Raw genomic sequence first — 288,358 nt, forward strand, 5'->3', positions numbered from 1 at the left:
TTATTAATGAAAAAGATATAATAATTAATAGGTTACATATATTTGTGATATACTATCTCACAAATAAATATATTGCATCACACAAAGTGTTATAAATTATTCTAGAAAACAATATACAATTTGTATTAAAAATACAAATATATTAGAAAATTATCGTGATTTAAATTGTGTTTTTAATACTAAATAAATTAATATATGAACTTAGCAACAAAGCTTTTTGCTTATTCTTCTTGTGATAGCTTTCCGAATAGATTTAAAAAATGTTGACTATTCTTAAATTAAGTTTATTTGAATAAATGATCTCATATCTTATAAATATTGTATAAACTTTATATTTTCCAGCTTTTAATAATTATTTTACTCTTTAAGAGACAACTCTAACAAATCAAAGATCATATAAATCTGATATAAATACAGTAAATCATCTGATTTTCTTTTATTCGTCGAAAATAAAAGTGGTTTAAAAAAATCATTTATAAAATGAAAGAATTTTAATTTGACTTTACTTTATTAAGGTGATTTATTTTACAAAAAAAGATATGCCGCACCACCTCAGGTCTTCTGCTGAAAAACAGCATTGCAGCGCCACAACTGCTGCAGCATTATGCTGAGCACGGACCCATTCGGTGGATGGTGTTAACATCTGCCGAATAAATAACTTTTCATTTTTTAAAATCTTAACTTAAATACTACATCTAATTCTTTTTTAGGACAAACTCTGGCAGTTTGTTGTAAAACTTTACGCAATTCCCATAAAACGAATTACTAACTTTAGCTAAACGGTATTTTGTTTGACGGCCTCGAGGGTCTATGGGTTTAGCACACTGATTTACTTCCCCAAGTCGCGGATTCGATTCCTCGCACGGTGTGAACATTTGTATTCATAAACATGATTGGTTATATTGGTTTGGGTGTTTCCTATGTATATTATGTATGTATTAACAAAAAAATGTATTTAATAATAATAATCATCTCAGGACAATTCACACAGCACCATCTAGACCCAAGTTAAAATAACTAAAGCTTGTGTTGTGGGTACTAGGCAACTAATACCAATACCAGTGGCACTCAATGAGGAAGTAGCCATTATTATAAAACATATAGATTTTTTCGATGGAAATACAAACGTTTTAAAAAACAAAACTGTGTTTTCAAAAATGTTTAATCAATTTTTAAAAAGTTATATATACATGTTAAAATGAAATAATGCGTTTAGAAAAGTAATTTTCATATATTTACTCCTTAATACACTTTAACACTAATATGGGGCTCAATGTTTTCAAAATGCTTTCATAGATGGCATTGTCGTCATTTGTATCGGCCTACTTAAATGTCTTTTTTATATTTTCCAATAATAAGCACTTAATATATTATTATTGTAAATTAAACATATAAAAAATTTTTAAGTAAATTAAAAATAGCCGAACAAGCAAGTAATACTATTTCAAATAATACTTATGTATGAAGTGTTGTCATATTAAAAATAAATACATGTATTATCGATTTTTTTGAATAATCGATAACAGGATTTTATTACAGCGCATTATTCGATGATGCTTTTAATGAGTCGTTGTGAACAGTAAATTTTCATTATTTTGTATTATAGCAGTGTTCCGTTTCAAAGAACGGAATATAGTAGTACATTATTAGTGTCGTTGGTTATTTAAATTTGTACTGAAAAATCGATTACATAATAATTTAAAATATCGAGTACGAATCGTAGCTGTCTTCGAATACTGGCAACTGGTAAGATTAAAATAGTATTTAAAAAAAAGAGAGAAATCGACCCTAATTCGAATACCATAAAGTTGATTTTCCTTTCTCATTATATATCATAGCAGTTTGTTTTTAAATGACGTTTAACGTGTATTGTTATTGTACGGTGCATACATTTAAAAAATTATATTTTAATGTAGGTACATACATTTCTTTCATACATTTCATACATGTCAAAAATTATCTTTTAATGTAGGTACACACATTTCTTTCATACATTTCATACATGTCAAAATTATCTTTTAATGTAGTTTTAAAGATTTTACATGTCAAAAATTATCTTCTGATGTAGGTACATACATACATTTCTTTCATATATTTCATACATTTCAAAAATGAACTTTTTATGTAGGTACATACATTTCACACATTTCAAAAATTTCATACAATACGACAGTACATACATTTCATACATTTCAAAAAGTATCGATCAGACCCCTTGTATTTGGAAGAAAGCAAAAATATTAGATGACTTTGTTTTATACTAGTAGTAGTACATAATGATACCGCTAAAGATATTGAAAGATACGAGTAATTCAGAATGTTATCAAGTTCAAAATAAGCACACATTACTTGCTTAGATAACAGAGTAATATTACTCGTAATAAAAACATTTGTAACACCCATATGTATACTATGTATGTATGGCGCTGTATGAATTGCTTCAATGAGTGTCCCAGTGACATCATTATAATATTTTCTCGTTAAATTTTATTATTATTATTACGAATTTATATAAAACCAGTTTGTTATTATTACGCATTTATAATATGCCTTTTATATTATTAAATACAACGACAACTGTGCAGTGAGGTAGCAAACGTTTTCCATTTCATTGTTGTATGACAGTATCGCGTGATCACCATCAATTTCTTTACCACCGATCGTCCGCCGTCACGTCACAGTCGAACATACCTATATTTATTGTCACACTAATTACATTATGTGTCACGAGTATAGTTTATGACTATTAATGACAATGACATGATGATCCAACCACGTGTACCGTGGTCTGGGCCTACATGTATTATATATATATAAACCTTACTCTAGAATCCCTATCTTCGCCACTGGGCACACTGGATACGTGCCCAGGGCTTACCTTGCGATAGATTGGGGTTATTATTATTATAATTTATGTAAAACCAGTTTGTTATTATTACGTATGCCTTTTATATTATTAAATACAACGACAACTGTGCAGGGAGGTAGCAAACGTTTTCCATTTCATTGTTGTATGACAGTATCGCGTGATCACCATCAATTTCTTTACCACCGATCGTCCGCCGTCACGTCACAGTCGAACATACCTATATTTATTGTCACACTAATTACATTATGTGTCACGAGTATAGTTTATGACTATTAATGACAATGACATGATGATCTACTCTGGACACGCGATAGATTGGGGCCCCGTAGTCAAGTCTAGTCCCTCCTACTCTATTACCAAACGATAATCGATAACTACTCTACTCTCGCTTTTTTTTTCAGACTACTCAAATGCTGTTGGCCGCAGCAGGCCTTTACAGCTTCACCGGACGATAGGGGCCGAATGCAGATGGCACTCCAAACCAAAGGAAGGACATATAGAGCAGTTGAAGGCCAACTCCTGCCTGACGGATACGACTTTAGTTCTACTTTCGCCTAAAAATTAGTCTTAACAAATGCTTACCGAGTATGGTCAATTTGTTCGTTTTTGTTATTTTTTTAAGGAGTCTATCAAGAAATTAAACTCCTCATCATATAACGACTTTTTAAAATAATTTTGCCTGGTTTGTTTTGAAGGTAGAGCATCCCCATATACATATCTTAGAGTCATGTTCAAAACTGTCTTTGTCTATTCTAACAAAATAGTACTTTATTACTATTGTCATAGGGGTCATTCTCCTAATGTGCTCAGGGTCGCCATAAAATAAATCAGTCACATGCACTATATAAAAATATATACTATATTAAAACAAGTTAAGCAATAAAAAACCTTATTTACAAATATCCATCTCATATATTTTGGTGTAATAAAGTTAAATATGTGTAGAATATTCAAGCAAAATATGAAAGCTGAAAGATTTCATGTTTCTCTTTAGAAACAGTACTTTAAGGAAATACATTCACTAACGCTTTTTTAAGATTTTCTATTAAATTTCTAGTAGTTGTTACATTCTGTACAGTATTTAGTTGGTTCATTTGTATGTAAAAATTAGATAATTGTAATAAACACCTGCAAATAGATGCAATAGTAAGGACTATTTATTATTATTATAAAAATTAAAAAATAAAAATTCACAAACATGGTTTTTCAATGGTTGATAATGGAATAATCCCTGCATCAGCTTGCGCTGGGCTTACCAGTGGAGGATGATAAGATGAACATGAAGTTAAGTCAGTTAGGCCATCGTGACAAATTCATCAGGAGTCATCATCATCATCGTCATCTCAGCCCAGAAGACGTCCACTGCTGAACAAAAGCCTCCCCCAAAGATCTCCATGACGATCGGTCCTGTGCTGCTCGCATCCATAGCCTTCCAGCGATCTTGACCAGATCGTCGGTCCACCTTGCTGGAGGCCTTCCCACGCTGCGTCTTCCGGTCAGTGGTCGCCACTCGAGGATTTTATTGCGTCAACAGACATCTGTCCTATGAGCTATGTGCTCTGCCCATGGTTCAATAGACCTTAAAAACGCTCAAAAAATCACACAGAATTAATTTAAAAAACAAACGTCTAAAAATTTTTTTATGTCCGCAATAGAACATGCGAATGGGCTTTTTACATTTCAAACCTAATTCAAAAATATACTGTCGCAGTAAAATCTGGCCGTGAATGTGCCGCCGTAACGAGAGAATTGCGTGTAATTTTAAGAGACCATTCGCACAGGGAAACGTCTCGGTTATTGCGTGAGTCTTGTTCCCCATCCCGTATCCGAGACGTCGAAGTATATGTAACGGAAAGATAAATGTTTCATTTACTTGCAAGAGACATATTTCCAGGATTAATTTATAATATGAGAGCTCGGTAGTTTAGTGGTTAACGACCCTGAATGACGCTCAAGACGTCGTGAGTACAATTCTGGGCAATGCAAAAAAAGACTGTGTCAATTTCTATTTTATAGAGACTGGGTGAAGGACATACCAATATCAAACCAAAAATAAATCTAAGGGACTATGGCGTCCAGTTTCGAAGTTTAGCAAGAATGGACAGACAAAATTTTATATTTATTATTAAAGAAAAATTTAATATCTATTTAGTGAAAAGGTATGTATTTGAACTTACAAATAGACACTTAAATTTTGAGTTATTGAAGTCGATTTGTAAATGTAACTAAATTTAATTTGATATTAATTATTACAATAAAATGTGTATTCTCATTGATTTTATATAATTTGGAAATGAATATGGATTTTTCCAGTCACACCTTCTTGTGTCACATGCGGCTTACCTGATGGTAAGTGATTACCGCCGCCTATGAGCACCCGCAACACCAGGGAAATTGCAGGTGCATTGCCGGCCTTTTAAGAAGGAATAAGCTCTTTTCTCGAAGGTTTCAATATCGTATCGGTTCGGAAATACCATTGCTGGAAGGTAGTATATATACCTAATATGAGGCAATATTGTTATGTAATTGATATTAAATTGCCTGATTTAAAGTAAATAAAAATACAAGGTTAAAAAAGTAAATTTATTTTTCCTCCATGATTGTACACCATGGATCATACATTATTGAGCGTAGGTACGTCATAAAGGAAGCCAATAAATTAATAAAGCGATAACTACGCTATGGTTTCCGTAGTAATGAACTGTGTTATGGGCCCCCTTTAGTACATCAATAAACAATTCCATTGGCTCATGCCGTTGTTTACAATATGCATCATGTGTTTCTATGTTGTCTATGATGCGGTAATAAAAATGTGAATGATATACAACATACTATACTAGTATATCTGACGGCCTCGGTGGTCTAGCTGTGTAGCACACCGCTTTACTTCCGATGGTCGCGGGTTCGATTCCTCGCACGGCACAAACTTTTGTATTCATGAGTATGATTGTTTGTATCGATGTGAGTTTTTTCAATTTATATCTATATGTATCTATATATTTGTGTCAGTTATCTAGTACCCATAACACAAGCTTTAGTTACCTTAACTTGGGTTTAGATGGCGCTGAGTGAATTATCCTGAGATTATTATTATAATATACTGAAACTCAAAAATATATTTCTTCTTTTAAATTTAAATGCTTCAATCTTTCGAACTGTTAATCGGATTTGAAAAATCTTGAGGGAGGTAAGAGGATATAAACTTCACAGTACTAAAGTAACTACCAAGAACCACAGATAAGATAATATTGCAGAACTAACACTAAGAAGGTGAGAATAAATTAAAAATTAAAAATGTTAATCCTGAATTTAAAACTAACAAATATTAAGTAACAACATTGATAATGTTAGCTTAGAAACAAAAACTGTAACACTGTGTTTAAAAGTAGTGTTACAGTTTTTTTCACAAGCAACACTGAAGGGTATTGCAAGTTGAATATGTATTTAGGTGAAATCTCTTTGATCTATTTCTTCTTCAATCTATATAACACACAATATCTATAAATATATATAAATACAGTTACATAATACCTACATTAGACCTAGTACACAATTATTGTGCTTTTAAGGTAATAGAACTGCAGTCTCAGGACATTCTTCACCACCGCCATTTTGTATTACATATACAAAATGGCGCCAAAAGAAACTATTTTAAAATATAACCTTACAATATTTGTCTCGAGAGAATATCTTTATTTCTATATAGTATGAAATAAACTCGCTTACGCTGTCGTTCGCTTAATTTTTTTTAACTAACGCAACAGAAAATCCGTTTTTAGGAATAGATAGAGTGACTCAAGAGGAAGGTTTACATGTATATCCGTGCAAAGCTGGGGCGTGTAGCTAGTAATATACTGTTTTAAACTTGACGCGGTCATTATATATACGTATAATTAATAAAAATCACGGGATCTTACCACGTTTTATATTTATTTGCTGAGTTCCCGATATTTCGACAGTGTTTCAACCACCATGATCACGGGTAAACTGAAGAGCAGCGGGTAGATGGAAATGAAATCTTTTTATGGGCAGACATATGCGTCTACCTTCACACGTCTTCGTTTGTTGCTACTACTGGAACTCGCTCGATATTCATCTCGGCAAACTGTACTCACAGTATCTTTACGTACATTTAATACACTTTTCGATCGCGTTTTTTGTTTCTGTTTAATTAAACCAATCACTGTATTCCAGGCATTAGAGAGCCTATAACCGTCTTCTCGATTGAAATTTTTATATTTCTGTATTTCAATGGCCTCTCTAACCATTCTTGGGATATAATGCCGTTCTGATGTTAATACTTTTGGTTGGTGTAGTTCAGTCCAGTGATTGGGTCCCGATTACAAGTGTTCCGCTATGGCTGATTTACGTGGATCGTTGTTTTTAATAGCTTTTATATGTTCAGCAATGCGACGGGCTATTGTTCTTTTTGTCTGTCAAAGAAACTAAATATAAAACGTGGTAAGATCCCGTGATTTTTACTAATTATATGTGTAGCTAGTAAATTGTAATTTATAGTGTAAATGATTCTCATCTAAGATTTTCAATTAATGTTTTAATAAGAACCACAGACATCAAATGTCAACAGTTAGGAGATATATAAACATTTCGTGTACATCATGAAAATAGGCAAAGTTGGATTACATAAGTTTTGAAGTCAAATTCTAACGTAATGGCTTGTCAAGTTGCCTTCAAATAATTTTCTAACTCGACAATATGGTTGGAAGACGAAGTAAGAACTGTGTTATATGTTTACTCGTAATAACACTGAGTGTACCTTTATAGTAACTATGTAATATTATATTATCTGTGACTGGGATGGTCTCGGTGGTCTAGCGGTTCAGCATACTGCTTTACGTTCGATGGTCGCGGGTTCGATTCCTCGCACGGTACAAACATTTGTCTTCATATATGATTGTTTGTAGCGGTCTGGATGTTTTCTGTGTATAATATCTATATATTTACAGCAAATGTACCTAAGTATATGTATTATTTGCTAGTAATTAACACAAGGTCTGCTTAGTTTGAAACTTGATTACTTGACAACTGATAACAAAAACTAAATAATCAATTGTTTTTGACTAGTCAGTAGTTCGAATACTGGAGTAAAAAATACCATCATTTGCAAAACGAATTATTAATTTGAGTAGGTACCAAAAATATATACCAATAAAGAAACTTTTTATTTGTGAAGTCCATAAAAAACATATACTCGTACTTGCATATTCTTGGTGGATTCGTTTGAAATACAAATAAATAAATAAATAACCCTGGACAGTTAACGCAGCTCCATCTAGTCCCACGGTAAGCAGAGCTTGTATTTTGAGTACTAGCTAACTGATATCACAGATAACATAATATTACATACTGATATAGACTGGTATTTCTTTTTTGTAAATACATATCCAATATCCAATATACATAATAAAACACCAAAACCGATACAAACAATCATACTCAAATACAAATGTTTGTACCCGGCGGAAATCGAACCCGCGACCATCACAAGTAAAGCGGTGTGCTAAACCGCTAAACCACTGCGGTCGTCATGTATATGTACAAATATCATTCCGTTTTCCTAAATGGCGGTGAGCAGTGACATGGTAAATAATGTAGTCCACGGTTACTCACTGTATCGATTCTAAAAGAAAAAACCTGTAAGTCGACGTTTTTATAACGTGTCCCGCCTGAATAGTAATGTCAACCATATAATTGACGACCTCGGTGGTCTAGCGGTCTAACACACCGCTTTACGACCGATGGTCGCGGGTTCGATTCCTCGCACGGCACAAACATTTGTATTCATGAGTATGATTGTTTGTATCGGTCTGGGTGTTTGCTATGTATAATATGCATGTATTTACGAAAAAAAAAATATCTAGGTATTAGTATCAGTTGTCTAATGCCCATAACACAAGCTTTAGCTAGCTTAACTTGGGACTAGATGGCGCTGTGTGGATTGTCCTGAGATTATTATTATTATTATAATATATCTTGTACTTGCTAACCCCACAAACGTTGTATTGCCATATAAATAAAATAGCTATTTAAAAAACAAGGGTTCATGGTCGAAGAGTAAAAATTTAGATATGTATGTATTTTTAATTCCAGATTATAAAAAAAAGTGTTCAAAAAATAATTGTTAGGGAATCGTTATCACTTTGGGGTATGAAAAATATATAGTAGCCGATTCTCAGACCTACTGCAATATGCAAATAAAACTTCATAAACATCGGTCAAAACGTTTCGGAGGAGTATGGGAACTAACTATTGAATATATAATACCACAGATAACATAATAAATACTTAACGTATAGAAAATAAATTACATAGTTAAAACTAATATAAATAAGCAATGGAAAAGTGAATTGGAACAGACATTTTGTTTAAAAGAACGCTCGAACAATTAGATACAGTTAAGTATTATAAAATAAACTTAATATAAGCAATTTTGAATAGTCACACAATTTTTTTGATTCTACAACTCATTCGAAAAGCAGACTCGTCACAAGAACAACGAGAAAAAATCTCGCGTGTCACTCTTTTAAATAAATGTGTTTTTATTCAATAAATATCACAGTAAGTGATATATTCAGTGATAAGAATCAGTTAGAAGGGTGTGTTCAAGGCGACGGGAAACATAATAAAAAATATTGAAAGTAAAGTGAAAGCGGAAAATACCGCGCGCCAGTGAACCTCTGCATTTTATATGAGAACGAAGCAATATGTAGAATAATTACATCTGGTTTTGGAAATGGAAGATTTAAACGGGGTCGCAGCCAAGCTTAAAAGGAAGAGATTACAATTTTTTATATATATCAGTTGAGATATTTGCATGTTTTTTTTAGGAATGATATTTTTTTGATTTATTTCTGTCATTACAGTAATAATTAGCATAATTAGCATGATTATGCTAATGAATAATTATTTAAATAATCATTTCAGGCAACTTAATCTATATATATATAATTCAAAGGGGACTGACATAGTGAACGCACAGCCCAAACCACGCATCGGGCTGAAATTTGGCATGCAGGTAGATGTTATGACGTAGGCATCCGCTAAGAGAGGATTTTGATTTATTCTACCCCCAAGGGTATAAAATAGGGGATGAAACTTTGTATGAAACTTTGTCAAATTTAAACCGATCCGGCTGAGTCTTTGCATGCATAAATCTACTATGACGTACGCATCCCCTAAAAAAGGATTTGATAAATTCCACCCCTAAGAGGATAAATTAACGCGAGCGAAGCCGCGGGCAAAAGCTAGTATTATTATATAACATTAAAATATATGTGGATTAAGGACTAACATATATATATAAAATAATAAAAATAAAATATAAAATTTGTATAGACTTTGTGGTAACAACAATCGCTATAATCATCTGCCACGGTAGCTCCGGTACACAACTCTAGTAATGGGGTTATTAGTCCACATTACTAAAAATTCCCTTCCCTTATTTCTTGCATGTTCTTGAAAGCAAATACGAGTTGCCGAACTGGGCAGTAATACAACTAATATATCAGTGATATTTTTTGTAAATTGCTTAAGTCGCAAAAAATGGCTTTCAAAAATAAACCACTTTGACGGTAAAGATTTTGAAAAATGCCACAAATCCATGTCCACAAATAAATCCAGGTAAATTAACCTAAATCATCTTGACAATGACATTATCTTTTCGTTGGTAGCCAAGCTACCAACCAACAAACAAAACAAAACAAAAAAGACACCAACGAAAGTTACCAACGAAAAGATAATATCATTGTCAAGATGAGTCAATGAAAGATAATGTATTATCATTGGAAGGGGATTGTTAGTAATGTGGGCTCATGACCCCATTACTAGTAATGTATCATCCCAGGTTGACCTCCAAAAGGTTCCCCCTGGAAACCATCGTGATAAATTCCTGGTGAATTTGTTATGGGCTAACTAGCTTGACCTCATGTTCATCTTATCATCCTCCACTGGTGCCCCGCCAGTAAACCGTTAGCGTAGGCGGGTGCTTCATTCCATTATCATCATCTGCTTCTTCCTTATCCCATTTATTTGGGGTCGGCGTAATATGTTTTTCGCATCCATTCATCCCTATTCGCAGTCATCGCATTATTTACTTCCTTTCTTACCATATCATCTTTCACACAGCCATCCATCTCTTTTTCGGCCTTCCTCTGCCCTTATAACCATCCACATTCATATGTAACACCTTTAAAATATTATCCTCATTCCTACGCATTACATGTCCATACCATGATAGACGATTACTCTTCAACCTCTCTGACACCGGTGCCACTTTCATACTTCCTCTAATGTATTATTATTATTTTTTATATTTCCAAAAGAAATCTCATCTCCCCTCTTAAGCAGAGGAGATGGCAACTTACCCCCGGCAGAAGCACAGTCGGCCGGGGTTCAGGTCCCCAGGGAGAGAAACCGGCGTACAATGCGGGCAGAATCTAAGAGCACCGCTTTCTGCATCTTTCCCGGGAGTGAGCCGCCTCGGAATCCCAACCGTCTGAGATGTTGCTCCAGACTGGTTGGGATAAGACCGTTCACCGATATAACAATTGGAATGATTTCGGTGGACACCCCCCTTCACATTTCGGTCACCTCGTGAGCCAGGTCGAGATATTTTCTCTTTTTATTATTATTATTATTCATAATTCTAATTCCATTATCATCCATAAAAAATGTACTATCATAGACAAGTTAAAACATAGTACACGCATATATCATTTACCGTTCTCATAGAAAAACAAAATCCATAGACGTTTCCATAAATCATAAGAGTATTCGCTCACATATGCATGAACCATATATTAACTATGATATATTATTCCTCCCACGGCACGCGTACTCAGCAAATGTCATTTTGATGTGTATATATAAATATATGAGTTATAAATAGAGCAAACCTATACTGGCATAGTATTGTTAAAGAAGCTTACGACCCATCTGGTACTGAATTAATACCTCAGGCGAAACTAAGCGAGGCATGGATATATTCTTAGGTAAATTAGCACTATAATTATTAGTAACTGATATATGTTACACTCATAATTCTAGACTGAATTTGCGTTCCGAATAAACTTTAGATTAACCAATCGATTAAATATATAAAAGTGATATTTATTTAGAGTTTTTATGCTACATATATATTCAGCCGCTTCCCCTGCTACTCACGCTGCCAGTCCTTTAACTCGCGCACGAAAAACCGACAATCGAGGGAGCGTCGGGCAGCGCGAATGGCAACCCTGCCCACTCGGGCTGAGTGTAAATTGGGCATTAGATATCATTTGGTGTTTTATATTTGTAGCACTGCGACCTCCATAGAACTATTGTGATCGCCTTTTCTATCAAAGTCCGCTGCCCACTCCCGTCAGAGACAAGTACTGAAGGATATTCTTAGTAGCGATGGTTTTATCTCGTCAGGATCTATCCTATACTTTCCAAAGGAAATATTTCTTAGAATAGAAAATCATTTATTCAAATAAACTTAATTTAAGCACTTTTGAATAGTCAACAATTTTTTTTTAATCTACCGATTATTCGGAGATCTGTCTCATCACAAGAAGAATAAGCAAGAAACTTGTGTGTTGCTCTTTTAAACAATCCTTGTATATAAGTCGAAACGTGTGACATACAAACTACCAACCAGCACTAATTTATTTAGGCTCAAATATAAAAACACAATAAGATTAAATCAGTCGTAGTGATACGAGCAGACCAGTCCCTACAATCTTAAGGGTCAGCAACGTGCATGTGACACCCCTGGTGTTTCAGGCGTCCATATGCTACGGTAACCGTTTACCATCAGATGGGCCGTATGCTTGTTTGCCACCTACGTGGTATAAAAAAAAGCAGCACTCGTTCATGAGTATGACGGATGAGCCAGCCATCACTGCGCTCGACCATATTTTAGGGATCCCAATGACCCGGCCCACCACGCCGCCACATGTCTGGACATTTTAGTGAGCATGACTACATTGATAGAGAGAGTGATTACATGTGTGGGACTGTGTATAGAGCGCTGGGGTCGGTGCAGCCAACAATGGTGGTAATGAAAGGCGCCATATGTAAAAGAAATAGTATATTATAAAAATATGCCGAAACAAACTATATGAAAGCAAGAGCAATAGAAGGAATAACAAAACCATAGCAACCAATATAAAATATAAATATTTAAAAATAAGGAATTGTCGTACCAGCCAGCGGCCCGTATGTAAGGAGTCCTGTACACAACGTATATACGCCATTGTAGTTAAGGAGAGTTCATATAGTATAGTCGAAGATTACCATTGACATATATTATGTAATTTGAATATTAAACAAATTGACAGCCTACCTGATACAGTGAAATTATGGGAATAAACAACCATGATAATCTCTCTTTTCATAATTCCTAATCGCACACTGCAATAGATACCAAAGGATATGTTGGAATTACCCTTAAATAAATTCAAAACATCTGTTAAATCATATTTACTGAGCAAAGCCTATTACTCACTAAACGATTACTTGAATGACGAGTGTGCATGGCAATAGTTGTTCATGCACTGAATTTTCATTTAATGTTAGACATAGACACCTATATAAATATACATTATAAATAAACTGGCTTTAAAAAAAAAAGTAATTCAATTGAGTTTCTTGCCAGTTCTTCTCAATTGGATCTATATACCGAACTGGACGGTAGGAAAAAAATAAAATTATAATGTAAAAATTTGACGTTCATAAGCGGCTAAAATGTCCTACATGAATAAATGATTTTTGAATTTGAATTTGAAATTTGACAATTAGCGTACAAAGCAAATTGTTTAGCGGCTGAAATGAATTAGATCGAAATACTCATGTAGACGACTTTATAAAGTCTCTAGTAAATTTTCTATATAAATAAAATTATTTTTATTTAGTTAAGCTCCCTTGATATTCCAGTGAAAAAAAAACTATATTATTTACTGTAGAAATGTAGACCTTAACAAATGCCCTGAAATAATGGTGGAGAACTATAAAAGGCCAATTTCGAGCAATTCCTATCCAATTATTGATATCGCAGATCGCGTGTACCATACGCATAAAATTGATACATCAAAGAAATCTTCAACTATAAAAGCGAATTATATGAAGTAATAAATAATTTACTACCACGATAGGAAATATTAGAAAATTGTCTAGAAATAAGTACGTGATATACATAACAATATTATAAACGCGAAAGTGTGTTTATCTGTCTGTTTATCACCTTTTCATGACTCTGCCAATAGTACTGTAAGACGTGAAGTTAGATTATATTACAATGACGGATATAGGTTATCTATAATCTCATAAAAATGCAAACAAAGTCCCGTGTAACAGCTAGTTATAATATATAGTATAGTCTAATATATTTCTCATCCCGTATTTTATTTGTATTGACTTTCAAATGTTGTCAATGTCAAAATGTAACAAAATATATCGTCACGACAACATCATATATAGGGTAGATAGAGATATTATATGATATTTTGCGGAGTCAAAGTATTAGTTAGTACTTATTCGTAGATTATAATTGTAATTTCTTTTATTATCTAAATCAATTTTGGTATTTTATATAGAACTAGCTACTCGCTCCGGCTTCGCACGGGTGTACATGTATTATGTATGTATGTAACCTTCATCTTGAATCACCTATTAAAAAACCGCTTCAAAATCCATTGCGTAGTTTTAAAGCATACATAGGAACAGACAGCGACAGCGACTTTATTTTATACTATGTAATGATATATCAACCTCATTATATCTAACCTAATTATTATTAATCTAAATAAAACTACACAAAAGCTAAATAATTTCCAATAATAGAGATCTATTTATCAACAAATCAAACAAAATCATAGGCACTAACAATCATACTCATGAAAACAAATGGATGTACCATCTGAAAAATCGAACCGGCAAATATCGGAAGTAAGACGGTGTGCTTAGCCGCTAAGCCATCGAGGCCGTCTTCATTATGCATACAGTCTTTGCGCAGACAGATTCTGTTACCTTCAATCCAAACATTATAACAGTGCCACAAAAAAATCGACGAAGGTAATAATTATTGTATAATTACATAATTATCATAAGTTCCTCTCAGAGATAAGACCACAAAGAGATTCCCACCGGGGCTGCGTCGTGCACTAACACCGATCATTGTCTTTATAACAGTTCCAGTGTTGCTATAAGACCTATTAGCTGTCTCTCCAAATTTTGTTGTAAAATTCAATCAAAGTCAGCTTCAAAACCTGACTTAGGTTTGAACCTAAGAAAACTGCCAAAAGAAGTTTTTATAATCAACCCTCTTGTTTATTCTAGTAATTTATCAATTATTTATTTAATTTGGGTTTCGCAACCCTCATGATCTTTTAGGTAACCTTTTTTTTTCGGACTACTCTAGTGCTATTGGCCACAGCTAGCCTTTACAGCGTCACCGGACGATAAAGGTCGAGTGCAGAAGGCACTTCAAACCCGCGGAAAGACTTATGGGGCGGGTGAAGACCAACTCCCGACGGATACGACTTTACCGCTAGGAGTTTCAATGTCGGCTCAGGCTATCGTAATTTCGATCCCCGTTTGAATTGGACTTCCACTACAGTTGATTATTTTAGGCCGCAAATTTACGTTTTTGATTTTTGGTCTAGATTTACAAACATTTCCTCAAATTTACTCTCATCGTCACAGAATGCTCTCAGATTATGGGGAAAGATCGCCAATCTGGCAACACTGAACAATTCTATAGCAACGAACTCGAAATATCTAAAATCATATGACGTGGCGTTTTAGAAGTAAAATTACGAACGAACAATGCTACAAATGATTACAAAACCTCAAACTTTATAATTGACTAAGTACTTACAAATTCATTTATTGTTTAATTTCAATTAATTTCAATTTTGTCGTTCAAAGTTCTATACTGTTTCCCGTGGATTTGCTCATGCGAGGGCCTAATTACATAATGCTCTTATTAACAATTCTTAATTGTAATTTAAAATTGATGTTAGTTCCTAGGTATCGTTTAGAAAAAGTCAATAGTCCTTTTATGGGAATGGATATACTGGACTTACCTTTAAATAAATTTATATCTGGTAAAGCATTTTTTTGAGTAAAGCCTTACTTATTAAACGATTACTTAAGTAACAAACGTGCATGGCAATAGTTGTCGTGGTAATGTAGGGAATTTTCATTTAATGTTAGACCTATAAAAGCATACAAAGTAAACTGATTTGATTTGACATCTTGATTTTGTCGTGTTTGCAATTTTCTATGAACCATTTCAGAGTTGCAGCAATTGATGTTGCGTTCGCAGTTACAACTACTCTATTATCCATACAAACTTTTTCAATATTTTACATTTAAATCCATCGTAATTATGAATTGTTAATAACTTTATTAATGCCCGGAAGCTTTTATGCTGTTATGGAAATGTTTTATCTCTATTTATGTCCAAGATTCAGTTTTTTATTATTTAGTATATTTATATCAATTTACATGTTACAAGAGAGCACTGATGCCTATAGCACAGGTGTAAAACCTAGTTTAGGTTATCAGGGTCCTCATTGCGCAACTTTCTTCCATTTGATTACTTAGCTAACTAACTTCGACTATTATGTACTGCTCCTTTTTAATGTTGTAATCTTGTTATAGAAAAATTTTAAATACTTAGCACTGACAGTATTATTTTTAATGTTGTAATCTTGTGGTTGTACAAATAAAGCATTATTATTTTTATTTGATATGTAAATCAAATTATCTAATTTGGGTTTGACATGACATATATGTACTCATTAATATGATAAAATAAATTCATAAAATGACTTGTGTGAAAGAAATAGATAACAGACTATACATAGACCCTTGTCATGTTTCATGTGTCAACCACATAATTCTATATGAACTGTCAACTTCACCCGCCAACTACCTACTTATAGGTCTTCCCGTCAAGTCAGGTCTCTTATCACAGATGTAAAGCCAAAGGCTTAATATTCTTACCAAAATTTGAGGTTGTTTGATCGCGTTATCTCGGATAAAAAATGGATGGAATGGTTATGACTCTCTGCGCTGTAATTCCATCCTACACCTCAAGAAATTGCGTTGAAATTTTGTATACCTCAAGAAACCTTTATATACCCTTCTTGAAAATCCCCAGTCTAGAAAAAACCTCGGCAGGTAGTTCATTCTGTACACGGAATGAAGCTCCTCTAAAACTGGACTGTGCGAGACCACTTAGGTTCCAGCTTTTGGAGATGAATTCCCTCTCGATAGTGTGCGGAGCGATGGTAAAAGATAACTAGTGCTGTTCATATATGTGTAGGTCAAGACTGCAATTTACTATCAGATATAAATTATAAGTCAGTGTATTTGCCTTTCCAATAAATAAATTATGGTACCGCTGATGCTGCAGTACACTCTATCAGGGTTTTAATGGAAAAATATATATTATAGCGAAAATAACATCTCTTAGTCAATCATCATTTATCAGGGTTTGACTATAATGGTTTCCATAGCAACCGTGTGATATCTCAAGTTGACAGGATAGCTTGTTAATATGAGCCTATGAGGACTAATTGCCAGTAATCCCGCTCACATGAGGTATGCAGGTTTGATTCGTGTTGAAGCGAGATGCAAATTGCATGTTCCGTTAATTATATTAATCCGAATTAAGATAGGCACCTTGTCACGACACAATGAATCGTAAATTGAACATCAGGTGTAACGTTGACTAATATATCGACAGTTATATATCTGCCACACACAACCTAATATCGTAAATGTTTACTCTGTGTTATCCGCAAATATAGATTTATTATTATTTATTATTTATCCTTTATTGCACTATTTAAAAAAATGTACAACTAACGAGCTTAATGCCATATGGCATTCTCTACCAGCTAATCATATGGGTAAAAACAGAATCGCGGTTAAAGGGCAGTAATGGGAAAATGCATACTATTTGTATTTACAGTTACTTTTTATTTTTTTTGTGTGATATATATCTCAATATACATATGACACATATTGACATAAATTTAATAATGTCTGTAAGACAAATTCAAAATTGTCATATATATATACGTACTTAAATTATATGTTTGTACACATTGAGTTTAAACCAGCGTCGTGGCACATCCCGTCACCGACACATGCTGAGTCCTTCATCATTTATCAGGGTTTGGTACTATGAAATTAATATAAACTGTATGTAATTTAAAATTTAAAAATTTGTTTTATTATTTGTTATGTACCAAATAAACTATTTTCTAATATATCTTTATATAGTATATATTTACCGACAATTAATTTTAGATATATTTTATTATGATTTTTTGTTATTTTATTATGATTAAGCATTAAAAAATATAAACAACCCTAAATGTTCGCCATTCCACCATCAACGACTATTTTCAATAACGATATTAATTTATATGACAAAATTGCTTATATATTTACTTTTTAATGCAGAAAAAGGTTGTAAGGGGGTTGATGAACGGTTATATGGAATTATCGTCATTTTTGAAGGTATAACTATAAAACTTTTTTATTTGGGTTCTATTGGATTATATTACTAAATATATTTTCATGATTTGGTTAAAGCCACTATTTTATACGGACGAAGTCGCGGGTACAGCTAGTGTATAACATTTGTAAATGCTCAAGGTGTCAGACGTTTGTACATATTGTATGCGTACTAGTACATACGTAAGTAGGTTAGTATACAATACATACAAAAGAACTCAATATTGAAACTCCTCTTTTATCGCAATGGTTATAAAGCTATCGGATCTTCAGGGCTAGTCATTAATATCGCTCCATCCCCGCGCCGGCTGACGTATCACATTAGTAACCCGATTGTGCCAGTGTCAAACCTTTTCACAGCAAATGTGGGTCATACATAAAACGTTTTACCTGACTGCTTCATTAGTACCTATGTGGATTTTTTGCAGACATCAACAAAAGGGCACAGGGAGAAACTCTCAATATGATATACAAATTCAAAATTTTTAATAATGAATTTCGGGGAACGGTTTCTGTTACGAGTATATACGACCTACTCATTGATTTGGGATTTAATATATAGTTTTAGTGTCAAATATAGATCGACGTACATAATTGTAAAACAAAATATTAAAGCAATACAATTCTTCTGGAAACCAACGTATTATTTATTGACCATAAATATCATCTCAACACAAAATAACCCAACCACAATAGGATTATTAGTAATTTTATTAAAAACCCCATTGCTAGCAATTACCACGTGGTTCCTCCTGGAAACCATCGTAGTAAATTCAAGGTGAAGTTACAGCGATGGGCTAACTGACTTGACCTCATGCTCATCTTATCATCCTCCATAGGTGCCACACCAGCGTGAATCGTTATCGCAGGCGGGTGCATCATTACATTATCCATAAAAAAAACCCTGTTTCTACTTAACTATAATAGTAAAAACTAATGTGAATGACTTATAATGATCTATACTTAGGATTCATCTTTAATTGATGTGTGTTACGATAAACATTCTCACATGACATGCTTGCGTGGAATTCTAAATAGACCAGTCTGTCGATATTACGTGCAATTACTGTTTACAAAGACTATGCTTGTCTATGATCTTTATAAAAGTTGTCTATGGTCGCATCTATTATATATTTTTTTAGTGTATATTATAAAATATTTAGTGACCTGTCAACACAATATCGTTAAAACTTGTAATAAATATGTTACGTATACATGTTTTTGTATATATGTAGATGCATCTCAGCACACATGTGACGAAAGATTTACCAACAGCCCACGTTCACTCAGGCAACAGTACATTATATATACATTTTAAATTCATTACATACAGCCACAGATAATATAATATATACAGCCATCTATTACTGCCACTGGCTCCACAGAAAATCAGCGTTTGGGCTGTACAGTCTGGACGCAAATCTAGACCCGAGTAAAGCTAGCTAAAACTTGTATTATAGGCACTGGATAACACAAATACATAGAAAACACCCATGCTATGATTCTTTAAAATGCGCCAAATAAATATATTTTTCTTTCTTTATTTATTTTTAATTTTCGACAGAGTTTTTACTTTGATTTTAATTGATACACTAAATATAAACTTTCTTTTGGGAGACACTGTCTTTGCGAACGCAAATTAGCCATTAGCCATTTAATATATTTAAAAATAAAATTATAAATATTCAAATTTGGAACGTCAGGGCACAGAACATCGATGTTATTTTATATACAGTTTTGCACTCCATCTCGAACATTCCGTGGCGCTATTATTAAAATCTGTGTACAATATTCTAAATACGTTTTTTATTACAATTAAAACAAATCAAACACTGCAATATTCCTCCAGGAAACACACAGTATTATTCACATTACTAAAAATGATTACCATACCAGCTGCAAAGTTGAATAGCAGATATACATATATACATATATACCTAAATAGTATACAATACATCAATATACTAAATTAGTTAAAGGCTCTAGATTACACCGACCCGGAATCTCATTTGTGTGAAGCTCTTAGAGCTTTTAAGCGCTACGGTATGGACCTCTTAATTGCAGATTAAAAGGTATTGACCTTTTTATTCTGTGGTTACTGGACCGAAGCGTTTTGCCAACTGCTCCTGTATTTTTTTCAATGTAGAGTTTACGAGATCGTGTCAGAACAATAAAAAGGAAGTTCAACATACGTTGGAATTCCTGTTTGATATTTGATTGCTGATAAAACAACATTTATTTAAAAGAGCAATGAATTGCATACAGATACTACCTAAATACATACTTACATATCTATATATATATATAACTCAAAGGTGACTGACATATTGATCTATCAACGCACAGTCCAAACCACTGGACGGATCGGGCTGAAATTTGGCATGCAGGTAGCTGTTATGATGTAGGCATTCGATAAGAAAGGATTTTGATTAATTCTACCCCCAAGGGGTTAAAATGGGGGATGAAAGTTTGTATGAAACTTTGTCAATTTTAAAATGATCGGGCTGAGATTTTGCATGCATAAAGCTACTATTCTACCCTAAGAAAGGATTTTGATAAATTCTACCCCTAAAGGTATAGGGAAGCCGCGAGCAAAAGCTAGTAATACATAAAAGAGCAACACACAAGTTTCTTGCTCATTCTTCTTATGATGAGTCTGTGTTCCGAATGAGTAGTAGAATAAAAAAAAAATAACTATTCAAAATTATTGGAATAAAGATTATTTCTCTATCTTTCTTTCTTTTCAATTTAAATTCATTATTTGACTCATAAGTTATTATAATTTGAGTATTTGAGTTTGTGTAAGTTCTCACATTTGCATTGTGCGTGAATTGAACCCGCGACTATTAGAAGTAAGACGGTGTGTCAAACAGCTAGACCATATACCCATCAATCTTATTAATATTATAAACGCGAAACTTTGTGAGTATGGAAGGATGTTTTTTACTCTTTCTCGCAAAAACTACTGAACGGATTTTGATGAAAGTTTATAGTAACATAGCTTATACCTCAAAATAAAATATAGGCTATAAAGTTCACGCGGATAAAACCGCGGGCACAGTTAGTATATCTATAATAATAATCTCTGGTCAATCCACACATCGCCATCTAGTCCCAAGTTAAGTAGAGTTTATAGAAAACAATAATAAAACTATATTTAATAAGATATTTTTATTTATAAAAATAATATATATAGAAAACACCCAAACCGTTATAAACAATCATAGGTATGAATACAAATGTTTGTACCGTGGGAGGAATCGAACCTGCGACCATCGGAAGTAATGCAGTGTGCTAAGGCTGTCATTTATTTATATATTGAGCTCTTTCATAGCCTAATGTATACAATACTGTGCCGTCGACCGTGGGAAGAATCGAACCTGCGACCATCGGAAGTAATGCAGTGTGCTAAGGCTGTCATTTATTTATTTATTTATTGAGATCTTTCATAGCCTAATGTATATAATACTGTGCCGTCGACCCTGGGATGAATCGAACCTGCGACCATCGGATGTAAGGCGGTGTGCTACACCAAGGCTATATTATGGGGAAGAAACTAAATTATTATGGAGAATATATATTATATGTATCTAAGGTGATTGATAGATATACATATATTTCCTACGTGTAACGTAGGAAATATATATTATAAATTTAAAACGATCAACAGAAACCCATCTATAAACTCCTCACCTGTCTTTCCCCTAATTATCATAACACCGGTCTGACATTGAGTTTGGAGCCAGGTGATATCTTGTCGAGTCAGTCTGCCGGCTACCGTTACCAGCACGGCTCGTGTGTATTACGGACATATATATATGTATATATATGCGCTTGCGCAAGTTAAACGTTATTATATACAGTGTTGTGTTTATTATATAGGATGTATTACGGATTATTCTTTTAAAGCAAGTAAGTGTAAACTTAATACTATATTAAAACTATAGATAAATGTATAATATTATTTTTTATACTTTTTTAAATCAGGTATCAGTTTTTTTTATATATGATTATTTATTTAATTCAGGAAACTTGATCATTACATAGTATAAAACAAAGTTGCTGTCACTGTCTATCTCTATGTATGCTTAAATCTTTAAAACTACGTAAAGGATTTTGAAGCAGTTTTTTTAGTGAATAGAGTGATTCAAGAGGAAGGCATGTACACCCGTGCGAAGCAAGGGTGGGTAGCTAGTATAGTATAAAACAAAGTTGCTGTCGCTGTCTGTCCCTATATATGCTTAAATCTTTGAAACTACGCAACTGATTTTGAAGCAATTTTTTTATTAGATAGAGTGATTCAAGAGGAAGGTTTATATGTATAATACATGTATACTCGTGTGAAGCCGAGGTGGGTAGCTAATCAAAAATGTTTGCGATCGCAAATAGCCCTTTACTTTATTTAAAAATAAAATTTCAAATTTCGAACGTCAGGCACAGAACATCGATGTTTTTTTTATACAATATATACAATGTACACTCTTCTCGAACATTCCGTGGCGTCATTATTAATTTCAATTTGAAACAAATCAACCACTGCAATATTCCTTCAGCAAACGAAAAATAAAAATAAATACAACTGTTGAAGAAACATTTTCCAATGAACCATAATCTTTCATACGATGATTTTGCCTGAATGTCTGCCATGAGAATCAATTTCATACGTATTCATGCCTCATTAGCAAGTCGACGTTCAGTCTGATATATCACAAACATATATGTAACATATATATATCTTTTGAGGGTGATTCTGAAACCGGAAGTGTGTAGATTATACAAATATGAATAAATTAAACTACAAGTTCAATATAACTTGTAATTAGTTTTCGAATAATCTTCTCCCTATATGAATAGTTTTAGTATGTTTTGGTTTGTTACTTACATTAATTATTGCACATAAATACATTATTTGGGTATCTTCATTAGATATAATGTTAATTTAGGAGGACTTATCTCTAAAAGAGATCATAGGAATTGTTGAGTGGGTCAAATTGTGCAAATCTATACATATAAATAAAATTGGAGTGTCTGTTTGTAATATTGAAATAACCATTTTTACTAAATGCATATGAATATGAATACACCAAAATAACATTACAATTTTTGTCTGTATCTCTGAAATGGCTGGACCGATTTTGACAGGACTTTTATTGGCAAGTAGTCAGCTACTTGCCAATAAAAGTCCTGTTAGTTAGTCTGTCCAGTGTGGCGAAATCACCAGATATTTATTTGGTTTGCAAGGGGAACCGCGTGGAAATCCAGATGATAGGATATATTTATTTCCAAGTGTTGACCCTGTTGCATACTTGAATGTCTGATATTGTATGTGTATATGTATTGATTATAACTTAAAAATATAAATAGAAAATCATTTATACAAATAAACTTAATTTAAGCACTTTTGAATAGTCATAACAATTTGTTTATTTATCTACCACTCGTTCGGAAAGCTGTCTCATCACAAGAAGAACGAGCAAGAAACTTGTGTGCTGCTCTTTTAAATAATCCTTGTATAATAATAATTTGCGGCAGGTGGTAAGTATTAAACACCTGTTATTGCATTCTACAATTTATCTTTCTGCGTCTGTGTAAAGGTGAATCCAGTGCAATTATAATTGACGGCCTCAGTGGTATAGCGGTTTAGCCACTGTTTTATGTTCGGTGGTCGCGGGTTTGATCCTTGCACAGTACAAATTTTGGTATTCATGAGTATGATTGGAAATAGAAATAGAAATAATCTTTATTCAAATATACTTAACATAAGCACTTTTGAATAGTCAATTTTTTTTATTTTACCTCTCATTCAGACTGCAGACTCATCACGAGAAGAATAAGCAAGAAACTTGTGTGTTGCTCTTTTAAATAAATATTGATTTACTTATTTTTAATTAAAAATTGGTTGTATTAATCTGGGTTTTTTTTATGAATATTATAAATGTTTTTACAAAAAAAATCTTAGTACTTATATCAGTTGTCTACTACTTATAACACGAACTACAGACTTATATTAGGTACTCTAAGGGTATTACAATTATTATTATTATAGAGTAAAGAATGAACATAAATAATATATAAACTTATATGTGTATAATTACAATAAGGCTTAAGTTATTATACGTTATAATCCTGTTTTGTTTGGTCCAACAATGTCGAGCAAAAAGTAGTAATGTTTGTTAAATATGTACAGATTTAATAAAGATTCCAATATTCTTAAGGTGGAATTTTACTTAGAAAAATTTCATGTTTCAATTATTAAAAGAGCAACACGCAAACTTCTTATGTGATTGTAACTCAGTTTTTTGAATGAGCATTAATAATAATAATAATCTCAGGACAATTCACACAGCGCCATCTAGACCCAAGTGAAGCTAGCTAAAGCTTGTGTTATGGGTACTACATAACTGATACATATACATAGATATTTTTTTGTAAATACATACATATTAAACATAGAAACCACCCAAGCCGATACAAACAATCATACTCATGAATACAAATGTTTGTGCCGCGCGAGGAATCGAACCCGCGACCATCGATCGTAAAGCGGTGTGCTAGACCGCTAGACCACTGAGGTCGTTAATTGTTTCTGATGTTTGCTCTGGTCCGGTGAATGAAAAATAGTTAGGTGCTCTTCAATGAATTTTGAATTTTGAAAGATTGTAAAAATATGTTTATTGTGCGAATAAAAATATAACATTATAATATATGAAATTGCAAAATAATAGGCTACGTAAAGTTGAATCTGCTCATCGAATTGGAACTCAACGGTCACCAATCCATCCGCGCGTGCCTGCCTCTCGCTCATTCTCAGTTTTCCCGCGTTTGGCCAATTAATTAAAGTTGGACATCGATGCATACATAAGCATTATATCAAAAAAATATTTGAATAAAGAATTTTCTATCTAATCGGTTTGTAAACAAAAAAATATGCGATTACAAAGTTGCGAGTTCAGCCACTTTTTATATCTAAATATAACTCAAAGGTGACTGACATAGTGATCTATCAACGCACAGCCCAAACCACTGGACGGATCGGGCTGAAATTTGGAATGTAGGTAGATGTTATGCCGTAGGTATCCGTTAAGATAGAATTTTGATTAATTCTACCCCCAAGGGGATAAAATAGGGGATGAAAGTTTGTATGAAACTTTGTCAATTTATAACCGATCGGGCTGAGACTTTGCATGCATAAAGCTACTATGACGTAAGCATCCCCTAAGAAAGGATTTTGATAAATTCCACCCCTAAGGGGATAAATTAACGCGAGCGAAGCCGCGGACAAAAGCTAGTATTAATGTATATCAGAGGATATTCGTGCCGTCTTCTCTTATAGAGTCGTGGCTAATTTAGCCAGCCAAGCTTCGCCCCACTTCCTGGTATCATCAGGTATCCCAGAACGACCTCTCCGTTCCAAGAATTTGCTTGCCTTGGTAAACCACGGCTTCGCCTTCCAGGATTACGTGGGCGGCAGTTCAACAACAAAACAGTATCTACAAAGAGGGCAATTTATTTTGTAATAAAACATTTTGAATAAAATTCTCTCGTTAAATAATAAATTGTAATCTGGTAACACCATTTACGTAGATAAATATAAAATAAACTTATTTTATTTAATGTAATTGGAATACTAATAATATTCCAGGATAACTAACAGTGCCATCTAGTACCAAACTAAGTAAAATTTGTGTTATGGGTACTAGACAACTGATATAAATACTTAAATGTACAACTAAGAAACGAAAATTAAAAACCTTAAAAAATATAATATAACAACTAAAATTTATTATTAAAAATTTTAGGCAAGCTTCCGAAGATACTGGCAGCGTTCCCCATTTGAATGGCTATACTAATTCTTTGTCCGAGGTAGCTGCCAGCTCTTTGGTCTTCTGTGATGTCGACTAACCTTCTTGCTATTTCCTTTAAAAGTCTTATAGCGCTAGGACCCCACGGAGCAAGGGTCTCGACACCGAATGGGACAAAATCATATTCGGAGCCTGAAAAAGGTAAAGCATGCAAATACAGGGGGTACCTTTTTCAGCCGCTTCACAAGCCGCACCAACTCTGTTGTTGGTTCCATGTAGATGGGATCGGGCCAGCGTGTCTGAACAGGTTGCATCCCATACCAGCACCCGGCCCATCTTCCATGGAATACTTAAATATATGTTTTTCTATAAATACATAGCAAACACCCAGACCTATACAGATGATTGTCTGTATCGGTCTCATACTCATGGATACAAATATTTGTAATGTGCGATGAATCGAACCCACGAACTACGGAAGTAAGGCAGAGTGTTAAACCGCAAGACCACCAAGATCAACCGTTATTATCTGAGCAAACAAGCTGATGGTCCATTATGAATTATTATCCTGTATATATTCGAAGATTGCCAATTCGTCTGACTTTCTATTATAAAAGATCGCATATGTCCGACTGTTTTTTTAGAACTATTCTAATGGTTGGCTGCAGCTGGTTTACAGCTTCTCTGGAGTAATAGGGACAAGTATAGGCACTCCAAACCCACGGAAGGACTTATGGAAGCGCTAAACAACTCCCGCCTGACGGATACGACTATAGTCTGAGGGCACCGCTCGGATTTCACGGCTCAGGCGATTGTAATTTCGATCCCCGTTTGAATTGGACGAGGGGTCGACTGTAGGGTTCGTTTTTGTGTTAGATATCTTTAAGTGAAATTTTTTTTTTTTAAATGACCTCTTATATTTTTTTGATATATACATTTTATTCAATCCCCATCACTATTTCAGTAAAATAATATACTTCATAGTCTATTATTATTAAGTAAATGGACAGAGAATATTAAAACTCCATCAAATGTACAACGTGAACATTATGTTATATTAAATAAATGCACAACAATAACAATTATCTCATACATCAGTAATTATTTTAAATTACAAATTGTGCATATATACGTACAGGTTTGGATGTATATTATATATACTATATATTTACAAAAAAGGATAGTCACTATTATTAAATTTACAAGTACCTAAAGAATCTACGCTACAATTTAAATTTATTACTAGTATTTACATAACCTAATTGTACAACTAAGAACCTAAAATTAAAAAGCTTAAAAAATATATATAATATGATGACTAAAATTTAATTTATATTTATACAACTATTTAGTCATAACAATTACTGATGTGTTTACTGTACGACACAACTTCATCTGCAACACATTACTTGACATTTATAATTATATTTCGTCTAATTTACAATAATGTAAATATTTTTCTATATTATAGCATACCATATAGCCTGTTTCTCATTCAATTATTATGTAATTTTTTTTCAAATGATCAAGTCTCTTGCTGAAGTTTCATGGCTTGATGTGATTCTCAATATTTATCTGAACTATATGTACCAGCTGTGTCCGCGGTTTCACTTGTATGACATTTACAGCCTTTGTGTTATTCTGATGTATTAGCTATATTACTGTAAAGTTTCATTAGTATCAGTTCAGTAGATTTTGCGTGGAAGAATAATAACATCCATCCATACTCACAAACTTTCGAGTTTATAATATTAGTAAGTTACTTAGAAATAATATATCGTTAAAACAGTGAAAGATTTTCACAAATCTGCTGATATTATATCTTTTTAAATTATAGCCTATGCCTATCCTATTCTGGTGTATTAGCAAAAACTACTGAACTGATTCTAATGAAACTTTACAGTAATACAACTGTATTACTGTAAAGTTAATTAATTATAAGTAGAAAATGTATTAGTTTGTATGCTGACCCACATATCTTAATACTTTAATATAATTTGTAATCATGCACGTTGGGTTTACAATAACATAGTACATAGAAAATGTAAAATAATTATAAGTTTCCTAATTGTGAACCTGTTTTTGATCCTAAATAAATAAATAAAAAAAAAAAAGTTTTATTGGAATCAGTTCAGTAGTTTTTTCATGGAAGAGTAACAAACATCCATCCATACTCACAAACTTTCGCGTTTATATTATTATAAGTTGCTCTAAGTGCGTAGCGATTTCTATGTTAATTATCGCATGCCTCTTACTTGATATAATTACTTTAATTATTTATATAAAAAACATCTATTAAAAAGTGCAACACACAAGTTTCTTGCTCATTAATCTTGTGATGAATCTGCATTCCCAATGTGTGGTAGAATCAAAATGTGACTATTCAAAAGTGCTTGTAATAAGTTTATTTGAATAAAGATTATTTCTATTTCTGAAATAATGTATCCTTAAGACAGTGAAAGATTTTCACACATCAGTCATAAATTCCGGTATTTAGAAAACAAAATTAGCTTTCCATTTTTTTTATATAAATATAGATAAATTATTTTACTTCGTATATCTACATTTACTGAAACTGCCCGTCAGTAACAGACCTATCATATAGACAGACAGTTTTGTTTGCCTTTGACGGTTTACATTTCATGTACAAAATTTCAGTTAACTAGTACACAAATATTTACAATCTGTCGGTACGTCAGTCGTTTATTTATATTGTAATCGGAACGTTTATGTTATGTATTCACAATACAATTTTCTTAAATATGTAATTAGTAGTGGTCGCTCAGTGGTCGAAATTCGAGAATAATTAATTTAACATTCAGTAATACTAAGCCAGTACAGTATACTAAAGACAAATAATATTAAAGACAAAGAAATTCAAATTTATACTCAAAAATATTTTTTTCTTTTTAACCGCTTATGAACGTAAATTTTTTTTATATAATCTTTTTTCCCTATACAGATTCAGAACTGGCAAGAAAGTCAGTTGAATTTCTTATTTAAGACATTTTATTTACAGTGTATATAATAATAATAATCTCAGGACAATTCACACAGAGCCATCTAGACCCAAGTTAAGCTAACTAGAGCTCACAAGCTATCAGTTATCTAGTACCCATAACACATTATGGGTACTAGATAACTGATACATATACATAGATATTTTTTTTTGTAAATACATACATATTGTACATAGAAAACACCCAGACCGATACAAACAATCATACTCATGAATACAAATGTTTGTGTCGTGCGAGGAATCGAACCCGCGACCATCGGATGTAAAGCGGTGTGCTAGACCGCTCGACCACCGAGGTCGTCACTCTGTATATTTATATAAACCATACCATACACGCTCGTCATTCAAGTAATCATTTAGCGAGTAACAGGCTTTGGTCAGTAAATATGATTTAATTAATGATTTAACGATATGTAATGAATTCGTGTGAAGCCGGACAGGTGGCTAGTTTATAATAAATTAATTAGTAAAATACATATATAATTCTTTAGTATATACATAAAATATATATATAGTCCACTCCTGGACATAGGCCTCTTTCAGTACTCCTATATTTCCAATAGTTCACTTTTTTATATTGATTGAGAGAACAATATATGATGTTACACAACATTGCAAGTCTTCAGTTTTTCATGTCTCGACCCCGTTACATTTAAATGCTAAACGTTTTCATAAACGAATATACGAGTACATAAGCGTTTGCGTTACGTGACGAAAATGAATTTTAGATGATTTTGAAAGACGCTCGAGAGATGAGCGAGAGCTAAGATGTTTTACAGAATATTAGAATGGATGGAAAAGTAACATCCCTATTTTTGTATTACATATTAAATCTGTCGTAGTTGTATTTTATATGTATACTAGCTACTCGCCCCGGCTTCGCACGGGTGTACTTTTCTTTATATATATAAACCTTCCTCTTGAATCACTCTATCTATTAAAAATAGTTTTAAAGACTTAAGCATACATAGGGACGGACAGACAGTGATAGCGACTTTGTTTTATACTATGTAATGATGATAGGTAAATAGAAAATAACTTGGATAAAGACTTGGAATACGAAGATGTATATTAGGAACGATTGACTTGAAGTATAAACAAGAATACCTATACAATAAACTATAAATTTAAAATAAATAACACAGAACTGATTAGCCAGTACAGTATACAACGAATTCCTTGCCTTGCCTTGCCCGGTGCAAACTATTGTGTTCATGAGAACACAAAAGTTTGCACCGGGCGAGGAATCGAACCCGCGACCATCGAAAGTAAAACTAAGGCCGCCCTTTATTGTAAATAAACGGGATTTTTAAAAAAAAGTAATTCAATTGAGTTCCTTCCAGTTCTTCCCAATTGGATCTATATACCGAACTGGACGGTAGGGAAAAAAATTATAATGTAAAAACTTGAAGTTCATAAGCGGCTAAAATGTCCTACATGAATAAATGATTTTTGGATTTGAATTTGAATTTATTTTTTATACTGAGGACCAAAAAAAGTTTAGTTATACGATAAAAAAGAATTTTATGTGTCAATTTAAATTACTTATTAATATATACATATATATGTATATGTAATTATAAAAAGGAATTCAGTTCAGTTTCTTGCCAATTCTTCTCAATTAAATCTATATACTGAACGAATAGGTTAATCAATATTAATACCAAAAACTTTATGTATATGACAGCTAAAATGTCCTATATATATAAATAACTTTTTGTTTCATTTGATTTGATTTATATATATCACAGTAATCGTAATACAGCAAATTCGAGTAGTGTTGACTTAATATTATCATTATGTTGCCCAGCATGCGTAAATTTGTTTAACTTTGTTTTCTGGTTGTTTGTTTATTTGTATTGTTTATACAATAATATTTTAGAACAGTGATAATATTCATTTAATTTTTTAAATAAATGTAGAAACATTTTTGTGTTCATTTTTGGTACGTCAGTTCCATCGCATATATATAAAATGAATAATAAATATATATTATTATTAGGATTCTCTAACGTTGTACAATTAATACAGCGCCATATATTCTCACGGTAAGCAGAGCATGTGTTATGGGTACTAGACAACTGATGTGAATACTTAGATATTTTTTTTGTATTCATAGTAAACACCCACACCGATACAAACAAACATATTCTGATTACAAATATTTGCACCGTTCGAGGATCGAACCCGCGACCATCAGAAGTAGAGGTGTGCTAAACCATTAGACCACCGGGGTTCTCAAAAAGTATAGTATGAAATAACACTCTACTTCTATGTAAATTATGTATGTATCCACAAAATAAAAATATCAACATTGTGTGAATTGTCCCGGGATATCTAGGTTCTCTCCTCCAAAGCAATGGTGAATTAGACAGGACCATAAAGCATAGAATTAACGCAGGATGGATGAAGTGGCGGCAGGTTACGGCAACGACGTGTGACTCGCGTGTTCCCCTTAAGCTTAAGGGGAAATTTTACAAGACCATGATCCGGCCTGCTGTGTTGTATGGATCAGAGTGCTGGCCCGTAAAGGCGACGGATGAAAGACGACTGCATGCAACTGAAATGAGAATGTTGAGGTGGATGTGTGGTGTGACAAGAATGGATAAGATAAAGAATGATACATTAGAGAAAGTATGAAAGTGGCATCGGTGTCAGAGAGGTTGAAGAGTAATCGTCTATCATGGTATGGACATGTAATGCGTAGGAACGAGGCTAATATTTTAAGAAAGGTGTTACATATGAATGTGGATGGTTATAAGGGCAGAGGAAGGCCGAAAAAAAGATGGATGGACTGTGTGAAAGATGATATGGTAAGAAAAGAAGTAAATAACGCGATGACTGCGAACAGGGATGAATGGAAACGAAAAACATATTACGCCGACCCCAAATAAATGGGATAAGGAAGAAGCAGATGATGATGAGGGGTTGACAGTATTTTTTTTTGTTTTCATCTTGCAATGAACAGATGTGGTAAAAGTTTCGTCGCGGGTAGAGTTATTCCCACCAGAATCATCTCTTTATTGGTCCTGTTTAGTCATCGCGTTCCAGTAACCAAATAAATAATATTTAAATATTTGTTGCTACTAATATGTGTACTCGTGCATAAATATTTCACGGAGATGACAACTACTCCCAAATCCACTTACCTGCTGTGAATAATAGACGCAAACGATCTATTATATATAACATACACAAGATTATCCAATGTGCGGTGTCCACAAATTCAGTATAATTTAATGAGACATCACTTTATAGAATTACGAACTGGCGATTTTTGGGGGAAAGGGAGGTAGTCTGGATAAATAACCTTATAGGTAGCAATGTGTCAGGTGGCGTCCGATCTCGCTGTTTTAAACGTGGGGTCGGTCGCCACATGCGTGGGATGGCAGGGGGAATCCATAGTGGACATCTCCCTTGCCACTCCATCCATCGCACGCCGGGTGCAGAGGTGGCAGGTGATGGACGAGGTGGAGACCCTGTCGGATCATCGTTATATCAGGTTCGACATTCTCCCCCCGTCCGGAGCTCCGCACCCGGAGCACCCAGAGAGAAACGCTCCGACGTTCCCCAAATGAATAATAGACGCAAACGATCTATTATATATAACATACACAAGATTATCCGATTATCTTAAGAGAAAGATTAACTTCACCTAATGCGGTGTCCACAAATTCAGTATAATTTAATGAGACATCACTTTATAGAATTACGAATTTGGGGGGAAGGGATTGTTAGTAATGTGGACTGTTGACCTCATCGCTAGCAATGTACCATGTCAGGTTGACCTCCACGCGGTTCTCCCTGGAAACCATCATGATAAATTCTTGGTGAATATGTCACGATGGGCTAACTGACCTGACCTCATGCTCATCTTATCATCCTCCACTGGTGCCCCGCCAGCGTAAACCGTTAGCGCAGGCGGGTGCACCATGCCAATAGCATCCATAAAAAAAAACTGACGATTTTTGGGGGAAAGGGAGGTAGTCTGGATAAATAACCTTAGGTAGCAATGTGTCAGGTTGGTTTCCACGCGGTTCCTTCTAGAAGCCGTCATGTTAAATTCCTGGTGAATTTAACTAACTTTGGCTAACTGATCTGACCTCATATTAATCTTATCATACTCCACTATTATAGCCATATCAGCATATACTATTATCGCAACGAACCCATTATCATCCCGTAAAAAAGTGACTGTTTTTTTTAATGGATGTAAATGGGGCGTGGGGTGAGGGGTGTTCCCTCTGAGCTAACAGTTTACGCTGGCTGGGCACCAGTAGAGAATAATAATACTCATGCTCATCCTAAATTTAATGAAACTTTTTTTAAAATCTTTCATTTACAAAATGTATTATTTTTAGTATTACCTTAGTGTCAAATTACATTAAGATCTGTTCAGCCGTTTAGCAGTAAAAAAGTTCATATAGATACACTGTGATTAGACCTAAATAATCTTTAAATATCCTGTTATGTTATAATAGTTGGTAATCATAACGGTACAAACATATCCCGAATGTTTTGATCTTGGAGTGAATATATACATTTACATGAAATATTACAATGGTAAATGTATGCAAAATAAGCTCACAGTCACTCAGAGGGCAATGGAGAGGGCTATGCTCGGAGTTTGACTGCGTGATCGAATCAGAAATGAGCAGATCCGCAGAAGAACCAGAGTAACCGACATAGTCCGAAGAATTGCGACACTAAAGTGGCAATGGGCAGGGCACATAGCTCGTAGGACAGATGGCCGTTGGGGCAATAAAGTCCTCGAGTGGCGACCACGGACCGGAAGACGCAGCGTGGGAAGGCCTCCAGCAAGGTGGTCCGACGATCTGGTCAAAATCACTGGAAGGGATTGGATGCGAGCAGCGCAGGACCGATCGTGGAGATCTTTGGGGGAGGTCTATGTCCATCAGTAGACGTCTTCTGGGCTGCGATGATGAAATGTATGCAAATATATAACGTGTATTTATTGGGATTATTTATTTTAATTTATTATAGATTCAAATAAGTATATTTGATAATTATTAAATTTAAATTAGGAATCAACAGTCAATCAGAAATTTATTCCAAACTAGTGACCCGCCCCGGCATCGCGCGGTTGCATTGCTGATACTATGAGATAGACATATACCATCACGGACCTTTTTAAGGTGTACAATACTGTAGTACATTATATATCTTGTGGGCTTCAGCCAGCGTTTGCAATGTAAGCACAAAAAATGTGTTTATTTACGACATCACCTAGAAACCTCTAAATTTATCAGTGTTTCTCTACAATATAATGCATGTATTATACATATAAACCTTCCTCTTGAAACATACTATCTATTAAAGAAACCGCTTCAAAATCCGTCGCGTAGTTTTAAAGATTTAAGCGTACATAGGGACGGACAGACAGCGACAGCGACTTTGTTTTATACTATGTAGTGATATGAAATTAAATAAAACTCATAGAAAATTTATAGAAAGTAACAATCACCTAATGGGCGAAATTCGAACATAATTTAAATATATTTAATTAGTGAATATATTATGGTTATGATTGACATTCAGTAAAACTATAGACAAATAAAAAACAAAAATAATATTAATATATTCTCAATTTGACCCAAACCACAAACTAATACTATAGACAGGTGTTTCCCTAAGTGGTCTATATCGACCTCCAAGGGTCTATGACAAACTGCAAGGGGTCTATGATTGTTGTTTTTACTTTATGTTTTTAACACTAAACTTTACTACAGTTAGAAATTTACAAAAAAATATTACCAGGTAAGAATGGGGGGTCTAAGACTAGGGTGTCTACCCAAAACCGAAAAATATGGCATGGGGTCTACCACACAAAATAGTTTGGGAACCTCTAATCAAACGACAAAGTAATCTATTCTCAATTTGACCACAGACTTTAACAATAAACTAAACAGTATATATGTGTTTGCGTTATGGACTTAATATATTTTTATGTATATTTAAAAAAATATTAGTATTCTGCATTCCATAACCATATAAACTATATATGTGCGAAATTGCATTTTCCTCCATCCGCACAATTTTCATAAAAATGGGTGCAAAGTATTTGCTTCAAGTATTCATGTATAGAATATATTAAGTTTCAAATTTCATTAAATATATTTCTATTGCATTCGCATTGTTTCGGTTGCATGTAAAAATAACATTATTTATGAATCTGATTGAAGTAAGTACCTAGAACCATTAACAAACCTTCGGTTAGTGGTACGAGACGTCCGGCCAATATTTCATTTCGTTACCTGTTATACTATACCAGTTACACGTTCCCGCGGGAATTTATGGAAAATATCTCCTTACTCACATATTCTCATATTCGAAATAGAAATAATTTTTATTCAGATAAACTTAATATAAGCACTTTTGAATAGTCAAGTTTTTTTATTCTACCGCTTATTCGGAATGCAGAGTCATCACAAGAAGAATGATAAAAAACTTGTATGTTGCTCTTTTAAATAAATATTGATTTATATATATTTAATTAACAACAAGGATTAGGCATGCGACAATCAACATAGAATAAACAATGAACTTGAGTTACTTGTCATTATATATAATATTATACATAATAATTATTTATATACGAAAAAAAAATACAATTATACATATAAGCAAATATATACATACATATAAAATGTATACTGTGAACGAAGGACTGTATATATATATGAGGCTGGTAGATATAATTATGCAAACACGGGTTTTTAAGAAGCAATATATAATATTACTAGCTGTTCTGGCAAAAGTTGTTTTAACTTAAAATAAAAAAAAATATTAGGGGTGGACTACCCCTAACATTTAGGGGGATGAAAAATATATGTTGGCCGATTCTCAGACCTACTCAATACGCTCACAAAATTTCATGAGAATCGGTCAAGCCGTTTCGGAGGAGTATGGGAACGAAAACTGTGACACGAGAATTTTATATATAAGATGTATAAAAGTAAAACAGCAGAGCAAGAATGTCAACATATATTTTTCTATATAAAAATAATAGGTGAAAAACAGAAATAATATCTAAAGAGGTGCGTCATGCACATATACCAAATAGTCTAACAGTCACAGAAATAAAAAGAGTATAATAGAAAAAAAAAGAAAAAAAATGAGAGAAGAGAAAAATTATAAGTTCTGATAATATTCCCATACTTTACGTCTATAATATAAAAATTTTGAAAATTATGCATTTATATTTTTTTTAATAAGAAACCAACTTAATCCTAGAGACAGTTATGTTGTACCTATTACATTTAAATCAAATATGCTAAGCGAAATGTGAGTGAAATGTGTTCCGTTAACAATTTTTATAACAGAACTAACAATAATTCCTCTGAGTATTTAATATATATATATATATATATATATTATTTATTGCACTTTTAAATGCAGTAGTAAACTTAAATATATACAGAGTGACCAAAGGTGGACTTATCTCTAAAAGAGATCTCTACCAGTCAACTCAACAGTGAGGCATCGCTATTAGTGCGTGGGTAACACATGTGCAATTAATAAAATTATGTTGAAATTTCCAAAAGTTGAGAAAAAAATTATGTATTTTGTAAAGATCTATATCATTACATAGTATAAAATAAAGTCGCTGTCGCTGTCTGTCCGTCCCTATATATGCCTAAATCTTTAAAACTACGCAACGGATTTTGAAACGGATTTTTTTTAATAGATAGAGTGATTCTAGAGAATGGTTTATATATATTACATGTAAACCCGGACGAAGCCGGGGTCGAGTAGTTAGTGTTATATATAAAATTCTCGTGTCCCCATGTTACCATACTCCTCCGAAATGGTTTCACAGATTTTTAAGAAATTTTATACGCATATTCAGTAGATATGAGAAACAGCTATCTATTTTTCATACTCCTAAGAGATAAGGGGTGGACAACCCTTATCTCTTAGGAGTTGCATTTATTTTTTATTTTTCGGTCTAATTTTTTTATAATTTATTTTTTTATAATGTGACATTAAATTTTCACTCTTCTATCACCAACCTTTATTTTTTAATAGCAACATTAATTTATAGGACAAAACCACGTTTGCTGAGTCAGTTAGTATATATATACATATATACAATCTGTACCCGCGTTTTTAACCACGTGAAATTTATTGCCTATGTATTATTCTGATGCATAAGCTATATTATTGTAAAGTATCAACAAAATCCGTTCAGTAGTTTCTGAGTGAGAGTAACAAACATCCATCCGTACTCACAAACTTTCGTGTTTATAATATTAATAAGATATATAATAGAAAATTCTTGCGGTTACTTTTCTGTATATCTTCTTAGCGATGTTATTTCAAAGCCTCAGGGAGTTAAAAATCAATATTACCCACAATACAGTATTTAACTTGAGAATAGCTCAGAAATCACTATTAATTAATAGATTTCATATATACTCATTAATTTTTTTAATTTTTTTTTATAATTCATTAATGATGTGCTTCATCATACGAATTCCGAAACCGTGAACGATGTATCTTTATAGAGAAGCCTTGGGCGACTTCAGGCATTTTCACGCGTACCTACGTCATTGGTTTGAGTGAGCGAGCGAGCGAGACGGCAATAAAGGAAGGCAGAGTATGAAAAAGAGGAACATAGAAGCCTTGCCATAGATTAAGTTAGTCGCTGTATGTGTCTTAATAACGATTGTCTCAGAGAGGTAATTGACGTTGTCTTTCCACGCGTAGTAGGTACCTACTTATCTGATAAATAAGTAGTTTATTATTTTATTTTGTGAGATATACATAGTTTACATATATTAATACGTATATATTTATTTATTTATATACACAGAAGTGGGGAAAGAATTAATTACAAAAAACTTTACGTTCATAAGAAGCTAATATGTCCAACACGTATAATTGATACATGATAATGAATATGTGAATTAGAAAATTTAAATTTGTTCTAATAAAAACTGTTACAAATATTTTTAACTTTCGTGTTTAATATACATTATTTAAATTATTAACCGGGTCTTAACACGAATAATTTTATGGCAAATAAAGATATTTTTTATTTTATCAAAGGTAATTTATTTACCATAAAATTATTCGTGTTAAGACCCGGTTAATAATTTAAATAATGTAACAAATTTACTTATTTCATAAACTTAGTATAACGTTTTAGTTAGATAATTTTTTTTAGTATATAATGATAATAAACATTGCTACCCAGTTTACGCTCATAATATGATTTTGGTTAATATTAGTCACGTTTATAATATTAGTAAGAAAGATACTTTGATAAAGTAGTACTATATTTAACAAATAAAATAACAGTTTACAGTAAATTTTTAGCACACACTGTATTATATAAAATAGTAAAATTTATACTTTAATAAAGTATACTGTAAAATATTTTACAATCTGTTATAGTAGTACTGTATTTAAAAAGTAAAGTTACAATTAAAAGTTTAGTAAATTATTGACACAGAAATAAAATACACAGTCTGAATTTACTTACTTTATTGAATAAACTAACAGCTTACAAATAAAACATTCGGTAACATATTCTGAACATACAGTATCCAATTTAACGCATACTATATTTGTTAATAACAGTATCAGCTGATAAATAAAAAAATGTTACTCTATCATAGAATACTGCATGCAATAAGCTAACAGCTTACAAATAAAACATTTGGTAGCATATTCTTAACATACAGTATCAAATTTAACGCAGACTATATTTGTTAATAACAGTATCAGCTGATAAATAAAAAAAATGTTACAATATTAAAGAATACTGCATTCAATAAGCTAACAGCTTACAAATAAAATATTTGGTAACATATTCTTAACATACTGTATCCAATTTAACGCAGACTATATTTGTAATTAACAGTATCAGCTGATAAATAAAAAAATGTTGCAATATTAAAGAATACTGCATTCAATAAGCTAACAGCTTACAAATAAAACATTTGGTAACATATCCTTAACATACTGTATCCAATTTAACGCATACTATATTTGTTATTAACAGTATCAGCTGATAAATAAAAAAAATGTTACAGTATCATAGAATACTGCATGCAATAAGCTAACAGCTTACAAATAAAACATTTGGTAACATATCCTCAACATACTGTATTAAATAAATACAGTAACAACTCACAAATAAAACATTTGTAATTTTTTTAACGCACGCAGTATTTAATAAACACTTCGACAGCATACAAATGGGAAATTTGGTAAATTCCCAATCGACACTGTAATTTATTAGCAGAGTAATCTGTCTACCGATTTTTCCCCGTTTCAAAATCTTTGACAGAAACGTAGAGTCGTGCCCAGTTCGCTTCTGAGCGTCGGCGGTCGCTATCGTCGTTGTTTTGTGTTCAACTGAAATTCAGTCGCGTTTTAGTTTGTGTATATACACTGTGTGTGATAAATATTGGATCATTGTACTTTAGATGGTGAGTTGTATTTAACATATACACTTAAGTATACGATGAGAGCATCAAGATGTAACTACATATCCGTATTGTAAAGGTCTGTATAACTTAAGTCTGTAGGTTTTTTAAGACTTGTATTATGAAGAGGAAAAATGACATAGTTTCTAATGGATTCACTCAAGAAATCATTAGTCTATATTAAACATTCTTTCATCTATAGAATTATCAGCGAGTAATTTTTTTAAGACCTGTTTTTTTTAATTATAATCCCTATTGTATTTAGACGTGTTAGAATACGGGCGGGTCTGTAGTATCGAATATGATCGTTAGTTAAGGATTTTATATACTTTAGAGATTACTAACTACTCGCCCAGGCTTCGCCCGGGTGTACATATATTATACATATAAACCTTCGTCTAGAATCACACTATCTATTAAAAATAACCGCTTCAAAATCCGTTGCGTAGTTTTAAAGATTTAAGCATACATAGGGACGGACAGACAGCGACAGCGACTTTGTTTTATACTATGTAATGAAGATAAGAATAGTAGGAAGTAAAATAGTAGACCTGTATTTATTTTAATTACAATATTTTTAGAATTGGACGTGTTCGAAGACGGGCGGATCTTTAGTATCCAATACTAGCCGTGCTCGCGGTTTCACTCGCGATAAATTTCAATAAAAAATATAGCCTATCTGTTATTCTGATATATAAGCTATATTACTGTATAGTTTCATCAAAATCCGTTCAGTACTTTTTGCGTGAAAGAGTAACAAACATCTATACTTACAAACTTTCGCATTTATAATATTAATAAGATGTTCACGAGTTAGGGATATTGTAGTGAATAAGATAACAGTAGTAGCAAATAAATAGGTATTAAGTAATCATTATGAGATCATAACCGTGTAAGTTAACCCTGAGGATATTTAATCAATAGAACAGATAATAATTTATTCAAATAAACTTACATTGAAGCACTTTTGAATAGTCATCACATTTTTTTTAATTTACCGCTCAATTTTTAATGTACCAAAAAATACTGAACGGATTTTGATGAAACTTTACAATAATATGGCTATGTTACATAGGCTATAATTTAATAAGATATTATGTGAATGAGAGAAATATAACGTTAAATGTTAAGTAAGTTTAATGCAGACGATGTTGCGCGGGCCAGCTAGTATTTCATATGTATATGATACATATGTTTGATTTATTTTTGAATAATAATGGTCTTAGGGCTTCAATGAAATCGTCATGTCCTTAATGTATATAAAAAATAGGTCCACATAAAAATATGTTGTTCATCATTCAATATATTAGTAATAATAACAATAATAATAATCGAGCTATACTTACAGATTAGACTATTCATTACAATAGACCAGACATAGTACTACTAGATAAAATAAATAAAAAAACTTACTTGATAGACATTGCAGTTCCTAATACACACAACCTCCACAAAACAATTGCTGAAAAAAAATTATGCAAAGGAGTAATAAAAATCTGGAAACAGGAAGGAGTTTATATAATACCGATAATTCTCTCATCCACAGGTATCATGCCTAATCACTTACATCATAGTCTCAAACAATAAAATTTAGAAAAATCACTCTACACCACCCTTCTAAAGGCCGCCATTTTGAATACCTGTAGAATTGTACGAAAATTTCTGAAAATAGACGTAAATGACAAAACACCTATCACCAAAGTTAAAAGGTTCACAATATATACACATACACGCGAATATATTCACACACACACACACACTGCAGTTACTTGGTTTTGGCCCGTAAGTGTGGTACCACAAAGCGTAAAACTCCACCAAAAACGGCACTGAACATTGACCCTACGTGTGCTGCCACTGGTAACCGCGACGATGATGGCTTCGTCGTGGTACAAAAGAAGAGGCGCACAAACAGGGTCAATAGGAATCATTGTGGCACTGCACTCACTGGGCCCAACTTTCGACGACACGACAATGTACCTGTCCCGTCTACATTACGCCACTAAGGAGCAGGACATTGTCGATTATATTCGTACCAACAGTAACCTGACATTGAGGGTAACACAGCTGAAGTCGAGTCACAACGCGAGTTTCAAAGCGTTTGTGGCCCTGGTCCCCACCGACTTGCTGCCCACCTTCATGAAAGAGGACTACTGGCCGAAAGGTGTGGTGTATCGGCGCTACCGTGACAGATTGCCGTCTTCAGTGCCGTGATTATACAGACAATATCGTTGTATTGGTTTTTAAATATTATATTATATGTATGTTAGTCTATAAGGTATTTATAATATGGGCCTAGTTGCCTGAAATAAATAAATAAATAAAAAGGATGAGAAAGTGAAATACACATTATTAATAATAATACACCATGACATTCACACAGCGCCATCTAGTGTCAAGCTAAGCAGAGCTCGTGTTATAAGTACTAAACTATTAATAGACATACATAAATATTTTTTTATGTAAATGCATAAATAATATAACATAGAAAACACGAAAACCAATACAGATAAATCACACAAATCATATCCAATACAAATGCTTGTACCGTGCGAGGAATCGAACCAGGGATCATAAGAGATAAGGCGGTATCCTCAACCGCTAGACCACCGACCCCGTCAATATATGCATATACATATGTTTACGTAAAATAGCAATCGTTAATAAGAGAAATTTTTTCACGCATGCATCATTAACTATTCAAAATTATGATTAATTTATGCAAATATAATACTATTTTTTTAAATATAACTCTTTGTAACCTCCGTATATGCAATAAATAAATAATCCTGAACAATTAACACAGCGCCATCTAGTTCCACGGTAAGCAGAGCTTGTGTTATGAGTACTAGACAACTGATATATATACTTAGATAATTTTTGTAAATAAATACATAATATACATAGAAAATACCTAGGCCGATACAAACAATCATATATATGAATACAAATGTTTGTGCCGTGCGAGGAATTGAACCCGCGACTATCGGAAAAAGAACGGTGTCCTATACCGCTAGATCACCGAGGCCGTCGATGTCATTAAGTTTATACATATATTCACCTTATTTAATATTTTGACAGCGTGATAATAGACTCAAGACTATATTTCGACAGTCTCTGTGGTCTAGCGCCACCTTACTTCCGATGGTCGCTGGTTCGATAAAGAAGAGAAAATAGCAAAAATTTCTTGAATAGCAAACAGATGGCAGATTTAGGTGGGACAGAATATCTTAATCTTAATAATATTATAAAAGCGAAGTTTGTAAGGATGAATGTTTGTTACTCTTTCACGCAAAAACTACTGAAGAAGAAAAGAAAAGAAGAAGAAGAAGAAGAAAAACATTTATTGTCAACCATTATTACATATACACATTTGACAATTGTACACTTTACACACACATATATATATATATATATATATACATACACATACTGAACGGTTATTGACGAAACTTTTCAGTAATATAGCTTATGCTTCAGAATAATATTGGATATATTTTATATTGAAATTTAACGCAAGTGAAACCGGGGGCACAGCTAGTATATTAATATGTAACCTAACGTACAATATATCTATTAATCGAATACACACTGAATATCTTATATATAAAATTCTCGTGTCACAGTTTTCGTTCCCATACTCCTCCGAAACGGCTTGACCGATTCTCATGAAATTTTGTGAGCGTATTGAGTAGGTCTGAGAATATGCCAACATCTATTTTTCATCCCCCTAAATTTTAGGGGTAGTCTACCCCTTTTTTTTTATTTTAAGGCAAAACAACGTTTGCCGGGAAAGCTAGTTATATTATAATATTATTTAAATTATATATTAAAGACATCATGAACACAGGAAGAAATAAAAAGCTGATATTTTCAGACATTTCACGTAATTTACATGCCTATATGGTAAATATTGCTGATCAATAATATTTCATGTAACATCATATTTCATCATCACAGTCCGGAAGACGTCCACTGCTGGACATAGGCCTCCCCCAAAGATCTCCATGACGATCGGTCCTGCGCTGCTCGCATCCAATGCCTTCCAGTGATCTTAACTCATCTTGGTCCACCTTGCTGGAGGCTTTCCCACGCTGCCTCTTATTTATATTTACTGTACCGATAGTTCGCAAATAAATTATTTCATTTCGTTCATATTCATCATTTCATTCATTTCGTAATTTCATTCACTTCAGTCATTTCATTTTATTTCATTTCATTAGTTTGAAAAGTGTTGTCATTTTATAACGTACACTTCGTTAAATAAAGAAACAGTCATAAAGACGCGACAGAATTTTTAATTATGTCAAATTATTGTAATTTATCATCGTCCAAGACTTCTTAATGAGGTGATGGAATGAAAAGGAAAATAATAGTAATACTATGTTATTAATTTATCTTTCTTGAGCTATGGCAGCTGAATTACAAGATACGGAGAGACGACAACTTAAATCTCAAGAATGGCTACAGGAATCAAGAAACCGATTTTATTGAAGATTTCTTATACTTTGACTGCTACCGTGGTGTAACGGTTTAATACACCGCTTTGTTTCCGATGGTAGCGAATTCGATTCCTCGCACGGTGCATACGTATTCATGAGTATGATTGTTTTTATCGGTCTGGGTTTTTCTATGTATATTACGTATGTATTTACAAAAAAATTTAAGTATTTATATCAGTTGTCTGACCCATACACACGCTCTGCTTACTCTGGGATCTCTACTCTGCATCAAGGGTTATTGTTTTCTTAATATTATTTATTTATTTTATACTTAGAGGAGAGACTAGAGAGCGAGGCGGTACTTCACTGCGAACCAGAGACTTCTCTTGTATAAGTCGCAAGTTCGGCCGCACATGGAGTACTGCTCTCATCTTTGGGCAGGAGCACCTGGATACCAGCTCGGTCCTTTTGACTCGGTTCAGAGACGTGCTATGAGAATTGTCGATGATTAGACTTCGCATCGCTTTGTGTGTTCTACCGAATATACAACGGACTGTGTTCTGATGAATTATTTGACATGATCCTTACGGCTACTTTTTACCATCGCACCGCTCGCCATCGACAGGGAATTCATCCCTACACGCTGGAACCTAAGTGGTCTCGGACAGTGCGGTTTCAGAGGAGCTTCCTCCCGCGTACACTTAGACTGTGGAATGTACTACCTGCCGAGGTTTTCTCGAGAGACTACAGCATGGGGTTTTTCAAGAAGGGTATATTAAGGTTTCTTAAGGGTCGGCAACGCGTATGTGACACCCCTGGTGTTTCAGGCGTCCATAGACCGTTTAGATGGGCCGTATGCTTGTTTGCCACCTAAGTGGTATAAAAAAAAAACAACTTTATGCACTGAACATTAAGAATTTATTTTATTTAATCATTACAAATCATACTTCTATTTTCTGTTATAATTAATAGTAGCTAATAAAATCAAATAGGTACGATATTTTGTATAGAACAGAATACAATGGGAAGTTAAATCTGATTTATGGCTGAAAGTAAAACATAATTAATGATCGGCTATTATTAACATAAAGCAAACGTATTATGAATAAAATATACATTATCTTCCCCTAGTCGTACTTAGGATTGGGAAATACGAATTTACAGATTCATCCACTGTCGTCGATAATGGTTTTGCTGAATATATTTTAGTTTTAAATAACATCTTTGAATGAATCGTTAGGTTTCTAAGTAATTGCTAATTTAAAGAAGCAACATCAAACTTGTTTATTTATCTTATTATACACATATATATTTATGAAAATATCATGTATGCCAGGAAGAATATAGACAATTTCAAAAGAGTTAGTGATTACACTAATAAAAGCTTACGTAACAATAACAAACTGATTTTACCTAAATATCGTTTAACTAAAGTTAGTAATTCGTTTTATACCAATTGCATAAGGTTTTACAACAAAATACCAGAGTCTGTTATAAATCTGCCTGAAAAATATTTAAACGTCATATAAAATACTTCCTTTGCAAAAAAGATTACTATAAAATTAAAGAATTCGTTAACGACAATAATGTTTTTATAGAAAAACTGAAAATCCATATTATTTGATTACACTAATAATGAGTGCGTAGCGATTTCTAGGTTGATTATCGCACGCCTCTTACTTGTTATACTGTAATTATTATATTAAAAAAACATTTATTTAAAAGAGCAACACACAAGTTTTTTGCTCATTCTTCTTGTGATGAATCTGCATTCCGAATGAGTGGTAGAATAAAAATATGACTATTCAAAAGTGCTTGTAATGAGTTTATTTGAATAAAGATTATTTGTAGTTCTATAGTATTATAAATGCGAAAGTTTGTAAGTAGGGGTGTCTGTTACACTTTCACGCAAAAACTACTGAACGCATTTTGATGAAATATTTCAGTAAGAGTCTTTACCTATTTATTTTATTATATATAGGCACAGATAGTAAAAAATCTAATATTTTTAACATATGCAGTTTTGTCGTTCTTACGGTTTAAGATATCGCTTTTCTTCCGACGGTCGCAGGTTCATTTCTGAAAACATTTGTATTCATGACTATGATTGTTTGTTGATCTGTGCGTTTTTTATCTATATTATCATATGTATGTACAGAACGTATTACGACGCCTAATATGTAGGGCCTGGGATGTGATTCTCGGAACCTACTACATGTGCAATCTACCTATTGCTCGCCTATTGTTTAACGCCCGAAAATTGTTTAACAATAAATTCACAGAAATTAAAAACAAATTGTGAAGCTGATTACCGCAATCTAGAGTAACATTATGAAGTGGCCAGTGTTAGTTTGTTTGTACTGGACCGATTTGAATTGTTTTTAACATTAGAATCATACATTATCTTGCCTCAATATATGCGTAGAATATTTTCGAAAACTTTAGAAACACGTATTAAAACTTAGATAATGTAACACAAAATGTAAAAAAGTCCTTATACCACGTACGCTGCGGAAATTGTAAGTTAACCCTGAGGATTTTTAATCAATAGAACAGATAATAATTTATTCAAATAAACTTACATTTAAGCACTTTTGAATAGTCATAACATTATTTTTTAATCTACCGCTCATTCGGAAAGCTGTCTCATCACAAGAAGAACGTGCAAGAAACTTGCGTGTTGCTCTTTTAAATAATTTCATTCTTACTTTACATTTTTAAGTTTAAGTGTGTGAATACGTTTGTATTCTAATTAGCACTAATTCAATTAAATACTCAAATAGAAAAAAGTCTTATTATCATTACATAGTATAAAACAATGTCGCTGTCGCTGTCTGTCCGTCCCTATGAATGCTTAAATCTTTAAAACTACGCAGCGGATTTTGAAGCAGTTTTAATAGATAGAGTTTATATATATAATGATTCAAGAGGAAAGTTTATATATATAATACAAGTACACCAATTTATGTATGTATGTGTATTATTATTATTATTATGTTTATTGTATATGAAGGTGTGCTGAAAAAGCCGGGCGACATATGTAGCTAGTTGACAATACAGCAATATATATATAATTACGTTTATTCACTACGGTTATTTATATTTTTAACCGGGTCCTAATACGAATAATTAAAAGCTTTATATGTTTGTATTTAAATTTAAAATTATTGAAATTTTAGTGAAATACTTTTGAAAGTACAATGCTGGACATCGTAGACTGAATTGTTTGTACATTTTTATAGAATCGTCACTTTTATATCTTAAGAATTTTTCCTTATGTCAACGTGTAAATTCTATCATTTTAATATATTTTATGTACTGTCGAATTTTCTTATTTCCAATAAACACTCGTGCGAAGCCGGGGCCGCCAGTTGTTTATAGATTGTAAAGAAACATCTGCTGTAAATTATTATTAAAATATAAATATACTTCATGTAATATATCGTATTAGCTGAACGCCTTCTTTTCAATGTTAGCCGACGTGGAAAATTGAAATTCTGTGTGAAGTTTTCCATACCACAAACGCATATTCAGAGATAAACAAGGTAAGTATCTCGATAATTGCCTACTCTGTGGGGAAGAGGATTGTTACTAATGTGGTTTTTTTATGTATGATAATGGAATGGTGCACCCGTCTGCGCTAACGATTTACGCTGGCGGGGCACCAGTGGTGGATGATAAGATGAGCATGAGGTCAGGTCAGTTAGCCCATCGTGCAAATTCACCAAGAATTTATCACAATGGTTTCCAGGGGAAACCGCGTGGAGGTCAACCTGATATGGTACATTGCTAGCTCTATAAGTCCACATTACTAACAGTCACCTTTCCCCTCAGTAATGTGGACTAATAACCCCATTGCTAGCAATATGCCCTTTCAGTTTGATCTCCACGTGTACCTGGTAACCATTTTGGTAAATTGCCATTTAGCATTTTATCACCTTCCAATGGCGCAGTGTTAAACATTAAGATAAATTCATGGTGAATTTGTCACGATGGGCTAACTGACCAGACCTTGTGCTCATCTTCTCATACTCCATTGGTTCCTCGCCAGCGTAAACCGTTAGCGTAGGAGGGTGCACCATTTCATTATTATCTATAAGAATATATGTATAAATAATATGACAATTCACACAGCGCCATCTAAACCCAAATTAAGCTAGCTACAGCTTCTATTATGGGTAGTAGATAACTGATACAAATACATAGATATTTTTTTCTTCGTATATATAAAACATACATACATAGAAAACCGATTGAAAAATCATGAATATAACTGTTTGTGCCGTGCGAGGAATCGAACCCGCGACCATCGGAAGAAAAACGTCCTATACCGCTAGACCACCGAAGCCGTCAATATGTATTTGCAACATCTATACACTTTTATATAACCATCCATTACTATAGACGCGGAGTTTCAAGCAAAATGGAGGTACTTTGCCTATAAAATGTTCCTTACCAACGTTACATGCATAAAATATGAATTCCAGATGTTAACCATTTAAGTTTGCTATGCACGAACAACATTTCGGCGCAAGCAGACTCTAAATCTGGGAAACTCAAAGATGTTTTTAAATCTAAGATCCAATGATTCAATGTTTGCAACATTGGACGTTAACTATCGAAAGGGTCAACAAGTTACAAGTCACCCAAAGAGCAATGAATTTAAAAGAGCAACACACAAATTTCTTGCTTGTTCTTCTTGTGATGAGACAGCATTCCGAATGAGCGGTAGATAAAAAAAAATGTTATGACTATTCAAATGTGCTTAAATAAAGTTTATTTGAATAAATGACTTTCTATTCTATTCTAATGGAGCGATCTATGCTCGGTATCACCCCGCGAGACTGACTGCGAACACTGACATCAGAAGGCACACTAGAGTTACCGACATCATAAAAAGAATCGCGCAGCGAAAGTGACGTTGGGCTGGTCATCTATGTCGTAGCTAAGTCCACAGATGGACATACATATCCTTAATGTGTCGACCTAGGATGTGAAGCAGAAATGTAGGCAGACCAACTGCCAGATGGTCTGAGGACATCAGGAATCAGACAGAACGAAGTGGAGAATTATGCAAGAGACTTACGTCCAGCAGTGGACTAATATATGCTGAAAGAGAAGAGAAGAGAAGACTCTATCTCAATCTCAATCCCCTTCTCCGCTATAGGCGACGGTTACCACTTGCCATTAGGCGTACTCACAGCTTGTTTCCAATTTCAGTAATTAAAATCAAATGTTCTGATTTACATATATAATAATATAATTGAAAATATGAAATTGATTATAGATAGTCGGTTATAATCATTTACAAGACAATGTAGTAACAAAAATTCAATAATTTTTTTTATATTTCTCCTTAGTTCCTTGTGAAAATGGTTCATCAACAATCTATCTAGTTTTTGGTTTGAAATACCTAAGAAATACCTAAAATAAATACCTAATCCTGTATAAAATATGAATAACTGTAAAACTTAATACATCAAAGTTATTATAATAAATCATTTATTCAAATAAACTTAATTTAACCACTTTTGAATAGTCATAGTTATCATTCTTTTAATCTACCGCTCATTCGGAAAGCTGTCTCATCACAAGAAGAATGAGCGAGAAACTTGCGTATTGCTATTTTAAATAAATGTTCTTATTATAAATATATTACAATTGAAATTTAATAATCTACAAAGGATTCCAGACGGTACTTATATATATATATATATATTATACAAAATATTTATATATAAAAATTACTTGTCACGTTGTTCGTCCGCGATGGACTCCTAAGCTACTGAACCGATTGCAAATTAATTTGATTTGCGTGGGTTGTTAGTAATATATGTAAAACATTAACGTAATGCTCGTTTCCTGGAACAATAATATTCATATAATAAAAATAATAGGATAGACTTTAATATTTCTCAATTTATAGTTGCAATAATATTTGATTGCAAATTATTTATATTTATAAAGAAACTGTTAACCACAGCAACGCGGGTTTGCTAGTAATATATGTAAAACATTAACGTAATGCTCATTTCCTCGAACAATAATATTCATATAATAAAAATAATAAGAATTCTACGACTTTAATATTCGCTTACAGAGCTTTTGTGAACCCGAGCTACAAAAGCTCGAGAAATTTAATCTGCCGCTCAAATTCGATAATAGCTCTCGGAGACTACACCGAGAATGGCAAGATTTTTGGGGAAAACCATATTATTATATTAAATTATATAAGTATTAGATCTCAAGGCAAAGTAATAATAAATATCTTAGGGCAATTCACACAGCGCCATCTAGACCTAAGCTAAGCATCGATTGAGTTATGGTTATACGAGACAACTGATGTTATTAAATGTTATGTCATGTTAAAATTTTTTGTATGTACATACATAATACATATAGAAAATATCCAGACCGATACCAACAATCATATTCATGAATGTATTTTTGTAATCAGAAATGGACTGTGCGTGGAATCGAACCCGCGAACATCGTGCTACACCCCGCTAGACCACCGAGACTAACATTTAGTTAGTCATCTGTGTTTCCTTACTGGAAAGTTCGTCTGAAATATAAATCAAATCATATTTACTGGCATAGGCCAAATATTGATTCGATGATGGCATCGGTAGTCTATCGGGGTGTAGCACGATGGTCGAGGGTTCGATTCCTCGCACGTCACAAACAATTTGTATTTATGAGTATGATTGTTTCTATCGATCTGGGAGTTTTCTATGTAAAATATGTATTTACAAAAAAAAATATATCTATGTAATTATATCAGTTATCTAGTACCTATAACGCAAGCTTTAGCTAGCTTCACTTGGGTCTAGATGGCGCTATGTGAATTGTCCTGATATTATTATTGATTCGAACTCTAGAACTCACTCCACTAAACCACAACGCCCCACGCCTCTGTTATAGTTATTAAGGAATATGCTTCAGTTGGGTACTTAAATAGCGCGATATTGAATAAAAACTGAATCTTTTTATATTATTATGAGCAACGCAATAGGCTCTTTCATTTAATGATATTACCAAAGAGGCATGAATTCGGACTGGGAAGATTTTATAAAAAAATATATTTGCATAATGATTTCATTTGCGGAGTCGCTCGAAACCCGTCGCCACATTACGAGAGTTGCGGCTTTATGCAGATTTTATCCCAAACATTCAGATTTACTTGGTACAGAGTTACTTCGCGCGACAGTTTCTTGGACACGTTAAAATCTCATTAATCTATAGTACATATTCCCAGTAATGTAAATGAAATGCCCGTTTAGATCGCCGCCGATGTATTTCGATTGTTTGTAATATTGAAATAACCGTTTTTTACTATATGCATATGAATATAAATACAGTATATACACCAAAATATTTTTTTTACAATTTTTGTCCGGCTATTCTCTGAAATGGCTGGACCGATTTTGACGGGATTTTTATTGGCAGGTAGCTAATGTAGTAAGGAGTAACTTAGGCTACTTTTATTTTAGAAAAATGAAGTAAATTTCATGCGGACGAAGTCGTGGGAACAGCTAGTCTACAATATAATATGTATTTATACTGCCTTGGCATTTTCATTGTTATGAGCATCTAGACATAATGATGGAAAATCAATATCATTCCTTTTACATCTATACATATAAATAAAATTGGAGTGTCTATTTGTAATATTGAAATAACCGTTTTCTACTACATGCATATGAATATAAATATGGTACATACACCAAAATAACATTTTTTACAATATTTGTCCGTCTATCTATCTGTCTGTTTGTTCTAACTTAGAACAAACAGACAGGTCTCTGAAATGGCTGGACCGATTTTCACGGGACTTTTATTGGCAGGTAGCTGATGTAATAAGGAGTAACTTAGGCCACTTTTATTTTAGAAAAATATAGTATTGTTGTGAAATTCCACGCGGACGAAGTTACATGTACAGCTAGTTATCAAATAAAGTAGGTATTATCATGTAGCCGTATTGCCTTGTTCACATTAAAATAATTTTAACAATTTCCCTTATTGCTGTGAACAGTTTTACCACAGATAACATAATATTGTTTTACGAAAAGCAAATTCATTGGAAAGAGTTCTGTAAAGACTTTGTTGATTTGTCGATTCTATATGTAGACAGTCTCAGTGGTATAGCATTTTAAAATTCAGCTTTTCTTCCGGTGGTCGCGGGTTCGATTTCTCGCACGATACAAATATTTTTATTTATCAATACGATTGTTTGTATTGATCTGGGTGTTTTATAGGTATATATTACTGTATGTATGTAGTATGTACAAAAAATTTATTGCCATCTAGTCCCAAACTAAGCGTAGCTTATGTTATATTTTATTTATTTATTTATTTAATTCAGGCTACATGGCCCATATTATAAATACCTTATAGACTAACATACATAAGAAATAATAATCAAATATGTAAAATAAAATTGTCTCTATGGTCACGGCACTGACGACGGCAATCTGCCACGGTAGCGCCGATAGACCACCCCCTTCGGCCAGTAGTCCTCCTTCATGAAGGTGGGCAGCATATTGGTGGGGACCAGGACCACGAACGCTTTGAAGCTCGCGTTGTGGCTCGATTCCAACTGCGTCACCCTCAAAGTTGCTTTTAGTCCGGATGTAGTCAATGTCCTATTCCTTGGTAGCGTAGTGTAGGCGGGATAGGTACATTGCCGTGGTCGGTGCTGTACTACAATGGTTTCGATTGACCCTCTTTGTGCGCCTCTTCTTTTGTACCGTGACAAAACCATCATCGTCACGGTCAGCAGACTTTGTACACATAGGGGTCATTTTCAGAGTCACTTTAGGCTCATTTCGCTGAGCAGTTGGTTTTTTAGCGGCGACGGTGGCAAAATCCTGGCGCTTTAATAGCACCGCGGACTTTGCTGGTGCTGCTTCCACTTGCAGCGGTGCGGGCGCTCGCGGTGTGCGGGCAGGGGGCGCGGGATAGGAACGACGTTCTCGGCGTCACCGCATCGGTCGATTGAAAACGCTGACTCGATAGTCGCGGCGGACTCATCGAGGCATGCTCCACGACGCGTGTTTACATTTCTAGCGTCATCAGATTTAGATAATTTTCGTGAATCACGCAAACTTTTCTTGCGCAACTCAATAATGGTGACACGTTTAATCGTAGCGTCACATCGGATCTTTTTCAAGGAGACGATGTCCTTGAGCAGGCACGTAACGTCGACGTGGTCGAAAGTGACGGGATAAGCTTTTTTCGCCACAAAAGTCGGCACGTCATCAGGATCGGTCACGATATTGTTTATGAGTGCCGTCGCGTCTGCGAGACACCATCTGTTCGCTCTTGTTGAGAGACTCATAGAGCAGGACCTTCGTATATACGTACATATCTGTACTGCACTAATTTCATCCATTACGTCCAGTTTTTGCTGCAGGAACGCGAGGAGCTCGTTAACCACAAGTTTATCACACATGGCCTTAGCAAACTAGCACGGCTTGCGCCGCGCCGATTAATCCGTATATATTTAATTAAAATAATACGTGCACATCTGAACGCGCGTACTGTCAGACTTCAACTGTCTGTTATAGGTACTAGACGTCAGATATAAATACATAGATACATTTGTTTAAATATATACACCTTATTAATATTATAAATGCGAAAGTTTGTGAGTATGGATGGATGTTTGTTACTCTTTCACACAAAAACTACTGAACGGATTTTGTTGAAACTTTCCTGTGATATAGATTATACATCAGAATAACATATAGGCTATAAATTTCATGTGGGTGAAACCGCAGGCTCAGCTAGTAATACATATAGATAAAAGGCTAATCCGGTACAAACAATCGCACTCAACAAATATTTGTACCATGTGAAAAATCGTACCCGCGACCATCGGAAGGAAGGCGCTATACTCAACCGATAGACCAGCGAGACCGTCAAATTTTAAATTAAATGGTGCTGAGTGAAGAGTTCTGGGTCATTACTATTATTATACCATCTGCCAAACAGACATCCGGATATACATTATGTGTTTTCAAGAGAATAACTATTAACAATGCTGTACCTAAAAGTGTAAAATATTCTATTACTTGGCGTTTGTTTGGACAACGTAGTAAAATATAAAATTTACGACTTTTGTAAGACCCTTTTGTATTATTCATCGAGTGGCCTAGATGTACTGCCGTATACACACTTCATTTTAGAATATATCAGAATTGAAAGAACATTTATGTATCCATCGCCGCGGCGCCGTCTTAAACTAGGCTGGGGCCCTTGGCACACAAGAATTCGGGGCCCTTTTGGAAAGTAAAAAAAACCTCATTAGGTATAAGAACATAGGAATATGCGAAGTAATCGGTATAATGGCGTAGTATATGCCTTGTAAATACCTTCTGATAACATTACTGATTTGTGAAAAAAGTGTGAGAAAATCTTTTGAGAATATTTTATCTTTTGAGAATATTTATATGATGTGTCTAATTTATTAAATACTAATAATTTTATGTAATAAATGTGTATGTTTTCTTCTTTATACCTAGATACCTAGCTTTGCGTATTCTCCTTTTATTCATTGTTATATTTCAGTTAGTCTATCTATTGTTTGCATATGATTTGCGCTGTAATTTTTCTCTCTCGTTCATTATGCACATAGGACGCTGCAATGCACGTCCATTTTCATTTCAATAACTTTAAAATATATGTTTTCTTCTTAGATACTAATAAAAAAAAATTATGATTTAAAGATTTTTTTAATAATCTTAATAACTTCTAACTATCATAGTTAAATATTACACTATTTCTGAATTTTCATGAAATTCGTTAAAGTTTTTCACAAATTTTGGATACTAATACAAAACATTTATTAAGATTCAATTTTTTTTTAAATTAATTTGATAACTTCTAACCATCATAGTTAAAATATTACACTATTTCTGAATTGCCATAAAATTCGGTAATGTTTTTCGCATAGCAAAATTGTTGTTTTGTTAATTTTCAAATATTACTTGCCAATCAGAAATAATATAATATTTATGGTGGATCCAATTAAACGAAAATAATCTCTAAGTTTATTAAAAAACGGTGCAAATAATTAAATTCATTAATATGTTATCAGAGATAATTGTAAAGTCGATAATTCCGAAAAAAGTTGAGTTTTTGCTTCCGAACTTCGACGTGGCCGGGTACTGATTTATATCTTGTTGTACAAACACGGTAAAATGTCAGCAGATTTGACATTTTACTATAAATAAAATTAGCTTATACAAGCCCGGACACCGTAATAAATATTTAAATTTCTTTACTAACTTTCAAATAATCTGTATATAGCGATTTTGGCAGTTTTCGTAACTTACCATAAAAGTATTCCATGTTATTTAAGATGTTGTCTATGATATACCGTTATGACTGCTATGCCAGATGGGACAGTCAGAGACACGGGACCATTGCGACCGCGTGCGATTGTCGCGGGTTCGAATCCTCGCACGGTGCCAACATTTGTATTTATAAATTTATAAGTATGATTGTTTTTTGTTTGTTGGCTGAGTGTGTTCTATGTATATTATGCATGTATTGACAAAAAAAATGTATAGGTATGTGGTTGTCTAGTACCCACAGTACAAGCTTACCTTGGAACTAGATGGCGTTGTGTGATTGTCCAGGGGTATATTATTGTCAAATACAGATGTTGTGGTGAAATGCAACACTTGAAATGCTCAAATTTCAATATATTATGAATCCAACGTGAAAGTCGGTGAGCCTACCGCCGCCTTTTGGATTAATTTTGGTTTATTATCAGTATTTAATTCAGGCTTATGGTAGTCAGATATAAACATATATATACATATAAATTCATACACTAAGTTTTTTTTGGTGTCGGCTAAATAAGAACTTACAATCTCTTGGACGTAATTCCTAAGTAAACCACTAGACTGCGACGCTCCCATATTCTATATATGTATATATGAGTAACAATTTATAATCTAATCCATTCAGCTATATAAGCGTGACAAACGTACAAACTTCCTTTCTTTCTCAACATACTAATGTAATATTCGTAAAGGTGAGAGTTTGTAAAAATCTTTTAATTATTTGATGTTCAATTATGATTAAACGGCTGAACGGATTCGAATAAAAATTTGTACAAATATAGATTATATGCTATATTAATAAATTGTGTACTTTACTTTGAAACTCACAGAAGAAAGGTCGTAGGAAACAGCTAGGCTGTAAAATTACTGGGATTATCAACGTTTAATTATGAATTATATAAATAGGCTGGTTAACGTGATATTAATGAATATTAAATAAACGCAATTAGCAACCTTGAATCCACACAGTTCTAGAATTCCCAGAGTGTTTACGCAAGTAAACTAAGTTATTGGATGCGTTCAGATCCGTTTATTTTCATTTAATCTGCGAATTATTCATGAACGCTTCTGAATAAACTGGCGTAATTGTTTGCAGAATAATTCACGATTGTTATTACGATTAATGTATAAATATATTCTAAAATAGAATAGAAATTATATTAATTCAAATAAACTTAATGTAAGCACTTCTAAATTCAGACAATTTTGAGATTCACTGCTACATTCAAACGCAGATACAGCCGAAAATATGACTCACTATAGCGAGAATGACTTACCTACTCTCCTGTCCTTTGTCTCCATCATCCTGCACAAAGTAATACCTAAAAAATTGCAACATTCTCGGGTAAATATATTTAGTGGGGGGGAAAGCGGACTGTTAATAATGTGGATTGATGATCTTATTGCTAGCAATGTACCATGTCAGGTTGACCTCCACGTGGTTCCCCCCGATAAATTCTTTATGAATTTGTCAGGATAGGCTAGCTGACCTGACCTCATCTTACCATCCTCCACTGGTGCCCCGCCAGGGTAAACTGTTAGCGCAGGCGGGTGCACAGTTTCTTTGTCATCCATAAAAAAGATATATATATATATTTAGTTGTCATTGAAATGAAAGAAAGAAGAAACCGAAAATAATACAAAACAAAAAGTACAAGAGGTAGTCTATGAACAAATTGATATAACCTGATTGATTGATTGATCACAAAAGATATATGAAACGAACTAATTGAATGTCGGAGAAAGATCTCTAAGTTTCAATCTATGTCTACGAGAGATTAATTCATTCACTATAATATGTGTAAAGGTTTAGTAGGTCACTCAGTCTCTTTTATTTGTAGGCTGTATTTCGGTTGTAGGGTGCAAATTAGGTAGTGAAATTACTGGATAAGAGGCATGTCATCTTAGTTCTCTGGAATGGTAACGCATATCACACAATATCTTGATGTCTGTACTACCTTATCATCATCATTTTAGCCCGGAAGACTTCCACTCCTGAACAAAAGCCACCTCCAAAAAAAGATGTCAACTCCTGAAGAGGGAGGCCTTTGCCTCCCTCAGAATTCTATCTTCAAGAAGATTTCTGAGCAACGTTTTCCAAGATCTTAACCAAATCGTCATTTCACCTTGTTGGAGGCCTTCTCACGCTGCGTCGTCCGGTCCGCAGTAACCACTCGAGGAATTTACTGTCCCAATGGCTATCTATTTTACGAGCTAGTGCCATGCCCATTGCCACTTCAGTTGCGCAATTCTTCGGACTATCTTGGTCACGGGCGACTATTGAGAATACTGTGGACAGCCCACCGTACAAATGTCTATGTACTAATAGAGCTCAAATAGAAGAGAATTAGATCACAGCGTATGTCTACTACTTGTGTGCAACGCATTGTACGATACTTCAGATACGTCGCATGGAGAGATGTGGATAATATAGAGAGACTGATGGTAACAGAGAAGATAGAGAAAAAAAGACCTCGAGACCGAAGTCCCATTCTATGGTCAGACTAGATATCCAGTCAACTAAACTGTCAGCACCGCACTACACCAGACGTCAGAGCACAACCGATGGTGACAGCTGGTCGACAAGATAGTGTAGAGTCGCTATCCTCAGCAGTGAACGAACGATCAAGAAGAAATTTTGGTCACTCTGGTTCTACTGCGGATCTCTTCAATTCGGGGAACGATCAAGAAGAAGAAATCTTGGTCACTGTAGTTCTTCTGTGGATTTCCTCATTTCTGATACGATCACGCAGTTAAACTCCAGGCATAGTCTGTATATAGTATTTTCACGTATATTGGCGTCGGATACCGCTTACATCAGGTGAGCCGCTTGTTTGCCATTCCAATAACATAAAAAAAGGTTGAAATACAGCGTGGTGAGAGACACAGGCCACTCTCTTAATTGAGGTCAAACAATATGTCCCAGTTACGTAGACAGAGTGTTGGTATAAATCACTGGCATCTCTAATTCAGCATCACAGCTTTGTTTATAAAGGAATGAATGAACTGAGCCCGCTTAATGGACTGGAAGAGATACCGTTGAGTGTATTTTGAGCTTTGTAAAGTTCTTTATTCTACACAGATATGCTGTTTATCGGAAAAGTTTAACGGTAAATTTATCATTATAAAAGTGTACTTAGTTACAAATAATATAAAGAACCATGGATAATTCACTAGTTAGTCACTGAGCTTCTGTTATCGGTGCTAGATAACTGATGGAAATACTTAAATTGTTTTATTTAATAGATACAAAAGATATATGTATAGATCACGAACACAAATGTTTACACGTGCGAGGAATAGAACCCGTGACTACTGGAAGTAAGACACCGGAAAGTTACTAAACTGCATGCCGTGGCCATCAGAATCAAATATTTAACATTTAGATATAGTCAATGATTGCTACTTATTGCCCTATACTGAGTACCTGTTAGTATATTACCTGAAAAAGACAGAGAATTTAAACTTTATAAAATTACTAGCTACTCGCCCCGGCTTCGCACGGGTGTGCATGTATTATATATACCTTCCTCTAGAATCACTCTATCTATTAAAAAAAAACTCTTCAAAATCCGTTGTGTAGATTTAAGCATACATAGGGACAGACAGCGAAAGCGACTTTGTTTTATACTATGTAATGTAATGATTAATCAAAAGTAACAAAAATTTCAATAATAATTGCTAAACATTTTGTCATGAATTTCCGTAATTCAAAATCCCATACAAAATTATGCTCCATTACATTGGTTTGCAGAAATACCTCAGGTACATTGCTAGCATTGGGTAGTACTAGCCCATAATACTAACAAGCCAGTTCACCCCTGTCTATGGAGTTAAAACGATCACTATTTCTTTACACATCGTACTCATAAACACATTATAACTCATTTCCTACAAGCACTACACTGTCGTAATTCATTCCGTAAACCCAGCCAAGTTTAATAGTCATTTTGCGATGAAGGAATTATACCAACACTATGGGATACTTTATTACATTTTTATCGACGGGTTATTATGCGAAATGACTCATAATATGCTAACGCAAAGTGGCTATTTTAACCCGTCCGCGGCAGACAGATGTTACTTATTTCCAAAACACTTTATTATGAAAACAAATAGATACCGATCCTTACAGCACCCAGTGTTCTGTCTCGAATCATCTTGTACGTCTGTTTAGACTCCCATGCAAGATCTATTTCCAGTTAACGGATGCGATACGATGGGTCTTGGAATAATTTACATTTCACACAAGTTCAACTGACGGTAACAATAACACAGATATTTACGTATCTGTACACTGTATCTTTATCACTTGTTGAGGGGCCGACGTCATTTGTTATTGCTTTGGGAATAAAAGAAATCGCGGCGGTTACATTTCGTTTATAGTCTGTGGAACGAGTATTTATATACTAGTTGTTACCTGCGATTTTATCTAAGTTTTTTTTATAGATAAATGCTAGCATGTGTCCGTCTTGTTATGCAATGTATCTTTAAGTTTCATTAAATCTGTCTAGGGGTAATGGTCTGGTTTTTTAACATTGTGTTTATTGTAATAGTAATATGTGAAGCAAGTTCTTTACGAAAATTGCCAGGACGAATAAGTATGAAACGCATACTTATAGCATATGTTATCTGTGCTTATAGTATGTAATATTATGTTGTCTGTGCTTATAGTTTATAGACAAGGAGTGCAGACGATTAATATTTTTATTAAATTATGCATGAAAATGCATTAAATCAATAAAAATCATTACACACACTACCATATATTCAACATACACAAACATATATACGCTTTTGTTTAATGTTAAAATCTATGGTATAATTGAAAATAGATAAATATTCTTTGTCTTTAATATTATTTGTTTATAGCTTTACTGAATGGTACATAATTTATGTTATTATTAGTTAAAATAATTATAGAATTATAGAAAGACTTGTGCGTCCGTCTGCATCACACTTGCTTGACATTTATCATTATATTTCGCCCAATATACATAATATTATTTAAAATTATAGCCTATATGTTATTCTGATGTATAAATTACATTACTTTAAAGTTTCATCAAAATCTATTCCGTAGTTTTTGCGTAAAAGAATAACAAACATCCATCCATACTCACAGACTGTCGCGTTTATAACATAGCGCAGGCTGGACTGTGCGTATATTAATCACTGCTGTGCCATTTCTAATGGAATGGTACAGCGGTGATTTTTATTTTGATACTTTATTGTATTGTGATTTTACTTTAATTTAATTTAATATTTAGTTTTTTTGTTATTTATTTTAATATATGTTTGTGTAATTTGTGTCTGTACGTACTAACATTAACTATAAGAAAACTGTAATACTAACAAACTGGGCAAGTATGCCTGATAACAAATACATTATTACTATATGACTTATTTCCAAAAAACAGCAATATTCCTATCAATATTGCTGTTTTTTGTATTGCTGTTTTTTTAATATTATTATTAATACTAGATTTAAAGACAAACTTCCTGTCCCTAAGTCATCATTGCCTTGCCTTTATCCCATTATTTGGGGTCGGCGCAGTATGTCATTCTCTTCCACTGCTCTCTATCAGTCGTCATATCTAAACAGACTCTTCTTGTATTCATATCATCTTTCACACAATCCATCCATTTTTATTAGGGCGTCCCCTAGATTTACATCCATCCACATTCATATTCCTGTCCCTAAGTATTGTTTAGAAAAAGTCAATAGGACTTTTATAGGAATAGGTATAAAAATTTACAATAAGATACCAAAGGATATATTGGAATTACCCTTAAATAAATTCAAAACATCTGTTAAATCATATTTACTGAGCAAGGCCTATTACTCACTAAACGATTACTTGAATGACGAGCGTGCATGGCAATAGTTTTCATGTTCAGGATTTTCATTTAATGTTAGACATAGACACCTATATAAATACCTATGCATTGTAAATAAACTGCATTTAAAAAAAAAGGAATTCAATTGAGTTTCTTGCCAGTTCTTCTCAATTGGATCTATATACCGAACTGGATGGTAGGGAAAAAAATTATAATGTAAGAACTTGACGTTTAAAAGCGGCTAAAATGATAAATGATTTTTGAATTTGAATTTGAATTATTATAATATTGGTAAGAAATTAATTAAAGTAATCCGTCATATAAAAGTGCAGGAACATGCAGTGCAATCGTTTCCTCTTTGAAGATGGTAAACAGCTCGTTGTTTAATCCCATTGTATTTCTGTCTGTTTACGTGAAATCTTCGCCAACTTGTAAGCGGGTTTTAATGATTGTTTTTTCAAACCGAACTTCAAAAAGAAGGTTCTTAAATCAGCTTTGTGTATTTGAATGCCAATAGTTTTGCCAATTTATGAGAACGATCACATTTTATGGTTTTCTTTTAATGAAAAGAGTTATTTTGAGGATTGTTCTTTACATAAGACATATTGTTTTTAATTTTATTCAAATTCAAATTATCATTATTCATGTAGGTCTATTACAGACTCTTATGATATGTCAAATCTACCGTCAGTTCGGAATGATTTCGAGATGAGAAGAACTGACAAGAAACTCAGCTCGTATATTTTAATGTATCAAAAACAAAGATGCCGGTACTTCAGTCGGCAGTAATGGCAACTCAGGAGAAATATCATGAGCTGTGAAATGACATGAGATGTGCACAATACAGAAAAAATCTCTTTTGTATAGTCATATAGCGAAGGTTGCTATTTTCCATTAAGTTGGCCATTAGCCTGTGTTGCCATTTCAATTATGTAAACAGATTTTTTTTATTTAAACAGAAACATATGTACATTTATTCTGAAGAACAATGAATTTCATAGAAGTTTAAAACTGTTTTGCAAATATTGACTCCTTTCTCCGAGAATAGAATAGAAAATCCTTTCTTCAAATAAACTTACTTTAACCACTTTTGAATAGTCATAGTTATCATTTTTTTAATCTACCGCTCATTCGGAAAGCTGTCTCATCACAAGAAGAACGAACAAGAACTCGCGTGTTGCTCTTTTAAATAATTATTGTAACTTTACATTTCCAATTCAAAACGAGTTTATTTAACTCCCAAATATATATATGTATATTGGAGTAACAAAAATTACAAAAAAATTTTAATTAATATTACCAAAAGAATGACAGAAAAGCTAAAAACAAAAAAAAACACCTTTGCCTGCTTTTCATAAGCTTGCAAAAAACATAGTGTTTTCTGTGTGTGAAGAAATGGTAGAGCATTTTAAGTGGATTCATTTCCGAGAAAACATACACTTTGTTGATTATACACATAGCAATGCATTAAATAATAATAATAATAATCTCCGGACAATTCACACAGCGCCATCTAGACCCAAGTTAAGCTAGCTAAAGCTTGTGTTATGGGTACTAGATAACTGATACAAATATATAGATACATCTATATGTATATATAAATTGAATATATCTATATATAAATTGAAAAAACTCAGACTGATACAAACAATAATCATGAATACAAATGTTTGTGCCGTGCGAGGAATTGAACCCGCGACCATCGGTCGTAAAGCGGTGTACTAGACCGCTGGACCACCGCGGTCGTCATATGCAAAATGCATATATATTTACATAGCAATATATATTTCAAATTTACACGAGATTAATGAACTATTGTTTTAAAAAAGATTAATTAAAACCGTACGCCTTTGTAAAAAGTTATGCGATGTTATCCATCAGGTGACGATGCCTGTGGACATCATCCATCAGTATCAGGCTTAAGGTTAAGTGGGTTTTTATGGACTAGTCGTTGAATACGGTGGCTTTAGATTGCGAGTTATTTATACTAAGATAAGATGGCGACCAAACATGATAATGTCATAAAGATTACATGACTATTTTAAACGTAGATAAAAATTATTCAATACTTTATTGTAATAAACTCAGTATCGACTAGTATTTTTTTCTCTTCCGGTGAAGATGTTATACGCATATATGATATCACCTCATCATTGTAGCGCCCTCCGATCGATCCCCCGTCCAATTCAAAAGGCGATCGAAATTACGACGGCCTGAGCCGCTGTTCGAACCCTAGCGGCGTCCTCAGACAAAAAGAATAGAATAGAAAATAATTTATTCAAATAAACTTACATTGAAGCACTTTTGAATAGTCATTACATTTTTTTAATCTACCGCTCATTCGGAAAGCTGTCTCATCACAAGAAGAACGAGCAAGAAACTTGAGTGTTGCTCTTTTAAATAATTTTATTATTTCTTTACATTTTTAAGTTTAAGTGTGTAAATACAAACCACCAATTAGTACTAATTCAATTAAATACTCAAATAGAAAAAATATTGAATATATAACCAACTGGTTAAACAATTAATAAGAGGAAATCAGTCATAGTGATTAGAGCAGACCAGTCCCTACAAGCAGCACCCGTTTACGAGTATGACGGATGAGCCAGCCATCACTGCGCTCGACCATATTTTAGGGAGCCCAATGACCTGGCCCACCACGCCGCCATAAGTCTGGACATTATAGTGAGCATGACTACTCAAAACACCAGACCACGTCAAAGCTACTTACAATTGCCATCTGATAGTTATAGTATTCACATTTTACATAAAGTCATATCCGTCAGGAAGGATTCGACCTTCAACCGCCACATATCCGATCGATCCCCCATCCAATTCAAACGGCGATCAAAATTATAAAGATCTAAGCAGCGGTTCAAACCCCTAGCGGTGCTATCAGACTAAAGTCATATCCGTCAGACAGGATTTGACCTTTAGCCGCTACATATCCGACCGATCCCCCATCCAATTCAAACGGCGATCAAAATTATAAAGATCTAAGCAGCGGTTCAAACCCCTAGCGGTGCTATCAGACTAAAGTCATATCCGTCAGACAGGATTTGACCTTTAGCCGCTACAATCATATATCGCGATCAAAATTATAAAGATTAAGCAGCGGTATAGCGGTGCTATCAGACTAAAGTCATATCCGTCAGGCAGGATTTGACCTTTAGCCGCTACATATCCGATCGATCCCCCATCCAATTCAAACGGGGATTGAAATTACGAAGACCTAAGCAGCGGTTCAAACCCCTAGCGGTGCTATCAGACTAAAGTCATATCCGTCAGGCAGGAGTTGGCCTTCAGCCGCTCCATAAGTCTTCTCCTGGGTTTGGAGTGCCATCTGTACTCGCCTCCTATCGTTCGGTGACGCTGTAAAGGCCAGTTGCGGCTAACATTTGAATACTTAAAGAAAATCACTGTACCGTTATGGATGATGTCATGAGTTTTCTGCAGTATAGGTATTGAATAACCTATATCATCATTACATAGTATCACAAGTAACATTATTACATAGTATAAAATAAAGTCGCTGTCGCTATCCGTGTCCGTCCCTATGTATGCTTAAATCTTTAAAACTACGCAACGGAATTTGAAGCGGTTGTTTTAATAGATAGAGTGATTCAAGAGGAAGATTTATATGAGTAATACATGTACACCAGTGCGAAGCCGGGGTAGGTAGCCAGTTCATAATGAAGTATTATTAGTAAACTGTCCAATTATTCTATTTATTCAATTTATTGTTATTTGAACTTCTTATTACCGCGAACACTCGACGCAGTCTCGTAATGTACATTCATGTCATTTTACCCACTTATTTGATATTTCTATCCGTTTCCCTAAGGTTGCCTTGAAAAGATTGGTTTTAGTAATAAGGCCGCCTTATTGTAACGATAAATGTGTCCTTTGTTATATTGTTTGTTCTTATTCAAATAAAGGATATTCTCTCTATCTACCTATCTAAGTTTATTTGAATAAATGATCTTCTATTCTATTCTATTGTATTCTACTTCTTGGTATATTTATTCTGTAAAGCTGTATAGGTCTATCTATATCTATCTTTAATCTTTTCTCTAAGAAAAGATACAAAAGGCGAATACCTTACTTATTCTTACGTTGTGTACAATGTGCCTAAGCTCCCGTAGAGCTATTTATTGCCGTGCGCCAGTGTGATAAGTATCGATTAGGGAACACTCTGTATTAATGTATATGTGTGAGTACTTTAATAGACAATATCACAGATGTATAGATATATTGAGTATATTGTTAGATGTTTGACATATATTCACTGATCTGTAATAGTTAACATCTGGCAATTCTTTTGTGGAGCTCTATACTGGTTTGCCTAGTGTAGAGTCCAATATATTTTTGTAAATTTAGAAATAAATAAGCACCCTGTGTAATTCATACCAGTGTGACAAATAATAGTAATAACCCAGGCCATTTCACATAGAGCCATCTAGTATTCTTTTGTGGAGCTCTATACTGGTTTGCCTAGTGTAGAGTCCAATGTATTTTTGTAAGTTTAGAAATAAATAAGCACCCTGTGTAATTTATACCAATGTGACAAATAATAGTAATAACCGACGATCTGGTCAAGATCCATTTCACATAGAGCCACCTAGTATTCTTTTGGGAGCTCTATCCAGCTGGACGTTTGCTGCGATGATGATGATGATGATGAGGGCCTAATGTATTTTTGTAAGTTTAGAAATAAATAAGCACCCTGTGTAATTTATACCAATGTGACAAATAATAGTAATAACCCAGGCCATTTCACATAGAGCCATCTAGTATTCTTTTGTGGAGCTCTATACTGGTTTACCTAGTGCAGGGTCTAATGTATTTTTGTAAATTTAGAAATAAATAAGCACCCTGTGTAATTCATACCAGTGTGACAAATAATAGTAATAACCCAGGCCATTTCACATAGAGCCATCTAGTATTCTTTTGTGGAGCTCTATAGTGGTTTGCCTAGTGCAGGGTCCAATAGCCCGAAGAGTTGCGACTTTGAAGTGGCAATGGGCAGGGCACATAGCTCGTAGGACAGATGGCCGTTGGGGCAGTAAAGTCGGGGAATGGCGACCATGGACCTGGAAGACGCTGTGGGAAGGCAATCCTTATAAACAGAAATGTTTGGACCAAAGACGATCTGGTCAAGATAAGCTGTGGAAAATGCGAGCAGCGCAGGACCGATCGTCGTGGAGATCTTTGGGGGAGGCCTATGTCCAGCAGTGGACGTCTTCCGGGCTGCGATGATGATGATGATGATGAGGGTCCAATATATTTTTATAAATTTAGAAGTAAATAAGCAGCCTGTGTAATTCATACCAGTGTGACAAATAATAGTAATAACCCAGGCCATTTCACATAGAGCCATCTAGTATTCTTTTGTGGAGCTCTATACTAGTTTACCTACTGCAGGGACAAAATTTGTAAAAATGTTATTTAAGTATGTGTACCGTATTTATATTCAGTGTGACAAATAATAGTAAAACCCAGGCCATTTCACATATTACAAACAGACATCTATTTTATTCTTTTGTGGAGATTTATACTGGTTTATAAGTGCAGGGTCTAATGTATTTTTGTAAATTTAGCCGAAATAAAGAAGCAATTTGAAAATTCATACCATGTGACAAATAATTGTAATAACCAGGCCATTTCACATAGAGTGGTCATCTAGTATTCTTTTGTGGAGCTCTATACTATTTTGCTAGTGCAGGGTCTAATGTATTTTTTTAAATCATATAGAAATAAATAAGCACCCTGTGTAATTTATACCAATATGACAAGTAATAGTAATAACTTTACAACCATTTCACATAGAGCCATCTAGTATTCTTTCATGAGTATGATTGTTTGTATCGGTGCAGGGTCTATATATATTTTTGTAAATTTACAAAAAATAAATAAGCACCCTGTGTAATTCATACCAATGTGACAAATAATAGTAATAACCCAGGCCATTGGCGCTGTGTGAAGCCATCTATTATTATTATTATTAGCTCATCAAAACTGGTTTGCTTAGAACGCCGCAGGGTCCAATGTATTTTTGTAAATTTAGAAATAAATAAGCACCCTGTGTAATTCATACCAATGTGAGAAATAATAGTAATAACCCGAATATTTCCATAGAGCCGGATTGCTATTAAGTAGAGCTTGTGTTATGGGTAATAGATGTACTTATTCTTTTTTTTTAATACATACATTATATACATAGAAAACACCCAGACGATGCAAACAATCACTCATATAAATGTTTGTACCGTGCGAGAGGCGGGGAATCGAACCCGCGACCACTGGAAATAAAGCTTTGTACTAAACTGAGCAATCATACTTATAAATAGAAATGTTTATACCATACAAAGAATCGAATCTGCGATCATCGGAAATAAGACTGTGTACTAAATTGCTAGAGCACCGAAGACTTCTAATACTAAATTGTATGTGTTCATCTAATTCCTAATTATATTTTATACTAGCTGTACTCGCGACTTCGTCCGCGTAATTTTCTTTTATTAACTTTATTTTTATAAAATAAAAGTAGCGTAAGTTACTCCTTATTACATCAGCTACCTGCCAAAAAAAGTCCCGTCATATCGGTAACCAGAGATTAAAGTCGGAACAAACAGACAGACAGACAAAATTTGTAAAAATGTTATTTTGGTATATGTACTGTATTTATATTCATATGCACGTAGTAAAAAACCGTTATTTCAATATTACAAACAGACACTCAAATTTTATTCATATGTATAGATTTAATAACAAGTTCAATACAAAATAATGTACGGAGAAACAATACAATAAAACAAAAGCCGAACACTCGAGAACGAGAACTCAATTTGAAAATTATAATATAAAATACTAAAACATTTTTGTTGGAGTTACCACCATTCTCACCAATGGACTGTGGTCATTATATTTGTCTGTTTGTACGAGCTAACACCGTACATTACGTACTTATTTCGCTACGTTAACATTTCATATATGACGACCTCGGTGGTCCAGCGGTCTAGTACACCGCTTTACAACCGATGGTCGCGGGTTCGATTCCTCGCACGGCACAAATATTTGTATTCATGAGTATGATTGTTTGTATCGGTCTGGGTGTTTTCTATATATAATATGTATGTATTTACAAAAAAAAAACTGCTAACGGTAAATAAAGATAAAATGTATCAGTTATCTAGTACGGATACACAAGCTTTATTTTAGCTTAACTTGGGTCTAGATGGCGCTGTGTGAATTGTCCTGAGATTATTATTATTATTATTATATTTCATCAAAAATCAGTTCGCATTTCATCATCAAGAACGCCGCGCGTGTTAAATGAGTGTGTTACATTTATCATTAATCAGTTTTAATTAGTTCTATCTGTTTTATTAATACCTACAGAATCTTTTTATAGTTTCGGCAGAACCCGAATATTGGTCCTTCGAGCCGGATTGCTATTCTTGAGCATGAATGAAATCTGGCGTGAATATATTATATTCATATGTATAAAAAGGGCCAACATAAGCTATCTTTTGTCTTGAAAAAGCAGACGAAGTTATGAGTAATAGATATAGTATTAATTATTTATCTGGAGTATTTAATATTAGTGTAAACGCGAAAGTGCGATGATCTATTTATTTTATAACTTTTCTCGTATAAACCGCTGAAAGTATCTTGAATACAAAATACAAATCTTAAAAAACGATTTTAATACAAATTATAACAAAAGGACGGACATATGCAATATGTATTATAAAAAGAAGAATAAAAAATAAATATTAGAAGTAAGACAATAGTAAAAGACGGAAATTGGCTATCTTTTATGTTAAAAAGCAGATGAAATGGCGTGAAATGGCTAGTAGTATTTAAAAAATAAAAATTCTCAGTAGTATCAGTCGGACATAGGGAACTTTTCATTTAAAAAAGCAGACATAGTCGCGAGAAACGACTAGTATTGCATAAAGAATAAATATTCCTACTACTAGAGACGACCCCGGTGTATTTTATTAACGAAAGCATATAAAGAGGTGAAAAATGACTAGTAGTGAATAAAGAATAAATATTCCCAGTAATAGTAGATGGACATAGGCTATCTTTTATTACAAAAAGCAGATAAAGTCGCGAGAAACAGCTAACGGTGAATAAAGAATAAATATTCCCAGTAATAGTAGACGGATATAGGCTATCTTTTATTTAAAAAAAACAGACGGAGTCGTGAGAATCAGCTAGCAGTGAATAAAGAATAAATATTCCCAGTAATAGTAGATGGACATAGACTATCTTTTATTACAAAAAGCAGATAAAGTCGCGATAAACGGCTAACGGTGAATAAAGAAAGTCGTGTGAATCGGTTAGCAGTGAATAAAGAATAAATATTCCCAGTAATAGTAGATGGACATAGGCTATCTTTTATTTAAAAAAAAACAGACGGAGTCGTGAGAATCAGCTAGCAGTGAATAAAGAATAAATATTCCCAGTAACAGTAGACAGATATAAGCTATCTTTTATTTAAAAAAAACAGACGAAGTCGTGTGAATCGGTTAGCAGTGAATAAGGAATAAATATTTCCAATGTATATTATAAGAAAGGGGCTTATAAAAAATCGATGCATTTTATTATCCACTCCTACCAAACGAGGTGTGAAACACGACCCTGACACTGCGGCCGTATACAAGTAGGTGTTAAATAGGTCACCGCCGTGTGGTACAATGTTTATACGTCGCTGCCTATCATTTATAAATACCTTCGGATCGAGGATGTTGCCTTTATCTGGAAACCGTTGGTCACCACGTTAAATTTAACGGCATATGTTAACAGCTGTATAGGGCTTTCAAATAGAATAGAATAGAAAATCATTTATTCAAATAAACTTACATTGAAGCACTACCTAATAGGGGAGAAGGGGATTGAGATTGAGATAGAGTCTTCTCTTCTATTCTCTTTTAGCATATATTAGTCCACTGCTGGACGTAAGCTTCTTGCATAATTCTCCACTTCGTTCTGTCTGATTCCTGATGTCCTCAGACCATCTGGCAGTTGGTCTGCCTACATTTCTGCTTCCCATCCTAGGTCGTCACAATAAGGATCTGTATGTCCATCTGTGGATTTTGCTACGACATAGATGACCAGCCCAACGCCACTTTAGCTGCGCGATTCTTTGTATGATGTCGGTAACTCTAGTGTGCCTTCTGATGTCAGTGTTCCGCAGTCAGTCTCGCAGGGTGATACCGAGCATAGATCGCTCCATTAGAATAGAATAGAAAGTCATTTATTCAAATAAACTTACATTGAAGCACTTTTGAATAGTCATAACATTTTTTTTTTAATCTACTGCTCACTTGGAATGCTGTCTCATCACAAGAAGAACAAGCAAGAAACTTGTTTGTTGCTCTTTTAAATAATTTATTCTTACTTACAATTTATTCTTACTTACAATTTAAGTGTGTGAATACAAACCACCGATTAGCACTAATTCAATGAAATAATAAAATAGAAAAAACATTCAATATACAACAATAACTTGTAACGTTAGGTCCTGGTTTATCATTTAATTGAAGTTTAGTTTACTTAGGAATTGTACCTATTTTCTATCTTTATTAATGCAAATAAAGCACATTCTATCTATCTATCTATTGATGTAGGTATTCTAAAGTACTCGTTTTAACTTTATACATAATTCTCGCGACTTTCTTTATCGAAGCGGGATGCAATACTTTCAATCGAAATTTTGACGCAAATATTTTCATAACGCTCGGCTTACTCTATTATCACAATAAATATTAAGATATTTTTTTCATTATCCTGAAAATTCATTATAACATCAATATCTTTTAAGTTTTCCGGAGTAAAAGTTATTCTTCACACACTTAAACTTAAATTGTAAGTAAGAATAAATTATTTAAAAGAGCAACACACAAGTTTCTTGCTCGTTCTTCTTGTAATGAGACAGCTTTCCGAACGAGCGGTAGATTAAAAAAATGTGATGACTATTCAAAAGTGCTTCAATGTAAGTTTATTTGAATAAATTTTCTATTCTATTCGTATTCTTTATAATATAGTGTTGGATTGTACATGCGAATGAGCTAAAGATAAATCCGGTTTTTGTGAAAATTCAGTCTTTCTTTTACACGTAACTTTAAAATTCAGTTATTTAAAGAAAACTCGACTAGTGTGAGCCGTTGATATACGCCTAACTCTAAAATATTATCAAATTTAATTAATTATTGCAAGAAATTTTACTAGCATTACGTTTTGTATGGATAAGAGTCAGGGATATGCAGTCTTAATAATATTTGCATACAACATAGAAAGGGCGTGAAGAACCTACCATCTCGTGGATTGTTTTGGCTTGTTATAGATATTCTCAATTACCAAAGAATTAGTCAGACACTTAATCTGCCGCACGTAATTTTAAGTGTGACCAAGAGAATTTATGTGCTACATATTATTGGATTATCGTTAAATGTCATTAAACTGTATCTGGACAAAGTGCTTTTATAGACCATAACGTCGCGTCGTATAATTGTCACGCGAGGGGATAAATTGAGTTAACAACATTAATTATATAGAAAATTAACAAATAAATACTGTAGAACTTAGTGCTTTCAAAAGAGAACATCCTTTTTCTATATCTATGTACACTTATGATAAGGCAAATCTATCGGCAGTTAGGAATTGAGTTTGACTCGTAAAGACCTGTGAGGGAATTCTGCTTTTAGTTATCACTTTTTCACTTTAAAGGATATTCAGATTTTAGTATATCTGAATAAGTGATAACCGACACATTGGGAGTGGTTTGTGTAAAGTAGCGAGATGAAAGACGAGTATGATGAAACGAGAGCAGAACAGGTACCGATATAGTCGCAACTATTTTACTGATTAATGTCACATATAAAATCAATAGATAGATAGATGGATGGATGTATGGATGGGTGGATGGGTGGATGGATGGATAGATGGATGGATGGATGGATGGATGGATGGATGGATAGGATAGATATATCGTTTATTTATTTGTTACTAATCACACACAACATGTTCATAAGAATAGACAATACAGAATACAATATAAGATTTATAAAATTGTGTTATTATGTGTGATCTGTAGCAATACAAAACGGTCGAAACTCAGCGTGGAACATTGTTCAAGGAACAAAACACTGATATTTAGCTTTAAGGACTTGAGGGTACGTGAAAATAATAATTAAAATAAATATAAAATAAAAAGAGCAATATTATTGGTGATTGTCTGTGCGGTGTGTGTATAATAAAAATAATGTAAATAGTTCAGAGTATAATTTGATATAATTTTAACTGAATGGTAAGGATTAAACGAAAAAATAAGAAATTATTAATAAGAGTAACATAGAAAAAAAAAATTAAATATACGTGAAATATAGTCATTATAAACAAAACATAACAAAATATATAAAACATTACATAATAATATGCTCGTTGGTTAGAGAATCAGTTCAAAAATTACAATTACTCATAGTAATTGTAATTTTTGAACTGATGATGTTGGCCAAACTCCGATAGGAGAGATACTTAAAGAAGAAGAAGAAACATAGATTACTATATATCTATCCCTTAATTTCGAAGCATACCCGACGCACACCTGACTTCGGCAAAACTTAATCTCATGGGTACGATTAGATTTAATTACTCGTGGCCCGCCCCTATCAAACTAACAAACTACTGCAATATTTCAGTTTACGCCGTATTAGAGCTAAAATTGTTGAGTACAAAGCCCTAGAAATATGGAATTAGACAAAAACAAATTCACAGAAGAAACCATAATAGATCATGAGTCTCAATGATCCTTGAGAGGCCTTGATGATCTAAGAACACAACTTTATGTAAATGTTGAAATAAATAAATGAATAATGTTATAGATATATATATTTCTACAAGAACAATATTCTATTTTATTACTTAATGGATATTTGTTTAAATCCGCTACCATTAGCATGTGTGAGACCAGGAATATTTAATGCGGAAACCTGACCACGGCTACTGGGAGCATTACGACCTTGTCTATTGGTGATGAAATTCCGAACGTTACTGAGTCTACACCCATATTACGACACGTGTTTCGCCCTGAACGAATCATCATCAGGCATTGAATAGAGTTCGGATATAGCTTCGAAGCCTAGTGTCGACTATTCGGCGACCAAACTGCGACTATCAAGTAGCGGTGGACAAGTCTCTGCATTAAATATTTGAGGTCTAACACAAGCTAATGGTAGTGGAATTAAAGAAAATAATATTAATCTATTAAGTAATGAATTAGACTTCTGAAAATAACATCTAATTCGACACAATGTATACAAATCTATTTTAGTATTTCAAGCAGTTTCAATACATACAATACTAGCTTTACTTAGTTTGTCTGTGTAAATTGCCCAGTGTTATTATTAGAATGGTACCTCTTGTCCAAGTTTATTTATAGCCGACGGTGCCTAACTTTCCATCAGTCGGGACGTCGCCATATTTGGAATTCCTTCTAAAAAGGACCAAATGCCTCTTTTGACATCAATAATGTAAAACATTATTACAATCCAACGTGGTATAACTGATTCCACTGCTTCGGTTGGGACCAGGGTTGTCAAAATTAAAAATGAAATCTCTTTATAGATATTACGAATGGGAATGCAGGTTAAAAAAAAATGGTTTATTTTTATCTTAATATGAAAGTACTTACTGAGGTGTTTTTAACAATGTCGTCAGTGTCAGTGCCTCTGTCTCTCTAATCACAGTTACCAAACAGCTTGCTTTACAAGCGGTATTAATTGAAATTACTATTTATTTAGTTAAGCCAGTGGTCATACTTCATTTTCAAATACAAAAACTTGAGAGTAGTAGTATGTCTCATACTACTACTCTCAAGTTTTTGTATTCGGTATTCCTCTATGGTTGGCAACCCTGAGCTGGGACTAACCTCCTGGGAGCAGACCTGCCAGTACAAACTGTGAGAAAATGTTGAGGTCTCATCTATAAATAAAACTGTACATCCTTCACAATATAAGCAATACTCTCAATACACTAGAGTCTGTGCTAAATTATAAAACAACCAACTAGTAGGTTTGATTCGTGGAAAATTTTAAATTGTTCAGAAATAATCTTTATTCAAATAAGTACTTTTGAATAGTCACATAACGTTTTTTTATAATTCTACCGCTAATTCTGAAAGTAGACTTATCAGAAGAAGATTATTTAGAAGAACTGTTGTTGCTCTTTTAAATAAAGAGGAAAAGGGAGCTGAAGGAACAGCCGCTTATATACTTCAATATCATCAACAACCAAATGTTGCTATTCCTGACCATGTTGTTTTATATTGCCATTTCTCAAACTCCATACCGGAGCTATGCTGAACTTTCCTCAATGGCCTTTATAGTTTCACCAAACGATAGGGGGCGAGTACAGATGGTACTCCAAATATACCCGTATAAGGAGTTATGGAGCGGCTGAGGGCCAATTCCTGCCTGACGGATACGACTTTAGTCTGAGGGCACCATTAAGGGTTAGAACTTGGACCAGGGCCTCCGTAATTTCGATCCCAATTTGAATTGGATATGGAATCAATCGGAGGAGGTGAGGCAGATATGTACATACAGACGACTTTGTTCAAAGCTTCCATAAGAATTAGTATAACATTTCTGTATTTAGAATTTAGTTGACAAAATATATATATATATATATTCTCATGCATAGGAAAGAAAATTGTGTTAATATTTAATCTCACGTCTCTTTAATCTCTCAGATCCTCTGCTTACAGCATGTCAGTCGTAGCGTGAATTAACTTAAGTAATTTGTATGATATGAACCAACAAAAGACTTCAAATCTTAACAAATAATATAACCATGTTTCATCACATTCGCTTAAGAACTACAATATAAAACAACAATAAGACAACAATGTCACAGAATAACATTAAAATGAATGAAGTCACACAAACACTCTTAAAAATATCTGAAATTTAAATTGACAACCTCAATGTCAGACGTCCTAGTTTACATTACAATTGCCACTTTTGAAGTTGTCACGTCACAACTGATGTGACCGTACATCCAGTTTTGACCGGGACAGTCTTGTTTTTCGATGGGCAGTCGAGGAATATGAATTCACAATTCAGATTAAGATTCTACGTTGTTGAAGCATGTTGAAACAAATTCTTATAACCATTATTTAAGTGGAGGTATCTAATGTGTCTGATGAGTGAGAGGTACTGAGGTTTAATGAGGAAAATACGGAGATAAATGAAATGCGTCTAATATGACAGCAATATATAGTAGAAAGTAACAAAAAAGAATATGTTAAAGGATATGATTATAAAATTTAAAATTAATATAAAAACTAAGCAAATAGTTCGCTACAATGATAATTCATTAAATATAGACTTTTTAGAAAGTTATCTGCGGCGCCAAGCAGTTTGATTTGTAAGCTGTGTTTTGTTGTTATTATTGGGTGAGATATGGCAGTGAAGTCCAGGAGGCTTAATATCTTAGTCCTCAAGATAGACAACGCATGATACTGTTTGTTGTAGCATGTAACCTAAATTTTTAATATTTTGATGTCGATCGCCACTCAACTTCTTGTATTACAATTATACTAATATCTCCCAGTTCTTTTTTTTTGCTTTAATAATATTTTTCTCCAATATGGTAGCAGACCGTTACATATAATAAATTTTTATTTAATATACATTTCTGGTGATATGTTCGGAGAAATAAGTTTGAAATTGTAGTTTGAAGAAGAATGGCGAGTATGAATTCTGCTGTTGCTCCGGCTGTAGAAAAACTTAATGGGCTTTCAAATTACACTTAATGGAAGCTCACTATGCTTATGGTCCTAATCCATGAAGATTTGTAGGATTGCATAGAGCGTACATGAGCGTACATATGCAACTATTACCACTCACCAACACGTGGGTCGACAGTTTGTTTACAATTTTAATTATATACATAAACAAATATAACGATTATTGCTACGAATTGATAAAAGAATTGTCACCCTAGTCATCCTACATTACTTATTATCTATCTTTTAAAAGGTATTCGTGACAATGTCACACAAAATACGCATTTATACAAACCAAATTAGTACACAACATGAAAAACGTCTGAAGTATAAAACAATAGAAAATATCAAAAGATTTTGAATATTTTTTCTCAATCGTTTCATGTCACTTCGGTGTCGTAAACATTTTCTCAGATCTTTTTTTTGTAGAATAAAAAATAACTGTAGTATTAAAACCTTATAGGTTAAAACCAAGTTATTTTGTATAGATACACATTCCACTTTGAGTTTGTTTGCTGGATAGTGTTACCCAAGTGACGTAAGTACACAACGTCAGTCACGACTCACGTCATGCTTTCATAACTGTCTATAGTATGTATATATACTAAACTTATTATCTATACATTTATACCTATAAATAAAATTGGATTGTCTGTTCGTAACATTGAAATAACCGTTTTTTATTACATGCATATAAATATAAATACGTACATACATACTCCAAAATAACATTTTTTACCATTTTTGTCAGTCTGTTTATTCCAGCTAATTTCTGCAATGTCTGGACCGATTTTGACGGGATTTTTTTGGCAGGTAGCTGATCTAATAAGGAGTAACATAGGCTACTTTTATTTTAGAAAAATAAGTTAAATTCCACGCAGACAAAGTCGCGAGTGCAGCTAGTCTATAATAATATTAGTACTTATATGAACATATATATTAATTGTAAGGATATACAATTATATTTCATTAAAATCTGCAGATTTTCCAAACAGAAGAGAAAATTCCACTATACAACTATTCCACTTTGGAAAGTATACACTATACCCTGAGAAGATAAAAACCATCGCTCCTAAGAATATCCTTCGATTTTTGTCCCCCGACGGGTTTAAGTAGCGAACTTTGAATAAGGGCGAGCACAATAGAGCTATACAGGTCACAGTCTTACAGGTCTTAGCACCTGACAATAGCCCAAAACCCCAATAAAAAAATATATATATACATTTTTTTTATTTATAACTCTTTATTTCATCTTAAAAAAATAAAAAAAAAACAATATTCATAGTATACAGAAAGGTAGGCTAGGTACAAAAGGCGGTCTTATCGCTAAAGCGATTTCTTCCAGACAACCTTTGGGTAGAGAAGAAAAGACAGATGCTGGTGGATGGCGTAAGATGGAATGAATATAGACATAAATAGTAATAGTAATATATCATATATCATATACACATAATATAAATACATATACAATATACATACATCATACATAATATAAATATAAAATTAAAAAAGTAAATTAGTATATTGTATTCACTCTGTCAAACTGCACTCAAACTGTTTTGATGTAGCCCAGATTTGAAGTCAAGACCTATAGTTCTAAATCGGTATAATAATTTACTAGACCACGACGTTTCATTATTATAAATCATTAATAACTATTTTTATTTATTTATCAGAGGTATACTGTAATAAGTAATCTGTGTGGGAACTTCAGTCTCGACTATTTCTACCACCAAACAGCAGATTACAAGCTGAGTTTTGATTGTAATGCGATTAAGCAGTGAAATTACAGGATGAGAGGCATGACATCGTAATTCTCTGTAATGGCAACGCATGAGTGCTATCACGGGTGTCACATGATAACGTGATATCCGTGGTGCTGTTCATCATCATATTCTCTCTTACCATTAGTTGGACCGTCAGATTGTTTGCCATTTCAATCGCATGTGTAAAAAAATATAAAAATTATTTATCATATTTACTGGGCAAATTATTACTCACTAAAACGATTACTTGAATGACGAGCGCGCATGGCAATAGTTGTTCATGCATGGGATTTTCATTTAATGGCAAACATAGACACCTATATAAGTAAATATTGTAAATAATCTAATTTAAAAAAATAAGAAATCCAATTGAGTTTCTTGCCAGTTCTTCTCAATTGAATCTGTATAATGAAATGGATGTTAGGGAAAAAATTATAATACAATGAAAATGATTTTTAAATTTGAATTAGAATTTATCAACATTTATCATCGTAACTATTACCACAGATAATATAATATCTGTTACTAACTACTATTATATGCAGACAGAATAAACAAACTTAATAATATTTTTTTTCTTACAGGTAGCACCACGAAGGTCGGCAGATTAGATAAGATAGTAAATATGTAACTAGGACTGTGGAATAGTGTTAAATCACACTCACTATTGATTCAGTTAACGGTATGTACGTAGTGCATATAACAACTATTTGTAACAAAGTGATTTAGTTAACAGTTTTAACAAATAAATTCTTATAAATAAATAAATGGAATAATAATTAACTATGATTACGTGATATAAATATTGCTATTTAAAAATAGAAATGTTTTTCAAGTGCACGAAAATGACGGTGCGGTGTTAATTCATAATAAATATGTATAATATAGTGTTGTGGTGAAATTATGGAAATTTAGTGCAAAATGGGCTGCAAATTGGGTAAGCTAGCGGCGTCAGAGCGCCAGAGATGCGCCAATCCCGGCCCGAGCTTGGCGGATGGGCCGCCTCCAGCTACCGATCCTCGGCTGCCGTTGACTGCCAAACAGAAATATTCCATGTTGGCATCGTGGAAGGGAATCTCGAGAGCTATGGAGAAGACTGGCATTTGTATGTTTATAAAGTGAGTATTGCGTTTTTACTTTTGTTCTGATGTAAAAAAAACAAATATTTTGCTCTATTGTAAAGGGAATTGCATTTTCGCGCCAATGTTTAAGTTAAGAATGACATATTTAAATATGAGAGTTCTATATTTCTTTTAGTCATAAATTACGATGTAGCAAAGAGGTTGCATAAATTTTTTTCTTGTTGTAAATAACAATACCTAATGTATTTATTCTTTATTTGAATACAATAGCATTTATTAAGATCTTATTTTATTTTGTTTATACATATAATGCGATTGTTGATAAATCTTGATAACAATATCTCAGGATATAGGACCTAGCCTCAAGCTAAGCAGAGCTTGTGTTATGGGTACTAGACACTTAGATATATTTTTATATTATAAAAATATACATAATTGTAGTATATATTGTCTTTGGTCTAATTTATCTTTAAAGTTTGTCATAGATGTTTACAGCGTACTCTGTGCATTTTACAGAAACAGAGTCTGTATCGTAAAATGGCGGGACCGACCAAATTAAATAAGTAGCGAAAAATCGCTTTTTTAAAAAAAAAATTAAATACAGTACAATAATATACAAAAATAATTTCACTACCATATGTGAGGCTTCAAATAAACAAACTGGTAGTAACTACATTGTTACTAGTGAGTAGTTTGTATTCACACACTTAAATTTAAAAATGTAAAGTAACAACAAAATATTTAAAAGAGCAACACGCAAGTTTCTTGCTCGTTCTTCTTGTAATAAAACAGCTTACCGAATGAGCGGTAGATTGTAAAAATTTGATGACTATTCAAAAGTGCTTCAATGTAAGTTTAATTGAATAAATTATTTTCTATTCTATTCTATTATAAATGATAGAGGTATATATAAAATCCGAGTACAACAAGTTCCGTATTTCTTTCAATTACAGTATATACACAGTTCCGCGGTATTCTTTATAACAAAAATATATTATTTCTCAACATTGGGGATATAACATTCCCCGCCCACGGTACAAAGCGCTCTGTTGGGTGTTTTATGTATTTGTAAACGTATATATGACGATACAGATTCATATTCTTATAGGAAAACGAAAAAAATGAAAATTTCGTGACGATATATTGTATACCTTAAGTTCATACTCGTGAACGGGTGCTGCTTGTGTAGACTGGTCACTTTGGGTTACTATCACTTATTAATATATTTCCTTTTGACAAAAATGCAATAGGATATCCTGGTGGTCCCTACGTCATTCCTAATTTAATTGAAAAATAATAATAATAATAATCTCAGGACAATTCACACAGCGCCATCTAGACCCAAGTTAAGCTAGCTAAAGCTTGTGTTATGGGTCCTAGACAACTGCGATAATCAACATAGAAAGTTTTTGACATTTAAATAAAAACATTATACTAATACATAGATATATTTTTTTTTCGTAAATACATACATATTATACATAGAAAATACCCAGACCGATACAAACAATCATACTTATGAATACAAATGTTTGTGCCGTGCGAGGAATCGAACTCGCGACCATCGGTCGTAAAGCGGTAAACTGGACCGCTAGACCACCGAGGTCGTCAAATGAATCTATATTTTTCTAATCTAAATATATATAACTCAAAGATGACTGACATAGTGATCTATCAACTCACAGCCCAAACCACTGGACGGATTGGGCTGAAATTTAGCATGCAGGTAGATGTTATGACGTAGGCATCCCCTAAGAAAGGATTTTGATAAATTTCACCCCTAAGGGGATAAATTAACGCGAACGAAGCCGCGGGCAAAAGCTTGTCATGTATATAATGCTGATATTATATCATGGTGCTTATATGTATTTCTAATTCTGTTGGCCGCAGCTGGCCTTTACAGCTTCACCGGATAGGGGAAGTGCAGATGGCACTCCAAACCCGCGGAAGGACAGGAGCGGCTGAAGGCCAACTCCCGCCTGACGGATACGACTTTAGTCTGAGGGCACCGCTAGTTCGGTTCAGAGCCGAGGCTCAGGCTGTCGTAATTTCGATCCCCGTTTGAATTGGAGGGGTTGTATTGGTCTAGCTATTTTCTATATATTTATATCAAGTGTCTAGTATCCATAACACAAGTTATGCTTAGTTTAGGACTAGATGACTCTGTGTACATTATTTTGGGTTATTATTATTTATTATTTGAATGGACTGGTACATGCGCTTGCGTTAACAATATACTCTGGCGGGGACTAGTAGACAATGATAGGATGAGGTCACATTAGTCAGCCCATCGTGTCAAAGTCATCAGGAAAATATCATGGTGGTTTCCAGGGGGAACCGCGTAGAGATCAGCATGCCATGGTGCATTAGCAATGGGGTTATTAGTCCACATTACTAACAATTCCTACAGTACGTTACTGGTATTTTAGTAACGAATATCTCTTTTCTTGAAATTTTAAATATTATATCGGTTCGGAAATGCCATCGCTGGAACGTGATTCCAAAATGTGGTAGAGCGTGGCAAAATGTTTCTGGAATATTTTCTGTTAATTAAAATTTCGCTTCCTATTAATATTGTTTAATTATAATATAGCCTAAAACAACATTAGACATGCTAATATTTAGATGTGGAGTTAGTTTAAATTGACTGAAATCTTTTATATCGTAAAACAACAGCCGTATTGGGAGCGAAAGTTTGCTCATGAAAAAAGATCGTAACTGAACAAAACAATCAAAGTTACATAAAATCAGGGATATACATTGTCCGGAACAAAGTTAAACTTTTGTGGGTAACTTGTACTTTTCCATTGTACCTTTTTTTTGGTGGAAAATTATTTTCATAAAACTGGATGTAATAAAATATGAAGTGAAAGGATGAGAACCAAGGGTGGCTGAGGATGACGTATCATAATCATATGTCGTTCGCTGTCTCATGGACGAGCCAAGATAATCTATTTAAAGTGTATGGGAAAATACTGTAATGTGGAAGCGTCTCATGCCTGTTTACTCCTGATCGGGTTTCCTGGGCTCCTTAACACGGGCCAATATCCAGGTTATATTTCACTAGCTTTAACAGTTCACACACTAGTTTCACACTCAGTTTATAATTAATTTTATTATAATTAGGTAAAATGCGTGCACGTTGAAGGTCGATATGTAGTTTCTTTCAAAGGTAAGGGATAAAAGTGAGAGAGGGGACAGGAACTAACGGGCTCTAATATAATAATCTGTGCTTACAACGGGTACAGGGACCTAAAGGATTTTCAGACAATTTAAAAGTTAATAATATTACCGTTGAACATAGACTATCGTATATAATATTTTTTTTTAAATAGAAAGACAATCAAACCGTCGAAATGCTTGATGGATATTTATAGACAGTTGTCTAACGGTTTAGCACACTTACTTCCAATGGTCTATGGATTCGTTTCCTCGCCATACCATCATTTGTATCCAATAGTATGATTGCTTAATTTTTTTTATGTATGATAATAGAATGGTGCACCCACCTACGCTAACAGTTTAAACTGGCAGATGATAAGATGAGCATGAGGTCAGGTCAGTTAGCCTATCGTGGCAAATTCACCAAGAATTTAACATTTACCACGATGGTTTCCAGGGGGAACCGCGTGTTGATCAACCTGACATACTATGTTACATTGTTAGCAATAAGATCATCAGTCCGCAATACGAACAATCCCCTTCCCACCTGATTGTTTGTATTTTTTTTTTGTGTAGATAGATAGATAATTTATTTGCTTACATTTGCAACAATAGTACCTCATATTCAGGGGGCATGTAAATTACAATTCATAACAATTACTTTTACAATTAAATTACATTATAAATTGATAGAGATATTGAGTGGATTACGTATACAGTTGTAAATATAATTTACTTCGTTCCGATTGCAGTTGCACGTTACATACAAACTGTTACTTAGCAACAATACTTATTTTAAATGTGATGGATTATACTTTTTCTACTTCAATCAATGTGCCTAATATAAATAAGAATATTAAATGTCAGGTCAATTCTCGCAAAGAGTAACAGCATTTTTAACGAGCCATTGGTGTAATTCTTTTTTAAATCTATTTAACGGCATCTCTAGAATTACCTGTGGTATTTTATTATATATTTGTATGGAGCTGACGTGTGAGTTAATTTTATGCAAGTTAGTTCTACACGGTGGCATTTTTAATTTAGTAGGGTCTCTTTGTGTTTATTTGCTATTATCGATATATGATAATGGAACGGTGCACCCGCCTGCACTAACGGTTTACGCTGGCGCGGCACCAGTGGAGGATGATAAGATGAGCATGAGGTTAGGTCAGTTAGCGCATCGTGACAAATTCACCAAGAATTCATCACGATAGTTTCCAGGGACAACCACGTGGAGGTCGACCTAACATGGTACATTGCTAACAATAGGAGTTATTAGTTCCCATCGCTAACAATCCATCAAGTATGTAATGTATCTATGTATTTATATAATTCGTATAATACTCATAACACAAGCTCTGCTTAACTTGGGACAAGATGGCGCTTTGTGAATTGTCCAGGAATATTACTATTAGATATTTATTTAAAAGACCAACACGCAAGTTTCTTTCCAGTTTTTCTTATGATGAGTCTACTTTCCGAATTAGTGGTAGAAAAAGTAATATTTTTTATTAAAAAAATCTTATATTAAGTTTATTTGAATAAAGATTATTTACAGTTCTATTTCACATGCGTTGGTATTACTCAGTAGGTACTAAGCTATTTCTGTGCCCTCTAATTCACTTCAGAAACAAGAATAAAAATGAACAATATTAATATAAAAAATGGGACTACAACATATATAATTGAGACAGTTGTCCGTATTTTATCTGTCGTATTAAATGAAACTCATCTTTATTGTGGAACATATAATATCTATATTCCATCAGACATTAGTTAAGTTCGAGGCACGCGTACATTTATTGGCCCCTTATTACGGGAAGGGAAATGGGAAGCGTTTTATCTCCGTGGAGTGATGTCATGATCTTGACCCAGTTTCCGGCGCGTCGGCAAACTGTGCAATATATTTTTAATATTGTTAGATCTTTGTCAAACGATAACGTTGACACCTGTACTTTTGTGATTTTTGTCGATTACTATAACCACAGATAATATTACATACTATAGTTGACCCGATAAAGAAGAAGCGGATGATCATGATAGAACAAAAAAATGTAGCAATTATCATTATTATTTTTATATTAAATACTAGCTGTTCCCGCGACTTCATCGCCGTGGAATTTAACTTTAGTTTTCTAAAATGAAAGTAGCCTAAGTTACTCCTAATTACTTCTGCTACCTGCCACAAAAAGTCTCGTCAAAATCGGTCGAACCGTTTCAGAGATTAGCCGGAACAAACAGACAGACAGACAAAAATTGTAAAAAATGTTCTTTTGGTGTATGTACCGTCTTTATATTCATATGCATGTAGTAAAAAACGGTTATTTCATTATTACAAACAGACACTCCAATTTTATTTATATGTATAGATTTCAATTCTGTTTGTTAACAAAAAAATTGCCCAGTCGGCTTCTATTTATAATTAAATACATGTACTTACGATTATCAAAAATCTACTCTAATAATATGCAGTATGGTTTAAACTGGATTGATTCAAAAGCGGTAGAATAGAAACAAAAATATAATTGTTGTAATAAGCGAAAGAAAACGAAACTTTATTTGATTATTTCTTCCTCGAGGGCCATGAGAGAAAATAATGTAAACGTAGCAAATTGACTTACGACGGAAAAGACGCTTTGGATGGTCTTTGAGTCGTTAATTTTATTTACCGTCATTACAATTCAAGGTAAAAAGGCACTTGTTGTACTTATATCAATAACACATATATACATATACAAACACACACATTCACAATTCAATTTCAAAGAATTCTATACGCCTTTTACTTCTATAGCAAAAAAAAATCCAGTGAAAATTATCTCAGGACAATGCACATAGCACCATTTAGTCCAAAACTAAGCAGAGATAGAGTTATGGGTGTGTGGGACTGTGTGTAGGGCGCTGGAGTTGGTGCAGCCAACGATGGTGGTAATTAAAGGTGCAATATGTAAAAGTACTATAATAGTATATTATAAAAATATATGTCGTAACAAACTATATGAAAGCAAGAGCAATAGAAGAGATAACAGAAGCAATAACAAAACCATAACACCCATATAAATATAAAATATAAATATTTAAAAATAAGGAATTGTCGTACCAGCCAGTGGCCCGAATGTAAGAAATCCTGTACAATGGGAACTAGATAACTGATATATATACATAGATACATTTTTTCATATATACATATATAAAATCCAGACCAATAGGTATAGAACCCGTGACCTGCGTAAAGCGGTGTGTTAAACCATTGAACCACTGAGTCCGTAAATAAAAGCTGGCAGAAACGATCAAAATGTACATTACGTATGTACATTTTCACCTGAACCTATTTTAAGGCACAACTACTTAATAAGATAAAATAGAAATTCTTAACCTTAAAACCTATATTAAATGTTTGTTTGTTTACTTGTACTATATCACTACAACTAAAACACTGTCACGTGATTACTTTGATTTGTTAAAATTGGATAATGAAAACTTTATTCTAGTAATACTATTGGCGAAGATTATTAATTGGCATCGGACAAATTAATATGACAAGTAACATGTAAAATGACACCGTTAATCTTCCAATAATAAATAAAATAAAATTAATAAGTTACATATGATTCTTCTCTGCGTATTGGATCATTTTCCCCTCCGATCGATCCCCCGTCCAATTCAAACGGGGATCGATATTACGACGGCCTGAGCCGAGGTTCGAACCCCTAGTGGTGCCCTCAGACTAAAGTCGTATCCGTCAGGCAGGAGTTGGCCTTCGGCCGCTCCATAAGTCCTTTCGCGGGTTTGGAGTGCCATCTGCACTCGCACCCTAACATCCGCTGAAGCTGTAAAGGCCAGCTGCGACCAACAGCATTAGAGTAGTCCGAAAAAAAAGACTATTTTTCTGTGCTACATGTTAATGTATTCAAACTTAAACCAGGTCCAGAAGTCTTTAAAACAGTTTAATTTTTCGTAGAGACTGTATATATAGTCTCTGCCTGTACAATCGAATACGGTACCTCATTTACCCAAATCAACATACCCACCACTGCGCTACGAAGCTCGTCAATATAAGGCAGGTCATCATTAATTATTTACGGCCCCGCCGCGGCAGCCCCACAAAGAAACAAACGCCCATCCATTTGGCTTTAAAAATGAAGAGACATTGACTGTGAAAAAATATTTTCTGAACATAAGCGGTTTGCTTTTTTTATGTTATACTAGATTTTAGGTTTACGCTATACTAGAGACGGTCTCTTGCTTCGCGCGACTGTACAGTGACAAAGGTCAGATCCGTGTAAGATCTTAGCATTCCATAGATTCACCGTCCAAGTGCCGGATCCATCGTGTGGCGGAGAGGGAAACTCGGAGCAGTTCCCGGGACTTGTGACGTCAATGTCTTTCGTCAGCCAAAGTTCGTCGTCGTCAAAAGTCGTTTCGTCGCCAGTGGCCTATCTATTTGGCTTTAAAAATGAAAAAACATTTTCTGAAAAAATATTTTCTGAAAACAAGCTCTACTAGATATACTAGCTATACTAGACGACCTCGGTGGTCTAGCGGTCTAGCACACCGCTTTACGACCGATGATCACGGGTTCGATTCCTCGCACGGCACAAACATTTATATTCATGAGTATGATAGTTTGTATCGGTCTGGGTGTTTTCTATGTATAATATGTTTGTATTTACAAAAAAAATATGTATATGTATCAATTATCTAGTACCCATAACACAAGCTTTAGCTAGCTTAACTTGGGTCTAGATGGCGCTGTGTGAATTTTCCTGAGATTATTATAGATTATTATTATTAGAGACACTCCGTTACTTCGCACGACTGTACAGTGGATGTGACAAAAGTTGTAAGCGTGTGTGACGATCTTAGCATTCAACCTTACGACACCTTATTAGAGTCCAAAATACGTGCCTAAATTTAAATCTAGCCGCCAACAAAAAAAGTGTTCAAACCATATAGAAAAAAGATTGTAAATACTGTTTCATCCAAATTAGTTTAGAAGTGGTAAAAGTACAGAGAGACGAACTTCTTCCATGGATTCACCGCGCGGGTGCCGGGTCCATCGTGTGGCAGAGAGGGAACTCCGAGCAGTTCCCGGGACTTGTGACTTAGATGTAGGTTTAAGGATCTAGCCTACATACGTCAACGCTCACCTTCACCGCTCGATTCTCTCCCTGCATAACCAAATCTGGTAGGAGTCTGCTAGTGCAGCTTCAGATATATGTTCTTGTATAGAATCCACTGCAGTTTTAGACAGGCCAAGATCTTTTATCACCGCTCTTGTTGCTCTCCCTGCTCAAACAAAAATGGTAAGAGCTTGCTGCACTGGCTTTAGATACACGTTCTAGTATAGAAATGACTGAAGTTCTTGACAGTCAAAGATTATATTATAAATTATCGAGATGATACGAATATTCTATTAAAATCAATTTCGTATATTTTATGTATTTTATCTGTGGTATATAGTACAAAATCGAATCAGAAATAGATATGACCGACATCGAAGAATTGCGACTTTGAATGGCAATGGGCAGGGCACATAGCTCGTAGGACAGATGGCCGTTGGCACATATATTATTATGGACCGACGATCTGGTCAAGATCGCGGGAAGGCATTGATTGCGAGCAGCGCAGGACCGATCTTCGTGGAGATCTTTGGGGGAGGCCTATGTCCAGCAGTGGACGTCTTCCGGGCTGCGATGATGATGATGATGATATAGTACAACAACATGACATAGTCTTTCTCTTCAAATATAATTATTATTTCTATATATATTTACCATTTTCATTTACAATATTATTATTGTTCCATAATAATCAGTCTGACACCTCGACCGCTTGTTACGTCAATCCCCCATCATTCTATCAATCTGTGGCAGTCTTAATACCCTCATTACATGGCTAGTATAAACAAAATATGTTATGTCGTATATAAAACTAAATGTAACACTGCATAGTTAATATTTATACAAGATGTTATATAAAACAAAATCTAACACATATTTACCATCAGATGGGCCATATACCTGTTTGCCATCTACGTAGTAAAAAAAAGAACATACTAGAGAAATAGACACAAATAAAAAATAGATCTGAACTCTCTACATTTCATTGTAAATAATGTGTTTTCGAATAAAGTTGTAAAATTGCAAATACGAGCTTTTCGCATGTATCACAAAGTAGTGGCTTTAAAAGTTGAACTCCCGGAGGACATTTCACGATTAACGGATTACTAAAAACGGTTTCGTACATATGTGGCGTAACTGAAAACGAGTTTTTAAACTTTTGAAGTATTGGAAAAGCTTTGTGACGTCCGACTGCATTTAACATTCGGTTGACTAAACGATTATGGTGTTTAAAATGATCCTGGATTATGATTATTATATATTTATGGAATATATTATTGTATCTTTTAGTGTTTTAAATTTAACGTGGTCATTATTTATACGTATAATTAGTAAAAATCACGGGATCTTACCCCAAACGCCATCACGGGTAGACTCGAAAAGAAACACTGCCGAAATATCGGGAACTCAATAAATATAAAACGTGGTAAGAATCCGTGATTTTTACTAATTATATGTATCTTTTAGGTATACATTTATATGTATATATTGTATTTTTTCGATCTGTTTATATTTTGTTCCATTTTGTTCATCGTTTATAAGATCGTATATAAGAATATATATTACATCGACGGAAGAAAGGGGAATGGTGTTGAAAAACAAAAGTTTACAAAAAAATTATACTTTCTTTTCAAAATTTCATACCTCATTATTACATTTATAGAAAAAGGAAACGCCGCTTCACATCCTATGTGGTTGTAGCCCACTCATGCATAAACGAAATATCTCCTTTGGAAAGTTTACACTCTTTCCCGAGGAGATAAAAAATAATACTTCAATTTTTTTTTTATTGGGTCGCAGTGCTACAGGTGCTACACATCTGACAATAGATTACATTTATAGAAAGTTGAAAATTGGTATTTATTTAATCAATCGCCTATAATATCCTTTTGTTGCCTTTCTGGAGGACCAAAATGTCATCAAGTACCTTCGCTGCCATATCTCATCCCTTTTTTATATTTGTTATCGGTGTTTCCTTCACCGGAGAGTCAGTGAGAAATCCATCACCTTCAATCTATTACCTCTTGGATGTAAATCGAGGTATTATTATTGTACTTGACGGCCTCGTACATCTCTTTACTTCCGATGGTCGCGGGTTCGATTCCTCACACGGTACAAATATTCATGAGTAATTGTTATATCTATATATAGTAATTGTTTATATCAGTCTGGATATTTTCTATGTATATTATGTATGTTTTTTTAAACTGTTATCTACAAAAAAATGAACCTACATTGACATCGCTATTACTCAAGTCAGCTCGTGACCATGGTTAATTCACCTTGTAGAAACGTCAAGAGAGGTAAATACCTTTATTTACCATAAAATTATTCGTGTTAAGACCCAGTTAACAATATATATAATGATTATTATACATAAAATTTTAAAAGTAACTCAAAAATAATGTATCTATGTATTTGTATCAGTTGTCTGGTACTCATAACACAAGCTATGCTTAGCATGGACTAGATGGCGCTGTGTGAAATGAAATATTATACTATGCTTTTGATATTGCTATTCTCTGTCTGGCTAGCCATTTCTTATTTCATTTGAGGTAGACTCTCTTAGTCCTTCGTCAGGCGCTTCTCCTAATCCTTCGTCAGGCACATCTGTCCTGGGTCCTCCAGTCGTTCATTTTGGTTTATGTATATGTATTTGTGTTTATTTTATAAAAATTATAGCATCTGGCAACCCTACGATCACGTTTTTCACGTACGCGCAGGCTTGTTATTCTTTGTCATACTCTGTGCGATGAGTTTTTGTTCTGTAGTACTCATTAGTCTGTGCCGAAGTTTGTAACAGTGAGCCGGCATCGTTTGTTGTAAATAGTTTGTAAATAGTTCGTTGTAATTTATGTTCTCTTTTTCAATATATTAAAAATACCAAAATACGTTTTGTTTTCACTCGGCCAGAAGAACCCTATAAAATGTTATAATATTATTTGCATCGCCAACAATTTATCTCTGCACAACTCATGGTTGCCTGGCAGAAAATGCCATTAGTTTAAGTCCGCCATATGTATTTTTTAATGTATAACGTGCATTAAAGTTATTTAAATAAATAAATTATAACCGACTGCCAAGACATTATCTGTATCTTTATATCTATTTTAAAAGATACAAATATTATAAAGTTGATTAACACTGGAGCCCGCACTAGGTAAACCTGTGTCGCGGGAGTACACAACAGAATTGACAGATGTTTAGTAGGGATCTTTCTCGTCTCTTTGGGCCGGTGTTAAGGTTCAATATGCTATTGTGATTATAAAAATATTCATATTCAAATTCAAAATATTTTTATTCATGTAGGTCTATTACAGACTCTTATGATATGTCAAATGTACCGTCAGTTCGGAATGATTTCGAGATGAGAAGAACTGACAAGAAACTCAGCTCGTATTCTTTTCAGGTAAATGTTGTACATGTTTATAATAATACATACTTATTTTTTAATTCAAATTAGCTATATATATCTAATTCTAAATTCAAAATATCTTTAGTCAAGTAGGTCTATTACAGACTCTTATGATATGTTAAATCTAACGTCAGTTCGGAATGCTTTCGAGGTGAGAACTGACAAGAAACTGACCTCGTATTCTTTTCAAATAAATGTTGTACATGTTTATAATAATACATACTTATTTTTTAATTCAAATTAGCTATATATACCTAATTCTAAATTCAAATTCAAATTCAAAATATCTTTATTCAAGTAGGTCTATTACAGACTCTTATTATATGTATGTCAAATGTACCGTCAGTTCGGAATGATTTCGAGATGAGAACTGACAAGAAACTCTGCCCATATTCTTATCAAATAAACGTTGTTGTTGGAAACTGTTTTACAAACCTTTTTTATTGTCCATATTGTTTTTACATATGTGATATAAGTAAGTCATTACAATATTTTACGACTACACCGGTACCGCTTCCTTCGCTCGTCGTCTTGATCTCCATCCTTCGCAGTTGTACAAGTTTATAATAATACAGATTCATTTTTAAATTCAAATTAACTATATATCTAATTAGCTATAATATAGCGAAACTTAACCTATCGCGATAACGAAGTAATTACGTCAATTAGTATATAAACGTAGCCTTCAGTCGTTAATGAAACATTTATATTCATAACACACCTAACAATGTTGCCATAATTAATTAGATAATGCCATTTTAATTAAATTTTAATATGTACAGATAGCGACAAAATTTGATTGGAATTTCTCGCATGAATACCCTTAAGCTGTGTACAGTAGGGTCGTTAGCGAGGCAAATATTCAACATTGTATGTAGGTGTATGTACTATATATATGTTTGTTAGTTTCGACAACCTCGGTGGTAGCGGTTTAGCCTTATATCCGATGGTCGCGGGTTCGATTCCTCGCACAGCACCAACATTTGTACTCATGAGTATTATTGTTTGTATCGGTCTGGGTATTTTCTATATGGATGTATTTACGAAAAAAAATATACATTAGAATATAATAGAATAGAATATAATTTATTCAAATAAACTTAATTTAAGCAGTTTTGTCATAACAATGTTTTTTTTTATGTACCGCTAATTTCGGGAAGCTGTCTCATCACAATAAGAACGAGCAAGAAACTTGCGTGTTGCTCTTTTAAACAATCCTTGTAATTTCACATTATACAATTCGAAACATGTGAATACACACTACCAACCTGCACTAATTTATTAGCGTTAAATATAAATACACAATAAGATTAAATCAGTCGTAGTGATAAGAGCAGAGCAGTCCCTACAAGCAGCACTCGTTCACGAGTATGACGGATGAGCCAGTCATCACTGCGCTCGATCATATTTTAGGAAGCCCAATGTACCCGGCCAACCACTTGATTTACCAGTATATTTGATACTGATTATTATTATTAAAAACAACAAAAAGCGGAATTTCTTTATACAATTTCATCCGCTGGCATATTATTCACTTTGAGTATCGATATTTCATCAAAAACTTTTTTATTGCATTACTTTACGACAGGAAAGCTTTTAAAAATATGCTATTACAACTGGGTATTAAGTTTGAGGGAATTATGATCTGGGCATTGGGAATATTAGGTCGTTCCAACAATTCACGTAACTCTTATAATAGTCTGCAGTAACTTAGTAATTAACAGAATGAATAATAAAGAATAATGTCTGTGGACAATTCACACAGCGCCATCTAGTCCCAATCTAAGCAGAGCTTGTGATATGATTACTAGAATATTGATTCTTAGATATTTTTTTGTAGATACATACATAATATACTTGCGACACCCAGGCGATATAAATAATCATACTCATAAATACAAATGTTTGCACCGTGCGAGGAATCGAACCCGCGACCATCGAAGCTACAGCGCTAACCAAGGCCGTCATCAAAAATACATTCCCGATTTTTTTTTTATTTCACAAATGACAAAGGTCAAATAAAGCAGTAACTTTTTTCTCGTGTAAAGCATGTGTTCAAAAGGCAAGAAGAATCTATATTTAATTTAAATTGTTTGTAAAAAAATTTGAAAAAGTGACAGATAGATAATGATGAATATATATTCTTTTAATTTTATGCAATTTTTTTTCAAATTCAAATTCATAAATAATTTATTCATGTAGGAAATTTTAGCTGCTTATGTACGTCAAATTTTTTACATTATAACTTTAATTTTTTCACTACCGTCTAGTTCAGTATATAGATCCAATTGAGAAGAACTGGCACGAAACTCAATTGAATAACTTTTTTTTTTTAATACAGTTTATTTACAATGTATATTTATATAGGTGTCTATGTCTAACACTAAATGAAAATCCCGTGCATGAACAACTATTGCCATGCACGCTCGTCATTCAAGTGATCGTTTAGTGAGTAATAGGCTTTGCTCAGTAAATATCATTTAACAAATGTTGATGATGAATATACTTAAGTTGTATTTTTGTAAGAAATCTCTACCCATCGTAAGGGCCCCCAAACAAATTTTTATACGGGGCCCCGCCAAGGCACGCTACCCATCTAATAGTCAGTATACAGAAAATAACACGATATTGAAGCATTACACAGCGATGTTATTTAAATGGCTTGCAAATGTCAGCTCAAAGTGTAATTGCGCCCCAAAGTAAATCACCCCCGATACAAACGGTTCAGTGGACCTATTACGTATTCAGATAGGGGCGAACCTAGCGCCATCTAGCTGATTAATTACGTTCGTTAACGATACGTAATGGAGAGTCGCAAGGAAATAAATTGTTGAAGTTGTTTCATGAGTGTCTATGCTAACAAAGTTTTTAATATGTATTTAAAGGCGCAATAAAGAATATATATTATTTTGTTTCGCTAAAGTCTGAATCAAGATTCATTTAAATTTTACGTAGTATACAACAAAGTCGCAAATTCTTTAAGTTACGTAACGGATTGTAATGCAATTACCAGCAATAGATAGAGTAATTCAAGAGGAAGGTTTATATGTATAATACATGCGTTTTATAGTTAGAACAAGTTGAGTAATTCAAAGATTTGTGATGCATCCGTGTATAGGCAGGATGGTTTGCTAGTCTTATCTTAATAATATTATAAACGCGAAAGTTGGTGAGTTTTAATGTTTGTTACTCTTTCAAAAACGTAACGGATTTTGATGAAACTTTACAGTAATATAGCTTATACATCAGAGTAACATATAGGCTATAAATTTTACATGGATGAAACCGTGAGCACAGCTAGTATAAAAATAAACCTACAACAATAATTAATTCATACTAATACCAGAGACAACATGCTAATGCTATAACTAATAGGGGATTGTTAATGGACTGTTGACCCCATGACTATTATAGAGCAAGAGCCCACGACTGCCAGACATACGTCATTTTAGTAAACGTGAAAGTTCTTGTATGTGTGTCCCCAACACAGGTAAGAACGATCCCAAACATGAAACCTGGATCGTGGTTCCTTTGGCAGGTACCAGGTAACAAAGGTGTAAATAAAATCATATCAAATTCGTTATTTTAAGAAACTCCATATTTTCATATGTTGTTCGTAGCATTATTATAACTTGCGCTGCTCATATAAATAAACTTACGTCATTTTAATAAAGCTACGACGTAAGTTTATTTATAAAATAGTATAGTTTAGGGGGGTCCGGCGGGGGGTTGGAACCACACTAAGGGTCTGGCCACGAGCAGAGCAAGTTATAATAATGCTACGAACAATATATGAAAATATGGAGTTTCTTAAAATAACGAATTTGATATGATTTTATTTACACCTTTGTTACCTGGTACCTGCTAAAGGAACCACGATCCAGGTTTCATATTTGGGGATCGTTCTTACCTGTGTTGGGGACACACATACAAGAATTTTCACGTTTATTAAAATGACGTATGTCTGGTAGTCGTGGGCTCTTGGGCTATTATTGTACCTGTCAGGTTGACCTCCATGCTATTCCCTCTGGAAACCATCGTGACAAGTTCAAAATATTGTTGTAGTTTTATTTTTATACGGCTGTGCCCACACGTGTGTGTGTGTGTGTGGTTACACACGCGTGAAATTTATAGCCTATATGTTATTCTGATATATAAGCTATATTACTGTAAAGTTTCATCAAAATCCGTTCAGTAGTTTTTGCGTGAAAGAGAAACAAACATCCGTCCATCCATACTCACAAACTTTCGCGTTTATAATATTAATAACATGTACATAGGTAGATAGAAGTAAAATATTAAGACATATACAGAATTTTTTATATGAACGATTGTCAAAAAGTTGTATAAAAAAAATTGTACACTAATAGAACTATATAAATTTAAATAAAAACTTTAGAATAAAAAGACATTTCTGATTAGTCAGTACAGTATATAACAATTACAAAGTCAAGTAAATCGCGGAATGTTTTAAGTTAACACTAGCGTTGCCTGACGTTCCGTATTTTTTTAAATGTCCCGGCGGGACTGCCTCTGTCCCGTATTCGAACCGTGCCCGTTTTTTATTAATAAATCGATTGATCTGCGCTAGACAAAAATACTCACGCACGCAACGTTCGTATCCCTAATTTAATAAAACACGAGTTGTTGACCATTTTTAATTACGATTATAATTGTATTGATTTTTATAAATATGTTAAAACCAATAAAAATATGTTAAAGCTGACTTGCTCCTCAGAAAGATATATAAATAAATAAAGAATATCACTATATAATTTTGATTTTTATTTGTCCCGGGTAAAAAACTAGATTCCCGTAGTTTTTTGCCTATTTAAGATTTTATTTCCCAAATAAAATCTGGCAACTCTAGTTAATATTGAGTCGGGGCAGTAAATTTGGGTCAAGCATTTGTTCTGTTACTTCCTCGATAAGTGACTACGTATTGGTTTTAATTTGAATTCTGACTTTGAAGATGGCAACTTCAAATACCTAAAAGCAAAAATTTTCCCATTAAAACTTTGTGATGTCTCACGAAGTAAACGCAGCGCTACCGATGTTGATCCTGTAATAAAATTTAAAGAATCTATTCCATGTTACAACAACAGGTAAGGATAATAACTTTTACGAAGAACATTTTCAGATCTCATTTCTGGATTGTCTCAGTCGTCTAGTGGTTATATATAAAGTATTACTATCTGATGGTCATAGCTTCAATTCCTACAGAATATATACATTTTGTATTGATTTAAACTAGGCCTACGCACGACAAAAATCTGCAGATTCTGCCAAACTGAAGAGGAAACGCCACTACACATCCTATGTGGTTGTAGCCCACTCATGCATAAACGAAATATCTCCTTTGGAAAGTTTACACTCCTTCCCGAGGAGATAAAAACCATCGCTCCTAAGAATATCCTTCAATTCTTGTCCCTGACGGGTCTAAGTAGCGAACTTTGAAAAAGGGCGAGCACAATAGATCTATGTAGGTCGCAGTGCTACAGGTGCAGGTATCTGACAATAGTCCAAACACCCCAATAAAAAAAAATATTAGTACAGATTATATCGCTCTCCTAGTATCAAGACAATTCACACAGCGCTATCTAGCCCAAAATACGCAGAGTTTGTGTTATAGGTACTAGACAATTGATATAAATACATAGATACATTTTTTATAAATACATACATAATATATTATGTATGTATTTACAAAAAAATATGTAGAAAACACTCAGACCGATACAAATAAGCATACTCATAAATACAAATGTTTGTACCGTGCCAGGAATCTAACCCAGGACCGTCAGAAATAAAGTTGTATGCTATTCCGATAGATCACCGTTACTGTCATTTTTGACTTAAATTAGTGACCGGTCAGTTTGGATGTATATATTTTTTTTATTTTATCCCAATAAAAGATAAGATTTTTAAAGACTTTCGTCTTGGAAAGTAATGTGGACTCTTGACCCCATTGCTATCAATTTAATTAACGAAACCATCGTGATAAATTCGAATTTGTCACGATGTGACCTCATGCTCATATTATCATCCTCCACTGGTGCCCCGCCAGCGTAAACCGTTAGCGCAGGCGGGTGCACCATTTCATTATCACATAAAAAAAAAAACCAAGTCTGTGATATCTTACTAATATTATAAATGCGAAAGTTTGTGAGTATATATGGATGTTTGTTACTCTTTCACGCAAAAACTACTGAACTGATTTTGATGCAACTTTACAGTAACATAGCTTCTACATCAGAATAATACGTAGTCTATAATTTAAAAAGATATGTAAATTGGGCGTTATATAATGATAAGTGTGATGCAAACGAAATCGTGCGGGTCAGCTAGTCTATATCTATACATATAAATACAATCGGAGTGTCTTTTTGTAATATTGAAATAACCGTATTTTACTACATGCATATGAATATAAATACGGTACATACACCAAAATAACATTTTTTATAATTTTTGTCTGTGTATCTGTCTGTTTGTTACAGCTAATCTCTGAAATGGCTGGACCGATTTCAACGGGACTTTTTTGGCAGATAGCTAATGTAAAAAGGAGTAACTTAGGCTACTTTTATTTTAGAAAGGTAAAGTAAATTCCACGCGGACGAAGTCGTTGGTACAGCTAGTATGGAATAAAATAAAAACTCTTTCTTACAGTACAAGCAGCAGATGGTCCTATGATATATATTGCGGATATTTAGTAGTAAATTGCTTCTAATAATACCAGTAGACAATATAACTTGTCCATTCTGTGGCTTTGTCAGTGATTTATGTTAGAAACCAGCAAGTTAAAGTGGCAATAGGCCCGCCCTATGGCTCAAAAACCCTCGACTGCCGGGAAAAAAGGCTTTCGGGCGACTACGTACTTACTTTTACTTCTAAATCACATTATAATGTGTGATTGATTATGTTTGTAGTGTATGTGTGGGTTAATGAAAGATATATACACAGAGGATTCGATGTACAGAGTGAAAACTTTAGCTAGTGCTCATTTCGAAAAATTTAAACTACCATCAATCTATACACATAAATAAAATTGGAGTGTCTGTTTGTAATATTGAAATAACCGTTTTTTACTACATGCATATGAATATAAATACGGTGCATACACCAAAATAACATTTTTTACAATTTTTGTCTGTCTGTCTGTTTGTTCCGGCTAATCTCTGAAATGGCTGGACCGATTTTGACGGGACCTTTTTTGGCAGGTAGCTGAAGTAATAAGGAGTAACTTAGGCTACTTTTATTTTTGATAAATAAAGTTAAATTCCACGCGGACGAAGTCGCGGAAACAGCTAGTAATAAAAAAGATTTTGTCTCTCTAATACGGTCAGCTAGTAGCGAATTGTCAGCCTTTACATGTTCTGGAAATATGTTTTTTTAATTGAACAAAGATTGAGTGCGTAGCTGTTTCTATATTGATTGTCGCAAGCCTAATCCTTGTTAATATATATTTACCACCGCGACTACGGCCATTGAACAAATTATACTTGTTTTTTCTATAAATAAAATATTGTAGAATGAACTTCCTGCCGAGGGTTTCTCACGAGATTCATGTCTCATTCAAACCCTCGGCAGGAAGGTGTTTTTCAAGAAGAGTATATTAAGAATTCTTAAAGTCAGCAACGCGCACGTGGTAACCCTGGTATTTCAGGCGTCCATAGGCTACGGTAACCGTTTACCATCAGATGGGCCGTATGCATGTTTGCCACCATCGTAGTATAAAAAAAATTATTCATGTTAATTGAAATAACTTGTAACAATTTATGCATTGCCTGCATTTATCAAATTAATTGGCACGCCTAAATTATAGGTGCTTCAGTAAAGTCATTAATATTGGCTAACTGAAAAACAGCCCCTGTAAAAACAAAAGGGGCGCATCCAATAAATAATAACAGATACATATATACTGTTTTTTATTATTCACGTATTTTTTTTTTATTGGAGGGATTGAGATATTGTTATGTGCTTGGACCTGTAGCACTGCGACCTACATAGATCTATTGTGCTCGCCCTTTTTCAGAGTTCGCTACCTAGACCCGTCAAGGACAAGAATTGAAGGATATTCTTAGGAGCGATGGTTTTTATATCAGCAGGATAGAATGTAAAGTTTCCAAAGGAGATATTTCGTTTATGCACGAGTGGGCTACAACCACATAGGATGTGTAGTGGCGTTTCCAGGCGTCTATAGACTACGGTAACTATTTACCATCAGATTGGCCGTATGCTTGTTTGCCATCATCGTAGCATAAAATAAACCTGATCGAATTCGAATTTAAAACTACTATATATAGTCTCGTCAGCATAAATCATATTCCACACTAGCTGTACTCGCGACTTCGTCCGCGTGGAATTTAACTTTATTTTTTAAAATAAAAGTAGCCTAAGTTACATCAGCTACCTGCCAAAAAAGACATTTCAGAGATTAGCCGGAACAAACAAGAGAAAAATTGTAATAAATGTTATTTTGGTGTATGTACCGTATTTATATTCTTATGCATGTAGTAAAAAACGGTTATTTCAATATTACGAACAGACACTACAATTTTATTTATATGAATATATGAAAGAAGACAGTATATAAAGGAAATGATATTTTGACAATCCATGACATAGATGTGTAGGTTATATGAAATGTCAAAATTTTGAGAAACATCATAGCAGTCTTGTTTTTGTACTTTGCCTCGTCCAAGTGTTACTTTAATTATTAAAAAGTTAAATTTTAATAAAATTTTGAGAAACATCATAGCATTCTAGTTTTTGTACTTTGCCTCGTCCAAGTGTTACTTTAATTATTAAAAAGTTAATTTAAAAAAAAATTGAGAAACATCATAGCATTCTAGTTTTTGTACTTTGCCTCGTCCATGTGTTACTTTAATTATTAAAAAGTTAAATTTTAATAAAATTGTGACTAGAATCATCACAGACACTACTTGGGCATACTTGTTGTTCTATCTATTGTGAAAAGTAGGTCACAAGCATATCTTCAGAAACTTGTAAACAATTGTTTATCGTTAGTTTCCTACTTGAATGTCCAACGGTCCAACTATAGAGATTGTCCACAATTCACTACTATTCATAAATATGAACTTTATGTTTCCTATGACTATGTCATGCAATACAATGTAACTATAATAATATTAGGTCCTTACATATGAAATTGGTATTTTGTCGTACTGGCCACTTTGATCTCAAATATATTCTCTTTAGTTAGGAATTCCAATTTCAAATTTATACAGCTATTTTCTCATGCATTTGTTTTTCGAAAACCAAACTAGAAGAGCTTCAATTGGAATGTCTAAGACATCCACCGTACTCCCAGGACCTTACTCCAACAGATTACCATTTTTTTCGAAATGCTGTTGCCGCAACTTCATTCGCATGGAATTTAACTTTACTTTTCTAAAATAAAAGTAGCCAAAGTTACTCCTTATTACATCAGCTACCTACCAAAAAAAAACTCCCGTCAAAATCGGTCCAACTATTTCAGAGATTAGCCGGAACAAACAGACAGACAGACAAAAATTGTAAAAAAATGTTATTTTCACGTATGTACCGTATTTATATTCATGTGCAGGTAGTAAACAATGGTTATTTCAATATTACAAACAGACACTCCAATTTTATTTATATGTACAGATTTTTACACCCATTCCCATAAAAGACCTATTGATTTTTCTAAACGATACTTGGAAACATATTGACATATATATAGTAGGTACGTAATACCACGTAAATAATCCCAGGTGGGAAAGAAACTGACCAGTTAATGATTACGCATTTAACCGAAGAAAATGTACCGAAGGGAATAAAACGAGGCCAATTCTAGAATTTATATGAAACCGAAATCGCTATCCAATCTGCGTCAAATACGCCAAACGGACGGAGAAATTCGAAGAATATCCGATACTCCAATGAATTCAGACGGACGGAGAAATTCGGAGAATATCCGATACATCTGTGAATTCAGTTCGCCTAATCAAATAGGTGTTAATTAATTTCAAATACGGACTATTCTCAATTGAAATTTCTCAATTTTCAATAAGGGAAAGTAAATATCGTAGAGTTACAGATATGCTCTTTCAAATAAAATTTGATTTGGTTTGCATGTTGCAATATGACGGTGAAATTATAGAATAGAACTAGCTTTTGCCCGCGGCTTTGCTCGCGTCAATTTATGGCTTTTTAGAGGTGGAATCAATCAAAATCCTTCCTTAGGAGATGCCTTACGTCATAGTAGCTTTATGCATGCAAAGTCTCAGCCCGATCGGTTTAAAATTGACAAAGTTTCATACAAACTTTCATCCCAAATTATCCCCTTGGGGGTAGAATTAATCAAAATCCTTTCTTAGCGGATGCCTACGTCATAACATCTAACTGCATGCCAAATTTCAGCCCGATCCGTCCAGTGGTTTGGGCTGTGCGTTGATAGATCACTATGTCAGTCACCTTTGAGTTATATATATTTAGATAGAAAATCATTTATTCAATTAAACTTAATTTAACCACTTTTGAATAATCATAGTTATCATTCTTTTAATCTACCGCTCATTCGGAAAGCTGTCTCATAACAAGAAGAACGAATAAGAAACTTGCGTGTTGCTCTTTTAAATAATCATTGCAATTTTACATTTCCAATTCGAAACTTGCGAATACAAACCACCAACTAGCACTAATTTATTAACTTCAGATATTAAGTACACAATAGGATTAAATCAGTCATAGTGATTAGAGCAGACCAGTCCCTACGAGCAGCACTCGTTCACGAGTATGACGTATGAGCCAGCCATCACTGCGCTCGACCATACTTTAAGGAGCCCAATTAAAATTATAGCACTGTCATTGGGCCCGTGGTGGCACCCGCGTGAAATATAGAATAGAATAGAATAGAATTTTTATTAACTCGTTTTTACAGTAATAACATAAGAAATACAAGAATAAATTACACATTAAAAAACGGTGTCAATGTGGGCCACAACTCAGCATAATGCTGGAAATAGTTTCCAGCGCTGATTTACAGTTGGGCCCTCAGTACGGACGCGCAAATATTACAATTAAAAAATACGTATACATTAACTTAATAAATCAGATACTATGCAATTAAAATTAAAATAATAATATCAAGAGGAAGAGGAATAATAAAAAGTAAAATTATATATTAATAATCTTAAATAATAATCCTAAAACATTATATACGTAATGGATAAAAGAAAAAATAAACAATTATAAAGAAATAAAATAAAAAAAAACAAATAATAAACACAGTGATGCGTATATAATGTGTTATTCTTGACGACCTCGGTGGTCCAGCGGTCTAGTACACCGCTTTACGACCGATGGTCGCGGGTTCGATTCCTCGCACGGCACAAACATTTGTATTCATGAGTATGATTGTTTGTATCGGTCTGGGTGTTTTCTATATATAATATGTATGTATTTACAAAAAAAAATATCTATGTATTTGTATCAGTTATCTAGTACCCATAACACAAGCTTTAGCTAGCTTAACTTGGGTCTAGATGGCGCTGTGTGAATTGTCCTGAGATTATTATTATTATTATTATTATTATTATTATTATTATATAACTGTAAAGTTTCATCAAAATCCGTTCAGTAGGTTATATCGTTAGCCCAGGCGGACGCACCATTCCAATATCAAGTCTTAAAAAACAATGTTATCTATAAATCAAGCTCCTTGTTCAGCGCTGATAGGTGTGATCACCTCGTTGAGCTACTTCAGCACGTTCCGCGTGATAAGCATGTATTCACTTCGAATGTAGGTTGTGATACACTGAGCAAATAATAAACTTTGTAAATAACTGTGTATATATAAACAATAAAATGTATTTTATATTGTATAGGAGTTTTCAATCCTTACTAATCATTACACAAAACACAGTAAAAACAAAGTCGCTGTCACTGTCTGTCCCTATCTATGCTTAAATCTTTAAAACTATGCAACTGATTTTGAAGCGGTTTTTTTAATAGATAGAGTGATTCAAGAGGAAGGTTTATATATATAATAATATATGTACCCGTGCGAATTCGGGCGAGTAGCTAGTATATTATAAATGCGAAAGTAACTCTGTCTGTCTGTTTCGCTTTCACGCTAAAACTACTGAACCGATATAAATTAATTTTAGTATACTGATTGTCTAGATCCTGAGGAAGGATGTAGGCTTAAGAAAAAAGGGTTGAAAGAGGAGATGAAAGATTGTATGGAAGAAGTCATTTTGTGCGCTACATATTTAAAAATTATATTAAACTATTGAGTAATACGAATATAAAGAAATATGACATTCAAAATTACTAAAAATGTTACCCTATAGGATATTTAAAAAAATAGGCGATGAAAGTTTTTATGGAAATTCGTCATTTTATGCAGTATTTTTTTTTTGGCTAATTTGGGATGGATTATTTAATATTTTTTTTTAGTTGGTCAAGATCACTATTCTACGGGGACGTAGTCGCGGGCACAACTAATCTATACATATAAATAAAATTGTAGTGTCTGTTTGTAATATTGAAATAACCATTTTTTACTACATGCATATGAATATAAATACGATACATACACCAAAATAACATTTTTTACAATTTTTGTCTGTCTGTCCGTCGGTCTGTTTGTTCGGGCTAATCTCTGAAATTGGTGGACCGAATTTGACGGGACTTTTTTTGGCAGATAGCTGATGTAATAAGGAGTAATTTAGACTACTTTTATGTTAGAAAAATAAAGTTAAATTCCACGCGGATGAAGTCGCGGGAACAGCTAGTATATTACATAAATCAACCACCGGGTAGATCTGTGTGTTCGAAATATAACATATAATCTTATAATAATCGAACCCACGACCATCGGATGTAAAGCGGTGAGCTAAATCATCGAGGCCAATAACTAAATGCCTTATTTCTATTATCATAATATTATATTAACTGTACACAAAACACTTATGTGTATTGATATTATGTACATTATATACAGACATATATATATTAAGAATCTTGATAAGATAATCCACACTCACAAATTGCACGGTGTTATAATTATTCTTAACTATCAGTTACTCGTAACTTCGTCTGCGTGGAATATCACTATTTTTCATGAAAATTGAAAAAAAATCTAAAAAACTGTTACTCCTTATAACATTTGCTATCTATAGACAGTTTCAAAAGAGTTAGTGATTGCACTAATAAAAGCTTACGTAACAATAACAAACTGATTTTACCTAAATGTCGTTTGGCTAAAGTTAGTAATTCGTTTTATGGCAATTGCGTAAGGTTTTACAATAAAATACCAGAGTCTGTTATAAATCTGCCAGAAAAAAGATTTAAATGTCAAATAAAACAGTTCCTTTGCAAAAAAGCTTACTATAAAATTGAAGAATTCGTTAACGATAATAATGTTTTTATAGAAAAACTTTAAATCTATAGCACTGACAATATTATCTGATTACATTAATAATGAGTGCGTAGCGACTTCTATGTTGATTATCGCATGCCTCTTACTTGTTATACTGTAATTATTTATATAAAAAAAAACATCTATTAAAAAGAGCAACACACAAGTTTCTTGCTCATTCTTCTTGTGATGAATCTGCATTCCGAATGAGTGGTAGAATCAAAATATGACTATTCAAAAGTGCTTGTAATGAGTTTATTTGAATAAAGATTATTTCTATTTCTATTTCTATTTCTATAGAGTCTGCGCTATCTGTGTACCAAATTTCACTTAAATCGGTTCAGTAGTTTCGACGTCAAAACCGGACAGAAAGACAGAGACGGTAACTTTTAATATTTCATTTCACATTTCTAGTATTAGTAAGGATATATAAACAACTAGATACTCGCCCCGGATTCGCCCGGGTGTACATGTATTATACATCTAAACCTTCCTCTTGAATCACTATATCCATTAAAAAAAACCGCATCTAAATTAGTTGCGTAGTTTTAAAGATTTAAGCATACATAGGGACGGACAGACAGCGACAGCGACTTTGTTTTATACTATGTAGTGATTCATCAAATTTATATTTATTATCAGTCAAATTATTACGGTACTGATAGAAATATTTACGTTTGCCTTTTCAAGTTTGTGCACCACCTTGATTACATACAAAACAACAGTATATGAAACCTTTTATTATTATAATAATGTATGTAGGTCATTTATTTTTGATTCTTATCAAGTTTATCGCATTCTTTTAAAACTTGTAGTTTTTATTCAATGTCTATTTTATAAATCCGTTTATTCGTATTACTAGCTACTCGGTATATCGTTCGTATGTACCTTCCTCTTGAATCACTCTATCTATTAAAAAAAAACTCTTCAAAATCCGTTGTGTAGATTTAAGCATACATAAGGACAGACAGTGAAAGCGACTTTGTTTTATACTATGTAATGTAATGATTAATCAAAAGTAACAAAAATTTCAATAATAACTACTAAACATTTTGTCATAAATTTCCGTAATTCAAAATCCCATACAAAATTATGCTCCATTACATTGGTTTGCAGTTTGGATATTATACTATGTAATTATTTACAACATTTACATTTATATAACACATTGTACATTTATAGAGAGACTGGCTGTTACCAAATTAAAGAGAAAAAAGTGTATTAACGAAAAAACACATTTTTAGGAATAACAACGTTGGGAACTAAGCTCGGTCGGCCGGGTACTATATACAGTAGAAAGCTAAACAGTCGCCATTGTAATCAACCGCAAGTGGGGTGGCTATTTACCTAAACAAGAATAGGTCAAGTGTGCCCTGTGCCTCGTAATACTCGTACCTACATATATATAAGCAGAACACAGCTGTATTCTTTCGTGGCCAAAGAAAAGAAATCGATTTCTAACATTTCGTCTAATCTTTCTTTCTTTCAAAGGAATAGGTTCTATGATTTCATGTAGTTTTTTTCTTTTAAAGGAATAGGTTCTAAGAATGAGTCTAGATTTTGTTTTTAGATGGTTAATTTATATGCAGTCAAAGAAGGAACGAGAGGTATGCCAACGAAATCTCTCTACAATGTTCTAAAAGATTTTGGTCTATTTAAAATTGCAGTGAGTGCTATCGTATATATAAATATCATCATCTTTCCTTATGCGAGCAGCTAAGGAGTAGAACTCTCTACCAGCGTCTACCTTTACTGCCTCTTACAACATTGGGTCTTTCAAGTAAAGAGTGAATAGGCATTATTTGAGCTTGCGTGTAATAGCTTAGACCACATCATCACTTAACATCAGGTGTTTCTTTCTTAAGGGTCGGCAACGCGCACGTGACACCCCTGGTGCTTCAGGCGTCCATAGGCTACGGTAACCATTTACCATCAGATGGGCCGTATGCTTGTTTGCCACCATAGTAGTATAAAAAAAAAAAAGGTGAGATTGCGGTCAAACGTGCTCAAATTTTGATACATATACATATATATATATATATAACTTCAGACTCAGACGTGAGACTTCAGAGAAATAGATTCTAAGATTTCGTCTAGATTTTCTTTCTATCAGATTAATTTATATGCAGTCGAAGTAGGAGCTAGAGATACTAGCGAAATCTCTACAGTCTGCTAAAAGATCTCGGTCTGTCAAGAACTGCAGTAAGTTCTATACTTGAACGTGTATCTAAAGCTGCACTAGCAGGCTCCTACCAGATTTGGCTGGGCGAAAAGAGAAACACGAGCGTGAATCTACAGAATGCTATGAAATTCTTCTATACCTTTACCAATTCTGAATTAATGTTTTACAATATATTTTTTAATTTGCATAGAATACATTTTTTTTCTTGGCAAGTTACATTTAAATTTACGCATTTTACACTCTAATTAGGTGTCGTAAGGTTGATTTTCGAATTCAGCTCAAAATTTTCTTAAATACATTCTTCTATATACATCTTAAATTTTCGCTTTATCGAGCAAAGAATCCATTTACTTATTTTTATGTAGATGCGAAAGATGTTGATTTTACTATACATCGTAAAATAACCCTTATTTACCTCCATTTAAAGCAACCCAAACTAAACTCTAATCCTCATAAAACATTTTACGATGCCCTTAAGCCGCATTCGCACGAGGATTTTACTGGAACGAGTGCACTGGAATGCTCACTTATAAGAATGACAATTTTACTAACTCACTACGTAACTTTCAGCACATTCTTAGCTATATGTTCATGATAGTACGAAGCCTAATTGTAAATTGTATTTACTACATTTGAAAAGGTCTACTATAAAGTGACAGATTAGAAAATTATAGGTCTATTTGTAGCAACAATCAAGTGTAGTGTAAGTTGTGTCTATGAAATAAGATCAATGTCTGAAGTTCTTTTTCGGACTACTCTAATGTTATTGGCTGTAGCTGGCCTTTATAGCTTCAACGGACGATAGGGGGCGAGTGCAGGTGGCACTTCAAACCCGCGGAAGGACTTATGGAGTGAATAAAGGCCAACTCCCGCCTGACGGATATGACTTTAGTCTGAGTGCATTTTATAACTTTTTTGCAAGATTTGCAACTTGCTCAGTGTCGTTCATAAGTTCATTACTCTTAGTTTTCAACAGTTCTGACACAAAGTCAGAAATGCTAAAAACTAAGAACAAATGAACCTATGAATAAAAATATATACATATCTTAGGAAAAGGCATATCCAATAACGTCATTTCGCTCGATCTTTACACCTGACGTACCCAATAACACAGCAGCGAGTACACTTGCTTACTACTAAACCATTATGCAAGTGCACTCGTATGTTTTTGAACATACTTTAAACGTCTAAACGCAGCATTATATTGTAACTTGGTGCAAAAGGTGCTTTCATGCTTCTAACGAATTTTATAATAATACAAGTAGGTATGTAAATAACCTTTATTGCGGTAATATTTTTAGAATCGCATTTTTATCGAGGTGGCAATTATTTTCGTAGGCACCAATATACTATGCTAGCTACATTTCGCTATTTTACTCATTTAAATTAGGATAAAAAATAGGATATGGTCCATGTATGTACCAAATATAATTAAAATTTGTTCAAATTTGTTTGGGCATGATTGAATCACAAACAAATATCTTTATAAACTTTCATGTATTTAACTATCTTCTTATATTAAGTTTATTGGAATATAGATTATTTCTATTTTATGATTCGGCATAAATAATTACATTCTATTCAAAATTTTTCAACACTTATTTTTTTAATAGCGATATTAATTTATACTCAGCTAGACTATATCTGTACACTTCTTCTTCATATAAAAATTTTATATATTCCAAACAAAAATTGTAATCATTGAAATGTCACTCAAGTACCGGATCTAAAACATGGAGCGGAAAGGTGGGTAATTATATATTTCAACCCTTTTCCACGCATATTCCGGAATCCGAGATTGTATGAATTGGAGAATAACCTCTATAACAAATAATATTATATCGAATATACTATATATACCGAAGGTCTCGGTGGTCTAGCGGTTTACTTCCGATGGTCGCGGGTTCGACTTCTCGTACGGTACAAACAATTGTATTTATGAGTGTGATTGTTTATATTGGTTTGTAGTATTTGTAAATAACATACAATAAATATTTGTCGTAAAAAAAGTTATAAATTTCTTACAAAATGATACTGTGATGTTGTTAAGTTTTCACATAAAATGGCTGGAAGGATAATAATGAAATTTTCACACAAGATGTCATTAAATATGGGTAAACTAAATTCTATATTTCAGCGCCGCTCATTGAGGTTACTTGTGACCCGAGAGCTGGTAGCTATTTTGCCCAAAGGCTAAGTATGGCCATTCAAAGAGGCAACGCTGCCAGTATCTTGGGTACGCTGCCTCGATGTGCCGCGTTGGATTACAATTATTGTTTTTTGTAATTGTTTGTATTGAATTATGAAATTGATAAACATTATAAAAATATTGTATATAATTCTAAAGAAAAATATAAAATACCTTTAAATTTACTATTTTATTAATGAACTAGCTACTCGCCCCGGCTTCGCCCGGGTGTACATGTATATAAACCTTCCTCTTGAATCACTCTATCTATTAAAAAAACCGCTTCAAAATCCGTTGCGTAGTTTTAAAGATTTAAGCGTACATAGGGACGGCGACAGCAACTTTGTTTTATACTATGTATGTAGTGATAATAATAAACTTAGACAATGCACATAGCGTCATATATTCCCAAACAAAGCAGTGCTTGTTTTATGGGTACTAGATAATTGATAAAGATAGATACTTAAATCCATTTTTTGTAAATACATAAATAACAAACATAAGAAACACCTAAACCAATACAAACAATCATGAACAATGTTTATTAATAGTGTACTATAAAAATACACGGGCAAAAAGTACCCAATCATAAAATTTCGCATATATCCGATCAATTATGGGAAAAAGCTGTGGGCAGAAGAGCCAGGGCAGTTAAAAATAATTAACACTGTCGAGATCCATATTGCAAATAGCAATTTGTGAATTCAGAATAATTGCTATTCGATAAAATCAGGCGCTAGAAATCCGATACTTTTTTTTCATATATGTAATTGCAAAGAAAGAAAGAAAAATATTTTATTCAGTGCATTATAAAAAATAGACAAACAAGCTGTCTTACCACTTGATGGTAAGTGGTAACCGTAGCCTATATACATTTTCACACAAGATGTCGTTTATTATACGTCGATGTCGATGATATATGTACGAATTAGAAGTCTTCTTAACTTTCATATCCCAGACAATCTAAAAACAAAATAAAAAAAAGCAGTACATTAAAAAAATGTAATACCTATTTAAAAGTGCTTCAATTATATTCTTCTTCTATTCAAAACACAGCTTTGAAGCAAACTGCTTATCTAGAGGCTGAAATTGGTATACATAGTATATATGTACAATAAATACCCACAGAGACTTTACACAGTCTACGTCAGTAAAACATCTTATAAGTACACATTATTTATATTGTAAAGCGGGATTTAACACGAATAATTTTATGATAAACTAGCTGCGCCCGTGACTTCGTGCGCGTGGAATTTAACTTTATTTTTCTAAAATAAAAGTAGCCTATATTACTCCTTCAACTACCTGCCAATAAACACTTGACAGAGTTTTTGGCAGGTTGATGTAACAACCTTAGGCTACTTTTATTTCAGTAAAATTAAAATCTTGTTGCAAAATTCAAAACGGACGAAGTCGCGTGTACAGCTAGTTTACCATATAATTATTCGTGTTAAGAACTGGTTAACAATATAAATATAACTATCTTATAAGTGATTGTATGTATGTGTTGAACCATTCGATTGTTTTTCTTTTTTATCAGAAATATGACCCCTTTATATAAAAGGGTTATATTTCTATAGAAATAAAACTGTTACGCCGGGTATATCCATTGTTTATATATATCTGTGTAGCAATTTGTTAGAAAATTGTTCAACCCTCACAATATATTGCTTTGAGACAACCCAACCCCTTTGGGATAACATAGCATGTAGGTACAATAGGAAATTTTGTCCCGTCAGCACGTTTTACGTTGGATGACAGGTAACAAGGCTAAAATGACCACCTCAGCAATTTGTAATAGGATTACACGATTCGTATTTACTTTTCATTTTATTTGAATTTATACAAATAGTTTTTGTTCAAATAATTATTAACAATTTAATTTGACAACATTTGGAAATTTATATCACCTTTGCATGAACTTCTACAAACAAAATATTCATAAAATAAACAATATTTTTATGTAAAACGGTCGGTGATGGTTTTTTAAAAGCAAAGAAAGTTCATTTAATTTATTTATTTAATTCTAACTTACAATTTAAAAATCGCGATTGATTCGTCTTATACTAAATTAACCTATTCACGTTCGCGACTAAAACTATAGTGACCGTCCACCTGCCGTCCTTTGTTCTCGTACTTCTTGGATGCCGCTCATTTGAGTCAGCAATTGTTGGAAAGTATTGGGACATACTTTCCAAGAACAATCGCTGTATCCATGCCGATTGTGTAACTACAGGTAGGTAGTTATATGGACTTAGGCGGTTTGTACTCGTAACATGTAATTGAAAATAGTTACAGCCATCTATAATAATAATAATAATAATCAACATCTGCTTCTTCCTTATCCGATTTATTTGTGTTCGTCGTAATATGTTTTTCTCTTCCATTCATCCCTGTTCGCAGTCATCTCTTTATTTACTCCCTTTCTTATCATATCATCTATCACACAGTCCATCCATCTCTTTTTAATAATACTTACTACACTACATACACTTTATTGGGCACAGTAAAAATATTTACTAAAAAAGAACCTATATAAATGTGCTAATAATTCCCGGTATTTAGGTTCACTTCTCCAAAGCAATGGCGAATTAGATCGAACCATAAAGCACAGGATTAACTCAGGTTGGATGAAGTGGCGGCAGGTTACGGCGACGACGTGAGTTCCCCTTAAACTTAAGGGCAAAATTTACAAGACCATGATCCGGCCATGCTATTTTGTATGAATCAGAGCGCTGGCCCATAAAGGCGACGGATGAGAGACGACTGCATTCAACTGAAAAGCGAATGTTGAGATGGATGTGTGGTGTGATGAGGATAGACAAGATAAAGAATGAATACATCAGAGGAAGTATGAAAGTGGCACTAATGTCGGAGAGGTTAAAGAGTAATCATCTATCGTGGTATGGGCATGTAATGCGTAGGAATGAAGATCATATCCTAAGGACAGTGTTACATATGAATGTGGATGGTTATAAGGGTAGAGGAAGACCGAAAAAGAGATGGATGGACTGTGTGAAAGATGATATGGTGAGTAAATAACGGGATGACTGCGAACAGAGATGAATGGAAGAGAAAAACATATTACGCCGACCCCAAACAAATGGGATAATGAAGAAGCAGATGATGATGATCATGATGATAAATATGCTAATAAATGACGGCCTTCTCGCTCAAAACAATATCTTACAGACAACCTCTCTTACAGTCTATCATGATAACATTATCATGCTGACAACCGTGATACCGCTCAAGCAGTGCATTTTTTTTAATAGATGATAACTGTTTACGCTGACGGGGCACCAGTGGAGTATGATAAAATGTGCATGAAGTTAGGTCAGCTTGCCAAATGGCAAATTACTATGATGGTTTCCAGGGGGAACCACGTCAACCTGATATGTTACATTGCTACCAATAGGGTCATTCGTCCACAGTACTAACAATCCCCATTTGCCCCCAAGCTTTGCATGATTTGCTTTTACTGTCTTTTCTTACTCGATAATAATAACAATAATCTCAGGACAATTCACATAGTGCCATCTAGATCCAAGTTAAGCTAGCTAAAGCTTGAGTTATGGGTACTATAATAGATAACTGATACATATAAATAGACATATATATATATATATATTTTAAATAAATACATATTATACATAGAAAACACCCAGACCGATACAAACAATACTCATGAATACAAATGTTTGTGCCGTGCGAGGAATCGAACCCGCGACCATCGGTCGTAAAGCGGTGTGCTAGACCGATAGACCACCGAGGTCGTCAAGTAGAATATAGAATATAGAAATAGATAATAGAAACATAGCTAGGAAAGAAAGCTGCTTAGCGGCTGAAATAGGCGAGGCGAGGGATACTTGGATGCAAGCAAATGATTTTAACAAAATTTAAAAATTTCAATTCATTATTAATGTTACTTTCAACTATTTAAATAATTTATATTTATTTTTTACACTACAGTTCGACTTATTTATTAATGTATACAAATACAGAAATTCGTTTAATACAATTTACAATAAATATACAATATTTTCATTACATATTTTATTAATTATCTACTCTCTAAATATTTAACGTACATTTTCTGTACTTAGCGATTCAATAATTCAACTGTTCTTAATTAAATACAGACATTATACAAAGTTTCAATTGAATTATTATATATATTATAATAATTTTCGTCTTATTTAGTTAAAAAGAATCATTTCAAAGTAACAACTCATCGTATCTGTAAGTATAAGTGGCAGTGGGCTGGTCATATCTATCGCAGAACCGATGCTAGCTGAAGTAGACGTGTTCTAGAGTGGAGACCGCGAATTGGCAAACGTAGTGTAGAACGCCCTGCAGCTAGGTGGAGCAATGACGTGGGTTGCGGGTAGTAACTGGATGAAGACAACCGATACAATATTGAAACCTTCAAGAAAAGAGCTTATTCCTTTTTAAAAGGCCGACAACGTACTTGTAATTTCCCTGGTGTTGCGGGTGCTCATGGGCGGCGGTAATCACTTACCATCAGGTGGGCCGCATGCTCGTTTGTCCCCTGTGTTATAAAAAAAAACCATGCTCAGTGGCGTGCCTTGGGAGAGATCTAAGTCCAGCAGTGGACAGCAGTGGGCTGATGATGATGAGTGACAATACTTGACACATTTTACAGGGTACGTTGCTACCTATTGATCGTTTTTCCTATTAATCCCAATGGTAATTGAAATTACTTCGAACCAAGGTTAAAACTCCTAGCGGTACCCTTAAACCAAAGACATATTATTATACCAAGGAGCAGGATATTGTCGACTATATACGAGCTAGGACGAGGGTGAGGTTGAGGGTGACGCAGCTGGAGTCAACGCGAGTTTCAAGGCGTTTATCGCCCGGGTCCCCACCAACATGCTGCCCACCTTCATGAAGGAGGACTACTGGCCGAAGGATATGGTGTATTGGCGCTACCGTGACAGATTGTCCTCGTCAGTGCCCCAATGACCACAGAATCAATTTCAATATATTAGTATTATAGTACTAATTAATGTGTATGTTATTCTATAGGGTATATGTAATATGGGCCTAGTATCATGAAATAAATAAATAAATAAAAATATATCCATCAGATAAAAGTTTACCTTCAGCTGACCCCTAAATCGTTCCCTAGATCAGCCCTCATTTTCAATAAAGACTGGTTACAACAGTATTATAATAGAAAATTCTAGATATTTATTTATTTAATAAAACTTTAAAACACAAATAAATTGCAATTTGGTAGAGACGAGCCAATTACCGTCCCTGAGATTTTCTTTATAAATTTATTACAGAAGAGATTATTAGTAATGGACTGATGACCCCATTGCTACGAGGAGCTTTGTACCATGTTGGTTTGATCGCCAACTTCCCATGGAACTATCCAGGAATTTCTTGATATGAAATTTGTCATATTGGCATAGCTAATCAGACCTCATGTTCATCTTATCACTCTGACTGGAGTGCCACCAGCAGGCTTAAACCATTAGCGCAGGCGGGTGTATCATTCCATTATAATACATTAATATATATATATATAGTTTGACGCGTATATTTTTTTTAAATAAACATAAACAGACGTCTTACATAAGTAACAACGATATGGATCTATTTAATCTTATATAAAGGAGACTGTACTTAATTTATTTAGGGGATTTGTACGCTGAGAGTGTTCATGTGTTCAGGATTACGTATACTTAATGCGGGGCATGTTAATAGCCCAGCAACGACGCAGTCTTCATATAAATGCGGTTTCCCTTCGCTCTAGAAATAATTATTCATTTAGTTTGTTATACCAGCAAAAATGTCTAAATAAACAACCCACCACATAAAACACAACGCCAGTTAGTCCCGAAGTAAGTACTTGTACTATGGCCACTAAATTATATTAAATTTATTTATTTATTTTATTGTTCAAATAAATTTTAAAACATGAGATGTAAGGGCCCTCCCCTTACATCTCGTGTTTTTAAATTTGGCGATACGTGTCACAGTTTCTGCGAATACCTAGTACGAGTATCAATTCTTTACAAATTTGTAGTTTAGCATTAAATTTACGTGCTCTGTTACACTGTAAATCATTTCAATGTATTGTGGAGAAAACAAACTCCTTAAATACTGGTGTGATGTAAACGAATTGGGTAGCAATTAAAAGTTAACAATTTAACATTTCAAATGATACCATTTTTATTATTCTTAACTAGTTATTAAGTACTCGAGATCGCGCAGAATCAATTCCAAGTAAGTGATTCCATACTTTTGCTCGCGAGTGTAGTTACTATTATAATTAGAAAATAAAAGAAATAATCTTTATTCAAATATACTTAATATTATATGTATATGCATTTTTGAATTGTCACATTCTTTTCTTATACGAATCATTAGGAAAGCAGACTCAGCACAAGAAGAAAAGAAAGAATGTAGGTACATTGCCTGTTGCTCTTTCAAAATGTTGTTCAATTAATTTTTTTAAGATTTTGCGTGAATACCAATTTCTAAACTAGAAAATTCACAAGAGTAAATAAATAATTACTTTATTTACAAAATTAATCAATCATAGTGAACAGAGCAGATATGTCCCAATTAATTTAAATCTCCTTTGATGTCAGCTTAATGATAATTATTGCTTATTTCCAATAAGTATCCAATTATTTATAAGTACTTACAATGCTCCACAAAAATGCAACGAGCAAAGTTTTTCAAGTATTCTCATGTTTCAAAAGATTCCACTGCACATAACTTTAAATCGCACAAAAGTTATAGTTAGGGTCTTTGAAAGTTCTGTCAGGAGTAGATAGTTATTGCAAGATATAAAAATAAATTATTACATACTTTTCTCAATTAATATTTTATTTATTATATCGTTACTGTGTCCAAATAACTGTATATTTTTTTAAGTTACTGATATAGCAAATAAACTGATAGAAAGTGTGGTCTCCAGACATGAACGCATAGCATCTACCGTCAGGGCAGAAGTGTGTTGTTAGTAATTAGGCTGGGGGGAATTACATACTAAATCACGTAGAAAGGGATTGTTGGTAATGGGAACTAATAACCCCATTCAGGTTGAACTTCACATGGTTTCACCTGGAAAACATCCTGATAAATTCCTGGTGAATTTGTCACGATGGGCTAACTGTCCTGACCAAAATGCAAATTCGAAAAGCTTTTAGAGTTAATTTGAATTTACATTACACTTTTTTACATTTACAACAATTCATCTACTACTATTTTACAACTTTACTATTACTTTAAATGTACAATTTTTTAGATTTCATTTTTATTTATTTGTATATATAAGTTGTTATAATGCAATAGTAAAAACACCAGTAACTATACGTAAAATTTAATAATCCAATATAAAGAACGCCACATTTTTTTATCGATATACAGATTGTTTCTACGCAGAGTTTAAAAGCAATTACCTGATTTGTGTTTTAGTTCTACCTATAAAAACAATTTTACCCAAATCTGATTAATAGAACGTTACATTAACGTGAACTATTCAAGGTTTTCCTGCGATGTAAGGCCGCCCTATGACCCAGTTGGAGTGGGCTGTCCAAATTGCAAATCGATTATGCCACGCGTTGTAGATCAGAATTTCCTACCAACCATTTTGTTCAGCTAATTAGGACTACTTGAGCTATGCTTCATTGTGCGGAAGTATCGCATGAGTGGTTCCTCTAGCGCCAGATGATCTGCTATCCGTGATGCTTTTTTTATGGATGACAATGGTACGATGCACCCGCCTGCGGTTACGGTATACGATAGCAGGATGATAAATCGAGCATGAAGTCAGGTCAGTTAACCCATACTGGCAAATGGTAATTCACCACGATGGTTTCCAGGGGGAACTGCGTGGAGGTCAATCTGACATGGTACTTTGCTAACTATAGGGGTTATTAGTCCACATTACTAACAATCTCTGTTTTAAAATTGTAGTCGCCCAGCTAGAACCTAAAGTCGTCAATAATTTTATCTCGGCCGAAAATTTCTAAAATGGTTAAGATCATACACACCCTCGAAACCGCAGCTGATGCTTTTACTAGGCTTCATAATAAAACTACCATAACCATTATAGAAGTTTTCAACCGGGAGGAAATTGGTCATATTAACCTGTTGCTGGCTCGCAACAATGGTCCATTGTCAGTTACTATCAGGTGGACTGTCAACTCTGTTGGCTATTCGAATTGTATAGAATTCATATCCACGTTGGAACCTAAGTAGTCTGGGACAGTGGGGTTTCAGACCTCCCGTCTACACCTAGATTGTTGAATAAATCTGCCGAGGTCTTCTTGAGAGGTCACAGTATAGGGTTTTTAAAGAATGGGGTATATTAACGTTTCTTAAGGGTCGGCATCGCGCACGTTACACTCCTGGTGTCTCAGGCGTCTATGAGCTACGCTAACCGTTTACCATTAGATATGCCGTACGCTTGTTTGCCACCATCTTAGAATAAAAAAAACAATTGATTTATATGTATAAACTATGCTACTAGGTTAGGTAGATATTAGTTAATCTATGTGTTTCGTGAATACTTTGAAATTAATAAACTTTATTGTTCACAGATTATTTGAGGAGAATGAAGACCTACTGAATATGTTCGAGAAGTTTCGCCAGTACCGGACGAAAGAGGAACAGATTAACTCGATGGAGCTGGCCGAGCATGCCAACAATGTGATGAACACGCTCGACGAGGGCATCAAGGGTCTGGATGACCTGGACAACTTCTTCCAGTATATACACCAAGTGGGGGCCAGTCATAGGAAAATACCGGGGTTCAAAGTGGAATATTTTTGGGTGAGATAATATTTACTTTATTCTTGGATACAGTAAAATTGCAAGGAAAATACAGGGTTCAAAGTGGAATATTTTTGGGAGAGATAGTGATTCCTTTATTCTTAGATATAGTAAAATTGATCATTTTCAAATTTCATCCTTTTACGACCAACCTCTATTTTTTAATAGCGATATTAATTTACATCGCAAAGAATCGTTTGCCGAGACGGCTAATTGTATAAAAAGAACAACTAGTGTACGTTGTACTTATGCTTCCAAGATAAGAAAAATAGTGTTTAAAATTTTCGTTTGTTTGTTTAAGCACGCTAATTTCAGTAACGGCATAACCGTTGATTTCTTTCTATCTTTCTAGAATCTAAATAGTGTTTAGTTAATTTAAATAAACTTAATGCAAGCACTTATAAATATTTTTTGGTATTTCCGGTGCAAAATGCAAAATCTGTACAATAGATCTTTATCGGAGACTGACTCCACTCAAACTGATTGAAATTTTACAGCTTGCTTTGCATCTTTAAAACTGATGTTGAATGCCAGAACTGATAAAATCAAGGCCAATAGTTCAAGGAAACACTCGTTTTATGGTGCTGTAGCAACAGAACTAATATTTACTTCAAAACTTTTGTTGTTTATTAATTTTAGGGCGAATTATTGATAGGGTCCAACAACTTAGTCTTTAATGTGTATCAATTTGTTTTGTTATATTGATGATATTATATATATGGGCGTTGGTTTAGTCATGACTCCATACCCTGTAATTTCGCTGCCATTTCTCAACCTTCAACCGAAACATAGATGCAGCAAAATGCTTCGTGGCTGAGGTTCGTAAAATAGAGGTACTCATCCCATATAAAGTTTATTTAAGTGGTAAACTTTGATACTTATAGTACTGTTCTTTTCACGTTGTCATTATTTATAAAAACTCACGGGATCTTATTACGTTTTATTTATTCTTATTGATTTACCAATATTTCAGATGATCACGGGTTGATCACGGAACTGAATGCGCTTATCTTAACTCATGGCGGTCGAAACACTGCCGAAATATCGAGATCTCAATAAAAATAATAAAACGTGATTTTTCATAATTCACCTATTTCTATCTCCAAGCAGCTTGCTTTCTAAGCTGTGTTTTGTTTCAAGAATAAGGGCTGTTAATTGCTGGAAAAGAGACATGTAACACAGCGGCTCGAGAGACAAGATAACGTGATATCCATGCCGTTCCAATTTTAACTCTATTAAAACTAAAGTTATCATAGTTTATTACGAATTTATTTTTAACTTCATATATCGATAATTTATGGTTGCTCTAACACCATTGTTGTATCTGTAAAACTGATGCTGAATACTTAGAATTTCGAAGGCCAACAGTTCAAGGAAACCATCATTTTATGTTACTATGGCAACACAAATAATATTTGCTTCAAAACTTTGCTCGCCTATTACTTTGGTGATGTATCGTTGTCTTGGACTTTTGATAGATCTGTTATGGAATTATCCCTCAGTGGTATTTATTGCTGTATTCCTTTCCACCCTTCTAGATTTTATCGTTTCTATTTTTGATGCGGTACAATAATATTGCCAGGCCGTAAATCAGGCATCGCTAACATGTTTTTGATCCCTCTTTCCAGGGCCGTCTTAAGTATATTTTCCCCCGAAAGCAGGTCCCAGGGGTTGTAAGTGGGTCGCGCACTCAAATATGACAATAAAATTATGAAGCGGCGTGGTACAAAGTGGGTTACATCCTACATGATACTACATCCGGATTTTTGAGAGAGCATCTCAATTGTGTGTCCCATGCATATCGTTTTCAACGGGACTGTCTCTTTTTATAATTACAAGTCCCGGTGTCCCCAAAATGAACTCTGGAACACAAAATTGTCCCGTTTTCGGAAACTCCGCGAAAATTTGTGTAGTCGAGCAGGCCGGTTGTAATGTTGATTATTGTTGATAATTAAAGTGAATATAAAAAAACGTGCCAAGAGTTTCAGTCTTGCTTAAAAGCGTCACTAGCTATATTGAAGCAAATTTGTTCATCCGATAATACTTGACTTACTTAAAAGCTTTTAATTTTTTCTGAATTAAGAAATTGCTTTTTTACAGCAAATTTTAAAGTAAATAAACCAATGTCCCGTTTGAGTCTAAGAATAAATGGTCACGTTACCCATGCAATGCCTGAGAGGTATACAGGATAGGTTCCTACAGGAACATTAAAAATTAAATTTGTGGCCCCAGTCATCATATAACTTCACTTCTGTTCATTTTCTATTGGATTGTCTCATATTCTACGGGATAGTTTCTTTGATTCCATTTACACAAAGTAGCTCAAGTTTTTTAGCACCAGAAGCTATAAATTTTAGCGTTTTCTGGACTATCAAAAATAAGAGAGTTGAAAGAGAAAATATTACAACTTCTAAAAGTGTACTGTTTTAAATTTGACGCAGTTAATATTTATATGTATAATTAGTAAACATTACGGGATCTTACCATGTTTTATATTTTTATTGAGGTCCGGATATTTCGACGAGTGTTTCGACCGCCATGATCACGAGTGTTTACTCGTATTCGTATTTGTTAAACTAAATAGTTTAACGCGTAATAAATCAAATTCAAATTCAAAATATCTTTATTCATGTAGTTCTATTATAGACTCTTATGATATGTCAAATCTACCGTCAGTTCGGAATGATTTCGAGATGAGAAGAACTGACAAGAAACTCAGCTCGTATTCTTTTAAAATAATAGTTGTGCATGTTTACAATAATCCAGATTCATTTAAATTCAAATTTGGGAGAATAGAGTGACCACTAGCATATGCTATTGCAAAAACAAAAAGTCTAATCAGTGTTCATAACCTGAACAGACCAGTCCTCACAAGCAGCACCTGTTCACGAGTATGACGGATGATAAAAACAAAAACGTGGTAAGATCCCGTGATTTTTACTTCAAAATGTAGTTAAACGCATACCCATAACAACCCTAAAGACGGCCCTGCTTCGTACACATCATAAGGGAAATATTTTATTCATAGAAATGCCACGTGAGGTCCAGCCATCCCTTTCGTGGAAATATTATTCGATAATGATAACATAAACTACCGTAACATGTTAACATCACACGAGCTATAGTTTTCTTTCACATCAAAGGTACGAAACGAACGAATAAGACTTATAATGTTATATAACAATATTATATAACCTTGGTGATCTAGCGGTTTAGCACACCGCCTTACTTTCGATGGTTGCGGGTTCGATTCCTTGTACGGTACAAACATTTCTATTTATGAGTACGATGGTTTGTATCGGTCTGGGTGTTTTCTATGTATAATATGTATCTATTTTCGGAAAATATTGTATTTATTTGTATTAGTTGTCTAATACCAATCACACAAGCTCCAGTTAGCTTAACTTGAGACTAGATGGCGCTGTGTGGATTGCCAAGGATATTATTATTATAAAAATGTCTGAGGTACAAAATTGTCTGCGTGAACATTACTGTCTACCCTAATTTAAAGTGTAGTTTCTGTTAAAGAATATGATGACCTATGGCAGTGAAATTACAGACTATAGTTGCTCAACACCCCTCCGATCGATCCTCCATCCAATTCAAACGGAAATCGAAATTACGACAGCCTGAGCCGAGGTTCGAACCTCTGGCGGTGCCCTCAGACTAAAGTCGTATCCCTCAGGCGGGAGTTGGCCTTCAGCCGCTCTGTAAGTCCTTCCGCGGGTTTTGGGCTGCCTCGCCTCCAATCTTCCGGTAAAGCTGTAAAGGCCAGCTGCAGTCAACAGCATTATAGTGCGAAAAAAAACGATAGTTCTCTGAAATGGTAACCCTTGAGAGGTGAAGTGGTTATATGATGACGTAATCCTAGTGGTCACTTACACGTCGGGTCGTCTCCTTATGTGCCGTTCCGGTTATAAAAAATACACTTTTTAATTACCATTTATTAGGAGTAATTACTTATTAATAAATAATTGTAATCGACTGACCTGTATTGATTCTTACCTCTGTATTCAATACATAACATCTTTCCAGAAAATCGAGAAGCCATTCCTAGCAGCCGTGGAAACGACTCTCGGCGACCGGTACACACCGAACGTGGAGAATATTTACAAAATAACAATAAAATTCATATTAGAAACACTCATAGAAGGCTACGAGAAAGCTGGCAACCCTAATGCAACGTGAGCGATGTAAAATATATAGATCGAGATAAATTATACAACATCTAAACTATCCGAGACTCTGTTAATATAGTTTTGAAGAAACATTACCCTCGACTAACAGTGGTTTTTTGTTAATATAACTGAATTATTCCAACGCTAGTTCTGGATTGGAAGTATAAAGAATTGAATTTAATACTGTCAATTTGATATAGTCAAGAACTATATGTATACAGCTATAGTTATAAACTACATTAATGTGTATAAAAGTGAATAATTTTAACGTTATGTATAGATAAATTATTATTTATTTGCGCGGTAGTTCATAGTGATATAACCTGATTACTTTGAGAATGTATCAGGAGAACTATGTGGATGGTATTACTATTACTAATAAATTTAAAAAAATATTACAATAAAAAAAATAGAATGACGTTGATATCTAGTTTAAAATTGTAAGTCTGTGTCTTATGTATGAAATTTATATTTTTTAATTTAACACAAACGCTTGTTATGATGCCAACTGTTGTTATTTTGTTTATTGTTATTGTAATGCACTAAACCTTTGTAATGAATGTGGATATAGAAGCTAGTGTAACAATTCTGAAAAATGTTAGTTAAATCATTTCGCGTTTAATTTTTAATTGCGTCTTCCGAGTGAATATGGGATTACTTTAAACTTGAGTGTTTTGTTAATTTGTTATTTTAATTCACAATTTAATTTACAATAACAATTTATATTTAGAATACGTAATATATTGGTCACACAAATACGTGGAGCATATATTAATTAGATGTATAGAGAACTCACACAAAAAATATGTATTTTTGAAAACTTTAGGAAAACTTTTTACAAATCTACTTTTTTATGAACTATATAATATTTTTTACAATTTCTCCGTATATCGTACACGCACAATTATTTTTTAATGTTGACTTCTGATCTGTGTAGGTCGATATCAATAGTGATCATCATTTTTCATCATCTTCATCACACAATTGCATAAATCATATTTGTCTTTTAATAGATGTTATATTACAAAAATAATATATAAAAGTATATTCAAATGTAGTCCAAATTTCGTCAAATACAAGATGTTACTGTTACTTACTGACGCCAATTGTTAGCACAAACTATGAAACGCATAATTAAAAATGATATTGTTATTTTTAATTATAAAACTAAGATTATTAATTAGTATAAAAAAATATTTTCTAATTCTGTTAAAATCTTTTCTAATTAATGAATTGCTGATGAATAATTTAATGATTAATTATTTAATGATTGTAAATTTGATCTCTAATTTGCCATCATTAAATAACTAATCATTAAATTGTTAATCATCGCCCTGATATCCGAATTACAAAAATATCCGACACCGATTAAGCTCTGTGATTTGAAATTGATATAATAAAATATAATACAATGGGCTTACAATTCATTATACTTCGGATATCATTTAATTAACCCTTCATTCGAGTATTGTTAGATATTGTTGTTTCAGAACTCAAGAGAGATGTAGTCATTTATGCCAGGTTTGGTCTGAATATTAAAGGATAGATGTCTGAATTTTGTTACATTGTTTATTTTTAATAAAATATAAACACAATTATTTAGCTAGCTAAAGAAACGAGACTGTTCTGAGTGAATTGGGTATGTTTTATTAACAAAATATATTTAATCGTAACTTTATATGATCACCTAAATAATGATGTATTTACTTTGATTTTTCATTAAGTATAGATATTGTAATAGGTTCATATTTATCCAAAAACGCACTATATTTCAATGTAATGTTAAACTATTTAAGATTATTATCTGTGGTTATGCATTTATACTTACATTTTCGTGTATATAATATTTATTGAAATTATATTATTTGCGAAATATTGGTACAGCATACCTACCATTATGAAATATTCTTGGACACTGTAAAAATTATAAAATGTCAGCCAATTTTAATGAACTAATTAAATTAGCAAATGAAGTGATTAAATTTTCAGTACGTTTAAACTATTTATGAGATCTAAGTACTCTAAAATCCTTTTTAGAAAGTTTGTATAAGACATTTTATATTATTTATTTATTTATTTTATGAATATTCTGACTGTCATCACATAATGTTACCTAACAATGAAAACTTTGTTTCAATAACATGAAATTTGTTATTATAATTAAATCAATTTGTAGCCTGAATTATTTGTAAATGTTATTGTAATTCAATTAATTTGTGTAATTATTACAATCGGATTACAGATTATACCAATGTGTTAATGACTTTTTAATTATGTAATGATTGTGAACCTAATTTATATCAATGAAACAAATTCTTTAGTTATGCAATCGAGTGATTATATCGGTCCTTTTAATAAATAATAATATTTTATAATTATATTATAATATCTGAATATAATTAATATTTCGTTTAGAATAAAATCATATCATAAAGCCTGATTTACATTACGAAAGTAGATTTCTGATTTTATTTTCAGATTGTAACACTGGATATAGGTATGTAATATTTATATCTATAATTTGTATTAAGATATCAGTTTTATAGTTTCACAGGTGATATCATCAAATATATGCATAACAGAGCTCTAACTACTTTCAAAGTAAGTAGAGCTCATGCTATGGGTACTAAATAATTAAAAGAAATACTATAATAAAATTAATTATTTAAGTTTGTCGCAAACAAATTAGCAATGAGACTACCTCTTATATCTATTACCGATGTAAATATATTTTATTAGGTATAGTAAAGTAATAGTAATTATTTACAAATAAGTTAGTTTCGTAATGTAAATTCGGCGTTATGTATCTGATGGGTCAGTTAATTCAACAGGAATAAACCACGAAGATTTTGAATTCATTTTTCCTCTGCGTTAATGTTTCTGTATGCTACATATACATATATAGTTACATATAGTAATGAATATGTATGCGGAAACATTTCAAATTGTTAGGTATGTCATACTGATCTGGGCTATAGTATATATACTTTGTGGATGTTTCAATACTATGTATGTACATTTGTTATGTGTACTTAACATTATTCTTCTGTATATATATTTACAATAACCCGACTAAACTCTTTAAATTAATTTTTAAATTTGGAACGGTAAATTCAATTGTAATATAATTTATATTAACTTGTCAAATTATTTTTTAAATTTGGAACTGTAAATTCAATTGTAATATAATTTATATTATCTCGTCAAATTATTTTTAAATATGGAATTTCAAATTCGATTGTAATTAAAATTTGTATTCTGATTTTAAATTTGAATTATAAATTATTGTAATTTACAATGTCCTAACCCCGGTTCACATAGAGAACGTTGCACCTAAACAAACCTGTACCTTAATTTACATATATAAATTAATGAAAATTATTATATATTACGTATGTATAAATTTACGTGAGTGCATAGGTGTGAGTATATATATTCACTGTGTTTATAAAATCGATTTAAGCGATGAATGTGTTGTAAATGTCGTTAAGATCAGTGTAATAAAGTGTTATGATGGTTTTAAAAATAAATATTATTTAAATTTATATCACTCTGTTTTATTATCACAAGAGATAATGACCAGGGACTCGCAGCTAGCGTCACAGGATACAAGTAGTATATAATATAGTAGTTGTATCCTGCGACGCTACTCGGGTCATTATGACCCATGTTACTAATGATGATAATAGAAGTAGATGATGTACACAGTGAATGGGCGTATGATTTTCTACTCTAATTGATGTATCAAAGATAATAGAACGTTAAATGCTATAATATCCTATCAATTATAATCTGTACTTATATTATAAATGTGAGTGTGTTTGTCAGTGTGTCTATCTGTCTTTCTTTTCTTTTTTTTCTCACATTGGAGTATCAAAGACAATAGAATGTGAAATCCTATAATAACATATGCATTCTAATCCGTACTAATATTACAAATGCGACTATTTGTCAGTCTGTCTGTATGTCTTTTCTAATTATTTTTTCATTGTTGAACGTATCTTAAGGAAAGGCATTAAAATAGCTTATATCCCTGAGGACGGACGTAGGGAATTTTTTCTCTAATTGGAATAAATCAAATAAAGCCGAAACAATAGAACATCAAATCCACATCATATACATGTATATCTTATTTGTACTAATACATACTAAAAATATAAATACGAAAGTTCGTCTGTCCATCTGTTTGTTATATTTTCATTGTTGAACTTGTCTTAATGAAATAGAGCTTGAAAATATATGTGGATATTATTCTGGGGACTAAAATAGACTATCTTTTATCTCAAAAAAACAGCTAAGTCGCAGAAAACAGCCAATATATCATAAAGTATTATTCTCTATTAAATTGTAATCAATATTAAGAACATACTCAAGAGTAGATCTACATTTATTCAATTTATATAATTCAATTTATACTCTACAGGTCTTGCAGACCTACCAGTATTGAATTCTAATCAATATTAAGAATATACTCAAGAGTAAATCTGCAGACCTGTAGAGTATAAATTAAATTGTAATCAATATTAAGAATATACTCAAGAGTATATTTGCAGACCTGTAGAGTATAAATTAAATTGTAATCAATATTAAGAATATACTCAAGAGTAAATCTGCAGATCTGTAGAGTATAATTGCATTAAATGCATTTGTTGGTACTCATTAGTGTTGTACCACAGTAATTAAGACCACAAATTCAGGCCGCATATTTTGAACAATTCTAGATAAGATCTTCTACTAAATGTTAAATACTACATTATTTCTTAGACGTTAAGAATGAGAGTTGAACGACAATGACGTTTAATGACGTGGTTAAACCATAATTTCGAAAAAGGCAACGTTATTATCATACAATTGCAAGCGCGTCATAAAATTGTATGACACTCTCTCTCTATATGGTTACTAGTGATGGGCAATGGATAGGAATTAAAAAAATAATATCTTAATTAATATATTTTTTAATACCTACACATATACTTGTACTGTTAATTTTTGTAAGTATTTCTGGGTATTGTAACATTTGCTAATATTTTTAAAATAATGATATAGAATTTAATTGAATATGTTTGTACGTATAATTAGTAAAAATCACGGGATCTTACCACTTTTTAAATTTATTTTCAATTTACCTGTGATCATGATGGTTGAAACACTGCCGAAATATCGGGAACTCAGCAAATAAATATAAAACGTGGTAAGATCCCGTGATTTTTACTAATTATACATATAAATAATGACCGCGTCAAGTTTAAAACTGAATATTTTTGGCCTAATACTTACTTCCTGCCTTTACTTACACCAAAAAGGTACGTGATTTTAAATCATCAAAGAATAAAATGTGTGTCAATTTATATTTCTGACTTGCTCTCCAATGATGGATACACCGATAACTAACGACAGTAATCTAATTTGGGTTGTTATCCGGTACCCCATCTGGGATTAGGTTTGGGACGGTATATCGAATCGAATGTATCTGCTTCTGACTATGTTTTTATCTTTCTCTATATAATTGTTTCGACTTCACCTATAAGTATTGTTTAGAGTGATCAGGATGTAGTGGCCACAGCATCTTGCCTTCCTGCTGTATGTAGTAAATTTATTAAATTTGTTAGTAGCTAATTTCACTAAACGTAATGAGTTCACTTAAATACCAGTAGTTGATTATATGAATATAAGTTTTAATAATCATTAATATTTAAGTTGAAAATAGAAGAGAAATAAATGTCGCATTGGTAAAGACATGTCCATAGCTTTTAGATCTATTAGCAGCTTTCCAATAATTTAAACATCACGCCTACCAAAGCACACATGAATCTGTACAATTCACAAGATATTAAGGTCTTAATTTTAACAAAGAGCGACGTAACAGTTCGCTGTGACAATAATATGTGACAATATTGAAGTCACTTCACAGGTAACAGTTAAATATTTCACGTCACTACCGACTTTATTTCTTCGAGCGAATAGATTCAGTCATAGAGAGTGCGCTGGTCATATTACTAGTCTAATTTAGGTTTAATAAATATAATGGAAAATAACTATAACGCAGTTGCATTAAAAATTTAATGACAATACCGATTAAGTATCTGTTGCTGTAAATTAAAAATACGTTAATAATCGTATCGTTTTTCCAATTAACGGAAAGAAAAATGTTGATATTTTACTAGTGCATTGCAAGCATCAAACTCGGCCGCAGTTATTCCACATTATAAAACTCGTTGAGAGACTAACTCTCGGGCGCGTAAAACAAAAATATCTTATATTAGAATAGACAATTTATTGGATCAAACATCAGTGATCGATTTTGCAAGCCAGGCAGTGAACGTTACAACTATTTGATGTGAATAAAAGTGAATATCATTTTACAACAGTTGTTGAATGCATTTTGGGTATTATACAATAATATATAAAGATGGGATGTGAGTTAACTAAATTAGCAGCGTCGGAGATCAACCATGATGCAATTGATCGACCACCGCCACCGTCCGATCCACGGTCGCCGTTGACGGCGAAACAACAGTACTGCATGCTGGCGTCTTGGAAAGGAATCTTTAGACAGATCGAGAAGACGGGAATTATATTATTCGTGAAGTAAGTATCAGCAATTTATATATAAATTCATTTTTTTTATGTAATAGAAACGACATTTAAGTTTTGACGACCTCGGTGGTCTAGCGGTCTAGCACACCGCTTTACGTCCGATGGTCGCGGGTTCGATTCCTCGCACGGCACAAACATTTGTATTCATGAGTATAATTGTTTGTATTGGTCTGGGTGTTTTCTCTTGTATAATATGTATGTATTTACAAAAAAAAAAATATTTATGTATCTGTATCGGTTGTCTAGTACCCATAACGCAAGCTTTAGCTAGCTTAACTTGGGACTAGATGGCGCTGTGTGAATTGTCCTGAGAGATAGAAAAGGAGCAAAAACAACACTGCACATTGTAATGCTAACATTATTCTCACATTACCATTTTGCAGCACTAAGATATCATGCCTCTGTACCATGTATTTTCACTGCCACTAGTGAAAATACACGTGACAAAGCGACAAACACAACTGACGAAATCAGCTCTTTGACTTCAGAAATAGGTGACATAGAGGGACAAATGAAAAATATTGCATAAAGTTTAACTCGCTAAATAAAATTGAACTAGAAAACTACATCTTCATGAACATAGCAACGTATTAACTTCCAATCAATGTTGACGGATCTCTTTTAAGATTTTCAACCATAAAGCACTTAGCCTGAGACGAATAATTAAAAAAATCTGATAAAATTTATTTATTTATTCTTTATTGCGTCAAATATATATCAAGAATCATCATTGACAGAGTAAGAGGGTACAAGAGCAAGTCTTATCGCTCATGCAATCTCTTTATAAACAAAAAGCTAGGTAGCGCTAGAATAGAATAGAAATAGAAAATAATAATAATAATGGCAATAACAGAAAGATCTATGCTAAAGAGCAATATCCATTACATAGGTATAACAATATACACATACATACATACATACCTATAACAGTATAATGACTAAAATCTATACTATATATACCATACCATGCCATACAATATAATGTAGTAAGTATGTATTTGTATGGGGATCCGCGTATACTTCGCACCCGTGATCTCTTGCATCTTTCATCCCCTATTTCGCCCCTTTTCAGATCATACTCGTGATAAAAGATATCCGAACTCAGATACAACCTATCGACATATCAAATTTCAGTATGATGCATTAGCCGTTTACTTATATATATAAATAATATAATTTAATAAAACTCTGGATAATTAATACAGCCCCATCTAGTCCCATGGTAAGCAGAGATTGTGTTATGGGTACTAGACAACTGAAACATAGGTTTCTTTTATAAATATGTACATAATATACATAGAAAACACCCAGAGCGATACAAACAATCATATTTATGAATAAAAATGTTTGCACCGTGCGAGGAATTAAACCCACGACCATTGGAAGGAAATCGTTAATTACTGTTTGTTATATATATAGATAACAAATTAATTTTTTTTTTTGTTTTTTTTTTATTGTATATTTACCATGTCATTATTAATGTAATTAATAAATAAATATGTAGAAGAAAAAAATAAATATATAATTATATTTAATTTATTAAAACCAAAACGCCTTCTCTATCGCCTATCTCTGTACTCACTAAGGTTGGCTGGTAAAGATTAATATTCGAATTAAGTCCGCCATATATTGTACTAAATTCAATAAAGTTTTAAATAAATAAATAAATATACACAGACATTTTGTATATGGAATATGAATATCATTACATAATATAAAACAAAGTCGCTGTCGCTGTCTGTCCGTCTCTATGTATGTTTAAATCTTTAATTTTGAAGCGGATTTTTTAATAGATAGAGTGATTCTAGAGGAAAGTTTATATATATAATACATGTACACCCGGGCGAAGCCGGGGCGAGTAACTAGTAGATAATAACATATATAAAAACAATTAGAGATCACCTTTATACATTATCCAAGACGGTAAAGCCAATAAATCGTTAGAAAACATAAAAGCCAAACTCACTTAGTGTAAAATCTGTTTATTTGATTAAGGAAAATTTACACCCCATAAAGTTTTACTGTTTCGAGTCGAGCAGAGGAACAGAAAACAGCAATAACAATTCAGTTTTACTTTGAATATTGTACTTTAAAATTAACATTTCTGCCACATAGCAATAAATTATATCTGATGGATTCATTTGGTTGATTTAAGTAAATCCAATGACAAAAGTTGACTGACTATTTCATGGTATGTGGGAGACGTCGCCCACATCCAACAATCAACTAATCACCACCTATATTAACTGTTCTTGTATGATAATACCAGCATTATAGTAATAATAATAATAATCTCAGTACAATTCACACAGCGCCATCTAGACCCAAGTTAATCTAGCTAATACTTGTGTTATGGGTACTAGACAACTGATACCAATACGTATGTATATATTTTCGTAAATACATATTATACATAGAAAATACCCAGACCGATACAAACAATCATATTCACGAATACAAATGTTTGTACCGTGCGAGGAATCGACCGCGCGACCATCGGAAGTAAGAAGGTGTGATAAACCCCAGACCACCGACGCCGTCGAGCAGTTTCTTTGTATAGAAGAAGATAAGATTAAGATTAGTGTTGCGGGTGAATGATACGATGTTGTTGGTCGAGACGATGTATATTACAGATGATAATACACTGACAATATGTACATAGAAATAATGATCTTATATACTAAATGACAATAGGAAAATGTAAGGTGGGGAGACACAGTTTAGACACAGCAGTGCTTAGTAGACAATATTGAATTTGTCTGACTAGACATTATTAAATGCAATTATTATTTTGATCTAGGTGACTGTGTCCCATAGATAAGATAATAAGATACGCTGGGATTGCCATGTGATAAAAGTTCACAAATAAATCTAATTAAAAAAACTAATCGCCCCTATGCTCACAATAGTTCGCAATGCTAAAAGTCTACAACATTTAGTGTTAGTCCAAACCTCAATAAAAATAAATTTCCTCGCTGTTATCAACTGAAAATCAGCGCTGAAAACTACGTATCCAGTATAATCGTGGTAATGCTGAGCTGTGGCCCACATTGACTCTGTTTTGTAATGTGTGTAGATTGTTATTTGTATTTTATTATCTTATTATTGTTGTGTCAAGACGATTCAATAAGATTCTATTCTATAGAAGATAAGTTCATGAAAGAAGAAGTCATGTTTCCGTTCCTTGTAATTTTACTGTCAGTATGTTAACCTTAAAACCAAGATACACTTGCAAAACGAGCTTGACTGCGGGAATAGGAAATATACTTTTTAAAAAAAACTTCGGTTGCAAATATCTTTTTTTTTTTATGTAATTAAATATTTTACGGGCCTTGTTTGGCTGAAAGAAAATATATCAATATAAAAAGTGTTATAACATTCCAATACTTATTACCCGTTTCCACGTCGCATCTGTGCGGAAACGAGATGGGAGATACGAAAGGAATTCCGCGGGAGCAAGACGGGAATTCCTGTGATTTATTGGGTAACTCGTAGTGTTGCCATCTATTGGTTAGCTAAATCCCGGAGAAAAACAATTAATTTTCTACTTTTAACATATATTAATATATCATGTTGAACTTAAAAAGTTACAAATGTTACCCACTTCTTAAGTTCCAGTAGAATTTTGTTTACCATGATTTTCCCCCCAAGATGGGAAATTTCATTTTGACAGTTCAATTCCGGGACGCTCGGCACTACGGGGGATTTGGAAACCCTAGCGACGCGTCACCTGAACAAACCGGCTGTTGATTGAAGCGGAAACCGTTATGAACGAAACGTTCATCATTGAAAATATAGGATGTGAACGATTTTTAAATAGTTACAAATGTTGCCCACTTTCTAAGTTCCCGTACAATTTTGTTTACCATATTTTTCCCCCGAATATAGGAGATTTCACTTTGACAGTTCAATTTCGGGACGCTCGGCAATGCGAGGGATTTGGAAACCCTAGCGACGCGTCACCTGAACAAACCGGCTGTTGATTGAAGCGGAAACCGTTATGAACGAAACGTTCATCATTGAAAATATAGGATGTGAACGATTTTTAAATAGTTACAAATGTTGCCCACTTTCTAAGTTCCCGTACAATTTTGTTTACCATATTTTTCCCCCGAATATAGGAGATTTCACTTTGACAGTTCAATTTCGGGACGCTCGGCAATGCGAGGGATTTGGAAACCCTAGCGACGCGTCACCTGAACAAACCGGCTGTTGATTGAAGCGGAAACCGTTATGAACGAAACGTTCATCATTGAAAATATAGGATGTGAACGATTTTTAAATAGTTACAAATGTTGCCCACTTTCTAAGTTCCCGTACAATTTTGTTTACCATATTTTTCCCCCGAAGATGGGAGATTTCACTTTGACACTTCAATTTCGGGACGCTCGGCACTACAAGGGATTTGGAAACCCTAGCGACGCGTCACCTGAACAAACCGGCTGTTGATTGAAGCGGAAACCGTTATGAACGAAACGTTCATCATTGAAAATATAGGATGTGAACGATTCTTAAAACGTTACACGGATACATCCCAATGCGCGGCGCTCGTTAGCTATCGGTTGTCAAAGTCATAGCAGTCTTTGGGTTCCGTAAATAACGGACAAAAACCTTTTTTTTAATAGATAATAGTGGAATGGTGCACATGTTTGCACTAGTGCTGTTACTCTTTGCGGGAATTGACCTGACATCTGATATTATTATTTATAATGTAATTTAATTGTAAAAGTAATTGTTATGAATTGTAATTTGCATGCCCACTAAATATAACGCGAACATTTGTAGTATTGTTGTAAATGTTGAAGCAAATAAATTATCTATCTATCTATCTAACGGTTTAGGCTGGTTTACCAGTAGAATATGATAATATGAAACCTTTCTCTAGTGGATGATAATGGAATGGTGCCTCCATCTTTGCTATCAGTTTACGCTGGCACCAGTGGAGGATGATAAGATGAACATGAGGTCAGTGTTCTAATATTCAGCGCATTTTTCTTATTTTTTTTTTTATAAGAACCGTCTCCTGGCAATAACAAACACAACAAAAAAAGAAAAAGCGAAATCGGTCCAGTCGTACACGGGTGATAGCGTGATCAAGGGAAATAGACTTGTTTATATATACATAAATATGTTTTATATCAAATATATATAACTCAAAGGTGACTGACATAGTGATCTATCAAAGCACAGCCACTAGACGGATCGGGCTGAAATTTGGCATGCAGGTAGATGTTATGACATAGGCATCCGCCAAGAAAGGATTTTGATTAATTCTACTCCCAAGGGGATAAAATAGGGGATGAAAGTTTGTATGAAACTTTGTCAATTTTAAACCGATCTTGCTGAGACTTTGCATGCATAAAGCTACTATGACGTAGGTATTCTCTAAGAAGGAATTTTGATAAATTCCACCTGTAAGAGCGAGCGAAGCCGCGTGAAAATGCTAGTATATTTATATAGTCATGATTATTTAATAAATATAAATTATACTATGTAAATAAAAAATACTGTACGGACTCGAAACAACTTGTATTCAAAACGCGCTTGTCCGATTTTGCTTCGACATTGGCAAACGATTTGCAATAGAGAGGTCACGTTTTGCAAAACACATTATAGCGGTCCTCTCCCAAATATAACTAAAACTATTAAATTAATTCATTAGTTTTTTTAGTTGCAATAAAAACAAACGACGTAGTGGTACTTGTCGTGCATATAAATAAATTATTATGCGAGGAAATGACGTCAAAGTATTTAAGTAATGTTAATAATACCTCAGGGTATTCAACACAGCGCCATCTAGTCCCAAGCTAAGCAGAGCTTGTTTTGTGGGTACTAGACAACTGATATAAATACGTACCTACATTAGATTTATACATGGACTGTTTTGTAACAATTTTGGTAAATAAAAAAATTATTATTATCATTATTACATTATATAGATACTTTTTTTGTAAATACATATAAAATCTCTAGACCGATACAAACGATCATACTCATGAATATTGTATATACATATTTGTACCATGTGAGAAATCGAACCCGCGACCTAGATGATATGTGAATTATCCTGAGATATTATACAAAAAATGTTATTCCGTTTATGAGTCTGAAGTCTGAACTAGGTCGAAACCTGTGCTACAGATCTTCAGGGTCTTACCGGGACCTTACAGTACCTACTATGTTATACAGGGGGGAAAGGGGATTGTTAGTAATGTGGACTGAAGATCTCATTGCTAGCATTGTACCATGTCAGGTCGACCTCCACGCGGTTCCCCCTGGAAACCATCGTGATAAATTCTTGATGAATCATCCTCCACTGGTGCCCCGCCAGCGTAAACCGTTAGCGCAGGCGGGTGCACCATTATCATCCGTAAAAAAAACTATGTTATACATCTTAAAAAATATTAAAATGTCTGTTTTGTGAGAAAAAGTTATACAGTATATTATATACATTATCCATATTTATAAAAGTGTAATGTGTATGTCTGAGTATGAGTGGTAACGATCAGATAAATGATTCATCTAAGTGGTGTACCCGGTGATCTAGCGGTTTAGCACACCGCCTTACTTCCGATGGTCGCGGGTTCGATTCCTCGCACGGCACAAATATTTATATTCATGAATAGGATTGTTTGTGTCGGTTGGGTGTTTTCTATGTATAATAGGTATGTATATATGAAAAAAAAACTATCATTTTACTACCCATAAGACAAGCTAACCAATAAAGATCAAATTACGCCGATCCCAAATAAATGAGATAAGGAAGAAGCAGATGATGAAGCAGGTAAAGATCTATTTGCATATAAGTATATTAAATCTAATATACTTAAATGCAAATTTATCTATCTAATATACTTAAATGCAAATAACTCCAAATTCGTTCCTCGCAAACGAAGTCGCAGTTAGCAACTAGTATCGATAGCGAAGCGCAATAACCGATTGGTAACGTAAATAAAAACATCCATAGCAATAAGAAACCCGCAGTTATTACAATTTACTAGAATTTCCGATACTTATTGGTTTATTTCTGATGTATTTACAAATAGATGTAGTATCAAAACATTGCATTCATTGACTGAGAGCCTCGATGATCTAGCGGTTTAGCATACCGAATTAAATCTGATGGTCGCAAGTTCGATTACTGCAATACAAAAATTTGTACTGTTGTTTTTAAAAGTAATCAATACTAGACCAAATAAATCAATAACAATGGCAGTTGATTTTTTGACTGAGTTATTTCTTTGACTACGATATATATGTAGATTAATTATTATAGTGTGTTATGTATTTTACAAATACATTTTCATGTCAACATATTATACTCAATTGTTTTGCTTTCACAAATAAAAAACAATTTTAAATGTATTCTTCTTTTAATAGAGCTAAATGCAAAGGAAACTGTGTCCATACAGCCATGTCTCATTGTACCCAGTTTTCTACTCGGTCAATAAATAACGTACGTTATTTTGACGTTTAAATCAACTGCGAATGCGCGCCAAATTCAAATAATGTAATGTCAATAACCTTCATTTTACATATATAATAAATTATTTATAATTAAATGGGGATTGAAATATTGACAGACTATCAAGATTCGAATACCTAACAAATTGATGTTTGAATCAAGTGCGAATGCACGCCAAAACCAAATAATATGTAAATTGTCAATGACTATTTATATAATTAAATATTTATATTTAAATAAATGGGTATTGAAATATGTCGAGTTTCAAATACCTTACTAACAAAAGTGACCCTCAGACAAAAGTCATATCAGTCACATAGGAGTTGACCCTTTTGTGCTTGCACCGATTATCATATGGTAAAACTATCTAAGACGTTAAATATTGTTAATTACAAATGTATGCAACCTCTTTAATACAAGGTATTTTATTACTTTTTAAAAAAAGAACATACAGCTATCGAATTTCATATATGTATTTCATATATCCGAGCTGAATCATTGGAGGGAAAATACAAATCCTCTAGATTAATACAAAATATTTGTTGTACAAACAAAAGTTGTAAGGTTAACTTTAGAAAATTAAAGAAAATCTATTTCAAATTGTTAGCAACTGTACTAGTGTTGCTATCACTTAAATATTGAGCATTATAAACATTGCTAATCATATGTTGTCCAGAATTACAGTTTAAAATCTATTTTTAATCTATGACGCGGATGAATAAATCACTGGCATTCTCGACTCCATCAAAACACTATAAATATTCTTAATTGTAGATCAGAGTTACCTTACTTTTAGGGTTCCACAGTAAAATAATATAAAGAATTTATTTATAATAAATTTAAAACACTTTCATTGATTATAGTGCTATATAAAAATATAAAAAAAAAATACTTTTGATTTTAAATTTGGAACAGTTGCAGATATTAACGCAATCCTATCTTAATAATATTATAAACACGAATGAGTTATGAGTATGGATGTTTGTTACTCTTTCACGCAAAAACTACTGAAGCGATTTTGATAAAATTTTACAGTAATATAGCTTCTACATTAGAATAATATATAGGCTACAAATTTCAGGCGGGTGTGGCACAGCTAGTATTAGATAATTCTGTTCTAATTGTACGGAACTAACGCTGTGCTGGTCCAACTCGAGTTTACCACTTTTATTTTTATATAACAGTTTACGGCACAGATTAAAAATAATCATTACCTGTGATCGGCACCCATGTGTTTACGTTGAACAATCTCCAGGCTGAATTTCAATCAATCTTTTCTTTGCTTTTTTCTTTACTTGACATAGACAATTAAATATTGACAAACTATAGACTACACTAAATCATAGAGCAAATTTAATTAGCACTCTTATGAAAATTAAACCAAAATTGAATGTATGTGACTTTGTAAACGTAATCTGCCATTCGTGGGTACACAGTCTCGCCTGTACGATGAGATTAGGCAGTGATTTTTTTTTAAATATATTTTAGATCTACAAAACTGGATGTCGGTACTGTAAAGAAAATAGATGTTAATTTTCTTATATTTGATATACAATTTAAATAAATAATTATACTTGAAAATACTTTTAATTTAATCGACTATATTTTTTTTTGTTATCCGGGTTTCCCAGACAACATGCGTTTACCTACATGAAGGAAGACTAATGGGGTTCTTGCTCTGCTTGTGATAAGTCTGCGTTCAGAATTAGTGGTAGAATAAAAAAAATACGACTATTCAAAAGTGCTTAAATAATACCAAAAGTAGTTATAATAAAGATTATATCTATTTCATTGAATTTACTAAAACATCCTTGTCTAAATTTAAATAATTTTATTTAAAAAATAACAAAAACATACAAAAATACAAAAATCTAGCTAGCGTTAATACGAAGAAATAAAAAATTGTGACGAATGATTCTAATTTCAAGTGTTGATATTTCAAAAAAATACAAAAATCTAATCTAGAGTTTGCACATACCAACGACGTATCGACCTAACGATCGATTCAAGACTACCAACCTCTTACGAACGGAGAAATAAAAAAATTGATAATATCTCGTATTATCATATTAGCTCAATTTGACCCTTTACTCTTTACACATTTTCATATATTTAATTTTCTACCTATTTTAAGTGTATTTCTATATACAATTGTCATATTTTTTATTGCCACTTTTGCCTTGCTACTGTTTGTACCTACATTATAAGTGTATACATCTATTGACAGGCTCAGTGGCCGAGCGGTATAGGACACCGCTTTTCTGCCGATGGTCACGAGTTCGATTCCTCGCACGGTACAAACATTTATATTCATGAGTATCGTTTGTATTGGTCTGGGTGTTTTCTATTTATAATATGTATGTATTTACGATATAAAAAATATATCTATGTATTTGTATCAGTTATCTAGTACCCATAGTAGCTTTAGCTAGCTTAACTTGGGTCTAGATGGCGCTGTGTGTATTGTTCTGAGATTTTTTTTTATTGTTACTTTTGCCTCGCTACTGTTTGTACCTTCATTATAAATATTCACATTTTCTATCCATTGTTTGATTTATATCACACATATAGTCCATTCATACTATCGCCCACAGACCATTTATTAGTACAAGTAGTCGAGTATATAAATATTATCTTATCTATGGTACGAGTATCCTCGTGAGGTTGGCATCCCTGCTCGGATTCAATTTGGTCTGAATATCCCAAAACTGCTCAGTTTGGACGTACCTATTGACATATCAATTAAATTCATGTCATAACATTTGAAGAAAATGTAACAATATATTATAGAATGTATACGCAATAAACAATAATAAATAATATTATAAACGCTAAAGTTTGTGAGTATGGATGTGTATGGATGTTTGTTACTCTTTCACGCAAAAACTGCTGAACGCATAAAACTTTACAGTAATGTAACTTATGTATAAGAATAACATAGGCTATATTTTATTGAAATTTAACGCGGGTGAAACCACGGGAACAACTAGTATATATACGAAAGGATGTCTGTCTGTCTTAGCTTTTCATGACGAAACGCCTAAACGAAATTTTACATAAAGATAGTCGTATCATTACACAGGTAACGTTTTATACTAAAAATTAATTTGCAAGGGGGTGGAATATATATGGGACATATATTGTAGGGGATGAATGTTGAAAGAAGTCGCTGGTAACAACTAGTTATATATCCTGGAATTCTATGACAAAAAATGTGGTAAAAACCTTGTGATGCTATCTATATTCAATTATAAATTTCATTAATATCCTTTTAGTAGTTAATCGTAAAAAATAACAAACAAAACAGGCTGACATTCGCATTTCGCATTTAAAAAAAAAATATCCATAATATTCATTATTTTATTATTTTATAAATAAAATTATCGTAAACGTAATTCAGATATTCTTTATCACATTTTAAGAAACTAGAATGAGACGAGTTCTCAATTTCACTGAATTCGAAATCTATGCTGCTATTTTTAAAAAAAGAATTTCCACGAATTTTAATTAAGCAGCGCTGCTGAAAACGGAACGCAGCCAGTTTTATTGTTTCCACATTTGCAATCAAAAAAGGACCTTAACTCTTTTGCAATAACAACTTCAATTGATGTTAGCAATGAAGTCAGTTTTTATAGGAACCAAACTATTGGATATGATACTGGCCAGCAATCATACACCGGCATATTAGAGAAAAAAATACAACGGTTGTTTTTTGCAGAGAAATTTCAAATGAACGTTCGTAAAAAACATGACATTCCTTAACTAATATGTATATGTGAGTTATAGTTTAAAAATGAAGGTACAGAATTAGTTTATACCCGAAATTGAATTAAATTAATAATTTTAAGGCCTATTGACGGTGGTCTAGTGGTTAGCACACCGCTTTAACTTCGATGGTCGCGGGTTTGATTCCTTGCACGGTGCAAACATACGCATTCATGAGTATGATTGTTTGTGTCGGTCTGGCTGTATGCAAATTATGTAAGTATTTACAAAAATACTATCTATGTATTTATATCAGTTGTCTAGTACCCATAACACAAGCTCTGCTTAGCTTGGGACTAGATGGCGCTGTGTGAATTGACTTTATGATGCATTACAAATCTTTGAATTCGCCTCCGCTTCGCACGGACACATGTATTATACATATAAACCTTCCTCTTGAATCACTCTATCTAATAAAAAAACCGCTTCAAAATCCGTTGCGTAATTTTAAAGATTTAAACATACATAGGGACAGACAGCGAGAGCGACTTTGTTTTATACTATGTAGTTATAAATATTGAAATTAGAGAGAATAGAGAAGCCTACCAGTAGAATGTTCGAGAATAACATTACTATATTTAACTAACATGTGACTTATAAAAAAATATTGTACAAAATTAACTCAGACCCAAAATTAAACAAAATAATCCAAAAACGAGACATTAGAGATACGAATTTAAATTGAAGAATTCCACAAGTAGGGCAAGGGTCTCGAAATGTGAACCCCGAGCGGTAGGGTCGTAAAGGTCCCTAGAATCTGAATTACTAGCACCTGTAATATTTTGCCGTTAAAATTAATTATACACAACTATCTTCTTTTTCTTATTAAAAAAATTGTCATTCCTAATTCACAAAGAGAATTTGTTATTTTATTTATTATGACTGAAGCAACAACAACATAAACAACAACTATTTATAAAAAAAACTGAATAATTATATAATTTCCAAGACAGAAGTAGTAAAAAGTGATATATAAAAAAAAGATATATCAAAATAATATAATATTTTTAAAAAGAACGGTGGACAAATTGACAGCAACGTTTATTTAGTCGGTCTCGGTGGTATAGCGGTGCACATCGCTTTACTTCCGATAGTCGGATTCAAACCCGAAACTTCCTCCTCAATTTCTTCAATTAATTCACACAGCGCCATCTAGATCAAAGCTAAGCAAAGCTTGTGTTTTCGGTATTAAACAACTGACACAAATACATAGATTTTAGTTAATGCATATATAATATACCTAGAAAACACCCAGACTGAAACAAACAATGATACTCATGAATATAAATGTTTGTGCCATGCGAAGATCGAACCCGTGATCATCAGAAGTAAAGCAGTGTCCTAAACCGCTAGACCACCGGGAGCGTCTTGAAATTGTTTCGATTAATAAATCTGTCTGCTATTTCCAACTCATCATCTGCTTCTTTCTTATCCCATTTATTCGTGGTCGGCGTAATATGTTTTTCGCTTCCATACATCTCTGTTCGCAGTCATCTCGTTATTTACTCCCTTTCTTACCATATCATCTTTCACACAGTCCATCCATCTCTTTTTCGGTCTTCCTCTGCCATATAACCATCCACATTCCTATGTAACACCTTCCTTAAGATATGATCTTCATTCCTACGCTTGTTTGACCAACTGTACAAATAGATAAGAGTATTACAATCTATGATATTATGTAAATCCTTAAATTGTCTCAATATATCACTCAAGTATCAATAATAGTTGTCTATGTCAATTACTATATAATTATAATTAAGTATCTTTACGTAGTATAAAGAAGTCGCTTCCGGTGTTTGTTCGCTTAGATCTTTTAAACTATTCAGTTTTTAGCAATAGATAAAGTGACTAAAGAGGAATGTTTAAATGTATAAGATTAACAATTTATATAACTTAATTATACAACTACAACCTAAAATTAAAAAGCTTAAAAAAATATAATACAATAACTAAAATATATTATTAAAAGGGGTCCTTTTAGGCAAAGTTCTGAAGATCAATCTAATCTTGAATAGCTAGACTAATTCTTTGTCCGAGGTAGCTGCCAGCTCTAAGATCTTCTATGATTACAATATTACTTCATGTGTTAATGTTGCAATAATTCAATATATTATTTAATTATATTGTTTCTTACATTGTATACTGGCAACATAGCCATTTTTAAACAAGATTATCATCATTACATAGTATAAAACAAAGTCGCTGTCGCTGTCTGTCCCTATCTATGCTTAAATCTTAAAACTATGCAACGGATTTTGAATCGGTTTTTTTATAGATAGAGTGATTCAAGAGGAAGGTTTATATATATAATACATGTACATCCTTGCAAAGCCGGGGTGGGTAGCTAGTATAGTATAAAACAAAGTAGCTGTCTCTATATATGCTTAAATCTTTAAAACTACTCAACGGATTTAGAACCGGTTTTTTTTATAGATAGAGCGATACAAGAGGAGGTTTATATAGGTATATAATACATGTACACCCAAGTGAAGCCGGGGTGAGTAGCTAGTTGTATATACATTAAACTTTAAAAGCCGTTATCATTAATTCTGAGTAATTCCAAATTTTAACCCGTTCCTTTACATTATCCCGTCCCGTTTGCTCTTTCTTTGTGGCATAATTGGCAACACTGGCCTTGCAACTTCTTGCAAAAAGAAAAATATTTTTCATATTTTAATTTTCGCGCCAAAATTACATATATATTATTGAAATTAATGTTAATAAAGTTTATTGATACAGTTCATACGGCGGAGTAATTCCTAATCTGAAGTCATTAGACGAGGAATTGCTTCATTCATTTTAGGTCATTCGAAATTCAACATTTTGAATTTCGAATTATTTGAAATGAAATGAAAAAATTTAGAATCATCTGCACAAAAAATGTATTCTAGTTGTTACGATTTTATCGATGGTAAATAGTATAACAATTATGTTATCTGTGGTATAACTACCTCTTATCAACAGACCAGAATCCAGAGCAATAAAAGTTGCAATTTTTATCTGTACGTTTTCTAGTCTGCTGAGGTGCTGTTTTCACTATATGTATTGTGATAATCTTCACTTAATATGTTGTGTTAGTTTTATTCAAATAGGAATATAAATAAAAAGTTACACACTATTTTTTAACAGATTTTTTGTTTGTCACTGACAACAAATAAATAGGATAAATATTGTTTACGAATAAATATATCTAATATATAAAACTACCTACCCACCTCGGCTTCGCTCGGGTGTGCATATATTATACATATAAACCTTCCTCTTGAAAGTTGAGTTTAAGCATACATAGGGACAAACAGCGACAGCGACTTTGTTTTCTACTATGTAATGATTCTCGTGTCATAAGTTTCGTTTTTACACTCAGAAATGGCTTGACCGATTTTGATGAAATTTTATATGTATATTCAGTAGATCTCAGAATAGGTTTATACCTAATTTTTATACTCTTAAGTGTTAAGGTTGGCTCACCACAAAAAAAATTGCATTTCAACGACAATATTTTTTTATTTTTTTTTTATTATGTGAGCATTAAAAACACGTACACGTACCAAAATTTTCACCCTTCTACCAACAACCCCTATTTTTAACAACGTTTGCGGAGTCAGCTAACATAGTACACATATACAATTGTATACTATATGTTGTACATACTACATTACCAAAAGAAGACATGTCTTTACTCAGTCTAGTACAGGCTGTATTCCACTTTTGTGACTATTTATGCCGGTAGGTATAATTGCGGCGACGTCTAGATGTCTGCGAGGGAACGCCTTTGTCTCGTAGAAAACAAATCTTGTCTATGACACCGTACGCCCAAATTAGAAATGTGTATCATACTTTATGGTTATGACAATGTATGAAACCTTTTTTCTTTTTATGAAAATACTAGTATGTTTTTTTTATGAATGATAATGGAATGAGCCTGCCTGCGCTAACGGTTTACGCTGGTCGAGGGTTCGATTCCTCGCACAATGCAATAAAAAACAGCCAGACCGATACAAACAATCTTATTATAAACCTAGCTGTTCCCGCGACTTCGTCCGCGTGTAATTTAACTATATTTTCCTATAATAAAAGTAGCCTATGTTACTCCTTATTACATCAGCTACCTGCCAAAAAAAGTCCTGACAAAATCGGTTCGGCCATTTCAGACATTAGCCGGATTAAACAGACAGACAAAAATTGTAAAAAAAATTATTTTGTTGTATGTACCGTATATATACATATATGCATGTAGTAAAAAACGGTTATTTCAATATTACAAACAGACACTCCAATTTTATTTATATGTATAGATAAAACAAAATCGTGCGAGGAAATGAACCCGGATTGTAATCAAGTAATAATAGTAGTAAAGCGGTGTGCTAGACCAGCTACCTAATAACATAAAATTATTTTTGTATCAGTCATTTTCGAACCCGCAAACTTTTGTAATTCGATGTTATGAACCACCAAGTCACAAAGTATAACTACAGATAATATATAAATGAATCAAATATCATTTATTCTTGTTGTGTCATTTTAGCCGCTTATGAACGGTATAATTTTTGCATATAATTTTTCCCTACCGTCCAGTTCAGTATACAGATTCAATTGAGAAGAACTGGCAAGGCACTCAACTGAAATTATTTTTTTTAAAGCCAGTTTATTTACATTGGACTTATGTAGGTGTCTGTTTAATTAGGGATTTTTCTATAATTCCAATGAAAAATTGTAATCAATATACTTCTTTATTTTGAAGCCTTAAATACTTGTACTGTAGGTACTTTCAACCATTATATCACTTAAAAAAACTTTTAAAACTGTATTTCAGTAATAAATACGACAATATATATATTTTCTCTATAGTTCGCTTATGGTCTCTATATTATTTTGTATTTTTTTACATTTTGGCGCCAAAGTTATTTCACCTTTTTAAAAGCAACGGAACAAACCCAAACAGCTATAATAATGAGACAATATTCAAAGTGGGATATTTAACAGTGTCTATGTCTAACATCAAGTGAAAATCCCATGCATGAACTACTATAGCCACGTTTGTCATTCAAGTAATCATTTAGTGTGTAATAGGCATTACTCAATAAATATGATTGAACAGATATTTTGAGTTTATTTATAGGGAAGTAGCTACTCGCCTCCGCTTCGCAAGGGTGTACATGTATTATACATATAAACCTTCCTCTTGAATCACTCTATCTATAAAAAAAACCTCTTCAAAATCCGTAGAAAAGACGGAGAGACAGCGACAGCGACTTTATTTTATACTATATAGTAATTCCAGTATATCCTTCGGTATGTTATTGTAAATTTTTATACACATTCCCATAAAAGATCCATTGACTATTTGTACTGAATATAAATGTAACACAAGCAAAAAATACGACGTTACACAAATAATACATATTGACTACACCCACACTTGTTTCCCGCAATTTCGAGAAAACGTTTTTCGCGTATATTTGTACGTTCCGTAACTATTAAATATTTTTACGTGGGCAACATTGTTTGGGTAACATAAATAGACTTCTGTTAATATGATACAACATATAAATAATATAGTATGTAGTATATCAGTTATCTAGTACCCGTAACACAAGCTTTAGCTAGCTTAACTTGGGACCAGATGGCACTGTGTGAATTGTCCTGACATTATAATTATTATTGCTAAACTTAAAAAAAAATCTCATTAATCAAAAATCCCCTCTTAAGGAGAGGATTATTATTATTTTTTTTTTCCCAAAAATTCTTTATTATTATTATCTGTTTTTCACAACTTAAGCTGATATTATAATTATTATTGCTAAACTTAAAAAAAAATCTCATCTCCCCTCTTAAGGAGAGGATTATTATTATTTTTTTTTTTCCCAAAAATTCTTTATTATTATTATCTGTTTTTTACAACTTAAGCTGATATTATAATTATTATTGCTAAACTTAAAAAAAAATCTCGTCTCCCCTCTTAAGGAGAGGATTATTATTATTTTTTTTTTTTCCCTAAAATTCTTTATTATTATTATCTGTTTTTTACAACTTAAGCTGATATTATAATTATTATTGCTAAACTTAAAAAAAAATCTCATCTCCCTCTTAAGGAGAGGATTATTATTATTATTTTTTTTTCCCTTAAGCCGGTGCTTTATTATTATTATCTGTTTCTCTCGAACTTTAGCTGATATTATAATTATTATTTAAACTTAAAAAAAAACTATTGCCCATGTAAGGAGTAATTATTAATAATTTTTTTTTTTTCCCAAAAATTCACATTATTATTATCTGTTTTTTACAACTAAAGCTTGATGTTATAATTATTAGATAAACTTAAAAATAATAGATATTCATCTTTTTTTTTATTATTATTATATTATATATAGAAAACACCCAGACCGATACAAACAATCATACCATGAATACAAATGTTTGTCTCTCGTTACTTTATTTTACTTGACCATCGGTTTATTCTGTGGCATTTGACCGCTAGACCACCGAGGTCGACATGTATCTAAGATAACAGCCTTTTGTAGAATGTAGATTAGTTTATTTAATTTCAGATCGTCTATTGCTTTATGTAGTGTTTTAGGAATAGTTCCTGTAGATGATAATATTACGTGTATTATTTTAACTGTATTTTGTTGCCACATTTGCTTTTTTTCTTCTGCTAACGGAATATATTTTTGTAATTATTATTATTAGTATTAGATAGTAGAAACAAAGTCGCTGTCGCTGTCTGTCCGTCCCTGTGTATGCTTAAATCTTTAAAAGTACGCAACGGATTTTGAAGCGGTTTTATATTTAATAGATAGAGTGATTCAAGAGGAAAGTTTATATGTATAATATATGTAGGTTTCAGAGGAGTTTCCTCCCGCGTACACTTAGATTGTGGAATGAACTTCCTGCCGAGGTTTTCCCACGAGACTACAGCATGGGGTTTTTCAAGAAGGGTATATTAAGGTTTCTTAAGGGTCGGCAACGCGCAAGTGATACCCCTGGTGTTTCAGGCGTTCATAGGCTACGGTAACCATTTACCATCAGCTGGACCGTATGCTTGATTGCCACCATCGTAGTATAAAAAAAAATGTACACTATTGTACACCCAAGAGAAGCCGGGGCGAGTAGCTAGTCTTGTAAATAAAATTCTCGTGTCACAATGTTAGTTACCATACTCCTCCAAAACGGCTTGTTCGATTATTATGCATTTTTATATGCATATTACGTCTGAGAATCGGCTACTATCTATTTTTACATACCCTTAAGTGACAAGGGTTGTCCACCTCTAACGTTTTTTTTATTTGGACAATTTTTTTATTTTATTATGATTTGGCTTTAAAAACACATACACGCTATATTTTCACCCTTCTACCACCAACCCCTATTTTAGAATATCGATATTAATATTTAAATTCATATGGCAAAATAACGTTTGCCGGGACAGCTAGTATATATATATATATATAATTAATGGATGATAAAGGAATGGTGCACCCGCCTGCGCTAAAATAAAATTGTTAAAAAAATTATTTTGGTGTATGTACCGTATTTATATTCATATGCATGTAGTAAAAAACGGTTATTTCAATATTACAAACAGACACTCCAATTTTATTTATATGTATAGATAACGATTTTATTCATCTACCTTTCCACATCATGGCACTTTTGTTAATTTTGTTTCTTTCCATTATATTTGGGTCTATATAAGTGAAATTCTATAAATAAAGTTTCAAAGTTCATATTAAAAAGTTGAAATATGTCAAAGAAAGTTTTATATTAAATGTATAAATAAATAATTAATGTGGGTGTGAGATATTTTAAGTTTTGTAGTAAAAATGTAATTGTGCTTCTTATAAGGAAAGGTCTTAGTGCATGTTCTAAAAGAACTCTAAAAATAGATTATCCATTTTTGGTCTTAGCTACTTATAAGAAACTTGTATAACAACTTCTATTAAATAGATATCTATATATTAATATCTGAAGCAAAAACTTTGTATCCCTTTTTAAGAAAATGACGCGAACGGAGGAATATAAAATTAGCTTTTGCTCGCGGCTTCGCTCGCGTTAATTTATCCCTTTAGAGGTGGAATTTATGAAAATCCTATAGTTTATACTAGCTGTACACGCGACTTCGTCCGCGTGGAATATAACTTTATTTTTCTAAAATAAAAGTAACCTAATTTACTCCTTATTACATCAATTACCTTCCAAAAAAAGTCCCGTCAAAATCGGTCCAGCCATTTCAGAGATTAGCCGGAACAAACAGACAGACAGACAGACAGATAAAAATTGTAAAAAAGGATATTTTGGTGTATGTACCGTATTTACATTCATATGCATGTAATAAAATACGGTTATTTCTATGTTACAAACAGTGTCTGTTTGTAATGACTGTTTGTCTGTCTGTTTGTTCCGGCTAATCTCTGAATTGGCTGGACCGATTTTAGCGGGACTTTTTTTGGCAGGTAGCTGATGTAATAAAGAGTAACCTAGGCTACTTTTATTTTAGAAAAATAATGTTAAATTCCGCGCTCGCGAAGTCGCGGGAACAGCTAGTAAATAATAAAATTTAGGCCGGTCAGTAAAATATTGAAAAATCCATTGAAAGTGGGTTCACGAAATACAAAAAGATATTGGAAATTGATCCGTGTTATCTCCAACGGTACAGATCCATTTTATAAATATTTTTGGAGGTGTTTATTATTTTTGGAAATTATTAACATATTTGTCCTTGACACCATTATAGCCCAGTGGATTACTACCCCGACTTAAATCCTAAAAGGTCGTGAATTCGAATCTGTCCTACCGCAATACTCTTTGCCTAATTTCTAGGTACATCTGTCTGACTCTCCTGTGATGGTAACACCGATAACAAACCCAAATTTATATTGTAACAAGGAGAAACCAAAGAGTTATTCATCTCTGTGATCTAGTGGTTTAGAACACCGCCTTATTTATGATGGTTCACAGGTTCGTTTTATCGTAAATGGTATTCCAAGCCGAAAAGCATGTAGAGTGGTCATAAAACTGAACACTCTCACTAAGAAACTAAGTGCAAACCTATACATAAAATAAAATCGGTCTATTGGTTTAGCACATTGCTGTACTTCCTATGGTCGCTACTTCGATTCTTCACGCGTTTGTATAAAAAAATGTAGTTATATTTGTATCAGTTGTCTAGTACCCATAACACAAACTCTACTTAGCTTGGGACAAGATGGTGTTGTGTGAATTGACCAGAGATTATATTATTTATCTATGAATCTATAAATCATACTTGTTGTATATATGTATATATAATTCAGGATAGGGCAGGTGACACTGTCCGGATGTATGTGTGTATGTGACCAGTGAACAAAATATTACGCATAGCTATAACAAAGACAAATCAATGGACATACAAACCGAACTGTCCTAATAACGAATATTATATATATATATATGTATGTTCATTGAATGATTCAATAATGATACAATCACAATAGACTTTGGTGTTCATTGAAATCTCTATATGGGAATGTCTCCTTCTATCCTTACACAACAATAATTAATTTATACGTTTCTTTTTGCCTCGCACAACCACATTGTGGAATCACCTACCAGCAATGGTATTTCCGAACCGATACGATATTGAAACCTTCAATAAAAGAGCTTATTCCTTTTTAAAAGGCTGACAACGTACTTGCAATTCCCCTGGTGTTGCGGGTGCTCATGGGCGGCGGTAATCACTTACCATCAGATGAGCCGCATGCTCGTTTGTCCCCTGTGCTATAAAAAAAACGTATGCTCACGGCTATTCCCATGGATGAGGTAGACAGAGACATGTAATAACTACAACAGAGCTATCCCTACTTTCGTACTAATATTATTATAATAATAAATATATATATAATAAATGCGAAAGTTACTCTGTCTGTCTGTCTCTTGTACTTTCATGACAAAACTACTGAACCGATTGAAATGAAATTTGGTACATAGATAGTCTAAACCCTGAGAAAGGATATTGGCTACTTTTTAATTTAAATAATAAAATATGTTATCCAAAGTTACTATTCCAAGCGGACAAAGTCTTGAGCACAGTTAGCAACAAACATTTTAAAGCAATTAAAAATAACATTCATGAATTCTTAGCAAGAGAAACGTTTTAATTAACTTAAACAAACATTAATATCAAAATATTCGTATAATTGTGTAGGTATTTACGTCTGTTGAACGATATTCCAGCTGTATTATGGATGCTGGGATAGAAATATCGTAATTCAGTTTTAATAGCCAATTGACCTCATTCTAAGTCAATATATTTATACTAATCTCAATATAATTGTCTTAATGCGTTTATTTTGCCAAACAGAAGAGGAAACGCCACTATACATGGTGGTCTTGAGTTTAAGCACACCGCCTTACTTCCGATGATCGCAGGTTCGATTCCTCGCACGACACAAACATTTGTAATAATAGTAATAATAAAATGGACGATGTTAATAACTCTTTAGTTCATATAAGGAAAATATAAATTTTATAAATTGTACGTTATCCTTGTCATCTTTAAAAACATTAGAAATAAATTTAATAATAACATTTAGAAATACAAGACTGTAAAGACTTCATTGTGAATAATATTAACATATTTTACTTTCCTTTTTTATTGACGAGGAAAGTAAAATATGTAAGTGAAATTCTTCCTAATTAAATATCAATTATCATTATTATTTTTATTATTTTTCTTCTCAGCTTTCACCGGTAGTTTTGGTATGTAAGAGCCTAAGCCAAGTACATAGCTTATTATTATTATTATTATATATACTGGGTTAATAATAATAATAATAATAAGCTGAGAAAATGTAGAGTAAATAATAATAATATTTATTTATTGCCAGAACAAAACATACATATATATACATTTGAGTTAGGACACTGTTTGCTGAATAAAAACTATAAAAAAGAGCCTCTTAAACAACGTATAAAATAGCAACAGTAGTACCTCACACTGCGTATTCTGGGCAAGGATCTCAGCTGATGCTGTGAGCGTAACACGTACGCTGTACAGAGCTTATTTCCAGTCAGTCCCTCTCATTTAATTAAATATAAAATTATGCGAGCTGCTTAACAGTTTAGCAATTAATAATTTTTACAATTCTTTTTACAAGCAAAACATAGAAAATTCAAATAAACAAATGTATTCTTTGTATAAAAATCACGGGATCTTACCACGTTTTTTATTTATTCATTTAGTGAGTTCCCGATATTTTGGGCAGTGTTTCCACCGCCATGATCCCGTGATTTTTTCTAATTATACCTATAAATAATGACCGTGTCAAATTTAAAACATCTATGTATAATGTTTATGTATTTGTATTGTTCAACTAGTACTCAGAAAACAAGCTTAATCTAGCTTAATTTGGGACTAGATAGCGCTGTATGAATTGTCCGAAGATTACTAGTATCATGTGGTTGTAGCCCAGTCATGTATAAATGAAATATCTCCTTTGGAAAGTATACACTATATCCTGAGGAGATAAAAATCATCGCTCCTAAGAATATCCTTCAATTCTTGTCCCTCTAGGTAGCGAACTTTGAATAAGGGCGAGCACAATAGATCTATACAAATCGCAGTGTTGCAGGTCTTAGCACCTGACTATTGCTCTAATTCCCTAAGAAAAAAAAATGCGTTTAGGTTGTCTGTATCTTTATTTCACTAACAGTTTTAATACTTAATATCAATAACCCTGAACTTTGTCCACAGCAGTTCTGAACAGGGATCTTGTGCTCCTGAACCTGTCTTAAGTTCTTCAGCCATGACGTGCGGTGCCTGCCCGATCTTCATCGGGCCTGGATTTAGCCTTGAATCATTAATTATTCTTCTAGTCAATATTGTTTTATACCATTACAACTAGATGGCGCTGTATTAATTCATGTAATTTCTACAACGCGCTGTTAAGATGTTTTTGTTACACCTTATAGAGATATGTAATTTTTTTGTTCATACGCGTGGATACGGATAACCTTAAAACTGTACTAGTGGTGCCCACGGTTTCACCCACGTTAAATATTAATAAAAAATATGGACTGTGTTATTCTGATGCAGAAGCTATATTACTGTACAAGCTACAAACATTCATACTTTCGCATTTATAATATTATTAGTTATCCACCCCGGCTTCGCACGGGTGTATGTATTATACATACTAGCTGTACCCGCGACTTCGTCCGCGTAAATAATGAAAAAATATTTAACTCAATTAACACAATATAAGTCAAATAAATAAGTTTCATCATTTTAGCTTAAAAAATGATAAAAAATAAAAATAAATATTTAATCAATAGGCTAAAAAATAAATTTCAAGCTCCTAGCTTTAAACATGACGATACATCTATATAACCTTGGATCTACTCTTTCAATCCTCTTGCAACCCTTTTTCACATTAAAAAGTAACCTATGTCCTTTCTCAGGATCTAGTCTATCTATGTCTGTTTCAAATTTCAATTTAAATCGGTTCAGTATTTTTGGCGTGTAAGTGAGACAAACAGACAAAGTTACTTTCACATTTATAATATCAGTAAGGTATTTAATAAACTAACCCTAAAAAGACAAAGAAAAAAGTTTAATCGTTCTAGCTTCCACAACCACACAAACAGCAAATTTCCACAATAACTTTCATTCCCTATTTTATTTTACTACCCCCCCTTAAGAGTAAAAATTTTACAAACATTGAATATGTATGTCATATTTATTGATATTTAAACAACAGCCTAAAAATGAGTCTCAAACTTCTAGTTTTAAAAAATGACGATTCTTCCATACAGCTTACCATTGCAACCCTCTTACAATCCTTTTTTCACATTCAAAAGTACCTTATATTCTTTGTCCGGGTATAAACTAACTGTGTACCAAATTTCATTTAAAATTTTATTTTGTTTTGGAGCGTAAGACTGACAGAAAGACAAACAGAGTTACTTTCACAGTTATAACATTAGTGGGGTATTTAAAAATCTACCCCAAAAGAACCAATGAATATAGTTTCATCGTTCTAGTTTCAAAAATGACGATTTTACATAAAAACTTGCATCTCCTATTTTATTTTACCCCCTTAAGGGTAATTTTTTTACAAACAATGAATGTCATATATATTTATATTTAATCAACAACCTCAAAAATAATTTTCAAGCTTCTAGCTTCAAAAATGACGATTTTACATAAAAACTTGCATCCCCTATTTAATTTACCCCCTTAAGGGTATTTTTTTTACAAACAATGAATGTCATATGTATTTATATTTAATCAACAGTCTCAACAATAAGATTCAAGCTTCTAGCTTCAAAATTGACGTGTTTACATAAAAACTTGCATCCCCTATTTTATTTTACCCCTTAAGGGTAATTTTTTTACAAACAATGAATGTCATATGTATTTATATTTAATCAACAGTCTCAACAATAAGATTCAAGCTTCTAGCTTCAAAAATGACGTGTTTACATAAAAACTTGCATCCCCTATTTTATTTTACCCCCTTAAGGGTAATTTTTTTACAAACAATGAATGTCATAATTATTTATATTTAATCAACAGTCTCAACAATAAGATTCAAGCTTCTAGCTTCAAAAATGACGTGTTTACATAAAAACTTGCATCCCCTATTTTATTTTACCCCCTTAAGTGTAATTTTTTACAAACATTGAATGTCATTTTTATTTATATTTAATCAACAGTCTCAAAAATAAGTTTCAAGCTTCTAGCTTCAAAAATGACGATTCTTCCATACAATCTTTCATCCCCACCTTCAACCTCTTACAACCCTTTTTTCGCATTAAAAAGTAGCCTATGTCCGTTCTCAGGGTCTAGACTATCTGTATACCAAATTTCATTCAAATCGGTTCAGTAGTTTTGGCGTGAAAGCGAGACAGACAGACAGAGTTACTTTCACATTTATAATATTAGTTTTTGTCGCAGCACAAAAATATATTTTTATCGTTTCCGTACAAATAATAATTTTACAGTATTAATCTACAAACCAACATTTTGTTTCTTACAATCAGCTAAATAATTTTAATAGTACCATAATATATGGCACAATGAAAAGGTCATTTATTTTATAAAAAAGACAGTTAGTTTTTATTTTAGTGAAATATAAGAAAATTCTATTTTGATACAACAACCATATATTTATTAATACCTATACTTTATTAGTTTTGTGTTAATGCTTTTTAAATAAACATCCACACATTATTTCTGTATAAGCTACAAAAATGGGTAAATAATTTAATTTCGGATAGTGCCACACCAAAACATTCTTTAAAAAATGTAAATAATAAAATGTGAAGAAATTGTGATTGTTATTAAGTTTTTTTTTTAATAAGTTCGTCAGAACAGAGAAACAACATTTGACATTTATTATTATTTGACATTTGACATTGACTTTAATTTTTGTAATTTATATTGTAAAACTTTAAGTTGGGCTAAACTGGGCTTGTATCCAGAGCCGTAAAACAAATTAATAAAAAAAATCGCCAAATTTTTCTCGCAATCGGCCAATTTCAGGTTTAAAGAAAAAAACACATACACACGATATACGATTTTATCATAAAAAAGTGTCCAAAAACAATTTTTTCACTAAACGTCAACGTCATGTTTCCGGCAAGATCTTTCGTTTTACATTATGTTATCTGTGGTTTTGTTCTCTGTGATGGATACCTAATTGGCGCAAACGCACGCGATGTGTTGATTGGTTGTTAGCTAGTGAAATGAAAAGATGGCGAATGGCGCAAACGCACGCGATGTGTTGATTGGTTGTTAGCTAGTGAAATGAAAAGATGACGAATAAGGATTCAACCGCATAAAGATAACCTTGTATTTCCATTTTGAACCCCTTACAACCCTTTTTACGCATTAAAAAGTAGCCTATGTCCTTCCTCTGCGTCTAGACTATCTGCGTACTAAATTTCATTTAAATCGGTTCAGTAGTTTTGGCGTGAAAGCGAGACAGACAGACAGACAGACAGACAGAGTTACTTTCGCATTTATAATATTAGTTAGGATAAACCTTCCTCTTGAATCACTCTATCTAAACTTAAAATAAACCGCTTCAAAATCCGTTGCGTAGTTTTTAAGCATACATAGAGACGGACAGACAGCGATAGCGACTTTGTTTTATACTATGTAATGACCCCTCTGATCGATCCCCCGTCCCCTCCATAAGTCCTTCCGCGGGTTCGGAGTGCCAAAAAAAAAACAACCAGGGACCAGGGAATATATATATATATACATTGTATATTAATATTATATTACAAAGAAACACTACTAACTAGGGCCAGGAAGGGAAACCGAAAAGGAACAATAGAAAGTAGTGACAATTTAGAATAGAATTTTGGTATTCTAAATATAAAGCTTATAAAATAAGTCATAGACCAAATAAATGGCCTGTATCCTACAACCCTATTCTACCATCAACCTCTAGTTTTAATAGCAATATTAATTGATATAGCAAAACATTTGCCGGGTCAGCTAGTTTATTTACGACTATTTATTACTGTAGAGTCTAACGCTTTATAAAATTAATTTCCCCCATTTCTCTACGGATGCCTCTCCTTTATACGCTTTATCGGAAAAATTCCCTTTCATGGATAAATAAGCCCTCGGATATTGTTCTCAACCGCTTACGAAATAAAAGATTAAAAACTCGACGATATTTCTTATATGTTACGAACGAAATAAGGGTACGAAATAACACTATTGAAAATTTTCTGCCTCAGATAGGAACGTCTTATATATTATATACATATTGTTATATCCTTAAAAAATACAAATGGAAGTTTTTAGCAATAGATAGAGTGATTCAAGAGGAAGGTTTATACATATATAATACATGTACATCTGTGGGAAGCCGGGGCAGGTAACTAGTTTTATATTCATATAAGACAAAGTAAAAAAATCTGCTGCATAACAGATTATGTTAGTGTACAAATATATAAAGTTTTTGTTTATGATTTGTACTCCGTGGTCCCTCGTTGGTTAAACTTATTAATGTTATAAACGGGAAAGTTTCTGAGTTTTTTTTAATATATTTTTCGGTCTACTCTAATGCTGTTGGCCGCAGCTGGCCTTTACAGCTTCGCCGGATGATAGAGGGCGAGTGCAGATGGCACTCCAAACCAAAGGAAGGACTTATGGAGCGGCTGAAGGGCAACTCCCGTCTGACGGATACGACTTTAATCTGAGGGAACCTCGGCTCAGGCCGTCGTAACATGATGGAGGATCGATCGGAGGAGAGTTTGTGAGTATGGATGAATGTTTGTTACTCGTTCACGCAAAAACTACTGAACGGATTTTAATGAAACTTTACAGTAATATAGCTTATACGTCAGAATAACATATAGGATAATTTTACACGGATGAAACCGCGGGCACAGCTAGTATAACAATAAATCATGCTGTAGTTAATACGTAATAAAAATAATAAGTTTTCGGATATTGCTTGTCGGTTATTAAAATAAAAACCCACAAGAATTCATATCAGTTTCGATATACGCTAACAACAGACCAGTGTAACATAGAGACAATGAAATGTGCTACGTCATACGAAAATATTAGGTGCTTGCGCTTTTTGTTGGAGGAATATTGCGGTGTTTATCTATACGTATAATAAATCTGTATAAATATCAAAGGGTGATTAGTTATCGATACTGATGCCAAAAATGCAATCAGTAATTTTTATGTTTGTCTGTCTGTATGTTAGTTATAGAAACAAAAACTACTCAACGGATAAGTATAATTAATAAATCACGGGATCTTACCACGTTTTATTTTTGTTGAATTCACGATATTTCCCGATATTTCTATACATAGGTATGTATGTAACAGAATTAAACGAATTCCTACTATCAGATATGAACCTATATGATGCTAGACTCCCTTTGAGAAGCTTCCCATTCCTCGCATACATAATCCTGTACAGATTTACAGAGATGATTCGGCAGCGATGTCGATGATAACGATGGGGTGCAAATTCCTAACGTCATTAGCAGATTTTCATCAGTGTAAACCTCCATTGTTTCTACCAAATAGCGATATGACGTAAATGTTACAATATTTTGTTATTAAAGTAACTTATATATAAAATTCTCGTGTCACAATGTTAATTACCATACTCCTCCTAAACGGCTTGAAGGATTTTTATGAAATTTTATATGCATATTTTTATATCGTTTGTAATATAATTTTAGTTTTTTTGTTTATGATTTGGCATTAAACCATATACAACCCAAAATTTTCACCCTTCTATCACCAACCCCTTGTTTTACTAGCGATTTTAATTTATATGTCAAAAGAACGTTTGCAGGGTCAGCGCGACACAAGAATTTTATATATTACTAAATATATAAAATTCTCGTGTCGCGATGTTTGTTACCAAACTTCTCTAACGCTTCCAGTTTGTCCCTATTCTTTTGAGTTAAAGTCCACATCTCACAAGCATCCAATAACATTTTCTCTAAAAATTTCATCATATCTCTAGCTGTTAAAACGCGATACCTTAACTCATAAGCAGATAGTTTCTGCTTCAACACAAATTTACGACTTTGCTATATGTAAACAAAAAAAAATATTAAATATATAAATAAATAAACAACAGATAATAATGTGTTAATTGATTTTATTATTATTATTATTTACAGCTCTATCAGACACAAATCTAATCCATCCTAATCCTAAATCTCCTGGATCTTGCTCATTGTTATTTCCAAAAGAGCAGTAAATTAAAAAAAAATATAACTAGAACTATTCAAATATGCTTAAATTAAGTTTATTTGAATAAAAAAATTCTATTCCGTTAAGTATTGTGTATGAGAAGAACTATAAAGAGTTTTGAATTAATTTATTTTATTAAATGTAAAGAAAATAAGGTGTAGATTCCCACGCTCTCATAAAATGTATGGCACAATATTTATGAAACTGTATAATACTTAGGTAATGCACAAAGACTAGACAGTAAGGGGTCGTTAACCCTCACAGCGGACGGAGGGTATGAAGTACAAATGAGATAACTTACTAGATACTTACCTTGCTGTATTACTCGTTATATCAGTCGCTTATTATTTACTGTTAGGTATGTATCTAGGAGCTGTATTTATATTCGTTTAGTTTTTTGTATATAAAAATAGTATATTAAAATAAAAGTTAAATGTATAACAGTATAAAATAGTTAATAATGATGAGCACAACAATTAATCAATATGTCTGCAGAAGAAGCCATTTTTGTAATTCTCTTGTTCCCGCGCAAACGTAATGCGCCACAGATGCAAAATATTGCACGGCGCTGCTGCAATAGGATAACGATTTTTTTTTCAGGACTAATCTAATGCTGTTGGCCGCTGCTGGCCTTTACAGCTTCACCGGACGTTAGGGGGCGAGTGCAGATCCAAACCCGCGTAAGGACTTATGGAGCGGCTGAAAGCCAACTCCTGCCTGACGGATACGACTTTAGTCTGATGGCTCCGCTAGGGGTTCGAACCTCGGCTCAGACCGTCGTAATATCGATCCCCGTTTGAATTGGACGGGGGATCGATCGGAGGGGGATTAAGATAACGAGCGCGTCATAGCTGTATGCGCGATTTTAATACTATGAATATTAACATTTACTATTATGTATAATCTGTTTATTACCGCCCGAGAGATAGAGGGCGGAGGGTGGTTACACCCCATTTTAATGTGAATATATTGAAACTGATTTAATGACTCTCTTGTGAGCCAGTGTTGTTGGTTTTGACGTAATATTCAAGTAATTACAATGTTATGTATGTAACATATCATGACTTTAATTCACGAGGAAATAATTAAAGATACCAAGATAACTTCATAGTCCACTTAACGCTTGATATGATCAAATGAGGTCATTTTTAACCGGGATAAAATCGCTTTTCCGTGATAACGCTATTGATGCCTCTTTGTTTTTCCCATTCTTGTATATTTATACATTCTAGTGGTCACCAAAGGGTCAAAATTCAATTATAATTAATGTAACATTCAGTAAGACTATAGACAAATAATATTATGACAAACAATATTAGTCTATTCGCAATTTGACTACAGATTTTAAGAATAAACAAAAGTGTTTATATATAATTGTTTATAATTATATATGCGTGTTTGAGTCAAATACATGGGTAGTTAGTGTATGTAATATTTTTTTATTAATATAATGAATTTTTTAAGCATATATTTAAAAAAAAATATTAACATTCTGCACTTCTTCTCTATATAAACTGTTTGAAACTTCATACTTCTTCATCAGCGGAGTTTTCGCAAAAAGGGGTACAAAGTTTTACCATCACGTAAGACGTGATGCAAAAAATAATGTATGAAATATTGCACATTTATAGTTTGTATAGAAAAGTAAAAAGGAATGCTAATGTTTTTTTGAAACTATGCATAAAAAAATGATTAAATTAATAAAAAAAAGTATATTATAAATAAAAACAATATATCTTACTAATATCACAGATAACATAATATTACATACTAATATTATAATTACGTAAGTTTGTGAGTATAGATGGGTGTTTGTTACTCTTTCACGCAAAAACTACAGACCATATTTTGATGAAACTTTACAGTAACATAGCTTATATTCCAGAATAACACATAGGCTATAATTTAAAAAGATATTATACAAATAGGGCGATATATAATGATAAGCGTGATGCAGGCGAAGTCGCGCAATCAGGTAGTATTTTTATATAACAGTGTATGTAAATGTTTGTTTTCTATGAGAAGATCAATAAAGAGTTTTTCATTAATTCATTTCATTCAAGTAACTATAAATTAAATATAAATCTACTATCATTTCAGATTATTTGAAGAAAACCAAGAGCTACTAAACTTGTTCGAGAAATTCAGCGAATTGAAGACTAAAGAAGAACAAGTGATGTCCACGGAATTAGCAGAGCACGCCAATAAAGTGATGCATACCCTGGACGAAGGCATCAAGGGTCTGGGTGATGTAGACTCATTCTTCGCGTACGTGAGGCATGTAGGTGCTACACATCATCAAGTACCAGGATTCAAATCTGAAAATTTTTGGGTAAGAGCTACATGTACAATTTGTTTGTTATCTGATGTCGTACTTGTGAATGGTAAACAAGCTTTCAGATGGCAAGTGGTAAGCGTTGAACAGTATTTCTTTATTGAGAAGTTTGGGCTATTGGCAGCTGCTTTAGACCTGTAGCATTTATTTTTAAATTCAATTAGAGAGAATAGATTGACCATCGTATCTATTACAATTTTGTCAAACGGAAATTGAAGTCCAGTTACCACAGACGTTACATATATTATTTTTAATCCAATATTTACATTTTACATTGTTTCCTAGTACCTAAGCGGAGTAGTAACTGTATTTTAAGTTTAGTTCCTTCTCTTACAAGTAAAACACTCTCTTCAAGTAAATAATTAGTTTATTAGCATACAACGTTATAATTTGTTTATCTCATTGCTTTCTTGATTTAATTATTTTAGAAATATGAAAGCGTAGCGGTTTTTGTATTGATTGCCGCATGCATTCTTATGTGAAATGTGAATACTATAACCATCAGATGGCAATTGTGAGTAGCTATGACGTGGTCTGGTGTTTTGAGTAGTCATGCTTACTAAAATGTCCAGACTTGTGGCGGCGTGGCGGGCCGGGTCATTGGGCTCCCTAAAATATGGTCGGGCGCAGTGGTGGCTGGCTCATCCGTCATACTCGTGAACGGGTGCTGCTTGTGTGGACTGGTCTGCTCTAATCATTATGACTTATTAATTGTTTAACCAGTTGTTGTATATTGAATGTTTTTTCTATTTTATTATTTCATTGAATTAGTGCTAATCGGTGGTTTGTATTCACACACTTAAACTTAAATTGTAAGTAAGAATAAATTATTTAAAAAAGCAACACACAAGTTTCTTGCTTGTTCTTCTTGTGATGAGACAGCATTCAGAATGAGCGGTAGATTAAAAAAAAATGTCATGACTATTCAAAAGTGCTTCAATGTAAGTTTATTTGAATAAATGATTTTCTATTCTATTCTATTCTATTCTATTCTTACAATTTAAAATTATTGGAATTGACCGAAAACATAAAAAAAAAGAATCAAAATAAGTATTCTCTTAAACTTAAAGATCATCAGTTACTTGTAGTATGCATATGTTGTGTGAGTGTATGTGTGTCACACAACTACTTGCATACTAAACCCTTGAGTTTTTCAAGTCAAGCGTGAATAGGCACTATTCCAGCTTGCGTATAACAGCTTAGACCGCATCATTATCGGTGAGATTGCGGTCAAACGCGCTCAAATTTCGTAATAAAAAGACATAACCATAAACTAAATAACAAAGGATACTAAAAAAGTATAACCATGCGGAAGAAATCGAAATTATAGATAATAGGAAAAGAAACGACATGGCACGACTGACTAGACATAAGGGTATTATGTTATAAGAGAAAATATATACCATTGATATCTAAGTAAGGTAAGGTCGACCAGCCAAAGGGAAATTTCAATCTGAGAGGAAATACCATTTGTGACGTAACGCTATTGAAAACACATCAAAGCAATTCTTGGTACTATGTTTCGCTTTCAGTCGCAAAGCCTCCGACTTTCAGTGAGAGTCTCAAATGATGACTATGAAGGCTATAGAAGCGATGCAAATTAGACTTATAGCATTTTGACTAATTGAAAATTCAATTTCAATTTCTACATGACGACATGAAACACATTCTACGAGAAATATTTAATTTCATTGGACGGTTTCGGTGATCTGCTTTATTTGCCAAGGTCGCGGGTTGGATTCCTCGCAAACATTGCAATGCAAACATTTGTAGTCATGAGTATGACTGTTTGTATTTGTCTGGGTATTTTCTACTTATGTTCTGTATGTATTTACGAAAAAATCTTATATTTATATCAGTTATCACTATTCATATTTTTTTTTATTGGGTTGTTTGGGCTATTGTCAGATGTGTAGCACCTGTAGCACTGCGACCTACATAGATCTATTGTGCTCGCCCTTTTCAGAGTTCGCTACCTAGACCCGTCAGGGACAAGAATTGAAGTATATTCTTAGGAGCGATCGTTTTTATCTCCTCGGGAAAGAGTGTAAACTTTCCAAAGGAGATATTTCGTTTATGCATGAGTGGGCTACAACCACATAGGATGTGAAGCGGCGTTTCCTCTTCAGTTTGGCAGAATCTGCAGATACTTGTCGTGCATAGGCCTAGCTTAGCCATATGCTTGTTCAATTTGCAGTGTCCTGTGAGGGCCCTAGTCATCATGCATATGTTGTTTTTACTCAATAGCAGTAATCTATTGGAGTATTTGGTCGAGAAGCCCGATTCATATTACACAAGCCCTGCTTAGCGTGGGACTAGATGACGTTTTTTAATTTCTTGTAAAGCATAATAATGCATTAGCATTATAAAGATCCATAAACTTTTGAATACCCATAAAGACGCGAAGACGACTACGTGGTTTAGATAGTACTCAACATACCAAACTCGACTAGAGGTAGAGGCAATCCACCCATCAAGCGGCGGTTGGATGGGCTAGGACCACCTTACTACTCAGCCAACCCAGAACAGAGTTCACTTGCGCAAATATGCAGAGAGACCCCAGATAAACTCGAAACTTGGGTTGGACAAAGAAGAAATCTGAGAATAGACCACCTGAATGAACCACCTTTTTTTTTTCACGTCAGGAAAATCCATCATGGAGAACCATTCCCTTAGGGCAGAATGGATACTGCCGGACTCCTACCTGCTAAAAACCTGACGACTGTTCCTCCTCGACATAATCGCCGTGGCCATGGGATACGCAAAGCATTCACCAAGACCACCGGCATGGTTCCCATCGAAGGGACCTCCATCTAGGCGTGCAGGGAACAGTCACTACACGCCACCTCCAAACCCTAATGCCTCCCCGGTCAGCTTCGGATTGCCCTAACAATCCTGCGCTAACGGTTTACGCTAACGGAGCGCCCGTGGATGATAAAATAAACTTCATTCTCATGGTCAAGTCAGTTAGCCTATCCTGACAAAATTACTAAGAATTTGGCATGATGATTTCCAGGGGGAATCGCGAGGTAGTCAACCTGACATGGTACATTGCTAGCTATAGGGTTATTAGTCCACATTACTAACAATATTTTCCCCCCTGTAGGCAAGGGGCATTTACCATCAAGTAGGCCGCCAGCATGTTTGCCATTTTTATGTACATTATTAATATAATAGAATAGAATATTCATTATTTAAATAAACTTAAATTTAAGTATTTTGGAATAGTTCTTTTAATATGCTTTATTGCATTTTTTAAATTAGCAACTCAATCCGTGTTCACACTCGCTTACACATGTATAAACCATTCTTTTGAATCAGTCTATCTATTGCTAAAAACAGCATTAAAATCCGTTGCGTAAATTTAAAGATATAAGCGAACAGACAGCAGAAACGACTTTGGTTTATACTATACTAGCTTTTACCCGCAGTTTCGCTCGCATAACTTCAATACTGGATGGCTCTTAAATAGCAAAACGTAGATGGTTTATTTTATTTTTTACTAGCTGTTCCCGCGACTTCATCCGCGTCGTTTTTAACTTTATTTTTCTAAAATAAAAGTAGCCTAAGTTATTCCTTATTACATCAGCTACCTGCCAAAAAAAAGCCCCGTCAAAATCGCTCCAGTCATTTCAGAGATTAGCCGGAACAAATAGACCGACAGACAGACAGACAAAAATTATAAAAAATGTTATTTTGGTATATATACCGTATATATATTCATATACATGTAGTAAAAAACTGTTATTTCAATATTACAAACAGACACTCCCATTTTATTTATATGTATATATAAAAAATATTTGTTTTTAATAAAAGTTCATTCTAATACCTCCAAGAATAAGTGTACAAAATTTCATGATTATCGATTCAGTAGTTTTACCTACTTTCACATTTATAATATAGGATAAAGATCTATATATATGCTTTCTAGTTACAATAAAATCGCAGGTACAATAAATTCAACAATTTTTCCAATTCCCTTCCAATAGCTACACTGTAGAACGGCAGATAAGGTACGGAATGGCTAATAACGTAATATTATTATTCTTTTACAGAAAGTCGAGAAACCATTCCTGGAAGCTGCGAAAACGACCCTCGGGGACCGATACACGCCTAATATCGAGAATATATACAAACTGACTATAAAATTCATATTAGAGAATCTGGTGAAAGGCTACGAAGATGCCAAAGTGGATAATGTTGCTAGTCAAACTTGAGATACATTTATTTAATAACAATAAGTTTTAATATTTATCTGTTATAATTTTTTTATAAAATTGTATATTATATAAGATATCTATGTACCGCTTTACGTCCGATGGTCGCAGGTTCGATTCCTCGAACGGCACAAACATTTGTATTCATGATTATGATTGTTTGTATCGGTCTGGGTGTTTTTTATGTATAATATGTATGTATCTATAAAAAAATCTATGTATCTGTCAGATAATATCAGTTATCTAGTACCCATAACTCAAGCTTTAGCTAGCTTAACTTGGGTCTAGATGACACTATGTGAATTGTCCTGAGATTATTATTATTAATTTAAAGAAAAAGCCCCCTGACGTTGAAAGAGGGATGTATTAAGTCTGACATCTCCGAATATGTGTATCCTTATCATAGCTCCTACACGAATGGACAGAATTTGAAATTTTGTTCGTAAGCTGACATTTTCGAGTTGGCTCTTAATTTCATGAAGATCCGCTCAGGTGTTTCCATGTCATAATTTTATTTAATTTTATACAATTTTTCTGTGTCTGGGATTTCAAATACAGTTTGTTATAATATTTAAGGAGCTCCTTGTTTTTAAATTGATGCATGCGGTGGTTGTTTCACAGGAAGGGGGGCGGGAAAAAGCAGTGTGGCGGCTTACCAACTTATTATTACTATGTTGTTTATTTTTTTTTTCATTTTACCATTTTTTTTAATTATACATATCATTTTATTATTATACATATTTATTATTTACTACCCGCGATTTCAACCGCGTGGAAGTTAACAAAAAGTTAAATAGAAAAAAATTCTAAAATAAAAGTACTATTACATCAGCTACCGCCAATCCCTCCGATCGATCTCCCGTCCAATTCAAACGGGGATCGAAATTACGACGGCCTGAGCCGAGGTTCGAACCCCTAGTGGTGCCCTCAGACTAAAGTCGTATCCGTCAGGCGGGAGTTGGCCTTCAGCCGCTCCATAAGTCCTTCCGCGGGTTTGGAGTGCCATCTGCACTCGCCCTATATCGTCTGGTTAAGCTGTAAAGGCCAGCTACGGCCAACAGCATTAGAGTAGTCCGAAAAAAAAAAAAGCTGCCGCCAATAAAAGTCCCGTCGAAATCGGCATAGCCATTTCAGAGATTAGCCGGAACAAACAGACAGACAGACGAAAATTGTAAAAAAAATATTTTGTTGTACATATGTACCGTATTTATGTTCATATGCATGTAGTAAAAACGGTTATTTCAATATTACAAATAGACACTCCAATTTTATTTATATGTACAGATTAATTTTATTTATTTGAAACAGAAACACAGAAGAGGTAATTTTATTCAACAATTCCAAATAACAAAGGTGTTTCTAATTCCTATAGGTTTATCTACACTATATTGTATTGTAGTTTATTTATTCGTTATTTAACATATCATGTTTATTAAAAATTAAAAATTATTATCTAATTGTAAGATGTAATATTTTTCGTTACTATATTAGCATATACATATTATGCGTAGCCTAGAATCTAAGATAGAGTTGAATTTACGTATCAATTAATTTATTGAGGGATTATTCCCGACTTTAAATATATAAAGTTTATATATCTACTACTAGTTACCCTGGCTTCGCACGGGTGTACATGTATTATACATATAAACCTTCCTCTTGAATCACTCAATCTATGCTAAAAACTGCATTAAAATTCGTTCCGTAGTTTTAAAGATCTAAGCCAGAGGTTCCTAAACTTTTTTGTGTCGTAGACCCCTTACCATATTTTTCGGTTTTGGGTAGACCTCCCATTCTTACCTGATATTGATTTTTTGTAAATTTTTAACTGTAGTAAAGTTTAGTGTTAAAAACATAAAGTAAAAACAAAATGACCATTGTCGTAGACCCCTTGCAGTTTGTCAAATACCCCTGGTGGTCGATATAGACCACTTTGGGAATCACTGATCTAAGCGAACAATCGGCAAAAGCGAGTTAATTTTATACTATGTAAAGATAAATAAAGTTTTCTGTTACTTTTTTTTTACATTATCATTAGTACAAAACTTACATATATGTGTTTTCAAGCATTAAAATATAAAAGAGAGATGTTAACAAAGAAACTACAGTATTTTATCTCACACATATATTTAATATCTTAATAGCCTTTATCATGTGGTTAAACAAAATAAGTAAATTATATTCTTGTTTTATAAATAAGTACAATATAAGTACTAAGGAATGTAATTGCAGATATAGTGGAGCTAGAGTCAAGTGTCTACGTTTTGCTAAGTTTATTTAAAGTATTTTCACATTCTACTATTGTACTTATATTATTATTTATACGTGATATTTATACAAAATTACGATATTTGATATTTGATATTTATTTGATATTTATTTATTCAGTAACAATTTATATTGTGTTTGAAATTATACAATTTTTGCTGCTAGGAAATTCGTCAACACTGTAAAAAGATTGTTTCTTTCTTTCTTTTCTTTCTTGTTTTTCTTTTTTTTTTTCTTTCTTTTCTTTCTTTTCTAAAAAGATTGCTCCAACCGAAAACAACGCAAAAAGCTTCCAATTATGTATTGTATTTAAACTATTAAACATTACAACAAAGAGATATAAAGCCTTACTGATTGCCATTCATACCATCGCCATGCTTCACAATATTAAGGGTAGGTTTTATAAGGTTAGGGTAATCTATTCTGCGAGTATAATAGTTCAATATAACAAAGGTTATTTTAGTAAAGGTAGAATTTCTAGAAACTCGTAAAACAGTAAAATTGTTCTTCTCAGTCAGTTTCTCGTTATACATTAATTAATCTGTGATCTGCTTTTTATTTTATACTTTTATTTATATAATTAAAGATAATGTAATAAATAATATACATATTTATATTTTAAAGGCTTTTTATTTTCAATAATTAAAAGATATTGGAGAATAATGTTATTATATTATATCTTACAAATATTATAAACATGGATGTTTGTTACTCTTTCACGCAAACTACTGAATGGATTTTAATGAAACTTTACAATAATATAATTTATACATCAGAATTACAATACTAATTGCTATAAATTTTACGCACGTGTACCGCGGACACAGCTAATGTAATATAAAAAGCAGATGATAGTATCTAAATATATCGTAATTGTATAAAAAATAACCTATTTTTAATTCATCTAGATGCCATTCCTTTTATGCTTAGAAAACTTGGTTTCAATCCCAAAGGTGAGGAAATCCATCAACTGTTCACCTTATTTTTAGAGGACGATAAAGTAGAATACCACGAGTGGTTGTCGATCGAAGCTGATGAATTGGGGAGATGACTTCGAACTTGCTGTTACCAAACCTTTCGCTGCATTAGGACACGATGATGAAGGAACAGGTTTTGCAGATTTTGGACTACTCAGACAATAAGTTGAAGTGGCAGTGAGCTGGTCATATCTGTCGCAGAACCGATGCTCGCTGGAGTAGGCGTGTTCTAGAGTGGAGACCGCGAATTGGCAAACGTAGTGTAGGACGCCCCGCAGCTAGGTGGAGCGACGACTTACGTAGGGTTGCGGGTAGTAACTGGATGAGAAGGACTGAAGATCGTGCCCAGTGGCGTGCCTTGGGAGAGACTTATGTCCAGCAGTGGACTGCAGTGGGCTGATGATGACAGACAAGAAATCATGACTTTGGGTGAACCATTTACTGAAATAGAGTTTGCTGACTGGATTAAATTAGCTACTAATCATAAGACATGTAACGTCGAAGATGGGAGAATCTGCTATACAAAGTTTTTGTATATTTGCTATCTCTCTTTTGTATAGTAAACGATTATTTAAACACTGGAATATGTTAAGTTTCCTAATGTCTCTCTTATTGCTATGACATTAAAGTTGATTTTTTTTTTTGTATAATGTTTAAAATTTATTACTAGTATTTACATAACCTAATTGTACAACTAAGAACCTAAAATTAAAAAGCTGAAAAAAAAATATAATATGATGACTAAAATATATTATTAAAAGGGGTCTCTTTAGGCAACGTTCCGAAGATACTGGCAGCGTTCCCTCTTTGAATAGCTAGACTAATTCTTTGTCCAAGGTAGCTGCCAGCTCTTCGGTCTTCTGTGATGTAAGTTGAATTTGCATAAAAGAACAAAGTGTGATTGATTTACCCTTACAAAATTATGAATGTAACAATATATCTTTGTAAATAAAGGAACGGTGATGTCAAAGATGAAATTACTTACTCAATGTTTACGGCAACTGTTTGTTGTGCTTTTGAAACTGTTACAGGAGATTGTTTGCAGAATATTATATTTCAACCACATTCCGTGTCCAATTGTTAGTCTTGTTGACGGCCTCGGTGGTCTAGTGGTTTACATTTCCACTGTACATCCGATGGTCGCGGGTTCGTTTCCTCGCACAGTGCAAACATTTGTATGAGTATGATTTTTTGTATCGGTCTGGGTGTTTTCTATATATATTATTTGTGTATTTACAAAATGAAATATCTAAGTGTTTATATCATTTGTCTAGCCCATTTTTTTTTTTATTGGATTGTTTGGGCTATTGTCAGATGTGCAGCACCTGTAGCACTGCGACCTACATAGATCTATTGTGCTCGCCCCTTTCAGAGTTCGCTACCTAGACCCGTCAGGGACAAGAATTGAAGGATATTCTTAGGAGCGATCGTTTTTATCTCCTCGGGAAAAAGTGTAAACTTTCCAAAGGAGATATTTCGTTTATGCATGAGTGGGCTACAACCACATAGGATGTGAAGCGGCGTTTCCTCTTCAGTTTGGCAGAATCTGCAGATACTTGTCGTGCATAGGCCTCGTTTAGCCATATGCTTGTTTAATTTGCAGTGTCCTGTGAGGGCCCTAGTCATCATGCATATGTTGTTTTTACTCAGTAGCAGTAGTCTATTGGAGTATTTGTTCGAGAAGCCCGGTCTAGGTCTTTTGAATGTGTTAATCCTGGCATTTCTTGCCAGTGATTCAGTGCTTCTCGTTTGGTTATTAATTTGAGATGTCCCAGTTTTAGGCAACGAGGCACACCACAGAAGGGTTCGGGGCCCAGTTGGATGGTTTTTGCCCCTAACTTTGCCAGATGGTCGGCATTCTCATTGCCTTCAATATTTGAATGCCCGGGGATCCATCTCAGTATAATATTATTTTTGCTTCCTACTTCATTTAGTAGCAGGATACAGTTTCTAATGAGTCTAGCCCATAACACAAGGTCTCCAGGTTATCCAGGGATATTTATTTATTAGTCACCGTTTGTTACTTGTGTTTTTTTTTTAACTAAACCTGCAAACAAGCTAATCGCCCATGCAATCATTACTAGCAGTACATTTATACACTTTTTTATTTTCGTATTCATTTAAGGATATATGTAGGCAAATTTTTTTTTCACGTGGTTTTGATGCGCTCTGTAACATGAATATATACAAACAACAATTTACACAAATTACAAAACAGAGTCGATATGGACTACGTGTAATGCTGGAAACATAGTGTCCAACTTTGACTTTCAGTAGTAAGTTACATTTACAAATATAAAAGACGACTGGTCTAAGCTACGTTTACCAATATAAAATATTTTCAATTAGGTTAAGCTTCATTTACTAATGTAAATAATATACAAACTAGCTGTTCCCGCGACTTCGTCCGCGTGGAATTTAAGTTTATTTTTTTTAAATAGAAGAATTTTTCTAAAATAAAAGTAGCCTAAGTTACTCCTTATTACATCAGCTACCTACCAAAAAAAGTACCATCAAAATCGGTTCAGGAATTTCAGAGATTAGCCGGAACAAACAGACAGACAGACAGACAAAATTTGTAAAAAAAATTTTTTGGTGTATGTATGAATGTATGTATTTATATTCATATGCATTTAGTAAGTAACGGTTATTTAAATATTACAAACAGACACTCCAATTTCATTTATATGTATAGATGAAGGAATGAATAAAGAAATCATAATATTCAACGGACAATGAATACTTCTGTCTATTCATCACGCCGACTGCGCTGCGGATGACATTTCAATTCGTTATAATGATATGAAGCCCCGAGCCTCGCTTAGTACGCGTTGAAGTAATGCTGATGGATACTTTAGTATCTATACAAATATTTGTATTCGTACAAATGTTTGTATTTGTATAGATATAATTCCAAATTCAAATTCAAAAATCAATTATTTGTGTAGGACTTTTTAGCTGCTTATAAACGTGTAACTATTTATATTACATTTTTTTCCCTACCGTGCAGTACTAATCTGTAGTATACAGAAGAACAAAAGAACAATTGAAAAGACCTGGCAAGAAACTCAATTGAATTTCTTATTTTTTAAAGCCAGTAGTTATTTACAATGTATGTTTATATAGATGTCTATTTCTCACATTAAATGAAAATCCCGTTCATAAATAAGTATTGCCAGTTCGCAAGAAACTCAATTGAATTTCTCATTTATTTATTGTGTTACTTTTGTATCTATAAAAATGTTGTATTCGTACAACAATTCGTTCGGGAAGCTCCGATATATCTTTTCGTCCAAATTACATTAATAGTGTCTCAAGACGAAAGTTTACGACCAATGTGTGTTGCCAGTGATGACTTACGGCACAGAGACGTGGTCGCTAACTATGGACTTCATGAATAAGCTCAGAGTCACTCAGAGGGCAATGGAGAGAGCTAATGCTCGGAGTTTCTCTGTTTGATCGAAGATTCTTCAGCAGTCCACTGCTAAACAATCTTCCTGGATGAAATGATGATGATGCTGAGATATCATTAGATTTTACAATCGTATTATTCACTAGTTGTGCCCGCGACTTCGTCTGCGTCTTACAGTGATCTTGAACAAATAATGAAAAATAAACAATAAAAAAAGCCAAAGAAAAAAGATTCATCGTCCTAGCTTCATGAATGTCAATTTTCCATACAAACTTTCATCCCCTATTTTATTTTACCCCCTTAAGGGTCAAATTTTCATAAACTTTGAATGCCATATTTATTTATATTTAATCAACAGTCTAAAAAATAAGTTTCAAGCTTTAGCCTTAAAAATGACTTTACTTCCATAGAAACTTTCATCTTTACAACCCTTTACAACCCTTATTAGAACGTAGCCTATGTATAAGATAAGATAAGACTATCTGTGTACCAAATTTCAATCAAATCGGTTCAGCAGTTTTTTTTAGCCGTATTTATCAAAGTCTAGAATATCTGTGTAGCAATTTTTTTAAATCGGTTCATCAGTTTTGATGTGAAACAAAACAGACAGACAAAATATTAGTTTGGATTAGTAAGATTGGAAAAAATCTACATTACATTATTATTTATTTCCTACCAACGAACTATTATTATCAGTATGTACTATGTAATGTTATGTTATCTGTGGTGTATACTATATTTATAACTATTGAGCAACAAATATGTTTTTGTTGTATATATCTTATTAACGAATGACATGTAGTCATTACATATAGTCATCATTATAAATGATAACAATAATACTCTACAATTACACTAGACAGTAAATTAAATCATAATCTCTTGATTTGTTTTAAAAAAAAACAGCAAGTCATAATATTAATACTAGACTTAAAGACAAACTTGCTATCCCCAAGTATCGTTTAGAAAAAGTCTATAGGTATTTTATGGGAATACGTATAAAAATTTACAATAAGATATCAAAGGATATACTGGAATTACCCTTAAATAAATTCAAAACATCTGTTAAATCATATTTACTGAGCAAGGCCTATTACTCACTAAACAATTACTTGAATGACGAGCGTGCATGGCAATAGTTGTTCATGCACAGGATTTTCATTTAATGTTAGACATAGACACCTATATAAATATACATTGTAAATAAACTGGTAAACTGGTAAAAAAAGTAATTAAATCGAATTTCTTGCCAGTTCTTCTCAATTGGATCTATATACTGAACTAGACGGTAGGGAAAAAATAAAGTATAAAAAATTTTACGTTCATAAGCGATTAAAATGTCCTACATGAACAATAGATTTTTGAATTTTGAATCTGCTTCTTCCATATCCCATTTATTTGTGGTCGTCGTAATATGTTTTTCTCTTCCATTCATCCCTGTTCGCAGTCATCTCATTATTTACTCCCTTTCTTACCATATCATCTTTCACACAGTCCATTCATCTCTTTTTCGGTCTTCCTCTGCCCTTATAACCATCCTCATTCATATGTAACACCTTCCTTAAGATGTGATCTTCATTCCTACGCATTATATGCCCATACCACGATAGACAATTACTCTTTAACCTCTTTGACACCGGCGCCATTTTCATACACGGATATTAAATTGAATATTTATAGATATTTCATTAAATAGTCATTAAATAGCTTTAATAAATAAATAAATAACCTTGGACAATTAACACAGCGCGATCTAATCCCACAGTAAGCAGAGCTTGTGTTAAATACGATACAACTTCTATAAATATTTAGATACTTGTAAATACATAATAATATACATAGAAAACACCCAGACCGATAGAAAGAATCATACTGATTAATACAATGATTTGTACCGTGCGAGAAATCGAAGCCGCTACCACCGGAAGTAAGTCAACACCGCTAGACCACCGAGGATGTTTTATCTTTGCTTTTTAACAATCATTATTTATGCATACTTAATAAAAGTGAAGCATTCTCTATCTGAGAGTACAGCTAGGGGTTTGAACCCCAAGTTGGTTGTAATTGATTGCAAATACGACCCCGCGACCCTAGCAGTATTGCGACGAGAAGGAACGCCTGAATAAACTGCCAGAATCTGCACAAAATCTGACAGAGAGGCAATTCAAATCTTATATTAAACAATTTTTGTGTAAGAAAGCCTATTACAGGATAGACCAATTCATAGATGACAACATATCAAGTAAATAATTAGTTTATTAGCATACAACGTTATTATTTAATTTTCTCATTGCTTTCATGATTTAATTGATTGATTTTAGAAATATGAAAGCGTAGCGGTTTTTGTATTGATTGCCGCATGCATTCTTATGTAAAATGTGAATAGTATAACCATCAGATGGCAAGTGTGAGTAGTTATGACGTGGTCTTGTGTTTTGAGTAGTCTTGCTCACTAAAATGTCCAGAATGCTTGTTCTTCTTATGATGAGATAACATTCCGAATGAGCGGTAGATTAAAAAAAAAATGTGATGACTATTCAAAAGTGCTTCAATGTAAGTTTATTTGAATAAATGATTTTCTATTTCTTTCTTTCTTTCTATTTTTTGGGGTTTTTGAGTAGCTATAAGGTTGAACCCCTGAGACAGGGACAGAATAGGGAGGGATAGGGTTGTGAGTAATGTGGACCCTTGACTTTATTGCTAGCAATGTACCCGGTCAGGCAGACCTCCACGCGGTTCTCCTGGAGGCCATCGTGATAAATCCAGGTGAATTTGTCACGATAGGCTAACTGACCTGACCTCTAAATCATATTATCATTTTTTTTTATTTATAGTAATATCTGCCGCTACCTTCGTGGCGACATCGTTTTGGGTTTTTTCTCAGGTATGATCACTCTCCAATGGTGCACCATCAGCTTAAACTCTTAGCGCAGGCGGTTGCACCATTTCATTATCATATAAAAACCCCTGATATTGACGGGTTTTCATGAGGATTTTTCCCAAGAAAAAAAAAGGGATTCGAACTATAATATTGTAATGATAACGAAAATCTATTTTTCCATAATCGATTTGTTTTCATGTTTAGTCAGGCCCAAACTGGTTCGTAAAAGGATATTTAATTCATTACATATATACCTACTATACGCCGACTCTTCCCATTAACCACTTATCTATACATCTATACATATAAATAAAATTGGAGTGTCTGTTTGTAATATTGAAATAACCGTCTTTTACTACATGCATATGAATATAAATACAGTACATACACCAAAATACTATTTTTTACAATTTTTGTCTGCTTGTCTGTCGGTCTGTTTGATCCGGCTAATCTCTGAAATGTTTTGGTAGGCAGCTAATGTCATAAGGAGTAACTTAGGCTACTTTTATTTTAGAAAAATAAATTCAAATTCCACGCGGACGAAGTCGCGGGAACAGTTACACATATATTAGTATACACAGACTCTTCCCGTCGACCACTTATCTATACATCTATACATATAAATAAAATTGGAGTGTCTGTTTGTAATATTGAAATAACCATTTTTTACTACATGCACATGAATATAAATACGGTACATATACTCGTACTAAAAAACATTTTTTTCAATTTTTGTCTGTCTGTCTGTCTGTCTGTTTGTTCCGGTTATTCTCTGAAATGGCTGGACCGATGTTGACGGAACTTTTTTTGGCAGGTAGCTGATATAATAAGCAGTAACTTAGGGTCATTTTATTTTAGAAAAATAAAGCTATAAAGTTATACCGACGCGGGCGAAGTCGTGGGTACAGCTAGTACAAAATATAAGTAATATATAGTAATAATATCTTATCTTTCATTCACAAACACGGAATTCAGTGCTTGATATGTTTATTGTAATTTTTTTTAATTATTAATATTTTACAGCTCTGGATACAAGTCCCTTTTAGCCCAATATAAATTACAAAAATTGAAGTCAATGTCCACAGTAATTATTGTTGTTTGTCTGTTATGAGAACAGTGTTGCCAGATTTGATGCCCTTTGTTGAGGAAAATTTATTTCAGATGGCTAGTGAATTTTGCAGTGGGCAAAAATTGAGTCCAGTAAATATATTTATCAGACATATTTTATTGACAAAAAACTATGGTTTTTAAATCTTTACATAGTATAATGTGCAGTCGCTTCCGCTGACTATTTGCTTAGAAGATCTTTTAAACTACGCAACGGATTTTAATGCGGTTTTTAGGAATATATAGAGTGATTCAAGATTCCTCTTGAATCACTCTATATATAATAAATTGAGTTTATTTTGTATATAATACTTACATATTAGGCAGAATAGTAAACCCTATACATATTATTATTATTACATATGATATTTATTATAATTAGGTTCGTAGATAGGGCTCAATAAAAGAGGAAAGTAAAATATGTAACTCAAAGGTGGCTGAGATAGTGACCTATGAACGCACAGCCCAAACCACTGGACGGATCGGGCTGAAATTTGGCATGCAGGTAGATGTTATGACGTAGGCATCCGCTAAGAAAGGATTTTAATTTATTCCCCCAAGGGGATAAAATAGGGGATGAAAGTTTCTATGAAACTTTAACAATTTCAAACCGATCGGGCTGAGACTTTGCATGTATAAAGCTACTATGACGTAGGCATCTCTTAAGAAAGAATTTTGATAAATTCCACCCCTAAGGAGGTAAATTAACGCGAGCGAAGCCGCGGACAAAATCTTGTAATCTCCTAATCTCTACTTATCCTCGGGACCAGGTGACGTTGTGTGAATTGTCCAAAGATATTCCAGGTTTCCTTAACAAATGTTCAAAAACTTCACGTTCCATCTAGTGGACTTGGCCAGAGTTTAATGGCAACTCTAGTAAGACACAACTTCGAGTTATGACTTGTTATGTGTATATTTGTTAAGTTGGGCTAAAAAGGACTTGTATCCAGAGCCGTAAAACATATTAATAAAAAAATATACATATAACGACGTTGTTTGTTATCGTTTTACTTGTATCATGTAGAACAAAAAACAAATCAAGTTTACCAGTGGTGCAGAAATGTACAAATATAAATAATTGTATAAAGTCTTGTAATTCTTAACCATTGCAGTTGGAGCTTCGATTTCTGGATTTCTAAAAAGATATTAAAGGTAAGAAAGTTTATAGTATTCAACAAGTTAGTAAATAACGCGTGCCTTTTTTTAAAGTCTTCTTTACATCTACTATAGTAAACAAAATTTCTTGTGTGAATGTAAGTCAGATTATGTAGCTGGATCCTGTTAGAAGATTGCTATACCTTACTAAGGTTTACTTTAAGGTAAGAGTCGTATAGTGCTCAAAAATTTTGTTACAATGCAGTGCAATTTTTTAATGTCTTCTTTCATCTTTATTTTCTTCTTGTTCGTTCCGCTTCTGTAATAGAAACAAAATAAGAATTGAAAAAGAAATGAAGAAAAAGAATTCAAGATATTAATATACTCAAGATGAATTGTAATGGAAACCGAATCAAATGTTATATAATGAAAAGTTTATATTGATAACCTTTGTGGTTTTATTCTTAGCTTTAGATAAAATGGAAATTCCTTATGCGTTATCTTACTTCGATTATTAACTAAATATTGATATTTTTTCATCATTCACTATTTTATTTTACATTGGCGACCGACAGCGACAGCGATATTTTTATTATTTTTTTTGTTTTACATATATGCTATGTAATAATTATTAAAATACTTGTACTAATTTAGTATCTTACTTCAAAACTATGTACGTAGTTTATAATATGTATGTTATTGACGACAGGCGACACATATAAGTCGGCGATCCATTACACTATAATATTTGTGTAGATTATATTATAATAAGTTGTGTGTTGAATGGACAATAACTTAAAAAATATTGCGTAGTTTTAAAGATTTTACATAACTGAAAGCGACAGCGATTTTGTTTTATGCTATGTAATAATGATTACAATACATCGATTCACTGTTTCAAAAGAAACTGAAATAACTATACATATAAATAAAATTGGAGTGTCTGTTTGTAATATTGAAATAACCGTTTTTTACTACATGCATTCATATGTTTAGGAACACAATGAATATTTTATACAATTTTTGTGATAAGATAACCGATGGTTTGTTTGTTTCGATTTTGACATCGGAGTTTTATGATGACCGTAGGGTTTCTTATTGTAGACTAACGGACGGAACACGGTGATTATTATTATTTACATAAATTTTAATTCACATTATACTTATTATTATATTCCCTTATCATCATTATATGTTTGTCACTCTTATTCGCTTATTATCTATCTGTTCCATATGAAAATCCGTTTCCCTAAGGTTACCTTGAAAAGATCGCTTTCAGCAATAAGGCCGCCTTATTGTAACTATACATGTGTGGGGGGAAGGGGATTGTTAGTAATGTGGACTCATGGGCCCATTACTAGCAATTTACCATGCCAGGTTGACCTCTACGCGATTCCCCCTAGAAACCATCGCGATAAATTCCTGCTGATTTGTCACGATGAGCTAACTGACCTGACCTCATGTTCATCCTATCATCCTCCACTGGTGCCCCGCCAGCGTAAACCGTTAGAGCAGGCGGGTGTACCATTCCATTATCATCCATAAAAAAACTATACATGTGTTCTTTAATATATTGTATATGCCTTTGCTGTATGTTACAAATACAGTATATTCTATCTTATATATCTAAAGGAAGTAGAAAAAAACGATATGAATTGTAATTTTTCACAGACTCGCTCGTGCTTTTCCTGTCAGTCGTATCATTAGTCTAGCCTACTCTATTGAAGCTATTAGTTCTGTGCACATCTTTCTTTGTGCAATGCATGTAGCAGCCTCTAAAATGATATTTCTTTAAATAAGCGTAACATTCTTTTCAACGCCTTCCATAGTCACTGAATAAGTTTGTTTAAAATGCCCATAACTGTGAACACGTTCAATCCCTCATTACAAATAGCATACCATAAACTTTTCATTATTTTTTTTATTGGTAGGTTTGGGCTAATGTCTGGTAGCACTGCGACCTACATAGATCTATTGTTCTCACCCTTTTTCAGAGTTCGCTAGCTAGATCCGTGAGGGACAATAATTGAAGGCTATTCTTGGGAGTGATGGTTTTTATCTGCTCAGGATATAGTGTATTCCAAAGGAGATATTTCGTTTTGTATGAGTGAGCTACAACCACATAGGATGTGTAGTGGCGTTTCCTCTTCAGCTTGTCAAAATGTGCAGATTTTTGTTGTACACAGGCCTAGGTTTGCCGTATGTAATTTTTGATGATGCTAAAACTATACTTGCAAACATCTCGTGTTAAAATAATATTGGTGTCAGAGTTTCATAAAGGAATCTTTTATTTCTAGTGACGCAAGCCTGTTGTCTCATGATCTCATAAGATGTGGCGTGTGCTGCTGGCTCTGGGGGCCGCGTGCACCGCCGCGCTCGCCTCGCAGGACGTGGTACGCTACTTCACCGATCCGGTGCTGACGCCAACCTCTCTCTTCAACCACCTGGTCGTCGATCGCAACACGGGGCGAGTCTACGTCGGCGCCGTCAACAAAATTTATCAGCTCTCTCCCGACCTGGAGGTTGCCCAGTCGATCGTCACGGGACCCGTCAATGACTCTGCTATCTGCACCTTCGACTGTCCCCCGTCATATGTGAAGAAACCTACGGACAATGTGAACAAAGCTCTCGTGATAGACTACGCTACTAGTCGTCTTATATCGTGCGGTTCAGTGATGCAAGGATTGTGTTCAGTGCGGAATTTAAATAACGTTTCTCACGATGTACACGAAATTCGAGAACCAGTGGTGGCGAATAATGCGACGGCTTCAACTGTGGCGTTCATCGCTCCTGGTCCTCCAAATCCACCTATGACGCAAGTTATGTATGTAGGCGTCACATTTACAGGCACCTCACCCAATCGGTCTGATATTCCTATTGTGAGCAGCCGATCACTAGAGGATGAACGGTTGTTTATGATAGCTAGAACGGCTGATCCAACTGGAACTAGGATGTATATAAATTCGCTCTATCGTGAACGTTATCCTATTAACTATGTGTACGGGTTCAGTTCTGAGGGATTCAGCTATTTCTTAACCACTCAGTTAAAAGCCGTGGGATCTGATACATATTATAGCAAGTTAGTACGTATTTGCCATGACGATGCGAACTATTATTCTTATACTGAAATTCCGATTTCATGTGCAGGAGAAGATGGTAAAAGATATGGTTATAACCTAGTTCAGGCAGCTTTTGTTGGGAAACCAGGATCAAGTCTTGCAAGACAACTTGGAATAACTGCACAACATGACGTTTTATTTGCCGCTTTCAGTCGCAGTGAAACTATGAACACATATACGCCTACAGATTCATCAGCATTATGTGTGTACTCTCTAAAAACCATTCGTAGAAAATTTATGCAGAATATTAAAACATGCTTTAGTGGTAACGGCTCTCGAGGTCTCGATTTTATATCTCCATCCCATCCTTGTATTAGCACAAAATTGCAATCTATTAGCGAAGACTTCTGTGGTTTGGACGTAAATACTCCCCTTGGCGGTGAACAGCCCGTAGAAGCTGTGCCGGTAGCTACATTTAAAAAGAGGCTAACAGCTGTGGCTGCTACAGCTACTGGAGATTACACTGTTGTTTTTGCGGGAACATCTCAAGGACATTTAAAGAAAATAGTCGTAGAGAATGCCACTCTAGCATTTAAATATGGAGATATTGTGGTGGACGAAGGATCGCCAGTTAATAAGGACTTATTCTTTGATACTCAATTAAAGCATTTGTATGTTATGACTGAACGCAAGTTATCAAAGGTGAAAGTACAAGAATGTAGCATCCATAAATCATTTTTAACTTGTCACGAAACACAAGACCCATATTGTGGATGGTGCACTCTAGAAAATAAGTGCAGTTTACTATCGGACTGTGAGGATACATATAATGATGACTTATATCGGCATTCATATCGTAGTGAGCATTTAACCACAATTACGCAAGTAATACCAAATCAATTACAACGAACAACAACTACAAATTTAGACCTAATGATTCAAAATTTACCCACTATTAATGGACAATTCTTATGTGCATTTACAGCTTTAGGTCGTACAATAGTTACTAATGCTACTAGAAAACATTATGGATTTACTTGTACAACTCCACGCACCGACACTCTCCCACGGATTCCTGATGGTCAACATCACTTCACAGCTAAATTATCAGTGCGGACTACACAGGAACCTGATTTTGTAGCTACAAATTTTACGTTTTTTGATTGTAACACATACAGCTCGTGTACGCAGTGCGTTAGTTCCTTGTTTCCCTGTGACTGGTGCGTCGACGGCCATCGATGCACCCATGACACTGCTGGAAATTGTAGAAATGATATTTTAATTATTGGCGTCAACAGGATAGGTCCCAGTTATCGTTTTGGTCCTAGTTTCTGTCCCACTATAAACTCGACGTCAGATGGTACAAATGAAATTTTGGTCCCGTCCGGGGTCAAGAAGGCTATTAAAGTTAAGGTACATATTATTGGACAATTTATTGTTCAAACTAGGTTCGTTTGTCAATTCAATATAGAGGGTCACGTTAGTCATGTCAATGCTCAACTACTAGCGGATACTATTTATTGCGAACCCGTTAAATTTACATATACCTCGCGAGCTCCAAATATTACTGTGCCGTTCGCTGTTATATGGGGAGGTTCAAAACCTTTAGACAATCCTAGTAACACTCATATACTTATATATCGCTGTAATGATATGGCTAATAACTGTGGTTTGTGTCTGACTTTACCAGAAAAGTTTGGATGTGGTTGGTGCCAAGGGTCGGATCGCTGTGAAGTCCAGAAGCAATGCACTGTTCCGAGCGTTTGGTTAAATCGTATCCAAACTTGTCCCAATATTCAGATATATTCCTTCCAACCAGAGTTCGGTCCTTGGGATGGGGGTACTAACATAACCATTAAGGGTATCAATTTAGGTCGCAATATTTCTGATATCTACAACGGTGTTACTATAGCGGGCATCAAGTGTACGCCTATAATAGAATTATACGTAAAAACTAGGCGTATCGTTTGTACTATTGACGGTTTCGGTGAGAAGTTGCCTCACGACGGTCCTGTTGTTGTTCGAGTTGCCAATTATCGTGGAGTATCTGAACGCCATTATTCTTTTGTAAATCCGAAAATCAATTCTATTCAACCTAAATCTGGTCCACTAGCTGGTGGAACAATACTGCATGTCAAAGGCGAATATCTCAATGCAGGGAGTAATATTCAGGCTTATATCGATGATTTACCATGTCATATTTTAAACGTATCTAATGAGTTAGCCGTTTGTAGAACAAGTCGTTCATATCGACTCAAGACTGGTACATTACGGATGCATTTTGACACAGGGGTACGTACTTTAGAGCGAGAAAAGTTTGAATACATTGAAGATCCCGTAATTGATGCTGTCGAATCTGGGACATTTTCACGGGACGAAAACAGTACTTCATCAGAAGACATAAAAATGAAGAACGATTTAAATTGTAACATTACTGCTGAACAGAAAGTCAAGATAAGCGACAACCCAGACAACCCTGATCAGGGACCGTCACCAATTACTGATTAGCAGTGTTAATCCATAATATTGTAATTTGCTTAAAAATGTTTTCATTCAAATTCAAAAATCAATTATTCACATTTTAGCCGCTTATGAACGTCAAATTTTATACATTATAATTTTTATTTTTACCCTACCATCCAGTTCGGTATATCGATCCAATTGAGAAGAACTGGCTAGAAATTCAATTGAATTACTTTTTTTTTCATAAACACCCATTCAGAAACAGTTCAATAAGACCAATTTTCAAAAGAATTTATTATAACTGATGATAATTATATGGTTCTCCCCCTCGTTCTCTCCCTAATTACTTTGAATTCAAAAGGAATGTAAATAAAATGAATAAATAATAATTACAATGTCTGTAAATTTGGTTAGACAAAAATAAACTCATTACAAATTTACAAATGTAGAAATAAATGTGGCCTCCTCAAGCGTCTTCCATGTGTTTCTATCTTTTACCACAGATAACATAATATTCTTTTACTAATCGAAGCCACAATAGGTTTATTATAACTGATGATAATTATATGTTTCTCCCCCGTAGTGGAGCGCGAGTGTAATTACTTTGAATTCAAAAGGAATGTAAATAAAATTAATAAATAATAATTACAATCTCTGTAAATTTGGTTAGACAAAAATAAACCCATTTACATTTTTTTACAAATTTACAAATGACGAAATAAATAAAGCGTCCTGAAACGTTTTCCATATGTTTCTATCTTTTGCTAATCAAAGCCACAATAGGCCTAGTAGCCCTTCTAATGTTTATTATTATATTACCTTTCTCTTTTACGTTTAGTTTTGCAACAATATAGTCAACAAGTACAAATCATTACATAGTAGAAAACAAAGTTGCTGTCGCTGTCTGTCCGTTCCTATGTATATCTTAAAACTACGCATACGTTTTTTTTAACAGAGTGATTCTAGAAGAAGGTTTTATATATATAATACATGTAATTCCGTGCGAAGCCGGGGCGAATAGCTAGTATTTAAATAAATGTAAATACATTATTTCATATAAATGTATAATATATATATATTATTGCTTAGTGATAAGACCGCCTTTTGTATGAATGTATATTTTTTTATTTTAAATCGTTTTTTTTGTTCTGTAATTGGTGCAATAAAGAGTATAAATAAAAATAAAAATAAATTGTATATATAAAAATTATATATAGAAAACACTCAGATAAATACAAACAAGCATAATAATACAAATATAATTATTTGCAACATGAGAGGAATCGAACCTGCGACCGTGAATAACTGAACATGTAAAATTAGGCAGTTAAATAGATAATTTAATAATAATAATTTCAGGACAATTCACACAGCGCCATCTAGTCCCAAGTTAAGCTAGCTAAAGCTTGTGTTATGGGTACTAGATAAATTATTTAAATACATAGATATATATTTTCGTAAATACTAATATTATACATAGAACACTCAGACCAATACAAACAAGCATGAGTACAAATATTAGTGCCGTGCGAGGAATCGAACCCGCGACCATCGGACGTAAAGGAGTCATTGTATATTATTATGATCTATAGAACCATTTATGTTATCTGTGATAGAACGAAAACGTGAATTCACTATTCGTTTTAGCTAAACATTTATGCTAAGTTATGCGAATTTGAGAATCTTCTTGAAAGAAGTGGGACAGTATGACGATAAAAGTTATTAATTTCAAGATGAGAATATTTCATTCAATATGAATGAAATAATCAGATTTTTTACTTTCCCCCATTTATAAAGGAATTCATCCTGTCATTCGACCCTCGCAATCCGGAGATACAAAATTTATTAGATCAATCTCTTATATCAATCATAATCTAACCTTTAATGTCACTTCTCATTCCAATCCATAATTGTTCAGTCAAAAAAATAAAGAAAAAGTCAGTAATCTTTATATATAAATTATTATGTCACGTTGTTTGTCCGCGATGGACTCCTAAACTACTGAACCGATTGCAAATTTGATTTGCACATTGTGTACAATTTGATCCAACTTGAAAGATAGGATAGCTTACATCTCAATTTATAGTCGCAATATTATTTTATTTAAGGAACTTAGCCACAGCAACGCGTGGACAGGACTGCTAGTCTATATATCTTATATATATATATATATAAAATTCTCGTGTCACAGTTTTCGTTCCCATACTTCTCCGAAACGGCTTGACCGATTCTCAGGAAATTTTGTGAGCGTATTGAGTAGGTCTGAGAATCGGCCAACATCTATTTTTCATCCCCCTAAATGTTAGGGGTAGTCCACCCCTATTTTTTTTTTTATTTTAATGCAAAACAACGTTTGCCGGGACAGCTAGTAGTATATATAACTCAAAGGTTTTAGATAGTGATCTTACATAGTGATCTATCAACGCACAGCCCACACCACTAGACGGATCGGGCTGAGACTTTGCATGCATAAATCTACTATGACATTAAGAAATTAAGACGAACAAATTAATTTTTAGTGCTCTAGGCTACTTTTATTTTAGACCAATAAAGTTAAATTCCACGCGGACGAAGTCGCGGGAACAGCTAGTATGTATATAAAATAAAATATAAAATTCTCGTGTCACAATGTTAGTTACCATACTCCTCCGAAACGGTTTGACCAATTTTTATGAAATTTTATATGCATATTCTAGAGGATGCATATTTAGTAGGTCTGTGAGAATTATCTATTATCTATTTTTCATACTCCTAAGTGATAAGGATTGTCCACCCCTAATTTTAAGTTTTTTTTTTTATAATGTGGCATTAAAAATACATACAACTCTAATATTCCCTTCTACCATGAACACTTATTTTTTAATAGCGTATAACGTAGTTCAGCTAGTTTTAGTATATAATTCGTTAACGACTTCATTGTAAATGCCGTACTCATAAATTATTTACTTTATATTGTTATCCTATTATCTTTACATAATATAAAATAGTAAAATTGAAAACAAGGTGAACACTATCTGTTTATATGTTTGTGTGTTAGTTTACAGTAAAAATAGCTGAAGGAATAACGATGTAATTTCAACAGAATTTTAGATGAATTTGGTGCGAACTGTCACTGTGTGTAAATGTATATGCTAAAGAAATCTTAAATATAATCTTAAATTAGTATTTTTCTAATTTTATATACTCTAATTAAATTATATATTCTAATTAAGTTATTAATAAAAATGTAGATTGCATTGTGTATATACTCTACTGAAAGTAAATAAAAAATATAAAAAACACTAATTTTTGTCATTTGATAATAACCAATAGCTAGTGTCTATAAATGTACACCCGGACGATGTCGTAGGCACGACTAGTTTCTCAATAATAGAATAGAATAGAAAATCATTAAAATAAACTTAATTTAAGCACTTTTGAATAGTCATAACATTTTTTTTATCTACCGCTCGTTCGGAAAGCTGTCTCATCACAAGAAGAACGAGCAATCAACTTGTGTGTTGCTCTTTTAAATAATCCTTGTAAGTTTACATTTACAAGTCGAAACGTGTGAATACAAACTACCAAACAGCACTAATTTATTTGGACCAAATATAAATATACAATAAGATTAAATCAGTCGTAGTGAAAAGAGCAGACCAGTCCCTACAAGCAGCACTCGTTCACGAGTATGACGAACGAGCCAGCAATTACTGCGCTCGACCATATTTTACGGAGTCCAATGAATAATGAACCGTAGATAATTCACACAGCGCCATCTAATCTCAAGTTAAGCAGAACTGTTGCTGAGTATTTTTTTGGGAATACATACATAAAGTGTGTGGAAAAAGGAATGTTAGTAATGTGGGGTTATTACCCAGTGCCAGCAATTTACCATGTCAGCTTGACCTCCATGCGGTTCGTCCGGAACGACTAACCTTACTTCATGCTGCTATTAGCCTCCACTGGTGATCCACCAACGTTTTCTGAGGAGCTTACTCCCGTGTACATTTAGGTTGTAGAATGAACTTCCTGCCGAGGTTTTCTCACGAGACTACAGCATGGGGTTCTTCAAGAAGGGTATATTAAGGTTTCTTAAGGGTCGGCAACGCGCACGTGACACCCCTGATGTTTCAGGCGTCCATAGGCTACGGTAACCATTTACCATCAGATGGGCCGTATGCCTGTTTGCCACAATAGTAGTATAAAAAAAACCACCAGCGTAAACCTAATAATTTATCTTAGTTTGTTTCATCCGCCTTCACATTAGTCAACAAACTGTGTTCATGAGTATCTTACTCATGAATACAAAATATGTACCGTGCAAGGAACCGAACCAGCGACCATTTGAGTTAACGTGATGTGCTGTCAGTCAATAAATTAATAAGAAAAATACTTACCTATAGAAATTATGTAAACCTGCCAATAATCGTATAATTCAAAAGGCATAATTTTCACAATGGTATCGATTCTCTTTAAATCTTGTTTGAAATCCAGTTGTATAAGTTGGTAAACGGTCGGGAACATTTTACGTTTTAGTATTCATTCCGTTCTTGCGAGCCAGTTCGTGAATTGTTCAAATTGTCTAAATCAAATAGACCGGCCTTGGTAGCGGACAAAAAGGCAAGAATTTCAGGGCAATATTCCTGAAGGCGTCCAAGGGCGGCCCTTTCTATAAATTCTGTTACAGTTCGCAGAAGCCCTTCTATATTAGTGATATTACATTTTTGCTGCCAATATTACGCTGTTGTATTACATTTTTTGATAAATAAAACCAATTTTAGAAAGAAGAATGACTGCCTATACTTTCTAGCGGTTTGGCACACTGCTTTACTTCCGATGGTCCCAGGTTCGATCTCTCGCACAGTGCAAACATTTGTATTCATGACTATGATTTTTTCTATCAGTCTGGGTGTCGTCGTCCGCGAAATTAACTTTATTTTTCTAAAATAAAAGTAGCCTAAGTAGCCTAATCTGCCAATAAAAATCCCGTCAAAATCGGTCCAGCCATTTCAGAGATTAGCCGGAACAAACAGACAGACAGACAAAAATTGTAAAAAATATTATTTTGGTGTATATATCGTATTTATATTCATATGCATGTAGTAAAAAACGATTATTTCATATTACAAACAAACACTCTAATTTTATTTATATGTATAGATGTATAGATTAACAAGCATTAGTTCTGACTGGATGACACGGCGCTAGATGGCGCCACTCGTCGCCCTCCAACACACTTATTAGATAAACAAATCCAATTAACAAAACAAACGGAATGTCTGCAAATTGGATTCTGCGAGCACGGCCAATTGTAGAACTTGTAAGTTCTACACGTTTCAATGCTTGCTGAGTTTGTATGTACATAATTATATCGTCGGTTAAATAGAAAACTGGCAGTATTTAAAATGTATATTTTTACAAGCATTTACTAGCTTTTGCCCACGGCTTCGCTCGCGTTAATTTGTCTTAGGGATGGAATTTATCAAAATCCTTTCTTAGGGAATGCCTACGTCATAGTAGCTTTATGCATGCAAAGTCTCAGCCCGATCGGTTTAAAATTGACAAAGTTTCATACAAACTTTTATCCCGTATTTTATCCCTTTGGGGGTAGAATTATTCAAATTCCTTTCTTAACGGATGCCTACGTCATAACATCTACCTGCATGCCAAATTTCAGCTCGATCCGTCCAGTAGTTTGGTCTGTGCGTTGATAAATCACTACGTCAGTCACCTTTGAGTTATATATATTTAGATTATTAAATGCAATTAAAGTTTTAAAAATTTGAATTATTTTTCCTTTAAAGTTTTAAATTTACACAGGTATTATGTATTATTTTAAAAATATTTAGATAATTAGGAATCGAACCCGCGACCATCGGAAGTAAATCGGTGAGCTAAACCGCTAGACCACCACCGAGTCAGTCAATTTCATGCTTGAAAATATATTTATAAGACGATATTTATTTATTTTTTCTGCAACAAACAGTCGTTGTATAAAAATATATAAATATACAAATAAACGTAATTTATTGTCATTGATAGTGATAAATAGATGTAAAAGGATAATATAAAAAACTATGTAAATTGTTGAGTAATTCGCAAGTAATATTATCGTATGACGTAGCACATTTCGTTGTCTCTCATTATTAAACATGCATGTTGTTAGGGGATGTTGAAACTGAAAAGAATTCTTGTGAGTTTCTATTTTAAAGACCGATAAACAATGTGCGTAAACTTATTTTCCTTTATACTATTAACCGGGTTTTAAAATGAATAATTTTATGGTAAATAACGGTATTTACCTCTCTCGACAACGACCGTTTCACTAACCGTGTTCACGACCTAAGAGTTTTTTTTTTGGGACTACTTTAATGCTGTTGGCCGCAGCTGGCCTTTACAGCTTCACCGGACGATAGGGGGCGAGTGCAGACGGCACTCCAAACCCGCGGAAGGACTTACAGAGCGGCTGAAAGCCGACTCCTGCCTGATGAATACGACTTTAGTGTGAGGGTAGCACTAGGGGTACGAAACTCGGCTCAGGCCGTCGTAATTCCGATCTTCGTTTGAATTGGACGGGGGCAACGATCGGAGGGGGTTGGACGGGGATCGATTGGTCATATGACCCGGTCAGTAATATAAATAATGTATATTAAATATGAAAGTTTAAAAATTATTATAATTTTTATTAGGTATTTATTAATCACACAGGGAAGTATGATTCTTTTGTTATATTAACTAACTAGAGACCACAAAGCATAAAACATAATATTGTCTGTACAAAAAGGTAATGTCTTATAAAGCTAACTTTCTTTGTCTTATATGAAAACTTACTACACGACCTAGTTTCACACGGGTGTACATGTATTATACATATAAACCTTCCTCTTGACTCACTCTATGACTAAAAACTGCATTAAAATCCGTTGCATAGTTTAAAAGATCTAAGCGAACAGACAGCGATAGGGACCTTTATAGTATGTAATTGTAATTATAATTAAAAATTATTATTGTTTTATTTAATAGAAACAAGAACAAAATAATAATATATATTCCCAATTCTTATTGTTGGCAACCGACAGCCGCAAACTTGTGATATTTTTAAATGTATATTTAAGATTTTTTTTATTCATGTCATGTTTTTTGATACATTTCAATGATTGCTACATCGTCTTTTCTATAGTTCGCAACTGCATACTAATATCTATATTTGATTATCATAATTTACGTATTTTCAACATTTAGACACTCATACAGTCCACAGATCGTTTATACACGAATCCTAAATGGTATAGTCAGAAGCGACAAAAATTGTTACCGTCGTAACTAATGCAACACTTGACATGCTCACATTTTGCTCGGTATATTGGGATCTAGAGAGTGAGACGACACTATCCACCTCATTTCAATACAAAACCATTACAATGTGAAGTTGTAAACTTCAACTGAAACCGTGTGCTCTACCGTCCACAGTTTGTATACTATTGTAGAGTATTATATATTCTGTAGCACCACAGATGTAAATATATACGTATAACCACGATAAAGTAATAAACTAAATAAATAAAATGCATCCAGCAAGGTGGACCGATGATCTGGTCAAGATGGCGGGAAGGCATTGGATGCGAGCAACGCAGGAGCGATCGTCGCGTTGTGGAGATTTTTGGTGGAAGCTTTTATTTAGGCTGAAATAATGAACTGAAATGATGGTGTACTGAATTAACGATTTTTTAAATTATTTCATTATTAATGACATTTGTTATGACAACTGTAAATCTATACTTACAAATCTATCAATATTCATAGTAATGAATCTCAAATCAATTTTCCCACACAAGCAAAATGGAAAAATTATATTATTTATTTAAATAACTTTAGTGCACGTCATACATAAGTAAAAAGTACATATGGCTAATAGCATTTTCTACCAGTCAACCATGAGTTGTGCTGAGATAAGTTGATAGCAGTGCAAATAGCAACACATATATCATTTTTAATACCAAATTGGACAATTTTGTGATCAGTTTTGTATGAAAATTTGATTAATTTCCTAATTTTCACTTTAGTGCTTCAATTTCCAGTTTCAATTTGCTACTAATGGTATATAACCATGTTTTCAGTAGTAGGGAAAAGGGATAAAGTTATCAATTAACTTCCTATTGTCCAGAAATTGGGGTAGACCACCCTATATATATTTACATGCAGTTGCGACGTCCATTCACAACTACATCTGTGTAATGCACTATGATGATTGACTTGCACACAAGTGAATAACTACGAATAACAGTTCTTTTTTATAAGGGTTATTTATTAAGGGTTATTTTTTTAAGGGTGATAACAGGAGTGAATAATTCAAATTCAAATTCAAAAATCATTTATTCATGTAGGAAATTTTAGGCGCTTATGAACGTAAAATTTTTTATATTATAATTTTTTCCCTACCGTCCAATTCAGTATATAGATCCAATTGAGAAGAACTGGCAAAAAACTAAATAGAATTACTTTTTTTTGAGGTGAATACGAACGGTGATGAAAAAAGAAAGAGAAAAACATATCACGCCTTAATCAGTGGGATAAGGAAGCAGATGATGATTATTACTTACGAAAACTTGTTCAGTTGCATTACATAATTTCTCTTATCTATGGTTTTATGGATGCTAATGGAATGGTGCATCCGCCTGCGCTAACGGTTTACACTGCGGGGCACCAGTGTAGGATGATAAGATTATGAGGTCAGGTCAGTCAGCCCATTGTGGTAAATTCATAAGGTATATGTTCATAAGCGATAGTTTCCGAAGGTGACCGCGTGGTGATTAATCTGATATAATACATTGCTATGTAGAATAATTAGTCAGAACATTCAGACATGTTGTATCATAGATAAGACCGATGCTAACGTTATGGCTGTTTTATTTATGAAATTGGAATGGTAAACAAAATAAGCAGAGCTTGTGTTATGGGTCCTAGACAACTGATACAAATACTTAGCTAATTTATTTTTTGTAAATTTCATACATGTACAATAAAAATATCCAGACCGATACAAACAATCATACTAATGAAAATAAATATGTATATTTATTTATTTAAAATTACATTTGTTCAAAAGGACAACACGCAAGTTTCTTGATTGTTCTTCTTGTGAATTCACGAATTCTGAGTGAATGGAATAAAAAATATATAACTATTCCGAAAACCTCATATTGAGTTCATTTGAATGACGATTATTTCTATTTACAAATATTAGTACCGTGCGAGGAATCGAACCCGCGACCATTGGAAGTAAAGTGTGCTTAACCGCTAGGCCAGCGAGGCTATCGTTGAACGATATGATCACCATTATGTAGGCAACTGCGGCCGGGTGAACTTTATAATCATGTCAGACACGAAAACTATATAGGGCGTAATTGCATTGGGAAGTTTGCCAGACAATGTTATATCGTGTATTTGATCATCAATCCTTGTCCCTTGGAGACATGGCGATGAGCGTCCATTTTGTAACCGCACTGCCAATTGTTCTCTGGAGTGATTATATTTTCCTTCTTGCAACAACAAGTGACCAGGGGGAAAGGGGATTGTTAGTAATGTGGACTGATAATCTTATTGCTAGCACTGTACCACGTCAGGTTGACCTCCACGCAGTTCCCCCTGGAAACCATCGTGATAAATCTAGGTGAATTTATCACTATGGTCAAACTGACCTGACCTCATCCTCATCTTATCATCCTCCACTGGTGCCCCGCCAGCGTAACCCGTTAGCACAGGCGGATGCACTATTCCATTTTCATCTATAAAAAAAAACAACAAGTGACCAACAACTCAGGTTTTGAAGAAAACCGTCGAGATGAAAATTGAAATATGTAGAAATGGTTGATGACAATGGTCGCTGCTTCGATTCCTCGCAAGGTATAAACATTTATATTCATGAGTATTTACAACAATCTAAATAAATATAACTCAAACGTGACTGACATAGTGATCAATCAACGCACAGCCCAAACCACGGGACGGATCGGGCTGAAATTTGGCATGCAGGTAGATGTTATGACGTAAGCATCCGCTAAGAAAGGGTTTTGATTAATTCTACCCCCAAGGGAATAAAATAGGAGATGAAAATTTGTATGAAACTTTGTCAATTTTAAACCAATCGGGCTGAGACTTTGCATGCATAAAGCTACTATGACGTAGGCATCTCCTAAGAAAGACTTTTGATAAATTCCAACCCTAAGGGGATAAATTAACGCGAGGGAAGCCGCGGGCAGAAACTAGTATATATATATACTAGCTTTTGTATATATATATATCTGTGTACATATATATATATCTACGTAATTCTATGAGTTTAGTACCCATAAACACAAGGTTAACTTGAGACTAGATGGAGCTGTGTAAATTATTCTTCCAAGGTTATTCTAATTATACACTTATTAATAATATATAAAAATATAATGTAGCCCTTTTTTCCGAAAGTTAGGGTACATTTTGATGTTTGCAAAATGCCGCAACTCGGTGTGCCTTTTGGCACAGGCCTCCTCTAGCTGTCTCCACTGAACTCTATCTTATACATCAGTTTATTATACACTTACTCAATATTTGTATTTCGCACAATTTACATAATATCTTTTTAAATTATAGCCTGTGTTATTCTGATGCCCAAATTTCAAAGTTCAAAATATTTTTATTCATGTAGGTCTTTTACAGATTCTTATGATATGTCAAATCTACCATCAGTTCGGAATTATTTCGAGATGAGAAGAACTGACAAGAAACTCAGCTCGTATTCTTTTCAAATAAATGTTGTACATAAAATAATACAGATTCATTATTAAATTCAAATTTGGAAGAATAGAGTGACCATCGGCATATGCTATTGCAAAAGATTTGGATAATGGTAATCTAGAAATTTTCATGAAAGTCCAGGGAAGATTTAATCGGTGTAAAATATGAAGAAATTGCATTTAAAATAGTACAATTTTATATTCCCACACGAACTGATCGTACCTGTCAGACAGGGTTCGTTCAGAAAATTGCTTAATTAAACTTTATTTATTTATTTCAATATTACAACACCATTTCAGTATATCCAAATCAAGTGTTTAAGAAAGCCAAGACATATTATTTCATTCTGAGGCGGAACGAACTTTTTCTGATACTTGTACAACAGGGTGCGTTTAGACATTGCATAAGTAAGCTTCAAAAATCCTTTGACGTATTTAATTCTGAGGTGGAATGGAGTTCGCGAGGTCAGCTAGTCTAATATATACGGAAAATAATAGAAACGGTTGGACCAATTTTTATGAAATTTTGTATATTCAGTAAGTCCGAGTCTAAATCTAAACCATTTTTTACATCCCTAAGTGATAATGGTGGTCAATCATCATTATTTTTTTACTATAGTATTTAGTTTAGTGATTTTAGAATTCGGTTTTAATGCCGATATATCCATCAACTCCTATTTTGTAATAGCGATTTGAATTAATAATTTTCAGTAATAAGTAATCTATTGAAACGTACAAACCGATTATTATGTGCACATGATTTCCAGACTTCTAACCCCGTGAATAAAGTCGTTTTAATAATAATAAAATGTATAAAACTATGAACATTTCAGAATTGTGTTATTCAGGTTCTTATTTCTCGGAATGCGTTTAAGGTTCGCGTAGATAGAAAATAAAATTAAGATGATTTCCCAAAGGTAAACCCGTCTCTATTAGTATTGGTCCCGCATTATATAGACTTATAGTAATATATATATATATGTTACTAGATCGCCTACTAAGCTGACTCCCCACGTGATATTAAATATATATATGGGACACAGTCACCTAGATACATCAAAACAATAATTGCAAATTCAATGTTGTCTACTAAGCACTGCTGTGTCTAAACTGTGTCACCCCACCTTACATTTTCCTATTGTTATTTAGTATATAAGATCAATATTTCTATGTACATATTGTCAGTTTATTATCATCTGTAATATACATCGCTTGACCAGCAACATAGTATCATTTACCCGCAATAATATTTTTTTTTATATAGTACAGGGGACAACAGAGCATGCGGCTCACCTGATCATCACCTCAGCCCGAAAGACGTCCACTGCTGAACAAAGACCTCCCCCAAAGATATCCACGACGATCGGTCCTGCGCTGTTCGCATCTGACGCCTGTCAGTTTCCTTTGTATTGAGTTTATTTGAACAAGGTTATTTCTATTTCTATTTCTTTCTATTAGATTCTCGTTTCTTTTATTTTACTATCCTATTTCTATTTCTATAATTAAACTAGCTACTCGCCCCGGCTTCGCACGGGTGTACATGTATTATACATATAAACCTTCCTCTTGAATCACTCTGTCTATTAAAAAAACGCTTCAAAATCCGTTGCGTAGTTTTAAAGATTTAAGCATACATAGGGACGGACCTTGTTTTATACTATGTAATGATTATTAAGTGTGGAAGAATAATTTACACAGCTCTATCTAGTCTCAAGCTAAGCAGACCTTGTGTTTATGGGTACTAGATAACTCATATAATTACGTAGAGATATATACATATATACATATATTTTGTAAAGACATATATAATATGCATAGAAACATCCAGCGACAGCGACTTTATTTTATATTATGTAATGATGTACTCAAGACAGATACATAGAATGTAAGTGGATATACCCATATACATATAACGCGTGTGTGTCTGTGTATAAAATCAATACGTAACGTGGTTTTCTAAATAATTAAGTCAATGCACCTAGTTCATTGCTCTGGAGTTATTAAGTTATCGCCGCTCCGTTTGAGGCGACGTGACTCGACTTAGGAGCGTTGTATTGTGTTATACAATACTCGTTGTACTAACGAGATATTCTATTTTGAGACCGACTTAAAAAAAGCGAGAATTTCTGAATTGATCTGTGTTTTTTTACCCTACGAACCTTTTTCTACGTGAGGCGATTATGATGATCATTTTCTTATTCGAAACCTGCAAACCTTCTCTTGTCTCATACAAACATCAATATTTGACAAGTACTTTAACGCCTTTTTGTAACTATACATGTATTGTATGATATGTTTTACTGTATGTTCTGTATGACTTCACTCTAAATAAAAAATATTCCAGAACCTTTCATAAAATTAGTTGTCCCAAATAGAACCCTTGATTTGAAAATAATAAATTCAAACATATGCCAAAACTTTTGTTTGGGCAAATACCTCCACCTCATACCACAAAACTTCTCTACTCTAAACTAAGTTTATTTCAATAAAAAATATTTTAGTTCCTTTCGTAAAATTAGCAATCTCAAATAGAACCTTTGATCTAATAATAAAATTAATTCAAACACATGCCATACTCATAGGGCAAAGATCTTCCCCTCATACCACAAGACTTCTATAAATTAAGTTTTAATAGAATAGAATAAAAAATCATTTATTCAAATAAACTTACATTGAAGCACTTTTGAATAGTCATTACATTTTTTTTAATCTACCGTTCATTCGGAAATCTGTCTCATCACAAGATGAACGAGCAAGAAACTTGCGTGTTGCTCTTTTAAATAATTTTATTATTACTTTACAATTTTAAGTTTAAGTGTGTGAATACAAACCACCAATTAGCACTAATTTAATTAAATACTCAAATAGAAAAAATATTGAATATATAACCAACTGGTTAAACAATTAATAAGAGGAAATCAGTCATAGTGATTAGAACAGACCAGTCCCTACAAGCAGCACCCGTTCACGAGTATGACGGATGAGCTAGCCATCACTGCGCTCGACCATATTTAAAAAATAAAAAATATTTCACTCTAATTTAAGTTTATTTTAATAAAAATATTTCAGTCCCTTTCGTAAAATAAGTTGTACCAAATAGAGCCCCTTGATCTAATAAAATAATCAATTCAAACATATGCCAAAACTTTTGTTTGGGCGCCGCTCCACAACAAGAATCTGGCATTAACAAATTCCTTCATTTTCACGGATTTAATAATATTAATGGTAATGACAGCGAAGTTTTAAACAAGTCAAAGTTTACAAATTGCTTTTTAGAACACAATATCCTGTATTCATATAATATATAGTTATGTAGGCCAGTTGTAAACTTTAGATAAAAGCAGATAGTCTATCATCATCATCATTCATCATCGCAGCCCGGAAGACGTTCACTGCTGGACATAGGCCTCCCCCAAAGATCTCCACGACGATCGGTCCTGCGCTGCTCGCATCCAATGCCTTCCAGCGATCTTGACCAGATCGTCGGTCCACCTTGCTGGAGGCCTTCCCACGCTGCGTCTTCCGGTCCGTGGTCGCCGCTCGAGGACTTTACTGCCCCAACGGACATCTGTCCTACGAGCTATGGGCCCCGCCCATTGCCACTTCAGAGTCGCAATTCTTCGCGCTATGTCGGTCACTCTGGTTCTTCTGCGGATCTCCTCATTTCTGATTCGATCACGCAGAGTAACTCCGAGCATAGCCCTCTCCATTGCCCTCTGAGTAATTCTGAGCTTGTTCATGGGGCCCATAGTTAGCGACCACGTCTCTGTGCCGTAAGTCATCACTGGCAACACACATTGGTCGTAAACCTTCGTCTTGAGACACTGCGGAAATTTGGACGAAAAGATATATCGGAGCTTCCCGAACGTTGCCCATCCGAGTTGGATTCGACGATTGACCTCTTTCTCGATTGGATCTACCTAGCTGGATAGTTTGCCCTAAGTATATACGTACTGATCGACAGTTTCGAGTGTAGAATCTCCGATTTTTACGGGAGCAGGTACGATAGTCTATAGTTAGTAATAATATAATAATAATCTCAGCACAATTCACACAGCGACCCATATAGGAGAAATGATGGATAAGGCTTGATGACCTCTGATGATGATGATGCTTGACCTCATGAGTTGCGAAATCGGAGATGATATCTCGTAACGTGTCCGGCGACCGCCGATTCTGGTATCCCTATTCTCCTTTTATTTATCGATGATATTGAAATGGTGCTCTCACCTGCGCTAACGGCGTACGCTGGCAGGGCACCAGCGGAGGATGATAATCATATGAGGTTAGGTCAGTTAACCCATCGTGACATATTCAACAGGAATTTATCACGATGGTTTCCAGTAGAACCACGTGGAGGTCAACCTGAAGTAACATATTGCTAGCAATGGAGTTAGTCCACTTTACTAACAGTCCCGTTCTCCTCATATGTTTGTATTTATTTTATTTATGCATTTATTTCGAATATGTATCCATAATTTAGAGCTATGATTTTTTCGTAAATACAGATAAATACGTACGCATATTTATCCGCATTTACGAAAAAATTTGCTATGTATTTGTATCAGTTATCTAGTACCCATAACACAAGCTTTAGCTAGCTTAACTTGGAGCTAGACAGCGCTGTGTGAATTGTCCTGAGATTATTATTAATATTATATTAAACATCAACAAATTAGATGCCGCTAGAATAATTGTTAGATACTTTGACGAAATAACATTAATCTTAAACTATATTACGCTAACCACAAACTTAATTAAACCGAAAACTTGTTACAACTTGTGCCTACTTATTATAGAAGCGGGCAACATTTCCTTTCCGGCTGTGGAAATATTTACCCGTTCAGTGAGCTCTCAAGATTTAGTCCTATGTAAATAGGTATGTCATTGCATACTTACCACTCAGTAAGTTTATTTATAGGTGTCGGTAACTAGTAACTTAAAATGTCGTGTCACACCAGTGGCGTAGTTAAGTAACCAAGGGCCCTGGGGCAAATAAAAAAATAAGGCCTACATTACAGTTTTATTAAAACAGCTAATATCGCTATCCGTCATATCATCATATAGACAACATTGCCAACCCACTGAAAGAATTTGGGAGAATTCCAAAGGTATAACTTTCGAATTTGTCTCTACTGAGTTGCCATGATTAAAGTCGATTGCAAGCTGTTATATTTAATTTGTAAATGAGAGAAATTTTCAAAAGTTCAGTTCGATCGAGATTTTCTGGTAAGAGTTCAAGGGCCCCCTAAGCTCGAGGGCCCCGGGGCACTGCCCCCTCCAACCCCTAGGTAGCTACGCCACTGTATCACACATACCATTCACAGTCATACACGTGGTATAAGGTTATTAACACCAAATTCACCAGGAATTTATCGTGATGGTTTCCAAAGGGAAGCGCGTGGAGAGTAACCTGAGATGGTCCATAGCTGGCAATGGGGTCATCAATCCACATTACTAACAATCACTTTTCATCTCCCCCCTCACACTCTACTCTTCTATTGGAGAAGTGGTAGACCACAACTTCTGGATAACCTAATCACCACTGTTACTGGCGAGCTTGTCCCTTGTCCACCGTTCTTTTTATAATCTTTGTACTTTTAATATCTGTTTTTTATATATTAGTTTTGACTGTTTCTTCACTGTAAGCCGCTTTGGGAAATATACACAATTATTAAAGATTTTTATTAATAAGTCGTTGTGTTCCCGCTTCAGTCATAACCACCTTACGATGGTCACGGTTTCGAGTCCTCTCACGATACAAACTTTTCTATTCATAGAGAACCCAGACCACTATTGTTTGTATTGGTCTGGGTGTGTTATATGTATTGTATGCATAGCAGTGTAAATAAATGTATTTAAATATATCTAACAATTGTTTAGTAACCATAACACAAGCTCGGCTTAGCTTAGGATTAAATGATGCTGTGTAATCTTATTCTTCTCTCTCTCAAGAATGATGATGCTGTGTATCTTCTTCTTCTTCATCTTCATGCTTTCATGATGGTATATTTTGTGATATATGGTATTGTTGTGGTCCTTGGCGATAGAGCTCCTTATAATTTGTCTCCACCTGGTACGGTTTTTGGCTGCACGAGAACATTGTACCATGGACTGCTGTGTAGCCGTTCTTATACTGTCAATCCATCTCGTTGGTGATCGACCCCGAGGACGTCTGCCCTCAACCGAACCTTGGATAATTACCCGTTGTTCGTTGCATCAAAATAACAACATACATTCATTAATTAAAAAAAGCCATAATTTCAAATCCGTGTTTTTCTCACAAAAAAGATTTTCTAATTGAGATCCTCCTCTTTTTGCGGAAGTTGGTAAACAAATCCTTACAAACACTACAACGTGAATTAATTAATTTAAACCATAAGCACCGGTTAAGTAGACCGCTTAAACGTTACGTTCATTTGAACTGCAGTTACAGCTACACAGTTATTTGTATTTCCAAATATAACACGCAAAGCAAAAGGTCGAGCCTAAACAAATAGGCAGCGAGCGGGTGTGAATTTAACATAATTGGATTTTATACGCAATCCAACGTTGGTCAAAGGATTGGACAGAATAAATAAATATCAAATTAGCACGGTTGAGTTTTTTTTTAATATCGTTTCCATAGGGGAAAGTTTTTTTTTTTTAATATTTAGCTCAAGTAATTCTCATAGCCAGTTTTAAATATGTATTCTATTGTACGAATCGACATTGCATAAAAAATTGTTTTACATTCAGAAAAATGTGAAGGCACACGTTATATTAAAACCGTTTTTTCTGAATGTTGGTGCTACTAAATTTTGGTAACATGCGCGTCGCTTTGTTTCAGGAAATCGTAAGAACTCTTAAAACATGATGATCACTTGCTCAGTGTTATTGAGCAAATAAACGTTATGTAAAAGGGGAATGAGATTGTTTATAGCAGTGATTCCCAAAGTGGTCTATATGGACCTCAGGGGTCTATGACTAACTGCAAGGGGTCTACAACAGTAGTCATCTTGTTGTTTTTACTTTATTTTTTTAACACTGAACTTTACTATAGTTAGAAATTTACAAATAATCAATACCAGGTAAGAATGGGGGGTCTACCCATAACCGAAAAATATGGCAAGGGTCTACGACACAAAAAACTTTGGGAACCTCTGGTTTATAGGAATATATTCGAATTAAGAATGAAATTCAAAATAAAGAAAATTACATCATGGAGAAAATCGCTATTTAGCGATAAGGCCGCCCATTGTTACCTCTATGTTGTAATTGTTATTTTCTCTTTGTGAGAGGAATAATATACGGTTTTTCATTCATTCATTGACATCTTAAATAAGTTAAATAAAGTTTTCTAGGAATATGATTGTTATTATTTGAATCGAGTGTTAACGTACCAAAGAAGTGGAGTTCAAACAAATCGAGTTATATGATTGAGTGAAATGGGCCGTGAGAGGCATTAGGTAGCTGGCACCCATGTCCGTTATATTTAGGGTTGCCATCTCTAAAATTTGGAAACCAGGACAAGACGCATGAAAACCCCGGATTTTAGAGTCCAGAACCCGGACATGTCAACAAGGTATATCTATATATATATATATATATATAAAAATGAATTGCTGTTCGTTAGTCTCGCTAAAACTCAAGAACGGCCGAATTGATTTGGGTAACTTTAGACTTGCAATATTCCTGCAAGTCCAGGGGAGGTTTAAATGGTGATAAAATATGAAGAAATTACATAGAAAATAAAAAAAAATATATATATATTTTCATACAAACTGATCGTACCTGTCAAACGTACGTAAGGGTTCGTTCAGAAAATTGCTTAACTAAAGAATAGAATAGAATAGAAAATCATTTATTCAAATAAACTTACATTGAAGCACTTTAAAAAATAGTTCATTGCATTTTTAAATCACTTTTTTATTTAATATCATCATTTTAAATGTACCTAACAAAACAGAATCTTATTACAGTTGCTTACAAATTGTTTTAATAAACCGTTCGATTTTTTAAATAATTTTATTATTACTTTACATTTTTAAGTTTAAGTGTGTGAATACAAACCACCGGATGGAATTAGTTATATTCTATTAAATACTCTAATAGAAATAATATTGAATATATAACCAACTGGTTAAACAATTAATAAGAGGAAATCAGTCATAGTGATTAGAGCAGACCAGTCCCTACAAGCAGCACCCGTTCACGAGTATGACGGATGAAACTTCAAGAAAGCCATGTCATATTATTTAATTCTGAGATGTAACGAAGTTCGCGTGGTCAGCAGTAGTGTAATAAAAAACAGTTAATTACATATTTCATAAATATCTTTTTTATTTAATATCTTCATTTTAAATGTAACTAACAAAACAGAATCTTATTACAATTGCTTACAAATTGTTTTAATAAACCGTTCGATTTACTTTATATATATATATATATATATATATATATATATATATATATATATATATCTCCCCGGATGCCCTCTCAAACTAGGACAAATCGTGGGATATATGATGATGATAAAATGGCAACCCTAGTTATATTTGGACAGGGGAAAATGATGTCGGTATGTATGGGGCTGACCGTGCGAAAATTGGATATAAAGTTCATTACTTACTTTTACTTTGTGTTCTGGAAATTAAAAACAAAAGGTTTCAAAGAATAAACACGCCTCTATAGATTCTTATGCTTACTCTTAGCTCTGTACCACTTTATCCTAATTTTCCAGCGCCAGGACAAAATGTCCTGGGTTGTCGGGTCGGGTTTTTCTGCAGCGATAAGCTTGTTCATGCTGGTCCACCAAGTGGCTGGAGGACGTCCTCTACCTCTTTTACTTTGGGGTAGTCTTAGCATTACGTGGCCATATCATCTGAGACGGCTTTCGGTAGGTTTCGTTATTGGGGCCATCTTTATTCTTTGAAACTAAGAATAAAGACGCCATTTTAGATTAAACAGAGAAATATAAGGTACTACATAGGATTCTAAAATTAGGGATAATGTAGGAGCAGTAGTGGTATTGGAGAGAGTAGTATTGGAGTGTCTGTTTGTAATATTGAAATAACCGTTTTTTACTACATGCATATGAATATAAATACGGTACATAGACCAAAATAACATTTTTTACAATTTTTGTCTGTCTCTCTGTTTGTTCCGGCTAATCTCCAAAATGGCTGGACCGATTTTGACGGGACTTCTTTGGCAGGTAACTGATGTAATAGGGAGTAACTTAGGATACTTATATTTTAGAAAAATAAAGTTAAATTCTACGCGGACGCAGTATATGATACAAAACCAAGACAAATCGCCTTTTTAGCCGAAACGATTTTTAGGTTGTATCTGATATTTTCAATTGTATGCACAAATTTATTATATGTTTTCCTTTTATAAGAACCTTACAAAAACAAAAAATTTAATTCATCTTTTTTTGTTTATCTTCCTCAAACTCGAGTAAAATGTTACTTGAGTTTGAGAAACATAATAATAATGATGACAAAGGAAAGTAGGGATACATTTTTATATATCTATAAATATATAGCCTATTCTTAATTCATGAACTTAAGTGAAAGTTTTGGTTACATAAATAATAATTAACATTGCAACTTTTGTGTCCGTTTCTTATTTACGGAAACGAAGCGTTGGGTAAATCGATTGTTTGGGAAAGTGGAGTCGGCTACCTGGAGTATATACCAACTGACATCTATATATAGATGCTAAGCCCCACCCGACTCCTAACTGGCGGGTTAACTTTACCAATTATAAATTAGCTAAATCGATTTCCCACGGTACAAGATTAACTTGTTTGTCCGTTATATCTAAACCAGAGTTACCCTTTTTGTTGAGCCTCTCCGGATTATCTAATATATAAAATTCTCGTGTCACAGATTTCGTGTTTATACTCCTCCGAAACGGCTGGACCGATTTTGATGATTTTTTTATATAAATTCAGTAGACCTGAGAATAGGTTTATAACTAATTTTTAAGCCCCTTAATGTGGCTCACCGCAATTTTTTTTTTTATCGTTTAGATAATTTTTTTTTTATTATTATGTGTAATTAAAAAATACACACATTTTCACCCTTCTACCTCCAAACCCCATTTTTTAAAATTCCAATTATAATTTATTAAACAACGTTTGATGGGTCAGCTAGTAATATATATTATTTTCAAGCTATATCATATAATAGGAACCACTTGAAGGTCAAACTGACATGGTACATTGCTAGCAATGATATTAGGCCACATTACTAACAAGTTCCTTCCCATATACTTAAATAAAAAAGTATCTAAATATTTATTCTATTCTATTCCTAATAAAATATATGTTTTATACTTTTAAATAATAATTTTTAAACAGATAGATAGACAAAATATACTTTACTTGTAACATATAATTAAGAAAAGATAATTAATATATTATAGAACACATACATGCTTACAATAAGACGCCCTCATTGCTAAAAGTAATCTTTTCAAGGCAACCTAAAAGAAACAGATTTAAATATTGAACATACAGGTATTATGAAAACAGAAGAAAAATAAAAATGGCAACCATATAATGATTTAGAAAAACAATAGTAAGTAAAATATCAATTAAAATGTATGTAAATTACAATAATCATTTATTAAACTAGATTATCTTAGATATTCCAATCTGTTCCATCTCCATCATAAACTACTGTCCAATTCATATAAACGTAAACTATCCTGAAGTTAAACAATCCTGTATTCTTTGTTATATCATAGACCTCCCGTTAGAGGGCGTTAAAAATATTATTTTTTATGTCCCTATGCTAGTAATGTCTTCACTTCCTCAATAGATGGCGCAGATATGTAATAAGGTTTTTATTGATAAGAATAAACTAAAAAAATCACTTTTAATAATACAGTCAAAGTACTTGACATATTGATTTGTGCACAGTCTAAACAGAGTTAAACTAAAGTGAATTGAAGGCAATGACTGTATGTACTGAGTCCTTCTGTAACAATGAGAGCCCACTAAAAATAATTAGCTAAAAAAATCTGGATTTATTGTTTCAAACACAAATTATTTTGATTGAGGCAGGCTCGTATATTTTATATTATAAAAACCTTCATACTAAATCTATGCACACAAATACAATTGAACATTTCACAAATTTTAGGCAAAAACAGGAGTGCTTTAGTTCTTTTTAAAAATATATATGAAATCGTAGACATAAATGGATTAATGCCATTTTCGTTCCTCCCGTTCACTTAGTCCTTTATCCCTTAATTTATGCACACTCTATTGTAGGATCTGTTTTCCTTTACTTTTCTAGTTTATATTTAGTTTGACAAATATGCACTATGAGATCTATGGATGGCTGTATGAGTACAGTTTCCGTTGCCGTCTTATGGATAAACTAAACAAGAAAAAAAAAATACTATGGATTTGTAAAGTTTGACAGTTCGTCGGCACTAGTAAATATTATTTTTTATGGGAATCTTTGAAAAGTTATATTTTTTTGTGGAATCGTAGTTATATTTGCAAAAATATTACTTTGCCATTATGGTGACATGTTCAGTGATAGAATGTTGCACGACGCAGCGCAATAATCCAGACAAATTAACTTTTCACAGGTAAATGTAGTTATATTCTTGTATTTATTATTGCCATTGAGATTCTAGAGCCGAACACTTTATATGATTTTCATGAAATTAATATACATAAACCTATAAAACCATATTTCAGGCAAAATGAACGCTAATTAAATAAAATACAATATTTTTTATTTTTCACTAGAGCTGTCCATACCTACTAGTTATCGATAAAGTTAAAAAAAAAATCGGTAGTTTTATAAGTATAGAAAGCTATAACGCAGTTTGGCGCGTAGACTCAACAGTTATATAGAATCCCGATTATCCGTATCAAATAAAACCAGGGGTATTCCATGTAATCGAAAATCTGGATAACCAATTTCAAAGAATATAAAACAATATTTAAATTTTAATAATTGTGTCATTATGTAATGGCTTTTACAGATGAGCGAGCCATCACTGCGCTTAACCATATTTTAGGGAACATAATGACCCGGCATATATATATATGCATATTTACCTGTTATATTGGTATTGGTTTCAGGATTCCATTGGATGTGAAGGCACAAAACACATGGCTAAGATTAATCGATCGTCCTAACTGGACTCCCACAAAACATGCATGTCTATGCAGTAAACATTTTGATGATAAATATTTCCGTAGAATAGGAAAGAAGAGATTTTTAATGAAATGTGCCATTCCAACAAAATTTATACCGGTGGGTATATATAGTTATATAACAACACTATTTACATACAATAAACATTTCTATATGGATTGATCTGAGTATACATTAGCAGCAATAAGAGTATGGAACTTATACTAGGACATCCTGTGTTACAGTATTCTACCCGCATACTTGATTTAGCATAGGCAGGAAGTAATGGCTTCATATACATATAATAGTTTCATATATATTTTTACATACTACATACAGCATATACAAAACCAGGTTAACTATTATATATTCAAATTAAAATTAAAAAAAGAATTTATTCATGTAGGACATTTTAGCCGCTTATTAATTCTAATTATATTTTTTTCCTTTACATCAGTCATCATGCAATCAGTCTTTCAGACTATAAACAGATTTGTTGACCTTTGTAAAATCTAACTATATTAACTATTTTTCTCTTTACAGGTGAAGTTCAAACCCAAGCGAACAGCATCTTCTTATGTATACAGAGATATTGCAGACATGGTATCATCTATACCACTCACATCGGAAACTACATCCACGAAACAGTTTACATCAATGTCATCAAAGAAATCGAAACTTAAAATAAATACAAATACAAGGAAATTAATACTAAAGTATTCTAAAATGCGTCAAAAAATGATAAAGAAAGATCAAATTATTCAAAATCTAAGAGCACAAAACCAACATTTTCAAAACAAAATTATATCTTTAGTATCAGTGCTTCATGAAATACGAAAGCAAATTAATATGTAACATTTATATATATGTAAATATATTGTGATGTTAATAAAAAGCTTATCAAGTTGCACCTCACTAATTTAATTTTTTATACAAATCATAGGTATAGTATTATTCTAGTAACCTGTACAGTCATAGACGAAGAGCATACGAAAAGCGCCTAAGGCTCTGAACTTCCCATAAATATCTCCATAGCTGAAGTGTCCGCTCATACCTCATAAACTACAATTACCAAACGTTCTGTTTTCCCAGAACAAGTCGTAGTTTTTGTAGTGTCCTGTGACGTCCTCAATAATTTTATCAGCGTCCTGGGTTTTAAAGACAAATTAAAAAATAAAAAAAACATTTTATTCCAATACAACTTATATTAAAAAACTATGTGTTTGTTTTAATTACTTTAATATCATTTCACCTATTTTCACTACATTTTTATTAAACCTTTGCAACTCTATTATTGAACTGAATTTTCCCGGTTTTTCCAACTTCAACTCCTGATTTTCAAATTTGGAGTTGCCAACTCCAACCCTGTATCCATATTCGAAAGATATCACTGATACTCTAACACCTTGATACCCACGTCATATTTTTTTTATTACTATCTCAATAATAAAAATGTATTTATTAACTCAAACTAAAATTTATTTATTTAGGTCCTATGGACCTTCCGGCCTCTTGTGCACGTCATATTTTTTATTATTAATATTAAAATATACATATAGGTTTGTCATGGTTTGCATATCAATTAATATCTGTGTATCGCATACTGATCCGATGTATAGATATCGTTTTATAATAAAATTTTGTATGTGCCGCTCATGAGTGGTAGTAATTCATTCATTTCATTCATTCTTGACGTCAATGTGACGTCTTTCCGCCTCGTACGTATGACGTAGGTATACAATTGATCAGTGTATACAATTCAATTTCGTTCATTGCCTCTACTTAAATCTATATTAATGTTTCTACACGTTTTAGTAATCACTAATCAATAAAAATAAATAAACAAAACGAGAAAAATGGATTGGTTTACTCATTAATGTAAATTAAATCACAAAAAATGGATAACAACAGCGATTATGATGAGAACGAGATACTTATATGGCAGGAACCAAGACGCGAACCCTTGGGTGCTCCCAAGGAGTTGCTGTGTGAAGAGACGCCCCCCGAGCAAGTTTCCGGTGACAGACTGCATGCACTTGAAGAAGAACAGGAAATCCTATCTTCATCAGTGTTTTCATTAACGTCTCATTTAGCTCAGGTTGAATTCAGATTGCGACAAATTTTGAAAGCGCCCGCTGAAGAAAAAGATGTTATGCTTAAAGCTCTGGAAGAGTTTACGTCTAGAGGAGTCACGGACACGCGGGCAGCACCACAGGGCAGTTCAGGTGACAATTGCAGTGAATGTTTGGAGTTGGAAAAGAAAATGCGGAAACAACGCGTAAAGCAAGCTCACTTCATTGAAAGATTGAAAGCGCAGTTGAAAGAACTGGAGAGGTTTGTAGCAAATCCTAGTTCAAAGGGTGATAGTAGACATAGGGTATTAATAGAGCATTTAAGAAGTGAAATTGACCAAAGTCTTGATGAAGGATGTCAGCCGTTAAGCGCGGATGAGTTGCGACATCAAATTAATTGCGCCGTCCGTCAGTACGCAGATCGGCAGCTATCCAAAGATGAGATTATTAGTAAATTACAAGTACATGTCGAAGACATGCAGAAATTTATTGATTTAATGAAAATGGAGGAACTGAGAGAGAATGGCAAAACTAAAACAGAGCCAAAAAAGGTTAACACAAATAATTTTGAAAAGAATTTCCATAAAAGCAAAGTTAATGAGGATCTTAAAACAGAGACTATTAACCTGATGAGGAAAGCATCTACATTAATACAAATCTTTACGGTGTCGCAGTTTGGTTGTTCTCCAAATGAAGGTAAAAAGTTTGATAGGAAATCGTCAACTATTACTGCACATTGGGGTAATTTACGAGCTAAACTGGAAATGTCAATAGATGCTGTGCTCCATTTGGTGTCCCGTGACAGGGCATCCCACACAATCATTGACAGTTATGATAGTGAATCAGAGGAAGGTGGTATCACCATCAATGATGCACCACTGACTACAGCTGTGCGACGTCACTTGGCTATTAACTTGAGGGATTTGCTCCACCACGGGTTGGTGGGTCCAGAATCATCATCTCTAGTACCAATCATTGGCTGCTTTCCTGTCAGAAGATCATCCACTTCTCAAGCGCCTCATATTTGGGAACTAATATTACGTTACTATGATTTGAATGATGGAGATAGATTCAATTCTACTCCAGCTAGGAAATTAAGTCAAAGCTTTAACTTAGATATAGTTGGGGGAACCGCTATAACTAATAAACAGAGTTTGCTGAGCACCATTGGTGGCATCATAGCCACACACACCCCATACAAAAGGAGTTACGATGCTCACTTCAAAGCTTTAGTTTGTGCTGCCTTAAACTCTCATAAATTGGTATTATGGTTAAATATCATACTAAAAACTCGATCTCTAATCAATTCTTATTACTCTTCAACTAGTTATATTGTAAATACAGGTTTTCAAGATACTCTGCAGAGTCTTGATCGCTTGACCCCTCATAACTTTGATCTGCCAGTAGATCTCGCTGTGAAGCAATTCCAGAATATTAAGGATGTATTCATGTAACTATTTACTTTTTAAGAATACACTTTTATACATAATCAATAGTCATAATCAATGCCTTCCATGGTCAAGTGATCATGCACTACTTGATGTGCTAGCCTAATATTCTAGTCCATAGTGCATAATATAGAATAGTATTGGTTTTACATTTAATTAGGTCATTTATTACTAATTTGAAATTATTTTAGCTGTTTGACATTCCAATCTTTATTTATTTACGTCATATACAAGTAATTTATTTATGAAAAATGTAAATAATTTTTAAGCAAATAGCATTAATGAATATAAAAGGAGCCTAGCCGAATTTTATTCTCTAAATTTATTGTAATGATTTTTATAAAATTCTAACTTGTATTCTTGATTATTGTGTACATTCCAAATTCACTGTATGTTTAGGTAGTTTATAATGACTAATTAGTGAAGTTACTGTTAATGAAGTGACATTGGGTGATAAATATTATCAATTTAAAACAATTGTACCAAAGATTTTACCAAATGTGGAAGTATTAAACTTTGTATTGTGCAAATCATGTAAAACTTAAATATTATAATGTAGTTGAAGCATTTTTGATGATTTTTTTTTTCTAAACCTTTGTCCTAAGTCCCATATGAATACAGAGAGAGAACATAAGTATTTTGTCGTTATAATTTTTATACATAAAATCTTGAGAAATTATATATTCTTATAATTCTAAAAAATATATACCTGATTCAAAAATAGTTAAACTAAAATCAATCCTTTCTTTTTACATCTTCAGCCATTTTTATACTTACGAACCAGTTATTTATGAGAATGTTTTACTATCCATAATCCTTGTAATATTTGCCTATTATATTGCATACAATCATAGATTTTACTTTAAGAACACTTCAGTTTTTGCTATGTATTTGTAATTAGAAATAATCTGACTGCCCACTTAATGCTAAGTTCTAACATGAGCTGCACTGCAGACACCTAGTTAGTACACATGTGTACTAGGTGTACATGTGACACCCGTAATAAAGCGAGCTATTTGACGGCTGAAATATGCGAGACTGAAGTACCCTCGCAGACAGGGCGGATCTACCTACGGGCTTTATGGTCTGCAGCCCAGGGCCCCGTTGCTATAAATCCCCCAACCCCCACTAAAAACCATAGGCGATATTTTGTTTAAAAAACCTAACATAAGATTGACAACTCGGAGATTAATCAACCAATAGATTTGCGCGTCTATCGAACGGAACAAGGAATTCCCTGTCGCTTGTTTTTGGCCTGTGTATTTTTTTAGTTGAGTAATATAATTAGGTATCCCCGCCCCACAAATTCACGATCCGCCCCTGCACGCAGACACGGCTTTTGAGTCTACTTCGGTCTCTCGTATTGGCTGTTGATATTATATATACACATATCAAAACAGTTTTCTTTTCCATTTAGTGCTTGAATCTTAAAAAATATCCAAGGTAATAAAACTACACAATAATATTCGCATTATTTAATAAGATCAAAATAGTAAACAATCTAAAACAAAATAAATAATTTAACATCTCAATTTCAGACCAAAACATTACACAAGACGTGATATAAACAGACAGCAATAGAAACTGTCATGCAATGTTATTTACAATGAATGCTTATGCCACATATTGGTAACTTAAATGCAGATATTTATTATTTAGAACTTGTCAGTATTTGTTCTTAAATTTTAATATATTTCATTGGATTTAAAAATAAGATTGCATTTTCGATGAAGTTGTATGAATTCGAGAAATTTCCATTTTATATCACGTATGTAACGTGATGTATTAAAACTGGCTTTATTAGTGTAATAATAATATCCCTGAACAATTCACACAGCGCCATCTAGTCCCAAACTAAGCAGAGCTTGTGTTATGGATACTAGATATACATACATAGATATATTTTTACTATAAATATATAAGTAACATACATAGAAAACACCCAGACCGATACAAACAGTCATAGTCATGAATACAAATGGTTTGTACCGTTCAAGGAATCGAACCCGCGAGCATCGGAAGTAAAGCGGTGTGCTAAACCGCTAGGCGACCGAGACTGTCAAAACATAGTATAGCACCAGTAAAATAAAATGTGAATAAATAAAATAAAGAAATTTAAAAAAATACAATTTTAAAAACGTAAAGGTTTTATAAAAGTCCCGTTCTTGTGAACTTTAAAAAAAGAAAAAAAAAACATGGAAACCATAGTCAATTCCGTTTGAATTGAACTTCACGTTGGATATTTTCTATAAATACACAATATATTGATATAAAATTGAATATAGTAACGTAGCCCTAGTAATTATTGTACAGTTTACTTAGGTCCCAACATTTCCTCAGGTCTCACCCACTCGTCGAACTGTTCCGCTGTTAGGATGCCTAGTTTGATAGCCGTATCTTTTAGAGTGCCACCTTCTTTGTGAGCGGTTTTGGCTATCAGTGCAGCCTGGAAAATAATAAATAACATATTTTAAATAACATTGAATCCATTCTGACAGTTGTATGTGTAGTGTTATAATAATTATAGTTGGATAGCAATTGACCGATTTTTAGATATTATTTTAGTTAGTATTTCGTCTTTAGTTATAGTCCATGTTACTAACAATAATTGTCTTTTTTTATTTTTATTTATACTAGGCTAATAACATAGCGTCATCAAGTTGATGACGCTATGTTATTAGTCTAAAAGTACAAGGTAAGCAGAGCTTTTGTTATGGATTCTAAACAACTGATATAAATATTTATTTTGTATATAGATAAGACATAGAAAACACCCAGACCCACAAACAATACAATTCTGCTGCCCCACCCATACAAACAATTCTGCTTATAAATACAAATGTTTGCATTTGCACTGTAAAAGTGGTGTGTTAAACCGCTAGATCACAGAGAACGTCAAATTAATTTATTAATTTATCGTTTATCTTAAACTAAATAAATTTAACTCAAAGGTGACTGACATAGTGATCTATAAACGCACAGCTCAAACCACGGGACGGATCGGGCTGAAATTTGGCATGCAGGTAGATGTTATGACGTAGGGATCCGCTAAGAAAGGATTTGATTATTACTACCCCCAAAGGGATAAAATAGGGGATGAAATTTTGTATGTAACTTTGTCAATTTTAAACCGATCGGGCTGAGCTTTGCATACATAAAGCTACTATGACGTAGGCATCCCCTAAGAAAGGAATTTGATAAATTCCACCCCTAAGGGGATAAAATAGTGTAAAGCCGCAAAAACTATACCTAATAATAATACTTCTTAACGCGAGCGAAGCCGCGGGCAAAAGAATATAATAAATGTGAAAGTTTGTGAGGATGGATGGATGTTTGCTACACTTTCACGCAAAAACTAATGAACGGATTTTGATGAAACTTTATAGTAATATAGCTTATACATCAGAATAATATATAGGCTATAAATTTTACACGGATGAACCCGCGGGCACAGCTAGTCTTAAATAAAACTTGAAGATCCCGTTTGATGAAACTTTATAGTAATATAGCTTATACATCAGAATAATATATAGGCTATAAATTTTACACGGATGAACCCGCGGGCACAGCTAGTCTTAAATAAAACTTGAAGATCCCGTGACATGTTAGTATGATATATTTTTTAACACAACTGCCTTACCTTGTCGTAACCAATGTGCGGGTTGAGCGCTGTAACCAACATGAGAGACTCGCGCATGATCTTGGAGATCTGAGCCTCGTTCGCCTTGATGCCTTGAGCGCAGTTCTTGTTGAACGCCTGGCAACCATCACCTGCAAGATGAGATAAGATATTTACTGTCACAGCATATGCTGAGTCTGGACCATATTGTATAGTTTGATTGTTATTTTTGTAGCGCGGTGATATTACCTCACCACGGTAGCGTTATTATTATATTATATTATTACAATATTTATTATATATATTAAATATAAGAGTTATATACCAATAAGCCTGATGGAGCGCAGCACGTTGGCGACGATCATGGGCTTGAACACGTTGAGCTCGAAGTGTCCGTTGCTGCCGCCGACGGTGCACGCCACGTGGTTGCCCATCACCTGCGCCGCCACCATCGTCAGCGACTCGCACTGTGTCGGGTTCACTTTACCTGCACAATACCATAAATATATATATGTACGAGTGGGTACAGGTACTCGACGACTCATCGTTACGGTAAATAAATTATAAATACTTAGCAAATTTCAAAGATGTATTTGGCGTTACGGTTACACACAAAAAGAGATTTTTTTTTTCGGAATACTCTAATGCTGTTGGCGGCAGCTGGCATATATACTTAAATACTTAAGTGTATAGTTAAGTAAAGCTGTACAGGCCGGCTGCGGCCAACAGCATTAGAGTAGTCCATAAAAAATATATGCCTTAGTTATACCCTTTCCAACTAAACCTGTATATGGGATGTATCTTACCAGGCATAATAGAGGATCCAGGTTCGTTTTCAGGCAACAGCAGCTCCGCGAGACCACAGCGGGGGCCCGAAGCCAGCAGACGGATGTCGTTGGCGATTTTCATGAGCGACACGGCGACAGTGTTGAGAGCGCCTGATACTTCCACCATCGCGTCGTGGCACGCGAGCGCTTCGAACTTGTTAGGTGCAGTCTCAAATGGGATACCTGCAATATAAGTGATATATTACAATCATGCGTCTGTCTATTATAGGAACTCAACCCCGATATCTTGAACTACAGATAACGGGACCTCAATAAAAATAAATGAAACTTGTTAATATCCCGAGATTTTTCTTTGCAAATTAAAAATTAAAAATAATGTTATTCATGTAGGACATTTTAGCCGTTTCTAAACGACCGATGCCGGAGAAGTTAATAAGAGAGGAAAGTGTTGATTTACAGACAAATTACTAGGAGTACATACAAGTGAAGGAGTCTCCTCCTTCCTCCCAAAACATGTGAACTTTTAGTATCTACAAAGAATAAAATAAATTTAGGTTAGTTTAAAACTTCACCATGTAATAATATTTATAATACAGACCATTAGTAGCCTAAAATAAATAAATAAATCATGTGTTGTTTTTTTAAGGGTGGTCGAGTGTTGATTTTCAGACAAACTATCAGGAGCGCATACCGGTGAGGGAGGCAATCTCGGCGGGTTACTGAGACCACCAAGATCGTCAATAAGTATGCTAATGTGTTGATTTACAGACAAATTACTAGGAGCACATACAAGTGAAGTAGTCCTCTCCTTCCACACAAAAACATATGTACTTACAAAGACAATTATAATTTAAGTTAGATTTAAACGTCACCATGTACCCCCAACCAGGGAAAGTTAAGAATTTCGAATAAACACGAAATATAACAAGGAGGGGTATAGTAGTATATATGTATGCTAGAAAACATCACGTGTTTAACGGACGGCCCCTACGGATGTGAGTGTTGATTTACAGGTAAGATACCAGGAGTACATACCGGTGAAGGAGGCTATCTCGGCGGCGCACTGAGACCACAAAGTTGGGATCAGTAAGAACGTGCCTCCGACGGCGATGTCGCGTATGTTGGATATGCAGTCGAGTACATACCTGTGAGGGAGGCTATCTCGGCGGCGCACTGAGACCACAAAGGCTGTCAATAAGTATGCTCAAGTGTTGATTCAGAGACAAATTACAAGTGAAAGAATCTGCTCCTTCCACCCAAAACCCACGTGGGTTTGGGTGTCTAGAAAGAATCTTATAATTTAGTTTAGTTTGAAACTTCACCACGATATTAATATTTATAATAGGTGCCATTAGTAGCCTAAAAATAAATAAATATGTAAATAACATAGGTATTTATTTACAGTCAATCTACCAGGAGCGCATACCTGTGAGGGAGGCTATCTCGGCGGCGACGTACTACATGCCGTACGTGAGCCGCGTCTTCTTTTCGGTCGTCGTTTTCGCCGGCGAGGACGGTGTCTTGTGTGTGTGTATATGTGTAAAAGTGGGGTCGGGACGGAACGGGTGGACCCGTAGGGCGGTCACCTACCGTTATGGGGTTGTCGGGATCAATAAGAACGTGCTTCCGATGGCGATGTCGCGTATGACGGATATGCAGTGAAGTTTCAACTACCAGGAGTACATACCTGTGAGGGAGGCTATCTCGGCGGCGCACTTCTCCGCGAAGCCGGGTCTAGATGCCGTACGTGAGCCGCGTTTCAACTACCAGGAGTACATACCTGTGAGGGAGGCTATCTCGGCGGCGCACTTCTCCGCGAAGCCGGGTCTAGATGCTGTACGTGAGCCGCGTTTCAACTACCAGGAGTACATACCGGTGAGGGAGGCTATCTCGGCGGCGCACTGAGACCACAAAGGCTGTCAATAAGTATGCTAAAGTGTTGATTTAGAGACAAATTACAAGTGAAAGAATCTGCTCCTTCCACCCAAAACCCACGTGGGTTTGGGTGTCTAGAAAGAATCTTATAATTTAGTTTAGTTTGAAACTTCACCACGATATTAATATTTATAATAGGTGCCATTAGTAGCCTAAAAATAAATAAATATGTAAATCACATGTTGTTTTAAAGGTGAGAAAGTATTTATTTACAGTCAATCTACCAGGAGCGCATACCTGTGAGGGAGGCTATCTCGGCGGCGGCGTACTACATGCCGTACGTGAGCCGCGTCTTCTTTTCGGTCGTCGTTTTCGCCGGCGAGGACGGTGTCTTGTGTGTGTGTATATGTGTAAAAGTGGGGTCGGGACGGAACTGGTGGATCCGTAGGGCGGTTACCTACCGTTATGGGGTTGTCGGGATCAATAAGAACGTGCCTCCGATGGCGATGTCGCGTATGACGGATATGCAGTCAAGTTTCAACTACCAGCAGTACATACCTGTGAGGGAGGCTATCTCTGCGGCGCACTTCTCCGCGAAGCCGGGTCTAGATGCTGTACGTGAGCCGCGCTTCAACTACCAGGAGTACATACCTGTGAGGGAGGCTATCTCTGCGGCGCACTTCTCCGCAAAGCCGGGCCGTGTGTTGAGGCCGGTGCCGACGGCGGTGCCGCCCAGCGCGAGGTAGTGCAGGCGCGGCAGCGTGCTGCACACGCGCTCGATGCCGTACGTGAGCTGCGTCGCGTACGCGCTGAACTCCTGGCCTAGCGTCAGCGGTACGGCGTCCATCAGGTGAGTCCTGGTCAGAGACATTTACATTTCTATTACAAATTGTTAGCTTCATTGTGATAGATTATAATAGATCACAACACACAATAGATAATTACATAGTATAAAACAAAGTCGCCGTCGCTGTCTGTCCGTCCCTATGTATGTATGCTTAAATCTCTAAAACTACGTAACGGATTTTGAAGCGGTTATTTTTAATAGAGTGATTCTAGAGGAAGGTTTATATATATAATACATGTACATCCGTGCGAAGCTGGGGCGAGTAGCTAGTATATTATAACTTCAATCTATTAGTGCTAATTGGTGTTTTGTATTCACAGATTTCAACTTAAAAATGAAAACTTACAACAAATATTCATAAGAGCAACACACAGGTTCTTATTATGAGACAACGTCCATAGAGATGGATGGATTAAAAAAAATCTATTCAAAAGTGCTTAAATTTAAGTTTATTTTATAACGGATTTCCATTCTATTCTGACCCAAATAAGTGTCAGCGTCACATTGTTCCTCGTGTTTATGTAACATTTCTCAAGATACACAATAGAACTTGGTTCTCAATTTTGCAAGATATATGCTATGACTTTTTCTACGTCTATTTCAGATATATTTGCAGCAAACATTTTGTCTTTTGCAGTGCACTCCAGAATAACTCACAGATGAGATTGTTTTCCGACTTGCTTGACATTTATTTCACCCAATTTAGATAATATCTTTTTAAATTACAACCTATGTGTTATTATGTATTATACGTATCAGCTATATTACTTTAAGGTTTCATCAAAAACCTTTCAGTAGTTTACGCGTGATAGAGTAACAAACATTCACACATACATATAAACTTTCGCGTTTATAATATTTGTCAGGATTTACTCACCGGCCAATCTTGATAATTTTATCAAAAGCCTTCGATTTCGCCAGCAGTGTGTCTCTCAGGGCTACAAGTCCGGGCATGAGCCGATCGCGGAGTTCCAGAGCCACGGCTATATGCATCGCGGTCGGATAGGTATCGTTCGAACTCTGGGATTTGTTCACGTGATCGTTGGGATGTACAGGGTCCTTGCTGCCAAGTTTACCACCCAAGATTTGGATGGCACGATTCGATATAACCTGAAAATGTTACTTATTTATTTATTAATTCTTAGCAATAAGTATTGTCAGGGGCGGATCTACCTAAGGGCTTTATGGGCTGAAACCCAGGGCTCCGAGGATATAAAGGGCCCCCAGTCCCCACTAAAACGATATTTAGAATATAAAAAATATCTATCATAAGGTTGGCAACCCTGAGATCAATCAACCCATGCAAGTGCGCGTCTATGGAAAGGAACCTAGCCTATCCTGCAGATATTCTAGTACTTCCAAATTTACATTTAAATCCAAATTAGGTACTAAAACATCTATCCAATTATTTTGGTAATTAAAAATACCTACATCTTTAATTTATTGCAAATTATCAAAATAATCTCCTGCTTTCACTGGACTATTCATTGTTGATTTGTGTTTAGTATGTATGTATTTGTGTATAAATATCATATGTATGTATAAATATCATATGTATATGTGCTTTTTTATATGTTATGAATTTATATTTAAGTATGTATGTATTTGGATATGTATATTTTGAATTATTAATTTTAATATATTTATACCTAGAACCTTTTCTTATTTTTATGGTATGGTATGGTATGGTAAGTTATCCACCCCTTACTTTTCTTTTTTTTTTTTGATATATTTTTATTACTTTTTGTATTATTAAAAAATACGTACAACCCAAAATGTTCACCCTACTAGCATCAACCTCTATTTTTTAATAGCTATTTTAATGTATACGGCAAAACAGCATTTGTGTCAGCCAGTATATATCTTGTACTGACCTCGTTGGTGTTCATGTTGGACTGAGTACCGGAGCCTGTCTGCCAGATGACGAGAGGGAAGTGACCCTCGCGGTACAACTTGCCGGATATGACGTCCTCGCACGCCTGTATTATGGCTTCCGCTGTAAACAAAGCAACATAACTACCTTAGTGTTGACCTCGACCTACACTAAAGTCATTGAATTATTACAAAAACAGCGTTTGTATCGGAAGTGGCTTGTATGACAAAGTATGAATATAGATGTAAAACTATTCTTGCTATAAATGCGAAAGTCTGTCCGTCCGTTCGTTATGTTTCCACATTTAAGCTTTAGCTTTTCATTTATATAAAAGGTAGCCCAAGTCTGAGCTTGTGGTAATATGATCAATCTTCTTAAAAAATGTACTAATTGAGTCTCTTGCCAATTCTTCTCAATTCAAGTAGATAGCCGAACTAGTGGTAGGGACAGCGATAAAAATATGATGTGCACAAGAGGACGAAAGCTCATATGTTCATAAATGTTAAGTTTGGGTTTCATTCTCGGCGGTGTAGCGGTTTAACACACCGTTTTACTTCCCATGGTCGCAGATTCGATTTCTTGAATGGTGCAGATATTTGTATTCATGAGTCTGTATCAGTCTGGGTGTTTTCTAATAAGTATTTACAAAAAAGGTAATATAAGTATTTATATCAGTTGTCTAGCACCCATAACACTATTTCTGCTTACTTTGGGGCTAGATGGCGCCGTGTGAATTGTCCAGGGTTATTGTTATTTTATTGTTATGAAACTTACCTATTTTCTTATCAAGGCCATATTCAACGTTCACCTTTGCCGCAGCCTTCTTCAAAATACCAAAAGCGACGATCACCGGGTACTGAAAGTATTAATTTTATAATTTTAGTGAGTATTAGTGAGTGACTATCATTAAGTGAAGTTACACAATTAAGTTTTTAACTTATATTGTGCAACTACGCTGGCATTTTAAAGATGTTTCGAGTCTACGTTTCGAATGAGTGGTACAAGAAAAAAATATGACTATTAAAAAGTTTATGGTTATATGCTCGTATTTATTAAACCATACATATATACATTTCTATACAGTTAATTTAGTAGTTGCTGTTTATTGTAACATTATTTTCTTCCTCAGAGACATAGAGACAATTCTTTTGTATTTGTCTCTGTGTCTCTAAACACTATGTTAATATATATTGTGTAAAAAAAATTAATAAATATATATATTTTTTTTTAATTTATTTTAATTCTACCAATTTTATTCTAGTTAAATAAAGAATATAAAGAAAGAAAAATATATGTAGTTTAAAACAAATATGACAATCTTACTAATGTTATAAACGCGAAAGTTTCTGAGTATGGACGGATAGATGGATGGATGTTTGTTACTCTTTCACGCAAAAACTACTGAACGAATTGTGATGAAACTTCACAGTTATGTACCTTATACATCATAATAACAGATAAGCTATTATTTAAAAATATATTATGTAAATTATGCGAAATATAATGATAAATGTCAAGTAAGTGTGATGCAAACGAAGTTGCACGGGTCTGGTATAATAATAATAAACAATAATTTAATTTTATATATTTTGTATATAATGTATAAGTTTATATATTTGTTTATTTATGTAGTTATACATTTTATACGGGTATATTACTATGTTTGCATATGTACATATATATTATTTTTCTGTATTTATCTACTTTTGTTTTTTTATATTAATTATTAACCTGTTAACTGGGGAATTCCATTTTTAATTATGCAGCATACAACGGCCACTGCCTCTCACTAAGACGTGTTAATACGTCAGCACAATATAATTTAATGTATATATTTTTGATAGGAAATATTCCACCCGCTCCAGGTTCCAGGGCGGAGCAGATATTAACAAAATGTAGGTATACATATGTCCTATACGTACACAAAAGTTTGATGTTTGACGTAGTTATACGTCCCACTCGGTTAACAGGTAAAATCCGCCTTATTGTATCTGATCAGCGCGACGGTTGACTGATAGAGAATGCAATCAGACATTAAGTCCGCCATGGATACAATTTTGTGTGCAAAAGAAAAAATAAATAAGTATGTAATAACAAACTTTAGTTTTAAATATGAGTGCCAATATTCTGATATGTAAATTATCTGTTTGGTTAGTTCTTCAGATTACCCCAACTTGCGTTATCATTCAGTCAACATTGACATGCTTGTATAAACAATGATTGATTGAAAACTGCGATTACCTAAGTCGAACATTTCCACTTCTCAGTTTATCTATACTAACATTATAAAATGTTTGTTTGTTTAGGGTAATATCCGGTTCTGATGATCCGATTTTAAAATTCTTTCTATATAGACCAGAGCCTATATAACATCATGCTATGATCAATAGGAGCCGAGCAGCAATAAAAAATGTTGTAAAAATGATTCGTTTTGAGTGTTTCCGCTGCGTGCATTTCGTAAATGATTGAAGTTACCCAAAAATATTATAATAGAATTGTTATCCTTTAAGTTTTAAAAAAGAGTACGCTTAACATATGTCTATCTTGAGATTAACTCTTTTAACCTATAACTTCTGTTTTCCTATAACCTTTTTTATGGTAATCATTCTTATAAAATACAATATATTATAACTATTTAGTTTTGAACAAAATCGTCTTTTACATCATTAGAATTCAACGACCACTTTAGGAGATATTTTAGTTTTAATAAATAAGGAACCACAAGTATTGGGCCTGTGCGAAGCCCAGACCGATTGCTAGTATCTAATAAATATCTCAGTTTTAATAAAAGGAGAACCTCAAATTTTGGGCCCGTGCTAAGCCGGGGCGGGCTGCTAGTGTCAGATAAAATACACACTGATACGAATTCGACCTGATACTTTTGCAGTTACCTTATATTTTATTTAAATGAAAAAGCATATTAAAAATTTAAAAAGTAAAAAAAAAATATAAACATGCGTAATCGTATATAAAATGTATGAATAGTTTTAAAGTACTCTTGTATTCCGTAGTAAATAAGTAGTGTATTTTATAGTAAATCCTTCAATTTAATATCCGGGAATAGGAGTTATTAGTAAAAAAAAATATCTTATCTGTGGCCATACGTATCAACTAAATTGCATCAATTATTCGCATCACCTACTTTTCAGGTAGGACAGGGGCATTACAAAGCCCGGAGCCTCGCAATGGGTAAGACCGCCACTGCCTGTACACCTTGGTAATGCATAATGGGTGTCAAGTTTGCAAGTCCGGTTGTGCAATGGATACCAATTGTACAACCTTACAATAGTCGCGCAACGTTATTTGTAACTCTATTGAAACTAACGTTACGTAAATTAGCACCTATTGTTTTAAATCTATATATTAATAGTCAGGTCAAATTAGACCAAAAAATAAGAATGAAACTATATAAATTAAAACTTACCGTTTTGCTGCAAATCGCGAAAAACTTTTTTTTTTACCTTTGACCTTCAATATTTTTTTTAATGTCTAAACTAAGCCATGCCTGTATCTCGGACACCTATATATGATAATCGTTTACATTACGATTATGAGTTCAATGATAAAAAAACATATTTACCGGCATGCGTTCCTCGATGCCGCCGATGGGGAAGTTCAGGACAGACCTGACGGTCTGCGCTCCATACAGCTTGTCATCGGGCACATCCAATTCTCCAAACGTATCGCGCTCTTTTCTCTGTAAGGTAATAGAAAAATCATATTAACATTGGCGAGGATTCCTTTACTTCAGTTGCAGCAATTAAAAAAAATCTAATAGCAAACATATTTTTTATATCTACTGTGAGACTGTTTATATTAACATTGGCGTGGATTTATTGCCTTCAGTTGAGAAATTAAAAAATAAAATCTAATTTCAAATATACTTTTTAGGATGTAAAGACTTTAGTCTAGTCTCCATAAATCCATAATCCATAAACAAAAAGTCTATGACAGTATGGATTATGCTCTGTGCTTGTCGAGTTTGGGCTAATTAGAAAACAACAAGCAATTAATAAGGTCCAATATCCAGGATAAGTGAGGTGACATGACATCGTCTGGATAGCATTGCATATGATATCGCGGGTCTCATGTGATAATGTACTGTCATAGTGCTGTTCATATATGTTGTAAAACATGTAAATAATGTTATTTTGTAATAAATGTTAACTGAAGCATGTAATGACTAAATGTGAGAGAAAATTTTAAACCCAACCTACATTATTGTACCATATTCATGGCAATCTATAAATAATTACAGGTTATGGTTAGAGTCTACCATCAAACGGGCCGTCAGTTCATTTACCGTTCCATATACATAAAAAAATGAAATTAATGTAAAGTAATTTCATCACGATTGCAGTACTATTTTAATAAACATATCTTTAATAATTCTCATATTTTTACAGTAAGTTCCCGAAGTAGACCTCGGTAGTCTTGTGGTTTAACTGCGTCTTAGTCCGCGGGTTCGATCGCCGCATAATACAAACATTTAAAACCATGGTTGTTTACAAAAATACACAAGCTATAGTACCAGCTCTAACTAAGCTTAATTTGGGACTAAATGGTATGATTATCACATGGTAATGGCACGGCAATGGTATGATAGGTGATGGTAAGTCCTGCGAACACGTTCCCGTGACCCAGGCACTATAGCGACGAAGAATGCCGTAGGGTTTTATTAGATAGGAGTCTCATAGTACCCGTCCGTCCGACCCCTGAGACGGACGGGTAGATCCGTCCGTGGTAGGTGTTGGACGGACGGGATGAGAGATTTTCCCCACGTTAAAAATAGGGATCAACATAGACTAACCTTATGGATTCTTAAATGGAATGAAATGACTTTTTTTATGCTGAAATTTGTTAAATCCTCTAAATAAACAAACGGACTAACATTCAGTACCATAATATAAGTAAATATATTTCCATAACAATAATAGCACAACCCAGAGTATTTATCATGTATTACTTTCAAAGTAGATAGGTATGTATACTCAGTTATTTTGTTTGTTATAAATAAAACAGTACCTACTTATCGTGTATTATTTTCATATATGTATAGTTATTTGGTTGTTATAAAAACAAACTATTGCTATCTTTCAATTATAACATCAGCCGGTGTTTGTTTGGCTCGAACTATATGATGAAATCACGATCTATATGTACAATACAATTTGATTAATATAATAAATAACCCTGGACAGTTAATCTTAAGCAGAGCTTGTGTTATGGGTACTAGACAACTGATATAAATACTTAGATATTTTATTGTAGATACATACATATTATACATAGAAAACAGCCAGACCGATACAAACAGTCATACTCATGAATACAAAAGTTTGCACTTTGCGAGAATCGAACCCGCGACCATCGGAAGTAAAGCAGTGTGCTTAACCGCTAACCGCTGACAACTGAGGCTGTCAATATATACGCTAATTTCAAAATAAGACAGGACGTATTTGTATGTATGAGCTAGTTCAACCGATTTTAGAAAAGCTATAAATAATAGTCATAGAAACTGGAGAATATAAGTCTTATTAATTGAACTGGTGATGTACAATACAGTATCAATATAAAGTGCCATCAACCTCATATTGTAAGAACTAACTATTAGAACAAGCACAAATAAAGTGCACTAACACTTGAAATAGAACTTGTTACCAAACCAATGTGGTGACGGCACCACATCCGTCTGGTAACGGGCTCATGCATCTACAACACAGCGGATCTACTCTGGAAAATAATTCCTAACCAATGGCATTGGATTTTCCCATCTTTTATGCTCTTGAATTATACTACCAACATAAATCTATATTCCTTAGTCAATGACAGAATTATCAGTCAATGTTATCGATTCATTTGGTTTAGTTAAGATTACTTAAAGAAGAACTGTACTTAAATGATGGATTGAATCAGATCATTTTTCCTTTTTTATATACAACTATAGTGGCAATCAAGCATACGACCTATCTGATGGTAAATGGTAACTATAGCACATGGACGCAAGAAACACCATGGGTGTCACATGCGCGTTGCGAATCCTTAAGAAACCTTAATAATACTGTTTTTTTTGGAAGAGTATATTAAGGTAGGGTACGTATAGGAACGTTTTTCTCCACGAAAAACTCGTTCTTTCTTCTTCTTTTATTTAGTACAGAATGTACTCTATTGTTTACCTATAGACTATATTCTTATAAATATTTATTCTACAGATTAGTCTTCATTATAAGTAAACATCCTAAGTAACACGAATAACTTCACATTCATGAGTCAACGTGCATCACATTGAATACCAAATATTCCCAAATCCCAATGTGTGAGTAGATTGACACTATTTGCATATTCAACGTGTAATAAAAATTCTCAATGTTCAAATTGTAAGCACTTACCATTTTAACCGGTTTCCCATCGGGATTCATGCACACCGTACACGCCATTATATTATTAATAACTTACACACAAAAAATACAAAACAAGTTATAAAAATTTCAATGTCACCAAGACGTTCCCGCCAAAGTCAATTATAACTTTTTTTAAGTCACCTTTGCACGAAAAGAAAATAATTTTTGGCCAGTCACCTCTTATTTTTTATGACTAACACTAATGAAAATCGAACATGGAATGTCAAATATTACTCTTTTTTTTTATTTATACTGCCATGTTTTAATAGTGCATTACGGTTGCGGTTTTAAAACAAATGAAAAAAGAGTGTTTATTTGAGCGAGTTAGAACGTAAGGCAAACCGGTATTTGCCCCCACTGCTATTAACTGTACTTATTTCACATTACTCTGTGCTTTATACTTATTTTTAACGAGCAATCGACCGCATGTACCGAGAGTAAAAGGAGGACTGATTCGTTTTGAATGTTGTTAGCGACAGGAGCTAGCGATATGTTCTGTTATCAATTCGCTGTTTAAATTGAGTTCTTACATCATATATAACCTACCTACCTAATAAATGATTGTTTTATATACAAACAGCAGTAAATTATCATAATCCTATTAGGTTATTTTCCTGATATGAATTATTGTATTTTATAAAATAGCGGCAAAGTAACCTCGATTGTATTATTATACTATGAAATATATTTTATTATAAATATATATATATAATCGGTAATCTAATGATCCCGTTGCTAGCAAAGTACCATGTCAGGTTGACCTTCACTCGGTTCCCCTTATACACCATCGTGAGAAATTCCTGGTAATTTGCCACAATGGACTAACTTATTTACCTCATGCTCAGCTTATCATCCTCCGCTGGTGCTCCGCCAGCGTAAATGGTTAACGCAGGAGGGTGCATCATTCCATTATCATCCATATAAAAAAAACGGTGGATGGATTACCGTTTTTTCTTATATGGATGATATAATGATCGGTCGGTTAAAGTTCCGAAAGAGAATTCATAGAAGGAGAATCAATTGTTATCTTTAAGAAAAAACCCAGCAAAGTTTTTACCATAAAGTACATACTAGGGAATATAAACGTACTACCCTGTTTGCCCTGGATGAAGAGAAGAATAAATATTTTTTATTACCATTACTGTATGTTTTCAATTTTTTCTTAATTATCTTAGAAAATATAAGAAAACAAAGCAAAACATGGACATAGACTTCCCATAATATTTACGAGAAATCATTCATTCAGTTTTGGAGGAGAAAACAGGGGAATATGAAATCATTACTTTTCAATATTTTTTGTAGATATAGTCAGCTTAATCTACAGTTATTTATTTTGCTCTGTTTGGGAAATAAGCAAGAAGCGGTCTTGCTATGGAAAATTTACTATCAAGGGGTACATATAAAAATATACTATCAAAATTTTGGTGTCGCTGGGGGGTCAAAGCAGTGAGAGACAGTTCTCCTTGTAAAATTCATGACCTTTTCATATTCTTAATATATAGTACTCTCATTTGAAAATATTAAGAACAGTTTCCTGTCAAGTCTTCTTGGCTAAAACTGTTCTCCGAACTGATAGTTTAGATTGACTTATCAAAAGAAAGCATTTGTTTAAAAGTTTTTTAATGAATTAATATGGAATGATGCTCCAACTTTCATCAACAACAACATAATAGTTTTATAAAAATAATATTTTAAAAGAAGCAAAAATAATAAATATCTTGTTATGGTGAGCAAAAGAAAGAGGATTTCTTACACTTCACAGTAAACCTCTCACTTCTTTATTATTATTATATTGGCCAAGTTCTATTAGTTATTATTTTTTAAATGTATTTTTGCTCTTTGCAGTGTTGAGGTTTTTTTTATTATTTTTGATTAAAAAATTAACAGAACACTTAATAGGGAAGGATGATAGGATGATCCTTTGGTCTGATATTATGTAATTTTGAATTCAAGAGAAATTAACTATGATCATTTTCAGTGGTAATTGTTTATTTTTATTTTATTTATTTACATGCTCTCAGTGCAGTACAGTACAGTATAATACCAATGCACTCAAGGAATAAACTTATGCAATACATACATTAATAGTAATACTGATTATAATAACAATAATTGACAAAAAAAATACAGAAAATACAATAATAATAAAAATAATTTATCTTTTATCATCCTCATATAACTCATCCATGCTTGGCTAAGGCCGTGTTTGAATGTATTACCTCTGTAAAAAGGGAGATATATGAAACAAACATAATAATAATAATTTAGATACAAATAATACTCTAAAACTGTGACTCTATAAAATTTGTTACCGCTCTGTGAAACTCTGGGGCAGTACAGTTAAATATGCCAAGTGAACAAATTACAGATATCTCATTAACCAGATGGAGTGCTCTTGAGATTGGTGCATGATCAGCTTATAAGGTTCTGCACTGGGGCCGGGCAAATATTCTATGTTAAGACTGCATTTATCAATTTGTGGGACATGAAAGCTGATTAGACCCAAGATAGTTGGATCAATCTATGTGTTAAGTTCTACCTGACATGGTACTCTGCTAGCAGTCACATAAGGTATGAACAATACTCTTCCCAAAAAAGTACCTACTTGTATATGTAAATAACCTCAGAGTCAATGCAATTAATAATAATAATATATTCATATCATTTAGGTTACGAACACCGATTGTACTTTTTGATTTTGCAATAGCATATGCTGGCGGTCACTCTATTCTCCCAAATTTGAATTTATAATTAATCTGTATTATTGTAAACATGTACAACATTTGAAAAGCATACAAGAATAGTTTCTTGTCAGTTCTTCTCATCTCGAAATCATTCAGAACTGACGATAGACTTGACATATCATAAGAGTCTGTAATAGACCTATATGAATAAAGATATTTTGAATTTGAATTTTATCATGTTATTTAAATGGCAGACAGTATAAGGGAACTATGGTAAGTAACAAAAATTGCTTTTATATAATTGTACATGAACAATCATGGACACCATGTTATGAGGTGGCACCCGTTATACACTCATGAGTAGCCAATCTGGAGTATTGAGTTGTCTTCGTAGGTAATTTCACACACTAACACTCTAAAATATAATACATGAAGAAGAATTTTTATATACATAGAAAATGTATTGTTTCATTAATTCAAATAAATTCAAATTGAATTGTATATGTATTTAGTAAGCGACATTTTTAATATATGAATGTGGATGGATGTAAAGGGAGGGGAAGCCCTAAAAAAAGATGGATGGATTGTGTAAAAGATGATATGAATAAAAGAAGAGTATGTTCAGATATGACGACCGATAGAGAACAGTGGAACATACTATGCCGACCCCAAATAATGGGATAAAGGCAAGGCAATGATGATGATTTTTAATTTTGATAAAAAATATGAGCGCCTATCTTATTATTAAAATGATCATATGTCCTGAGGCAGTGAATCTCTCTGAACACACTAGCATTCACAATTTACTCAGATCGATGAAACTCAATTAAAAAGTAGTTCTAATTCGGTAGATAAATTGTTTTTTCATACTTCATGACAACACTGTAACTAACGCATATTTGCACGTATTTATTACATTATAATGAACTATAGGTTTAAATTATGATCAAATAATAAAGTTAGTAATGTTATGAAAAGGAATACTAGTTAGTAATCAACAAAACTTAGGTTTCTGCAGCAGAAAGCTATTATGCAACTTACCGCTACGACATTGGTTGTAGAGAAATTCGCTTTATCCACTAGGCGCACGACACATCTGAAGTTCTTAGAGGAATTAAATAAAGCTGAAGATAATTTAAACATGGATGTAGCCATGTTCTTCAGATATTTTGGACTAGGACTGCGAATATATAGTAATTATGGTTATTGGTTTCAAAACTATTGAAATTTCAAATGGAGAGAAAAGAAGGAAGGTAACTTGCTGTCAGTTGGTAATCTGTCCATCAATGTCAAGATTAATAGTGTCAAAGGTTTGTCACAGATTTAAAAGATGCTCTGGATTATAAATGTTTTTGCTTTTATTTAAATTAATAAGAATATATGTATATAATATTATAAACTTATAATGAGTTTAACAACAATAGATTAATAAATGCCAAATAAGTTGAGTACATTGTATGTGTGTGCAAAATATTTTGAATCTTATTGTAAGGGCATAAATTATATTTTTATATTCATTTACTGACTGAGTAATTGAACTTTTGTATGAGACATCACAATAAAGAAGTCTATTTCATTCACTTTAAGAACGTGTAGATAAATTGCCAGATTACAATATAGAATACAATGAAAATGACCATGTTATTTAAATGAAATATCATAAAAATCTGTTTTTAGCAACTATGTGATTCAATTTCTTTTAGTTAAAATATAAATAATGAAGGAATATAAATTAGTTGATAAATATTATGTATTTCCATGACGACATATATGTCTTATTATTCAATATAGCACCTCTGTGTTTATTCTCTTTATTTATTAAAGTATACATAATTTATTAAGATCGCTAAAAGTTCTCTTTCTTTATTAAACTTATAACAACTGGCATCTCTACATTCGATTCTCCGTCTACGTATCGCATGATAAATTATCCATCTACGATTCTTTACGTCTCATTACTGTTGTCTTTATTAATATGGTGCAGTGAAATTGATAATAAGTGTAAACCACGAATATTAAAATATAAGTACAATATTAAATCTTAAAATTACATTAAAAATACATAATTTTTAATGAAGTCTGAACGCATCAGAATCCTGCCGACAGTGCTGCCTCTAGTGATTATTTTCTGCATTATTTCTGCTTTTCGCTGGAATCGTTCATATTCGGCTCTTCTCGGATCAGTCACGCCTAGACTCGTTCGAAAAGCGAAACTGAATTCATTCCACGGCGATGTACGAAGACTGATACTCTTCCCGTGGACCACTTGTACAATCGGGATATTTTATTCACAAAAACGGGCTTTAGCACTCGATATATAATTTGTAATGTATTGTGATTAAGACCGTTGCTATTGTGTTAAGTGCTGTCGTTGGAAATAAGTGCAGAAATATATAAATAATCCTGTGTGAAGTGGTGCAATTGTGATTATCTGCAGTTGGATCCTGGATTTCAAAAGGATTGTTATATTTGACTAGAGAGATATACTCTATTAAGGTAAGAATCGTTGTATAGTGCTCGACAATTTAGTTGGTACAGAACGCGTGGCGTTATTCGAATGGCTTCCTTTTATCGACTCGCGTGCGCGATAATGGCTGACTTTTCTCCGTTCTACTTCTGTAGCGGGAACAAAATAAGAAATATTGAAGACATTGATGTTTATATGTTGTGAAATTTTGTTGTCGGTGTTGCATTGTGATGGATTTTGTGTAACTATGCGTAGGTGGGCCCGGGTATGTGGCGTGGGTGGATAGGGAATGCAGTGAACTGTTCAACACGACTAAAGCTACGATCGCCCATCGTGGCCGTATGATTTATCTTTTATTTTGAATGTGTTTATTAGAATCCCGTATCGCCATTGAACCACATACAGTCATTTTACAATTAAATAGATAAATATACATACAAGGTTTGTTGGTTTTTATAATTTTAACTTTGTAATATTCAGGTGTTGCACATTTTATTAATAAAAGATTCGTTTTGGTTAAAGCATAATAATATAATTCTTTAGCTTCATATAATAAGAGTTATAAAAAATAATTATGCCATTCTGTTCTACTTTGTCAATCCAGTAATTGAGATCCCATGAAGATAAAATAATTATTTGTAAATGCATGTCAATTTGTTGTAATTTAGTACGTAAATGGAAGATGTAATTGTCTTAAAAATTATATAAGTACTTTTTTTAAAATTAAATTCTTATATTTTTTTAATCATTTCGAACTAATTCCACTTTATATAATAATAAAGTTATTTCTTACATGTCTACTAATAAATTTACCATCTTACATTGGCATTTTACTCTGCCAATGTAAGATGGCAAATTTTCTTATAAATGTCAAGAAAATTATAAAATCTTGGCAATTCAGTTTGATAATATAGAAATTTATAAAAAATGCAGTTATCATGCTTATATTATAAATGTTAAAGTTAAATGTTTGCATGTTTGTTAGTCATATATAGGCCGTGTCTGTTTTAAATGTGGCATGTTCATAGACTGTATTTTAGAGTAAAATATAGAATTTGGTCTCTTTCACACAATCAATTCAATAAGAATTAGGTAACCTATCTATTTTTAAATAAAGAGGATTATTTTTGTGATGCACAAGAAAATAAAAATAAAACATCACTTATTCTATATTAATTATAAACATTACTATGACAATATTTCTATATGACAATATTTCTATCAGACATTTACTTATATTCATAAAAAATATTATCAAATCTAAAACAAAAAAAAATAATATAATACAGTCAAAAGTAACAGTAATATTAAAAATATAACTGTATTTATTTGCATGTCCTTTAGGTACTTACATGTCATACCCATGCATTTAAATGCTTGGTTGCCACTTACTTGGTATGAAAAAAAAAATTATAGTCAGTTTATGCTAATTTGGTAATCCATGTCTATGGAATTGATTTGAAATAATTTTTATTTAAATTCAACCACACCACAGTTACCTTAGCATTTTGTTGTGGCAGTTGTTTTTTCATACATATTTTTGAAGCAAAATTCTATAATAATAATAATATAATACTTCATTTCACACAGGAAATATTCATAAAGAGATAACTGTACATAAATTTGCTAATCAGAGGGCTGCCTTATTGAATAAAACAATCTCATACATTCAACTTATTTGTTTGAATAAAGGTATTGCTTAAATCCTTGCATTTACCTTGATATTTTATTTTTACAGTGTTTTATTAATTTTTTTATCAAAATTCTATAATAATAATATAACATTTTATTTCACACTGGAAATATTAAAAAAAAGGTAACTTTACATAAATATGCTAAAAATGGCTGCCTTATGCATTAAAAAGAATCTTTTACAACCAACCTACTTGTTTGAATAAAGGTATAGCTGAGTTGCTTCCCCATTCTTCTTAGGTGTTTTTTAATTCATGTGATAGAATATTAAAAATTGACAATTTACTAACAGAGCTAACATGCTCAATATTGTGCTAAATAAAGAGAGAAAAATTAGATCTAGAACTACTTAAATTAAGTTTATTTGAATGAACATTATTTTTATTTTAGTCCATAAAAGTAATAGTATGAAATAAATGATAACTGCTTTTAAAATTATCTAAATACTAATTATTAATTAAATAAATACAAACCTAACTATTTAAGTGATAACTAATAATAGTTTTATTAGTTTTTCTTAAATAAGTAGGTTTTAAACTACAACATAAATTAATTGTAGTGATAAGAGATGTAGATATTTTATTACATCTTTATAACTCCTAGCTCTTCCTCTATAACTTTGTGGTTAAGTTAGATAGCTATACTTGAATACCACTGTATAGGTTTATAGAAATCTTTATTCAAATTAACTCAATGTAAGTTCTTTTGAATAGTCATATGTTTGATCATAATTATATACATAGATACATAAATCAGTCTTAGATTCTAACCACTCATTTGGAACATAGACTCATCATAAGAAGTATAAGCTAGAAATTTGCGTGTTGCTCTTTTAAATAATTAATATATTAAAAAATATACAATTCACATTCTGTGTAATGAAATAATATGCTTATAAAATGTTAATTATGTCAACAAAATGAAATTTGTACTGTATACCTTGTTAATTAGCTTCAATTTTAATTGAGCAGTTTTTGGTCATGGTGTTGTAATTTTTATACTAAAATGTGATTGTTTGAGATTACTGGAAGTTGTTTGTGATACATAGTTTGTTTATTTTAGTATGTTTTGCTAATTGCAATTTTGTCTGGGAAATATATTATATAATACAAGTTTTTACATTTTAGTTTCTTGCAATGTTGACTCATTCTGCCTGCATTATTTTGTATATGGCTTTAAAATATCTAGTTTAATTAATAGTCTAGTTTACTAAGACCTTATTTATGCCTTCATAAATTCAAGTTTTCACAAATATAATAATAATTATATCTTAATAAAATTCAGACAGCATCATCTAGTCCCAAGCTAAGCAGAGCCTGTGTTATGAATACTAGACAACTGATATAAATACATAGACTTTTTTTTGTAAATACATACATAAAAGAAGTAAGGTAGTGTGCTAAACCACTAGACCACAGAGTCTGTCAATATTTATATAGTAACATTTTTTTTCAAGAATATAAGACCTGTCTGATTTTTTTATCTATGATTGTGTCATAGACAATCTTGACATCTCTTTTTATAGAAACAATAATTTCTCAGACACATAAATTAAAATTTATTTTATCAATTTGATTTGATTATTTATTTCTACCTGTCTTGTTATTAAAGGAATAATTAAAAAAAAATAAGGTCGAGACAATCTTATTCATTCTGCTATAAAGAAAAATATAATGTAGTTAGTGTTTTAAAATTTTTAAATAACTACATTATGATTTTATATTGGGTGCAGTTTTTTAACTTTTTTTTATTGAATGGGTCATTAGAGCTATTGGCCCACTTTATATTTATTAATTTTTACTTATAATTATCACAAACATAGATACAGCAATACAATATGTGATGCTTCAATACATACATACAGTCTTTCTTATCATACTAGCTGTCTTCAAACTAAGAGTTCTTATTACAGGTAACCAAAGTATGCTTGTTACAACATTATACTACTATTACACACATCAAAATTAATACAGATAACCATTACTTATACATGTGAACCACAGATATCACAAACAACTTGCAATGTCCTTGATACTCTATATATTTTACCATTTCTGAGTACTAAAGAGTTAGTCATCATACTCTGTAATTTTAAATCTATTAATGAATTTTAACTTATTTTTATCTCAAACTTAGCTATTCCCGCGACTTCGTCCGCGTGGAATTTAACTTTATTTTTCTGAGATAAGAGTAGCTTAAGTTACTCCTTATTACATCAGCTACCTGCCAAAAAAAGTCCAGTCAAAATCGATCCAACCATTTCAGAGATTAGCCGGAACAAACAAACAGACAGAGAGACAAAAATTATAAGAAATGTTATTTTTGTGTATGTACCGTATTTACATTCATATGCATGTAGTAAAAGACGGTTATTTCAATATTACAAACAGACACTACAATTTTATTTATATGTATAGATGTATAGATTTATAACTGTATGGATACTGTAATTTTCAAATTTCAATCAAGATTGCTGTCAGTTATTCTCTGTTGAAAGTACATTAATAAATAGCTCTAGATCGACCAGTTGATATACTTATAGAATGCCTGGTGTTAGACTTTAATTCTCTTACTGACTAATTTAAATTTACGTTAACTTGAATTGTAAACAATATTAGTACTGTGTTACTGGCAGCTTGTCTACCATTCTTTTTATAAATTTTATAATTTTTATATGTCACTTTTGACGAACTAATATTGTTTTGTTACTTCTCACTGTGAGCCCTTTTGGGAAGAATCACATTTTTACTAGTATTTGGTTTTTATTAAAATAGTAGTTGTGTTCCCGCTCTAGTAACATACAGTAATTAACAAATTTCAGTCAAGATTCTTATCAGTTATTCTCTGTTGTAAGCACATGAATAATTGTCAGTAGATGGACCCTGTCATATACATTTAGAATGGCTAGTGTTAGACATATATTAATACTAGCTGTTCCCACGTAGAATAGACGATGAGTGATGAATTTCCGTACAAACTTTCAATTTTTTTATTCTATTTTACTCCTTTATCTAATTTTGTAAACTTTAAAAGTTATTTGTGTATAATTAATCAACAGTCTAAATAAACGAGTTTCAAGGTTTTAGCTTTAAAAATGACGATAGATACAGCATTTCATCTCCCCTTTGAACTTTTTCTCATAAATAGTCACCTGTCCTTTCTCAAGGACTAGACTATCTGTGTACCAAATTTCATTTAATTCGGTTCAGTAGTTTTGACATGACATAGCCACAGACATAGTTAGACTTTCTCATTTATAATATTAAGTACATATGGATAAATTGAAGTGATTTGTCTATCTGTGTCAATTTTATTGAAATTGAGAAATAAGGAGTTAAAAAAAGACACAAAGCACTTGCGTGTATGGAATAAGTTTATTAGATTTTTTTTAACAATACCGTATTATTGGAATACAATAGTTGTATACAATAGCCAGTGTGGCTTACACACTTGACACTATTTAAAATTCATAAGTGCAAAAAGTACACTTGTTTCTGAAAACAAAAGTGATGTGAATCATAAGTTAGTCATCAGCAATTTATGGGCCTTGAACACTCAACTACACATAGTGGCATGACTTGTCTGTTTGTAGGTACATATTATATCATTAGTGAATAATTATTTGAATATAATCACTGATTAACTTGCAATTCGTAATTGATATAACTGTATGGTTATTTTTTTGACGACTTATTTTAAATAAGTCTGTCATAGCAGTTACGGCATATGAATATGGACCTTATTGCCAATTAGCAAGTATTAGTATAATTTTGTATAGTTTTATAGTTTATATTATTAGTCGACAATTTATTTTCTTTTTTTCAAATATGTTGCAATTGAATTTACTAAATATATCATCATCTGCTCTGCTCCTTCCTTACTCCATTTATTTTGGAGTTGGCTTAATATGTTTTTCTTTTCTATACATCCCTGTTCGCAGTCATCTCGTTATTTACTTCCTTTCTTACCATATCATCTTTCACACAGTCCATCCATCTCTTTATTGGCCTTCCTCTGATAATTTCTAAATATAATATTAGACATATATAAAGATTAATTAATAATACTGGAATTGTGCATTCGTCTGCGCTATCGGTTTACAATGGTGAGGCAATGAAGGATGTTAAGATAAATATAAGGTCAGGTCAGTAAGACCATCGTGATAAATCCCTGGTGAATTTGCGACTATGCGCTAACTGATCTGATCTCATGCTCATATTATCATCCCCCATTTGCGCCCCGCCAATGTATACCCTTCAGTCTACTCAATTATTATGGAGCGGGAAAAATAAAATGGATCTTTGAATGTAATGAAAATGCCATACGATTGTGTGAGGAAATTTATGGCCACAGCATAGCATAGCATGGTCGTAGCCTTGACATACACAGCCTGTACTCACGGTAGCATATTATTAGTGATAGAAATAGAAATAATCATTATTGAAATATACTCAATATAAGCACTTTTGAATAGTCATTTATTTTCTTTGAATCTACCAATTCGGAACGAAGACTCATCACAAGAAGAACGAGTAAAAATATTGCGTGTTGCTTTTTTTGACTAAATGTTATCTATACATCTATACATATAAATAAAATTGGAGTGTCTGTTTGTAATATTGATATAACCGTTTTTTACTACATGCATATGAATATAAATACGGTACATACACAAAATTAACGTTTTTTACGATTTTTGTCTGTCTGTTTGTTCCGGCTAATCTCTGAAATGGCTGGACCGATCTTGACGGGACTCTTATTGGCAGGTAGCTGATGTAAGGAGTGACTTAGGCTACTTTTATTTTAGAAAAAATCTCTAATAATTTAACTTTTTTGTTCAATTCCACGCGGAATAAATAGATAGATGGTTATACGTAATCCTTTAAGCCTGATTCACTTTACTGAAACACTATGTTCAACACCATACATACACTATCGCAATAAGCACTTCAAGTTTATCAATTAATGTATTTTTTAGAAAACAGCCTTGGTAACGTATTATCGTAGGTATATTATTGCGTGTCATATAAAACATATAATATGTATGACTGTCATATATAATATATATACGCTAAAATTGAGAGATGACCCGGATTTTGACTTTTATGATAGTAATAATATTTCAGGACAATTTAAACGGCGCCATGTTATCCGAAGCTAAGCAGAGCTTGAGTTATGTACTAGACAACTGATATAAAAATATATATTTTTGTAAATACATAATATACATAGGAAACACCCAGACCTATACCAACAATTATACTCATGAATAAAATTTGTATTGTGTGAGGAATCGAACTGCAACAATCTGTTTTAATGCGATAACTAAACCGCTATACCACCGAGGCCGTTTTATAAAGTATTCCACTCGATGTATGAGAATTGTCAACTAAAATATATTTTGTAAAGTTTAATCTTTCACGCGCTAATCCGTATAGATATATATATCTAGGTGGATTTGACCTTGCCTTATTTTTGAATATATGCCAATTAGTTGGACTCTACTTATTTAGGGCACAATTGAGAAAAAAAAAACGCCCAAATGTGATCTAATATGTTTTTTTCTGATTACAAAAACATGATTTTTTAATTAATAAAATCTTAATAATGTTATAAACGCGAAAGTTTGTGTCTATAGAAGTTTGTTAATCTTTCAAGTAAAAGCTACTGAACGGATTTTTGAGGAAACTTTACAGTAATATAGCTTATATATTAGAATAACATATAACGTAAGGTCTCCGTGATTTTCTGAATTTTACATATAATTAGTGCATGGTTATAATGACCCAACTAATAAATATCTTTCAGACTAACATACCTATGAATTATAGACAATTTATATATTGTTTTCTATTAATTTTACTGTGTGTTCACGGCACTGATGACGGGAATCTGCCACGGCAACGCCGATACACCCACACTCTTTGGCCAGTAGTCGTTCATGAAGGTGGTCAGCAGTTTGGTGGGAATTCGGTCTACAAACGCTATGAAACTCGCGTTATGGCTCGATTCCAGCTGCGTCATGTTACTTTTGCTCCGTATGTAGTCGATGATGTCCTGCTTCTTATTTATGGTATCAAAATCTATATTTAGTTATTATCCTGCATTCCAATTAAGTGACTTACAGCATTACAATTATTTTGTTTATTTGTCATCTACTGGCTAGTGTGAGACCATATTCTTGTGCAAACGACTGATAGCTCATCCGCGTTCTTTAATACCACAAATGCGGCTTTTGTATAGGAAAATATTTACCACAATTAGCTACGATTTATTAATTTATTTAAGTAATCAAAATATATATAGAACATATAATATATGGTTATATATGTTATCTGAATCTATTTTGTTATAATATATATAGTATATTTTGACATTTTTAAAAGCGATAGTAATGAGATGTTTTTATATGTAACAGAATTATGTTAATTATCGTATAAACTTGATATTAATCATAATAAAATAATATTATCGTATTTACTTAATACACAAAAGATTGTGAGTATGGAGTCATGGTTGTTCGTTACTCTTTCACACAAAAACTATTGAACGGATTTTGATGAAACTTTACACTAATATAGCTTATACATCAGAATAACACATAGGCTATTTTCATGAGGGAGCAATCGAGGACACAACTAGTAAATAATGTTATAACTGAGAAAAATTTACTGAATTTCCATGTATGCTGCTTTTTCACGCAAAAATTTATAGATAATTTTAAGTTCTAGATTATATGAAATGAAATATATTAATCAGTAGATTGTGGGTAAAGATAGGTAGGTTAGAAACTCGATACTAACAATATATGTATAAACTTACGTATTATCTATTGTAGATTGATAAGATAGGACGATATTTTGTTAATTTATGCGAAAAATAACTAGTAATACTTAAATGAATCGTGAATCTAGACAATTTAAATATCATATAAAACACATCCTTTGCAAAAAAGCTTAATATAAAATTGAAGAATTACTTAAAATCCATAGCACTGACAATATTATCTGATTACACTAATAATGAGTGTGTAGTGATTTCTATGTTCATTATCGCTTACCTCTTACTTGTTATACTGTAATTATTATTATATATAAAAAAAAATATATTCAAAAGAGGAATACACAAGTTCCTTGCTCATTCTTATTGTGATGAATCTGCATTCCAAATGAGTGGTAGAATCAAAATATGACTATTTAAAAGTGCATGTAATGAGTTTATTTGAATAAAGATTATTTCTATTTCAATTTCAATTCTAAGTTGAACTTATACTATAGAACTAGCATGTTGTACATATATAATTCTTAAATACAGCGAGGAAGGGGATTGTTCGTAATGTGGTCTTATAATCGTTGATAACAATATACCATGTCAGGTTGACCTCCACGCGGTTTCCCCTAGAAACTATCGTGATAAATTACTGGTGAATTTGTAACGATTGGCTAACTGACCTGACCCTATGTTCATCTTATCATCCTCCACTGGCACCGCGCCAGCGTTCATTAGTGAAGGCAGGCGGGTAGTACATATTTTTTGTAATATCGTGTACAATTAACATTACATATCAATGTGGATGGCAGTAAAGGCAAAGGGCATAAAAAGAACGGATGAACTGTGTGAAAGAGAATATATCAAGAAAGGGAGTAGATAACGAGATGACTGCGAACAGGGACGAATGGAAGAGAAATTACGCCGAAGAGAAATACAAATTACGCCGATTAGAAATGAATGCGACAAGGAAGAAGCAGATTATGCATAATTAACCTACCTATAGGAAAATACACATCATATCACGTCCATACATATGAATACATGTTTGCATTATAGGAATCGAACCTGTGATTTTCAGTATGTAGGTCGTCAAATTGTATCAATAAATAATATTTTATATTTATAGGCGGGATGTATAAAGAAATTATTTCTAGTAAAGCGGCATGATATGACACGTTTGTGACCTTATGTGCAATCCTTTAATCATATTATATATTATATACAATTTTTATTATCTGTAGATAATATAACAATATCTTTACGTTATCGCCAATTTGATCGCAGCTGTAATATTACTTAGTCACAGTGTTATGTAATACTTAAATTTAATATTAGGTACAATGCAAGGAAACTTGTACTATTTTACTAGCTGAGCCCGCTATTTCCTTCGCGTGGATTAGTGACCTTGGATAAAATTTAGGCTAATTAAAAAAAGAAAAGGAAAAAAGTTACATCGTTCTAACTTCAAAAATTACGAATTTCCATATAAACTGTTATTCTCTATTTTATTTTACCTTCTTAAGGGTGAAATGTTTACAAACTGAATGACATATTTATTTATTTAATCAACTACCTATAACATAAGTGTAAAACTTCTAGCCTTAGAAATGACGACCCTTCCATACATACTTTTCGTCTCCCCTCTCAACCACTTACAAACCTTAATTAAAAAGTAGCCTATCTGGGGTAGGGTCTAGACCAGAGGTTCCCAAACTTTTTTGGGTCGTAGACCCCTTGCCATATTTTTCGGTTTTGGGTAGACCCCCCCAGTCTTATCTGGTATTGATTTTTTGTAAATTTAGTAGTAAAGTTTAGTGTTAAAAACATAAAGTAAAACAACAAGATGACCGCTGTTGTAGACCTCTTGCAGTTTGTCATAGACCCCTGGGGGTCGATATAGACCACTTTGGGAATCACTAAGACGATCTGTGTACCAAATTTCAATAAAATCGATTTAGTAGTTTTGAGGTGAAAGTGGTAAAGACAGTTAGAGTTACCTTCGTTCTTCATTTATGATATTAGTAAGGATAAATTGTAATTTTTGTGCGTCCGTATTGTGAGCCCAACTGAAAATTAGTTCTGGAAACTATATATGTAGCAGTATGCTGAGTTGTGGCCCACATATACTTTGTAATGTGTATGTGGTTTGGTTGGCGTGTTGATAACAGAAGTGATGGTAATAAAAGATTTAATATATGACAATGTATATAATATCAGAATAAAAACAACAAGTAATAATTACATGTAACAATTTTCCAAATCAGTAATTAGCAGGCGAGTAAATTTAACGTTTTGACAATATACTTTTTAGTCAACTTATTTGTGTTATATGGTTGTGAATGTAAGGAGGTTGGTAGTCTACATACATGTAAACAAACAAACAACGATTTACAAATCGTTGTTTGTTTTTTTTATGTCATATGGTCGTGTCAAGACGAGTCATTAAGTTCTATTCTTTTCAACTACTACCTGAATATTCTATAATATATACTACTTGTAATTAAACCTAGATGTATGTGTGTGTAAGATACAAACAAAAGTTCTTATCTATCTATCTATATATTGTACGGCAATCAGTTTCTGTCAGGCATGAAACATGTTGCTCTATTTAAACTAAAGTTAAGTTACAATTTTATGATACTACGTAAATACAAATTACCTAGCAGCGTAATGTTAAAATCAAGATGTTAGTCACTGTTGAGGTCAGGTCAGTTGGCTCATCGTGACAAATTCACTAGGAATTAATCACGATTTCCAGGAGGAACCGCGTGGAGGTCGACCTGTTACATTACTAGCAATGGGGGTTACTAGTTTCCATTACTAACAAATTCCCTCCTATCTATGTGGGGTTTTTGGAGGGAGGGGGGGTAGGAATGGCGAATAGTGTACCGGGTGCTTATAGACTGCGGTAATTACTTACCATCAGGTGACATACAAGCTCGTTTGTCATTCATGCCGTAAAAATGTACTGTTGGTCTATTACAAACATTTATGTCAAATCTCCCGTCAGCGCAGAATGTACTTGTGTTCAGAAAAAAGTATAAGTTCAGAAATTTGGCCTGGGTCATGTTCACGTAGACGGAAGTAGCAAGTAGAAGCTATAGCATATATAGATATAGCAATAATAGCAATTATATCCGTGTGCCAAATTTTAATCCAAATATGTCTCGGTGTTAATGTCCGAATGTATAAACAAAGATCTAGTTCAAACCGCGTTTATAAACATTCGCTTTTGCAATGCTAGTGCGAAGTTGGATGAACGTGTAAATATGTACGCTAGTAGTAGTTTTGACTTTGTTCGAAGTCTTCTGCGTCGGTGACTGAGGTACCTATCTCAGGTTTTTAATAATAATAATAATCTCAGGACAATTCACACAGCGCCATCTAGGCCCAAGTTAAGCTAGCTAAAGCTTGTGTTGTGGGTACTAGATAACTGATACATTCATTTATTCACTGATACATATATATAGATATTTTTTGCGAGGAATCGAACCCGCGACCATCGGTCGTAAACCGGTGTGCTAGACCGCTAGACCACCGAGGTCGTCAAATTACTGGATGATATGAATGACATTAATGGATGATATTAAATGAAATTTTATATGTTAAAGTAGTACATAATAGATGGTATGGTTATTTATATAAAATAATAAGATAATGGAATGTTGCACCCTCTTGCGCTAACGGTTTACGCTGCCGGAGCACTAGTGGAGGATGATAAGAAGACCTTGGGGTCAGGTCAGGTTCAGGAACCTGGGTGCCCCAACCAGTACCCAGTTCCATGAACATGAGGTCAGGTCAGTTAGCCCAACGTGACAAATTCACCAGGAATGTATCACGATGGTTTCCAGGGGTGACCGCGTGGAGGTCGATCTGACATGGCACATTGCTAGCAATGGGATCATCAGTCCACATTAAAAAAACTAACGATCCCCTTCCCCCATAGTAGCTTGATGCATGTAAAGTCTCAGCCCGATCGGTTTAAAATTGACAAAGTTTCATACAAACTTTCATCCCCTATTTTATCCCCTTGGCGATAGAATTACTCAAAATCCTTAGCGGATGTCTACGTCCTAACATCTACCTGCATGCCAAATTTCAGCCCGATCAGTCTAGTGGATTGTGCTGTGCGTCGATAGATCACTACGTCAGTCACCTTTGAGTTATATATATTTAGATAAGTACATATAATAGATAGTAGATAGTACATAATATGACATTTTGTATGTAAACTAATTTGCAATGAAAGAAATAGTAAACGTTAAGTGAAGATGTAGAACTGTGAAAATCTACAAGACAATGTTTAAGCAATCACGGTTTTAGATTCCACTAGCTGACCCGACGAACACCGTTCGGTCTAAGTATCATATTATTTCAAAACCATAATTAGCCAAATCGATCCAGCCGTTATACAGTTTTACTGAGACTAACAAACGTTAATTGTTTTATTTTTATATATAGATGATTCATTCATTTCATTCTTTCAGTGTGTAAATGTATGAAACATGTAGCGTAGTGGGTGATCACTTCATCACTCTAGTGTAATCTTTACTTCCTCACTAATGTTATAATTGCGAAAGCAACTGTTTGTCTGTGGCTATTCCACGCCAAAACTACTGAACCGATTTAAATGAAATTTGGTACACTGATTTGGTAGACTGAGACAAAATTTTTAGTTTCTATTTTTTTATGATACAGCATACAAAAATACATACAATCCTAAATTTTCACCCTTCTATCATCAACTGTTGATTATATTTTTTTATAGTAAAATAAAATTATTAATTTATATGGCAAAACAACGTTTGCCGGGACAGCTAGTAATATTATAAATGTTAAAGTAGGGATGATTGTTACGCTTTCACGGGAAAACTACTGAACCGATGATCATGAAGTTATGTACACATATTTTTAGAGGTATTAGAATGAACATAGGATACTTTTTATTAAAAAAAAAACAAATATTTTTGATTCAATGCGAGCGGAGCCGCGGGTAAAAGCTAGTACGTTCACGTTTGCGGGTAAACCGTCACGACACGATACAATAGTATGTTCCTGCCTTCATGCCAGTTGTTATGAGAGCTTATCAATTGTAGGCCGATACGATAAGCCGGCGTGATAGTAATCTGCAAATTATTGCATTTACTCGACCACAAATGTAATGGGCTACCCAACCCATTTATATATGTAATATTTATTTATCTACCTATACTAATATTTTTAATAGATAAGTATTGTCAGGTTGTATGTTTGCTGCAATCTCCGGTACTACTGATTCGATATTTAAAATTCTTTTCAAAAGAGCAACAAACAAGTTTTATCCTCACTCTTCTTGTGATGAATCTGCATTCCGAATGAGTGGGTGAATCAAAATGTGACTATTCAAAAGTGCTTGTAATAAGTTTATTTGAATAAAGATTATTTGTATTCTATTCTACTCTTTTAAAGTTGGAATTCCAAGGAAGCGTTTTCGGTATCTAAATTGAACAGCGAAACCGCCTAGTTGCAAAAACGAAGGAAATGTGCCATAGACTAAGTTTCGCGTGTCAGCTCTTTTATACTATTGTTATATTTAGATATTAGGGTTAATCATTCAAATTCGTTCAGCAGATTATTTGTGAAAAGGTGACCAACACACAGACAGACTTTCGCATGTATAATGTTACTATGGAGTACAATAACAACTGACTATACATTTTTTGATAATTTTTTAATTAATATTAATAGAATAATCAGATAAAATACTGAAATCAAGCAATTGAAAATATTACAATATACTTGATCTATATCTTAACATATGGTGTTAAGGTAGTCATAGTCATCGTATTGTTTAATTTAATAACATAGTTTGTTAATAAGGTAGTTAATAAAGTAATAATTCAAGACACTTGAAACAACGCTATGTATTTTTTTTATTGGGTTGTTTGGGCTATTGTCAGGTATATGGACCTGTAGCATTGCGACCTACATAGATCTATTGTGCTCGCCTTTGCAAAGTTCGCTACCTAGACCCGTCAGGGACAAGAATTGAAGGATATTCTTAGGAGCGATAGATTTTATCTCCTCAGGAAAGGGTGTACACTTTCCAAAGGAGATATTTCGTTTATGCATGAGTGGGCTACAACCACATAAGATGTGTAGTGACTTTTCCTCTTCAGTTTGGCAAAATCTCAACGCTATGTAACTCGAAAGTAAGAACTTGGCATGGTATTAAATAACTGATGGAAATGCTAAAATATATATTTATTTGCTAATATACATATATATATAATTATACATTGCAAAATACTTTGACTAATGCCAACAATGATACTCATGAATACAAATGTTTGTATTGTCGAGAATATTTGTGTAACCCCATTACTTGGTCTTTAAACCTCATTTCATAGGCTTTGAATATTTTTACTACCTTAATATATTTTACTAATATTATAAACGCAAAAGTTTGTATGCGGTTGGATGTTTGTTACTATTTCACACAAAAACTACTGAACGGTTTTTACGTAACTTTACAATAATATAGCTGATGCATCAGAATAACACATTGGCTATAAATTTCACGTGTAAACGCGGCCACAGCTAGTATAAACATATATCCATTGAACTCTTTAATCCTCGGCATTCTTTGAAATTTATTTACACAATACATTTTAGATAATTCTTTCGCATCCTGATTGCTTTCATTATTGACAAATGAAAATCGATGGAACAATACTAAATATCCAGTAGAATATTTTAATACTTACGGCAGTTGCAATAAATTCTAAAATACTTTTTGGTTGGGAACATATTTCATGTTGGACTTTCACTCACCTTTGTATGTTAACAATATGTATATATTTTGTTTCAGGTCTCAACGACCCATCAACAGTCTCGCCACATTATGAGAGTGCATCTTACGTGTTTATGATCTACATAATAGTAAAGAAATAATACACCAGCCCGTAGCACACTCCACTATGACTCTTCTGTAAGTACAAATGAATGTTGAAGTCTTGATGTTTTTTGTTTATCCAGTATTTTACTTTATCGTTGCGCTACCACGTTCACTCCCTCGTTACGAACAGCATGCCAAGTTTTAATTTTTTTATACCCCTTTGATGATGCTGAGGCTTTCGTCGGCGTGTGACTTGTATTTAGTACACTGACCGCGTCGAGGTCGCCTGTGACCGATCTTTCACGGTACTAACCCATTTTTAAACGACCGCTTGTTTAAATTTGTGTACTATGATCGAAAAATAGGTTAGTACTGCAACCGCTTAGCTGTTAAGAACGGTCATTGCGCGCCGCTTCAGCTCGCGTCTTCGCTCCGATCGCACTGGACCTCTCCGTGTCGTTGCGTTAAATTGTGCGCATCGCGAATTGCAAACGCTCGATACGTTCAATTAGTAGATACGGGTAATAAGTAATCTGCAGGGATTAACGGTTGACGTAGGAATTAGTAGCTGATTAACAGGCGGCCGAACGGTGCGGTGCGATGGGAACGAAACGTCGACGGCGGCGGCGCCGGGGTGCAGGCGCAAGCGGTGCGCCTGAGTGGATGTCTCGCGTTGCAGATGGACGGAGCTAGCCGGCGCTACTGGTCCGGTGAGCGGGCGGCGGCGCGCGCGGTAGAGTGCCGGCCACATGCCCGCGCGCCATGTGGCGCGTGCTGCTGGCCCTGGGGGCCGCGTGCGCCGCCGCGCTCGCCTCGCAGGACGTGGTACGCAACTTCACCGACCCGGTGCTGACGCCAACCTCTCTCTTCAACCACCTGGTCGTCGATCGCAACACGGGGCGAGTCTACGTCGGCGCCGTGAACAGAATTTATCAGCTCTCTCCCGACCTGGAGGTTGCCCAGTCGATCGTCACGGGACCCGTCAACGACTCTGCTCTCTGCACCTTCGACTGTCCCCCGTCATATGTGAAGAAACCTACGGACAATGTGAACAAAGCTCTCGTGATAGACTACGCCACCAGCCGTCTTATATCGTGCGGTTCAGTGATGCAAGGATTGTGTTCAGTGCGGAATTTAAATAACATTTCTCACGATGTACACGAAATACGGGAACCAGTGGTGGCCAATAATGCGACGGCTTCAACTGTGGCGTTTATCGCCCCTGGGCCTCCGAATCCGCCGATGACGCAAGTAATGTATGTAGGCGTAACCTTTACTGGCAACTCACCCTATCGATCTGAAGTTCCGACTGTGAGCAGCCGGTCACTGGAGGATGAACGACTGTTTATGATAGCTAGAACTGCTGTTACGACTGGAACTAGAATGTTTGTAAATTCGCTCTCTCGAGAACGTTATCCTATTAATTATGTGTACGGGTTTAGTTCTGAGGGATTCAGCTATTTCTTAACCACTCAGTTAAGAGCCGTGGGATCTGATACATATTATAGCAAGTTAGTACGTGTTTGCCATGACGATGAAAACTATTATTCTTATACTGAAATTCCGATGTCATGTACAGGAGAAGGAGGAAAAAACTATGGTTACAATCTCGTCCAGGCAGCTTTTGTTGGGAAACCAGGATCAGTTCTTGCAGGAGAGCTTGGAATAACAGCACAACATGACGTTTTATTTGCCGCATTTAGTCAAAGTGAAACCATAAATACGAATACACCTTCAGATTTGTCAGCATTATGTGTGTACTCTCTAAAAGCCATACGCAGAAAATTTATGCAGAATATTAAAACATGCTTTAGTGGTAACGGCTCTCGAGGTCTCGATTTTATATCTCCATCCCATCCTTGTATTAGCACAAAATTGCAATCTATTAGCGAAGACTTCTGTGGTTTGGACGTAAATACTCCCCTTGGCGGTGAACAGCCCGTAGAAGCTGTGCCGGTAGCTACATTTAAAAAGAGGCTAACAGCTGTGGCTGCTACAGCTACTGGAGATTACACTGTTGTTTTTGCGGGAACATCTCAAGGACATTTAAAGAAAATAGTCGTGGAGAGTGCCACTCTAGCATTTGAATATGGAGATATTGTGGTGGACGAGGGATCGCCAGTTAATAAGGACTTATTCTTTGATACTCAATTAATGCATTTGTATGTTATGACTGAACGAAAGGTGTCAAAGGTGAAGGTACAAGAATGCAGTGTCTATAAATCATGTTTAACTTGTCTCGGAGCCAAAGACCCATATTGTGGATGGTGCTCTCTAGAAAATAAGTGCAGCTTACGTTCGGACTGTCAGGATGCAGCTAAAGATGTTTTGTATTGGATCTCATATCGTAGTGGCCGTTGCACCACAATTACACAAGTAACACCAAATCAATTGCAACGAACAACAGCTAGAACATTAGATCTACTGATTGAAAATTTACCTACTCTTAACGGACAATTCTTATGTGCATTTACAGCTTTAGATCGTACATTAATTACTAATGCTACTAGAAAACCTTATGGAGTTAATTGTACAACTCCACGCACCGACACCCTCCCACCGATTCCTGCTGGTCAACATCATTTCACAGCTAAATTGTCGGTGCGGACTACACAGGGACCTGATTTTGTAGCTACAAATTTTACGTTTTTTGATTGTAACACATACAGCTCGTGTACGCAGTGCGTTAGTTCCTCGTTTCCCTGTGACTGGTGCGTCGACGGCCATCGATGCACCCATGACACTGCTGAAAATTGTAGAAATGACATTTTAGTTACTGGCGTCAGTAGAATAGGTCCCAGTTATCGTTCTGGTCCTGGTTTCTGTCCCACTATAAACTCGACGTCAGATGGTACAAATGAAATTTTAGTCCCGTCCGGCGTCAAGAAGGCTATTAAAGTTAAGGTACATATTATTGGACAATTTATTGTTCAAACTAGATTCGTTTGTCAATTCAATATAGAGGGTCGTGTTACTCATGTCAATGCTCAACTACTAGCTGATACTATTTATTGCGAACCTGTTGAGTTTACATATACCTCACGCGCTCCAAATATTACTGCGTCGTTCGCTGTTATTTGGGGAGGGTCAAAACCTTTAGACAATCCTGATAATACTCATATACTTATATATCGGTGTAACGATATGGCTGATAACTGCGGTATGTGTCTCGCTTTACCAGAAAAGTTTGGATGTGGTTGGTGCCAAGGGTCGGATCGCTGTGAAGTACAGGAGCAATGCGCTGTTCCGAGTGTTTGGTTAAATCGTACTCAAACTTGCCCCAATCCTGAAATATATTCGTTTCAACCAGAGTTAGGTCCTTGGGATGGGGGTACTAACATAACCATTGAGGGTATCAATTTAGGTCGCAATATTTCTGATATCTACAATGGTGTTACTATAGCGGGAATTAAGTGTCAGCCTATAATAGAATTATACGTAAAGACTAGGCGTATCGTATGTACTGTGGATGGTCCCGGTGAAGAGGTGCCTCGAGACGGTCCTGTAGTTGTTCGAGTTGCCGATTATCGTGGAGAATCTAAACGTCATTACGCTTTTGTAAATCCGAAAATCAATTCTATACACCCTAAATATGGGCCACTAGCTGGTGGAACAATATTGCATATCAAAGGCGAATATCTCAATGCAGGGAGTAATATTCAGGCTTATATCGATGATTTACCATGTCCTATTTTAAACGTATCTAATGAGTTAGCCGTTTGTAGAACAAGCCGTTCATATCAACTCAAAATGGGCACATTACGGATGCATTTTGACACAGGGGTACGTACTTTAGAGCGCGAAAAGTTTGAATATATTGAAGACCCCGTTGTAGATTCTGTCGAATCTGGGCCACCACTTGCAACGCAGCGAAAACAACCAAAAGGTATTCCGTCAGGAGGCATAAAAATTAAAGTAATCGGTAGAAACTTTCACTCGATTCAGTCCCCACAAATATATGTGTATCATGACAATAGACCATACATTGGTCCATGCAGTCGAGTTGAATATCAGTATCAAACTCAACTGATTTGTGAATCTCCCGGTATAGAGAGTGCTGGCTTAAATCTAGATCCTGATAAGCCCTTAGAGCTAGAATACGGTTTCAATATGGACGATGTACAAACTGTAAAGAACCTTTCCAGTAAGACGGGCAATGCATTTCTGCTTTATCCAGATCCAATATACGAGAAATTCGATGAAGACGTTAAGTATTATAAATCGGAATATTTAACAATAAACGGCCAAAATTTAGATAGGGCTGCCACTGAAAGTGATGTGGAAGTGTACATAGGGGATAGTTTATGTAATGTTACATCACTCGCGAGACATCAATTAACTTGTCGACCACCATCACGAGACGAGTTACCTGATGGTGTCGACACTCCGGAGGTGGTAGTTAAAGTAGGTCGTGCCGATCCCTATAATATAGGTAAATTATCTTATTCCTCTCAGGCTGGTCTGCAATCCCCTATTAGCAAGCCAGTATTAGTTGGTGTCATCGCCAGTATAGTGATACTCTTTTTAGTATTTATTGTATTTTTAATTATGTATAGGAGAAAATCAACTGAAAATATTAGGGTATTGAAAAATATGCAAGAGCAAATGGATATTTTAGAATTAAGGGTAGCTGCTGAATGCAAAGAGGCATTTGCGGAGCTGCAGACTGAAATGACCGACTTGACAGGTGACGTGACAGGTGGTATACCATTCCTTGATTATCGTACATACGCCATGAAAATATTATTCCCAAACATAGATGATCATGCCGTCCTACAGTGGGAGCGTCCAGAGCTTATTAGAAAAGACAAGGGTCTCAGAATGTTTGGGCAGCTTATTATGAACAAAACATTCCTTTTATTATTTATTCGTACTTTAGAAAGCAATAGATATTTTTCAATGCGCGATCGTGTTAATGTCGCTTCTCTTATTATGGTTACTTTGCAAAGTAAGATGGAATATTGCACTGATGTATTAAAAACTTTGTTAGCGGAGCTAATTGAAAAATGCATGGAAGGGAAGAGCCATCCTAAATTGCTCTTACGACGAACTGAAAGTGTTGCCGAGAAAATGTTGAGTGCTTGGTTTACTTTTCTCTTGTATAAATTCCTACGTGAATGTGCTGGCGAGCCACTTTATCTTTTGTTTAGGTCGATGAAAGGTCAGGTCGATAAAGGTCCTGTTGACGCCTGTACCTCAGAAGCTAGGTATTCTCTTAGTGAAGAAAAACTAATTAGACAGTCAATTGACTTTAAAGCTATAACTGTTAGCGTATCAATATCACAACAGACTATTTTCGTTAGTGGTCTGGAGGCTACCACTGAGAACGTTCACGTTAAAGTACTCGACTGTGATACCATAAGTCAAGTGAAGGAGAAATGTTTAGACGCTATTTATCGCGCTACCCCCTATTCGCAAAGACCGAGTCGTGATGAGTTGGATTTGGAATGGCGTACGGGTACTGCCGGTCGATTAATTCTCTATGACGAAGATTCAACCACAAAATCCGAGGGTGAATGGCGCAAGCTTAACACTCTCAATCACTATCGGGTACCAGATGGTGCATCTCTCAGTCTAGTTGCTAAACAAAGTTCCGTGTACAATCTGTCCAATATGGAGAAGAACGACAAGTCGCACACGTATGAAACTCTAAATCGTGGTAAATACGGTTCAGCTAGTCCGCCAGCTAGTCCGCTGAAATACGAACACGGCGGTGGTTTTAAATACTGGCATCTAGTGAGGCATCATGACGGTGATGCACACAAAGAAGGCGAACGTGGAAATAAAATGGTCTCAGAAATTTATCTTACGCGTCTTTTAGCGACTAAAGGTACTTTGCAAAAGTTTGTCGATGATTTATTTGAGACTATTTTCAGTACAGCGCACCGCGGTTCCGCGCTACCCCTTGCTATAAAGTACATGTTCGATTTCCTTGACGATCAAGCACTGCAACATGCCATCTCCGATCCCGAAGTGGTACATACGTGGAAAAGCAATTCCCTTCCATTGCGTTTCTGGGTTAATCTTATTAAAAACCCGAACTTTGTATTCGATGTGCATAAGTCTAATACAGTAGATTCTTGCTTATCAGTTATTGCGCAAACGTTTATGGACTCGTGTTCAACATCCGACCACATCCTCGGCAAAGATTCACCTTCATCCAAACTTCTCTATGCGAAAGATATACCAGTTTACAAAGAGTGGGTGGAGCGTTATTACGCGGATATAAAGTTGATGCCAGCGATATCCGACCAGGACATGAACGCTATGTTAGCGGAGGAATCGCGCCTCCATACGAAGGAATTCAATACGAACTGCGCGCTTAACGAGCTGTATGCGTACGCGGTGAAGTACAACGAGCAACTAATGGTAACGCTCGAGGAGGACGAGTTCTCGCAGAAGCAGCGTCTCGCCTACCGCCTCGAGCAGGTGCACAACCTCATGGCGCACGACTATAACATGTGATCCGACCGCCACGAGGCCTGTGACGCCGACCCCACCGCCCTGTATATAAAGCCCCCGCACATATCTACGCAGGCAACATTTGTATATATTAGATAGTGTACAGACTTTAATATTGTAATTTTTGTATAATTTCAGCGGTCCGATGTCGTTTTTTAATTTTATATAAATGAACTTTGTATTGATTTTACACGACGAACTCGGCCGGCCGCGGTCGTGCCACAGTATGCAACGTAAATTTAAAAATGTGTATGTCTGTCTATGTGTGCTCGCGTCGTACGAGTTAATGTTACGTCGATCGGTGTAAAATGTGTGTTGCAATCGCATTGTAAGCTCGCCGGCGAGCGATCACTTCGCTCGCCGACGGGTGATTTTTAAATTTGTACTCGCAGTCTACTTAAAAGTAACCGCCATGTCGGTAAATAAATTCCATTATTAAATAATAATCGTCGAATGTGTTCGGTGTATTTATTTGAGCGCAGCGCAGCGTCATTGTCCATGTCCACGCAAACGAAAGCCACCGCGTCTCGGCAGGTGTCGGCAGGGAGAACGCGGTACGGTGCCCGCTCGCCACACGCGCGCACTCGGAGCCCTCGGAGCCCTCGGGGCCACGTGGGTCGGGGCCAGTAGTAGCCACAGTAGCGCCGGCGCCGAGGGCTCGGTGGGCGCGGCGTATGGCGAGACGGCCAAAGATGAACCGACGCGGCCCTGCTGTTTCAGCCGGTACGTGCGGATCGTGGCCCGAACGACATTCGCGGTCGTGAACAACATATACTGCATCCCCGCGTACGTGGTGTGGATGATGGCGCTGCGGCTCGTCAGACCCTTGTTCACCTCACTGTATTGGAAGATCGAAGGGCTCATGTACCACTGGCTGTTGGCGATGGTGTCACTGTGGTCCTGGTCCGCTGGATATGAAAGTAAGTCTTATTATCTACTATAGAAACGCCGTGTGCTGCTTATTAGATAATCGTACAGAACGTGGCGTGGTAATTACTATGACCACATGTGAACAGCGTAATTAATGTATTGTGAACCGTTACAATTCAGATTACGTTTTAGATAGGCATAGCAACCAGTAATTATTATACTTGTACGGTCGACTCTTGCCATTGTTTATATTTTCCGTATGCGAATGAGTTTCGTTGGCATGATGCGACGTCAGGAAATTAATTCATCGACATCACACCGACCTGATGATTCATTTTGATACTCTGCAATACATGAGTTGCGTCTGTCGTTCCTGCTTCATTTATTCAACTTACAGCTATGTAGACACGGAGCTGATTGATGATATGGTTGACAAATTTCTTGTCAATTACATTCCCGATATATATTGCCAATGGCACTTCACAGATGGTCTACGGTAATCTCAAAATGTGGATAATAAATTACACTCTACTCGACAAAACGATGATGGATTAATGGATGATAATGGTAATGGTGCACCAGTTCGCTAACGGTACGCTGGTGGGACACCAAAGGAGGATGATAAGATAAGCATGAGGTCAGGTCAGTTTGTCCATCGTGATAAAGTAAAGGTATTGACCAGGAAGATTTCAAGGAGAACTACAGTGGTATATTGCTAGCAATGGGATTACTAGTTCCTATTGCTAACAATCTCCTTTCTTATCGACCTCTAACAATCTACTGGAGAGAATAGTGCAAGCATAAAGATAATATTACCAGATTCCACTTTTGATACTCTACTTTTTTAATTTAATATCGTATTTATTATAATAATTAGCTAGTATTAGCACATTTGAATAGTCATATTGATTCTACCACTCATTCGGAACGCAGACTCGTCACATGAAGAATGAGAAAGAAACTTGCGTGTTGCTCTTTTAAATAAATGTTCTAAGTATATACACATTAATAAGGATTAGGTATGCTACAATCAACATCTTCAATGTTTATCTTGGGACCTTGGTACCTTGTTCTCACCTATTTCAGCTGCCATGCAGGTTTTCGTAAGCTTTGTTTTGCTTTAGGGGATAAGATATGACAGGGAAATTACAGGGTACGAAGGTTATTTTTTTTAAATCGACAATTTAGTCGTCATAGGAATAGCAAGCAATACATGAAGGATACTACGGATGTGCCATAACGAAATCATGAGCGTTGTGTTTGCTATTCAGATAAATTTTCTTTATTACGAAATTTGAACGAGTTTGACCCGCAAACTCAACTGGTGTTAAGTGATGGTGCGGATTGCTCAAATAGTGGCTATTCATTGTTTACTTGAAAGGCAGTGTTGCAAGAGGTATGAAAATTCAAAAATCATTTGCTCATGTAGGACATTTTAGCCGCTTATGAATGTAAATTTTTTTATATTATTACTTTCCCTACCGTCCAGTTCAGTATATAGATCCTGAGAAGATAATTGAGAAGAACTGGCAAGAAACTCAATTGAATTACATTTCCAGTTGTATAAATAATTATTTTTTAAATCAGTTTATTTAGTGTTTTCGGGGTAAGACCTGATGAGAAACTCTGCTCTTCTTTTGTAATGAGCTGGTATACTATTACAATACTACAGGTTTATTATTGACGACCTAGGTGGCCTAGCGGTCTAGCACACCGCTTTACGACCGGTAGTCGCGGGTTCGATTCCTCGCACGACACAAACATTTGTATTCACGAGTATTATTGTTTGTATCGATCTGGGTGTCATCTATGTATAATATATATGTATTTACAAAAAAAAAAACTATGTATATGTATCACTTATCTAGTACCTATAACACAAGCTTTAGCTAGCTTAACTTGGGTCTAGATGGGTGTGAATTGTACTGAGATTATTATCATTATCTTTCAATAAGAATCAGTATCATTAAATAATTCGAGCTAAGAACTGACGAGTGACTCGTCTCTTATTCTTTTCAAAAGAGCTAGTACAAGATAACAAAAATACAGGTTTATTATCTTTGAATAGAAATCAGTATCTTACAATAAAAAGGATCAACGAATTAAACATGGTTCACACATTGCAATGTGCACATAAAATAAACAAAATTTTAAACCAAGTTTGTTTATCAAATCTGTGTGTTTTCTGAATAATTAGGGTAATTGTTGTAGAATAATTGGTTCATTTGTTTTAGATGCTTGTAAATGTTTAGGTAACCTATACAACGTATGTGGTATAAAGTAGTTGTAGTCGAGTCAAGACTATTCACAAAGTGAATGACGTCATTCTTGCATCAGATTCAGATTATAATTCTCTTTACACCTGTGCGATGTAATGCAATAACGTGCAATATTGTTATTAAGACATTGGGCTATATAGCGACAGACGACCACGATGGTTTAGTGGGTTTAACATACCGCTTGACTTCCGATGATCGTGAGTTCGATACCTGGCATGGTACAAACATTTGTAATAATGATTGTAATGGTCTGGACGATTTCTGTGTATGTAAGTATTTGTATCAGTTGTCTAGTATCCATAACAAGTTGTGCATAGCTTGGTACTAGATGTCGCTGTGTGGATAGACCAGGGTTATTATTACTAGCAAATGATACTACAATGATTCAGATCAGGTATTCTTAACTCCTATTTTTTTATACATTAAAGTACATATACAGATTCATACACTTCAATACAAACATTTATAGATATAAATAAAATCGGAGTGTCTGTTTGTAATATTGAAATTACTAATAGTTTTTTACTACATGCATATATATATAAATACGGTACATATACCAAAATAACATTTTTTATAAGTTTTGTCTGTCTGTCTGGTTGTTCCGGTTAATCTCTGAAATGGCTGGACCGTTTATTTTAGAAAAATAAAGTTAAATTCCACGTGGATGAAGTCGCGGATACAGCTAGTATGTAATAATAATAAAAATATTATATAAGTTTGTTTTCTACGAGAATAGAACCAGTTACCATGGAAGGTGTACTTAATCTATAAACCCTATAGGCAGTCAACAGTCATTGCTATCATGTAGAGTTGATGACTAAGCCATGATGTCAACAGCTGACAAGCGTATCACCGTTATTAAATGTTCCTTTGTCCCGAAAATGGTTAAAGATCGTTTTAAATAATTATACTGATATCCTGTCACCTGCGTTTACAGCTATGTGATTTCATTAAAATTCCTAGTGATAACGTTCTTGTAAAACAAAGTTTTTGTGTCATAGACCCCTTGCCATATTTTTCGGTTTTGTGTACACCCCCCATTCTGACCTGGTATTGATTTTTAGTAAATTTCTAACTAGTAAAGTTAAAAACATAAAGTAAAAACCACAAGATAACCGCTGTCGTAGACCCTTGCAGTTTGTCATAGACCCTGAGGGTCGATATAGACCATTTTGGGAATTACTGTTCTAAACGGTACTATATCATTTGTTATGTTTAGTCAGTCTACCTTTTTTTATGACCCGCGCAAGTTTTTCTGCATCACACTTACTTGACATTTATCATTATATTTCGCCCAATTTACATAATATCTTTTTAAATTATAGCCTATGTTATTCTGATGTATAAGCTATATTATTGTAAAGTTTCATCAAAATCCGCACAGTATTTGCGTTAAAGTAACAAATATCCATCCTTATTCAGAAACTTTACGGTTTATATTATACTAGCTACTCGTCCCAGCTTCGCCCGGGTGTACATGTATTATATTTAAATAACTTCCTCCAGAAACACTATCTATTAAAAATACTCGCTTCAAAATCCGTTTGCGTAGTTTTAAAGATTTAAGCACATATAGAGATGGACATACAGCGACAGAGACTTTGTTTTATACTATGTAATGAGTTATGTTGCAATTAATGTACATGGAAATTACAATTAAACTGATTATATAAACGAGATATGAAGTCCGCATGACGTTTTTTATAGTAGATGATGACGGATTGGAAAACCCGCCTGCACTAACGGTTAACACTGACAGGGCACCAGTGGAGGATGAAATGAGCATGAGGTCAGGTCAGTTTGCCCATAGTGACAAATTCACCAGGAATTTATAAGGATGGTTTCCAGGAGGAATCGCGTGGAGGTCGACCTGACACGGTACATAACTTGCAATGGGGTCATCAATCCACATTACTAACAATTACCATTCCCCCCTGCTGTATGACCTTTACCCTCCATACAAAACGTGCTACAATACTTTTTTCTTTAATAATTAAACTCGATTATATTTTAACTATAAGCCTAGGCTCAAAATCTGCGTTTCGTACAATCGCTTCAGTATACAGCTTTATTGACTACATATATCTCTATGTGATATTCTTAGACATCCTTTTAATAATAACTTGCTATACGCCCCGGCTTCGTCCGGATGTACCTACATGTATTATACATATAAACCTTCCTCTTGAATCAATCTATCTATTTAAAAAAAGCCCTTCAAAATCCGTTGCGTAGTTTTAAAGATTTAAGCATACATATGGACGAACAGACAGTGACAGCGACTTTATTTTATACTATGTAATGATAATATCACGGCCTCGGTGGTTTAGTGGTTTCGCACACAGCTTTACTTCCGATGGTCGCGATTTCGATTCCTCGCACGGTACAAACATTTGTATTCATAAGTATGATTGTTTGTATTTGTCTTAGCGTCCTCTATGTATAGATATATATTAAATATATATATATATTATATCTATCAGTTGTCTAGTACCCATAACGCAAGTTCTACTTAACTTGGGACTAGATCACGCTGTGTGAATTGTCAGGTATTATTATTATCATAAAGCCAGAGAACGTTGGAAAGTAAAGTGGTGTTTAATGCCGCTATACCATTGGAAGTAACCATAGATAATGATGATGACAGTAACTGTTGTCTATTCTTACTCCAAACACCAGATTCAATGAATAAACATTTATATGTTGGATGTGTTAACTAATGTACAGATGACGCCAGCAATGACTCGGTAAACGCACTTATTAGGTAAGTATGACTCATAGCTATGATATCCCATTGCTAGTATTTTCCTCACAGATAACCATTGATAAGGTGGTCATGTTTATTAAGTAACTGAATCAATAAATTTACTTGGAAGTGAATAATTTTAACAAAAATATGACGTATCACCGTAGCTTCTCAATAAATATACTTTTGAGTATATATTATGAATTTCAATATAAAAATTTAGCCTATAGGTTATTTTGATGCGTAAGCTATATTACTGTAAAGTTGCATGAAAATCCGTTGAGTAGTTTTTGCGTGAAAGAGTAACAAACATCCATACTCGCAAACTTTCGCGTTTATAATATTAATAATAATAGAAGACAAGACATAGACTTTTATAACATTAATACTAGATTTTAACACAAACTTGTTATTTTATTTATTTATTATAACTTTTCATTCCATAATTTGACAGTAGGTATATTTCATAGTTGGTTAATTATGGATCCTGTTGGGCACAGCAAGTGGAAGAGAAGAGACGAGTACGGATTATTATTTCTATAATTATAGTATTGGATATATAATAATAATAATAATTATATAATTATTAAAATTGTATAATATTTAAGTCAATATGTCATTTATGGGAATAGATATAAAAAATTACAATAAGATCAAAGGATATATAGGTAATACCTAACCTTTAAACAAATTTAAAACATCAGTTAAATCATTTCGTAACTTGATTTTGTAAGCTTCTTCCCCGTGGCTGTTGACTATTGTGGAAAGTAGATTATTTGTCAAGACTCGAGACGTTAGCGTGTTAAAGAGTAACAAACAAATTCACTTTCATATTTACAATATTGGAATAGATGGATCGGTAAGCACAGTTGAAATTTATTATATTAAATATATTAACGTTTACTTTTCGATTATATATTTTAGTGAGTGTTTGTATGTTATTTTTTTTTAACTCGTCTATCTATGTCAACTATCATTGCCCGTTAACTACCATCTCTGTCACAACGGTTGCCTGGAAGAGATCTCTTTCAGAGATAAATCTAATAGTATAATATATAATAAAAAGATGTTATACAAAGATGTGGACAAGGTTCACATTTTTGTATAACATCTTTTTATGTGATATTGTTACAAGTGCAATAAACTATATATAAATAATAATAATATCCTTGTACAATATACAGCGTCATCTAGTACCAAACTTAGCAGAGCTTGTGTTATGGGTAGACAACTGTTAGATATACGTAGGTACTTCTTTTGCATACATAATACCTACTAATATTATAACGGCCTTCCACGCCAAAACTATTGACAGATTTAAATGAAATTTGGTACGCAGATAGTCTAGAATGTAAGGAAAGGGTTTTTTAATGCAAAAAAGGGTTCAAGAGTTATGGGGAGATGAAAGTTTGTATGGAAATATCGTCTTTTTTGAAGCTAGAACGATGAAACTGGTTTGATTATTTAATATGTTTTCTTCATTTGGTCAAGGTCACTGTAACAAGCGGACGAAGTCGCGGGCACAGCTATTATACCATACATATACACCCAGGCCAATACAAAGAATCATACTTATGAATACAAATGTTTCCGTGATACGAGGAATTGAACCCGCGACCAGCGGAAGTAAAGCGATGTTCTAAACCGCTAGACCATCGCGGCCGTCAATATATACATATGAACACTTGTCAAACCATCAATAAGATAAACCGCTCTGTCTACTCTGCAGTAATAATCAAGATATAATAAATAACCCTGGACAATGAAAACAGCGCCATCTAATCCCACGGTAAGTAGAGCTTGTGTTATGATTACTAGACAACTGATATAAATACTTAGTTTTTTTTGTAAATACATACATATTAGGAAACACCCAGACCGATACAAACAATCATACTCATGAATATAAATGTTTTTACTGTGCGAATCGAACCCGCGACCATCGGAAGTAAAACAGTTTGGAAAGTGGGTCCATGCAGCCGTCTGGCGACAACAAAACGTATTACGTCAATCCGATTTGCGGATAACATCGTATTGCGTAGCACATATTAAATTAGATTACCAATCTAATAGATTTTGTGCTCGGAAACTCGTCAACTGTGTTGCCATGTTAGCGGTTTTACCACTAGAATTGGTGGTTTTATACCCCGTTTGGTGGGTAAAATTTGTGGTGGCTAAGGGGTTTGGAAAGGAAGGTAAATAATGATTATAAATATAATTATATGTTAGCTGACCCCGCAAACGTTGTTTTGCCATATAAATTAAAATCGCTATTAAAAAATAGGGGTTGATAGAAGGGTGAAAATTTAGGGTTGTATGTATTTTTAATGCCACTTTATAAAGATATAAAAAAAAAAAAACATTTTGGTCAAAAAATAAATGTTAGGGGTGGGCAACCCATATCACTTAGGGGTATGAAAAATAGTAGCCGATTCTTAGACCTAGTGAATATGCATATAATACTGCATAAAAATCGGTCAAGCCATTTCGGAGGAGTATGCTAACTAATATTGTGAGAATTTTATATATAACATTTAAACAGTATTTAATTATCATAAACATTCAATCATTTAAATCATTATTGTTTTAATTGTGATTTATCTTACATGCATGGCAATTTTCTCTTCTCTTCTCTTCTTTTTAAAATTTCTACAATATTAAAAAAAGGATAAGGTTTCGAATTTGTTGCATAACTTTTTGTTACACTGTTCAAAATTCGAAATTCAAATTATCTTTATTCATGTAGGTCTATTACAGACTCTTATGATAAGTCAAATCTACCGTCAGTTCAGAATGATCTCGATGAGCAGAACTGACAAGAAACTCAGCTCGTATTCATTTCAAATAAATGTTTACAATAATCATCGTCATCATCATCATCGCAGCCCGGAAGACGTCCACTGCTGGACATAGGCCTCCCCCAAAGATCTCCACGACGATCGGTCCTGCGCTGCTCGCATCCAATGCCTTCCAGCGATCTTGACCAGATCGTCGGTCCACCTTGCTGGAGGACATCCCACGCTGCGTCTTCCGGTCCGTGGTCGCCACTCGAGGACTTTACTGCCCCAACGGCCGTCTGTCCTACACAAGACTAGCGGGGCCGCCGGGGACTGGGGGCCGAGGCCTTGGGTGTAAATCCATTTGGGGGGATATTGCCATAATCGCCACGCTTGGCATGCGGGTTGGCGATCGCAGTATGATGGTAGGTACTCAGTAGGACGCTGCTGCCCGTCCACTGGTCGATGAATCCCTTAGTCGCCTTTTACGACACCCACGGGAAGAGAGGGGGTGGTGCTATTCTTACAGCGACACCACACGCTTAGTTTAAATAATACAGATTCATTACTACGACTGTTTTAATCCTATTGTGTACTTAATATCTGAAGCTAAGAAATCAGTGCTAGTTGGTGGTTTGTATTCGCACGTTTCGAATTGGATATGTAAAATTACAATGATTATTTAAAAGAGCAACACGTAAATTTCTTGCTCGTTCTTCTTGTGATGAGACAGCTTTCAAAACCCAAATTACCTACCTTTCTGTATACTTTAGTTCACAGTTTCTATATTATTCTGTGTACCTTGTGGTCTGAGACCCATCCATATCGACCTAACCGAATGAGCGGTAGATTAAAAGAATGATAACTAGGACTATTCAAAAGTTCTCAAATTGAGTTTATTTGAATTTATGTAATTCTATTAAATTCAAATTTGGGATAATAGAGTGACCACCAGCATATGCTATTGCAAAAGCAAATAGTCTAATCAGTGTTCGTAACCCAAACAGACCAGTCACCAACATCCATTCACGAGTATGACTGTACACGTATTATTAATAATATCTATATAATAAATGTTGTACACGTTTACAATAATACAGATTCATTTAAATTAAATTTGCGAGAATAGCGTGACCACTAGCATATGCTACTGCAAAACCAAAAAATGTGATCATCGTTCGTCAAAGCATCGGTTTCGGATATGCGGCCGGGCTGGGACCGGTCGCGAGCCGTATTGACCTCATGCGACTGCGTAGTTTATGCGCGAAGCTTGAACGGCTGAGGACGGTCGATGACCGGCACCCTCCTCCCTCCCACTTCAGGCCGCGCTAGGAATGCCCCCTCGAACCTTTTCTCGTCACGTCACGTTAGGGATGTGACATTCTGTAATAAAATGCATTATTTTTATAATATTCGATTATATAAACAAATATTTAATCATTACTACGGCCTCGGTGGTCTAACGGTTTGGTATAACGCTTTACTTCCGATGGTCGCGGTTTCGATTCCTCGCACGGTAGAAACATTTGAATTCATGAGTATGATTGTTTGTATCGGTTTGAGTGTTTTTTATATACGTATTTACAAAAAAAAAATGTATATATGTATTTGTATCAGTTGTCTAGTACCCACAACACAAGCTCTGCTTACCGTGGGACAAGATGGCCCTGTGTTAATTGTCCAGAGTGATTATTATGTGTATTATTGTAATCATGTATACAATACAATAATACATTAGAAAACAGTAAGAGCTCAATTCTTCTCATCTCGAAATCATTCCGAACTGACGATAGATTTGACATATCATAAGTCTGTAATAGACCTACATGAATAAAGATATTTTGAATTTGAATGATATTTTAATTTATAAATAATTGGTGATTTTTTAATTACCTTAATTCTGAACCCATTGTGTTTGGGTACTCGACTTCTCGCTGTTATTAAGTCAGTCATTTGGTTTTGTAGTTTTGGTATTGGACTCTGTGGTGATGAGTAATCGAATACAGGACGTCTGTAATAAAAAGTTATTTATTAATTTTTGAAATAATAAAATCAATCAGTCACCACTTACACTCACTCAATCACTTTATCAAAGGCACGTTTTATTAGTCACAATGACAATTTTCAAAATACCTTTATTAGTGGACGGTGACTTTGTAGGAAGTGTACCTCCGTCTGCGTGGGGGTATATTTGTTTCATCGTCATACAGCTCATTTAATATTGAAATAATCATAAAAAATATATATAACAGAATCTAGTTTTTTCTATAATCGATAATTGCACATCCCTACGTCGGTTGCATTTTCGAGTGGCGAATTTGCATGTAGGTACTTACTCAGCTTTACATGTGATTGCTCTGATATTTTTCTGTAGTGAAAGCACGTTGTGAAAGTTTAAATTTATTGTTGTCAAGAGGCAGCCATTCATTTCTGCATCTGTAGCGGTGAAGCCTTATTTTTTAAGTTGTATGTACTGTAACAGGAAAAAGAAAAAAGTATGTAGGTACACATATTTTACTGAATGAACGGATCTGCGCTTATTTTTATCAGTTTATCAGTGAAGTAAATATTTACGATATATGCTTTTATAAGTCTTTGTAAGTCTAAATATATATAACTCAAAGGTGACTGACTGACATAGTGATCTATCAACGCACAGCCCAAACTACTGGACTGATCGGGCTGAAATTTGGCATGCAGGTAGATGTTATGACGTAGGTATCCGCTAAGAATGGATTTTGATTAATTCTACCCCCAAGGGGATAAAATAGGGGATGAAAGTATAGGTGAGATTGTAATACCCATAATTAAATATTTTGTTAAACATTCCATCATTTAGCCATTCTGGTTTTTAAATTTAATTCTCTTATTATACTCTTGTTTGGGACTAGATAGCGCTATGTGAAATGTCCTGAAAAAAAAATTGTCTACAAAATTTTTGTATTAATTAAAACGTTTTGAATAAACGTAATCCAATTTCGTATCAACCTGTTTAAATATTTAAACGACTTCCGCAGTGATTCGGCGACAGGTAAATTTTGTGATACCACAAATTGAACGAAAATAAATTAATTAACTGTACGGCGATATCAAACATGTTCTATATACGTAACTAGGACGTTCCCACGGCTTTATTTGTATAAAGGCATTAGCTGTGCCCGCGACTTCGTCCGCGTGGAATTTAACTTTTATAAAATAAAAAGATTTTTTTAAAAATAAAAGTAACCTAAGTTACTCCTTATTACATGAGCTACCTGCCAATGAAAGTCCCTTCAAAATTGGTTCAGCTATTTCAGAGATTAGCCGGAACAAACAGACAGACGAAAATTGTAAAAAATGTTATTTTGGTTAATTGTATCGTATTTATATTCATATGCATGTACTAAAAAACGGTTATTTTAATAGTACAAACAGACACTCCAATTTTATTTATATGTATAGATGTATAGAAGAGAATCTCTCTCTTTTTCTTAGTGGATGTTACAAATTAGAATTGTTTTCAGCATTCATTAATAGTTTCAACTGTGCGTTGATTGTTAGTCAGTAAAAACGATTTTGTAAGTATAGACTAATTCGGCAACACACACGATAACCATTTACCATCAGGCGGGCCGCAAGTTTAATTGTCAAACGTGATAGAATCGCCCATTGTGTTCAAAAATTTGGGTCAGTAAATGGATGGAATTAAATGAAACTTTACAATCCTATAAATCAATGTTGGTATATAAGTGACAGATTATTATTTGAGTTAGTATCGTAACAAGCATTCATCACGATGGTTTCCAGGGGGAACCGCGTGGAGGTCAACCTGACATGGTACATTGCTAGTATTGAGGTCATGAATCCACATTACTACCAATCACCTTCCCCCTCTTCTTTTTTTGCCTGTAAAAATATTTATTTATAAAAGAATAGAATAAGAATATTTATATGGATATATGGATAACATTTAGTATACATATTTGTTTCATGATAATTGTGTGGTAACAGAACTATTTGGTTACAAAGTTACCCACGCGGACATCAAAGTGTCCCTCTAGTGAATGAATATTGAAAGACGAGATAAATCTAAATTAAACCGGCACTCACGGTATGTCCACCCACATTCATGTGAGAATTGTATATAATGTAACGTGTTGTATGTATGGCCTTTTGTTGTATCCTACGGGTGCTGCATCCAATTGAAGTCTTCCTGTATCACGACGAAGTCAATTTAAAGACTAGTAATTGATATTTTTGGTGAATGAATAGATCGTAATAAAATTGATATTGAATCTGCTATTGGTAGATTGTTAGTAACGGCGCCCATACCAGTACAAAGACACATCAAATCAAACGAAAATATATTGAACAGATTATGTCCTTTTGACAAAATGCAATAACATAGAATAGTCACTAGATTTCCTCTAATTGAATTATAAAATATATTTGTGTTTTTGTAATCATGTACAAGCTCATTTGAAGAAATGCGAGCTGAGTTTCTTGTCAGTTCGTAGCTCGAATGCACTCCAAACTGACGGTAGATTTAGTTGAGAAACCATGAGCCACCAAATTGATATTTTTAAACAACCTTTAGGCCACGTTAGACATCTAAGTTGTATCTTATGTACGGGGTGGGGTATAAGATAATCTTGCTACTTTGATAATGTTATTTTTGAAGACTGTATTTATATTATATATATATATATTTTGATTATGGAAGGATATGTTGAGAAACTGTTTTCTTATATTTAAAGTTAATTTTTTTGTATACTGTAATCGAAACTATAAAACAAATTCTATATCACTTCACTGTCTCTACCAGTACCTTTAAAACATTTATCCCGTTATAAATAGTTTTACTATATATTTTTGCAAAACTATCCAGCTAGGTAGATCCAATTTCGAGAAAGAGGTCAATCGTCGAATCCAACTCGGATGGGCAGCGTTCGGGAAGCTCCGATATATCTTTTCGTCCAAATTTCTGCAGTGTCTCAAGACGAAGGTTTACGATCAATGTGTGTTGCCAGTGATGACTTACGGAACAGAGACGTGGTCGCTAACTATGGGCCCCATCAACAAGCTCAGAGTCACTCAGAGGGCAATGGAGAGGGCTATGCTCGGAGTTACTCTGCGTGATCGAATCAGAAATGAGGAGATCCGCAGAAGAACCAGAGTGACCGACATAGCCCGAAGAATTGCGACTCTGAAGTGGCAATGGGCAGGGCACATAGCTCGTAGGACAGATGGCCGTTGGGGCAGTAAAGTCCTCGAGTGGCGACCACGGACCGGAAGACGCAGCGTGGGAAGGCCTCCAGCAAGGTGGACCGACGATCTGGTCAAGATCGCTGGAAGGCATTGGATGCGAGCAGCGCAGGACCGATCGTCGTGGAGATCTTTGGGGGAGGCCTATGTCCAGCAGTGGACGTCTTCCGGGCTGCGATGATGATGATGATGATATTTTTGCAACAGATTTAACATATCATAAGACTATCTATAAGAGACTTGTATGAATATATATTTTGATTATGATTGATTGTGACCAAATTTCGTAGCGAGTAGTAGCTATATATTACTCGGTTGTCTACTAATGCAATGAAGCAATGTATTAGAATTAGCATACAATTATTAAACTGAAACAGTCTTGTTAACTGAGTTAACCTTTGTATGATATTTATGTATGTATTTATGTGTGTATTCGCCTCAATTCGCATTTCATTACGGTTTCATTAACAATACGTGTGTAAACTGAATTGCAGGCAGATAGATATATAAAGGAATTCTCGCTTACTCTCTAAGATGTCATTCTCTATAACATTAGCTATCTGCGAGTGAAAGTTCCGTCAAAATTAGTCCAGCCAGTTTAGCGATTAGAAAAAATAAACAGGGATGGAAAAAAAATTAAATTATTTTTCAATTTTATTAGGGATATATGTTTTATAAACCAAATTTTAATTAGACAATTCTTAAATTATTTTGATGTAAGTACGGTATCTAGTTTCATGTCATGTACACACTGTAAAAAGCTGTTAATTCGAAATTACAAACACATACTTCAATTTTATTTATTTGTACACATAGATTACTTTCGTGTATTGTAACACTCGTCGTTTGTCAGCCTTTGTTACTATCCGATTACCTATTTTCCATAGGCATGTAGACAGAATACTCTTAGCGTGCAGATGTATAGACCGGGCAATATCGACTTTGCCTCTAGGGCATAATAGATCGTGAAGACAGATTACCAGGCCGTGCCAGATTTATATAGGTACGACCCGGCGTACAGCAATTTCAAAATCAATGTCGACATTTCTATTATTTCCTTTCGCCGCTCAACTCTCTATTGGACATTTATGACTTTATGAGTTACCAGCTAAATATATATACCCACGGTGTTTAGGTAAAAAGTAGGAAATCCAATCAAAATGTGTTCAGTTATGTAGCTCTATTAGAAAGTCTTATGATATGTCAAATCTGCCGTCAGTTCGGAGTGCTTTCGGGCTGAGAAAAACTGACAAAAAACTCAGCTCTCGTTATTTTTCTAATTAGATTTTTACATGTTCAAAATACAGATTTATTTTTAAAATTAAATTAAAGAGAATACAGTGACCATATGTTTTTTTTTTATATTAAGTACAATTTTCCACAGACATATTCTAAATACACTTTAGAATATGTCTGTGGAAATATTATACGTTAATTAAGTGTATTTACTTAGACATATTATAAATGTTCTAAGTAAATACACTTAATTAACAGGGATTAGGCATGCGACAATCAACTTAGAAACCGTACGTGAGTGCGTACGGTTTCTAAGTTGATTGTCGTTTGTGCATTCAGATAATATTGTCATCGCTATGAATTTTAAGTACATTTTTTCTACAAAACCATCATTTATAAAATCCTCAATTTTATAATTAACTATTTACAAAGAAAGTGTTTTATAAGACATTTGAATATTTCTTCTTGCAGATAGAGAACAGACTCTGGGCTCTAGCAGTAAAACTCTTCAATGTTATAATAAGTTTTTTTTACAAAGAAAGTGTTTTAGAAGACATTTGAATGTTTCTTCTGGCAGATTGAGGACAGACTCTGGGCTCTATCAATTTGTTATAAAACCTTACGCAGTTCCCATAAAATGAATTACTAACTTCATTATGCCAACTATCATCTACATCAAAGCTAAATATTACCTGTTATTATACAGACATCTGTAGGTAGGCACCTTACCGGTACGTGCAGATACGCCCTCTGCGGATAATAGACATGTCATCCCAGCTCCCGGCTTCCCGTCTCGCCATTCCCCGGGCTAATTATACCGTTAATTAAGTAAATGTACCTATTGATCTAAGATTAATTTTGTATCTACGTCCAATTAGTCCATTGACAAACAAACAGCCACTGATTCTGTTCAACGTATTGTTCTGATTGGAGATATAATTAATTGTTAGAAGGTTTAGGCTATTGTAAGATTTAGGCTATTCTAACATTATTAGACTATACTAACGTTATTTAAGGTTTAGGCTATGACTGATAAGGTTATGCAGATTAAGTATGACAGTATCAGGGACCGCCTTGGCATAGTGATTTATGTACTATATTGACCCTACGGAGTTAGAATCTACCAATGTCAAAATAAACTTTGTTTTTTTTGTGGTCATTACACATTTAGTGATGGAAATACTAAGAACAAACTCTGTTCTATATTAATCCGAAAAGAAGTAGGTTTGCCCCCTACCACGTTCGATTTAAATATACCCCGCGATATGTGGGCAGGTCCAGAGTTGCGTTCATTGTGATGTTGACAGGGCTTTGATCCCATCTGGGATGTAATGTAGTAATATACGTTATGTCATATTAGAAAAAATATCTATATATACTGCATCCATCGACCCTAAATAATCCGATAAACGATACAACATTCAAACCTACAAAAAAAAGTGGTATTTTTAAAGACCGGCCACTCGCCTGATATACCTCTAAAGTTGTGGATTTTCATGGATAGCGGTATTATGTACCATTGGTGTACCGTAAGATTGTTTCTACTTTATATGTAAAATAGCGGGTTGGGATCGTGGCCAGTATCGTGCCTTGGGTAAGGCCTATGTCCAGCAGTGGATTGTAGTGGCCTAATAATGATGATGAATCGTTTGCCCTTATGCTAAGAAACTAAAGCAAGACGACAATGACATCTGTAGTTTATCACTGCTCAAATGAGTCATACTGGTATTCCATTTATTATCAATGCATTTTTCTCTACAGTTACTCATTATACATCCTGTGCTACAGTTTCTATAGCGTGTACAGTTCGGCTTTGTTAAGGTACAATAATCATTTTATGATTCAAGCTTCCGGCGGCAAGCGCTAATTTTATTTACCACATGTTTGCGGATATCGTCGTATTTATAGATTGAGTTTGTGTACGCTCGAGTGGGGAATGTTTATTTCCCTTTTGTTTTAGATCCAGATTTATATGGCGGTGCTATTACTGTGTACAATCGGATCTACATACAGTTGTCTTTCATTAGAGTACATTGGAACAATGGAACATGAAATGGTCCAATTACAATGTATCTTTGCACTTGTTTTGGCTTGTCATCAACACTGCCTTGTCTTTATCTGATTTTGGGTAAAACTCTCATAAATCGTACATTATTATGAAGTATTTTATGTGAGTTTCATAGTATTTGTACTCGCTATTGTAATGAGACAGGAATCCGAATTTGTGATAAATTAAAAAAAAAGTATGACTGTTCATAAATGTAAGACTATTTGAATAAAGAATTTTCTATTCCTGAAACCTTGAAATATTCGGAGAATTATGCATTAGGGCAATATTCATTAATAATGTAAATGACAAGTACTTTCACATCCCGCCGAAACGAAAACACTTGGAAGTGAAGCAGACAGGCACCATTCCACAAGTAAATAAATAAAACTGGTCAGACTTCCTACGGCAACTGGACCGGTCACCTGTTTGTTAATTGTACTAATTATGGTTGCACAGCTGTTCAATATCTAAATACTAGCACTTATACGGCTCCTTGTTATCTAGTAACTGGCGGTCCGGCCCGGGTATACACTTATTGTAGGATGACTGGAATGTTTTGGGCAAATGCAAGCCTTTCATGACCTCAACGATATATTTTAGGAGAAATAGCCGTCAAGATTTTTGCTGGTAAGAATCTGGCGGTTTCCGTCGGCCCCTGAGCCGGTGGACCTCTATGAATATTTTCCTGACAAGATAGAAGTAAAGAGGGGGAGAGAAAGACCAAGGCACGGCTACATCAAGCAAATGAAAGACAGAATTAGAGTCGGTTCGTATCATGGTTTAAAGAGTGTGGTGGAAGATCGTAGAAAGTGGCAATAGCTCCACCGACAAAAGCGAATAAAATTATGAATGAATGAAAATTTCAAAAAAGGGATATGGAATCACTCTGTATATTTTGCACCTCGCTTACTAACTGGTTCGTTAGCTCCCAATACGAGTCAAACAAATGCAGTAGGCTAGTCAATATCTAGACCTCTTATATGGTTTTGGTCTTTTCCTTTGCGTCATTATTGTTTTGTTTTAGGCTGCAAATACGTCTTGGTAATGTTAGTCTGCCTATATGTGGTTCTTATTTTCTTAATTTGTTTCCGGTTTTATGTCTCGTGTATAGTATTTTCTCAATTTTACCACGATTTTTAACACTCAATTTTACAACGAACTAAAGACCGAAGAATCTTTGAGAGCTCTAGTTTACGAACTAAGCCTGTACTGTACTGTTGTAAGGGACTCTGCTTGTTTAACAATAAAGTACGGTACGTGTTGCTCGCGAATGTGATATTGTAATATACGTAGTTTCCGTAAGTGATAAATGTTTTAATATCAGTTAAGTTTATAAGCGACTGTATGGAGGTCGACCTAAGAATGTATTGGAGGCAATTCATAAATGCCATTACACCACTTTCAGTAATTTTTATTTACCGAACTAGTCACAATAATTTTCAGTAATTCTTCCCAAGGGGGGAAGGGTCACAGCTAGTCTAACTTAGTAGTTAAAATATCGGATTTTGATACTAAAATTGAAATGTGATGTTACAAAATTGTGGAGGCTAGAGAGGTAATAGGTTTTCGATTTTATGATTTTTTACACTGAGCTTGAATTCCTCCAATACCTTGTTATACAATGTCACATTTTGTCGACGACCCCCTTCTTCCTCTTCCGTATGGTGTGACGTAATTATTGACTAGCTCTTTTTATTATAGGTATATTATTCTTCTTATTCGATACGCTCTTGACAGAATGATCGTGGTCATTATAAGTGGAGTTACAGGCAGATGTCATTCGCCTTTCGACATTTCTCCCTACTGGCTTCCATTCTGGACACTTTTAGAGTGGAGTGGTGGTATATCATTATTATCATGGTACCTATAGGGGTATTAAACCCTAATAGTAATGGCTGTTTAGCAAAGCTTGGTCGCTCACGTACTCATTATCTAAAGATAGTACATTCAAACAAGGAAGAGCGTCTCCGATTCGCTCTATAAGGTTAGGAATATGCATTGCGAATTTTTCGCACGATCATATCCGCATTTGCAAACGTCTTACGCAAACTTGTATGGATAAGTATAGTTACTGAGTGTTTTTTTCCGTACTGTGTTTACATGTACATTGTATATTAGATGTTAAATCCCAGTTTCTTTCCTTTTATGTTATTATTGTCCTTTTTCGTCTATCATGGTATGGACATGTAATGCGTAGGAATGAGGATAATATGTTTAATGAAATATCTATAAATATTCAATTTAATATCCGTGTATGAAAAGGTGTGTTTAATTGTCTATCGTGGTATATGCGTAGGAATGAATGAATGTGGATGGTTATAAGGGTAGAGGAAGACCGAAAAAGAGATGGATGGACTGTGTGAAAGATGATATGGTAAGAAAAGAAGTAAATAACGCGATGACTGCGAACAGGGATGAATGGAAGCGAAAAACATATTACGCCGACCCCAAATAAATGGGATAAGGAAGAAGCAGATGATGATGATGATGTCCTTTTTCACTCACGGTTTCTTTTTTTCTTCATTCTTTCCAAAATATGTATTTTTAATTTATGTATGTATGATATGTTGTTATATTATTATGTATATTCATATATATTTATAGACATTTTACTAATGTTATAAACGCGAAAGTTTCTGAGTACGGATGGGTAGATGGATGATGTTTGTTACTCTTCCACGCAAAAACTACTGAACGAATTTACATGTCACTTTACAGAAATTGTAGCGTATACATCAGAATCATACATAGTCTATAAATTTCATACGGGTAAAACCGCAGGCAGAGGTAGTATACGTATATATCTGTTTATTACGTGCAACCTACCCTTTTCTTATCTTTACTTTCTGTATCCACCCAAAGGTAGTCTGGAAGAAATTGCTTAGCGATAAGACCGCCTTTTGTATCACTTCATGTATTACTATTTTGATTATACTATGTATTTATTGCCACAGAGTCTAAATAAATGACTTCGTTACTGTAATCTTACATGGGATATTAGGAGCTATAGGCATGTTCAAATTTCGTCGAAAATTAGTCTGACCTTACCGCGGTCTCTCTGATTAAATAATTAAAAAACAATCTACGTTGCGCTAAAAGGTGCAGTAATTTGCAATCTTAATAGGCTCTTAGTAAAGTGGTCGCAAATTGGAATTCAGAATCTTATATCATAAATGCCAAGTTCTATTTTGCTTTGTAACTTACTTATTTAAATAAATTCAAAAAGTTAATCAAACATCTTTAATAGATAGAAAGATACGTTATCAAATAATGATATAGGCTGTGTTGTAGTTTCAAGAATTTTAAGAGCCTTATAATTATTTGCCTGTACTAATATTGAAACAATTATCATTACGGAAAGACATTCATAAGCTGTCACAGCATATGCTGAGTGTGGGTATAGGCATTATTTTGTATAGATTTTATTAATATTTAATAATTCCATATTATGAATTAATTTGCTGTTTTCTTTTCTTAAAAAAAATTACAAATATTGTAGTATGCGTAATATATGACGGCCTCGATGGTTTAGCACACCGTCTTACTTCCGATGGTTGCGGGTACGATTCCTCGCATGGCAACATTTTGTATGATTGTTTGTATCGGTCTGAATATTTTCTATGTATAATATGTATGTATTTACGAAAACAATATCTATGTATTTTTATCAGTTATTTAATCCCCATAAAACAAGCTTCAGCTAGCTTAACTTGGGTCTAGACGGCGCTGTGTTAAAATATATATAGTTACATTCTAACGTATTTCAAACTAACCGTGAATGCCAGTACTGTAATTTCCATAGATACATTTCGCGTGAATAACACGTACATAGAGAAACTATAACCAAGGTTTAATTTTTGTAACACCTGTTATAGATTGCAATCTTATTAGATACCTATGTACTTGGTACGCAAACAATTTGCACAATAAATAACAACCTAAATAACAAAATATGATAAAGCAGTAGAAGTAAGCTAGTATCTTAATAATATTATAAACGCGAAAGTTTGTGAGTGAGGATGTTTGTTACTCAATCACGCAATAACTACTGAATCGATTCTGATGAAACTTTACGGTAATATAGCTTATGCATCAGAATTACTTAGAATTTATCACGATGGTTTCCAAGGCGACCCGTGTGGAGGTCAACCTGACGTAGTACATTGCTAGCAATCTGATTATTAGTCCACATTACTAACAATTCCCTGGGTTCCCCTCTAATGAGTATGGAATCCTAAAATCTCTCTGAACCGACTCTACCATTAGATTTGCTTTTAGTCTTAACGTGGAATGCTAACATTCGGATTAGAGAGTTTAACTGCGCAGTATTTTTTTAAATTGTGGGCTTGGAGAAAATAAAATGGTACAGAGTCAGAGTGGCTAAGTGGAAGTGTTTAAGTTTTAACTCAGGTAGACTACGTAAATTAGTCTTACCTATTTCAGCGATTAGGCAACTTGTTCTATAAGATATCAAATCAAAATATCTTTATTCATGTAGATCTATTATACACTCTTATGAAATGTCAAATCTACCGTCAGTTCGGAATGATTTCGAGATGAGAACTGACAAGAAACTCATCTCGTATTCTTTTCAAATATGGTTGTACATGTTTATGATAATAAAGATTAATTTTTAAATTCATATTTAGGAGAATACAGTGACTACCAGCAAATGTAATTTTGTCGAAAGCAAAATTGCTATATAAGAAAAATATCACTGGATAATTCACGCAGCGCCATCTAGTGCCAAGAAGTTATATAAATAAATAATAATGTTTGTTAAAGGTATTTTGATCACGGTCAGAATGATTTTACATCCAAAACTTTTAGATGTCGAACTCAAGTTTAGTATTTATACATCAGAGAAATGAATTACTTAGCTACGACAGACTCATTCATACTAATATTATAGTGTATCTCTGTCCGTCTGTTTGTTACCTTTTAACGTCTAAACCACAGCGAAGTGATGGAGATATCCACTGAATATCTCCATATTCAATGGATTATAGCAGTGAATATAATTTAAATATAAACATTCCTCATGAATCACTCTATCTATTAAAAAAACCGTTTCAAAATCCGTTTGCGTAGTTTCATAGATTTAAGCATACAAAGGGACAGACAGCGACAGCTACTTTATATTATACTATGTACCTAATGATAATGATACAGTTTTCATCACTATAAACATTAACTGTTACTTAGCAACATGAACTAATTTTAAATGTGATTATACTTTTTCTTCTAAAATCAATTAGGTTGTTCGGAAAGTAATTTCGTTTTTTCCTAACTTAGGATTTAATTGTCTTTTGTGCACTCAACTTCACACTTCCGTATAATTTTTATATGCTTTGAGAGCTCATATAGCGAGGCTTGTGTATGAAAAATTGCAATTACTTCTATGCAGTAGTTTTTGGTTGGTGCCCTTTTAAATATGGAGAGGAATAAACAGCATTTTCGACATATCTTACTGTTTTACTACAGAAAGGGCAAAAATGCTGTTCAAGCCAGAAAGAAATTGACCGATATGTGTGGAGAAGGTGTGTTAACAGTACGCCAGTATCAGAACTGGAGCGCTAAACTTCGATCCGGCAATTCTGATGTCGAAGATGCACCACCCTCGGGAAGGCCGGTTGAAGCTGATAAAGGCACTGTATGATGCGAACCGTTAGGAAAAAACTAAATTACTTTCCGAACAACCTAATACCCAATAGGTAACAGGCTATAAAAAGCAGACATTCGTAACGTTTAGTATACAATAGATTGAAGAATTTGCGTACTTTATCTTTCATTCTTTGACTGTCTGTCCCTATCTGACTTGGCAAGTACGTACAGTATTACACATGTAACAAAGAACTGGTTTGTACGCTGCGGTTTTATGGTCACATACATACATACATTATAACAACGCAGTAGTCGCTCTAATTTTAGATAATACTCTTGTTACGTGCACGTTTTGTTTCACTTTGGCGATTAAATTGGGTTTTAAAGACAAATTTACATTATTTATTCTGTTTTGCTGTTGATTTTTTTTTAATAATAAGGAAATATGTCCATCTGCTTGTTTAAGAAGTAATTTTTTTATTGTCAAAGTTACTAACACTTACCTAAAAGTCAGGTATAAGTGTGAAATTATCAGCCAATATTGTAAACGATTATTTAGAACATTGGAAGATTATGATTATAATATGTATGTATTTACAAAAACATGAAATAAAATAAATAATCATATTCTTGATTACAATTATTTTCACCATGCGGAGAATCGAACCTGCAATCATTGTAAGTAAAGCGGTGTGCTAAACCGCAAGATTAATGTGGTCGTCGGTTGGTCTTTAATTGATTTGATGAACGTTATTTCTGTGCTTGACAGTTTATGATATAAATCATTCATGGATTTACCATAACTGGCAGACTAAAATATATAATATACTAGCTGTGCCTGTGGTTTCACCTGCGTAAATTTTATAGCCTATATGTTATTCTGATGTATAAGCTATATTGTATGTATATAGCGTGAAAGAGTAACAAACATCCATCCATACTTAAACTTTCGCGTTTATAATATTAATAAGGTTAGCAAACGATAATGTATAGTTAATTAAAAATTATAAATTAATATAAATGTATATTTTAGTATACGCTTCGTTATTAACCGCATTCACTTGAGTCAAGGTGAGTCAGCGATCAAGGCGACTGAAGGCCGGGTCATGGTTTTTATTTACGACTAAAGTACATTATAAACATTGTGCATATAAATATTACCTGCTAATAAAATTAGATGGCCTTGATGGCCGAGCGGTTTAGTATAACTTTAATTCACGTGGTCGCGGGTTCGATTCCTCACTTCAAACATTTTTCCCTCCCCTATTGTATCACCTTAGGAGGGAAGGAAATTTATCAAAATCGTTTCTTAGGGGATTAGGAAGGATCAGAATCAGATTCAGAAGGATTAGGGGATAAGGAGGAGGATGGTTTAGGCTCTGAAACCGCACTGTCCGAGACCACTTAGTTTCTAGTGTGTGGTGATGAATTCCCTGTCGATGGCGAGCAGTGAACTAGCATTCGAAAAATTAGTTTTCTGATTAAATTAAAAATAGCTGAGGAAAATTGAAATAGAGGTTTCGAATTCCATTCACGTTCAGACAAATGGTGAACCTACTTACAAAAAGTGTCAAAACACGCGATTTAATAATACTTAAGAATTGTAATAAGAGCAAAGTATTGTGTTATTTTGTACCGTCATCGTACCGCTTTTTGACCAATCGCAACACAGATGCGGTTGTGTATCTATTTGTGTAATGTTCGTGTGTTTGTGTGTATTGTTCGCAACGTGGTCAACGCTGAATAGCCACGTTGTACTTACTAGTATGTCGAATCATTTCTCATTAAAGCGCACTTTACACACTTTTGACGACCTCGGTGGTCTAGTGGTCTAGCACACCGCTTTACGACCGATGGTCGCGGGTTCGATTCCTCGCACGGCACAAACATTTGTATTCATGAGTATGATCACAGATAACATAATATTACATACAGATACCCCATCCCATACAAGAAAATGGTTCCTTCCTAACTCGGGCTATTCTTCGGGCTATTTTATTTCGCCACCGTAGCCGCTAGATGTCGTTAGATCTGAAGCAGTTCGGATTACTAGTGGGTGCTTAGTAACAAAGCATGAAAATAGATGGCAGTCAATTCAGTCTACATGACATCTGTTTTGCAAAGATATGTATATAATAGATATGTAGGTAACTGTATCGTGTACCTCATTAGGGACGATTCAAGATTCAATGTAAATGTGTAGGTATAATATCGTTAGCCGACACTCTGCAGATATGGCTTATGTGCCAATGTATATACCTATTATGTTATGGTTTATTTTACATTCCATGTCTATTTTTTTGATATGTTGTAACGCGTCTGCGCTATACGTACGTATCAAAATCGGGCTATACGATTTTTTATTTCAATCGTTATATGTATGAGACTGATTTTAGCTACAATTAATTTACTGGTATATACCTCATGTATTCTACGATGTACCCCTCTTTTACCTAATGAGAATTCCGCTATATCTTATATATAAATTTTGTATCACAGTGTTAGTTGCCATATTTCTCCCACATTTTGATGAAATTTGATATGTATACTTGCCAGGTCTGAGGTAGGGTTGTTATCTATTTTTTATACCCCTAAGTCATAGGGGTGGCCTACCACGAAAAAATATTTTTTTGTATTATGGACAATTTTTTATTTATTTATAATGTTACATTGAAAATACATACACGCCTAAATTTTCACCCGTCTTTCACCAACCCCTATTTTTAATAGCGATATTCTTACAAATATTATAAATGCTAAAGTAACTCAGTCTGTCTGTTTGTCTCGCTTTCACGCCAAAACTACTGAACTGATTTAATTGAAATTTGGTAGACAGATAATGTAGACCCTGAGAAAGGCTACTTTTTAATGCGAAAAAGTATTGAAAGGGGAAATGAAAGGCTATATGAGGATATCGTAATTTTTAAAGTCAGATCTTGTAAGATTAAGTGAACAGGGTCGGTCTAGGTTTTTCATTATTAGAAATGTGTAACGGGGTAACACGTTATTTAGTGCGAAATTGTGTATATTACAATAAAATTTAACGAGAAAATATTATAATGATGTCACTGGGACACTCATTGCCTTACTACTATATCGTCCGTTAGTCGCGAACTTTCTGGAAACACGCGCTCCTATTGGTCGGTCGGCGCGGTTACCGCGCGTAGATGAGTAGATGAGGTACCTAGACGAGTCTCACGGCGCCGCAGCGTAAGTACTTACTATACATACGTAGTATATGGGTACATATGGGTGTTACAAATGTTTTTATTACGAGTAATATTACTCTGTTATCTAAGCAAGTAATGTGTGCTTATTTTGAACTTGATAACATTCTGAATTACTCGTATATCTTTCAATATCTTTAGCGGTATAAACCAGGTTAAGTACTACTACCAGTATTGTTAGTGAGGGATAAAGTTGATGAACAAAAATAAAACAATATTCGTATTAAAAATATATTCATCTAATATTTTTGGCATTATTTTTAAGTTTCTTCCAAATACAAGGGGTCTGACATGGGGTGTTATGTACCTACATTAAAAGATACTTTTTGAAATATATGAAAGAAACATATTGTATGAAATTTTTGAAATGTGTGAAATGTATGTACCTACATTAAAAGATAATTTTTGAAATGTATGAAAGAAATGTATTGTATGAAATTTTTGAAATGTATGAAATGTAAGGACCTACATTAAAAGATAATTTTTGAAATGTATGAAATTTTTGGAATGTATGAAATGTATGAAAGAAATGTATGTACCTACATTAAAAGATAATTTTTGACATGTATGAAATGTATGAAAGAAATGTGTGTACCTACATTAGAAGATAATTTTTGACATGTATGAAATGTATGAAAGAAATGTATGTACCTACATTAAAAGATAATTTTTGACATGTATGAAATGTATGAAAGAAATGTGTGTACCTACATTAAAAGATAATTTTTGACATGTATGAAATGTATGAAAGAAATGTATGTACCTACATTAAAATATATTTTTTGAAATGTATGCACCGTACAATAACAATACACGTTAAACATCATACCACAGAGTCATACGCAAGTTAAAAACAAACTGCTATGATATTAATGAGAAAGGAAAATCAACTTTATGGCATTCGAGTTAGGGTCGATTTCTCTCTTTTTTTAAAATACTATTTTAATCTTACCAGTTGCCAGTATTCGAAGACAGCTACGATTCGTACTCGATATTTTAAATTATTATGTAATCGATTTTTCAGTACAAATGTAAATAACCAACGATACTAATAATGTACTACTATATTCCGTTCTTTGAAACGGAACACTGCTATAATACAAAATAATGAAAATTTACTGTTCACAACGACTCATTAAAAGCATCATCGAATAATGCGCTGTAATAAAATCCTGTTATCGATTATTCAAAAAAATCGATAATACATGTATTTATTTTTAATATGACAACACTTCATACATAAGTATTATTGGAAATAGTATTACTTGCTTGTTCGGCTATTTTTAATTTACTTAAAAAATTTTTATATGTTTAATTTACAATAATAATATATTAAGTGCTTATTATTGGAAAATATAAAAAAGACATTTAATTAGGCCGATACAAATGACGACAATGCCATCTATGAAAGCATTTTGAAAACATTGAGCCCCGTATTAGCACTGATTAAAGTGTAATTAAGTACTGGAAAATAACAAAATGAGTAAATATATGAAAATTACTTTTCTAAACGCATTATTTCATTTTAACATGTATATATAACTTTTTAATAATTGATTAAACATTTTTGAAAACACAGTTTTGTTTTTTAAAACGTTTGCAAAACTATGAAGAATTCCAACGATACCAATCACGCCATCTATATGCAACTTTTAGCAATAATAATGGCTACTTCCTCATTGATTGCCACTGGTATGATTGTTTGTATCGGTCTGGGTGTTTTCTATGTATATTATGTATGTATTTACAAAAAAAAATATCTATGTATTTGTATCAGTTATCTAGTACCCATAACACAAGCTTTAGCTAGCTTAACTTGGGTCTAGATGGCGCTGTGTGAATTGTCCTGAGATTATTATTATTATTATTACACTATAGGTTTTGCCGTCCGTTCTTTTATGTAACGTCTCTGTTTATTTTTTATTCCTTTATAAAAAAGATGGTGCTCTGAAAATAAATAAAATTTAGGCAGATTTGAACAGAGAGTTCACGATTCTACAACCATATCGTAGACAACAGATTGTTAAGGTGTATTTACTTAAAAGAACATTTATATAAAAGAGCAATATGCAAGTTTCTTGCTCATCCTTTTTGTGATGAGTCTACGTTCCGAATGTGTAGTAGAATAAAAAAAATATGACTCTTTGAATAAATATTATTTCTATTTCTATTGACTCGTAGTAATAATGAATCACATCCTTACTAATATAGGTAGAATCATCAAAAAAATATTTAATACTAGCTGCAACCGCGACTTCGTCCGCGTGGAATTTAACTTTATTTTTCTAAAATAAAAGTAGCCTAAGTCACTCCTTATTACATCAGCTGCCTGCCACAAAAAGTCCCGTCAAAATCGGTCCAACCATTTCACAGATACACAGACAGATAAAAATGGTAAAAAATGTTATTTTGGTGTATATACCGTATTTATATTCATATGCATGTATTCATATATATGAAATATGTGTCCTGTAGTGATTCATGTAGACCTAACATGATCAATATATTTTTTTCTAACAATTCTGTAACCGTATAGTGTGACTGGCGCCTAACTCGTCCTATAAATACAATTTTATTTCATATCTGAGGACACGTGGGTTGTGTTTCGATGGTTTTTGTATCTTGTTACGAATGTTTTATTGTTTAATGACTTATTTAGCGGAGTTAGTCACACGTATGTGAGTAACGAGTGCAGAATTGACTTGCAATTGTTCTTTAGATTGTTTAACATTAAGGCAGTCATGTCAAAGATACGGCCAGCGAGCTGCATCCGGCCCCAGGGCTGTATCAATAAGACCCGTAATTGCATATTTATCGCATATATATTTAACAACTATATGTATTTTATTATACTCCTCCGAAACGGCTTGACCCATTTTGATGAAATTTTATATGTATATTCAGTAGGTCTGAGAATAGCTTTATAACTAATTTTTATGCACCACAATGTTAAGGGTACCTCACTAAAATTTTTTTTTATTTTTTCGACATTTTTTTTTTGTAGCATTAAAAAAAATACTTACAGCCTTATATTTTCACCCTTCCACCACCAACCCCTATTTTTTAATAGCAATATTTATATATATATGGCGTAACAACGTTTGCCGGGGCAGCTAATAGTCTATAAATTTCACGCAAGTAAAACCGTAGGCACAGCTAGTGATAAATAAACAAACTTGCTTTCCATCACTAACGTAAATACCATTCGGATATCTCGTCACTAACCTGCCCCTCTCATCTCTCGTATAAACTCGACTTGTTTGTTATTCCGAATGCCAGAAATATATGTATGTATGATCTGGTATGTGTCGCTTGCGCATGCGCAGCTCGTTAGGCCTGTAGTGATAGCCGTTGTTTAAATAAACCACCGTCAAAATGCATTCAGTGCACAAAATGCCGACTAATTTCTGTTGAAAGATATAATGTATAGAATGTATGCTAGACCACCGAGACGACCTCGGTGGTCTAGCGGTCTAGCACACCGCTTTACGACCGATGGTCGCGGGTTCGATTCCTCGCACAGCACAAACATTTTGTATTCATGAGTATGATTGTTTGTATCGGTCTGGGTGTTTTCTATGTATAATATGTATGTATTTAAAAAAAAAAATATATCTATGTATATGTATCAGTTATCTAGTACCCATAACACAAGCTTTAGCTAGCTTAACTTGGGTCTAGATGGCGCTGTGTAAATTGTCCTGATATTATAAAAAAAAAAAAAAAATTATTATTATAATGTATGAAGCGGTAAGTAAATGAAATAGTTATCAGAACATACTGGATAATGTACGTATATAATATAAACTTGCAGCAATACATTTTTTTTATACTGCGATAGCAAACAAACATATGCCCCATATTATAGTAAAAGGTAGCCTGAACACCAGAAGTGTCACGTGCTCGTTGCCAACAGAAAACACCCAGACCGATTCAAACAATCTCTAATTCAAACTCATGAATACAAATGTTTATACCGTGCGAGATTTGAATCGAACCCGCGACCATCGGAAGTAAGGCGATGTGCCTAACTACTAGACCACCGAGGACTTTACTGACTGTATACATATTCATAATATCTATTTTCATATAAAATCTGTGTAAAATAAATCTTCCATCCAGTATTTTGTGGTATTTGTCTTCACTACATTGGCACACAAAGCAATAAAAAAGCTTCAAGAAACCTGATTATCTAAACTACAACTCCACGAGACTACAGCATGGGGTTTTTCAAGAAGGGTATATTAAGGTTTCTTAAGGGTCGGCCACGCGCACGTGATACCCCTGGTGTTTCAGTCGTTCATAGGCTACGGTAACCATTTACCATCAGATGGGCCGTATGCTTGATTGCAACCACCGTAGTATAATAAAAATATATTTCATTCTCTCGCTGATCAACAAAAAGGTCAAGAGGGAACAAAATAATAAAAAATAAAGGTAATAGATTTTTATGTAACATTTTTGTTATTGTTATATGTACCAAATAAACTTTTTTTCTTTCTATTTATTTGTAAATGTGAAGTTAGAAAAGTATTGTTATGTCCCTTATTTATTTTGTCAGTGTGTAAAGAAACAATGTTTTCAGAGAGTTGATTTAAAACAATTTCAAAACAAACTGTCTTAAAAGTTAATGTAACTCAAAAGTTCGATAATGTTCTATTGTTTGGGAACATACTTGCATTTTGTAACATTGAGATTGCTTATCAAATTGTGCAGGGCTATGAGTGCAAAACAGCTGTGTTATTTATTTTATCACGATTTTACGATGATACATTTATTGTTGGTAATGTTCTCTCTTGTAATTTATATTGCTCTGGTACTATTACAAATTCATATCGTTAACCAATTTATAAATAAGCTATCTTAAGTCCGACTTAACTCATTCAACAGTAGTGTCTGGCGACTGTGGGAGAGTATACCGGTTCTCGATTGGGGCACTCGATCCACGCGTGTTTTTTTTTACCCACGGACATGTGACGACGTGTTAAAACTGAATGCCAGACGTTGATGATGGATGGTGAACACGTAGTACTTTAAAATAGGATCACTTTAGGACTTTTACGTTTTGGTAACTCTCCAGATATATTTTGGAGCTCGTTCAAACGTTATTTAACTGAACTAAGAAGGAAATGCTAAAGGGAATTCATCGTTCTAGCTTCAAAAATTGTATTTATTTTTATGTTACCCCCTTAAGGGTATGTTTACAAACTTTGAATGTCATATTTAAAATATGTTAATCCTAAGTTTCAAGCTTTAACAATAACAACGCTTCATACAACCTTTCACCTCCCCTTTCAACCTTTTTTTCGCATTAAAAAGCCTATGTCCTTTCTCAAGATCTAGACTATCTGTGTACCAAATTTTATTTAATTTGATTCAGTAGTTTTGACATATAGCCACAGACATAGTTAGACTTTCTCATTTATAATATTAAGTAGATATGGATAAATTGAAGTGATTTTTCTATCAATTTTATTGAAATTGAGAAAAAGGAGTTAAAAAAAGACAAAGCACTTGCGTTTATTTAAAACATGAAAGCGCGACAGACAGACAGAGTTACTTTCGCATGTATAATTAGGAAGGATTTCTTAAAAAAATCTTCAACGCTTAATATACCAGATTTTTTAAAACGAAAACGTGGTATGTGCATTCCTTTACACCCAAACTGGTATAAGCCTGTCTCTTTCACATTTCAGTGAACAGAAAGAATAAGAGGAACAGGTTCATTCTGTACAATACCGGCGTGAAATAATGGACATTACGTTTTTGTCTATAGTTCAGTTGCGTGACCAAAAGTGTCCGGTGCCAAGTAATAAGTTTGCCTACCTGCTTGATGCTTATGGTGGTCAATTTGCTGTAATGGTCTAGTTTATGTTGATTATAATTAATTGGAAGTGGTAGGAAGACGCAGCCTGAGAAGGCCTCCAGTAAGGTGGACCGACGATCTGGTCAAGATCGCTGGAAGGCGTTGGATAATAGTACTAAATAACCCTGAATAATTGATATAAATGCTGAGATTTTTTTCTAAATTCATATGTAATATATATAGAAAACACCCAGACCGATACACACAATCCTACAACATGAATACAAATTTTTGCACCGTTCGAGGAATCGAACCCGCGACCATTGGAAGTAAAGCGGTGTACTAAACCGCTAGACCGAGGCCGTCAAATGCGACGCGAGCAGCGTAGGACCGATCGTCGTGGAGATTATTGGGGGAGGCCCTTGTTCAGCAGTGGATGTCTTCCGGGCTGAAATGATGATGATGATGATGATAGGAGTGACGTCACAAACTGATGTCATGACAGTTATATGACTGAACGATCGTGACTTTGTCTGCGTATGTGTTATTTTGTCCTGTAATAGGTGATATTGATGTATTCATGTAGCTGCAGAGGGGCTTCCTCCCGCGTACATTTAGAACACTTAGAGTGTGCTGTATGTGGAGTCTGTATTAAATAGCCATCAATAAGCCAGACGACCTCGGTGGTATAGCGGTCTAGCACACCGCTTTACGTCCGATGGTCGCGGGTTCGATTCCTCGCACGGCACAAACATTTGTATTCATGAGTATGATTGTTTGTATCGGTCTGGGTGTTTTCCATGTATAATATGTATGTATTTACGAAAAAAAAAATCTATGTACTTGTATCAGTTATCTAGTACCCATAACACAAGCTTTAGGTAGCTTAACGTGGGTCTAGATGGCGCTGTGTGAATTGCCCTGAGATAAAAAAAAAAAAAAATCTTATCATTATTTTATATATGTATACATCTCCCTTTTTACTGGGGTTATCCGTTAATATGATAAATGCGAAAGTATCTAATTATGGATGTTTGTTACTCATTCATGCAAAAACTACTAAATGGATTTTGATGAAACTTTACAGTAACATAGCTTATGCATCAGAATAACACATAGGCTATATTTTATATTGAAACTAGCTACTGGCTGCGGCTTCGCCCGGGTGTACATGTATTATATATATAAACCTTCCTCTAGAATCACTCTATTAAAAAAAGATCCGCTTCCAAATCAATTGCGTAGTTTTAAAGATTTAAGCATACATAGGGACGGACAGACAGCGACAGCGGCTTTATTTTATACTATGTAATGATGATTTAACGCGGGAACAACTAGTCTTTTATAAAACAACGTATTTATTTAAAAATATATATTTTTAGATTTTCCGTTATACGACCTACTTAATATTTAACTTTCTGTTGGCCTTACAGATATTGTGTAATTCTATTAAACAATTTACGAAGGCTAATTACCTGTAATACCATCCAATTAGTAATAGCAGTGGCACTTAATGAGGAATTAGCCATTATTATTGCTAAAAGTTGCATATAGATGGCGTGATTGGTATCGATGGAATTCTTCATAGTTTTGCAAACGTTTTAAAAAACAAAACTGTGTTTTCAAAAATGTTTAATCAATTTTTAAAAAGTTATATATACATGTTAAAATGAAATAATGCGTTTAGAAAAGTAATTTTCATATATTTACTCATTTTGTTATTTTCCAGTACTTAATTACACTTTAATCAGTGCTAATATGGGGCTCAATGTTTTCAAAATGCTTTCATAGATGGCATTGTCGTCATTTGTATTGGCTTAATTAAATGTCTTTTTTATATTTTCCAATAATAAGCACTTAATATATTATTATTGTAAATTAAACATATAAAAATTTTTTAAGTAAATTAAAAATAGCCGAACAAGCAAGTAATAATATTTCCAATAATACTTATGTATGAAGTGTTGTCATATTATAAATAAATACATGTATTATCGATTTTTTTTAATAATCGATAACAGGATTTTATTACGCATTATTCGATGATGCTTTTAATGAGTCGTTGTGAACAGTAAATTTTCATTATTTTGTATTATAGCAGTGTTCCGTTTCAAAGAACGGAATATAGTAGTACATTATTAGTGTCGTTGGTTATTTGCATTTGTACTGAAAAATCGATTACATAATAATTTAAAATATCGAGTACGAATCGTAGTTGTCTTCGAATACTGGCAACTGGTAAGATTAAATTAGTATTTAAAAAAAGAGAGAAATCGATCCTAATTCGAATACCATAAAGTTGATTTTCCTTTCTCATTAATATCATAGCAGTTTGTTTTTAACTTGCGTATGACTCTGTGGTATGATGTTTAACGTGTATTGTTATTGTAAATGTATGCAACATTTCAAAAATTATATTTTAATGTAGGTACATACATTTCTTTCATACATTTCATACATGTCAAAAATTATCTTTTAATGTAGGTACATACATTTCATACATGTCAAAAATTATCTTTTAATGTAGGTACATACATTTCTTTCATACATTTCATACATTTCAAAAATGAACTTTTTATGTAGGTACTTACATTTTTTTCATACATCTCATACATTTCAAAAATTATATTTTAATGTAGGTACATACATACATTTCTTTCATACATTTCATACATTTCAAAAATTATATTTTAATGTAGGTACATACATTTCTTTCATACATTTCATACATGTCAAAAATTATCTTTTAATGTAGGTACATACATTTCATACATTTCAAAAAGTATCTTTTAATGTAGGTACATAACACCCCATGTCAGACCCCTTGTATTTGGAAGAAACTTAAAAATAATGCCAAAAATATTAGATGAATATATTTTTAATACGAATATTGTTTTATTTTTGTTCATCAACTTTATCCCTCACTAACAATACTAGTAGTAGTACATAACCTGGTTTATACCGCTAAAGATATTGAAAGATATACGAGTAATTCAGAATGTTTGGCGTGAAAGCGAGACAAATAGACAGACTGAGTTACTTTAGCATTTATAATATTTTTAAGAATATCGCTATTAAAAATAGGGGTTGGTGAAAGACGGGTGAAAATTTAGGCGTGTATGTATTTTCAATGTAACATTATAAATAAAAAAAAAATTGTCCATAATACAAAAAAATATTTTTTCGGGGTAGGCCACCCCTATGACTTAGGGGTATAAAAAATAGATAACAACCCTACCTCAGACCTGGCAAGTATACATATCAATTTTCATCATGGGAGAAATATGGCAACTAACACTGTGATACAAAATTTATATATTGTAATACACTACCTCTAAGTAGATATATATATATAGCGGCGCACCCGCCGGTAGCCTCGCGCTGTTGGCTCGTTGCTAAGCAACGGATACCCCGGTAGCGGTTGGGTAACGGGAGGCCGGCGGCAGTTGGTCGTTGAATACCGCACGCAGCGCAATAGTCTTACAACTTATTTTAATTATTTTATGACGATCCAACAATATAAGATATAGCGGAATTCTCATTAGGTAAAAGAGGGGTACATCGTAGAATACATGAGGTATATACCAGTAAATTAATTGTAGCTAAAATCAGTCTCATACATATAACGAGTGAAATAAAAAAACGTATAGCCCGATTTTGATACGTACGAGTATAAACGTATCAAAATCAGGCTATACGTATAGCGCAGACGCGTTACAGCATATCAAAAAAATAGGCATGGAATGTAAAATAAACCATAACATAATAGGTATATACATTGGCACATAAGCCATATCTGCAGAGTGTCGGCTAACGATATTATACCTACACATTTACATTGAATCTTGAATCGTCCCTAATGAGGTACACGATACAGTAACCTACATATCTATTATATACATATCTTTGCAAAACAGATGTCATGTAGCTGAATTGACTGCCATCTATTTTCATGCTTTGTTACTAAGCACCCACTAGTAATCCGAACTGCTTCAGATCTAGCGACATCTAGCGGCTACGGTGGCGAAATAAAATAGCCCGAAGAATAGCCCGAGTTAGGAAGGAACCATTTTCTTGTATGGGATGGGGTATCTGTATGTAATATTATGTTATCTGTGGTAATAGCGTTAGTTAAATTATTTTATTGTAAAATATTTTAACAAGAAATTTTAAAAGATTACATTTGTTATTTCTTGGAAAACTTGCTTGTAGGGACTGGTCTGCTCTTATCACTACGACTGACTTAATCTTATTGTGTTTTTATATTTAACCCTAATAAATTAGTGGTTGGTAGTTTGTATTCACACGTTTCGACTTACAAAATGTGAATTTACAAGGATTGTTTAAAAGAGCAACACACAAGTTTTGTGTTCGTTCTTCTTGTGATGAGACAGCTTTCCGAATGAGCGGTAGATTAAAAAATAAACATTGTTATGACTATTCAAAAGTGCTTGAATTAAGTTTATTTGAATAAATGATTTTCTATTCTATTCTATTCTATTCTACCTACGAGTCTAGCTTTCCTTGCCTACCTTCCATGGGTCTGGCGTTGTTTTGCCATATATATGTAGCTTTAGAGGAGGTTCCTCCCACGTACACTTAGATTGTGGAAGACTACCTGCGGTAGTTTTCTCGAGAGACTACAGCATGAGATTTTTCAAGAAGGGTATATTAAGGTTTCTTAAGGGTCTGCAACGCCTGACACCCCTGGTGTTTCAGGTGTCCTTAGACTATGGTAACCATTTAAATCAAATCATATCAATACATATCAAATCATATCAAACCATGCCAAATCGTATCAAATCAAATCAAATCAAAAATAATATTTATTCATGTAGGATATTTTAGCCGCTTATGAACGTAAATTTTTTTGTATTAATATTTGTTCCCTAGTCATTACTAGGGAACAAATATTAATACAAAAAAATTGGCTATTGCCCATCCATTAGATTTTTTGCAGTCAACCTCTAGTATTAGCAACTATGTTACGAGTCAGGTAAGTATAGTCATCAATTTCTTCGAAACAGTACTGTATATAATAACATGCCGCGGATCCGGCCTGTCACAGGATGTCTGTCCGGTTGTCTTTGATTATATTATTTTTATAATCTAAACTATCGTAGTTTTAATTCAGCGTATTAGTCAATTATTTGTCATATATCTGTATTGTTGTAAACATGTTCAACATGTTTCAAATATAGAAAAGAATACGAGCTCAGTTTTTTTGTCATTACATCTCTATGAGATGTTATGACAAAAAAACTGATACGATCTGATCATGATGATCATGAAACATCCATCCATACTCACAAACTTTCTCGTTTATAATTATATATACCTATATGTATTATAACTAATACAATGAAATTAAAAATGTTACGCGAAATCGATATAATACGACAGGTGAGCAATGTGGTGATCAGAAAGCGGCCGCCATTCCTTTTAAAGTAGACTACAGGTGAAACCGACGGACACACCTAGTAAGAATAAAGTCATTATACACATTGACTACCCTGCTGTATCATAAACACTATCATATGTCAATATCTATAAAAAACACAATATCCCGTACGCACTTGTAAAAAAACTCAAAATGTTATCTTATCATGTCAGGTAACAAGTTTGATAACGTTATCAGCAACATGTGGTTCCGTAGATAGTATAGTTGTAAAATACACATAAATGCTGTCAGTAATAATATTAATTTGATAAACAGACAAAATCCGTGGACTTTTGTAATAGCATTTTACGATGATTCTTTTTTTGATATAACAGTTTGATCATTTATTTTCGTCACCAGAATTATTTCGACGGCGATAATTGATATTAATAATCCAGGACAATTCACACAGCGCCATCTAGATCCAAGCTAAGCAGAGCTTGTGTTATGGGTACTAGAGATATTTAGACACATTAAAAAAAAAACATATGTTTACATAATATAAAATAAGTTGACGCTGCTGTCTATTTGCTTACATCTTATAAATTACCCAACAGATTTTAGTGTAATTTTCAGCAATAGATAGAGTGATTCAAGAGGAAGGTTTATATGTATTATACATGTGTGTTATATTGTAGAACAAGGCGAGAAATTCGAAGATTTGTGATACATCCGTGTAAAATCGGGACGGATTGGGAAAACACTCAGACCGCTGCAAACAATGCTTATGTCAAATCGAGCCTGCGAATGCATCGGAAATAAGGAGACGTGCTAAACATCTAAACCAGAGAGGCTATCATTTTAATTATTTTTTAGGATTACGTGCAAAAAAATGTTACTACACAAGTTAAGTAACTTCCTATATTTATACTAAGATATCTGCGTTAACTATAGACATAGATAAGAAAATATTTCATACTATAGATAAGGTAAGAGCCAAGCCTTTCTCTCAAGACGTGATTGCAACAAACGCTTAAAATAATAAAATTTTGAATACTTTGTTTTTAACGGCCTCATTGGTGTAGAGGTTTAGCAGACTGCTTTACTTCCGATGGTCGCAGGTTCCATACCTCTCTTTCCTCCGAGGCCGTATAAATTTTATTTATTTATTTACAGAATACAATGTTACAAGTAGGTCGTACAATATGAATATTCGTCCAATGTATATGTAGCTGCTAACAGGCGTTTTGCGTTCAGGCGCAGGGCAAAATTTATATACATTTTTACTTTTATAAATTGAATTAATTTTTAAAATATTTCTAATAATGAAATTCAATTGTTTATATATTAAAATAGTATTATAATGTAATGTAGTGTTTTATACAAATTTTATATATAGTTACTACTGGTTGGCAATTTCTTTCTTTCTATCTTTTTTTCTTTCACTGTTATATTCACAATTCAAAGTGCAACATATTTTACAAATTAAGCTGATTATCAGTACAAATAGATAAGTGTACCCACACCAGTAGGGAGG

At 33.8% G+C, this 288,358-nt stretch overlaps 7 protein-coding genes across 10 annotated transcripts; 6 read left to right on the top strand and 1 right to left on the bottom strand.

Moving 5' to 3' along the window:
• The first annotated feature begins 22,187 nt into the window (after nucleotides 1-22,187).
• Nucleotides 22,188-122,590, top strand: LOC131855595 (neuroglobin-like). 3 transcript variants are annotated; one of them, XM_059206878.1, is made up of 4 exons: nucleotides 22,188-22,315; nucleotides 78,466-78,999; nucleotides 117,033-117,264; nucleotides 121,300-122,590. In XM_059206878.1, the coding sequence occupies exons 2-4, from the start codon at nucleotides 78,803-78,805 to the stop codon at nucleotides 121,450-121,452; spliced, it is 582 nt and encodes a 193-aa protein (XP_059062861.1). In that variant the 5' UTR covers nucleotides 22,188-22,315; nucleotides 78,466-78,802; the 3' UTR covers nucleotides 121,453-122,590. The 3 variants fall into 3 exon arrangements, with proteins under 3 accessions (XP_059062861.1, XP_059062860.1, XP_059062862.1); XM_059206877.1 differs by lacking the exon at nucleotides 22,188-22,315 and adding an exon at nucleotides 39,538-39,684; XM_059206879.1 differs by lacking the exon at nucleotides 22,188-22,315 and adding an exon at nucleotides 39,692-39,760.
• A 4,848-nt stretch (nucleotides 122,591-127,438) lies between these two features.
• LOC131855632 (neuroglobin-like) lies at nucleotides 127,439-163,555 on the top strand. The gene is made up of 3 exons (XM_059206927.1): nucleotides 127,439-128,030; nucleotides 159,101-159,332; nucleotides 163,394-163,555. The coding sequence occupies exons 1-3, from the start codon at nucleotides 127,852-127,854 to the stop codon at nucleotides 163,553-163,555; spliced, it is 573 nt and encodes a 190-aa protein (XP_059062910.1). The 5' UTR covers nucleotides 127,439-127,851.
• Nucleotides 163,556-175,230: 11,675 nt separating this feature from the next.
• LOC131855588 (plexin A3-like) lies at nucleotides 175,231-180,895 on the top strand. The gene is made up of 2 exons (XM_059206869.1): nucleotides 175,231-175,352; nucleotides 177,593-180,895. The coding sequence occupies exon 2, from the start codon at nucleotides 177,626-177,628 to the stop codon at nucleotides 180,860-180,862; it is 3,237 nt and encodes a 1,078-aa protein (XP_059062852.1). The 5' UTR covers nucleotides 175,231-175,352; nucleotides 177,593-177,625; the 3' UTR covers nucleotides 180,863-180,895.
• Nucleotides 180,896-202,987: 22,092 nt separating this feature from the next.
• LOC131855659 (THAP domain-containing protein 2-like) lies at nucleotides 202,988-204,597 on the top strand. Its single transcript, XM_059206956.1, has 3 exons — nucleotides 202,988-203,166; nucleotides 203,669-203,843; nucleotides 204,267-204,597. The coding sequence occupies exons 1-3, from the start codon at nucleotides 203,096-203,098 to the stop codon at nucleotides 204,576-204,578; spliced, it is 558 nt and encodes a 185-aa protein (XP_059062939.1). The 5' UTR covers nucleotides 202,988-203,095; the 3' UTR covers nucleotides 204,579-204,597.
• Nucleotides 204,598-205,467: 870 nt separating this feature from the next.
• Nucleotides 205,468-207,803, top strand: LOC131855623 (RUN domain-containing protein 1). Its single transcript, XM_059206913.1, has one exon. The coding sequence runs from the start codon at nucleotides 205,621-205,623 to the stop codon at nucleotides 207,247-207,249; it is 1,629 nt and encodes a 542-aa protein (XP_059062896.1). The 5' UTR covers nucleotides 205,468-205,620; the 3' UTR covers nucleotides 207,250-207,803.
• A 906-nt stretch (nucleotides 207,804-208,709) lies between these two features.
• On the bottom strand, nucleotides 208,710-226,583 carry LOC131855671 (fumarate hydratase, mitochondrial-like). 2 transcript variants are annotated; one of them, XM_059206974.1, is made up of 10 exons: nucleotides 226,372-226,583; nucleotides 219,826-219,942; nucleotides 217,020-217,101; nucleotides 216,247-216,368; nucleotides 215,250-215,482; nucleotides 214,177-214,382; nucleotides 211,669-211,872; nucleotides 211,188-211,349; nucleotides 210,884-211,014; nucleotides 208,710-209,689 (listed from the first exon to the last, which is right to left on the bottom strand). In XM_059206974.1, the coding sequence occupies exons 1-10, from the start codon at nucleotides 226,483-226,485 to the stop codon at nucleotides 209,558-209,560; spliced, it is 1,503 nt and encodes a 500-aa protein (XP_059062957.1). In that variant the 5' UTR covers nucleotides 226,486-226,583; the 3' UTR covers nucleotides 208,710-209,557. The 2 variants fall into 2 exon arrangements, with proteins under 2 accessions (XP_059062957.1, XP_059062958.1); XM_059206975.1 differs by lacking the exon at nucleotides 226,372-226,583 and adding an exon at nucleotides 222,635-223,075.
• Nucleotides 226,584-227,502: 919 nt separating this feature from the next.
• Nucleotides 227,503-250,045, top strand: LOC131855631 (plexin A3). The gene is made up of 3 exons (XM_059206926.1): nucleotides 227,503-227,826; nucleotides 243,111-243,230; nucleotides 243,817-250,045. The coding sequence occupies exon 3, from the start codon at nucleotides 243,900-243,902 to the stop codon at nucleotides 249,600-249,602; it is 5,703 nt and encodes a 1,900-aa protein (XP_059062909.1). The 5' UTR covers nucleotides 227,503-227,826; nucleotides 243,111-243,230; nucleotides 243,817-243,899; the 3' UTR covers nucleotides 249,603-250,045.
• The last annotated feature ends 38,313 nt before the right edge of the window (nucleotides 250,046-288,358 follow it).

Source organism: Achroia grisella, unplaced genomic scaffold (assembly GCF_030625045.1).
Source record: "Achroia grisella isolate CSIRO2021 unplaced genomic scaffold, CSIRO_AGI_Agris_v1 utg146, whole genome shotgun sequence".
Classification (NCBI taxonomy): Eukaryota; Metazoa; Arthropoda; class Insecta; order Lepidoptera; family Pyralidae; genus Achroia; species Achroia grisella.

Coding starts and splice junctions, on each gene's coding strand:
- LOC131855659 (XM_059206956.1), top strand. CDS start 203,096: ATGGTGACATGTTCAGTGATAGAATGTTGCACGACGCAGCGCAATAAT. Junction 203,167..203,668: donor GACAAATTAACTTTTCACAG/GTAAATGTAGTT, acceptor TATTGGTTTCAG/GATTCCATTGGATGTGAAGG. Junction 203,844..204,266: donor TTCCAACAAAATTTATACCG/GTGGGTATATAT, acceptor TTCTCTTTACAG/GTGAAGTTCAAACCCAAGCG.
- LOC131855671 (XM_059206974.1), bottom strand. CDS start 226,485: ATGGCTACATCCATGTTTAAATTATCTTCAGCTTTATTTAATTCCTCT. Junction 211,015..211,187: donor GCGCTCCATCAGGCTTATTG/GTATATAACTCT, acceptor CTCATCTTGCAG/GTGATGGTTGCCAGGCGTTC. Junction 209,690..210,883: donor CGCACATTGGTTACGACAAG/GTAAGGCAGTTG, acceptor ATTATTTTCCAG/GCTGCACTGATAGCCAAAAC.
- LOC131855632 (XM_059206927.1), top strand. CDS start 127,852: ATGGGATGTGAGTTAACTAAATTAGCAGCGTCGGAGATCAACCATGAT. Junction 128,031..159,100: donor GGAATTATATTATTCGTGAA/GTAAGTATCAGC, acceptor CTATCATTTCAG/ATTATTTGAAGAAAACCAAG. Junction 159,333..163,393: donor TCAAATCTGAAAATTTTTGG/GTAAGAGCTACA, acceptor ATTCTTTTACAG/AAAGTCGAGAAACCATTCCT.
- LOC131855623 (XM_059206913.1), top strand. CDS start 205,621: ATGGATAACAACAGCGATTATGATGAGAACGAGATACTTATATGGCAG.
- LOC131855631 (XM_059206926.1), top strand. CDS start 243,900: ATGTGGCGCGTGCTGCTGGCCCTGGGGGCCGCGTGCGCCGCCGCGCTC.
- LOC131855588 (XM_059206869.1), top strand. CDS start 177,626: ATGTGGCGTGTGCTGCTGGCTCTGGGGGCCGCGTGCACCGCCGCGCTC.
- LOC131855595 (XM_059206878.1), top strand. CDS start 78,803: ATGGGCTGCAAATTGGGTAAGCTAGCGGCGTCAGAGCGCCAGAGATGC. Junction 79,000..117,032: donor GGCATTTGTATGTTTATAAA/GTGAGTATTGCG, acceptor TATTGTTCACAG/ATTATTTGAGGAGAATGAAG. Junction 117,265..121,299: donor TCAAAGTGGAATATTTTTGG/GTGAGATAATAT, acceptor ACATCTTTCCAG/AAAATCGAGAAGCCATTCCT.